Source organism: Schistosoma haematobium, chromosome 1 (genome assembly GCF_000699445.3).
Source record: "Schistosoma haematobium chromosome 1, whole genome shotgun sequence".
Classification (NCBI taxonomy): domain Eukaryota; kingdom Metazoa; phylum Platyhelminthes; class Trematoda; order Strigeidida; family Schistosomatidae; genus Schistosoma; species Schistosoma haematobium.
The window spans coordinates 21,721,976-22,010,333 of NC_067196.1; the positions used below are offsets into that span (position 1 = coordinate 21,721,976).

Here is a 288,358-nt window from a genome sequence, read left to right on the forward strand (position 1 = left end):
TAACTTTTTATTGTTTTTTTAATATCCATCATAGATAATCAAATATTAATACTAATAGATAGAATAGTTTTTCTAGTTGAATATTTCATTTCATTCTAAAATCTTGGTGAATGGAATTTGTTAAAATATGACCTTAATTTATTTTTTTAAAATATCTACTACTTAATTTGTTAGTAATATTTACCATCTATAAACATTATCATCAGTTGGTATATAATATGTATCATTAAATGAATAAGTGATGAATGAAATAAATGTAAAATAACCTTGTGTTTAATCATTGATTGGATTGTGATGATCGACCTTAAAGTATGATAAGATATTAATCAAGTGCTTTTATATTTCAATGATCTTTTACTTATTTTCAATTCTTCAAGAAAAATCCCTGATACAATATTAAGTGAACTATATATAGACATCACAATAAAAAATAATTATTCAGCGGTAAAATTGATCATTACACAATGTTAGACTTGATACGTTTTATGGCATACAATGTTTCAGTGGAAAAAAAGGCTGTTTTTTTCGTTTTACTATAGCAACACATATTATCTAGTTGTGATAAGATATTATATTCTTTCATTCAATGAATAATATAAATTACATTTACTGTTTATATGAATAAATGATTTTTAACCACTCAGAGTGTTTAACAATAGGTGGTGAACATAGTACGCAAACGTAACATAGGTGATCAATGTAGCATAATGTAACTTCAGTTAGATTTCCAGATTTATTGTTAACGATTAATAGACTAAAGACATATTCAGCAAAGATGGATGGTGGACGGGCGTCTCGTCCTATTTTCCTCCATGTTTGCTTAAAATGTTTGTGAATTAAGGCAATATTGAGGTTGAGAATCCTATATTGTACCAAAATATAATATTGAATAAAGCCATTAATAATAATAATAATAATAATACTCACAGCTTGCACATATGCCAATAAGCGATTGATCAGTTGCAGTCCTGAACATCAATGGAAAGATTCAAGTAAAACAATACCAAGTGAATTTAAACTTCACTACATTGCACAAACTATTGGCTATCAGGACTCAGTAGCTATATGGATAATGTGGTGGCGTTTGAAGTGAACGGTACTACGTTCGAGTCACGGAGTAAACATCAACTCCGTGATGCAGGTACATGAAGCTTAAGAGTCCCAAATAGGTGGAAACGAGCGTTTTGGATTCCACTGCAAGCTGCCATCCATCTTTGCTTATAATGCTTGTGACTTAAGGCAGCATGCACATATGCCAATAACAGACTGATCGGTTGCAGTCCTAAACATCAGTGAGATGATTCAAGCAAATTATACCAAGTGAATAAAGTCATATCTGTGTGAGCTTGTAAAGATTGTTAAATGTTACTGTGACGATGAAGTGATATAAGTTAAACAACTACTAGAAACCTTAAGGTTCTTGGATAATGGAAGTAATGAAATTTGAAATGCAAATTCTGTCTTATTTTACACTGGATTTATATGTATCCCTGTGATGGTATTCATGTCGAGACTCAAACCCAGTACTGTTTGCTCTTGGAACCCAACCTATTATCCAATGAGATACTGAGTTTACATTGCTAATGGCTTGCTCTTGAATTTTAAAAAGTTACATCAATAAAAACATTTGTCTAATGTTACATAATAATTATGATATTCTTTAGATTAACTCAAGGAACGTAATACCATCAAAAACATTCCCATAAGGCACAAACTTTTCTCACCATTTCAAAGACCAGTTCAAGATTGTAAGTCATTTTGTTATACTAAAATAAATTCTATTTCTGTTAAATATTCTTTCCATTTAACGATGTTTTATGCTACTCTGTTCATTGAAAAGTTTAACAGACAAATTTCCTTACGGAAATATGATCTTAGTTATTCTATTCTAAATGATCTATTGAACTCATCTTTCCTGGTTGGAATTAAGAGTGTTAAAATATTTTTTGTAAAATGTTGCAAGATGTATTCATCAGAAAAATGAATGGTAACAATGATGATTTAAACATCATCACTACCATTCAGCGTGCATTAAACAGGTTATCACATGATTTAAAATATCCTACACGAATACATTGACTCTTGGCATTAATACAGTTCCTAAAAATCTATGAATATCTGGGTTCGCTGACTATTCGAAATTTGTTGTAAACAATCCACTTGGAGTTATTTTGAACTACATGTACACTGCTGTAAAATCATTAACTGAAATTTTCCAGATCCAAACATTAGTAAACGGAATACACCCATTAAGACATGAAATAAGAAAGATTAGTTCAGCGAATAGTTCTCTATTCGGCGAATTCATTTTCAGAGCTGTACAATCGCAAATTTATATACTCATTTTATCATCATGTAAAATAAAATATGTATATTTGCGATTGTATAGCTTTGAAAATGAATTCGCCGAAAAGAGAACTATTCGCTGAACCAATCTTTCTTATCCAACCATTAGTTACGCACATTTGAAAAATCGATGTATGTCATTGTTAGAGCACAACGTTTAGTATTAAATCACTTGGCACAGATGTCGGAAAAGAATGCAACTGACTGTTGAAAACATATTAGGGAAATGAAATGTCTTATTTCTAAGAGTTATTGAAGTTCGGCTTTTTATCTATCACAACTACATTAAGTCTTCAATTGACAGTGTACTTACCGGACTGTAAACGCCGCAATTAACTTAGGTTGCCACCGTAATACACGATCTCAGTTTATATGGTCAAAGTCTAATTAAGTCTATAGAACTAGACTGGTATCGTGTACTCAACTCAGGGTATAATAATATCGTACATATCCAGGGGAAAATGGTCTACGGTATCATGGGTTCGTCAATTAATCTTAGCTCCATGAGGTAGCACAAGGTTGTACTTAAACATATTACTAACAAGAAGAAAAAAATCGATAAAGGTTCCTCTGAATAACTCCTGTTGAACAAAAACTGATTTAACGGTAAAGAATAAAGTTACTAAATATATGGGCAACTAAATATTTTGATTAATCCATAGTGACTTATGTATTTAAATATTCCGTAATTGAATATATAAATATCAGGAAATTCTTAAAACTTGGTTATAGTAGTAGAATATGTACTGATTTCAATTATATTAAAAAACAGTTTAAACGATAACAAATAAATTTGCATGAACTATTTGAATACTTATTTCAATATACTTTCTCATTTGTAGAACAGATGAATTATAGCTAATCGTAAAATACTTTAATCACCTTCCTTCCACTTCGAGATTTATCATTTATCTGTACCTCCGTTGCTGCGGTGCTCAGATTAGAATTCAGATTGAGTGTTATTGGTTTTTTTTCGTTTCAAACGTGGAACATGTTATCCGATGAGACTTTGTAGCTTAGATGGCCATGCTCAACAACTATAGTTTATATATCATTAACCTGTTTGTAATATTCAAAACCGAATTTTGATTAGTCTTTTTTTGAAATATGTATATCTTGTACCGGATTGCCTCAATGTACAACCATTTTTATTTTTTTTTTCCTTATCGTTTATGTAAATATTCATTATTGTTAATTCATTTTTATAACTAAAAATGAAAATAACAATTGTTACCTTTTTTTTTGTTGTTGTTGTTGAAACAAAAAACAAACAAACAAATTGTGGTTGGTAGCATATTAACTATTTCCCATTTATTACCTTATTTCATTCTATTGTTATTGAATAATAATTCTAATAATAATAAATAATTAAATTAAAATAATTAATTACCCCATGGTTTCGTGAACTTTTATTCTTGATACCGTTACCAAGGTGTTAAGATTGTTTGTAACTAAACAATTATATATTTTTATAAATATGAATTAACATGTTTTAAATTACCAAGGAAGTAAGTGTATATTAAATTTATATATATATATATATATATATATATATATATATATATATTATATAACTGGAAAATGTCAGTACGAGAACAATTTTATCAGAGTACAATTTATATTAGTTTATATTTCTGAAGTTAATTCTTGTTGGTGTTGGAGTTGAGTGAAAGATAGCTAGGATTGGTTGAATCAATTTATAGAAATAATCCACAAAGTTACTGACTATATGTCTTAGTCATGTGAATAGACTTAAACTATCTGATTGAGATCTGTTCGATTATCATAACTAATAGTCGAAGATTTTAAGTGACTTAGCTGAGATTCTAGTTTCAATGTCTTAGATCTATTCACTCTTTGCCCTTCTCCTAAACCTAAACATTTTAAAGTAATTTTTGATTCTCATCCCATTTATTAATTCTTTCCTTTCGAATAATACGGGTTATGTCTGAAATTTTCTACTATCACTACTTTTACCATTCTGGGATTTATCTTGATATTTTTTATCTTGTTGTATGGATATTATGTGATAACTGGGATCAATACACATATGTGCCACATCTTACACTTTACTATTGGTTTACTGATTTGCGCATCACATGGAATTTTGACCTTATTAAATTTAACTTTAGTCGTCGGAAGGATTATCATTCAGCTATACTTGCTGCGAATGAATATATATTATTATTATTATTTACTATTAAGGTAACTAGTGTAGTGTAGTCCTGGTGCTTAATGATGACTAAATTTCGTTAATCAAGTCACAATGTATCCATTTAATTAAATGACCTGATATCGTGTTAAACGTTCATGAACACTCAACATGGATACATTATTATCTAAATTATGATTAATTAATAGTGGGTTATGCACTAAGTTTTATACAAATCAATAAATATGATATTAAAGATGAAACTGAAATGATCTCAGTAATGAATAGTAACTATTTTTTTATTATTATTTAACAATGCGATCTAACTATTACATTGTCGTGTTACCATGTAACTAAATTATTATTAAATATCGAAGAAATTAATGGTTCTCGTTGAAAGATTTTTAAATGATAAGAAAATTGTTTAGAATGTTTCATGTGAATTGACCACGTAAAGTGATTACTGTGTACAAAGATCGAATGGTTAAATAATATGAATTTGAGAATATCATTTATCGACTTTACCATTAATTATTGCATTATATGATTTAAAATAACAGTAAACTAAATTTTTCCAAAGCCTATCATTTCATTTATAAAAATAAAAGATTCCATGAGTGATGTTTTCCTGTTCTTTGTGCAGGAAACTAAGGAATACTTTTACAAGAAATATATGATAAAGAGATACATATCAAGTAGAATTCTCGATTTCTATGTGAAACTGCTTATTACAACGAGAGTTTTAAATTATGATAAATGATATTACAAAAAATAAAACATGAAAGAACGAGCGGCCTGTTTGAATATCTAGTTTATCTGTTCCTGTCATCTAGATATTTCAACAAGTTATATGTTTCCTTGTTTTAAATATATTAATTTATTTATAACAATCTATCCAACGTTCAATTTATTCAAAATTATCAAGTTAATCCTTGGTAATGATACCTACAACCTTATTGTTCCCTTGTTTGTTTTAACAGATCATTATGTCAATCATTTGCATAACTTATTCAGGCGCATTTGTGATACATTTACGCCATTTCACTGTACAAGCTACAAAATTTTCCAATCAGATACATCGTGATGGCAGGCAATGTGCATCGAAAAGAATGAATATTATTCAAATATCGGCTTCCAGCGATCACTCAATATTTATCGTCAATATCCATGAAGAAATAAGAAACAAAGACATGTGCTGAGAATTCTATATTATACCAAAAATATAATATTGAATAAAGCTAATAATAATAGATAGTAATAATGATAATACTGTATTATTCCATTGAACAAAGAATTCATGCATGATATGATAACAGCTTTTTCTACTGACTACATTCATGGATTTATCAGAATAGACAACGTTTGATCATTTCTAGAAATAAGCTTAGATGGTGGTTGGAGGTAGTCGACAGGAAACCCTGGACCCAGGTTTCGTGCTACTTGGCACTCGTCAGCAAGGTATACCTGTAATCTTGAGGGAACTGGTGCTCTCTAGCGGATTTTGATCCCGTGTCACCCAGCTTCATAGTCAGAGACGTTACCACTGAGCTATCCGACTCGCGACTGACCTCCTGTAGGACTAAGATGTAACCACAACATGGTCGATAGCATTCAATCTGCACTAAATAAGGACTTTACACACATGACATTGATCACCACCCAGTGATCAATCAATTATGGTCTAGAATTAAGCATTATTTTTACATACGTAAATACATTCACTAAAATTGACTGAACGATAATTTCACTTCTTATTATCAACTTACCATTGGAATAAATTAAAAAAGAAACAATTTTTCACAACACATAAGCTGTCTGAAATTCAATGTCTTACCAGTTATTTATAACATAAAGTTTAAAAAGAATTCTCTAAACATAAAAGGAAAGTTTATTGTATCGTTTTAATCACATAACCGTTAAAAAATATCCCAGTTAGTACTTATTTATAGAATTATTACTGCTAACATTAACGGTTATGATACATTCTTACAGGATGAAGGAACTAGTATTATTATATATATTGAACTTCAATCAGTATATAAATAGACTATTTACATAAAGACCACACAGATAAATATATACACTTTAATTAGTGTGACATTCATTTGAAGTCTATTCTTATGATTCTATATAAACGTAATAGACACATAATGATAAACCAATTCAATCAATATAATATTTTCACTGAACTGTATCAGAAAATTCTAAATTGTTTCCATAATTCAAAAGAAAAACTTAAAAATGTGATTTTACTCTCATCAATTGTAGAATAGATAATATCTATACAATTTAACTGGTGCAAATTTCTATTGAAATAACATTACTTGTTGTGACTTTAAGCCCGGCTAGTTATCACGTGATTCATTCACTAATCGAAATATGACTTAGTTTAATCTTAGTATTGTGCTAAATCAATGACATTCGATCGGTATAAACAGCCTAGCGTCCTTATTGGTCCTTTGTTCACATAACCCGTCCAGTCGAGTCCAGAACACTAATAACAGTTCCCACTATACCGATCATTTATTTCAAACATATTTGGTTTATATACCAGCCAAACAGACCACATTACAGCACAAAATAGGAAATAACATCTATACAAGATTAAGCCAAAAAGTGGCTATGAACGTGAGAGACTATGATCAATAAACCGAACATAACTTAGGAATAGTAAATTGTACAATAATAATCTGTGGGTCAACATGGAGCTTGTAATAAGAAGAATATAGATATTCACAAGTTAGTTACTGAATAGTTATACAATAAGAATATATATGCATAATTACTTACTTACTTACGCCTGTTACTCCCAATGGAGCATAGGCCGCCGACCATCGTTCTCCAACCCACTCTGTCCAGGGCCTTCCTTCCTAGTTCCATCCAATTCTTGTTCATTTTTCTCATGTCTATCTCAATTTCCCGGCGTAATGTGTTCCTTGATCTTCCTCTTTTCATTTAGCCGTGAAGATTTCATGTGAGGGCTTGTCTTGTGACGCCGTTGGGTGCTTTCCTCAATGTGTGTCCTATCCACTTCCAGCACTTCTTCCTAATTCCTTCCTCCACTGGGATCTGGTTTGTTCTCTCATAGTAGGTTGTAACTGATAGTGTCCGGCCAACGGATCTGAAGTATTTTGCGTAGACAATTGTTAATAAACACCTGTATCTTCTAGATGATGGCTTTCGTAGTTCTCCAGGTTTCCATCCCATACAGTAGAACTGTATTGACATTCGTATTGAAAATCCTGACCTTGGTGTTGGTTGACAGTTGTTTTAAGTTCCAAATGTCCTTCAGTTGTAAAGATACTGCTCTTGCTTTGCCTATCCGCGCTTTCACATCTGTATCAGATCCACCGTGTTCATCAATGATGCTGCCCAAATATGTAAAGGTTTTTACATCTTCCAAATCTTCTCCGTCAATTGTGACTGGATTGGTGCATGCTGTGTTGTATCTGAGAATTTTGCTTTTCCCTTGGTGTATATTGAGACCTACTGCTGCTGAGGCTCCTGCTACACTGGTCTTCTTCTGCATTTGTTGTTGCGTTATTTACGTATAATATTGGTCCATTAATAGTTCTCAGAAGTTATCTATAATTTAATCTTCATTAGGATATAACACTACTCAATTGATTTTCGTATTTTCTCACATTTAAAAAAGCACGTAACAGAAATATTCAAAATTCTAAACGATGAAATGTAATATCTGATATTTCTATTGAAATGTTACTATGATTAGTTAGAGGGTGTGTGTTATGTATTTCGTTTCTAGTTACCTCATTAAAAACAAATGAAATAAATCAATGCATCAAGTTAAATTAAACCAATTGCATTCAATTATAATAATAACTAAAGTACATTACATTATTCAAAATCACAAACACTTCATTTAATAATACTATAAATTAAATTTTTTTCAATGTTACAATTTGAAATTAAGATGTTACATTACCTACCATTCATCTAGTAACCCTATTCAAATACTTCATATTCTATTAATAGTAATATTTCAGTGAAATTCACATCATCAACCCATTGTACTAAATGATAACATTGTTTGGATGGTAAGATATTTTAATGAAATTATTGACAAGATTTCATCAGTCAATGCCAAAATAAATCGATAACAACTTCTCAGAATTTGACATTTTCAAATCCATGATAGAGAGTTAGTTTGCTCAAGGTTTCAAAGTACACTTCGATGAAAACGAATGGTATCTTACATGAAATATGATATCGAATTAATAGGTTATAATTTTATCAAGTATTATGTAAGATCCATTTTGAAGGTTTTGTGTGTAAAAATTCTTCCATGTGTACACTTGTAATTTGTTCCTACTGATTCCTTCAGTTGTATATTTTGTTAGCCTTTTTGATGCCATTTGAGATTGTAATATTTGTATTGTATTAGTTTTTATTTTTTTTACACCTTCACTGAGTTTCCATGTTTCCTCCTGAACTGCATTTATGTTATTTTAGTTGATAATTAGTCTTGGCGGCAGTCATATTGTTTTGTTCCCTTATTGATTGCATTGTTTACATTGACTGAAATTGTGCATTTTTTAATTATGAACTGAAGCATTCTTCCAGAATTAGAAACACTAACTAACTAACTAACTAACCAAATATTATCTTTTGAATGCATCTGTACGTGGTCTATCGAGAAAGGATAGGAATAACATTTATTTGTTGCGCTTGATTTATAGAATGAACAATTATTCGTTGAATAACTGGATAGTCATATTTGTTTAGAACTGTTACCAACCTAATCACCTTGTTTCGATTTCAACTGAGCAATAGCGCGTATCTGAACTTCCCAGAGAGTTATTCATCAGTTCAAACCTTATTTTGTATTCCATATATATATATATATATATATATATATATATAACAAGTTCTTTTAACAAAAAAGCATCTTGCTCAACAATTTGAAGCAAAACTTCATCTTTTCTTCAACATACTGATGATTATCAAGAGCCGTTTTGTGGAGATTTTGGAAATTTCCCGGATTGAAATTATGAATCAAATGAAGCTAGACCACTGTAGAAAGCCTGAAATCACTGAACGGCCGTTTTGTCCTAGTATAAGACTCCTCAGCAGTGCGCCTGGCGCGAGTCTGATAAGTCCTGGGCTCGAATCTCGTGGGTAGCGGGATCGTGGATGCGAACTGCTGTAAAGTCCCCTACTAGGACGAAACGGCCTTCCAGTGCTTCCAGGTTTTCCATGGTGGTTAAGCTTCAATTTACTCGTGACTTCGAATGCTGATGATAGGGAATAGAAAGAAACAATTCATATTTAAACTATAGATTTTGATTTTGATATTAAATAATATATATATATATATATAATTTATTTTGTTGCTATGTCGTTTTAATATAATATGTCTAGTTTTCAACCATTTTTTTCTTCGTATTCGTTCTTCTTTACGGTCATTATACAATTTGTACTTATAATTTTATATTCGTTCACAATTATTCATGTTTTAGTGTTGTTTGTCTTTTTTTGCCAAAACTATATAGACCATTTTGTTGTGTCCATTTGTGATTATTAATTGAAACATATTCATTGTTTGCTTGTTTGTTTGTTTGTTTTTCTCTTTACAGACAATACAACATAACTCTTTCATAAATCGTCTGCTTTTTATTGATTAATCTATTCTTGCCAATATAAAATTCTATTTTTAAATAAAGAAAAGAAAAAAAGACTGATCCTTCTGATCTTATAAAATCTCTGTAATTATTTCACAATTGAAAGTATAAGTAAATATAAAGTAATTTTCTTTATAATAGATAATTGTATTATTATTATTATTTATTCTTCTTTCTTTACATTTATAAAGTGGATTATATTCATTTATTTCCTAATTTAAAGCAATTAGTCCCTTTTATAAATTTCGATAGAACAATAAGAAGATTAGTCTATTATATATTCTATGAAGTTCAACAATCTTTATAAACCTGTAAAGTAAGAAACATTATTTAATTAATTATTCGTGTCTAAATGTTATGTAAGTTGATTCTTGGACTTTAAATAAAAAACTTATAGCTAATGGAATTCATTCATTTTGTACATGAGACAAATGTTTATGTCAATAAATGATTGTCACGCTATAAAGAAGAAAAAAATATTGATTGAAATTCGATATGTAAATCAATGAATGATTATTCAATGAACTAAAGGTTAAGTTATTGATACAAACCTGATAATTCTGTATTTAATTCATACTACGCAGTAATTGCACACTTTTGAATTGTTTCAGATTATGACTGACTAACTGTCTAGTTTTTTCCAGGTTTTCAGAAGTTGTGAAAATCTATTCATCATCAATTTGAGTATGTTTCAGATTTATAATTATGTTAATGTTACTCTACAAAGACATAGAAGCATATCTTCTGTATTAAATCATTTGTTTGGTGATTTTTCGCTTCATATCATTTTAAAATTACTGCACATATGATACCAAGAATTTTGGAACTATTGTACTGTTATTATTCTGGACTATATTTGGTCAGTTTTCATTAGCATTAAAATACCCTGTACAGGTTAATTTAATTTAACCATAATTATTTATTTTTTATAGGATAGATGAATCGAATTCCAGGATGTTCAATTTGTCTTATTTAGGACTTGATCAGATGGATATTCTTGCTACATGTTATTCACTGAACTACTAAACCCAGATATCTGTTAGGCTGTACAACAAGTTTGAAGTTAATTCATAATTCTTAAAAACACCAAGCAAAAAACATGAATCACATCTATTTCTGCTGAACCGTATCACTTCTTCATAAGTGATGATTTCATTACAATACAACTTTTATTATTCTGATCGAAATCAATAACTTTGGTTTTGTGAATCCAAGACTTCATTCTAAACTTTCTCTTTTAGAAAAAAAAAGGAGGAAAATTTTTTAAATAAATATTTTGTCCTTAAATTATTTTCTTTTCCTATTATTAGAAATAATGAAACAATCGAACTGACCAATCAGATACAATTATTTTTGAGAAGTTATTTCCACCAATTCAAATAAACTCAATAATAGCTGATTGGGAATTTGTATATAAATTGCTAAGATTTAAAATATACTAGTTTATATCTATTCTTGTTAATTATCTAACTGTAAATTGTAGATATATATATATAATACATTTCAATATTTACATTGATATCTGGTTATTCACTTTAAAAAAACAACAACTAATTACTCATGAATTCATCTATATACTATTTACCAAGAGTACAAATGGCCTTTCATTCATTAGATTTATATTAAAAGTGAGATGATCAACAAGGAATAACTAACCCTAATTGATACATTATATATTTTATATAAATTTTTTTCTTTTTATATACAAATACATATATCCATACAACAAATAAAACTATTATGTAATAAAATGCCTCAGAAACCAAGAATACAAATTGGAATTTCATGCAGGTAATTTGCATATGTTCAACCTAGGATTATTTTTTTTGTTTAACTTGTTGTTGCTGATGTTGTTGTTTGAGTTTAAAAATATGAAATTCGATGGGGGGGAAATAAAATTTTGTTTAGTAAACATTACCGAAAAGATTTGTTTTCATGATACTGGTATTTTATAAATAATAAGGTACAGTTTCAATTTAGATATACAATTTCTTGTCATTTTATCCATACAGATATATTAGTATAAGTCATATGCTTTGTGTATTTATCATTTATCATCATCTAAAAGTTAGTCTATCAATCTAAGTTTTGTTTACAGAGTAGATGAAAGCGAACTAATAAAATTTGCAATATCTATCCACATGTTGAATGATTTATTTAGTTCATTGTCATATGGTAATCTAATATGTATTCAATTAGATAAAACACTGAATATCTTATTTATACACATATTCAGATAAACAACATTTAATTTCAAACGTGGTTGATAAAACAAACGTTTTTATATAATTATGTACTACATTGATGATTACTGATAATATTTATTGTTTTAATCTGTTTAATGTTTGCGATGATTTACAGACAAGATACTACTCTCAGTTTAATTTGCTAGTTTCAATTGTTTATAAGCTAATGCTTATGAAATAAATGATCATCTATTCTTGTATACTGTTCTTGATAAAAGATTTGATGTTTTATATGAGATCAAACTCATACAGTGAATGTTTTTATATTTTTAACAAATTATCTGTATTATTCATTCTATTTATCCTAGTGTTTAATGAGCTTTTTGAAGATTAAAGGATTCTTAATTTGTTCTACAATTGCTTATCTCTCTGAGTTAGTTTTCGGTAATCGTTAAGAAATTGAATTTACTTCAGAAACTAAAATTAACTAATTAAAATTTTATTTGAATGGGCGGTGGTTTGTGGAGATTGTAGCAATTTTAATAGTTGAATTCATTAGTCGATGTAAGCCAGGTCATCATTGAAAATCTAAAAGTACAGGACAGCCGTTTAGTCGTCATATGAGTCTCTTTAGCATTACGCATCTAGTGTTTCCAGATTTTTAGCGGTGGTCTACCTTACATCGACTCATGAATTCAACTATTAAAAATAACAATTATGTCCGTATGAATACAAAGCTCAGGTGTTTTTGAATTAAACAAGTTTTCCATGTAAACTTCATGGGAAGTTTTTTCAATTTCGACATAATAGTATCTTGAGGCTCAGTTAACTTAACTGGAAATTGTTTTCAGCCAACAAATATAAATAAACTTAGTCAATGATAATATATATGAATACTACAGTCCTTTTTTAGGAATTAAAGTGGTATCTTGGTAAAGTAGAACACTATGATGTAATATTTTTGTTAAATATTTAAGTGATGTAAAACTAATGAAGTAATTAGATTAGTACACAAAATTATTACAAATCTATCTGAAGCATATAAATCTTATTGTCAAAATATTTGTCGCCATATTGTTAGTTTATAATGACAAGATTCAGTTTCATTTTGATTAAACAATGATTAAGTATTTGGAGAAAAAAGACAGAAGACCACTAATCTATGTTTCATACACGTTGATACTTGTCAACATTCTTGTGTAAACTAATATTTCATCTGTAAATCAAACCCAAATCATTTAGTTATATAGTCAGAAACGATATTACTATTATAGCTGGTACAATCACAAATTAAACATAAACATATCATTTTCTTCAGTGATAATACATTTAATGTTAAATCATATGAACTACTAAGCATATTTTAACTTAATCTTTAGAATTCACAAGAAATATAATCATTTACTTTATATTGATCAATATATCTATATATAAAATAAATGTTGAGTATCCCAATGCATGTAAAGCATTACAAGTTATATCCTTTTTAATAATCATTTACAAGAAGCATTTTTCTTTCTATATTCTCAAATATTTCACTTCGGAAGAATTACAGTAGTGATAATGATAGTTTATTACAATCTACAATGTCATTATTTTACAAAATTGTAAAATGTATACAATGGAATAATAGGAAAGGAGTTAGTGAATAGATTTGCATTATTATACTTTCTATTTGATACATCTTGATTAATTTCATCTTAAATGCGATCGCCAAAAAAAAATTTAAAAAATAAAAAGAAATAAAAAAAGATTATCTTTTTATATCATTAAAGATAATGTGAATTTCTATAGGAAATATACGAATTACAATAAATAAATAAATAAGAAGAAGGAAAATTAATCTTTTACACTTGGTAATTATTCAATCATTTTCAGGTCATTATCTATTTAGTAGAATGTTGATAAAAAAAGAAGAGCTAGGGTAATCCTTCTTTATTTATTTTTTAATTAACACTCTATTAGTAAATGAATTTTTTTAAGGAAAACTATAGATACATTCACACATTCACACATACATTACACTTGCTGTTACTGACCATAAAACTGTACTCATCATCAAAGAAGTAGATAATATGTGTAATGTAAGTTAATTAATTAACAATTCGGCCTTCTAAATTGTAATACTTAGCTTTATTTTAACTTGTAAATAAATTTTTTCAGTCACCCGTGAAAACAAAAAAATTTTTTTCTATTTTTTATTATTTATTTAAAGAATACTTAATACATAATGATTAATGATAATTGAAAACATTCAAGCGTATAGTTTAATCAATTATGTTTACTCTTTCTATTATTGGTAATAATAATATTATTATTATTATATTTGTAATGTTTTCTTTTGTATAATATACATTAGAGATTTTTACTAAGTAACTAACCTGTCTTTGTCTATTCATGTTTGTTTGTTTGTTTTTTATTGATAAGTAAGTAAATAACCATTTATGTTTACCTAATAAAAAAATAAAAAAATAATTTTTTTTTGTTAATTTTTGGTTAATTATTTTAATTAACCTGGTTTTGTCAAAATTAATAAATAATTTATTAATTTAATTTTTTTGTCAAAATGAAAAAAAATTAGTTTATTTAATAAATTTAGAATAATATAATAAAGAGAAATAAAGGATAAAGATGATCAGAATGATATGATATAATGATGAATGAGAATTATTTGTTGAATGAACTTAATATTAGAAGAGGTTTTGTCGAGATGATAGTAATTTAAACAGTTGAGATCATGAGTCAATTGAAGCTAGACCACCATGGGAAACCTGGAAGCCGGCTCAGTGGTTTAGTTGGTTAAGCGTCTGGTGCTAGACTGATAGGTCATGGGTTCGAGTCTCGTGGGGTGAAGGGTCGTGGATGCACACTGCTGAGGAGTCCGACAATAGGACGAAACGGCCGTCCAGTGCTTCCAGGTTCTCCATGGCGGTCTAGCTTCAATTGACTCATGATCTCAACTGTTTAAATAACTTAATATTCCTTTAAACTTTATCAATTTATGAGGTGAAATAGAGTTGAACAATTAACATCCTTTCTTAGATGTATTCATAAATAGAGTAGAGAATAGTACGATCAAACAATTTGTTTACACAGAATCAATTTATACAGGTTAGTATCTTAATTCTCATAGTTATGATCCAGTTCAATACAAATGAACCTTGATAAAGAGACTGTTTAATAGAATTGACGGTATATATACACATAATTCTACTGAAGATGAGACATGAATACTGAACATAACATTGATAGTGATTGGTGATTCTCTGAAATTTATCAGTTGATAGAAACGTCATATGTTGTTGAGAACTACTACATTTCTGGCACCAAAATGCTTGATTAAAACACTTTAATATTCATGGGTTAGTCGAAAAGCTTTGTACTGAAACAAAAAATAAAGTAAGTTGTCAGTGAAATGTACTAACTAGTAAAAGTGATTACCATTAAAAAAAACAAGATCCCTGCTTCACCAAAAGCCTAAACGGCATGTAAATGATTGCTTCATATCTCACCGTGTTCATCAATTTACGTGTAAAAATGGTCATCCATTCCTCTTACCTATTGAAAATTTTCAAGTGTTCAATCAATTTATCTTAATGTGTGAAGCCTGAAATGTGCAATTATTGCACTGACATAGCTCACTTTGGATATCATCCTAATCACTGCTTCATACTTTTTGGTATGTTTCCCATTTCACGAAATCATAAAAACCTATTTAGTATACAATATTGTATTATAGATTGTATGGCTATGATGTTTATTAGCTACCGGTATTCAATAAACATTCCAGTTTCTCATAGTTTTGAACATCCTAATTAGGAAACAAAAACTAAATGATTCAGTAGCTTAATCTTTACAAAAATTTAAATAAACACTTGTATCTTCTGGATGATGACTTTCGTAATCTTTCACGTTTCCACCCCATACAATAGAACTGTCCTGACATTTGTGTTGAAAATTTTGACTTTGGTGTTGGTTGACAGTTGTTTTGAGTTCCAGATGTTCTTCAATTGTAGATATGCTGCCCTTGCTTTGTCGATCCGATCTGTTCAGTGCTTGAAACTTTATACTTATTAAAATATACAGAAATAAAGTAATAGGTTTCTGTCATTATTTGTGAATTTATTATCTACAGTGAACTAGAATATAGAAATTCTATGATATTTTGTTAATATCCCTCTCTCAAAATTTATTTTGATTAAAAAAATACGATCCATAAAATGTTTGTCAGATGATTACGTCATATGCAGGAGGATGATAAATTGATATTGTTCAGGACATTAATTTGTATCACCAATAAAATTGTTAGTTATATATATTAATTTTTTGGTTATTGACAGCATGACCCATCTTGAACTACGAATTATCTATGTTTTACTGATTCATTGACGTTTAATAGATCAGTTCCAGGAACATTATTTTTTAAAGCCCAATTATTTCTTCTATTAGTCACAGTTTCAAAATAGCTCTTCTTTATGTTTCAAGTAAATAATAATCTTTATAACCGTTTGGAACAATTTGTCTTTTATTATTCTTTGAAAATACTCTTTATTCCGAGCCCGGCTATTAACATCAAAGCCAGGTTCTAGGCACATCCGACTGATCAACTGCAAATAATACGAAATGCGCGTTCCGAATATCACTGCGACTCACAATATTTCTATCCGGTAAAATTTTGACGAAGCTATTCAAAATACATAAACTGAATAAAATTGCTTTTATTCAACCATCTGTAATAGAAACTTCTGGAAAAGCTTTGAAATTAATTCATTTCAGCCATTCTCAATTCTAGTGAATAAACTGAGATCATTAAAATAAGCGCTTTCTATAACTTCAAAAATATTAGATGCATCTCTCTGATTTAGATTTACACACTATCATTCCATCTTGAAACGAAATGTGGCAAAATTTCTAAAAATATAGACAACATCCGATAATTCAGAAAGTTGAAATGTTTGTTGTGTAGAGTAATATTAACTTGAATAGTTTTTAGTTTTCTTACAATGCGGATTCAAATTTTGTAATCTTCTTTTTCTCCTTATCCTCGAAAAACGTAATTGAAGATAGTTAAACTATATTGGTTGCATAATAATTTCTTTCTATGAATACTTACAAATGAGTTATAGATTGAGAGTAATCAGAAAAGGCGTTACGGTTTATAGGCGTGCTCTACACGATACAAAAAGGAATGTAACATTCAAAGTATAAAGGTATATAGATACATTGCTTAAAAACACATGATTTGTAAATTGACTTAAAATGATATTTGTCATAGAGATTATAATAATGTGATACAACAGTTCAAAACAACTATTCTCTTGGAAAACGGAATCGGAATTCATATTGTGTAGTATGTTCGAGAGTGATTTCAGTCCATTTATAGAATACTTAAAGTATTCTACAACTATGGAGGAAAAATTAGAGCATAGAGTATAGAATAACAACAGAAAAGAATTGCTATGATAATTCTGCCACCAAACATCTACACCAATTGATTAATTGGTGATATAGGCAAATATTATTTAAACGGATCAAATTAACGGCTGATGGTGTAAGTGAAAATTGTCACTAAGAACAAAGACTTAATAAGTGTACTGAGTCATAACAATGATCAAACGTTAAATGCCCCTATAATATCACCAGTGAAGAGATATATACAATCACTGAAGTAGTAATTTCTTGAACAGTATCAGTAGAGAGATATTAATCGATGACAGTGATTTTGTTTTACTGATTGATTGTGGTGACGTGTTTCAGAGTCTCGAAAATTTATATAGAGATTCAATTTAGAATAAGTTTACTCTCGATAAGTCTTTATGAATACTATAACTTGGTAATTATGTGTAATGGATTGGATTAACGAATATAAAAGTTATTTTATCTAATAACTTGAAGTTTAAGAATAGAGTTAGTTTATTCGTGGCTCCCATTGACGAGTTGTGCTTACAATCAGAATTATCCCAAAGAATATGAACTTGAATTTATGCTTTATACGAACGCTACTTATTAAAATGTACAGTATTCTAGAAGTGGCCTGATGGATACTATGTAAATTAAAATTTGTGAGTCACTGTTACATAGGCTACTCAGTATTGAATCGGAATAAGTATTACAAATTAAAAATGGTGATCATATGTTATAATAAAGATTCCCATTGTGTAAATTAGAACAACACATATGCCGTCACTAATGTAATAGTTTTTTAAACAGTATCAGTAAAGATGTATTAATCGTTGGTATTGATTTTGTTTAACCGAAAGATTATGGTGACGTGTTCCAGAGTCTTGAAAATTCACTAACAAAGTATTTTATATGGAGATTTCATTAAGAATGAGATAATTTTACTCTTTATATGACTTAATGAATACCATAACTTGGTAATAATGTGTAACGGATTGGATTAACGTACATACAAGATATTTTATTCAGTAACTTTTAGAAAAATATATTAGAATAAATATACGTCGCCATGTCCATCATTGATCATATCCTATCATAATTCACATAGGTTTTTAATTTAAGCTATGATTATTCCTAAGTGTATATACATAAATTAGCTTCTCAAAACAACACTGATATTATAACTAAACAGATTTGATAATAATATTTAATAACATTCCATGTATTTTTACTTATATTTCATAAGAATCATATTTCTATTCTTTATTCATGTATTATTATATTACATACATGTTAAGTATTATTCTTCTCATTATGTATATTATCACTATTCATCATTAATTCTTTAAAATTTCTGATTAAGCAAAACCTATTCACATTGTGAGTAAAAACAACAACAACAATTTAATGATAAACAAATTAAAAGTAGAAAATGTTAGTTACTGTAGTGTATCTGTGTATGTGTGTGTGTGCGTTTCAGAGAGAGATGGAGAGAGATAGTGAGAAGTGTATAGAATGAAAGAAATGTAAGAGGAGAGTAAACAAAATAGATGTAAATGTATTTCATTGTGATATATATATATATATATATATATCTGTCATGTGATAAAGAACATTTAATTTATTAAGTTAGAAAATTATCCTTGAAATAACATTGTTGTAGGAAATAAGAAATAATGATCATTATAGTGAGTTAAAATGTTGTCCGGGTAAAAATATACTACCTTTAAAATTTGAGAAATATTTAAGCATAATGAAATAATGTGTAGATTAATGTGAACAACATTTATTACATAATATTGTGGTGTGGGTTACTTATATCTATATAAGTAGTATATAACTAACATCAGGCATAGAATGTATTTGAGCAGAAGATCGATAAGGAAAGAACGGGAACAGAACGCAATCGGTGTGAAAATGCATGAACAATGAAATCTGAGACAATGAACTGATATTTGCGAAAGGAACAATGAAGTTTGAGATGATGGGTTGATATTTTGCAAATTTACTATATGGTTCTCATATTTTATTGAGATGCTCTGTAATTTTGTACCTAAATACATTCGATTGTCCCCACCAGTGTTCTGTTCACTACAATATAGTATTAACCTATTAATATATTGTTAATGACATTAGTACAATGGTTAAGTAAACCAACTTTTAGCTATAAAGTTTCAAGTTAGAACTTAAATCTATCTACTTTAGTTTAGTCTATCAGATATTATCACTAACTTTCACACATGGAGTTCGCTTCAAAGATGTGTACATGAATTTGTACATGGAAAATGAGTTAATAAAAATAAAATAAGAGTTACTTTCGGTATGATCGTTCTGTGTATAAAATCACAGTTTGATTACTTATAGATTTCAAGACGAAATATAACTAACATATCAGTAAAATCACTTCAATCAATTTCATGACAATTGAATGATGACATGATAAAAAGAAAATCATTTTATCAAGTATGATAAAATCTCGTTTCGTTTTTACAAACACCAGAAAGCCATCAAACAACATCGAGATACTTTTGTTTGTATTAAAATATTAACACATTTGTGTACACAAATTAAAGATTTTTACGTAATCGAGTATTTACCACTCAATAATCAACAAAGCACAATGAGATAGATTTCGGTTGTTTGTTATCATAAATTTAGATCAACAAACTAATAATCAAATGACTTGTAGAAGAGACCGAAAATCAATGTTTATACAATGATAAGATTAATAATAATAAATCTAATTCATTGTTAACAGTACAAGTGATTCTGAAATATGTACTGATGTGATTGTCTAGTAAGACAATTAAAACAGCTTAACAATCAAATTACTCAGCTAAAAGAAAACAACTTCAAAAAAATCATTCTTTTGATCAATAAATTTTCGTACACCCTTACCTTATTAGTGTTCTTTTTCTCTATACTTCAAATTCACTCGATTTACTTTATAAATATATCTCACACTGATTGACAGAATTCTCAAGATAAATATATCAATTGAAGTTAGATATTAACACATTTGGATGTTGTTTCAGTGGTAAACGTTCACACATGAGACTGAAGATCCTTGGTCGGAATCCCATGTACAAGATCATGGATTCACACTATTGAGGAGTTTTGCATTAGGAGAAAACGGCCATCCAATGCTCACAGATTTTTCATAGTGATCTAGCTTCAAATGACTCATGATCTCAACTATTGAAATTATGTTAAAATACTTATTTTTATAACGTGTGTAGTAATAATGCATGAATATATTTATCGATGGGAAAAACAAACAAAGAAACAACCAAAACAATTAAGTTAATAAGATTGTTTATCAGATAGATATGTAGGGTAAAATGTAAATAAACCATTTATTAATAATTAACAAGTTACAATGATCGATTTGTATGTATTACAATGGTTGTTAATGTTTATTCAAATTATTTATCATATTAAGTTATCTGTTTATTTCATTGTTTTATTTTTGTTCTATACATAGTTTATTTTGTATATTGTCAACAATAGAGTATTTGCTGAAAATAATATAGAGTCAACTCCTCTTTTATTCTATGAATCAAATCATATCCATGTTGATTAACTGAAGATAATGATAGTCTTTTATCAGTTTATTATTTTTCTTGGAGCCATAATAATATCAACCAAAAGCTGTGATGTAATTACATGATAAAAGTCAATAATATCAGTTATTATCCATACAGGTTTACTTATGGTCACCCATAGATTCCATTGTTAATCATCATTCATGTCTGTTTTGAATACAATTAAATTCATAAAAATGATTTAGTTAAAGTAAATAGAATTCGAATTTACTAAATAAAAAAGGTTAATCAATTAGAGTCCTTAACGTCAACAACTAAAAGATTCAAACAACTATTAAAAATCAGTTTGAATGAACAATTTTCAGAATGAAATCACTGGAAAAGAGATTGTTTTACTTACCTTACATACTTACTTACTTACGCCTGTTACTCCTCGTGAAGGAACATAGGCCGCTCACCAGCATTCGCCATCCAACCCTGTCCCAAGCAATCCTTTCCAGCTCCTTCCAGTTGTTATTCATCCTTTCCATATCTGCTTTAATTTCACGACGTAATGTGTTCTTTTGTCTTCCTCTTTCCCGCTCTCCTTCAGGATTCCAAGTTAGGGCTTGTCTCGAGATGCAGTTTAGCGATTTGCGTAGTGTATGTCCTATCCATTTCCATCGTCTTTTCCTAATTTCCTCTTCAGCTGGAAGCTGATTTGTTCTCTCCCACAGAAGGCTGTTGCTGATGGTATCCGGCCAATGGATGTTGAGTATCTTGCGTAGACAGTTATTTATAAATACTTGTACTTTCGTGATTGTGGTTGTTGTAGTTCTCCAAGTTTCAGCTCCATACAGTAGAACTGCCTTGACGTTCGTATTGAAGATTCTTACTTTGATATTGGTTGAAAGTTGTTTTGAGTTTCATATGTTCTTAAATTAAAGAAATACTGTCCTTGCTTTGCCAATCCTCGCTTTCACGTCTGCATCTGAACCTCCTTGTTCATAGATGATGACAAAACAAAACAAAATATTTTTTTATTCATTTATCAAAACATCCAATTACGTTGAAACTAAGTCAAATCCGAATTCAGCAAAGTACAGTGTGTGTGTGTGTGTAAAATATCCCTAGAGAATGCATTTTTTTGGTTTATCGAATTTTGAAAATATATATCATTATTACTCATAGCATTTTCAAAGAATAAACAAATTTCTATCTTATCCCGTTTAGTCTGTTTATACAACCTTTTTTCTTTTTGTTTTTGTCAACTCTATTTCTTTTTTCTCTATTTTAAAGAAAAACAACTTAAAAATTATATTTAGAAAAAGAAATCGAACTATGAAAATTGATCATTTAAAGGGTATCTTTTATTCAACGTTCACATTTTACTGATTACTATGGTTCTTGTCTTTTTGAAAACAATGAAGCTATAATTCATCTAAACAAACAGGATATTATTATTCAATTAAAATAATTCATAAGCTTATTATTATTATTTTGAAAGATTCGTAAGTTAATAGTTGATTGTAGATAGTTTATAAGTATTTCTTTTAATAACATTCAGTTGTATGTTTCATTTGTTTAAACCAGGATTTTTAGTAAAAAATCTATAAATAGTATCACCAACCTATTTTTTAGCATGGAAACTAATATCATTTATGGAGAAACAAATGTATTATACTAGGCTACCAATTATTAGATGTTGGACCGCTTTGAAGCTATTCGCAAACGGATTAAGGAATATAAAGAGTTATGATGAACCCAATTTATTTTAATTGTTCAATAAATATTCACTGAATCCTACTGGTGATTTTTCACTATGGCTTTATTTTCCGTCATAGTGATTACTGGTCTCTTGTTGTAAAACCTTGTTCAACTGACTCATGGAGTTCGGTTAAATGTCAAAATCATGTATCTCAAAGATGGTTTATAATGATTACATGACTATTATGAAATAAAAAGTGATTTCATCTGAACATATTTTATGGATCAAAGATGATCTATGTAAGAAATTATTATTTTGTTAGTTTTAAGGACTTCAATAGACTCGTTGGAATGACTCTCAAATGTTTTTTTTAAAATGGCATATAGTAGTATCTACTTGTTCCTCATATTGCACATCCCCAACAGATAGCAGTTAAATAAAGATTGGGAATCCAGAAACACTGGACAGCTGTTTCGTCCTAATATGGTACTTTCTTAGCAGTACAAATAGACGATCAGATTTTGAATTAAATGCAAGACCTTTAGGTCTCGTCGAGAAAGCCTAACCATTAGATGACTGAGGTGGTTTCTATTGGTCTATATTTACTGGTTAAATTACTTTATGATCGTGCACAATAATCCTTTAAAGTCTGTTAGAGATATCTGATGTACATCTGAAATTGTTAAACACCATTCATCAGAGTTACGAGAATTATTTTTGAAACTGGTCAAAGTGGACACATAAATATTCATTTACGATATACATTAGCATTATTCTCTTTCTTTTCGTTGCATGAAAAATGGCAGACAAATAATCATACCTAAGCACAGTGTTTTGAATAGAAGGCTGAATGGAAATGACTTCACAGTTTATAGCTATTCATCATTCTATATGTACTAAGTGTTTTTTTGGAGGGGATACAAAAGATGAATTATTTTATACGCTATTATAGGTGTCTGAGTAGAATTTTCAAAAAAAGTTCAACTGTGAAGTAAACTATTTCTTGTAAATGAGTAAAGCATCTCATTTAAATATTAAACAATGTATTTTGTGAATAGTTTAAATTAATTGTTTTGTTACAGTTAGTGTAAGAAGGAACTGTTTAAACGTAAATATAAGCGTTATTTACTAGAATGATGTAACATAATTCCAAACAGAATTGAGAAATGAATTAATCCCGATAATTTATCACTTATGGACAATATGCTAATGATTAAAATCCTATCGAGATATTTTGAATTTAAGGTTACTTATCTATCACCTTAAATACACTGGTTTATATCTTATTTACATGATGTCAATAAAATACTTTTGATTTCAATGCATAAAGTGAACATTCTACTATGAGGGTTTACGTTTTTTTATTGATTTATCGAATAAATAAATGTTAAGAAATAATATCATCGAATCTCGTGGCGGGGGTGTTGTTTACGAAATTGAGAGGACGAAAAGCGAACGTACGGCACTGTAGCCGGGTTGGTGGCCATGGAGAGTTCACCTAAGGGAGTTGGAAAACCCTGATTCCAAACCAATGGTGCACATGGGCTCCAGTATCCTGAAGGAACAAATGGCGTATGAACCAGCCGATGGTCACCGGCTACAATTGGACTGCATTCCCTTACGTTGCTTCACTGCCTTGTAGATCAGACCTTTGGGTCGAAGGCTCCGGGTGTGGCCATCTAAGGAAACCACCTGTTTCGGTTTAAGCACCCGGGTAGTATCACAGCTGTTACACATATCAAATGAGATTTGTGTGGCGCATATCATTTGGTGCCTACTTGTACCAATATCTATGTGTTAAAATAAATAAACCATCGAATAGGCATCATTTTAATTAACATAACATGGAATCTTGAACATAAAATGACAGTTATTTTCTTATGATTTTTTACCAAGTCGATTAACACGTCATAAACATCGTAGTACTGAAGCACCAATACATAATTTATTAAATAAATTAAAGAAGGTTTTGTTGAAACCGAAGAAAAATATTCAAGGAGCCGTATAGTCTTGAAAGATATTCAAAGGGACCATTTATCGAAGAACACAGATTGTTTCAAGTTTATTATATCTCTCAAAGACCTAGCATAAAAAACTGAGTTTTAAAAAAGGTGTATGCAATATCTTATGACTCTAAGATAAATGGTCACCTTGAATTTGAAAAGAAAAATTTCCATTCATGTTATAAACAGTGAGAACAAAAGACAAAACACGTTTAGTCTCAAATAAAGAGTATTTTTTCTAAAGAAAAGTATGTATTCTAAATTATGCAAAAACTAAAGTTTATATAATTCTTGTTTATGTTCTTATCAAACAAAGTAGTAAGAGATGAATTTCTTCGTTAAATATAGTCGTATATTTTCTAACTAAAACGTACTGATTATTCAACTGTAAGCAATAACTGACTTTCTACACATTTAACTTCATTCGAATTGATGGTGGAAACAGCAATTGAGACAAAATTACACGTTTAAATACATATATGTACATATATGTATGTCTCTTTCGCTATACATATCATCGAATTAAATAACCCATAGTTCATATTTTGAGAAGGTTTAATACTTTATAATTCGCTAAGCTGTTATGAATTATGGATACGCCCAGTGACTCATAAAAAAGAGGCGTAATAAATATACAGACAATTTTTGTACAATGTAAATGAGAATTTATCATTTCCTTATTTAGTTTATGCAATTAAACAATAATAATAATGGTTATATAAAGTGTAATATCTAACCTATAATGTTTACCACGAAACACAAATCTTACTGTTTCATTACTATACAGCTATCTATCTATTTATCCATTTATCTGCCTATATGTATAACAAATTATCAAGATAACTTAACTGGAAATATTATGAACTTCCAGTAACTTTAAAGTATTCTATATTGACCAAATTAATTTATTACTATTTAAAGAAACAGTATTGTGTATTAGAAATGTAACCAGACTTAAAGTTCATGCGTTTCATTAGCATAATTTCAATATGATAATGTTTAAAATAAATAGAAATAGGTCATTCATTCACTCACTTATTCACTCATTCACTCACACACACACACAAACAATGACATTTTAAATGTAATGAAATTACTTTTGTTTATATTAGATTGACAATATTTCCGGATATTACTCTACTTTTATTATTATGAAAAAAGAAAAGACAATTACATATCAAGTTGATCTATAATGAAAGAAAAATAGTCACACAATTTAGTTGATATAATATTACATAATTTTTAAAAAGAAGTAAATATACTACTCAATAAATTAGTTATAACAGTTTATTCTTATGATATTTTAAATTATATTCATATATCCATTAATTAATTAATTAATTAATTAGTGAATATTAGATGTAACTTAATTCAATTTTTTGATTGAGATCATGAACCGATTGATGCTAGACAACCATTGAAAACCTGAAAGCACTGGACGGCCGTTTTGTCCTATTATGGAACTCCTCAGCAATGCGCATCCACGATCCTGCTCGCGGGATTTGAATCCAGGGCCTTCAGTCTCGTGCGTGAACGCCTAACCTACTGGACCACTGAGCCGGCATCCAATGGTGTTAATGTCTAACCTCAACCAATCCACGAAATTGCACGACCACCTTCAATCGGTTCATGATCTCAACCAAAATCTTAACAATCTCCATAACCCCTAAACTGTTAATTCGATTTCTTAAAATCTATCCATTGATCAATTTCAATGAAATGTATAAAATTGAGGGTATTTCGATATAGTTTTAGATCTATCTTTAATAATAAATTAAATCTTCTTCAGTAGCTTTTAACTTATCTGTTGTAATAAAACTTAGCAATTTTTAGCTCATTCAGAACATCTATTAATTTTTTCTGTTTAAGTTAGGGGTGGCCAAATCAAAGCGTGGTATCAGTCCTTGAAGACACTAAGGTCTAGTCTGAACCATATTGGTAGATGCAGATTACTTGGTTGCGGTCCATGTGACTATTGTAACCAATGGTTGGAGACTCTGGGTGACATGGCTCAGAATCAATCACAATGTCGTAGATGTAGACATTCTTTGTTTTCCTTTAAACTGTGAGATTAAAATCGCTTCATACCTTTCTTTCTACTAATTAATTCTTTCTTCCTGCACTATATCCTTATGCACAATCTTTCTTTTATACAGTACTACCATTGAAGTAACTACTTCTATGAATTTGGTGTTGATCTTGTGGTGCTAATGAGGTATGGCAACTTGAACCGATCCATATATGTTCCTGATCCTACGTTGTAGCTGACTGACTTCTTCTGTTTAAGTAATCAATTAACAAAGAAAATCCTATTTTATTAAAATTTGAAATCAGTAATTAACATGGTCTAATATGAACTTGTCAATACATTTGACCCAGTATTCTAATGAGTTAAACAACGCTGATTAAAAAGAGTCTGCAACATATACCCGACCCCAAAAAAGCTTATGTAGTGCTGTTTTAATGTCATATTATCAAGTTTATTTGATTACACAAATTGACTTATCTTAGAAGCATATGAAATAAACTAAGTTCTAGGAATAAATCGTCAGACTGAATTTGTTCTTACATTTAATTATATATTAGAATTATCGCCTTTCTACAAACAAATATAGATGGTGGCTAGCAGTAAAATCAAGGACGCGCGTTCCATCATATATAGGACTCGTCAGTTAGTTGTACCAACCCCCCATAGTTGATGTCCACTCCAGGACTCGAACTCAATATCGTTCACCTCAAACATCATCGAGTTATCTACTTAGCTGGGTTCAAGTCCTAGAGTGAACATCATCTCTGCGATGCAGGCACATTCAGCTGACAAGTCACAAATAGAATGAAACAAGCGCACTGAATCCCACTATTAGCCACCATACATTTTTGCTTATAATACTTGTGACTTAAGGCAATATCGAGACGATCCGTACATGATGCATATATGCCAATAAGAGGCTGATGAATTGCAGTCCTAAACATCAATGGGAAGATTCAAACAAACAATACAAAGTGGATTTATTTCCTTTTTAAGATAAATTTTTATATATAGTTCTCGAATATCTTCATTTACTATAAGCAAAACAAAATAATTATGAAACTGAACTTATACTAATGATTGTAAATAATACTAATGCTTATACTACTACTACAACTAATAATAATAATAATAATAACAACATCAAATTGAATTTTCAATGTAGTTAATAAAAGAAATGGAACAAAACATTCCTCTCCCCCCTCTCTCTCTCTCTCTCTGCCCCCTCTCTTGTTTTATTTTGTTATTTACAAAATAATTCAGTTGTAAATTTTGAAGAAAAAAAATTCATTGTTTCAATTTGTTATTATTTTTGTGTTCTATTTAGTTTACATTGTGATAATTGTTGTTTATTCAAGATAAAAAATTTATTGAATATTTAATAAATAAAAAAATAATAATAAATCAGTGTGTTTATAAATCCGTGAACTACACATAATGACTACTCATAAGTAAACAATATTTATTTTGAATACTCACTATAGTTTATACAAAAGTATTCATAATAATGAATAATTTGAATGGTTTGTAGATACTGTTTCATATATAAAACTCAAGATTAAATGTTAGCGTTTTTTTAGCGAGTTAGTTTTGTGCTGGATATCACTGGGGTCGCTAATCTCATGCCAAACCCTCCTCCTTTATCCGAGCTTGGGGCTGGCAGTAGCCTCAGATGGGCTCCAGGTGGAGTTAAGATTGAATGTATTCTAAGTTTAAAAGGATATAAGTATTTTTGTTAGAATAAGTAAAATTTCATTTGTTGATATTTACAAATTTGACAAAATTCCTTTATGATTTTAATAGATGTAGTTTTATGATATGAATGAAAATATCAGGTTCTTCTACTATCTAGTACATTTTGGACACTATATTGCACTTGGCTTTCAGCAAATCAGAACAGGGACAGTCATCGAACATATATATATATATATGCAAGGAAGATCATTGTGAAGTGTCACGAAATGATTGATGCTAAGCATGCACACCACTGGATTCCGATTCAGTGGTCTAAAAATCAAGCACTAACACGAAAGATCAAAACTGATTGGTCCCAATCTCAGTTGCATCATGGATGTGTAGTCCTGGGCAGTTTCATACTAGAATAAAGTCTGTCTTGGGTTTCAGTGGTGACCATACTAGGACCATTGTGTCAGCTAAACCATAAAAATTTAATAACCACAATACTCCTATGTTATATATATATATATGAACAAATTTGAAATACAAAGATACAACAGTAAAAACACTAACGTTTAAATAGAAATTACATACGAATATTTTGGTAATTTCTGTATCCATACACAAGTACCGATAGGTTCAAATGTTTCAATAAAATTATTTTGATTTGATCTTAATCAAAACATCCATTAGTCAAGACTCCATTATGTTAATTAAGAATAGTTTTGTTAGGTTCACTGAATCTTCTAAGACTTGGACTATCGGGAGCCATCGTTTTTCCTGTTAGTTAATTCAGCTGAATAAGGTGATATCTTCTGTATTCAAGAATAGAATGTAAAGCAAGTACACTAATCTGATAAATTTTAGATAGGAAGAAATAAATATATATTAAACTTTCTTAATGTAAGCTAACGAAGGTCGAATTCACATATTAGCTTTATTTTTCGCATAACAGTCTATTTTGTTAACAGTTCGACGAATCAAAAACTATAGCAACTTTTAAATAAATTATTAGTTAAAAGTATAAAATAATTTGTATAGAGATTGGTCATCACCCAGTGATCAATCAATAGGTAATACATCCTGATCTTGCAGGTGGTCAGTCATTGCTCAAACAGTTCAATAGTAACATCAATGAATCTGAAGCTAACAGACACTATGTCGAATTCACCAGTAAATATCAGTTCTTTAAAGATTACAAGTACGCCCTGTTGACTAGACTCAACAAGCACAAAATCTAGGCCTGACTTAAAAAACACCGTTCACATGATATTGATTCACTTAAATTAGTGTAACTTGGTAGACAGAGATTGATCATAACTAAAGATCAGACCAGTATTATAGTAGTCACTACTTAGTGATTAATCGATTTATATACATACCCTAACTAAAATTTCAGAAATTTCATTCTATCATATTATAGATTTTTTCATTTTTTTTCAAACATTCTATTCATTGAAACGTTTTTATCGGGTTTTGAAATAAAATCAGTTTTAAATGAATCCAATCAGAGTTTGTTTCATTGTCAATGTTCATTACAAAAATAATAATAATAACTGAATGAAGAAACTATTTAATCAGTTAATAAGCGGATAGACTAATTAACTTGTTCATAAACCTAACGAGTTAATTTTAATTCTTTAAAGTACATTTCAGGTCATTAAATCGTACTGATTAAATGTAAATAAGAAAACTGAACTAATTTTAATTATATTGACTTGGTATTATTTGTTTGAATCTTCCCATTGATGTTTAAGATTACGATTGATCAGTCTCTTATTGGCATATGTGCATCCTGTAAGGATTGTCTTGATATTGCCTTAAGTCACAAGTATCATAAGCAAAAATGTATGGTGGCTAACAGTGGAATCTAAGAAACACGTTTCGTCCAATTTCGAACTCGTCAGCTGGATATATATTTTCCATTCAGCTGATATGTGTTTTAATATAAAATTTTTGATAACATTGTATTTTTTTGTACTAATGTGTTCCCTGCACAAATTTATACAAGGCAAAACTGACATGATTTGCAAAATACAATGAATCCATCATTCTATATTTCAAAAATTTCTTGATTGGCTGATAAATCTAAAATTCAAAAGTTTGATAGATTTCACTAATTAGACATATATTAAATCTTTGTAAGCAAAGATGGATGATGGCTAGCAGTGAAGTTCAGAGGACATGTTTCGTCCTATTTGAGACTTGTCAGCTGCATTACCTAAATAACGAATACAAAAATGAATATCAAATCACTATTCAGTCAGATATGGGATCCTATGCAAACTATTAGTATTAAAGTCATGCAATCAACTCAATACTTTAAATAGTGAATTAGGAAAGACATTTTTTCCATTTAATCAGGACCACATCATGTTTATCAGTTAGCTATTCAAATATTGCTTCTTAGTCTGAGTATCTGTAGGCAGCAATGGGTACTAAAGATTTCTAACTTCAGATGTGATGTCATTAATTATGTTCAAAAACTGTATCATCTTGATGGATCACAATGGTTTTAAAACATAATTTTATTGTCCTACCTTTAATAACAAGTCAATTACCCGAGCTGTCTCAAACATTCCTTTCGTTAAGCATTAAATGTCATCTATTAGCAAACAGCCCTTTTTAAAATTAAACAATACTTTTACTAATTTTATTCAGTTATTTAAAGTAGTTAGTTTAATCTTATGATAATTTCGGCTAAGAAATAACATCAGCTAATAAACCACTAAAAACTAAACTAAACCCGTCAGTGATAGAGTTTAGTCATGTCCGAAGATAAATACATACTATTAATGATACTGAACGTTATTTGTATTTATTCACAAATTGACTGTGCTCGATAATGTGGACAAATAGATCCCTCTTGTGATAATGTTCTTTGTGTGTAGTATGACATTTCTGAATGTACGCGTGCTACTGAAAAGTACCAAGCTATGGAACAATAGCTATGCAATACTTTCTGTTTGTTAGTACTTTATCAGTTGAATTCAGTCTGTAATATAAGTTGTCTCAGGATAAAGCAGAACATTTGTATTTTTGAAGTGGATGGTTTCATCGGAATGTTTCTTTTCTTTCTACACAACGTGATCGGAAACCAGCTACCTGTAAACATTTCTACACGACCCAATGACAGCTTGATCCAAAAATATGGAAGTTGATTAACAGTAGTTCATAATTATGTTGGTTAGAGCAGAAATTATTTAATTAAATGTAGAAATAACGAAAGTACAACTTATGACAGCAAGTTATTTGACTTTTAGGAAAATATTTCAATGGTACACTACTTTCTAGTAATACGCTGTCCATAAATTCATTTAAAGCTTCTTGGTTAAATCATGTATCTCAAAGCGCATAACAAATTCAGAAACAATTTCTAACTTCCTGACTAACTATTCCATTTGTCTGTCAATTAAACATTAGATAAGTAATCTGACATAGTCAAACCATTCTGAGGAAAAACGTGGATTTTCTAAAAGTATCCTTTAATATATTAATTATAGCAAAATCAGTTCCCTTAAATTGATTAAATACACTTCTGATATGAATCAACATATGCTCACTAGAGACTGGCTTCAAGAGGTATTTCCTGGAGTTCTAGTGAGAAGCAGTGACCAGTGGAATTAAACAGGGTCAGTAATTCACTGATGACAGTGGTGGATGTGTCGCTTAATTCCATGGATTATTTGAAGTTAGACATTAGCACTGTTGAATGCCGGCTAGCTCAGTGGTCTGGTGCTTAAATGCTCGCGCGCGGGGTAAGGTCATGGATGCGCACTGCTGAGAAGTCCCACAATAGGACGGATCGGCCGTCCAGTGTTTTTAGGTTTTCTATGCTGGTCTAGCTTCAATTGACTCGTGATCTCAACCATTGAAATTACTATAATATACACAAAAATCCCTTCTGATACAAAAATAAAAGATAATGAAATTAATGAGACTGGCATTTACTATTCAAGTCACTTTAAAATATTTCCATCAATGAAAGGATCATCATAAATCTCATTAGCGAAATTGTTTACTTTTAACGAATGTTGTGAGCATTACTTTTTTGTAAAACAGATGCTTGTATGCCAAATATATTCGTGTTGCCTGGTTTCAACTAAATGGTTTAACTATGAATCTTTCATTGATATTTTTAACAATATCACTAGCCTTTAATCAGTGTATAAGTGAGCTGGTTAGTTAATCCATACATTTTTTAATCAGCTTATTCTAATGACCTTGAATGGTTGTTTTTGAGAGTTTTATTTACTTTACTTGCTATTGCATCCATAATTGGACAGTTTGTTCTGTTGACTCCCGATCACGCAACCGGCTGACCTTCACTGTTTAGGTTAGTATATTTGGTTCACATTAGTATGTCTACTAATTGCAGGTTGACCTGAATATTATGATTCCAGAAATTCTCCGAAGTGCTTTAAATTTCATTGACCTGGGACTTCGACATTTTCCCAAGCAAATTGGTATTCATAGTTATTGGCGTGCACTGATTTGAGTGATGACGCGATTGTTCGTTAAAGTGCAAGTTTTTGCTCGCGTATGTGTAGACTGACAGAGTGTCCGCTTCATTCAGTGTAATGTTTATTACGGCTGGCACAGTTTGTTCTGTGGAAATCGGTGCATTTGTCTTTTCTTGATATCGTGTCTTTTGGTCAACACAAAATAAAATGAAGTGCTTACGTTAGTTTGTTGGCCGCTTCTATTCTGTCTTTGTAGACGTTTTTGAAACGAAATAGTAACTAAGATGTGAATCTAATCAGTCTACTGATATCTTTTCTGTATATACGTAAATAAAATACTCGTTGACTATCATATAACGTACTGCAAGTTCAAGGTAAATAGTTAATAACTGGGTCATAAACCCAACCAATTACTGTTCAATTATATTATATAACAAAAGAAAGGATAAGATCATTATACTTTCAATGATCATAAGTGTTCCTTAAAGTATTCATAACACTTCATTCTAAATAATCATTCTTGATAATGAAGTGGTTCGAATTTTTTTTCCAGTTATTATTTATTATTGCTTATTTCTTCTCTTCACTCATCTTCATTCACAATCAATCACTAGAAAATTGAAAAAAAAACAAATAATAAACAAACAGCAACAGTAGATAGATTCAATTAGAATTGACCTATTCGAAGGAATTAGTTTCTTTTTGTCAAAGATTTCTTACCTCTTTTTTTGTAAAGAAAGGTTTCTTCTTGTCACCTACTTTCATTCTTTCAGAAGTTCCTTTTTTCATGCTTTCCCACTAAAGCGTGCCTATATTACAAAATAATGTATTTAATAATTTGAATAAAATAGCGGTAAGAGTAAAGGGAATAGAAAGAGTACCTGTGAGTTTGTAGCACATCTCATTTTCAATGCTCAGGATGCATATAAAATCTTCCATTCGTTCACTCATTTAGTGGACGAATGCTGAATAAAACAGAATAATTTTCAGTAGGGATTTTATCTCATTCTCCAATTTCCACTTTATTTCATTAATTCATCCAACAAATGATATTTTTAAAGAAGATATCTGACGTTTGCTTCAGATGAGTTAAATAAAATCCGCATTGATTCAATAAATGAACGAAGAAATTCTTGAAAATGCTAGATATTACATTTTTATTTAACATTGAAAAAAGGATGGTTATTTTCATGTAGCTCTAATATAAGGACGAGCTTAGATAAAACTCTAATTTTCAGCAAGTACTTAGCCAATCGATAGTGTATGAAAAGGAAACAATAATCTTACACAATGTAAACATATTTTATACAATTAATAACTCTAAGAATATGGGACGTATTAACTCGTTCTAATCGATATTATTCGTTCATTTTCTCGAACATCTGGAATCATCCAAACATGTTTTTAAGATTCTTGTCGTAGGTTTTGTTTAGCGTTAGGAATATAAATTAAGGGATAAGGGATTAGTGTTAGGATTATACTTAACATTATCATTTCTACTCACTGGTGGCAAAAATAATTTTTCACTGTCATACTAAATGTTTCGGGCAGCAAACAAATGTATTTCTGATCCTTGTTATAAACGATATCGGGAGTTCGAACGAAAACCTAACATTTTCGTTCTCAATTCCTCTTGTCTTATCCTTATACTATATTTTCACTAAAATAACTATTTCTACACTTAAAGGATTATAATAAAAGAAAGTAACGAACTAATAAACGTAGACAAGTTTATAGTGATGAGACTGTTTGTTAGTCAAATATTTAATGATCTGAATTGATAACTTATTTTAAACTAATTTACATTGTGTTCTGTATTTAAATAGTTTACCTACGAAAACCGAAATGCAGTAAACATTTGTTTCATCCGAGTTCAAAATTTCTCAGCTATACGTAGTCAAAACCTTGCCTTAACCGAACTTATGACAGTTAGACCTAAAAGAGAACACTCTACTTTAAAATCAATTAGTCTTAACCAAATAATTGATATTTCCATAACTATTCAATCCGAAATACTACGCTCCAATCGTCTAATACCATCCGTGAGGCCTAACCTAAACACAAACTGGTTGACTTTAGCCTGAATGATAAATGCTTTTCAGAAGCAGGAATCTGCAAAACGGTCGAATTTGCAAAATACTTGGTGCCAACGAAACTACGTAACCTGAATGCATACATCTTTTTGTCAAAATTCTGATATAAATGAATATAGAATGATAAACATCTGTTAATTCATAGCATTTTTTCTTACTAAGGTTGTCGGTTTCAAAAGTAAATTATTTATTCCAAAAACAAATATTGAATATTTCAAATAAACATTGAAAACTATAACCTTAACAATGACCGACCAAAACTGAACGATGATTGAAAGCTAAAAAACACTGAAGAAATGTTGCGTCCTAGAACAGAACTTTCCAAGAGAACCTCCTGATGATTCAATCGTCAATGAAACTCAAACATTTTACGTCTTAAATTGAGCACCTAACCCTTAGATCACTGACCCGGATTTTAGTGGTTTACAGGCCTAACTTCAAACAGTTCATGATATATTACTCAATCATCTTGTTAATGTAAAAATAAAAAGATCTGTTATGTTTACAACTCACATGTTATCATGAATCGTTTGTAAATTTATTTATTGAAATAATTACAAAAAGTAACCGAATGATAATCATGCCTCATTCAATTGATACATCAGGTTTCAACGACATCAGTTGGTTGGACAAACCCTTGAAGTATCAAAAAGACTACATTTGTTTATTACAAATACTGAAGTGTACTAGAATAATGTATCATCTATAAATTCCTTAGAATTGCTAAGTTTTCATTAAATTATTTATTTCATTATTATTATTAGCTTTATTCAATATTATATTTCCGGTACAATTTATAATTCTTAGTACGAAGTATTTCAGCAAGTTTCCGTTTCTTACTTCTTGGTCGACATTGATGATAAATATTGAGTGATCATCATATAAATGTTAGCAGTCCAGTAGATAGATATCGAAATAATGTACATTCTTTTCTCTGCATACTGCCAGCAACCACGATATCTCTGATTGGGCCTCTTGGAACCTCTACAACGAAAGGTTGTACACTTTTCAGAAAAGCACCTGAATAAGTTATGCGATTAATTTACCTACTAACAATCAAAAGATGATAGCAGAAGAAATTAATACCTATCTGTCAAAGTGGTTGAATGTACAGTGAAAAATCCAAGTTCTTATACATTCCATTGAAAAGTCAAAACAAAACTTGAGACAGAATAAAATAAATTTACTATATTTCATGGTTTCTTATCATCTGCCCACAGAAGCAATCGTATCAAAGTGTAATATTAAAATATAAGATAATATAAAGTAATGGAAATCAATGAAAGAAAGAATTAAAGTAACAAATACTGTCAATAATAATGTTGTCTATAAAAATATTTTACGTAACCCGTCTTACCAATTTAGAATCATACGTAATTACCACGTCACCGCTCTGTGTCTTCTATATCTATTCTCATTTGATCTGAGACCCAAGTAACCTCTTTAAATAGTTATCACACAATCAATATATATATAACTAAACTAGTGTGAGGTTGTTTGTAGACAAAATTGAAGAATATAAGGGGATGAGAATTCGGTAGGTGGAAAACAAAAATGAATGAAAAGATAATTTTAGTTTAGGTGAAAGTTGCATAAAGTACAGTTGTAAGGAGATGAAAATATGAAGGTAAAGGCAACACATCATTATTCGAATTCTTTCCGTTTTCTTTCAATTTTTATTACTTTATATTATATTATATCCTTAATAAGATTACGATGGTGAGCAGATGATGAAAAACTACAAAATAAACAGAATATCTATTATCCTGCTTCAATTAGTGTTCTGACTTGTGATGTAAATTCCTAGTAGGATCTAGTTGCATGAAATTTTTAGATATTTGTATACGACTATCAACTGGAATCAGTAGACTAATAACACATTTTGTTTCATTAACATCCTACTGATTGAATCATTCATATATTGTTTTAACACATTTAAATTGGATTACATAAGACTTTAGATATATTATGTCTGAATAAAACATTTATAATCACTTCATATCATATCTAAACCAAATTATGATAAATACCGCTGTCTTTTATCCTTGTAAAGAAAAAAGAAGATTATTGATTACTCTATATTTCTGTTACCTTTACATTCATATCTTTCAACTTGTATTCTATAAATTAAATGATAAACCTCTCAGAAGACAATCGTTAGATATTTCCCCCCCAAACAAACCTGTATATATTGAACAAAACAAACAAAAATCACTTTTGACACATTGAACTAGTTCAAATATTGAAGAGAAACAACAACAACAACAAAAATCAATAGACAAACTCAATGTTTTCCTTTCTCTAAATCCAATTAAATACTTTCGATTGTTATGGAAATGAAAAGTTTATTAACAGTAAAACACAAATTAAAAATAGGATCAATTAAAAACGATGTGTAAAAACAAACAATAGTAAAAACCAAGTTCAATGTTCTTTTAAAATCCTGTAACAGAAATATTAAGAAAAAACTAGATTTTTCTTTTTTATTTCCCATAGGAGAAGAAAACAATCGACAAAGGAAAGATAAAATAGTCAATGTAAATATTTCAAAATAAATAAAAAACATGCAGTGATTATGATTTTAATGAGATTTAGCTCTTTTCAGGTCATTTGATGATTTGTTGAAACAATCGATTTGATACAATGATTAGTTTATAGTGTTGTGAGAATTGTTGAATTTCATATTTCGTATTACATGTTAACATTGAATAAATAATTCACAGAAACCAGGAATCACTAGACAGTAATTCTTCACTAGTGTGTATCCATTTCACCACCTGGCATCGAACCCAGGAGCCTTATGTCTTACAACAAACTCTTGAACCAATTGTTTATGATTCTGACCATTGAATTTGAGATATAGTGAGACTATAATCCATTATTATCGATTATAATTGCCACATGCTTAATGAGGACTAAATTTTAGAGGTGATTCTCAGAATTTTAATGAGAAACTATGACCAATCGAGTATGAACTTGTTGGGTATGAGATATAGGTGTAGATCATGATTCTGCAATTTCGTAAACTGACTGCAGTTACAAAAACAAACCATAGGATACTGACTCAGTGTTCTAAAAGTTAAGTGAATCCCAAGAGACCTGGTTTTCACTCCGGTAATGTAACATATTTGCGTTGGTGAGAATTTCCATGCTAGAACAAAATAACTTTTCAGTTCTTTCTAGTTTTTATTGCATGCTTAACTAAAATTAAATACAATCAACAACAACAAAAAACCTGAAAAAACATATCCAATAATCTTTTAACTATACTTTGTTCTTCCAATTTTTACAAATAGAGAGAAGCAAACGATTGGTTTTCGTTCGTCTTATTTAACTAAACAACACCATATATTGAGTTGTTTATTCATAGTGATGACTTTGTGATGTTTTTTTTCCCTCGTTGTACTGATTTTATTCAAGAGTCAGTCAATAGGTTGATAAGTGGTAGTTTACTTGTACAATTGTTTATGACATTTCATAAATTGAAAAAATAAAATAAATGGTAGTATCAATTTAGATTGACATAAAGCTTATAGGGATAGACAAAATGACTGAAATTTATAATCCATTATTTTGTTTTAAGCAGTGGATAATAGATAGATATTCATCAAAATCAAATATGTAAACATTATTCTATTGCTAATACAATGAAATAACAATGTAACTATTTGTGTGCCTTCATATATTTTTTGTTTTTCGTACGTTTTCTGAGCTATGAAAAGTTTATTATCTGTATAGCTGAGAAAAACAACCACAGTAATATGTTGAAACAACACAATTCTTCCTAACACTAGAAATAAGTTATACTTTTCAGTGTATTCTCATTACAAAAGTCTGGTTCGAGAGTAATAAATAAGCCATGACCATTGGTGTTCAATCCGTGTAGGGTGGAGATAGCTATTCACCACAGAAAATAGATGAAAGCTTGCGCGGGATCATGGATCAATTGAAGTTAGATATTATCTGCGTTGGACTCTGGATCAGTAATCTAAAGGTTAGACATTTGCGCGCACGACCGAAGTTCCTGGGTTCGAGTTTCGCGTGCGGTACAGTAAATGAAAAGTTCTGAGGAATCACATTCTAGGACGAGGCAGCCGTCCAGTGTTTTCGGATCTCCAATGGTGGTATAGTTTAGATCGGCCGATAAATTAAACCATTTAAACAAAACGTTTATTCAATCATTGAAATTTAATTTGTTGTTTAATAAAATTTATCATATTCTGTACTTCAATAAAGACGAATAGTGGCTAGCAATAGGATTCATAAAGTGTGTTACATCTAATTTAGGACTCATTGGCTTGATATACTTGAAATTCAATGTTGATTTATTACGTCCGAGTTCTCTGGTGAATATCAACACTGGAATGTAGCAGGAACATGACGCTAGAAAGCTTAAAGTTGGACTAAACGCATATCGCGTATTCGATTGCTAGACATCATAACTGATCAAACATCAGTCGTTATTATAAACAATTGAAAAAATCTATTAACAGAGAACAATCAATTTGAGGTCATACAAATATCACGGATAAACTTTGACATAAAAAATAATCATAGTGAAATCCTGTAAACATTGAACATTCGTTTGATTTTAGCATGTAAAACTTCAGTAATTAACATCTTCGAGGACCAATAAGGTTGAATTTCAATTATATAAGATTTTCTATGGGTAGAATAAAAGAATATTGCATATATATATATATAGTTTGATCTTCCTGTTATCAGATATAATTATGTTGAGATGGTTAGTGGATAGCAGTGGAATCCACGATGCGCTTTTCATCCTATTTGGGACTCGTCAGCTGGATGTACCTGCATCTCAGAGTTGATGTTCCCTCCGAGACGCAAACTCAGTGCTGTTCGCTCCAAACGTCATCGCGTTATTCACTTAGCTACTGAGTCCTGATAGCCACCTGCCTGTACAATCCGCATAGTCTGCACATATGCCAACATGAGACTGATGAATTGCAGTCCTAAATAACAATGGAAAGATACAAGTAAAACGACACCAAGTGAATTTATGACTAAGTTGGTTGCACAAAAACTTCAAAACGGAGTGAACTACTTTTATACCAATATATAGAAATTTAATGAAATCAATGAATAAACTGTTTTACAAGTTTCACGTTTGTATTGCAATGATTTAACTAGCTAAATAGTTTACGGAGAATAGTTTATATTTATAATAGTTTTCACTACTAATAAATATCAGAGCTTAAATGGCACATCACATTCGTTTCATTCTAAAACTCAGCAGTAGAGAATTTAGAATATTTAAATTTTAAACCTTGTAAATCTTTACAAAATGTATTGAGTATATTTCACCATTTATAAACAAACAGTTATTACATTTGTATTGATTTAATGCTATGAACTAAAGTAATATCTATGTTCCCCTGTATGTTTACAGCTAAAAATTGAAGATTACTTCAATCATGTTGCGAAACAATCTAAAAGTACTTACTCTATTTTAAGTTTAGTTACATATTTATGACCATCATTAATATTTTCACCCTGTAGTTGGAGACAATTCGATGAACACTATTCACTTGGCTTTTATGCTAGGTGACACTCGTTAGCAAGAAGAATTTATGATCTTCAGTATGCAGGATTCTAATCGTCATCACGTGATGTCAACCAAATAACTTAATGTTGAGCTAGTGATCCTATACTGCAACTTAATCGATAACAATTGATAAGGTCTATAAAATAGACAGAACCACATTGATTAATCAGCATACTGCAAAGTATTGCTTAATTCTGTTTTCGGTTATTTCTCTCTTAGAAAATAACAATTAGAGGAACCAAAGTTAACAATTCAATTTCTAAGTCTTAAAACCAACACAATAGGGAATATGAGCATCACATTCAATCCAGTTTTATTCATTCTTTTGATCAGTTTTCATATTAGAATTAAGATCAATCATCAATTTAACATATCAACTGAAAAAGATGCCAATTTTGAAGAACAAACTAAAAAAGGAATGAATATCATATTACAAAACTATAGATCGGTATTATTTCTTCGATTAGTAGGATATAACAAAAGCTATATGGAAAATAGTCAAAATTCCTATAAAATGTAATTGTCTCTAATAATATAAGAAATAAAGCCAATATATGAGTGTGATATTAACAGTTTGAGTGTCTCTGTGTGAATTAAAATGAACTATGAAACAAACCTCCATGAGATGACGTTACACTTTATGCACAAACTAATCAAAAATTGCCTCCTAAATGTTTGCATGAAATTTCTTCAATCATAAAGCCATAGAGATATTTTTTCATTCTAGATGCTGATACCACATTGTGATGAGAACCCTGAACGCAAAGTCTAAATCCTAGGCCTAAATATCCTAACCTTAAGTAGTAATAATGTAGAAACGTGAGGGTTTGTTAGATTAGTTTCAAGTTTCTATGTTCATGAGAGCGAATTTATATATCACGAACATTTTTACTCTACTAGCGAAGTAACCTGTAAAAGACATTAATCAGTCTATAATTTTTTGTATCGTTCAATATTATTGTTCTTTTTTCCATAAGTATCCATTTACAAAAACAAAACTGTTTTGTAATTGATAAGACACTAACTGGAAGGTTTCGGTAGTTATTTTCAATTCTTTTCAATACTATCAAATACAGTGAATGATAATATCAGATTAACTAAATTATAGTTATCTTATTTTCATTTACTGTACATAGAAAAAACTATGTGTTACTACTCATCTAATTCATAGATCAAGTTTCAATGTAAATATTAACTAAAAACGTAAATATCTTGAACATATTAAAATTCCATATATTTACGGAACATTTTCTGTTGTTGATATAACCATTACATTTGATTGGTCTCTAACCATATACGTGTTTCCTGAGAGTGTAGCCTAAATATTCCATTTTAATCAAAAGTTTTAGCAAAGATTATCAACAAACGAATGCTCATTCACATATTTGCTATTTGTCAAACTGGTATTCATGTCAAAGTAGAATACATGTATCATTCTTGATAATGGTTATTAATGACATAAGCAAAAATATTCATCAGAACGACATTTCCGATCGCAGTCATTACAATCTTAAATTAAATAACTTACTAGATATTAAAAAGAAGAATATATTTGTAAAATCTCAGCGAATGAATTTTATTGTAAACAGTAAACCGAAGAACCTTGTACCTATTTATATTAGATAATTTTGTTGTTTGATTATATTTTCCTTGAAAAAGCTTGGACCAGATTGCCAGGTGAAACTTTAGATTTACTTAAAATTCATTCGCTGAGATTTTACAAATATATTCTTCTTTTTACTGTCTCAAATTAACTCGGCGCCCAAATATTGTGAAACTATTCGTTCAAATTTAGACGAAAGTTCTTACTTACTAGATATAGTTTATTTATTACATATTATCAGAACAGATTAAATTAACAACTGTAATAACTGGTGGTTCAACTAATTATCAAATATATACATTAATATACATTATTGAGCGAAAACAGTAATAGGTTTTGTAATGTAAATCTATTATAAAATGTCTCATCGTTATCACTAATTGTATCGGTTTTCCTTTTTACCCAAGAAATATATTCTCTTAATAATAAAAGATATTTTGCATAGAAACTATTCACCATTCATTCATTCATTCATTCATTAGCAACAATATCGTATAATTTAAATCAACCAATCAATGAGAACGAAACCTTAACTAATCAAAATAATAATTTAGTATTTTTTTTAGAAAATGTTTATTAAATGATCAATGATCAATAGAAATTTCCCAGCGCTTTTTGTTGTTGTTGTTGTTTTGTTTTGTTTAAATACTTACTTAACAGATTATCATTATTTCCTATAAATAGAATAATTGTGATGATCATTTAATGAAATCAAAGATAAAATTAGGAAAATCAAAAACGAAAAAAAGAAAAATCAAGTAACTAATTAAAAGAGAAAAAAATATATTTACCAGATTAATAAAACAACAACAATAACACCAAAAAAAATTGTGTTAAAAAAGAAGTTACCATTGATAGTAATGAAAAGTGACCACACGCACACACACGCACACAAAAAAAGAGAAAAGGTTTTTATTTCAAATTATTATTTTCCTTTAATTTCAATTGATATAAACTAATGTTTTTAAATAAATAAAAACAAAACAAAAAAAATTTATTTAATAAGATTAAATAGAAAACTTATTTAAACTTTGGATATAAAATAAAGTTGAAACTGGTTATCATTTTAGTTTGTTTTTTCTTCTTTAAAAAAAATTTTTTTTTCAACGTTCAATTACTTTCTTTTTTGAACTATATTTTCATGAACGTTTAGTAAGATTTAGTCATGAATGTTTAATAATGATTTTAGAATAATTTTTAAAGAAATAGGTTATTGTAACTCACGCGCAATTGAGTCGGTTCATATTTAATTCGATTAAGTCATCCGTACAATAATAACTTATCTATATTATTGTATCTTTATTATTGTTGAGAATGTATGAACATGTATGCTTGAGCATTGCTTACTGCCTATGCATTTATTCACGCTGATAGCTTTATTACTAACTGCTTAAATGATTTGATGATTCATTCATTTCACTATGTATATATATATGTCCATGTTATTCATGTTCATTGCTCTCTCACGCTTATCTGTACTCGTTTACTCGTACTCATATTCGCTGATTCACTCGCTCGCTCGCTTGCCTGTTTATCTTTCGGCACATCTCTTTCATGTTTGTTTAACGCATCTGTAATTTTGGATATCTGTGTGTGTGGTTCCATAATAAACGTAACCAACACTTTGTATTCGCCTTCTGAATAATATACTGTAGGGGCGTTATCTAGTGACGGTAATCAAGACGAACTGTATACAAAGTTTAAGGATTATATTGAATACCGATCACTACAAGCTTAATAAGGATGTATAATGTCGGAAAAAAAGAGTTCATTTGTTTCTATCTGGAAAGATTCAAATAACTTATATAAAAATCAATTAAAATTTTATCCCATCGCACAAGTAAGTGGCTATCCCGACTCAATAGTTAAGTGAATAATCTGACGACGTTTAAAGCGAACGGTATAGGGTTTGAGTCCTAGAGTGAACATCAACTCTTAGAATTAGGTTAATCCAGTTGATTAGTCTGAATTTGAACAAAACACCCCTTATGGTTTCCACTGCTAGACACTATCCATCTTTGTTTCTTTCATATTTATAAAACATACATGGTAAATATAATTTGTATAAGTAGAAAAAAATAAAGAATTTTATTCTGTAAACATTTTAGTTTAATTTTTTAAAATCAACCGTTATCTCTTCAATAATTTGAAATGTCTATATTTAGGTATTTTACTAAAAACAGGTATCGGGATTCAACGTTGAGCGATAAATAATAAAGTGAAAGTTAATGATACTATAAGACTGTTCATATAATAATAAGTGAAAAATGCAGATTAAACCTATAAAATATTGGATGAAAATTTAACACAATCACCATTTTATATCAATCAGTTTTACAACTTGTCGTTATGTTATTTTGTTTGTATTCAAAAAATAATAACAATGTAAGATGTTAATATTCCAGATCACATCTAAAGTCCTAAACTATTAAATTTAAAGAGTTGAGATCACGAGCCATTTGAAGCTGGACCATTGTGGAAAACCTGGAGGCATTGGACAGACGTTTAGTCTCGTTGTGAGACTCCTCAGCAGTGCGCATCCACGATCCCGCACGCCGTGACCAGTGGGGTTCAAGCGGGTCTGTTGTGAGATTTGTTGGTTGAAGGACTCAAACAACACGACGAAACGTCCGTCCACTGTTTCCAAGGTTTTCCATAAAGCTCTAGCTTCAATTCACTCCTGATCTCAACTACTGAAATTCCTATAATATTCCCAAAAGCCCCTTCTGATATTAAATTTAATTGAATTCATTAAAAGTAACTCGATAAACAAACAATATTTTGACATTTCCATTCATGTTAATAAATCATTTCCAAAAATAAAAAAATAAAATTGATATGGTTAAATTAATTTACGGTATCCTTTGTGTATTAAATAAATCAATATTGTTCACTTTACAATTCATTTAAAAAGTTTTATTACCATAGAGAAATGATTTCATACTTGGTATGTTATATTAATAATATAAAATGAATTCATTTTATTTGATAATAAAATAAGTGCGCATCTACTGTCCTGCTTCTCGAGATTAGAACCCAAGGCCTATCAAATTCGCGAGCGACCGCTTAGCTACTAAACCACTGAGCCAGCATTCAACGGTATGAACAAGGAGTCCAATACAAGAACGAAACAGTTTTCCAGTGCTTCCAGGTTTTCTATGGTGGTCTAGCTTCAACTGACTCAAGAAATCAACTATTAATTTACTATAATGTCCACAAAATCCCTCTCTGTTTATGAGAAAATAAGTATTTTTATTTTCTAAGAAACTCAATAAAGAAAAATAAATTGAAACAATCACTGCTGAGGAACCACATAATAAGACGAAACGGCCATCCAGTGGTTCGAAGTTTTTCCATGATGGTCTAATTTCAATTGACTCATGATCACAAATGATAAAATTACAGTCATGTATTCATTAAATTTTTTTTGAGGAAAAAAACTTTTTTTTTCACGTTCATTTAATAAACTTTTAAATAAATTAAAGTTTCAAGTGGAACAATTGGACTTTTACTTGAAATTATTTTAAAAGTTTTTATATTAAGACACAAACATTAGCGATTTAATCTACAATATATTAAGGATTTCCTTATTTACTTTAGTATGGAATGATTAAAAGACAAATTGGTTTTATTTTATGAGTTAAGCCAAACTATTATTGAATGATCATACCCTTTCCTTTTATTTACTTAGTAACTAAAACATTTCTACATTTGCTGTAAAAAGAAGAATAAATAATTAATAAATAATTTGTCAGAAAAGGTTTTCTGGAGATCTTAGAAATTCCACTGATTAAACTCATAAGTCAATTGAAGCTAGAACACCATGGAAAACCTGGAAGCACTGAACGGCCGTTTCGTCCTAGTTCGGAACTCCTCAGCAGTGCGCATCCACGATCTCGCACCTCACGAGATTCGAGCCCAGGACCTATCAGTATTGCGTGCGAAAGCTTAACTGCTAAAGCATTAAACCGGGATCCAACCGAGTTCATGTCTAACTTCAACAATACAACGAAACGTCCATCCAATACTTCCAGGTTTTCCATGGCGTTCTAGCTTCAAGTGACTCGTGACCTCAACTATTTAGAAAAATTCCTATAATATCCACAAAAATTACTTCTGATATTAATTATTTTTTTATTCATTTAGCCAATATAAATATATTGGTTGTCAGTTGTAAACTGTATACATAACCTAATATAAATTCTGTTCAAGTAACTGACTTAAATAGAATTACAAACCGTTAAGACAGAAAACTCAACTACGAACTAGATTACACTTTCAATGAGATCACAGAAGACTACATTAAATCACTTGAGAATTAATGCTATGCCATCATATGCCAGTTCAAAATGAATCAAATATGTGAATTAAATAGGTGATAGATATCAATATGAAATGTTTTTGATTAAGAGGTAAAGAGACAGTCTGTTAGGTGGTACAAATTTAATTAGTGGTTAGACCTCATAGTTGTGCTTGGTAAAAATAATCAGAACTATTAACAAGGTGATCTGCTGTGTATGTCTATACTCAATTTATTACTCCATCTATTCTTTATTTTTCACGTAATTAGTTTAGTTAAAGAAGTTTTGTGGAAATTTACACGACCTGTAGGTTTTATTTGTTACAGCATAATCTCAGTTTAACTGATATTAGAAAACAAGAAGCATTAAACGTCCGTTTCGTCCTAATGTAAAACTCCTCATTAATGTAGATTCAGAATTATAAGAGATAAAACAGTTGCCACCAATGGTATCAGATAGATATCTCTCTGTAACGCGAACTGATAGAATTTTGGTTTGTACTACTGAAATCCGATTGCAGTAATTTTAATGGGTAGATGTTCACTAGCAGAAATGATGATTCTTAGTTTAATCCATTGAAAATTTGAGGGTATGAATTGTTCAGGAGTCCAAGAGTAGAATAAAACAAATACTCAGTAATGTATTTTTTGTTGACAACTCCATTGAAAGAAATGTGTAATATTTACAACTTATTATTTCAATGATTGAAATCATGAGTCAATTGAAGCTAGACCACCATGGAAAACCTGGAAGCACTGGACGGCCATTTCGTCCTAGTATGGGACTATTCAGCAGTGAGTATCAACGGTGTCGTACCTCACGAGATTCGAACCCAGGACCTATCAGCGCTTAACCAACTAGACCACTGAGCTGGCCGTCCTTCAACGGTATTAATGTTTAACTTTAACCAATCCACGAAGTTGCGCCACCGTACACCACTGTCTTCAGTGAGTTGATATTTCACAACAGACCTGGTTGAACTCCACTGGTAACGGCTTCACAATAGAACTCCAAAAATATCTCCTGAGGTCAGTTACTAGTGACTCATGATTTTAACTTGTGAAATTTCTAAAAATCTCCACAAAACTCATTCTGATAAAACATTTAATTGACAAATCGCTGATTGTTTAAAGTTAAACTTGTAGAACATCGGTTGAATCACGGTACGACGATTTGCAGGTTAAACGTTTGTATGCAAAACCAAAGATCCTGAGTTCGACCACCTATGATGAGGTAGTGAATGAATACTATTAGGGAACACCGTATTATAACAAAGCAGCTGACCAGTGCTTCTAGTGTTTCAATGGATATTTAACCTAGATAAGTCCACGATTTTTAAAAATCATATACCCATAATTTTTTAATTGCTGTTTGTTTCTAGAACTAGTAGATTTTTCGGAGTTTGATTTATCCACATGATAAAAATTAACTTTGCAGATAAAATTATTCTGACTTGTAAACATTTAAGAAGTTTCAGGCAGAGATAGATGGTGGATAGCAATGGAGTCCGAGATGCGCATCCTGTCTTGCTTGGGACTCGTCTTTTGTATGTACCTGCATCGCAGAGTTGATTTTCACTCTGGTATCTGACCCCAGTACCTTGGGTTTTAAACGCCATCTTTTTATCCACTTAGCTACGGAGTATAGATAGCCATTAGCTTGCATAGTGGTGTTCATTTTAATAGCAATTCATTGCTATTGTTTGTCTGGATCTTCCCATTCATGTTTAGGATTATAATTTATCATTCTCCTTTACGATATGTACATCGTGATTAGATTTCCTAGATATTGCCCGTAAGTCACAAGCATTTTAAGCAGAAGCGGATGTTAGATAGCAGGGGATTCCATGGCTTTTGGATAATACGACAGCGTTTGAAGTGAACAGTAATGGGTTTGAGTCGTGTAGTGAATGAAATTACATCCAGCTAACGAAACCCGAATGAAATGAAACGCGCTTTCTGGATTCCACTGCTAGCTATCTACGCTTAAAAGTTTTTTGACTCAGCAACAATATAAAGGCAATCTGCACGGGATAAACATATACCAAAAGATACAGATCAATTACCAACCTAAACACCAATGAGAAGATCCAAACAACTAATATATATATATATATGAATTAAAATGAAAGACATTTATTTGTTTTACATTCAAATAACTACTTTCAAAAGCTTTCAGGCATATTATTCAATATTTATGAAGTAATGTTTATAGTATACATGATTACTAAAGTGTTGATATCTTCTAAAATAACAGTCAGTGTGTTGCCGTATAGGTCATTCCTCACTTTACCTTAACACGCATAATTGCAAACAAGATCGTAATTCTAAATCGCACAATCATATATCACTTCTAGAACTACAAAATACTTTATATCTCATATTACCCTCAATCAAATTGAAGAAATTCAAACTGAGCTTAAATACTTTAAACTAAATTAGCAATAATTTATTCCAGTAAGATTTATTTGATCAGAAAATGGTTTGCACAATGATGATAATTGCCAAATTTCTAATAATTAAAAAAACTCCAACAATAAGAAACCTGGAACAAACGTACTGTAATTGACCAGAAGTTGTTTTTGTTCTAATCAAATAAGCATTTCTTATGTGAGCTCTACATGTTGGATTCTGAAATAGTGAGATATGTACTTCATGAATTTACTTTTGTAAATGATGTGTGCTCAATAGTTTGACAAAATCAGTTGATTTTATTATACAATTGTATTATTCTTGGTAGCTTATTCTAATGTATAACAACTGTAATGCCTTATGAAGAAAATTTACATAAGTATAACATTTAAGTAGTCATCTTATAATAACTGAATTTTCTGTTATTCTCATACTTGACATCATTCATATTACGTTTATTACATTACATAACAACCTTTCTCCCTAAAAGTTACATAATAGATATTGTCAAAAAAAAGAAAGAATAATTGGATTAGTGAATGATTTATGCTTTAGATATAAAGAAAATATTTATCGTTAGTATGACATAAAAGCGGATAGTTTGTATTTCTTCTTTTTATAGAAAAAGAAAGACCAGTTATTGAACAAAATATTTAATTAGTGAAAAAAAGAAAACAAACTAAAATAACATAATTACACAATCGAATATATGAGCATATGTTTCCATGTTAGCAAGCGACTATTTGATTCTAGGCGTTTTCTTAGCGAGTTATTCTTCTATGGGATAGGGTCGCTAACCTTATGCTCAACCCTCCTCCTTCATCCGGGCTTGAGAACGGCAGTAACCTCACAGGGGCTTCAGGAGGAGTTAACAAACAGGCCTGACGGCCTATGCTACATTGGGAGTAACAGGCGTAATTAAGTAAATAATTTGTTTTTAAGTATACTTGAAAAAAAAGAAAAACTTTAATTTTCATATTTTCATGAAATGATATCTTGTTTCAAGAAAACTGTTAGGTTCATTAAAGCTTGAATGCTTCTACTGATTCGGCTTATTCGGAATGTGACAAAAGATCAGGGTTCACAGACTCGATAGACTATTCTGATCCGTTGTCCCCGACTCAGCTAACGCGATCAAGAAGTCTTGATAAGGCGTAAAAAGTGTATTCTACAGGCAACCAGCAGATACCAGGTTAGGTCAATCAGGCACACAAGTCAAGCGTATTTATACAAATATTTATAATCGATATTGTCATGGTAAAATGTTTTTAAACATTAATCAATAAGTTCATCAGTCGACAGCCATTCAAATATTTAATCGATAAGTTCGTCAATTGACTGCCATTCAAATATTTAAACATTTAATCGATAAGTTAATCTATAAGATGAAATTACAAAATATGAGTTTTGGGGATCTATCGTCCCCAACAAAAACAGTCACTTGTTTATTCTTTCCTGTTAATTGGAAACAAGTAGAACTCAATGTCTTATGGATAAATAACAACATTATGGAATCTTAATATTATTCATCCGAAAATCTTAAAAGAATAACTAACCAGTTATCTGAAAAATAATATTTTTTATATTTTTGATCAAAATAACACATTCATCACTCATAATCTGAGTTTACTATAATTGTCATTCATACAAATGCAAAACAATCTCTTATATAGATTGACGAGATTTGTAAGTAATTGACTAAGACTTATGTTATTCTGTAATGTTGACATGTAACCTTCTTAAAGAAGAAAGTATTTAGATTATTCATAACACAGTTTTTGTACGATGATAAGGACCCTTAATTTGTATACTGCAAATTACTTTCGTTTTTAATGTACGGTTATCTCAAAATTTTGGAGTATTGGTGAAACTATGAGTGACAGTTAAAAAGATTACACTGACTGATCATTGTGTAGTGATCAATATCATGTATGTTTGATTTATGATACTGATTGTATTTTACTGATGTATCTACTTTATTCCGGCTGAATACATCAGTGACCATGTCTCAGACAATGTCTGTGTATGATATTGATTCGAATCCATGTGAAACATTAGTCCTCTCAAGATTGCAAGTGACCCTAAGTGGTTAGTACTAGGCTGTTTAAAACTAAAGATGCAGAATTCTTTTGGAAACTGTTTTCCAGCTCCAAAAATTAACAATAGTTTTGTATACAAAACTCCTTAGATAGAATATAATAATGTGAGAAGGTTCCCCCCTGATAAATGTATAACTTTATAACAGTGTCACAATTTCAGTATATGTTATTTGTTTTGTCATCGACAATTTGAAATGAAAGTATTTTTATCAAGGAAAATTCATTGGATTTGCGTTTGACGCTTCTTTAACATGAAGAATCACTCATTAGATCTGATTTTCATTTTTCCTAAAATTGTTCATATGAAAAACTAACATTATAAAGGATTATGGAGACTACTGAGTATTATTGATACTACGAACAGATCTTGGTTAAAACATTTATTGAAAAACAGGAAGGGTTGAATATCAGTTTTGTCCTAGAATAGGATTCTGCAGCAATGTTTTGTCTACGACTTCAGCAAGAATTAAACTCAAAGCCTTCAGTAGGTGTCATTACCAAGGTTTGATTTGATAATTTCGAATAAATTGAGTATTGGGTTGATTGTTATAAATAAAAATAATATATTTGTAGTATCCCAATTTTCTACTCATTGGGATACTACAAATATATTATTTTTAATTATCAAAGCCTTCAGGTTTGCGCACGAACACCTAACCTCTAGACCAATGTTCTAGAGATCAGTTATACAAAATCCCAAATCATTTAATAGCGTTTTCAATGAATGTCCAACTTGGGTAGGTTCATAATATCATTAAAGTGAAAAACTAAAGTATAATAATTATTTACATTATACATAACATACACTTGTATTGATTATTCTTTTGTTTATCTATTTTATTTATCTATAGAAATATACCCAAATTACTGAATGCATCATACGCCAAATTTTCAGTATCTTACGGTGGTTATCTACACGAAAAACATGTAAGATTATCAGAAAACATTTTTTTAAAATTACTAACAATATTGTTTACTGTTATTTGCTCATTAGATAATATTGATGAATAATTATCTTTCACTGGTTGAAATCATGAGTCAATCGAAGCTAGACCACCATGGAAAACCTGGGAGCGCTGGACGGCCGTTTCGTCCTAGTATGGGACTCCTCAGCAGTGCTTCAATTGACTCAGTGAAATTTTTAAAATCTCCACAAAAAGCCCTTCTGAGAATAATTATCTGAAGGTCACCCTTTTAGCAACCTAATTTAAATGAACTTCAATTTGGAATTTATGAACTGATTATATTTTGCTTATTAAGATAATGTGTATCTATTACAAATTGTAGCTTTTATTGAAATAATTATGAGGGAGTAACAATACAATTAGGAAGTTATCTAAATATATATATATATGCACTTTGTATGTTATCAATAGTTTTTTATCAATTTATCACTGATTGCCTTAATTACAGAATGATTTTTCTATACAAATGAAACTGGGAGGTAAAATTAATCAAATATAGATACATTGTTATTATTTCATAAACGATTGGTTAAAAACATATATGGTTAACACTATAGAAACAAATATAGAAAAATATTTAGTACATTCTAGATATTTTGTAACTTCTGGTCTTTCATTGATTTAAAGTAGTAGTAGTAGTAGTGATAATGTGCGAGATTTTTTGGTAGTTTTGGTTTTCATTAAGTGCTCAAATCGTTGATTGTTACCTTAAAAGATCACAAACTAATAAAATCATTTTTATGTTTGATCTATAAGATAGTATAGTTGTATAAAACAGTCTGTTCTTACGCTATCAAATGCTACAGGATCTTAAAGTGTCATCAGTTCGAAATTAAGAATTATCAGTTAAACTAAATAGGCCTTTAGTATTTGTAAAGCTGCTTATTTCAATAAACATCTTTATTTACTCTCTCACATCTTTTTAGGCATCTGATTACATAAAAGTAGTTAATAGTCCTATTTCAATCAAATAACTTGTATGACAGTAGCTCTAAAGTGAAATCTGTCTCTTCTTACACTTCATTGATCCTCAAAGATTTTATACTCAACATCAATCCGACTAACCTACTTAGCTTACATTATTCATATTTCAATTGTATGTACAAGTTTAAACAACTTCTTAAAGAAAAAAAATGTAATAGTATGTAAAATAATTTTATATTTTCTCATTCAACCGTTTCGTTCAAGTGATTAATGGTTCACTGTAATTTAATTCTGTATATTCAATGGTTTTACTGATTTTAAATTGTTATTTAAGATGATCTATGTGGAGATTTATGTTCAAAGTGTGAAACCGTAAAGACTTAACTTATAAAACCTTTTTATGATTTAATTATAAGAAAATGTGGTATGTTTAAATTCCATATTAGGACTAGTTTAAACCAAATAACACTGAAAAAACTGTCATAATGAAAAAAAACCACAATCCGTGGTTTGTCGATAAATATTGACAATGATCTTGATATTACTGTGACTGTTCATTCAGTGCCTAGGATAATGTCAATGTGATGTAAATACTTTTAGGTCATCAATGCTAAGCATGGTGAAGAATAATATAACATATATAAAAATGTCGGACTTCAATATCTTTCAACACCATTCATCTATAATCCTACACAGGATCAAAGAAAAACCAGCCAACTCTCATATCAAGTATGGTATTATTTGATTACCAATTTTAAATTGGGTGACCTTCATTGAAACTTCTAGCCACATCATGTTTCAGTATCGTTAACGAGCAGTTGTTTCATTTTGGACACTGCTAAACCACATTATCGAAATTTCAAAAATCTATGCAATCAATCTATATCAATGCAGGTTGATAATAACACCTTTCTCTTTCTCTCTCTATGAAAATAACTAATCACTATAATCTATTTGAATCTATTATTAGATAAATAATAATCGTAAAACAATTAACCCATAACTCATCTATAATAATAACATTCAATCTAACTGCTCATTTTTAACTCAATTGTTAATGTTTAATAAATCAAATAAACTATAAAACCTTACAATTATACCATTGTAAATGACCAATATAAAACTTGGATTATATGAATATGTAATTTACTCATTCACCTCTAAACATTATAACTATCTTTAAATTGATTTCATTGTATAAATGATAAGATATCCATGGAATTATCTCAACGATACAACTCAATATATGACTATTGATAATTCAATAAATGTAACTTTTCATGCATATAAAATATTAAAACGTAACAGAGTATGAAACTGTATACGTGCTTGTTAATGTATATGGATAAATATATTTTAAAAAAATGTGTTGAATTAAAGGTCTATTCAATAATCGAAATAACTTTACTATGGAAAAAGAAAAAGAATGATTAAATATTGTAAATGGTGGGGAAGATTTGTCGCTCAGGTGGATGATTTTGATGGAGTTTTGTTCTCTGAGCTGGATGGTTTGGTCGTGGAGCTTTCATCGTTCTTCTGAACGACATCATCAGCACAAACTTCCTAATTTTTCAAGGTTACGTAACTAAGATCAATCTATGACGTAACCAATGAAAGTTCAACTACCTGTACAAATCCCGTATACTAATTATTTAGAATTGTTCACATCTATCATTAACTATCTATTTAGTAATGTTTCATTAGTATTTATTCAGCATATCAATGTAACTATTACCATAAAAATGAATTAATCAGAATCCAAAAGATGCATAATTAGAATTGATCAAAAAATATTTTTACCGTTACAAATATTAAAATAAGATTTTGTTAAGAAAATTATACAAAATATATACTATTTAAGAAGTAGACTTTTTTGATGAAAGCTCCACGACCAAACCATCCAGCTCAGAGAACAAAACTCCACCAAAATCATCCACCTGAGCTACAAATCTTCTCCACTATCTCAAGATAGACTATTATATAATACATAAATTATTCAGATTTTAATTCACTATATTGTACTCAATATTGATAATTAAATATAGATATATTTATTTAGTCTTAATTGAAATAATAAATAGAATTTTAGAGTAGGATTGCTTACACATAATTTCTCTATATTATTGTCCGGTAAATTCATTTTCTCAATTCTTTAGTGAATTATTTATTACAAATTTTGTAGCCATGAGTAATTATTATTATTATTATTATTATTATTATTATTATTATTATTATTAGATTACCCCTAATCATAAACATATGTATTCAAAAATGTAATTGAATTGTGCTGAAATAACTGAGATACTGTAAGCTTATTATTTAAATAATCAATGATGCGAAACATTGAATAAATAAACATTGAAAAACTAATAAAATTTCTCAAACCATTATATATTTAGATGTTTCATTAATTTTTGACTAAATGTTCTTATGATTTACAAACTGTCTTCCCTTATTTGCTTAAAAATTTCAAGATTGCATAATAATATTACGGTATGGTTACACTAGAAATCACAAGAAACTATAAAATACTTGAAGTAAAATAAAGACTATAGGCCGTCCACCAGCATTCTACATCCAAATCTGTCATGAGCAATCATTATCAGTTGTTTCTATTTGCTGTTCATCCTTTTCATGTGTGCTTTCAATTCCCGAAATATTGTGTTCATTGGCCTTTCTCTTTTTCGTCTTTCTTCAAAACTCCAAGTTAACGCTTGTATGGTGATGCAGTTCGATGATTCCCTCAATGTGTATTTTGTTCACTTCCACTTCGAGGTTTTCATAATCTGGTCAACCAAAAGACGAAAAAAAGAGAAAGTGGGAGCATAAGCAGTCTTGTATGACTCCGATCCCCACTACGAATGCATCTGTCAGTTTTCCTTCGTGCAATATCATGCAGTGTCGTCTGTTACATGAATTCCGAATGATGTTGACGATTTCCCAGCTACTCACAAAGTAGTATAAGAGAAGGTTACATAAGGTCTTCCTGTCCACACTGCCACATGCTTTCTCATAATCAGCGAAGTTGATTTATAGTGGCGAGTTCCACTCAGTTGACTGTTCAACGATGATCTATGGTGTCGCGATCTGGTCTGTTTACGATCTTTCCTTGAGGAATCCAGCCTGTTGATCTCGAAGTTATGGGTCTATTGAGTCTTTCATCCGGTTCAGAAACACTTTGTTGAAAACGCTTCCTGGTACTTACGGTAATGTGATTCATCTGTAGTTCTCACATTTTCTCAGGTCTCTTTTTTTGGTATCTTAATGAGGTATCCTTCTTTTCAGTCTGTCAATACTCGTTCTTTCTCCCAAATCTTCCTGAATATGACCAGCTTTTGTGTCTGACTTCAGGGCTTCAGCGGGCAAATTCTGAGGTACTGCTACATTCCCATCACTGGTTTGTCTGATGACCATCTTGATTTCTTCGGTCGTTGGTGGAGTGACAGAAATAAGGAGGTTTGAGTGTGCTGCTTCGATGTCTGGTTAGTTCAGTGGAGCTGGTTTATTCGAGAGTTCTTCGAAGTGTTCCACTTTTCTTGAATCTCGGTGATTGGCTTTCCTTCTTTGCCCTTGACCAGTCTCACTGGTTTACTATATTTTCATGCCAGTTTCTTCGTTGTGTCATATAGGTGTATCATATTTCCTTCTCTTGCAGCTTTTTCCGAAGTCGTTGCTAGGTCTTCCACATATTTCCGCTTGCCAGCTCCAATGCTCTTTTTCACTTGCTTGTTCAATTCTGTGTATTCAATTTGTGCCTTGACTTTCTTCGTTAATTGATTTTTTGTCCTTTCTTTCTCTCTTTCTTTCTTGAATCTCGTCCACAGTTTTCATAGAGATACATTCCTTATGACGATGCTTGTGACCCAGAACCTCTTGACACGTTGAATTCAGCGCTTCCTTGGTCCTTTCCAATTGTCATCCATGTTTGTTTCTTTTTCCTTGTAAGGCTTGGAACCTGTTGTTGAGAGTTATCTTGAATTCTTTGAGTTTTCCGGTATGTGGAAGGGAGGCTGCATTTAACCTTCGTAATGCTATTTCCCCAATTATTCAGTGCTTCTTTAGCTTCATTTTCATCTTGGCCACAAACAGGTGGTGATCTGAAGCTATATCAGATTCTGTCCTGGCTCTAACGACCTCATAGGTTTTTAGAGATGCAAATATGGTCGATCTATTTCTCCGTGGTGTAGTCCGGTGAGATCCATAGAGCTTCGTGTATGCATGTGTGTGTGTGTGGGAATACTGTGCCAGCTATAACCAATTTATTGAATGTACATAGATTTGCAAATCTGTCACCATTCTCGTTCCTTTGTCACAGTCAATGTCGTCCCATGATATTTTCGTAACCGTTGTCGTTCATTCCGACTTTGGCGTTTCGATCTTTAATCAAGATTGTCAGGTCCTTTCTGAGCACTCCGCTACGATCGATTGCAGCCCTTTGTAAGACCGATCTTTATCGTCATCATTGCTATCATTTGTGGGTGCATAACATTGGATAGCATTCATTGTAACTCCCTTTTTCTTTGGTTTGAAGTATGCTTCATTGATTACGTATCTGTGAGATTCCCATCCTTTAGGCTCATTACGTGCTTCTCTGGACAGTATCTGAGCAATTGCCTGTGTTTGCGGAGCATTTTCCTCTTCATGACCGGAGTACACCAGCATCTCTCCCGTATCTAGCCCTTGCTGTCCAGCTTGATTCTGATGACGTTTACTGATTCCGGGCACCGTAGGCTATTTGTTTGATTTTCTCAGTCTCCCATATTGTCCGAACATTCCATGTACTCATAATAGTGGTTGCTCTGGTTGTTAGAAGGAGCATGGACATTATGACTTCCGAAGAATGTTGGCTTTGATCCTAAGGAGTCATAATTTTTCCTTTAACTTGGAGGGCCGGGTTCAAGTGGTTTAAATTGTTAGTTCTAGTTAACGTTTTTTAGCAAGTTTGTTTTGTACGGTACGGGTACCATGACGCATGCCCAACCTTCCTCCTTTGTGTGGGCTTGGGACCGGCAGTAACTCTAGAAGAGCTACAGGCAGAGTTAATATTTAACATCCTTTTGATCTTTAGTTATTGAGTAAAAGGATAAAGAACAAAGGATGTATATAGTAAATATATTTGCAAAATCTCCTTTATAGGAAAATTCTAAGCAATTATGCACGTTATGGCTAACTCTTCTGGTCAACTATTTAATTTAAATGGTAATTTGATTTAAGAATCAGTTGTCGCAATTGTAGTGCCCAAATTCATGTGATATTCCAGTCTTGTAGTTTAATTTAATTTACTTAAACCTCGTACGAACAGAGAATGGAATTTAATCATATGACTTGACATTAATTTCAGACTAATCTCCATGGTCAACTGGAAAATATTTGCTTCCATGATGTTAAGTATTTAAATTCGCCATTATTTTTTTTAAAAGTCATTGAAAAATAAGAACATCTGACACAGTAGAATTAAATATACTGATAATGAAATAATATTTAAGTGAATATCGATATATCTGTGATATCATGGTGAGTAGAAAATGAAATTTCCGATATTTCGTAATTAGGTATAGTATACTTCATCAGAGAGTTTAAAACGTTCTGTAATCAATCTACCCACGGTTTTATAAAACTGTTCCAGTAGATTATAATCTATCATTAGATATATTTAACTATCAGAATACGTTATTCTAGTTATGGATTAAAGCAACACGATGTATGGTATTATAATGCCTTGACATTTAAGCCAATAGATAGCTTAAAAACTACTCAAATTATCTTAAACTATTTGTAAGTTTATGCGTTTTTGCACAGTGATTTGTAAATGTTATTAACTAATAATCCATAGATTACTATAAGTCAACCCGTTCAATAACTCGACATTGTTCTGTATATGTTAATTCTAATATGAATATTAAATTTGATATATACGAATCTTCTTTAAGATTAGAACGAATAGTTTGACAAAAATTGGGCAGCAAACATAGAGAAGTCATTATATGTGAAAATGATATTTGAAATAATCCTATTTACTAAAACTAACATCCATATATGATTAGATTAACACAGTATAGATTTGATCTGATTTGATTGTTAAAATGTTATATATTTCTTTGATGATTTTGATTTTAATTATGGGAAATAATTTCTTAATTTTATGTGAATAATAAAAAATGAAACTGATTTTTGATCGATATCATGAACCGATTGATGTTAGACCACCATTGAAAACCTGGAAGCACTGAACGGACGTTTCATCCTGTTGTGGGACTCCTCAGCAGTACGCATCCACGATACCGCGCCGCAGGATTCGAACCCAGGACCTATCGGTCTTACGCATAAACGCTTAAGCTCTAGATCACTGAGCCGGCATCCAAATGGTGTTAATGTTTAACCTCAACCAATTAACATTTTTCTTTAATTTTAAACATCTACTTTTTTTTCATTTTCAGGTAACTGAAACTGAACTTGTTTATAATAATCTTTCACCAAATTATACTACACGTCTTAATTTGGAATATTGTTTTGAAGAGAAACAAATTATAACAACAGAAATGTAAGTTTAGTTTATTGAATATTTTCCTTTCTAAATAATAATTACAGACTACAGTTTTTGCAAATTTTCATTTGTTATGACTTGAGTTATTGCATAATGTTGATATTCTTGATCGAATTTTAGTTATTTAGTAATTGAAACAATAAAACTATAGCTCAAATTCTTATAAAATGTGAGTAATTAATGAACTCAGTGACTAAGTGAATAAAAAGAGTTGGGTGTTTGAAGTGAAAAGGTTCTGGTTACAGGTTCAAATGAAAGTATTAATAGTTGAATGAAAGTATATTTAGCTGATAATTTTCATGATAGGATGAAATGTACTTCCTAGAAACCACTGCTAACTATAATTCATTTCTTTTTCCTTTTCATCATTGAATTTCATATCAATTTCTTGCCATATATGATCATAAGTTTGTGTATGAGAACACATTTAATCAATAGAGATTCTTATTTATTTATGTATAAAAACATCCTAATAGCATACAAATTAACTTAATATATGTACAATTCATTTCTTAATTGCTTCATTGCAGAGGACCATATAACTTGTTATTACTAAGCATCTACTCACTGTATGTGATTAAAAATATTCAGTAAACGCTTGATGAGCATCTCAATACAATATGAGATTTAAAAAAACGAGATTATTAGACGTCAAGTCATTGACATGAAATTATATTTCCAGTCTCAGTGCTTGGCAAGCAAAGTCATATAGATACTAGTAGAAGGAGTTTGAAATTGGCAACCGACTAAGTATGAAATGTATTCATACTTGTCAGTAGTACTTCAGTTGACATTTGCACATAAACTTATCTGAAGAGACAGGCTATAAGTATATATATGAGTATTGTGAGTAAAAAACTTACAAAAAATATTCAACTAAAATTTCATGCTACAGTTAATTATATTGTTTACAATGCGAATAGCTCAAAAATGATAATTTCAAATCAACTGTGAAAGTTTCCTTTTTTTGTTTCTATGCTTATTGAGACTTTTTGTAATAAGTGAGATGATGTTTCCTTTCGTTCTAGTTGTTCAAATCAGATGAGATGAACATAGAATTCTTGACTACTTTATTATGTTTAATGTAACGATATCTCACATTGGTAGTCCATATTTACAGGCTTAGAATTAGTTCGAAATCTACAAAATTAATATCATCACTTAAATGACAAAAATATTGGATTTTATGAATAAAATTGAAGATTGATTTATGCTAAACGATTGTACTTGTCAACCATTTAAATACTGACTTAACGCTTTGTGAGAAATTTCGAAAGTAATATAAATTGTCATTTTTCCTAATGAGTAAATTTGTACAGGATAACTTTATAAAATGCACGTAACACATAGATTTAATCAAAAAAGCATTGAGTTTGAGTCCTAATGTGAATATCATCACCGTAGCTCACAAACAATTAGCTGACGAGTGCTAAACATGAAGAAATGTTCATCCTGGGCTCTACTTCTAGCCAAGCTAGTTTACCATTGTATCGCCGAACGCCACCCTACCTGTTTTAACAAAAAATATTTAATATTACTACTCATGCTCACTTTATTTGACATAAAGAATTAAGTTACCTTGAATAATACTCTTTAAGTTATCCACCTTACCCCACCGAATTTACAGAAAGATTTACAGACTCGTCATTTGCAACTGTTGAATCTTTCCAAATCTACATTCATAGACAATCATTTGTAGCAAAGAATGTGTGTACCACCCTTTTATCTAACTTGGCCATCGATATAAGTTATACAAAAGTGAATCAAAAACATACGCTTTTTTGATTTTCTAAGGTTTCGTACTGTAAAACATTGTCATTGTGCCCTATATACTCTTCAACAGATTGCAATATACATGAATATATTGTTCATTAAATCATTTCGTAGACTTTTGAGAGTTTTTACACACTGAGATTGAGGGAATTTGTGGAAGAGTCTACTTAACCATTTAACTCCTAATGATAAAAGAGGAAAGAATACTTTTCTCAAGTTGTATAGATAATTTATTTTGTCAAACGTCAATAGCTTTAAAATAAAACAAAACCTTTCATAATAAAAATTCATAAATCAAGTAAACGTTTATATTAAAGTTTAGGTATCATTTTATTTTATTATTTATTTAATTAAAACATATGAACATTTGTACAAAAAGGCACCGAATAGATATGCGACACATAAATCATTCGATTTGTGTGAGGGCTGGGATACTGTCTGGGTGCTCAAACCAAAGCACGTGATTTTCTTAGGGGGCCGTACCCGAAGCCTGATCCGAAATTCAGTGAAGCAAAGTCAGAAGATGCAGTCCCATGGTGGCCAGTGATCAACGATTGATTCATAGGACATTTGTTCCCTCAGGGTACTGGAACACATGTGCACCATTGGTTCGTAATCAGGGTTTTCCATCTCATTTAGGTGAACCCTCAGTACCCACCGACCCAGTTAGAGCGCCGGACTTTCGTTTTTCGTCCTCTTAATTTTGTAGACAACACCCCCGTCACGAGAGGTCAGTGAGTAGGACTTTCCTGGCAGTGGTTAAGTGCACGTGGCTATGTGAGAGCATTTTGTGAGGGAGTGCTGACTCTCCCTACTCTCGGCCATACCTGTGCATTTGGGGGCTCTTCATCTTAGCTATGCGCTTTTTCATTGGCTTATTAATATTCAATAAATCAAGGTCACTTGCAGCATCTCTTAAAGTCAGCAGTTAATTTTAATTCTGACTGATACCCTTCTCACATGTTAGCATATTCATTTAGAACAAATTCAGTTTCATGGTAATAATTATCATATTTCTGAACACGATTCGAACACAAGTTGTAAAACACTTTTAAAAAATGGAAAATATCCACTTTCAGATTATCGTCAGCTATTACAGTTTAAATCATCAACATTGCAACAGTAAGATTGAACATAAACAACATTTGGCGAATAGAATGAGAAAAGATTAACAGTAAAGCCAGTAATATTTGTCAGTAATATTTGCATCAATACGTTTATGCTTCTATTTGGCTGATTAATAAACTTCGATTATTTGTTTTTTTAGAAAAACAAATAATCAGGTTCGTTAGATGATTAGAAATAACCAACAGAAAACCCTGTTCGACATAGGTTTCATGCTGGTTAACAATCTCTGCTCTCTAAAACTATGTCAATTAAATTAGACCAGTAGTTTGATTACATCTTCATTGAAAATGTTTAATCAGCTCTTATGAAAACACAAAACTGAGTTTCATCACTTCCCAGTGATTGATCAACTGTATGTAATCATTTTTCGTCAATATATATATATATATTACTAAGGGTTTATTGACAACTAACAAAGACGCTGTCAATGATCAGCAGTAACGTTTCTTTCATAGATTTGACAATAATAACTCTATTGAATACAGTAACCTTTAAAGATTTTCCTAGTACATCATTTTTATCATACTGATTTGTATACACTAGTAAAAAACAAAGATTTACAATATACAATTGACTGTTTACATTCATTCAGAACAATAAAATCTATTACTATGCATTATTTTGAGAAATTACATCCATACAGAAAATTTAACTTGATTGATTTGTAAAATTAAAATTTATGCCATTTACTTTATCAAGTAATTGTAAGTATGTTGTGAACACTACTATAAACTTATAGATAGATTTCAAGATACAGAGAAATATTTCAATGATATAGATTAATTGACAGATTTCAAATGATCACATCTATTATTTAAAATGTATTCTTGAGATTTAATCGGCTAGTAACGTAGTGGACAGCAGCAGGATTTGGTTCACTAGCAATAATATCGAACGGTTAGATGTAGTAAACTGTTTAAAAGTGTTTAGAAACATATTCAGTAATTTTTATTTGTGAGCAAAAAGTATGTGAAAGCTAAAATTAAATATTCTAGAAGCAAAAATATGTATAAGTTACCTTTATTATAAATAAAAATATGATTAACAGAACCCACAAAAGTGTAACATATCGGGACAGGTGCTTCATGGAATCCAAAATCTAATATTGTTATTGAATAGGATTTCATAATTTGATGGATTAATTTACAATTAATAAAACAAACAGAAAAGAATATCGACCGACAGATGATATACGTTGATATGAAATAGACTAGGATTGGCTCCTCACAAAAAACCGAACTATTGACGCAAGCCTGCTAATGATTTCGGATCAAAGACAAAACTAATAGTTACGAGTATAGGCTTTTAATCAATAAAACAGAATACATACATGCAATATTTTAAATATGAACATAAATGCGGTTAATCACTAGAAGCCATTGGAGGAGATCACTATCCAATCAATTAAAATATTCTTCATCATATCAACCAACTTACTGAATCATATTACACAGCGCCATAGTTACTTTCTTTGAGATCAGTTTACCAGTGTTCCAGCAAGAGTCCATGTAATATTGGAAACTAAGTACCTAAGCAACGACATTATTATTAAACTCACTAGAATTTGCAAGTTTTTCTAGATTGTTTCAATTATTGTTGCATTCTAGGTTTGCTTTCTAAATACATGTCCCTTATAAACCCTAAACTTGAAATAAAAGTTATTTGATGCCTCTAAGTTTTAAGTGTTTATTAACTGGATTCTGCTCTGTGATATTACTAAAAATCAAAATGAATAGCATGTATTGGCAATGATGGCAAAACTATAATTTATGTACGATTCAATCGAATTTAAGGTGACTGATCTTGAATTTGGGCACAAAATTCATTCATCCACATGGATAAATAGTATTTTGGTATTATAGCTGATGTCAGTTCGTGATAAAAACCCTAAATCTAACTCATAACCTTAATGTCCAACTGTAAATCCTAATCATGATTTCTTACACTGATTTGTAGCCCTCATTTAACTCTCGTAAGTAGGTGAAATTCTCAAGGTCAATGCAGAATTGCTTAAAGGTTGTCCGTAAATTATAGTCTCACCGTAATTATCCCCATTTATAAACATGAAAACTGTCCTCTGTAAAATAATACACCTATTTTAAAATTTAAATTGACAATGAATAAAAATGGACTATGACATTAATAAACTATAGAGTTCCACATTACTCTGTCATTGTCAGTAATAATATCAAAGTAAATCTCATATTGATACATTTTGGTAACTATGACCAATACCATAACACTTTCATTTTGTTAACATATAAAAATTACGTAAGAGTAAATTATCAGCTTATTGTCAGTTTTTGATTGTGGAGATTGTTGAATTTCAATAAAATCACAAGCCGATCAAATTTGGATAACCATTGAAAATACGAAAGCATTTTATGACCATTTCGTCCCTGAATAGTATGTATCCAAAATCTCGCAAGCGGAAATTAAACCCAAGAAGTTCCATCCCGCTCGCGAACGCTTAACTTTTAAACCATACTGTCAATTGTTATGAGCTCACTAGTGGTTGACTTCAAGAGGAATTTTTTCCGATTTCAAGTGAGGAACTGTGACCAAAGGATTTCAACCATGTCGAGTGCGAGGAAGGTACTCACTGTAAACAATGGAAGATGATCACTCACTATCTTAAACAGATTGAAGTTAGATTTGTACCTCATTTGATCACGAATCACTGTTCTGGATATTAAGTTACATTAAGCAAGATCAAACTACCTGGGTCTGATTTTTAAGTGCAGGATTGTGGGTCAACACTGCTGAGAAGTCCTATACCTGAATGAAACAATCGTCCAGTACTTTTTAGTTTTCGGTATTTCTTCAACCTTGATCTATTAGCTTATGGTTAAAAAATAACGACTAAATTGGAATTAGAACTAATAATCTATTTATCCAATAGTATATAAACGAACTTAATTCCTCTTGTTATTTTTTCTCAAAAATTATAACCAATACTTATTATTCATTATCTCTTTTATTTTGGAAACACAAATTTTCCTGACTTTAAACAATTTAATAAAGTTTTTCTTGATCATATTACAGACAGTTGGATTATTTGTAATTTACAGCTTCTATTACTTTAGTGCATTTCATTCAAACTTACTTACTTACTTACGCCTGTTGCTCCTCGTGGAAGAGCGTAGGTCGCCCATCATTTGATTCTGACTACATTATTGTAAATTGTGATAAAGAATTGATTAACATATAACTAACTAATCTGAAAATTAAGCCATAACAATTATCACAAAACATGTTGGGAATAAATTGAAGATATACATCTTTGGACATAAATTAAAGCTGCCTCAAATTATTTTACTAGTAATGTAAACGATACTTGAAAATACTGTACATGGAATGTTCAGTAATATTATTCTAGTTGTAACTATCAAAATAAAATATTCAATATGTTATGAAGTAATAAACAATAATAAAATTCCTACGGTTAAAGAAACGTATCTTTTGTATGGCAAAAGAAAACAACTATTCACTTGGTTATTTGATATTAAACTGTAAGAAGCTTTGAACATTCAATGTATTTTAGTTGGTATTTATCACTTAGGTGTATCTACAAACAAGGACTTAAAACACCTGGTGAGATAATCAAAGACATAATTATTGAGATATACCATCTCCGGCTTATCTCCTGTAGATAATAAATTGGAAAGTTCATTTCATTCAATACATTTCTTCATCATTTATCTCATTTTTTTCTATTTTAGATTTGAATGTGACCGTGAAGATCGAGAGGTAAGATTAACGACATCATTTTCTAGTTGTTAATAGTTGATTGTTTTTTCTTGTGTGTGTGTGTAAATAATTATCTTTAATAAGTAATCTTGTTGAATACTAAACAAGTGAAAATAATTTAATAGTTGAATTTATTAGTCAATTGAATCTCGCGCGATGGGATCGTGGGGGCGCACTGATGAGGAGTTTCATACTAGAACGAAACGGCCATCTAGTGTTTCCAGGTTTTCCATGGTGGTCTAGCTTCATTTGACTCATGAATTCAACTATGAAATCACTATAATATCCACAAAACCTCTCTCTCATTATAATTGAAAATAAGTTGTTTCTTACTGTTGAGTAAAATATTCTGCTAATATCAACTACTAGATTTTGAACAATAAGGTAAATGTTAACTGGAGAAAATAAAACATATTTATAAATAATGTTAGTAACGTTGCTATTAATTGCAAGATTGATGTGTACTGAACTATAAAACCGAAAAATGTCTGTTTATTTATTTGTACAATTTCAATTTGTGAAATATGGATGACTTAACTAAAGTTTGACCTCTAGGAATGTATATTTCAATTCTATAGTTTACATCATTGACTGACATTAGTTACACAACCACTGGAAACAGCAAGGTTAGTCACAACTCAGATAGCACAGTGGTCATTTCTTTGACTTAGGAGCTCTTCGACACAGGATCATATAATTTAGAAAGCATTGGTTCAGCCAAGATTACAAATATACCTTGCTAATGAGTGCCAAATAACATGAAACCTAAATCTAAATTTTCCTGTTAAATACCATCTAACAAATAATGAAAAACTCAGCAACTGTTTCTTTCGAGTTTGGTGTACATGTACGACTCCATTGGAGATCTAAAACAGAATCTTCAAGTCTCATAGAAAGCGTTTAATATTTGAATCACCAAGTTGCCATCTAATGGTTTAGGTTTCTATCTTCAATTTGCAATATTTTTAACCATATTTTAACACCATTGGTGAGTAACTAACTTAAACCCGGTATGACTGAAATCCAACGATTATAGCTTGTCACTAGTAATATGTGAGTCACCAATCAAGGCTAATCACCAACGACTAATGGATGCCGATTCAGCAGTCTAAACGTTACACAACAGCTATCAGGCCTGAAATATGTGGTAGAGATGTGTATCCACATAGGTGAGGAGTTCTGTACTAGAAAGCAACAGCTGCCCAATGCTTTCTGGTTTACAGCGATTCTCTAAAATCGCGTCATGACATAAACTAAAATACTAAACATCCTCAACAAACTCCTTTTACTAGGAGAAAAAAACTGAACTAGATTACAAATAAATGAATATCAATTTTTAAGACATTCTAAATGATAGATTTTAAGCTTTCTGTCTTCCAATAATCTAGTAAATGTCCACCTATAAGGAAATTTTCTATTAACGCAATATAACTCTGCAATAAACATTCTTTAATAATTATTTATTGTGAATTAATTAGTTAATTAGACTAGCAAACGTAAAACATATAACAAAATAGGTAACTTTTGGTTAACACTAATAACTGAATAGTATTATTTCAGAAAAATGGACAGTAAATACTAGCTGTGTCTAACATTGCTAAATACTTGTGACTAAGTAGTAATATTGAGTCAATCCGTTCAATATACAAATAGGCCAAAAGAAATTAAAAGGCAACAACAGAGAAATATAAACCTTCACGAATGAATAATAGTATGTTATATATTAAAAATTTCGTCTGAGAAATAGGTAAATTTTAAACAAATAACAATCACTTATTACAGGTATTACGAACTAACCTATGTTAGAAATCCTCTTAAATTCAGAAGGCAATGGAATGCTATTGCTTTCTAATACAAAACATCTCAACACTATGCATCCACAACCTCATTAAAGGGTATCAAACCCAAGGCCTCCAGTCTTGCGCGTGAAGGCGCAGCCTTTAGTTCATTGACCTGGATCCAACGGTGCAAATGTCTAACTTCAACCAGTTAACGATATTGCACAGTCACCTTTCATTTTCTTTGGTGTGAAACTGGTTGATTGAAGTTAAACATGCACAGTCGAATTCTGGCTCAATGGTCAAACATTTGGGTGCTCAATGAAAGACATCTAGGTCTTGGGCCCGACCCCCTTTAGTGCCCGTTGGTACCGGCTGTTGAGCCCAATAATAGGACGAAACAATTTTGCATGAATTTTTAGTTATTAATGGATTTCAAACTTGGATAGGTTTACACTATCAATAACATTCAGTAATTCCCAAAATTCTTTGTACTGAGAATAATCGTATAATTTCTAAGTAAATTAGTAAATCACTCTTGTTTGTCTGGTTAGAAAACTCTCTGTCCGATTATTAACCAACCTATTTTTCTTCATACACATGTCATTTATTTTAACTAGTATTGTTCAATTCATCGTCATTACTCTTTTTTCACTTGCCTTTCTTCTCTCTCCCTATTTCTCTGTCACTACAAATCATTGACACTACACTAAAATCTAGAATTTCTATTGAAATATTCTATGACTGGCAGTCTTAATCTCTTGAGAAAATTAACTTAACCATAAAATTCAATCATATTCATTTGTTTTATTATGTTCTCTATCATTTTGAATGTGTTGATTGTAAGACGTTTGCTCATTAATTTTAGCATTTTATTATAGATGCTCCCTCAACACATTTCTTTCAATTACTTTTGTTTAGTATAATTAACTAGTTGGGAAATGTCATAATTATTTGTCTATAATTGTAAGAATATAATTAGCGTTTATATAAAATTACAATAATCTGTAAAAGATGGACTGTTGAGAGTTTCGGTTTCATTGGGATAAGTATTATTCACATACATATGTAGTGAACGAGAACTCAGGTGTGGAATTTCAATTTATTGTTTAATGCATAACTAAATAGTGAATTACTAAAATAAGAAAATTATAGATTAGATATATTATTTACACATCTTCCTTCGGTTGTCCTGTACATACTCCTTAATTCTAACTATCTGGGTGTTATTCCAATTCCTCTCTGCTTCCTTCTCTTTTTTCTACATTTCAATCTTCTACTTCCAGGCATTCCACTTCCAAATTGTAGCTACGTACTACTTATATCTATCTGAATAAGTAGCATACACCACAAATCTATCTACGTGTGAATGTTTTTGTGTGTCATTTTACCTGGTCCAAACCAAAAGCAATCATGTATCAATGACCCATTGGCTTGCTTACTTTCTCGCTTATTTACTTAGGCTTGTTAATCTCAATAGAGCACAGGTCACTGAACAGGAATTCTCAATCTACTCTGTCTTGAGCTCTCCTTTCCACTTCTTTCCAAGTATTACTCATTATTTCGATGTCTGCTTCAAATTTCTGAGGCGTTGCGTTCTTTGGTTCTTTCTCATTTCCTTTTGAATTGAGAATTCCAAGTTCTTGCTTGCTTTGAGATACAGTTTGATGCTTTCGGCAATATGCGTCCAAACAACCTCTAATGTCTTTTCCTTTAGTTTGTTGCTGTGTATATCTCATAAGCACTGTTCCACTTATTCGATATAGCTAAGACAAAAGGTTGGTTTTTTTGCATTTATCAATGATGCTTTTTTCTAATTAAGCAGAATAAATAGACTTTAATAGCTTTTCATAAATTTAATTCTGTGTAAAAATGCACTGAAGTAAAAATTAATCTAATAACATAACTTTTATCACTGCAGTTATTTACATTCATATTTTATTATGTTAAAAAAAGAATTACCGAATGGAAAATTGAGAAACTCATATTGTCATACCGATTGCATTAGAGAAAGTAGAACAAAACTGAGAAAAATAGGTTTATTCAAATGACGTAGTCGTACAATTTTGCTTTGGATTGATATTATGAATGGATCAATGTTAGACCATCATTAAAAACCTGGAAACACTGGACAGTAGTTTCTTCCCAGTACAGGACTCCACAGTAGTACGCATCCATGACCCTCCAAGATATTGCACTTTTATTAAGCATTGAAAATAGAATGATTTCCGTCACAATTAACCTGATTAGACCAGATAATTTAAACTTACTACTAAACATTACTCAGCAAAGTTAGGTACATTATGTTCAGTAGTTCTGACATAATACAAAAAATGCTTCATAAATAATGGTGATCTCAAATCTCTTCACATTCAAACAAGATCCACTAGACACCACCTTACATGACATCATACAAAAAAATTTAACTGTACATTGTCAAGCTGTAAGGAATAACGATAAAATATTGTAAATTACGTGAATAATTCATTATTATAACTATGAAATTATGTGGAACTTTTAAAAATGAGCTCATCAACTTAATAGAACTACATTTGCTCTTTTTATTGCGTTATAACATAGAAACTAAGTGCATTCTTTCATCCATGCTTCTAAACACGTTGCTTAGTAATCAGTGAATGTTTAGATGACAAATTTTCAAGAAATGATTCAAATGTGCAACCCTAGTTAACTGAAATATTTGAATTCGGAACCTTGAAACACTGGATACCTGCTTCATACAAATATGATACTATACATCAGTGAACATTTACAACCTCGTATACAGAAATCGAACCCAGGGCGTTTATTCTCGCGGGCGGACACTCAATATCGAAACCACTTAGCCGGTGTTCAACGATGACAATGTCTAACTTCAGTTAATTCATGATAATGCGCAACCCTCATTAATTGTTTACACTGGAGAACTGTCTCACTTATGACATGATTGAATTTCACGAGTCGTATATTCTTACTAAAATTCTAGGAGTAGCCAACCACTGAAGGTCACTGTATTCGGATATAACAGTCATCCACTTGTATTTACTTTTTTATTATTACTGTAGCTAAGATCAATTCATGATTTAAACTCTAAAAATTCTAAAAACTTCACAAATGTCCTCATACTAATACAAATTTTAATTAAATTGTATAGATTTAACTAGAACAAAGTTGAACCTGATGTTTGTCAGTAATCTGAGGTGTTTTATTCACTTCAATGACTGACTGAATGCATTTTGCAAACAAAACAAAAAAGAGAAATTCAATTTTTCGTAATAATTTTTTTTAAAAAAAAGAAAAATACTTTATTCGAAGGATCAAGACAGTTTGTACAAATGTCAATCATGCGACATGAACGTAATAATGATGATTATATAAAATGTAACTGCATTAATTGAAATCAATCTACATTCATGCAATCAGTTCCCTTTATGAATTTAAATAAAGCAAGAACAAATATTGATGCAGAATAGTATGAATTCATAATATTTCGAGGTTTCTCGTCAGCTGCTTACAACTAAATGTGTAATAGAATTTTAGATTGAGATGAGAAATAGTGTGAAACAATTGACATAAATGAATGTAAATAACTGGAATGACAAAGGTATACAATAATAGCAATATATATATATATATGCAAGAACAGGTCAGAGGTTAATTGGTGTTAGAAATAAGGAAATAATTCAGGATGGGTGGTATAATAATTTAGTGGAGTTCATAAATTGTGTGATAATTTTAGAGGTAATGAAGGATTCATGGAATTAAAACAGTGATAAGATAGGTTACATAATAATTAAATAGAATTTGAAAGTTAACATAATTTAAGAGGATCAGTTGGCGGAAATGTGTGAATGAAAAGTTGGTTTAAGAATTAGGTAATAGGGGAGGAGTATAACACAAAATATTTTAAAAATAAATAAATGAATAAAATAACCCAAATGACAAAAAAATTGGATTACCAGGGTAATAATAGGTTTATTAATGTCTCTTTTTGAATACATAAGTCCGGTTTAATTTTTTTTTATCGCGATTGCTTCAGCGAAACGGAGCGCAGTCGTACTTCTTTGTCTGTTGATAATTTGAAAAGCGTGCGGGATGTCGATGGTATGCCCGGTGTCAAGTAAATCCCGGGTTATTGCACTGTTGACAGCCCTAGTCCCTCGCAGCCTACATTCACTATGAACTTCAAAATTTCAAATTTTCCAATATTATTCTTCATTGTATCCCTTTTATTCTCTTCTTCATTAATACACTTTATTACAATCAAATCTCTATGCAAATTTTTTCATGTATGAAATATGTTGTATTTGAAGGAAACTATCATTTTAAATAGGTTTCATATAGCTAACTATTTAAAATCACGTTTATAAAACTCTTTGAAGTTTGTCTTCTTTTTGTATTTTTTTTCTAAGTAATGGAATACAGTAAATAAAGAGGAGTGGATTAATATGAACTAATACAAAAAAATACATTCTTTAATTCAATTAGTCTGTTATTATAAATGAAAATAAAACAGAATAAGCTTATTTGTTTTTCAATGTTTCGTCCATCTTAATTCATAATTAATTTAAGTACATTTAGATTAAATGTTGTCTTTAATTGTATGTGTATACTTTACTCTTCGTTATAAGATCTCAAATGCATTATTATTATTATTATTATTATTATTATTATTATTATTATTACTAAAACACATTAGTTCGGGAGATAGAAAACTTGGTTACTTTTGTGACGGTCTAGAACAGTTCTAGGAGTGACCTCAAGATTAAGCAACTATTAGCCAATCAGAATTGAGCTGTTGCAAATGAATTGTAAATTACAAAAAAAAGTGAGAAAAGTATCAATTATATAGATTTTTTGAATATTAATGTTAGGACATTATAGACTAACTATAATATGCTAACAATAATAATCAGAATATAGGTTGTAAAAATCAATTGTGTAATAGGTTTCGATGTCTAAAATGTAATGGGATTAAAGGCAATTTCATCTCTGAACTTCATACCTTTTTCAACATATCATTTGCAATCCTCAGTTACTTATTCTATTATTTCTTATTAGTTCAAGATTCTTTAAGCGGCTGGTGATCATATCATCATCGAAATAAGTCAAAATACGAAGTCTCGTCAAAAACATGGTTCTTAGTAGCAGGTTGTTTTGAAAATCATCCACCTGAGCTACAAATCTTCTCCACCATCTGAAAATTACTCTTTAACTGAACAATCTCTACATTTATTCTGATTGATCGTTTCTACTTGTTATAAGGACGTCGGTATGGGTTGGTTACACTGATAAGATTTTAAATAAAGCGTAAATGATAGACTGTAAAGTTTATCTTGATCAATAAAAATTATATTCATCCACTGTGAAATGATTGCAAGTGAAGTGAATAAAGCATTTATTTGCTGGAAATTTACAATTTGCAATTCAATTATAATATTAGAACGTTATTTTATGACTAATACTCTAGAAGTTATGAAAGACGACGTCTAAAATGAAGTTCCTGAAGCCAGGATAAACGACGAATTCGAAGGGATAACATAAAATTAAATATGATGTTATATTTTGACTTGATTTTAAGTTTAGACATAAAAGCTCAATAGCAATGTACTTACTATAATAAATAAAAATATTTTAATATGAAGAATCGTAAGCACACGATTGTATCTGACATTGACCAATGAAAAAATAAAAGAGTTTCAGAGTATGTTAAATTAGTGCTATAAGACTTGATACCGGTTACAGAGGTATTAGAATTCAGTTAGTTTTAGATACCTGTTTTGTTCTGCCATCAGGCTGTACACCAATATTTGCTCACTGGTACTCCAACGATCAAACAAAACGTCTCCGGAAACAGTTCTGATTACGTTACTTCCAGTTCTACATTTCTGAATTCATTTGATTTGTGCAATTATACGAAGAGCATCTAATCTGACTGGTGGGTTGGATGTCACTAGTTATGACTTATCACTAGAATTTAGAAATCCGATGCCAGCAAAACACCATCATAGTTTAGTTGACAAATTTTTTTGAAGAATAATTCAGTTTATAGGCAGTTTCGATAATGGATTAGTAATGGTTTTAAACCAAGAAGAGGTTTTTCTGACAATGAAAAACCGGTAAGTATCACTTATCGTGGTCATCTTAATAATAGCAAAATATATTTCTAAGAATGCACTAAAAAAGTTGGCCTAAAAACAGTTAAAGTAGACTAAGATATCTCAAACATAATCATAAAGGGATACTTCAGTAGTTCATGAAGGTAGGCAACTCAAACTTTAATTCAGTCACTCAGGAAACAGTTGCTTTCCTTCATCTGAGAATCATTGAACATTATATTATTCACTTCATGTATTGTCCAACACAATGTTTTTATTGAGGTCCACAAACACCTATCAAAAACGCTTCAAGTGTAATCTTAAATAATTATGATCTCCAGATGAAAATATTCCGTTACACGAATTATATCAACGAAACCATATGTAAAAATCAACTTGTTGAAACAGATGAAGGTATCACTGGATACGTGTTTCATCCAGAATCCAAGTTGAATAATTATTATTTTACCTGATATAAAGATCTTTATGTTTACGAAGCTTTGACTCGTTGGATTCTATATTTGAAGAGAATCGTACTGAATACAAACTGTTTTAATAATAGATCCTATTCAATAACTTGTAATGCTTTCGCCTAAATAATTCTTATAACTGTTCTACAATGAAGTATAACCTCAACGGTACCTTAGTTTCAATCATTTTCTAACTGATATTAGTTTATCCTGAAATATATTTTTAAAATGCGCTCTCTACAAAATCATTTAAATTTTGTGAAGGGTCACTTTTCGATCCATAAAAAGCAAAAGCAAGTCTATTTGTTAAAACAATCTACTTCGCAAATCAATTAAATTGACCGATTACTATAGAGATAAATAGAGTAAACAGTATGGTGATATAATCAACTTTATATTTTATACCTAATGAGTTGAATTATAAAACAGATACAACAAATATAAACTTTACAATATCCAATACTTCATTGAAACCAGTTTTTATTTACCTTCAATTCTCGATTCACAAATTGCTTAGATTTTTCTAAAGCTACTTTATCCGATCTAGTTTTGGAGTATCTAACAGAATATATAGTTATCGGTCTCATCTAAATCATTAAGTTGTTAGGAGCACTCACCAAAACCTCGGTTTAAAACTAGTTACTACTTGTCAATATGGCACACCCACCATTGATTAAGATAGTTTCAAATTTTACTGGGATAATTATAGTAATGCTTTGTTAAAGAGCGTCAACCACCGTGAATACTTGCTCAAATCTACGATCATGGTTTCCTAGTAATTTCTTTTAACCTTTGAACATCATTTAATAGTTCACACGATCTCAAGTTCTTTAAGCATTTACCCAGGTTATCATCTAGGATAGAATGAGACTGAGTCGACCTCCAAGAACTACGCAATTTGTTAGTTTATATTTTTGTTCACTTATGTTTTATTGGTTAGATAAAGATTCATAAGTTGTGTAAATGGAATTTATCTATTTTCGCTCTTAGTAATGTATAAAACTTAACTCAAATATTCTCTAGAATTCTTCATGTGATATGAAAACTTAACTGTCAATCAGATTATTCAACCCTTAAGAAATTATTGAAAACATTCATGCAAATAATTTATGCTATTCCTCAATAATATGAAGTCATGATGTCATACATTTCAATAAACAGTCTCTTTTAAATGGAGTTTGCTTATTTTTATATGATTTTGTATCAGTACCAAATTTCATATAATCTCGTTTATACAGTTAAAATATTTGCTCATGACAATTAATACATTATCCTCTTCATAATAAGTGATTACATAAAATTATTGAGTATTGCTATCTTGATGGAATTTTGTTCTCTGAGCTGATGATGTTGTTCAGAAGAACGATGAAAGCTCCACGACCAAACCATCTAGCTCAGAGAACAAAACTCCACCAAAATCATCCACCTGAGCTACAAATCTTCTCCATCATCTCAGTATTGCTATCCTCTGAAGAAACACTGAAAAAAAGAGATCGTTGAATTTGTCTCTTTAAGGTTTGTGACTCTTCAATGGTACGAACAAACAGTTCCTTAGGTATCAAAAACTGTGATTTTTAAACAATACAAATACTTAATTTGAAAAACATCCCCAAAAATCACATAAATTGACTAGTTTAACTTACAGTCCTTTCAACCCAGCTATCTCCTCTCTATGGGTATCATTCCATAACTGACAAAAGATTGTTTTCGATTCCTGATAGGACCATATGCACCTACCATCTATTAGTTACACAATAAAACGAGTCAACTGTCCGATTCTCTCTGGTTTCAGATGCTTTCACGATTGACGTTAGACTGTCACTTAAATCATTCACAAATTAAAATCATCACCCTAAAACGTTTCAGCTATAAGTCAGCGTTTACATCAAGAAGTGATTTTAGTTAGACCACTATCGAAAGTCATGAAGTATTCAACAATCGATTCGTTACAGAGTAGAAATCCTTAGCAGTGTGCATCCGCTCTCTTGAACAGAGATCAAAAGCATGACCTTCGATCTTGAAAGCCAACGTTTACCCTCAGAACTTGTTAATCGGAATTCAATGACAAATATATCTAACTTCAATCATGTCACGACATCTTTTCCTTACAGTAGATAACTGCCTCACGCATGACACAGTTGAACACTACTTTTTAAGGCCTCTCATTAAAACACCTGGATTTAGATCTAGAGGTTTATTTCTGTGATAGGATTACACGATTGTAATGAAAATAAATGAATGTATATTTACGTAATATAGTAACAATTAAAATCAAATTACTATGTGAGTATGAATGAGATTGTGTAACAGATAGAAAAAATTGAACTGAATGATAATTTTATAGTGTATCATTTGATTGTTGTTATACTTACTACGACAGGGAAATGTTTTATCAGGCTTTTTTTCTATACGCACAGATCAGCTTGAAAACGTTCAGTAACAATTACTTCTGAAAAATGTAATAAAACTGATGTTGGTTGTTTGGTAAATATTTTGAATATATGACGGATTTAGACTTTATGTTAACCATGTATCAGGTGCCTGATAATTATACTCGTGAAAACTCTACTCCGCTTGAGGTATAGATTCATCAGAAAGTGCTTAGAAAATCTGATAGAAGGCCTTCCAACAGTCCTTCGTACATAACTGCTACCACAGGTACATGGAAACGCCTATATACCTCTAAAGGTAACCTCTAAATAGCCTACCGAACAAGTGGTGTTATACAGTTAAATTAAATGAGCTGTACGAAAACTTCTGTTCATTGTCACCCTAAATCTTTCGTCAATTCTTTCTGAAATCTTACCTTCTTTCAAAGGGGGACCTGTGCGAACAAGATTTTCGCAGACAAATGAATGTTTATGGTCTTTAAGTTGATCCTTTACATTTTTCGAGATAAAGTCCAATATCCAGTTTGTATAAAGTTTTTTCGCTAATTTTCAATTCATCATTTATTTTGTTGTTTCAACATATTATTCTTGTTATTTGAACGAGCGTTTTGGCAGACACCATTTATAAACTGCAGAACAAAAGCTACTATAATTTAAGGATTATCCTGTCAACATTTCTCTATTGTACATTATTATTCATGTTTCGTTTTAAATTTTATATATTTGCATTAGTATTAATGATGTAACAGAGTAAACAAGAGGACTAATATATATTAAGGTAGCAATACATACCTAGAGTAGTGTATTGCATTCTGGATTTCATAAACTAGTTTCTATTCTACATATAAACTTCACTAACTAAAGTATTTTAAACCTTTTATAATTATATTAAACCTTATATGTTTAAGTTGTTTGTAGCTGATTAGAAGCCATGAAATAGAATGAATTCATCTTATTTTGATAATTTGATTGTAATTGCGCTGGTTATTAACATATCTATAATTGTTATCGTTTTGTAACTCAGTTAAGTAATTCTAAATAAGACAAAAATAAATTCATTGTAGTATTGTAAACGCCATTCACAGGATTGCTTGTAAGAAGTATGTAGTAGAATGTGGCCTTGAAGTTTTCATGGTCATCAAACAAATTGAAGAGTTTTAGTATATTGAAAGCACAGCGTAGACAGGACATTTAATGATCAGACGAGAAGACATTTTGGATTGCGGAACACACTGTGAGATGTAAATCGATATAAAAAGGCTAGGTATACGTATTATGTAAAGGCTTAAGAATTTCCCGCAATAAGTAATACTCGCCCGTTGTCTTGTTCACCACGTGTACTAATGAGAAGAGTTGTATGTAAATAAGTAGTCTGTCCTTCTTATACTTAAAACTCAGTAGTTTTTAAAATGAAGTGACGATCTTATCAGAGCAGTAAGATACAGTTCAAATTTTATACAAAACTCTCTGTAAATAATTAAAAAGCACCAACTATGTAATCAATGATTTGTAAAGTGGTAGTTGGAGGTAGTAGATAAGAAACCCTGGACTTAGGTTTCAAGCTATTCGGCCCATATCAGTAAGGTGTACTTGTATTGTTCAGGGAAATGATGCCTCATAGTGGATTCGACTCCATGTCTGTTAGCTTCACAGTCAGAGACTTTACCACAGAGCTTTTCGGGGCATGACTGACCTGATATAGCACTGGACGATTTATCTGCAATTGACTGGTCACTGAGTAGTGACCATTGTCTTTCATTTCAATTCCTTCTTAATGCTAACAGTGTGACCACCAGTACAAATGAATAAAAAAGAATTGACAAACATGACATTGGTCATTACTCAGTGATCAGTCAATTGTAAACAAATCTTTCATTGCCACAGGAGGTCAATCCAAATAACCCGAATAGCTCAGTAATAGCGTTCCTCACTATGAAACTGGGTGACAAGGGTTCGAATCTACTAGAAATCATCGCTTCTTTTCAGATTACAAGTGAAATATGCTACAAGTGGTAGGTTGTCTTAAATTGGTCTAAATAAGGGCTCTGAATTCAGTTTAACGATGTTAAAGAACTTTCAAAATCAAATTTATTCTTATGACATAAAAGCATTCAAGGTAGGATAATTCAATTCTGGTCTTGAAATCACGGAAAATTACACGTTCCATATAGTGATTTTTTTAAAGTCCAATTTTTAATCCTTACATTTTCGTTTACCACGTCATTTATTGCAAAAGTCTATTGGTTAAAAACTCGAACTCGCATTATCCCTGAATTAAATTTAATGTCAATTGCATGACAAATTGACTAAAATTAATTAAACTTTCTATTTAGTTTTATTGAAAATCTATGGTCACATAACGTTCATAATTTTGACTATGAAATGAAGAGCAGCTATAGTAACAATACTTGTTACATCACTATTTGCAAAAACATGGAAAAAAAGCACCTGACACATTTATTACTTGGATGTCTCGTTCATTATAGGTTAATAAGTCTAAGGAATGTTAGTATAAGGGTTTTATGTAGATAACTAAACTTCAAAGTTTGCACTACTGGCTGATCTTAGTTAAACAACCACTGAAAACTTCAAAGAACTGGATAGCCATTTCGTTCTACTATAGTATGCCTTAGAAGTGTGCTTTTACGATCTCATGGGGGATGTAACTCAGGACCAAAAGCTTTCAATGTGGATGCTTTCGACCTTTGAAACATTGATTCGTCAACCAATTCGCGATATCATGCAATCATCTTTTTATGTCATTGATTTATAACTTGCACATATTTGGTATAGTTGAACCCCACTGTTCACGACTTTACATTTTAACTCTAGAAATCACCATTCAAACTAAATTCCTATTGGGCACATACGATGAGGAATGTGTAAGTTCCATACTACCACTAAACAACTATCCAATAATTCCTGGTTTTCGGAGGTTTTCAAACTAAGTTCAGTTTATAATGTCAACTATCACATATTAATTATCTTCTCATCATTTCCCCTTTACAACTTTATCAACATTAATAATCAATTCAACGTTATTATCCTGTAATTAAACATAAAATTATAGCAGTTACATTATAAATTTTCGTAAAGTGTAATAATTTCTAAGAAAAAATCTAAATCATCTAAGAGTATCTCTAATTTTGAACAAACTAATGTTTCCTATAGGAGGCGAACTTCCATTAACTTATTCAAGATGAATGAAAATACCTTTAAATATCTAATAAACTTTTACAAGTCTTTTTTGTTAACCATCATTTATATCTGTATGTGTAATATAAATAGATCTAGTTAATAATAGTCGATAACAAAACAAAAAAAAATTTTTTTATATATTCATCAACATTTTCAAAGTAAGAAATTTATGATATTTTGTTTGGTACCCCTCTAATTCATCATCCTCATCAACCTCATCCTCCCTCTCCTCCTCCTCCTCCTCATCATCATCATCATCATTAATATCAAAATAACTTAATTATTTATTGAGTATATAAGGAAAAATTGATTTTCTTTTCATTTGTAAAATAAACATAAACATTTTGTTAACAAAAGAAAAATACATAAATTTGATTTTATGCTTACAGTTAAATGTCAGTTAAAACGTAAAACAAAACAGAAAAAAAAAGGAATAAGCATTTACAGAATTGTTTTCTTCACTTCTCTATGACATGATTTGTTGATGTTTTCATTATTGTTCCTAAGTATCAAGGAATATGACTTATATATATATATATATAGATAGATATATTTGTGTGTGTGTGTGTTTTATATCTTATTATTCCTGTAAAGTATTCTTGGAACTATGTATTAGGTGAAATAAAATTAATAATGTATTATTTAAATGAACGGAAATTTATTTCACCAAATATCAAATTTCTTTTCCTTCTTTCAGTTCATATCATAAATTAACTTGGTAGTTTGTAACAAAAAAAATGTTTTTTGTGTGTTTTTTTTTAATGACTAAAAATAGAAACAATTTATAGTTGTTATGAAAAAAAGAGAAAAGAAAAGAAAAGAAAAATTGTCATAATATGAATCGTTTTTTTGGAAATAAATATGTGTGTATTTTTGGTTGAGATTATTATTATTTTTTTAGGGGGGGGAAAAGAAATTATGTACGAAATAAGAATTGATGTATCTGATTTTAAATTAGATGATTACGAATAGTTTATAATTGATTGATCACCGGGTGGTGATCAATGTCCTATATGTCAGATCCTTTTTAGTGCAGATCGAATATTATCGACTAAGTTGCAGTCTGACCACTGGTCTAGGTAACTTGACATTGAGTGCACTATGTTGAGAAAAGATTGTGGTTGGAGGCAGTTAACAGGAAGCCATGGACTTAGGTTTCGTACTACTTGGCACTCATCAGCAAGATGTACTTGTAATTTTGAGGGAATTGATTCTCCCTGACGGATTTGATCCAGTGTCACCCAGCTTTGAATAGTATTTGAAAAAAAATTGCAAAACAGTGATAAGACTAAGAGTGATCAATGATCTAGACGTTGACTGTTGACGAGCAAGATGGATGTTCCTTAGTTCGATCCACGGTGGTGAGATTATTGATGTGCACAATAAAGAAGTTTCATGCTAAAACGAAAGAGCTGTTCAATGTTAACAGTTTTTCAAGGGTTTTCAGAGTTATTTAATTTGAAACTCTTCGCAATATTAAAAATGTTAATTTTTTTATATCTGACTGAAAGCTTCTTGTAGAAAACATGAGATCTAATATTCATGTTAATCGACACACATCTATTTCGCATATCTGTATGATACGGGGTTTTTAACATACACTTACTTACTTACTTACGCCTGTTACCCCATGTGAAGAAACAAAGGCCACCGACAAGGATTCTTCAACCTATTCTGTCCTGGGCTCCTCTTCGCAGCTTTTTTTAAGCGTTATTCATTCTTTTGATATCTGTTTCCAATTCCTGGTTCAGTGTGTTCTTTAGTGGGCTTCATTTCATTTTTGACTTGATGATTCCAAGGTGAGACTGGTTTCGTGATGGGGTTTGGCGATTTACGAAACATTTGTCTTATCTATTTCAGACACCTTTTCCTAATTTTGTGTTCAGCTGAATGTTATTTTGTTTTCTGCCACAATAGGTTGTTTCGGGCGTTATCCAGCCAACGGATCTGGAGTATCATGTATAGATAATTGTTTATAAATACTTTAATTTTTTTGATGATGATTGCAGTAATTTCCCAAGTTTCAGTTCCGTACAATAAAACTGTCTTCACATTCGTATTGAAGATTCTGACTTTGATGTTGGCTGACAGTCGTTTTTAGTTTAAAATGTTCTTCAATTATGGGAATGCTGTTGTTACTTCGCAAATCCTGGCCTTTACGTCTCCATCTGATCCTCCATGTTTATCGAGGATGCTGCCCTGATATATGAAAATTTTCACATCTTCTAGAGTTTGGCCATCAAGTGAGATTGAGTTGGTGTTCTCCCTATTGTATTTGAGGATACTGGCTCCCGTATGTATGTTGAGGCTTACTGATGCAGAAGCTGTTGCTATACTAGTTATCTTCATCTGCATTTGTTCGTGGTATATTGTCAGGTAATACTGCTTTCCCACTACGGATTTGTCTGATGACCATCTCGATTTCTTCGATCGTTGATGGAGTGATAGCTATAAGGCGGTCTGTGTGTGCTGCTTCGATATCTGGTGAATTCAATGGAGCTAGCTTATTCAGGAGTTCTTCAAAGTGTTCTACCCATCTATTCCCCTGTTAATAAATCTCAGTGTTTGACTTGTTTTCTTTGTCTTTGACCGGTCTCGCTGGTTTACTATATTTCACAACCAGTTTCTTCGTTTTGTCATGTAGTTGTTTGATATTTCCTTCTATTGCAGTGTTTTTTGATATCGTTTCTAGGCCTTCCACATATTTCTCTTTTTCAACTCCAGTGCTCGTTTTCACTTGCTTGTTTGCTTATATGTATTCGACTTACGCACTGACATCTTCTGTTCCTGTTCGGCTGTTGTTCTCTTGTTCTTCCTTTCTTGAATCCTGTTCAGTATTTCGATAGAGATCTGTTCCTTATGATGATGCTTCTTTCGGCCCAAAACCCATTGACACGTTGAAGTTAGTGCTTCTTTAGTACTGTTCCCATTGTCCTCCATGTTAGTTTCTTCTTCTTTGAATAGATCCTGAAAGGCTTGGAACCGGTTGTTGAGGGTTGTCTTGAATTATTTGAGCTTGTCGGTATGTCGAAGGAAGGCTCTATTGAACGTTTGTGATGCTGTTTATCCAGTTGTCGAGTGTTTCTTTAGGTTCAGTTTCATTCTGGCAACTACCAGGTGGCGTGCAAATCTATGTCAGCTCCTCTCATAGTTCTCATGTCTCCTATTGTCCTTCTGAAATTTCTATTGATGCAAATATGACCGATCTGGTTCTCTATGGTGTAATCCGGCGAGATTCATGTAGCATTGTGTATGCGTTTGTGTGAGAATATTGTTTCGCCTATAACCACTTTGTTGAATGTACATAGATTTGAAAATCTCCCCCAATTTTCGCTCCTCTATCCCAGTCAATGTCGTCCCATTGTATCTTCATAACCGTTGTTGTCCATCCCGATGTTGGCATTAAGATTTCCACTCAGGATGGTCAGGTTCTTTCCTGGCATTTCCCTCTTAGAACTGACCTCTGTCGTCTTTATTGCTATCAGTGGTGTTTAACATTCATTGTGATCCCCTCCCTTCCCTTACTTCCTTGCTTTTCACAGCTATTTGATTAGTCCTCCCAGTCTCCCACATTGTCCGGATATTCTATGTGCCTATAGTAATTGTTGCACTGTGTTTTAGAAGAAGCATCGGCCTCATGACTTCCAAATGATCTCGGATTTCACTATGAGGCGTCCTAATTCTTCTGAATGAAGATTATTTAATTCCCAGGGCAGAGTTTAAATGCTTTAAATTATTTTTTGGTTAGCGTTCTCTAAAAAGGTTGTTTTCTACGGGTTGGGGTTGCTGAATCATCCTTAGCCCTCCTTCATTCTAGCCATGGACCAGCAGCAGTAACCCTAAAAGAGCTAGAGGCAGAGTTTATAACATGAAAGAAGATTATAAGTTTTCCTTAAGTGGAGTATATAATCCACCTATCACAACCAATTCATATCAAACCTAGTTCTGTCAACACTCATGAACCAATTAACATTTAAATGCCTTTTTTAAAGAAAAAAGTCATACACTACTCCGAATGTCAAATCTCTGGTATTAGGAAGCCTAATAATTTAGTCTAGTCCTCTTTACTCATTATTAGTATAGTATCCATTTGGCCTGTTTACTCATCAAAGTATCTTTTACATATTGTTAAGCGTAATTTTCGAAATGAAAACATTATTTTGAAAAATACTAGTCATAAATATTAGGGTAACTTTAAAAATTAATAGTAAACAATGAATATTTTATCAGGAAAGCTAAATGTAATGGAGACTCAAAACTTTTCGGATATACATTTTTCTACAATTTGAGCATATTAGGCATAGGTGTCTAGCAGTGACATCAGTTCATGTTGACATCCACTTGAAATAATGTGAATATCATTTAATTAACCACAATGTCAGATAATCACTCAAAAGAAATGTAGTAAACTCAGTTGAATATACATCTACCAATAAATTATTTGTTCATCATAGTTACTACTCATTTTTTCTTGTTACTCTGTATTTCAGAATTCGGTTCTTCTCGGTTATATACAGTGTACTGTTGGCCGTGTGATCCATAGTGGTGGTGAACTAATTTTACCAATAACGTAAGTCACAGTAATGAATTTTGATTTTATTTCGTAATGCATATACTTATAAGTTATCTTAAAATAGCTAAAATGTATTTAAATCAGTTTTTTGAAGCAGGTTTTTGAAATAACAGTGTTATGAAGTCAAGATCAAGTTGTAGGTGATATTCATAGCAAAGTGATACTGATTTGGGTACCATTAAAAAATAAGTAAAACAAAAGTAGATGTTATCCCAAGACAGGACTTTTCTGAAATGTTCAGTTATCACCTTACCAGGGGTCAGACTGAGGACTTACAGGTTTGATGGAAGGTATCAATAAACTACCAAGTTTCGGTTAAACGATATACATTTTTAGGTTTAATTGATTTGTGATAAAGTGTAGTTATTACAAAATATCAATAGTCTTTGATACACATATCACTGTATGCCAACAAAGTACTTTGTACAAGATCTGAGGATCCTAGGGTCAGGCTTCATCAGGGTCGCGGATGCACGCTACTTCCCAGTAGTTTCCGATTATTAATCATACCCAAAAATAATGTCAATTAGTTGCAATTATCACTAGCATGTTTTGAATATAACCTTATAAAATATAGATAAGGCTTGATTTTCAAAACTTTAGGAACAGTAATAGTAGCATAATGAAAAACCAAACCATTTTGTCTAGCTTTATGATAATGAACATATGACTTGACCTGTCAATGTTTTATTTTCAGAAACGAACTCGGTCATTATTTTCAATGAATATCGCGACTCAGTGAACTAATGTATAATGCGCTGGTATTTTAAGAAATAGATACTACCCTTCATTTTTAGTCTGAACATCAACATTAAGGCTCATGCGCATTAACCTGACCAACCCTGGAGAGAATGAAACGTACACCATGAATATCACTGTCAATCAACCAGAAAAATTGATAAATTTCGATATACGTTGTGAGGGATAGACATTTTAGTGATCATGGTTAGAATACGAAAGCTATCATAAATGTTTTACTAAATATTAAATACCTAATTATAGAAATTACTTTACGACAAAATTTGAAAATATTCCATATATATTTACTAAGGCGGTTTCTGTAATAGTTAATATTTTCGACCGCGAATTTCTCCTGGCTGTACTAATTTCATAGCGTTCCACTTTACATGAAAACTATGCGATATATTATATTAATGACTACTCATATTGTACTAGAAATGCATGAACATCATAATAATTACGCTTCATTCAGACAATAAAACGGAATATTAGAAAAAACTCTATCAACTGATGAGATGTCACTGCTTGAGTTTTATAATATTCAGCAATGAAACTTATTACTATCATTATATCAAAGTAGATATGCAGATAATGTACTAAATGAAAATAAACATGGTCTGTTTGAGAAATAAGACGTTAATCGATATCATTTGTTAAGACCCACCAATAAGAATCCTGTCATTATTTCTTCATCGAATAACGTTCCACTTATTGACCAATTACACCCTCTAACATGCACGATTAAGGTACCAGATGACGCCTAGATAATCATAGCTCTCAAGGGTTCAGAACATATACTCTTCTCCTATCCTAGTATCAAGTCCGATAAGAGAGAACACAGCAGATAAGTTTCTATGTACCTATATTTTAGACACCCAGTCTTTGTAACTCAAACGATTATCAGTTTATATATATATATATATATATATATATATATATATATATATATATATATATATAAGTTATTAGATCACAACACACCTTAAATGAGAAATCATAATTAATGGACAATTAAGCTATATTTGACACAGAACCGAGTAGACGGTATATAACTGATTAAGAATATTTATGAAATAATGAACTGTACAACACACAAAACTTAATAATCACAACAAAATATTTCCAATAGATTACAGACTATAGAAATACAATAATCCAATTATCGAATAACTTTGCAATAAAAATATAAACATCAATAATCTATAAAGAAAATAATGCCGATCATCTCAACTTCTTTAAATCTCCTCCTTATTACAGTAATCACTAAGTAGATATGTTAGTTTGTCAGTTAAAATTAATCTAAAATATTAAAAAACATATTATTCCCATATAATTAAATCAGTAGTAAATATTATTTCACAGAAAATATATAATCAACTAATTGATCATATAAATCATCATCTATCTATTATGACAAAATAACTTATACTTACTAACTAAATACATAAATCAATCATTACAGGCGTCAAATATTAATTTCATTTATAGTTACCTTTAAGCGTAAAATCATTCAAATAATTTAAATTTTTATAAGCGCCAAATTTAAGTAGTAACATTCATTATTTAAAACAGTCAAATAATATAAATCTGATATTTTTTTTAGTCTAGTTGAATAAAATATTTCATATCTTCTACTAGATACAAATATATTATGAGATAGAATCATTCATTTTGAATGACAAGTTGTTATATTTGTATAAATAAATAAATGAATAATAAGATCAAATCGGTATGTAATTTGAAGGAATGGAATATCTAGAATTAAGAATATTCAATTTATACCTAGTGACTGTTATTATTGTTAAAAAAATGTTATTGAGGAAAATTATCAATGATTCAGAGTAGAACTGGTGAATCATGATAAACAATGGAATTTAAGATATTGCTTTTGTCTGATATGAGACTTATCAGTTATGTATACCTGTTGATGTCCATATTAGAATTAAAATCCAGTATTTTTCATACTATGTGCCAACTTTCTATATACTATGCTATTCATTTTAGATAATCACAAGTGTATTCAAGGGTTTAAACTATCTTGCCAATATTGATGTCAAAATTTCTACATTCAAATAGAAACTGCTTATTTACAATTTTAACTCTCAATAAAAATAAATCATCCAGTCTATTAAAAATGGAATACCAAGTAAATTATATATTAAATTACAAGCATTATAAACAAAGATAAATAGTGGCTAACAGTGGAATCCAGGATGCGTGTTTCGTCTTATATGAGACTCGTCAGCTGGATGTACCTGCATCTCAGAGTTGATGTTCACTCTGGGACTCGAACCCAGTACTGTGAGCTTCTAATGCCATCGGAGTTATCCACTTAGCTACTGAGTCCTGATAGCTATTTACTTGTGCAATGGGGTGACGTTTAAATCCACTTCGTACTGTTTACTTGGATTTTCCCGTTGAAGTAAACAATACGAAGTGAATTTGCATATTAAATTGTATAGTTTTTCTTTGAAAAGATAGTTTCGTTTCCGAAATATTTCTAAATGACTAATTCATTTAGTAACTAAATAATAAAATCTCTAAACACAACTTATCAACATTTGAAAGCGTATTTTTGATAGAGAATAACAGTTAAATTGAATGACATATATATTCTGTCTTACTAACTAATTTTCAGTAAGAAGTTGTGGAAATTGTTGAATTTGACTGAACTCATGAAGTGATCAGTGTTAGAATACCAATGTAAACCTAGTAGCATTGGACTGCCGTTTCGTGCTAGTATGGGTCTCCTCAGCAGTGAGAATCCACGACCCCACACGCACCACTTACACCCGAGACCTTCGGTTCCGAGTATGAACGCCTAACCTCTAGACCACCAAGTTGGCACTCAGCAGTGTCATTGTCTAACTTCAATCAATCTACGAGATTTCACGACAATTGTGCAACCCCTGACTGAAAGTTATTATTTACTCACTAGTGAAAAGCTCTGGAGTTTCAGTGAGAAACCATGACCATATAAGCCAATTCAAGTCATGCGTAAGGAAGTTACCGGCCGAAGACAATGGAGAATGGTTGTGGTTACACACTGCTGAGAAGACACATACTAGGACGAAACGGCCTTCAAGTGCATCCAGGTTTTCAATGTTGGTCTAACATTGATCGGTTCATGATTTCAATAAAACAATAACTAATCGTTAATGTGACAACATATATTTAGAGCCAGCAACGTAAATCAATCTTAGACAGCCATTGGAAAACAAAATGCAGAGGGATGTTATTGTCCTTGTTAGTTATTGTCTAACTAAGGTTGATCAATAATACAAACTACAAGATTAAACAACCTCCGCAACTCTTTCCCTAGTTACTACTAGATATCAGTTCATTTTATTTCGGACGAAAACATTATATGAATACATATAATTCTTTTAATATTACTTCAACACTAATACATAATTACTTCCTTCCTATTGATAATAAAATCTCACTGTACAAATAAAAATTATGTTAATCTTGATTATAAAATTTACAATCATCTGATAAACACATAGGCGTGTACTTGTGTATAAACAACGTGTAATTATGAAGTTTCACCCTCAACATGATCCATGTTTGATTTCATTCTATACTCAACTTGACCTTCATTTTAAGTAATAAAATAAATGAAAAGTATAAACGGGCCTCAGATAATATCGATTAGTGTTACCTTTCCTATTATATATATTTCACTATGTTATTTGGACACTCGAGATAACTTCTGAATAAACCCTAATGTTAACTATGCAAAGGTTACTAGTAGAAACTATTTTCTTTCTAAAACACAGAAACATTCATCATGTACCTTTCTTTCCTTTTTGTGATTGCAATCTGTTGTTAATAAGTGAAGGCCGCGAAAAAAAGTAATAGTAATAGTATCATTGTTCCCTTCAAGTATTTTTTTTTAATCAGATCAGTCCAATGATCTATTTTTTCATACTCATATATAAATAGTGATAGCGTTTTCAACAAATAATTAAGACTTATAAACAATAGGTGTTTTAAATAAATTTGGATCATAGATAAGAGGGAAATTTACGATTCAAATTTTACTTTATCATAAACTTATCATCTAGTTGTACACATATCTTAGTGTTGATGTTTAGAACTTGTGACTAAAATCAAATACCAATCTAGTCAGAGAACACATATTTAAGGAGAGATTAATTATCATTATCAGAAAAATTAGCTTAGTCTGGGTTCGAGTTTCAGAAGGATGCCGGCATGAATTGAAGGAAACATGCAAATCTTGTTCATTATTTTTTTATAGGTTGATAATATACCTGAATAACTGCAAAGTATAGACAATTTATGCTTATTTTCATCATATACTGTGATATTGTAACACACGACAAAAGGCAGGATGGACGCATATATGCTTATTGTAGAAAGTATTTACATAATCCATATATACAGGCTTCAACTGTCCATTTTCACCTTACAAAGTGTTCTACAATTTGAACTGTCTATTCAACTGGCCTATAAGTGTTCTGCCAACTCCTTATTTTCGAAAGAACATATGACCATATTAAAGTTGAACTGTATTCTGTAGTAGTAAAATTAGTCGGCAATATTTTCATAATTCTATTTCTATGCATAGTGAATTTATTATGACTTCCACCAATTTTTTGAATTTTGTAGATGGAATGAAGATATTCAAGTTGATCGAAATACATCAACAGAAGTGGTCGGTAAGTAGATCCTCCTTTTTATATTGATTATATATATGGGTTAATTTCACATCAATTTCTGATTCACTTACATTTAAAATAAATCAATATTATATTTCCGGTTATAAACCTTTATATAATTCAATTTTGTATTCCATTTTTATCCATCCATACTCAAATCACTTTAGCGAATATTAATTTGTATATCAAATATAATTCGTATAAAACTCAGAATGATAGATTACTTCATATTGAAAACACTAAAATGTTTATTGTCATCTGTAAATTAGATTAATTTAAGAAATTCAATTTAAAGAGACAATATGTTTGTTTCCTCCACTAGAAACCGGATATATTGCATAGAAACAACTTTCAAATGATATTTTGTAATTTAAAAGACATCGAAGGTACTATACATGAGCACTGTGAATCAAATTGTTGCTAATATTTGGATTGATAATGAAATTGTATTGATTGTAAAGCATTATTCATTGAAGTAAATTTCATACTTTTTTTGTGATAAAAAGAACCTGAAATTCAACTACATTTTGTTAGATTCTACAGTTTAAAATTATGAAATGATGTGGAATATAATTTATCATAGTTTAACATTTACATTGCTTTTTTTTCTAAATTAACCAAATGATTCTAACAATATTATTGACTAGATGGCGGCTTGATTGAACATCTGGGCTACCTATTTCTGCCCACTAGATATTTCAATAAGTTATCTGTTTTTACTTGTTTTAACACATCATTATGTTTATTAATCGCACAACCTATTAAGGTGCGTTTATGAAAGGTTTACAATCTTCCTCTGTACAAGGTGTAAAAAATCTCAATCCGATACATTGTGGTTGCTGACAATATGCAATGAAAATTTATTTATTTATTTGAACACAGAAATATTGGTACAGTGAGGCACCGAATACATATGCACCACACAAGTCACTTGATTTGTGTGTGGGCTGTGATTTTACACGGGTTCTCAGACCGAAACCTGTGGTTTTCTTAGGAGGCCACACCCGGAGCCTTTGACCTAAATGTCTGATCCACAAGGCAGTGGAACAACATCAGGAGATGCAGTCTCATAGTAGCCGGTGACCAACAATTGGTTCATACGCCATTTGTTCCTAATGGATCCTGAAGCTCATGTACATCGTTGGTTTGGAATCAGGGTGAACGTTTCGTGTCCACCAACCCGGTTAAAGAATCAAACATTTGCTTTCTGTTCTCTTAATCTCGTAAGCAACACTCCCGCCACGAGAAAGCAATGAGTAGAACTTTCCTGGCAGTGACTGTATGCGCATATACCACGTGAGAGCATTTTGACAGCATGAGCTAACTCTTCCCGCTCTCGACCGTACCATGGTATTTAGGGGCCAGGCAGTGAAAGAATGTACATTATTCAGATGTCAATTCCTGGATTGCTACTTTCTAGCTGGCGACTACTCAATATTTATCGTCGGGATCGACCATGAAGTAAGAAATTGAAACTTGCTGAAATACTTTGTGCTGAGAACTCTATATTGTACCAAAAATATAATAATGAATAAAGCTAATGATAATAATGAAGATCTAATTTTTAATAAGTTCATCTATAAATTTCATATTTTATTCCATTAATCAAATTTTTGTGATTGAGATTATTGGAATAATAATGTCAATGTTTCATTTGTAAAAATTGTTCTTATTCATTTTTTTTCTTTTCTAGAATATTCATACAGTTAATCAATAAACAATGAACTGTATGAATAGATCTTAAGATTCTTTCAAATTTACCATTTATATCACTTACACTTTTGATCAAAACTCTAGTGTAAATATGCTATAATATATATGCATACAAGCGTTCAATTTTTTAAGAATTATTACCTCATTTAAACTGTAATCAGCGGAAGTAAACTTACTAAATAAATGAACGAATTATATAATCACTAGAGAAAAGTGATTCCCGGGGTTGTAATAAGAAGTTACACCAATGGAAATTACCCAGCAACATATCGAGGTAATTAGATTTACAAATGTTAGATAAAGACTCGATGATTCAAAATCTAAGCGCTTGCAAAGAGACCTGACTTTTCTAGCTTTCATCCCTAATGGGGTTTTGGTAAACTGTTAAAATATTACAAAGAACATTTATGTATTTCAATATGTAAGGCATTTCGACTTTAATTCAATCAACAACGAAAAAATAGTTGTTATATCAATAAAAATGCATAGTTGATTTTGCTTGGTGAATAAATTAAGAAACAGGAAATTATTTCTACATTTGTTAAAGAAAATAGAACATTTTCAATATTTGTTACATTCGAGCCAATGAATTTCATGCTAATAGAAGATAAAACATTTATGACATGATCAAGTATAATGATGACTAAACATCGAACACTGATTGCCTATTTAGTTTCATTGAGAAACAGTAGTATCTATCAATAAATCAAATCGAACACTCCATATGTTTGTATATTCGGCATTTTTCTAGCCATAAGATCTAGGTAGCACATTTTGTCTTATATGGAACATACCTGTATCTCAGTGTTGATTATCACACTGAGACCCAAATCTGTAACTTTTTGATGATGAGTTCCAAAATGGATGAAATGTAGACATATGATTCGAGGATGTTATCCATTTTTGATAATTCTAGCTGATATTTAAATGAAAGTTCTACTACTAAGATTGTGGAGTATATTTCACCTTATAAACTGACCAGATCTATACATCGGGGAGCAGAAGTGTACGTTTATGACTGCAAATGGGATTGGACCCATTTTATTCACAGAATAATGATGTGTATCAAACTTTCCAATTGAAGAACATACGGAACTCAAAACAACTATCAACCAATATCAAAGTGAGAATCTTTAATACGAACCTCAAGACAGTTCTACTGTATGGAGCTGAAACTTGGAGAACTACTACAACCATCATCAAGAAGGTACAAGTATTTACAAACAGTTTCCTACGCAAGATACTCAATATCCATTGACCGGATACCATCAGCGACAGCCTACTGTTGGAGAGAACAAATCAGCTTCCAGCTGAAGAAGAAATTAAGAAAAGACGATTGAAATGGATAGAACATACATTACGGAAATCACTAAACTGCATGACGAGGCAAGCGCTAACCTAGAATCCTGAAGGGAAACGGAAAAGAGGAGGGCCGAAGAACACACTGTATTGCGAATTGGAAGCAGACATGAAAAAGATGAGTAGCAACTGCAAAGAGCTGAAAAGGATTGCTCAGGATAGGGTTGAAAAGAGAATGCTGGTGGGTGGTCTATGCTCCTCGACGAGGGATAATAGGCGTAAGTAAGTATGAAACTTTCCAACCATTGAGTCGATATTCAATACTTCGAATATTGTAACATTAGTCATTCCACAATATATGATATATGATCATGCAAACTTGTAAAATGATCAAGAACCGGTAATTGAAAATTATTTACATCTGGAGATGTTTGGTTTAATGCAATAAGTATTTTATCAGTTCAATCTTCACCTCAGCTACTGGATGTTTTACAACCAAACTAATCAATGACTTCTATTTTTATCATGTCTGAAATTTATTACATTCAAATGAAATGAATCTTTCTTTTTCTTACAAGACACACCTATATCCATTCCATAACATAATATTTTTCGCTGTATACAATAATTATACATCAATCCAACTGGGAAAATTAGATTACTTTTCACATTGATAATCAAACCTCTTATGAAATATTTGATGATCGATGATGTTTATTTATGTAATCACTGAAAAAGCCACTATCGTTTTAATGATAGTGTAATAAGGAAATATAAAAGTTTAAATATGATACTATAAAGTTTTATCTTTTGTTAACATTGAATTAAGATTTATATCTAATGATCGTTATGATTGTGAGTATAATTTGCCAAATGAAATCGAATACAGTTATATTTGTTCAGATATATATAACATCAGTTAATTACTATCCTCTATGTATTTGGTACGGAAAATTATTTATTGTTTGAAAGTTAACGGAAACAATATAATCTATTTCGTTTCGGTTTATTCATAAAACAAACAGTAAGGTATTTCTAAGCTTTAAAAATACCTATAAATAAATTTCTCAGATTAAAAAAAGTCCTTGTCTTGTTGCTTGAGACCTTGCTAACAGTTACTGACGTTGATGACCATTCCAATATTAATAATAATAGTAATAGGGATAATGATGATAATATTTAATATGACTGGATATAATAGAACCGAACAATACCGAAACCAAGCTCGTTTAAACGTTGCTCTCAATGAGGACACGTTACATCTAAACACAGTAACAAAAGCGATAATAATAATAATAATAATAATAATAATAATAATAGTCGGTTGTGTTCAGTGCCAAATGAAAGTAAAATTTCATGCAAGTAAAATTACCAAATTGTTTATCGAGCTGATAGTAGAATCATACTATGTGGCCGATAGCATAATAAGACATAAATTCCTAACGGTACACATTTGGTAGTTAATTAGATTGACAATCATGGTCAAATCTACAACAAACCTTTCACCTATACATTTACTAAACATTTAATACTAATGAAATAAATAAATGAGAAAACAATAAGAGAAATTCAATTTGATTCAAATGTGGTACAAATGTAGCTGTTTAGAATGCTGAAATTTAGTACCCCCCTTCTTTAAGTTTATTACCATTATGAAAATTGTTTACACACATTTATAAGATGTAGAAACACGTTTTTTCTTAATAGTCTCTAATGAAATTAAATGTCATTTAAACATTTAGATATTTTAACCGTTCAGAATTTATAGGTGTCATTATCAAGGTTTGATTTGATAATTTCGAATAAATTGAACATTGGTAGATTGTTATTGATAAATGAATATATTTGTAATATCTCAATGAGTAGAAAAATTAGATTTTCTGACGTTTCGTAACTTTGTGTGTGTGCCACTTCTTCAGAGAATAAATAACTTTTTAGAATTTATTTCAATTTAAAGCTCACATGTGACATTTATTTTTAAAAACTATGCTAATGTGTAGTGGATGTGCTTCGTTAACTAATCACCCTCATAACCGTTACCATATAATCCTCAACGGTGTTTGAAATCAGAAGGTAAAGAGAAGCAGCGACTACAGTTTTATTAGCAGATAACTCAGACCACAAAGCCGAGAGGCAAATGAATGAGTCAGCGAACCGAGAGTGTAGAGTGTTGAATGTACATGTATATATATAAGGAAATGAATGGATCATCGAATCAATTAAGCAGTTAGTAATAAAGCTAGCAGAATGAATTTATGCGTAGGCGGTAAGCTATGTTCAAGCATACATATTTCATACAAGCACAACAATAATAAAGGTACAATAAGTTGTTATAGTATGGATGACTTTATCCGCTAAATAAGTTAACAAAAGGGCTTAATCGAATTAAATGAGAACAAACTCAATTGTACATGAGTTGCTATAATGTATATTAATAAATGACATGAGCATATTTTCAATATGATAAGATGTGTGTGAAACTGAAAAGTCAGTTTCACTCATGTGTCATACTTAGAAATTGATCGATCTATCAATAAACACTATAAGACGAAATATGGAGTATTCAGCAATAAACTGAAGGTAATTTTTCATCAAATAATTACCTCAACTGAGAAATTATCGAAGACTGAGGAACATTTAAAAAGTGTTTCGTATCAATTTGAAATTATTTAAAGATATAAATTAACATTTAAAGATTTTAAGAATCTTTCATTCCATGTGTGGTCTTTCAAATCAGTTCTCTGGAATCTAACGTTCCTCATTTCAAACTCCAGTTTATATTATAGCATGAAACTGATTTGAGTGATTGCGAATGCGAATGTTCCTAAAGAACTCCAAAAGTAAACAAAACATATATTCAATACTATATGCCTTAAAACAGCATTCAACCATACTGTAACCTAATTAACTACCCAATAATTGATACCTGTGAGAAAGCTTTAATAATTATCCACCAATTACAATAAAAGAATAAACTTAGTTACATAATATATTATATGGTGACTGAAGTTTTGTAAAACTCTAATGATAAATTCATTCACAAATTAATTTCAATATTGTGATTCGCTTGTTTTATTCAACATACAAATGTAAATTGAGCTGTATATTCCTTTGTAAATTTTGCCTCTTTGTTCTGTATGTATTCAAACATTATTCACCCTTACAGAAATGAATAGAAATCGGTTGTTTTATAATGGTAGAAAATTTGTTTTAGATCTATAGAAAATGATTTTTCTTTAAACAATTTTTATTCTATACAACAGAAATTGGTGAAACGACCTTTGAGCGGCACTAAAGTGGCCATGAGAATGTTCACGTAATGATTAAGGCTAAATATGGGCTTTAAACGTTTGTGAAGGATAAAGATTGTGATTTACAGTTGATGGTTAGGGATAGAGATTAGATACAGGGTTTCTATCACAATCTAATATCAGCTAAAATGCCGAGACGTTATTTAGCCAAGTGGTTAAAGAATTTCGTGTTGGAATCCAAGTCTTGTTATCGTAAATCTAATTGTTTCGTCTATAAATTATAGTCTCGCCCAGAACATGAATATAATACCTCGGCTTACACGTTCAGAATGGTTGGCTGAGCTGACATTTAACAAACTTTTCTGAGTTTTCTCATGTGAAATTCATGTATTTTGCTAATAATCAATAGATTATTTGATGACTCTATAATTTATGGACTAACCAATCAGATTTACTATAACAAGTCTTGAATTTTAGTTCAAAATTCATTCATCCATTTAGCTAAATAGTGTTTTAGCATTTTAGCTAATATCAGTTCATGATGAAAACCCTAAATCTAATTCCTAATTCTAACCAACAACATTAAATCATAATCTTAATACCTTAAACTAGTTTATAACTCTTATATAACCCCAAATAAGTTGATGGACATTCTCAAGGTCACGTTTACATCACTCAAAGGTGATCGATAAATTAGAGTTTCATCAATTTTCTTTTCTATTAAAAATAATTTTCTCAACAAAAAAGTTTTTCTATCATATTCATTGGGAAATTTGAACTTCACATTTTTGGCTCTTAAAATGATCGATTTTTCTTAATGAATAATATAAAGCCAATTAAAAAGATTATAAAATGAATTCTTTATTCTAAATAGTCATTACAAATATAATCCATGATAAATATTTCATAATTAATTGCTAAATGTAACTATATTTCTATATGGATATTTATCATTACAATCTTATAAAACTTACTTACGCCTATTACTCCCAATGAAGCATAGGCTGCCGACCAGCATTCTCCAATACACTCTGTCCTGGGCCTTCTTTTCTAGTTCCATCAAATTCTTGTTCATTTTTCTCATGTCTATCTCCATTTCTCGGCGTAATGTGTTCTTTGGTCTTCCTCTTTTCCTTTGGCCTTGAGGATTCCATGTGAGGGCTTGTCTTGTAACGCAGTTGGGTGCTTTCCTCAATGTGTGTCCTATCCACTTCCAGCGCTTCTTCCTGATTTCTTCCTCCGCTGGGATCTGGTTTGTTCTCTCCCACAGTACGTTGTTGGTAATAGTGTCCGGCCAATGGATCTGAAGTATTTTGCGCAGACAATTGTTAATAAACACCTGTATTTTCTGGATGATGGCTTTCGTAGTTCTCCAGGTTTCTGCCTCATACAGTAGAACTGTCTTGACATATGTATTGAAAATCCTGACCTTGGTGTTGGTTGACAGTTGCTTTGAGTTCCAGATGTTCCTCAGTTGTAAATATGCTGCTCTTGCTTTGCCGATCCGCGCCTTCACATCTGCATCAGATCCACTGTGTTCATCAATGATGCTGCTCAGATGTGTAAAGGTTTTTATATCTTCCAAATCTTCTCCGTCAATTGTCATTGGATCGGTGCATGCTGTGTTGTATCTAAGACTCTTGTTTTTCCCACAAATTCTTTCTATTCTGGTTTAAAGCAAGAAAATACTCAATACTGTTTTTATTTTTAAAAAGTCATTCACATAATTTAAATTTACTTATGACATACCAAGTCACATCTATGATATGATATTTATACCATTTTGTTTTGTCCATTATCAACCTCAATAATATTTTAATGAGTTCACTTAGATAGAACTAAAATTTACACAATATTTCATTGAAACCAGATATGCCAAATTTTTACTTTATCATTCTGATCGCAATAGCTTGTACAATTGTCTATTACTTTTTGTTGTTGGAATTCAAGTTTAAAAATGACCAGTCTGTTTTATCATATGTACATCCTGGGCGGATTTCAGTTCTAAATTTTAACAACAGGAAGTTCTAAGCTTTCACTGATACTTTCATACTTTCTAAACACGTTGCTGAGTAATTTAACATATTTCACGTTGCCGTTTAAATAGACATAGGGTTCTAATCTTAATGTAGACATCAATACTGGTACACAGGTACACCCACCTAACAAGTTACAAACAGAAGGAAACTTACATCCTGAATTTCACTTCTAGCTACATGATAGATAAATTAATAATAACCCATTCTATTGAAGATATAGTTTCCAAATAGGTTGTAGCTAAATAAGCTGTATTTATCTATTTTCATATGAATACATCTTTCAATATGACTCAATAAATGTATTATTATGATGACCGTTATATTCAATAAGGTTTACGTGACTACGGTGGACAATTTTTAAAACAAACTATGAAGTACTTTAATAGTCCCGAATGTCACTTTCGGATATTTAAAAAATGTATACTTTAAAATGCTTTTCAACTATCTTTTACCCTTGTTTTACAACGTTACCGACCAGTTTTGTTCTTCTGGTATTTTCTCTTTAGTCGTACAATATAGTTGATGCATGAATTTCATCAGAATTATTTTACCTGTATTTAGAAAAGCTACGAAAATAATATTAACCACCATGATAGTTCTATCTGAAACTTTGTACAATTTTTTTTCTTTTTTGATACGTTTCACGCTTCCTATAAAAGCTCATGTTTACATGGAATCAATATTAGAAAACTAGTCATTTAAAACAAATCAGGAAAAAATACTATCACACTACAGTGTTTGCACAACTGATAAAAATGGATGACCGGAAAGCATAAGTCGTCTGCCGTTCGTTACTGTTTTTTTTTAATATACAGTTTTATCAAGTGATTTTTCTCAGCAATAGTTAAAACATTCATTTCATGTTTGTTTGTTTTTTTTGTTTGTCTGTTTGTTTTTATCATAGTTTGCATTCGAGAAGATCCTTTTTCTAAAGTAAGTCTCTATTCTTGTGTATACATATTAATTCATTAAACATTGATAATATCAAATGTTTAATTCTATTCATTATAATTTATATTTACATAGTTAAACCGAATTGTTACATACAGATTTACATTTGGAACAGAATTCAGTAAAATTTAAATGGGATCACAAAGAATGTTGTTCCTTTTTTAAGAAAAATCAATTTCCCAAACACTGGTGATATATATATATATATATAGAAACCATACAAAATCCAATCATTTAAACAGTTCATTTTAATGGTTTGTATTCAATAAATACCAATACTGACATAACTTTTCATCAACAGAAATATAGACAAGATGAAATTTACTTCCTATGTAAGAATAATTTAAAAATTGGGTTATAACTTTAGTACAACCATTAAACACTACAAAGAAAAACAAACAAAACAAAACTTTGACTATTTTCAACAAAGTAGTCAAAATAAGACAATAGATTCGTCTCAGCAATACATATGTAGTTATTGATTCAAAACACCATAGTTTTAAAAAACGAACATTTTAATTATAGACGACATTCTCTACGACGTTGAAGAATCTACTTTCATTTACTTAAACAGAATACAGAACTATATATATAAATATATTCGTGTACACATTAACTAATTACAAAATTATGTGTGGTTCTCATGTAGCAATGGTAAAAGAAATTCATATACTACTACTTAATAAAAGCATTTCACAATCGAATTAATCATATTCGTTTGTACATAATTCATTCCTAGTGGAAACAAATCTTTTTATTTCCATAAGAACGAATTTTAAGGGTTTGGATTTATTCAGTACATTTTTGTGAAAAAACCTTGACATTGCGAATTCCCTAGCATCAAACTTTCTAATAGACAAGCCTTTAGAATGTAATGTTTGGGCAAGAGTTTTATAATCTAGTTCGATTGTTAGTCATTATTATTAAATAATATTGGTTTTCTTTGAATGACTAAAACTAACGTTAAAAATGGAACAGTTATAAAAAGTATTTGTTTATGGTTTAATTAACCGAACAATCGTAGACAGCAGTTGAAAAGCAAAAAAACATTAGATAGTTAACTGGTCTTATTACGAGAACTCATAGTTTCAAGACCTGGAGGTTCTGAGTTCTATCCTCGCAGAGCTTTTCAATTCATGTTGTTAAAGAGTCGTATACTAGAATGAAACAACTATACAATGCTTTCTACTTTTCAATGACTATCTAATTAGGGTGAACTATGCCTTAAGAAATGTATTTTTCAAACTAATTGACAATACTATTTTACATAGATAAAGGGTTTTGCAAGCTGTAGGTTGTGACCATAAGTGTTATATTACCACGTTTTCTCTGTTTAAACCACTGTACCTATATTTTCTGTTATTCAATAGAAACCATTTTTGGTGAAAGAACGCAGTTTTATATGATCGAAATTCGATTACCCTTGTTATGCAGGCCAAAATCAGATTAAAAGTTTCATATTCTGTGGTTTATTGATAATTAGTATTTAAAATAACCAATACCTGATCGATATTTCATTCTTCTATCATTTTCACATAATATTATCACCATTAGGCGTAACTATACAGAATAATGTATTTGAAAGCAATTTTAAGCTTCAATTAGATAAATTAGCCTTTAATAGTCGTCGATAGCTCAGATGTTTCCATAAACCACTAATGTCTCTTGTAATCACGAAAATTTCGTCTTTCTTCAGTTTACTTTCGAAAAGCATATACACCAATACTAAAAATTTACATCACTACTATCAACTCTGTCGTTTACTTGAACATATCTGGTGAATAATTCATTTTTAAATGTCTGAATCTTCCCTTTGTTTATATTAACGATTGCAGTTGTTCATTTTCGCTTATAACCTATACATCTTGATAACTGACTTCAAATCTCTGAGGTGCAGTTACACTCATTTGAAAAATTTCGTATAGCATGAGATGCACTTACTAGAATCCACATCTAACCACTGTCTGATTCCACATAAGTGTCAAATTAATGTCATAAACTTGAATGTTAAGTAAGAAAGATAATCATTATTTATTCACAATGAAATAAATTGAAAAACATTATCCATTGTTTAATAATTTTTTTCTAATACCTTTAAAGCTGAGATCTTAATCAGTAGAATTTCGTTGTTATTAAATTCATTATAAAAATAACGCACTTAGGTGAACTATTATATAAATGTAGTTTAAAATGAATAAATATTACTAATGTATATATAGTTCTAATTAAAATTCTTAACAAATTCTAGTAAATATCATAACTTTGTTTCTATTAGTTCTCTAATGACTTAAACATCCAGTGAATAACTCATTTGTAATTATGATAAATAGTGGAGTAATATCATAAAACGTTCTTAATATAGAATATTAAACAACTTTACTATATACTTGACTAAAAATATTGAACAATCGCGTTAAACAACAAAAATATATCTCTTCGTTACTATGATATATATAAAAAACAACGATAATTTATCATTATAAAATAGTATCTATTCATTAATCAATACAATTTAATTTTCACAGTATAAACAAAACTACTTAAATTATAAGACGAGTTAACATGATAAATGTGTAAACTATGAGTAACCTAACATAAAATAATTTTATACAATCATAAATTAACAATATTCATCTATCAGGAGTTTTGTGGAAATTATAGTAATTTCAATGGTTGAGATCATGAGTCAATTGAAGCTAGACCAACTTGGAAAATCTGGAAGCACTGGACGATCGTTTCGTCCTATTGTGAGAGTCCTCAGCGGTGGAGTTCAACCAGGTCTGTTGTGAGATAGTAACTCACTGATGACAATGGTGGATGCGTCGCTCAATTTCGTGGATTAGTTAAAGTTAGACATTAACACCGTTGGATGCCAGCCAGCTTTGTGGTCTAGTGGTTAAGCGCTGATAGGTCCTGGTTTCGGATCTCGTGGGGGGCTGGATCGTGGATGCGCACTGCTGAAAAGTCCCACAATAGGACGAAACGACCGTCCAATGCTTCCAGGTTTTCCACGATTGTTTAGCTTCAACTCACTCATAATCTTAACCAATAAAATATTCATCTATGTTTACTGATGTACAGAAAATTACAGAGAATGTGTTCAATGTGTTGAGTTAATTCTGTGAAAAGTTACTTTTATTATAAAATTTCTGACATTATTAAATAAAAAAGCTCAGAAATGAATGACGCTAATTTGACTCTCTTGAAAATTGTTTATGGAGATCATTAACCGATCACTGTTAAATCATCATTGTAAACCTGAAAACACTGAACGGCTGTTTTGTCTCTTGAAATTTACTTGACAATTTCTGATATAATATGTGCATCGATCTCTATAAACCTTGTTAGTTTAATGAAGTGTTCACGCACTAAATAATTCACTACTTATTAATACATTGCGCTATGTCTCCTATTCTCCTGAGGTTGATGAAATTCTGCTGATTATGTTTCAATGTGACTTGATATCACAGTGAATTTTGTTAGCCGTTTTCGTGGTTAGCAAGAATTTTTCGAGTATAGTTGTTACGAGACTATGAAAACACTTTTGAATTGAGCATTAAGACATGACTAACATAAAGATCATCAGGTTCTTTCAAGTTTGAAAATATCTCTTACTGATGAATGACAATTAGCTTGATTCTCGGTAACAATGAACGAGTGTATACAGGGAAATATGAGAATTTTCAAAATAAACATAATTCACTTCAACAAGGTTTACATACATCAAATAATAATACTATGAATACTGTGACTTATTTATTACGTAACGTAAAATCGATCAAACGGTATTGAATATTTTTTAATAATATTGACCTCAGTATCTGAAAATGATCATTCTTCTACCAATCAAACAAGTATAGTACGGAAACGATTATCTTCCTACAAAAAAGTTTATTTTCTCGTTCAATAATTACTAGAAAAGTCCACTTATTACATGAGGTTTCAGCGTAACCTCTATAATTACCATTGTTATTAAAGAACAGAAGGAATTTGACTAACAGTGAAATCCAGAACGCTTGTATTATTTCATCTGCGACATGTTAGCTGAATGTACTTGTATCTCAGAGTACATTCTCACTATAGGATTCGAACTCATTGCTTTTCGTTTCAAACACCATCATATTAGCTACATTCCATCTATCGTATATAAATTTGTGGAAAATGCTTATATCGAAGCAATTCATACAGAATGAACATATGGGAATCATGATTGATTAAAATTCAGTCAAAATATTACCAACGGAAATGTTAAAACCATTACAAATTAAAAATTCATAATAAACATCAACTCTAGGATACAAGTACATTCAGTTGATGAGTCCCAAAGAGAGTGAAACGCGAGTCTTGGATTCCACTACCAGCTACTATTCATCCCTACTTCTAATCCTAGTGATTTAACGCAATATCGAAGCAATCTGCACATGGTGCACATATTCTAATAAGTGACTGCCTGATTGCAGTCATTAAGCACCAATGAGAAAATGTAAACAATCAATACAAGATGAATTGTGATTTGTTAATCTTTTATATTAATTAAATTAATTTTCTTATTCAATATAACTATTTATTTCGTTATTTAATAAACTCTAAAAATAAAAAAATTTAGGAAAATATTTTTATTAAAATGAATGGAGCAAATTTGGATAAAAAAGATTTTTTTGGTAAATCAGATCCATATGTAATTATCTATCGAAGAAATGAACGAGGAAAGTAAGACAATGAACATTGTTCTAAAAATTTATTTGTACTTATAAATCTATTGAATTTATGATCAGAAATGGGTTTATGTAGATATTATAGTAATCTAATAGTTGAATCCATAAATCAATTAGAGCTAGATCATCATGGAAAACCTAGATGCACTGGACGGCGGTTTCGTCCTATTATGAGGCTCTTCAGCAGCGCGCACCCACGATTCCGCCTCGCAAGACTCGAACCCAGGACCTATCAGTCTCGCGCACGGGCTCTTAATATCTAGACCACTGAGCTGGCCGGCATCCAAACGTGATAATGTCTAACTTCAACCAATCCACGAAGTCGCATCACCGTCTACCATTGAATTAATTAATACACTTTCTAGTTAACTGAAATAAAATTAAATTTGATTAGATGATTTATCAAATTTAGTTCAACTTGAAAATTATGCAGCATTCTTTGAATACCTATGCTTTTATTATCTATGAGAATCCATGACAGGATATAATTGTGTGCTAAATACTGACTAGTTACAAGGTAGATTAGTGACATTTCATAGATAAGTACTATTTCAAGAATCGAAATCAAGTATTAGAATGCTTGAGAAGCGATGATTGTGCTCACATTTAGATTACTTCTACGATTATTTATACGCGTAAGTGTTGAGTTCCAAACTGAAATAAAGCCAATGTCAGGTAAGTTTACTTCAAAATACACTAAAGTTGACCAACATTATTACAACGGTTGCTTATAAACATGAGCAGTTTCCCTATATTTGCACATGAGTTAGAATGTAATCGTTTTAAAACGCTGATACGATCCAGCATAGTTAACTCGTGAGGAATGGTGATTTATTCGATTTAACTGTTTAAATGTTTCTTAAGCATTAGTGAACATTCTTTAAAACAGGTTCAATGAGCGATTGCACTATAGAAATATTAACTTTAAAAATAAAGTTTTTTTTTCTATTTTCATAATTAACTTTTGGAGTGATATTAAACAAACGGTCAATTAAATACAAGAAGCATCAGAGAAATTATTTCATCCTAGTTTAGGATTTCGTAGAAATTCACATTCATGAACGCATTAGCAACCGAACGTATAACCTCTCAAAATTAGTCATTAGCGAGCACATGATTATTATCAATATAGGGGTTCGTGGAGATTATTGAGTATCCTTGACTGATTTATACACCTATGCTAGATAATCTCACACTAGAAAATAGCTATTCAGTGCTCCCTAATTTCTAATAGTTATGATAATCTAGCAATAAGCAATGAACATTTAAAAACGACGAATATGATATGAATATCTTCATTTCTAAGGTCAATGCTAAGTAACAAATTGGACAGTTGAAGTTCCTTATTGACAATCCATTTGTCAACTTTTTTTAAAGTTAGTGTTTTAAAATTTTTTTTATTAAAATAGATTACAAAAATGTTACCGAAGTGAAGTGATCAAGAATACGTTATTTCCAGACTGGAAACCGATTCTTATATGTTTAGATAGATTGTGTGGAGGGAATATTGATTGGTAAGTTCTATTCAAATGTCTACATTCATTTGGGTTTACACAAAAATCCATATAGATTTTAAGATACAATGTGCAGTACTATATATTCATATAAAGGTCTTAGTTAAGATCCCATATAGGTTTTTCTTCCTCAGATTACGTAATATTTATTAGTCTGTATTTGCATTCAGAATACTTGTTACTTAACTTGTAGGCGAACAACTTTACAAAGATTTCATTGTTGATATCGTGTAAAACTTTTTAATAACATGCAAACTAAATACAATAAACGTAGCTTTACAAAAATCTTTTTAAATCAAATCATTAGATTAACATTATCGTCTTTAAATGAAACTTATGTTTGATTACTAATGAGTTACACATATGAAATTGCTGAGAGTGACTTCATCCCCAACTTCTCGTTTGCTATTTATATCCTCTCCTATAAAATTCCCTGACTCAGTGTTAAGTTCGCTACTTCATTAACGCAGAATACGATTTACGACTACGACACTCGAACGTTGAACTTCACCGTCGCAAATCAAAAAGCAGAAGAAAAGCTAGAGTAGTGTCTATTTGGTAAGAATCAATGTGTACAGAAAATCACGGGTATTTATAGATGCTAGCATTTCCTAAATCAACATTATATTTTGTCCAGTCCGCTAAGACATATTATGCTACTGACCAATAGCAGCATGCCACGTTGGTATTCTAGAAAGCTCCACCATGTTCTGATTGGCTGGAACTCTTCGGCTCTTTTAGGGCCTCTATAAACTCCGTTTTATTGCTCGGAAGCCGACTCAACACCTCCCCCGAATAAGATTTCTTCATAGGATCCACTTGACGATTGATTCGCGGCGGCGTCCCATTACCCTTGTTGTCTTGCTTGTCCGAGACTTCTTTTTAGTGTCCTTGGGCATATGTAACGTTGATTTATCTGAGATTAAATCTAACGAAAGATTCAGTTGGTTATTTTGAGTACGAATCGTTCTTTTATCTCTGTGGATTTGATTTCTATGTCATATACATGTTTCAAAGGTTCCTCGGACTCTGTACAAAACTTTTCCCAATATTTTTATAATATTTCCCGGATCCCATTGGTTCTTTCTGAGGTAGGATTTAATGTAGACTTCGTCGCCAACATTAAAGCTTCGAATATTTGGATTGTAACTGCGCCCATCCACTATTTCGGATGGCAACATGGCGTTGAAAACGGTTCGAATACGCCTTCCGAACATGGCTTCAGCGGGAGACTTACCATCTGGAACATTAAGGTTCGGAGTGGTTCTGTAGGCTGTTAAAAATTTTGTGGTTACCTGCCCAGTTGTCCCTCCGCCTCCCTCTTTCAGTAATGTTAGCTTAAAAGTGTCCACAAATCGTCCTGCATGTCCGTTTGATTGCTGATGATAGGGCGGAGAACAAAGATGAGTTATTCCATTTGTGCTACAGAAATACTTGAACGATTCTGCGATGAATTGCGAGTCATTATCAGTTACGAAGGTCTCTGGAACTCCGAAGCAGCTAAACAAGGTAGACAACTTGTGAATTGTTTCTGATGTTGTACAATTAGGCATGGTATATACTTCAGGCTACTTAGTAAATGCATCCACAATAATTGGAAACATTTTTCCTTGGATTGGACCAGAAAAATCTATGTGAAGTCTTACACAGGGTCCTGCAAACGTTGGCCAACACTGAGGTTCGCATTTCAAAGGATTTTCAGCAGTTTGACTGCATGATGGACAGTTACGGCATTTGTTCTCGATATCTTTGTCCATTAATGGCCAACAAGCATAACTACGAGCCAACGATTTCATTTTATTGATTCTAGGATGGCCATTGTGAAACTGCTTGAGAACCTTGTGACGTAACAACTTCGGAATAACAATTCAATCACCGAACATAATACACGAGTTGACAACCATTAATGAGTCACATAGACGAAAATATTGCAAAAGTTCTCCGTCAAGACGTGTTTTTGGCCAGTTGGTCGAGAGATAGCATTTAGCTGTGCTCAATGTCTTATCGATTTCAGTGATCTTCTTGATAGTTTCAAAGGTTACTGGGAGTCCATTGATTGCGTCATCCAATACGCGATGAACTTCTTTCTCAGCTTTTATATTTGATAGAAGAGTCTCCTTTGGGGTTTTTGATTAGGAATCTATTAATCTTGATAATGCGTCAGCTTGCCTGAAAGCGGTAGTAGACTGATACTTGATCTTGAAATCGTAACCCAGAAGTGTGGTTGCCCATCGTTATAGCTGGTTAGCTGTATGAATAGGAATTCCTTTCTTTGACCCAAAAACGACGAGAACCCTGTATTCTGATTGCTCGAAATAATTACTCTGAATTTTGTCCAATTACAGGCTGACTTTGATTCGTTAATTTGAAGATTGAGGGTACAGAATTGTTGTTTAACCCCGTCACCAATTGTTATAACTTGTTAATGTTCTCCAGAATCATCGTCGCCAATTGGTATAACTTGTCAGTTGAATTCTACCTGTTATACCAATTGGCGACGATGATTCTGGAGAACATTAACAAGTTATAACAATTGGTGACGGGGTTAAACAACAATTCTGTACCCTCAATCTTCAAATTAACGAATCAAAGTCAGCCTGTAATTGGACAAAATTCAGAGTAATTATTTCGAGTAATCAGCATACAGGGTTTTCGCCGGTGTTCTTGAACGGCATTGATTGTTATTTAGTCATACAGTATCTTTCATTATTGTGCTGATTCAGAAAATGGCTATCTCTTCCGACCAATTACAGTTGCTACTTGAGCGACAACAGCAGCGTTTCAAAACTAGCCGGTTGAATGTTTTAGACAATTTACGCACACGGCTGCTAAATCATCGATGTTTTGGAGATTTGATAGAAATTGGTAAATTAATTTCTAATTTGGATACCGAGCTGGAAAATGACTGCAGAACGTATGAACGTGTCGATGAAACCCTCCGTGAATCCTTGATAAGCAGTAGCAGTCATTCATGATCCGCTCAGTGGTCCAGAAATGTCCATTTCAGAGACATGTCATATCGTGGGTTGAAATCCCATTTCCCTCGAGACACAATGTACAAACACTGACTAGTCCAGCTCACAGAAAGACGATGTCTTATTAAATGCTCATGAAATTATTGCAGTACCCGCCCACGAAGAAACAGGAAATGAACCAAGCACCATAATGAAGACAGTCGTATTAAATGAAGCTCATCATTCTAAGACAAAAGTTTCTGATGAATGTACTTATTGGGGTTCTCTAGTTGTTTTACCAGATATGAGTTATCCTAATGACTCACATGCTTTTGATCAAATTTCTTACAAAAGTGGGGAAAATTTGTCGGATTCATTAAATGATGATCAAGAACCTAATGAAATTTTTATAGACGCCGATTATTCTAGTGATCGATTATCTACTAACGAGATTTTCAAGAAATGTGGTGAAAATGTTTCACAAGAATCAAACCTTAATGACCGCATATCAAGTGTCGTTGATCCTCACCATCTAGTCAGTTCTAGTGAACACTCTATTCAATGAGGGAAATATATTTTAAATAGAGTCACATTAACTGTAAGTTGGGAATATAAGGACCCAACATTATTTCGTTGGGGAGGATGAAGTCATAAAATTTAAAGATGGATCTCAACATAGAGTCTTCAAAAAAAGAACAGGGGGGGATATGATGGAAAGAAAAGTCAATTTTCGATTGATTTACTCATTATGAGTTTTATTTAACATTTTTTCTGTTTTGATTCAATGTAATGATTACACAATGTAGCATTTTGTTTTGTTTTCTCGTATGATAATTTATTCTGTATAATATACGATATTCTTGTATTCCATTGACATGAACTATGCTCAGTATGTGATTTGTTATATATGTGGTTTCATCCCAATTATTAATCAAAATGAGTGTACAATCAATATGTAAATGAGTGTATTTTCGACTAGAATCGTCGTCGTGTTTTGAGGTTAATAAATCTTCACTTATACTAATCATTGTGTTCTTACTTTCGCGTCGTGGAAATTGCAGAGGTCCCTTGTTCCGAGTATAGGTGGTAGGCGTTTCCGACATAACAATCAGTGACAACCAGATACAAAAAGTAGTACTAAAAGAGCCAAGACAATCAGCATTCAACTCACAAGTTATAACAGATAGATAGGCTCTAGAACCATTGAACCTTGATTTTGGTCTCCCCACTGATTATCCTATGTCATTCGATCACATATTCAATTAATATGTATTGATAATAAGCATAGATTCTTGTAGCATTGACTACATTAAGCAGTGAACATCCATCATTTTCGTAAATGATAAATGTGCTTTTAACTCGAAACCTTCTTTGTTTCATCAGAAAATATCGTTTAGTTCAATAATTATTTTGTATTAAAATATTTTTAGAATGCTCTTGGGAATATAGTAAAGGAATGATACCGAAAAAAAACAGTAAATCAATAGAAGTATCGTTCTCCACCATTTCAAAATAAAGATTTTTGAAACAAAGGATATCTCTCACAAAATTTTAAACAGTTTCATGGGATCTGACTAACAACAAACATCAGTACGCAGGGATATCAAGTAGTGTAGATTTCTGGTCACTTTATAAGTGATTTTAAGAAATTCAGTGAGATGTGAAAACCAAAAACTATAATGAATAATCATCTTTTGGTTTAAGTTAATAAGCTCAACAGTATCACTTTTGCTTAGAGTCCCAGATAAATCGTTGAAACAGTTTTCAGAAGTTGGAAAAAGTCGGAAACCTTCCTTTACATCAGCATTCAATGGAAGCTTTTCGAAACTTTGTAGAAACGTGGAGGATTATGTGACACATTTTGACTGAGTAGTTATCTATTTTCATCACGAAAATTGTTATGATTCCCAAAACTTCCACGTTACCGAGATTACGTAAACCTATAAATCTCTTGTTTTCTACACATAAACTAACTTTGAAAGTAAATCACATTTTTTCATTCTTCATTCCTTCCGTCTTCCATAATGTGAAGCTAAAAAGTGGTTATTAAATTATGGTCAACTGTTCCAATACTAGACCTATCAACTTATTAAAATGTAAAAACCTCATTTGAATACCTTTAAACACTAACTTCTGTTTCGATAATCATTAAGCATTTTATACATGATATTTTATTCGAATAAATTTAACGGTACATCATTTTTTGCTCTATTACAATGTCATCATTGAAATCATAGAACATAAATCTTACATTCAACTACCAACTCATCCTAGTCTAGAATTCGTCAATGATATTCGATTAAGGATCTGAATAATATGGATTTGATCATTGGTGTATTTTTAAGTAAGCACTGTGAACAAATCCTAAATACTAATGTGTAAAACCTATTCATTACATATTTCTTTTTATTCATAGTATCCAGTCTTGTACCCGTCACTTGTAAACCTCTTTACAGTAAATAATAACAATAATTCACCTCTATACATCTAGGATTCATTCTGAAATTCTTAACGAACCGTAATAACAGAGACTTATATTCACATGAAACTATATCTACATCTATATATGTATCTAAATACCGAGTAATATTCTTTTATTTTTCAGTGAATTATATTTCCGATGCTTTGACTGGGATGGAGCTGTCGGTGATTCGTAAGTTAACTAAATGTATATTTTTTTCATATTTCATTATATTTTGTAAATTAATTCATTTTGTTGATCTGATTGCAACAAATTCAAATATGAACAAAAATTTCAATCATAAAAAATGGAGCATATTTTTTATAATCTAAGAAAATATTAGTGACCATTCATTGTTTTATATAATAATGAGAGGTGACTCAAATAGTCTCATGTTGAAACGGTGACTTAAGTTAGCCATCAATAGGATATTTTATTCAGTTCAACTAGTCATTAATGAAAAGACGTCTATGTATCACCAAAAACCCAAAGAGCACGTAAGCGATTGTGTCATATCCCATTGTGTCTATCAATGTACATGTGTGTGCGGAAACATGTACATAGGGAGGAGCAATCGTGATCTGCAAGAAAAGGTGGCGGAACACATACCCAAATGGCTGCAGAAACAAATGAATTCCAATGGTCAAATAAGATCACAGGATAGACAGATATCTTCCTTTATTGCAAAACATTTGGTTGTGACTGATCATAAGGTTGATATCAAGTCAACACTTGCAGTGTTGTACAAAAGCCTTCACGGGCGTATACTAAGGTTTATTGAAGCTTTGGCTATTCAGAAACTGAAATCCTATTTATGTGTTCGAAAATGATTTGTTCTTACCCTTAATCTACCCTGGTAATACTGATTTATTATGCAAAGTGGTTATCAAATTGTTGTTGTGTACTTTATTTTTCTTTATTACGGCTTACCTTTAGTCGGTCTAGTTGACCTTTCTATATATATAAATGTTCCTAGCAAGTATATGTGTGATCGGATTGTTCTAAGTGTATCATGCTAATATATCACATAATTCTGATAACTTTCGTCTTCTCATTGAATTAACAGAATAAGATATGTTTGTGAATTTATAGTTTATCTGCCCCTCAATGGTTAATACGCGTGGATTATCAAACATTTGCCAGTTTATTTAACTAGTCAATACTGAATATAAGAGTATAATTTTTCACTAAGGATTTTATTTCAATATCTAAATTTCAATTCATTTACATTTTGATTCATCCGATAAGCCGAGATGAGCTACAGTACCATACTCATAGAAGACATATGTAGACAACTTTAAATGATTGACACATTAAAAGAAATGCTCAATAATTCTAAAAATTTAGACTTCATCATTCATCATGATTGTAACAGATCATTTGAACATTTCAGACATTTAACAAATACATAAAGAGAGAATTCAAGATATTCACTTAGGAATTTTAACTATTAATAAGGATTAACATTAAATGTAACAAAATCTACTTCATCTTATATTGAATTTATGAGATGAGACTATCATTACATCTTAGTTTAAATGTTGAACACTTCCAGTTGAGTTTAATAGACAATCATTTAGTTGTACAAATTTCTTCTAAATTCTACTGTTTGTAATCTTCTTCTTGTTGTTGTTATTGAAAAAGTCAACTTGAAAGTTTAATATATAAGAATATGCTGAGAACGCCCTTCATCCTAATAAAGACTAGACAATTTTATTGCTTCCCATATATATATGCTGATAATATAAATCGTTACAATTATTAATAGGCTTTGTTTCATCAATACCGTTTGGTTGTTTGTTTGTTTTTATTTTTTTAAAAGGAAGCAACCAAATAGCCGCATAGCATTCTTATAACAGTCGTGTTGTTGTCGTATCTTTTTTCTAATATAATGAACTAGTTACAATTCTCATAGATCATTCTTAGAGTATTCGTTACATGGAATAGAGAAGATTCCTAATTAATTTTAGTTAATCTAATCAACACTATAAGAAATTATACTTGTGTACTTTAATAAATTTTGTATACATCGTTTTTTTTTCTTTTTTTCCTTTATTCTTAAGAATAAAGATGTAAGAACTTATTTTAGTATCCAAGATACTTCTAACAAATATAGTAATAGAGTAAAAGTAGAGTGATGGAGTAAATAGAGTAATGGGATATCTAAAAAAAGAACTACAATAAATGATGGATTATTGAATTAGTGAAACAAAGAAAGATAAATTACTACCGAATTCTAAACAAGATTTGTTTAGGCCACTATGATTTATTATAAAGATTCTATTGGAGTTTTTCTAGATATTTTTTTTAAACATAAATTAATCTGAATACACCATTTATCAATAAGAGCCGTTTGAACTGTTGTTACAATCAATGTTGTAGAATATTCTTTAACATAGGGTATATATTTACAATATTCAATCTATTAAATTTATTTACACCGTTGCTATTACTATACTAATATATATCTTCAATTTCCATCCAAACCCTTTCATGCAAGTAATTTAAACCTATTATGTAATTGTGATTTTCAAATATCACAAGTTGTAAACAGCTGACGAGAATCATCCGAAATAGAATGAATTTATGCTATTTTGTTAAAATCTTTATTCTTGCTCTTTTCAAAATGATAAAAGAATCTATGTAAGTGAACAATATTGTTTTCGATTAGATCTTCATCAGGCTTTACTCTGATACACAGTAATATTTATATACATATAAGAAATTATTAAACTAATCCATCCTGTAGAGAAAGCTATATTGGGTACACTACCATACAACTGAACCAAAGAGTTAGTGAACACCTCCCTTCGTGGTTAGGAAAAGCTAATATCAAAACAATACGCAGCTCAATTCTATCACACTTGATCGATAGCGGTTATGTAGTGGACAGAAACAAGTCATTTAAAGTTATTTATTGTATTCGTACTAGTTTTCCTTATGGTGTTCAATCTCTTCTCTTACACATAGCAGAAGCTATATGAATTCGAACCAACAATCCAAGTCTTTGTGTTCATAAGAAATTTGTAACACCCTTATCTCTCCTTCGGACTTTAAAAAATGAATTTATTCATTATTATTTTCTATACTGTTTGTTCGTTTATTTTTTTTCACACCCTCCCAGCCTTCATTTCAATCAAATAAACGCTTCATGGTCTAATTATCTATACACTTCTTAATACGTAATCTTATAATTTTTATAAATATTATCTCACTGTAATACGATTAACAGTACTGTATAAGTGTGATTTAGAAGTCTTCTTCAGACAAAAAAATATACATTATCCATTTTCACAATTGGTACTAATTACATTTTGTTAAAATCACTTCATTTCTATAAAAATGTCATACGAATCTTTTTTTGTATTTTTGTTTTTCTTCAATCAAAAAAAAAGTAACTCATTAATTTATTCATAATTTTAATTTGTCTATTTTATTTATTCTAGTGAAGATGTTGATACAGAAATTGAGTAAGTCAATGTGAATTTAAGTATTTCATATGTTGATTGTCTCTATTAAATCCTTCTTTTTTGTTTGTTATGTAATCATGAAATTTGTATATAGAATGAATAAATGATTTGTATATAGTAATAGTAAATGTCTATATTCTATCTATGTCTGAGTCTATTATTAACCATCTAATGTTTAATTCACCATTTTTAACTTGATTTCAAATAATCTACAGTCGTTTAATACTAAAACAATGTTTGTATTGTATGTTTAATAGTATACTCAACATAGTAATAATATGATTAACATAGTGAATATTTAAGTCTTTCAACTATCAATGTATTAACATTAGAATATACATAGATGTATATGTATATTTATATATAGAAAGTCAGTAATGCTTTAATTCAAACATTAATTTACACCATGCATATCATTTGAATAATAATTATTTAATATGCTTGTGTATAAATGAACATAACAAATTAAACAGTTTATTATTCTTTTCAAGTTTTTAAGTTAAGATTACAAATAGTGAAAAACGGGTAGCTTAATATTTTATTTATAAATGTATTTTTTTTTATAAAAGAAACTGTTAAGAAGAAAAGAATAAATAGCTTAGTAATTTAGTTATATCCCTTGGATTAAAACAATTTAGTCTATGAATGCTATATACATATATCTTTTAGTTTATTGTTGGTGCATACTGAAATCTTCATCTGTAGTCTTACCTACTTCATTAGATTGAGTTATATAAATCTTTGGTCAATGACAACATACTGAGGATAAACGGTTCTCTGTAATTATGGCAAATAGTCATATCAGTGTTTTGTCCAAGTCTAATAATGATCATATTTTCGGCAAACTGAATATAAATGCATTATTTAAATAAGTATCAGAAGGGGTTTTGTGGAGATTTTAGTAATTTCAATAGTTGAAATCATGAGTCAATTGAAGCTAGACAACCATGGAAAACCTGGGAGTACTGGATGGCCGTCCCGTCCTGTTGTGGGACTCCTCGTCAGTGCGCATCCACGACTCCACCTTGCGGGATTCGAACACAGGACCTATCAGTCTCGCGCGCGAGCACTTAACCACTAGACCACTGAGATGGCTGGCATCCAACGGTGTTAATATCTAACTTCAATTAATCCATGAAACTGGGTAACACATCCACCATTGACATCAGTGAGTTCCTATCTCACAACTGACCCGGTTGAACTCCACTGGTCACTGCTTCTCACTAGAACTCCAGGATATACCTCTTGAAGCCAGTCACTAGTGAGCATATGTTGATTAGTGTTAGAAAGAGTGGGGTCGTGGATGCACATTGCTGAAGAGTCCCACAATAGGACGAATCGGTCGTCCAGTACTTCCAGGTTTTCTATGGTGGTTTAGCTTCGATTGAATCATGATCTCAACTATTGAAATTACTTAAATAAGTCCTTATAATTAATAGTAATAAAATGTACAGTACAATCAGCTATGAAATGTAACTATATGATTCAGGTGTGGTTTTATTGATCAGTTCCCTTTTATGGCTAATAATTTCACTTATCTAAATAATATATTTAAATTTTACAAAAAAATTCAGTCATTGAAACACTCTTGTTAACTTATTACTTTGAATAACAATAAACTTTCAGGTAGAAGTTTGTGCTGAAGATCTTGTTCAGAAGAACGGTAAAAGCTCCACGACCAAATCATCCAACTTAGAGAACAAATCTCCACCAAAATCATTCGCCTAAGCTACACATCTTCACCATCGCTTTTATAAAAGAAATAATATACTATAATTTCGCAATTGCGTTCGCTCGAGAAAGACTAAACTATTTAGTCAAATATAGTATACACCTCAAATAAATTACAGAATAGTAAAAACTAATTATTTTCACTTGAGATAAACTAGGTATTATTTGTAAAGTTAATTGGGAACATTTTCAGCATCAACTTATTAACAAGTATAAATAGTTAACTTAATTGTTATAAAGTGAATGCATTGCGAAAAGGGATTACCTTGATTTAAGTTCATTAATATATATATATATATATATATATATATATATATATATATATATATATAGCATTTTATACTAATGGTGTCATACACAATACATGTAATCTCATAATTGAAAAGTTTTCTACTCAAAATGTATTAACTCCTGGGAATTCATCTGTTCAATCTGTCCAATTAATAGTTTGGCCCAGTTTACATTAACAATAAATAGTTAAAATAATTTCGCCAAATATATATACACATTTTAGTCAGTCTTCTGATTTTGAAACTGATATGCATGCTTTCTATATACGAGCCTAACCTAATATTTCATTGAAAGAATTACAAACGAATAAAAAGCTGTATTTGCAAACTGAATCGAAATGTACACAAACACATTGGTATATATATACCGCGGATAATTGAGCCAAATCCTAATCAATAACGTGAATCCGTCAAAACCTATCACCAACCATTTGGTCTTGATAGTTCGATTTATCGGTTATTATTACTTTAAATCTTCTGTGATATGAAGTGTACATTTTCTCAAAATCGCTCGTTAACTAGAAAATCATTGAAATATAGGCGTCACTGAATAGCGTTTTCATTCGTACCACAATTAGAACCCAACAAAAAATATGATTTTCTATTTTCAGGTTCTACAGCGAGTATGATATACATCAACAAATGAATCTTGACTTAAAGAAGCTTACTTTAGAAAAAGTGTAACAATTGTTAAATAGCACATGTACCACCTGTCTTGTTTCTGGTCAGATTGAACTCCTGAAGTCATAACATTTCACTTGAACTAAATTTCGGTCGAAATCTAGAGAATAAGTAGTAATCCGCCTAATTTGATGTTTTAGGAAACGAATTTTTATAAGATATGAAAAAAATTGTTGGATAAAACGGTGCTCATCGATTTTTACTGTTCCTTTGGTTAATATTAGTCAATGACCAAAGTTAACTTTTAAATAAACGATCTCCTTAACCATCGGGCTACCATATCCATCTTACCATCAAACATTTTACCATTGTTTATTTATAAATAAAATAAAACTTGATTCATACATCACCCTTCGTATTTTCGTTGAGTTATTTGTGAAAATCACAATTTCTGTTCTTATAAAATTATTCTCTTATTTGATTTCACTTTTACAGTGATCTAATTGGTGAATTTAATACAACTGTTAGTCGTTTGTTGAACAGTAATGAAAATGGAATTGAATTTCAGGTAATGTTTAACTTCTTAAATTGTTGCATATATATATAGTACGTTCTTATTCTATCCCAAGTCCATAAATATCATTCCTTTTTTAAAGATATATCTGCTCATAGTTTATATTACGGACTGATTTTATTTATATCACCATCGAAAACCAAAAAGTCCCCGACAATTATTTCGACTCATGTATCAACAAACCCTCCACATATCGAACCCAGGAAGTTTGGCAACCCAAGTAAACGCTTTACCTCCAGATCACTGATCACGAATCCGATGTTGATTAGTGGAGCCCAACTATATCAAATGTAAGACAGTTATCAACAACAGAAATGATAGATAGTTGCTCAATATCGCTAAACGGTTGAAGTTAGATCAAATTTCAGCTTAATAATCTGAAAATTAACCCCTTATCACGAACCCGAAGGATCTGATTCTGGTCCCTGGATGTAGGGTTATGGATATCCACTGTCGAGTAGTCCCATACTTAGCCGAAATGTGCGTTTAGTGCGTGCTATTTTCCAATAGTTGTCTAGCTAAGATTAGCCCGTTGTTAAAACTATGGAAACTTAATCATCTCTAAAAGACTTATATTAACAGAAGATATATAACTTGCTAGTTATTTTCGCTTCTTATTCCATAAATCCATTGTTCATATTACAATTAATTAAAAAATAAGTTAGAATATGTAACAAAACTCGTTCAGAATATTGTATTTATTGCGTGTTTTCTTTCAGTCCCCCCCCTCATTAAATAAAAATGGATGTCCCTACAAATAAATATTCAAAAACATTTTTCATGTTTTCACCGTTATCTTTACTATTTTTGTACCCTTTTTCTCCTTCTTCTGATTAAAATGTAATCAACTTATTTTATTCTCTTTTAAAAATACATAAAATATAAGTACATTAAGTCGATGAGTCCCTATTAAGATGTAATAAGTGTCATAGATCCCACTATTAATCACATATCATTTATTCTAAAGTACAAATGTATACTATTTGTTTTCTTAAGTTGATGGTAATATTACGTAACACAGGTTACTAGAATAATTTTCCTAGCAAATAAAATGGATTCAGTTTGTGATAGAATACAATTCATGATAAGATGTTTTTTTTTAAAAAGAAGTAAAACATCAATTCGTAACAAACCCTTTTACTAAACATCATTAAAAATTCTCACAATAGGACGAAACGGCCATCCACTATTTCCGGGTTTTCCATGGTGGTCTAGCTTCAATTGACTCATGATCTCAACCATTGAAATTATTATATTATCCACAAAAGCCCTTCTGATATGAAAAATAACTAGTCCGAAGAAAATTCTCATGATACATAAAATAGGTGAAACAGAAACTTTGCTGTTGTTTAAATCAGTTGTTCATATTCACTTTTATTCATAAATATGTAGAGTTTAAATTGATATATTGAGACAATTCATTATTTACAACTGATTGATCATTGGGTGGTGATTAATGTCATGTATGCCAAGACCTTCTTAGTGCAAATCTAATCCTATTGACCAAGTTGCAATCAATTGTAAATACATCTCATTTCTACAGGAGGTCTCTGACTGTGAAGCTGGGTGACACGGGATCGAATCCATCAGGGAACATCAGTTCCCTCAAAATTACAGGTACACCTCGCTGACGAGTGCCAAGTAACACGAAATCTAGATCCACGGTTTCCTGTTGACTACCTCCAACCACCATCTTATCATGATTCATTGTGTATCTATCAGCTCATTTGTTATTTGAATCACTAAGTTTCTTTACCTAAAGATACAAACGTGTGTTGCTCACCTGTAGATTTAAAAATTCAAGATCCAAGTTATCTTTGTATCCATGATTGAGAACTGAAAAGAATTGTGTATTTAGAAATACCAAAAGTATTTACAATTGGTTAACCTTCAGTAATAATCGAACTAACGTCAATTTAAGATTAATATTATGTTTAGATATTTTTGATTAAAGTCATATTGTTAATTAGTATTCTGAATGTTATGTAGTTTCACCGCAGAAACTAAAGATAACTGTTGGATGGTAAGTGATGACTATACTTTTCTGATAAGCTTTAAACTAGGAGAAAATTGTTATCCAGTTCACTTTAATTCCATAGTTGATAATAATCTATAGCGAAAATAAAACTGAATATAAGTTAATCTTGATTGATCTGTCAATCAAATGCTTTAAGATTTCCTTTCATATAACAATAATAAAACAATCAGAGATCTTCTGTAAAATAAATGAACTTTATACTATGTAATAAGAATATTTAGACATAATGAATTCCAATATAAACAACTAAATGCACTTGATCATTTCTCTAGTTAGTATTGCATTAACATAAGAATAGCTATTATAAGCTGAATCAATCACATACAAGTCAAATGACTAATGTAAAATACTGACTGATGTAAGCTATTATTAGTAAAGATTTAGCTTAACTTTCTTGGTAGACATGTATACGCTATTGGATAAAAATCTAGTTTAATCTTTTGAGGAACATATATCTCTGTTTATGAATGGTGTGGATAATTTCTTTCATTAACTCACTATAGATATGATATCATTTAATAATCTAAGTTATTAATCGAAAGGAATAGTCTCATCAAAAGTAAATTTATCATTATAATATGTAGAATAAGAATTTAAAACTCTTGACGCGTTGATTAATGTCGTTAGAGTTTACTTTTCAGTATTCATGACTACCTAACAAAGTGTAATGTAAATATGTAGTTAACATCTTAAATAGTTTAATCTAAATTCATATAGTCCAAACAGATTATAAACCAAACTTCATTAGCTCATTTTAGTAATCTGCTTAAGTGGTGATAATCTGTGGAAAATCGTCAAACTCCAAGTTCTTTAAATGACAGTTTATAATCAATAAAAAAATTGGAAATTACAAGTCCAAACTCTTTTTAAATGATTCATAACACCTGATGCATATAACCTATTTCCCCCCTCCTTATATTTGCAAAATTTTAATCTATGGAGTTATTTACAGGTTTTATCACCCATTTACTTAGCTATACCGAAATATAAACATAAACACTTTAGTGGTTGTGGAGATTGTTAAACTTTTGATTGAAATCATGAACCGATTGATGTTAGACCACCATTGAAAATCTGAAAACACCATACGGCCATTTTGTCCTATTGTGGGACTCCTCAGCAGTGCGCATCCACGATCCTGCTCGCGGGATTCGAACCCATGGTGTTCAGTCTCGCGCGCAAATGCTTAACCTACTGAACTAATGAGCCGGCATCCAATGGTGTTAATGTCTAACCTGAGGAGTCCCACAACAGGACGAAACGGCCGTCCAGTGCTTCCAGGTTTTCAATGATGGTCTAACATCAATCGGTTCATAATTTCAATCATAAACATAAACACCTAAAAATTAGTTCTCATTAAATATGTCTGTTCTGTTTACATGATCTAATTAATACATACACGAATTCATTTATAAAGCCTTTTCTTATAAAAGTCGTGAAATAATTTGAGTAATCTATTGAAAGAAAACATCAAATAAAATAGCTTTTTCTCAGTTGACTAAACATTTCGGTAAAATGTTGATAATACTTACAAAGCTATGATAACGAACAACCTCTTTTATTGATGAAAACATAAAATATGTGTAGTGTTTTGTGCTTATTTTGAATGCCGATTCATTTTCTTAGTAACCACTAATAAAATAAACTTTCAGAATTCCATGCATACCTCAAAGTTTTTTTTAAAAAAACAATCATTATATATAAGTAAAGATGGATAGTGTCTAGCAGTGGAAGCCAGGACATTCGTTTCGTTCTATTTTGAACTCGTCATCTGGATATACCTGCATCTCAGAATTGATATTCACTCTGTGACTTGAACCTCGTATCGTTCGCTTCAAATACCATCATGTTATCTACTTAACTATTGAGTTCCTATATAATTTTATTTAGCTCAATTATTGAATAGATCATCTATCATAAAAGTACATATTTTTTAAAGAAAAAATCACTTATTCTATCTTATAATTGTAAAATCTAAATGAGCATTTTCTTAAAGATGAGTCTCTTTATTATTTATATTATCTAATTTTCTTTTGAAATATAATGAGATATTATTTATCAAATTTACCGATTCATTAACTAATCCATTGAACAATACATAAATGGATTTGCTTTTTGTTTACAGCCTTTACAAAAGTGAAAAAAATAAGTCAGTGATTTTAAATTACATATATAATGATAATACTCATATTGTACAGATAAATGCAAATCAGCAAGTTATTTCTAACCTTTTTTGTTAAAGGAATAGTAATAATAAACATGCATATATGAATCTCACGAGAAAAGATAAACACCAACATGTGTTTTGAATAATCCTTTGTAAAGGATAGTGATTGGATGTAATTAACCCAAATAACTTAGCGATAAGATGTTTGATTGTGAAGCTGGGGGACGCGTAATTGAATACATGGTGTGCAGTTCCTTTAACATAACAGGTACACCTTGTTGGTGATTGCTGGATAGCAAAATATCCATGTCTTGAGCATTTTGTTAATTACCCCCAATAATTATTTTACACCTAAATATAGTGCACGCGATGTTGAGTTACAAAATGTGCCATGTTTTGTATCAGTTAGCATCAGACGGTTAAACATATATATATAACTAATAATGATCAGTATGGGAATGTGGAGATTATTAAGTTTTTGATAGAGATAATGAATCGATTGATGTTAGGCAACCTCTCAAAACCTAGAAGCATTGTACGGCTGTTTTGCTTAATCATGGGACTCCTCAGCAGTGCGCATCCACGATCACGCTCGCGGGATTCGAACCCAGCACCTATCGAACTCGCGCGTGAACGCTGGTTCAGTGGTCTAGAGGTTAAACGTTTGTGCTCCAAACCGATAGGCCCTGGGTTCAAATCCCGTGAGCGTGATCGTAATCCAGTCAAACAGCAGATTATAATCAAAGGAAAATGAATATACATATAATATAGTTATTTAGTAGTCATACAATAAGAATATTCGTATAATATTCGTCCATAAGTAATTCCTGACTGTTATCACCCATTTATTCCCCTCCGGATATAACACAATTACTCGTCTTCTTTTTTTTCAATATACTATATGGAATTTTAAACCAGTTGCCAAAAGCCATAGGTAATAGGTTATAATTACTATTGTTTTTATTCATCTTTAATTAATTCCCAATAATTTCATCAGTTCACCAGTTCATAAGTAAATCAATATTTAAAGTTATTAGTCTACAATGCATTTTAATCAAAAAAAATAGTTCACTGACTATATAATGTAATAATAAAATATATTTAATATAGTAAGATATATATATATATATATAATGACTAAATAATATTTATATTTAGTAATGACATAGTAACAATAACTAGTAACTCTATGGAAACTGATAGATTTCTCCACAAATTTTAAATTATTTCCTGTATTTCATTCATAACAAGATATATGTACAGATTAAAATATGAATGACTTTAGGTTAACTGTCATTTAATTGAGAAACATTAAATAATTGTTTAAAGAGAATTATCATAATGAAATGGATTACAGTGTTGAAAATATCAAATAGTTATTCATTTTAATAGTTAAATTCATGAGTTAAGTAAAGGTAGGCCATCATGGAAAACCTTGAAGCACAGAATAGCCGTTTCGTCCTAATATGGGATTTCTCAGTAGTATATATCTATTTGTTTAAAACTGTTTATCAGTATGAACTGATGATCATCATATATTTAAACTATGTTATATGTACTACATTTGTATAATGTTTAGTTGAAATTCAATGATTCATATTCTCACCATGAAATGAATCATGATCCATAACAAATGTTATGTATAAAGTAATAACGACATCTAGAATTAGTGAAACTTCATTATTCACAGAGTTCAATTAGAATCTTAATAAATCTTTATCAAAGCTATTCAACAATAAACATATAAATAATATTTTAATAAGTACTTTTACAAAGATATTTTGAACATTCACTTGGTATTGTTTGGCTTATGTCTTCCCATTGAGGTTTATGACTTCAATTGATCAGTCTCTTATTGGCATATGTGCATACTGTGCGTATGCCTCAATATTACCTTAATTCACAAGCTTTTTGTAAGCAACGATAGGTAGTGGCTAGCAGTGGAATCCAGGACGCGTGTTTCGTCCTATTTGAGATTCGTCAGCTCGATGTATCTGCATCTCAGAGTTGATGTTCACTCTGGAACTCAAACCCAGTACCATTCACTTCAAACGCCATCGCGTTATCCATTCAGCTATTTTAAACAGTTTGAAGATGGTAATAACATAAAATGACATGAACCGAATTCTAAGTACTTACTGTTCAACACTCTCATACTTGAAGGAAAATGAACTGTCATATAATATTCGACTTTCAATAATTCTTCAGCGCGTATATCATTTCTTGATAAATAAATAAAGATAACTACCTTCAATCTAAACAGATTCCTTCAAAAATAGTTCATCAATATGAGTATTATTATAAATATCCAAATTAATAGATTCTGAACAAATTATCTGATAAATAAGACCTCACAATCAACATGTATTTACTTGTTAAATAAGTATCCTTAAAATTGATTTTATTTTTGGATAAAAATTATTTTATCCCATGATTACATATGTTCATTTTTTGAAATTATTCAATGTTCCATTCTCTCTGATTTTTTTTCCCACTAAACAGTTGATTAATATGCCGAAGAAAAAACGGAAAAAATGCTATCAGAATTCTGGTCTAGTAAGTTTATACAATATTTGTATTACTACATACACACACACATGCACACAACATGGATACATACAATACTTGTGTTAATATTAGGTTGGTTGATTTTATGGCATGTAGTGCAAAGTTTTATTTATTTTTCAATAAAAAAGAACAAGACTCAGCAATTATTCTATTGAAAATTAAATGTTAACATTTAGCTTTATTTTACATTAAAAATGTTGAGAGAAAAAAAGTAAATTATTAGTTAAAAGTTGCTTTTGTTGTGTCAGAAAGTTTCAATCATCTATGGAATAAACATACTGAGACATGAGAATACATGACTGGTATTTAACGATACTTACTTTTCCATAGTTTGAATCACAAATTGATCTTAGTTAAACCGTGACTGAAAAGCTCTAACCACCGGACGACCGTTTCGTCTTAGTATGAGACTCCTCAGAGTTGTCAACCCATAACATTGCATTAGAAAATCGAACTCCAGACGTTTGGTTCCACGCCTGAACGCCGGACTCCTAGACTACTGGTGTACATGTTCAAATTAGGTCAATTTACGATACTGTCCAACACTCATCCATTGACTATTGTGAATAACTGTTTCATACTCGACATGCATGAACTCCAGTGGTCTCGGCTTCTTACTCGAATGAAACATCTGTCCAGTGCTTCCAGGTATTCAATGAAGGTCTAGATAAGATCAGTCTGTGACAGTCTTTATAAATCCCTTATATACTGATATGTTATTTATATTAGGGCGCAAAGATAATGGTTATGTCAACCTTTTTATACGTGTTAGGTGTCTCATTAGTACTAATAAATTAGCGGCTTGAGAAATTTCGATGATGACAGAAGAACAATCATATGACTTTTGCAAATTTACGCCACTTCTGAAACTGATGATATATCCATCTGCTATTCCAAGACCAACTATGTTATTCACTAGTTCCCCCTGTATTGTACTACAAATGAATTAAATAGTTACCAAGGTTATCATACGTTAAATGAACCACTAAGCAATGAATACAGTTAATGTAAAACGTACATGTTAAGACAAAGTTGTCCATATGTTGTGATGACTGGAACACGTGTTCTTTATGGTATAACGTAAGCTATGATATGATATCAGTCCATAAGATAATCGACTGGTGATTTGAACTGTGTCCAGAATTCCAGATTCCAACTGGAACCTTAGAGATAACAGTAAGCAACGGTATAAGATTTTGTGATAGTATGTCTTAAAATTGGTGACAGTAGTCCCGATAATCTAATCATTAGTTTTATTTCATCTTTTCGTATGTTTCAGTTTTTCACAAACATACCATTATTATTGCTAAATTAATTCCTTAATTTCTTTGCATTGTGCTAATGCGAAACATGAAAAATTGAAACGATAACCATTTTTAGTCTGTCCTTACGTCAATCATATTTAAAAGCATACTCTGATTGACATTTTAGCTATCCGAACAATTATATTAGATTAAATAGGTATTTCGAATTAACTAGGTAACCTTGAACATAACAAACGTTCGTGTAAAATAAACACTGATAACATCGTTCAGAACGCCATTGAAAACACAAGTGAACTCCCTCATTGATAAACGTTCATATAGACAGTTATCTATAAAAATTGATAGAATGCATCAATTTCCATATTTCTAAAACAACTCTTCAACAAATCATTAAACAATGAATTTTTCAATTTTAATCAAATTTAATGAATCTAGAAATTAACGTCTTTATAAATATCATTAGAACTTATTTCGATCGTGATCATGAACCAACCAATGTTAGACCACCATTGAAAGCCTGGAAGCACTGGATAGTGGTTTTGTCCTAGTATGGGACGCCTCAGTAGTACATATCTATGATCTCGCTCGCGAGATCCAAACCCAGGACCTTCGGTTCCGTGTGCGAACACTGAAATCCCAGACTACTGAGCCGACACTCTACGGTGTTAATGTCTAACTTCAACCAATCCACGATATCGCGCGACCATCTTCCACTGTCTTCGGTAGGTAACTACCTCACCACAGACACGGTTGATCTGCAATAGTCAAAGCTTCTAACTAGAACTCCGAGAATGACCTCTCGAAGCTAGTCACTAGTAAGCACTTGATTATTATGAACAAAAGGTTGTGGAGATTGTTGAATTTTGACTGAGATCATGAACATTAATCGAGTTATGATCTCAATCAAAACTCAACAGTCTCCACAATCCTATATTGAATAAAACTTATTGTTATCGATCAGATTTCATACTTGGTAAGTATTTCTATATCATCTATAAAAAGCATTTGAACAGGAATATAATCAACAAAGATTATTATATAGGCTTAAACACTTTAAACCTTAGTTTCGTTAGTGTTTTGTTCTATGGACCTAGTCAGTTAATTATTATGCGTTTATTGTACTTATAGATGTCATCGGCTTAAAACTTACTAAGAAATAGCAATATTCATATCGTGATTATTATTATTACAAGAAAAACCCCACAAGTAACCTAAAGGTTGTTCTCCAAACATAGGAATGAATCGATCATTGACAAGAATTAAACTGATAATGTCTACTCCTTTATTTTAATTTTGTTCCTTATCCTAATTATTATACGTTGTTGTGGCTCATTCACTGATGGATTTGATAGTTCTCAGTATATTTATTGATTGATAAATAAACTATTACCCAAGCTACGGAAAACTGTATGATTGTCATTTTGTGTAATCCTTGTCTGATGTTTCAATATTTTCCCATTTGAAATCTTGGGTACAGTTATTCTTCAGCATTGAAACTATTAGTGACGTCACTCTCTTTAAAGTTTTTAAGTTTGATGGCATCCGTAAAGATAGTAAAAACTTCACAAATAAACTGCCAAGCTCATAATATCCCAGCTCTCCTCTTGCTCACGTACAGACTTTCTACACCATCTTAAGATATATCTACTTGATAAATAATTTTGTGTTACCTTGAAAAGTCCTTTGTTATGTGAATGATTAAGCGTTGTCTTCAAATTTCCATTTTACTTATACGTTAAGCCTTGATTTCAAAGCAAATTAAACCGTTGCACAATTATGTAACCTTTTCCAACCAATTTGTAATCTAATGAAAATAAGCTTGTTTTGTATTATTAATAAGTAAGAGCTTGGATTATCCGATTGCTAAGATTCAGGACTGAATTTTAATCATATTTTGTTGACATATATGTATCCTGCTTGAAATACCTCAATATAGCTATTCTATGACATTTTTTTTAAAAAGCTGGACGGACTTACATATCAGGGTTTGTAGTTATTTCGAGGTAATCTTCATAAAATCCAAACACATCAGAAAGTATGGATTAAAATTTGAAGCTGAAAGCTAACAACGAGATAATTCAAATACTTACTAATAATTATACAAAGATCATACGTATTGAACAAGACATCGATTATCAGTACCTAATGATTCAATAGATAAACAATTGCCATTTGAAGCGAAAGCTACTGTGTTCAAATCCTAAGTGTGAATATTAACATTAGGATATAAGTGGATCTATATTGTCAAATCCCAACATATGAAAAAAAGCATTCGTTCTAAATTCCAGCTCTAGACATAACCTATATATTCTACTTATTTCTTCTTGATATACATTATGTTACATAATGTCCCGATAAAGATTTTCATGGATTAAAATTAAATAAATAAGTATCTCCTGTAAATTAAACTATACAGTAAATGACCTGAGAATTAAATGAACCATTACTTGATACATCATTCATTACTCAGTACTATATATATATATATATATATATATATATATATGTTTGCTTCCTTCTGAGCATACAGCACTTTCAAATGTCTATATATTTTCATTCCTTTATAAAACTCCCTATGGAATAGATAAGAAAAATTTTAAGTTAACAATGTTTTGTTTTCATCATAATAATAACAATTAAAAATAATAAAAAAAAAGGGGAAATTCTCTTTTTTCTTTTTATGTCGGAATAAATAGAAAAAAAGATTTTTCTATAAGAAAAAAAGAGAATTTTAAGGTCATTTTGATCTCTCTTTTTTTTGTTTGTTTCTTAAAAAGCAACAAAAACCCCTCCCTTCTTTGTTCATTCGTTTAATTAGTTCAATCATACAAACAAACAAACAAAAATCCACCCAAAATAAAATGAGATAAATTTTAAAAAATTTAAAAAATAAACTCAATTATCACTTTTGATTACAATCGTAATAGTAAAAATTACATTGTTACTTATCAAAATAAGAAAACATCATATACATTGTAATTGTTTTATATTTCACTTTTACATAAATAACGTTTACACTTTCTCTATTTCTTTCTATCTACCAGTGACACTTTTCATTGACCTTAACAACTAAAAACAATATGATTGTATTATTTATATGAATAAAGTTTAAACTAAAGGTGATAACCGCATCATTCATTTCATTGTGATAATCATCTTTATACGATTATAGGAATAACACCTTTGGAATTAGTTTTTTTCTTACCTTATTTCATAGTAAATACAACTAGATTATTTCAATGGTTAAGATCATAAGTCAGTTGAAGCTAGACCACCATGGAAAACCTGGAAGTACTGGACGGCCATTTCGTCCTATTGTGGGACTCAGGGGTCTAGTGGTTAAGTGCTCAAGCGCGAAATCGGTAGGTCCTGGGTTCGAATCTCGCAGGGGCGAGGTCATGGATGCGCACTGATGAGGAGTCCCACAACAGGACGAAACGGGCGTACAGTGCTTCCAGGTTTTCCATGGTGGTCTAGCTTCAACTGACTCATGATCTTAACCGTTGAAATTACTTTAATATCCACAAAACCCATCTGATATTAAACAAATAGATTGCTCAAATATTATCAAATCTACAGGCAAACTGTTGTTGGTCTCTTAAAATGTAAAACGAAATTTATATATTGGAAATAATGACATTGTGAATTCTCCACTATAAGGATTTCATTGTTTTATTTAATTATTCTCTTCATATATATATATATATATATATATATATGTAGTTGATGTGTTTTATGAGCTATGTGAATGAATTGCGAAGCTTTTGATATCGTTTGAACAACATTATAAGTGTTTACTTCATGTAGAGTTAAGTATCCTAGTTTAAAGCAATCTACAAAAATAATCAATAATCAATATAACCATAAGAATAAAACTGTTTTTTAATGGTTGTGAAATAACTAAAGTCCTAACTTTTACATGAAGTAAACTGTGATGATATTGTCCAGAACAACAATAAAAGCTTCATAGATAAGATATCTAGCCAAGGAAATTCAATAACATTAAAGACATCCACTTGTATGTTATAAGTTTTCATTATCGTATGTATATAGATGTTGTGAGACTGTATTTTGTCATTGACTAATATCAATGAAAAATCAGGTAACATTATTGAAACATCCATCAATCTTCTCATGAAAGCTATCATTATTGTCAACAAAGATTTTGTTTATCGTTTTATTTTCCTTTCCTTTTTTTCTTTTTTTGTTTAGCTTACTGTAAAATTATATTTTGCTCAATCGAAATTTTCATTTCTTGATTATATATTTGGTGGGTAAGTAAACTGTTTTTTTTAAATCAGAATATATCAATGTGTGACAACTTTTTTCTTGTAATTCTGTAACAGCTTAGGTTGGTTGGTTAAGAGTTGACCTCAAACAACTAAGCATATGCCAAAACAGTATAATTCAAGTGTTCATTCACTTCCTTATTTTGTATAGGCGTTATATTTCCTATTATCTTATACTGAATGTTGAGAGCCTTTGTTTGTCTGAACAAATAACCCCACGCTCCACTGTGAATGTGCGAAGATCTAAATAAAGACCTATTCACTACTTGTCTGGTTTCTTCTATCAGTAGCACAAGGGTTACCTAGAGGCACGAAAATCCTATCTGTCTAAGAATTCAATGTGTAATAGAATCAATTTTAAAAAAACTATACGAATGTATTGCACTTTTAATTTTTATAAACTATTATCATCAGTGTATATTTCAATAACATTTGCCCTGTAAATTATGTTATTATCTGAAAATATTACCTACAAATTAATCTGTAGTGTTAGTTACTATGTTAAGCCCATATAACTTATTCTAGCTTCTGAACAGGTCAATTTATTCATCTTTTTTGAGTCACATTTTGACCATGTTAATTATTCGCTTATTAACGTTGATTGTTCTTATGTAAACATATGTGTGTGCATTTTCTAAAATGGTATTCATCACATGTCTGTAACTTATTTGTATTGAACTATAAATATCGATTAATGATTGATTGAATTGAGTTGGCTCACTCATTTACTCCACTGAGCGTCATTTAGTTTCGCTACACTCTCTCTCCTATTGACTTCCTGCACTCCATACCCTGATGGTCTGTGCAGATCAACGATTGTACGAAATAAAACTTCATTCTCGTATTTGGTTTATTTAATTCCGTTGTTCACTTGTAGTGTGGCGTTGAGTCGCAGTTGACTATGATCAACACTACAGGAAGACCACGTGCCATTTAACCGATAAGATCCCCCATAATCCAAATATCAGAAAGCAGTTGTGGCTGTAGTCGAAATGTATTTGTTGACGATCTTGTGGTATCGAAAGAATACCGAGGTCGTGCCAGGTTACAAGTGTGGTTACTGAGCGTAACCGAATTCGTGCAAGGTCACAATCAACAGAAGAATGTATGTGTTTTGGTACAATTAAAAAAACAAGTACGGTAAAACAATCCCTAGTATAATTGGTTATAATAATAATTGTTTTCATTACACCAATCGCGTTCTCTTGATAAAAGTAGGTCACTACACACTAACGAGAGTTAAGTCGATAATTATATACGACGATAGGCGGTATATATATTTCAATAACAATCATTCATACAATATTACTGTTGTCAGATAAAGAGCCACTAAAATTCCATGAAAGTTTCTTGTTATCACTATTAAATTAAGCCAGTCAATTAAGATCAAGAATCTTTGATATAATTTATTTTTAATGGTGAACTGATCCCGACTGAAGAATCTTTAAAAGCCACTAAGCATTTAACAGTTGTTTCGTCTTCGTTCATATCTCATTAGTTATCCTTACTGATAATCCTTATTTAGTTTTTGCATCATGGCTCGACACTAATATATATAAGTATGTGAACTTCATCGTGTAATTTTGATTTTGAAACAATATGAATTCCAAATAACAACAGTTGTATTGTATAATAAGACTCACTAAACATTATATGATATTGATGAGACGTTTTCATCATGATAAATTTCATAAAAATCGATTGGTGGTCAATATTGGCTGAAAGTGAAAATCTGTTGTTGTGGTCCTACAATTTCTCTTTGAATAAATGACATTTAATCTTCGTCTCATGTGTTATTTGACCGATTGATTGATTGATCTCTGAGCAAGAGCCAGTATTATGCTATCCTGGTCTAATGTGATTAATAATCACAATTACATAACATCACAGAGCACTATGTTTCCATATCAGTTGAAGATAATCTGTAAGAATCCTGTTTTTAATCAAGATTTTTTTGTCGATTGATATTTGTTAAGAAAACATATCTGAAATCATAGAGTAACTAATGTTTCCAACTTACATTAACATTTTATAATCAGAAATGTTACCATTGAATTATTCCGTTCATGATTAGTGAACACAATGGAACTGAAACAATGAGTAATCTGTAAACTTTTAATTAAATAGTATCGAATACTATCTTCATATAAATTCTGATTACCTAAATGGTGAATTTAATTGTAACCTAACAACTTTTCCACGTCATTTGTAACATTTAAGCAACATATGCTCACTAGTGACTGGCTTCAAGAGGTATATCCTGGAGTTCTAGTGAGAAGCAGTGACCAGTGGAGTTCAACCGGGTCAGTTGTGAGATAGGAACTCACTGATGTCAATGGTGGATGTGTCGCCCAATTTCGTGGATTAATTGAAGTTAGACATTAACACCGTTGGATGCCAGCCATCTCAGTGGTCTAGTAGTTAAGTGCTCGTGCGCGAGACCAGTAGGTCCTGTGTTCGAACCCCGCAAGGTGGAGTCGTGGATACGCACTGATGAGGAGTTCCACAACAGGACGAAACGGCCGTACAGTGCTTTCAGGTTCTCCATGGTTGTCTAGCTTCAATTGACTCATGATTTCAACTATTGACATTTCTAAAATCTCCACAAAACCCCTTCTGATACATTTTTTTCTCATTTATTTTCCATATACATATACACTTTATTTTCACAAATTATCTTAATCTTTCCTAATATGATGACACATTAAACTAATAACATAAGATGTAATTCATGGTTATTTTTTTCTTCATTTCTGTTTATATGTATAATGATATGTATATTAATATATCTCTTGTTTATTTAATCTCTTAGTCAGTATAATCATTATAATTAGATGACCTCATCATATGAATGTCATATTATTCTATGTATCTGGTTATTTCCTGTTTTCATCGGTATATATATACATTATCATCATCATCATCATCATCATCATCATCCTGATTCTTATCTAAAATGCATTATTATTATTATCAATTTCTAGATGTGTATGTATATTAGTTTATAATGTAATCAACCTATCGTTTTGTCACTATGTCACTCAAATAAGATTTACTAAACTTATCTGAGAGGATTATTCTAATAAATCACATTAATCAATATTCATTATTTGTCCATATTCTTATTTATTATTTATTTCAGTTGATATGTGTACGGTCAACAAAAAATATTGTTGTTTATTTCTTACAGATGATAATCAATGAGCTAGTTGATATTTTTATCATATTCTTTAATGGATTTTTACTCATATTAAATAATGGCTAAGTGTAAAATCTAGAAAGAATGTTTTAACCTTTTGAGTATTCAACACATACACCTATCTATATCCCATTGTTAATGTTCACAGTTAAATGAAAAGGACTAGGTTCAAATCTCAATATGAATATCATCACTACTACGTAGATGCATTCAGTTGACCTGTGACAAAATAAGGCAAAACTCTCATCCAAGATTTCATTTCTAGCCACTTTTCAGCTTTACCAAATGCTTGTAACTAAATGATAATATGTATACAATCTGTGCATGATAAGCATATGCCATTAGTAACTGACTAAAAATACAAATCCTTACAAATGCAATCTAATCGGAAACCGTAATGTACTGGATGAAAGAGATTGGTGTATTGATTGTGATATTCATGTAAGAATGTGAAAAGCTTCCTTTTAAATAACATTCAATCGGTATTATCTTTACGATACTGTTATTCAATCACATATTTTTTTTAAAAATAAATTTTAAGATGGTCAGGCTAGAAATAACTAAAGCAAGCAAACTTTATTTTAAAATATCCTCAACATTTTCTCACTGGATTACAATAACTGAATTTGTACTAAACCATCCTTTTTTTCATTTCGATCAGTTCTACTACTTAAATAATTAACAAAATTATGTCAAGTAAAAATATAAGAAATGTTTAAAGAATTTGTGTGAATGTGTATTTGTAAGTGTACGAGTATATTAATTTGAATGCTTTGAGTATATATCGCCTAAAGGGTAGAATGGATGTCCGAATCTGGTTTTATTTAATTTAAACAATTAAGGTAGATCGGTGTTAAAAAGGAAACATTTTAAGCTAATTAAATCCATTGGGATTCTACCTAACTTTGTATGTTACTTTTTTGTAAACTTTCGGAACATACACAAAAATTGATGACAATGATTAATAACATTTATTAAAAGTTTAAAATGAATCAATTAAAGGTAATAACATAGAAAATCTTATCCTTGACCATTGGAATTAATCTGTGTCAGGTAGATACAGGTATCTACATCAGACAATGGATGATGATCATGGATTAGTTGAAATTAGACATTAATACCGTAGAATGTCGGCTCAGTAGTCTGGGATTTCAGTGTTCGCACACGGAACCGAAGGTCCTGGGTTTGGATCTCGCGAGCGAGATCATAGATATGTACTACTGAGGCGTCCCATACTAGGACAAAACCACTATCCAGTGCTTCCAGGTTTTCAGTGGTAGTCTAACACTGATCGATTAGTCATCTCAATTAAAACTTAGCAGTCTCCACAACCTCATACCTATATTTCTATACCTTAAAGCATTTACATGGAATAAAAAGTTTATAGTCAGATTAATAACTAAATGAGTATATCATTCTAAGTTGAAAACTGTGATGACCTCGAAAATTCCTTCCTTCGCTGTTCAGTGAAGGATACGATCGATGAACATAGAGAAATTCGGGAACATTGAAAATAACTATTAACATTCATTAGTAGTAAACAAGAAAGAAAAAATAAAGATTTTCGAAACACTGTTTATCACTGATAAATGCTTACGATTTTGAAACATTTCAGAATCTTTTTTCCAGGGATAGACCCTATCCCAGAGTAATATATTATAATTTTGAACAGTGACTTGATTCGATTCAATTGTTTGCAAATTCTACTGAAAATTTCGTCCATATAAACTTAGCATTATACTTTAGCAAATCATTATTTGTTGTTTTTGCACTGGTAATAACTGGTAATAGCTCGACATCTACTTGACACCGGACACACCATCAACATTCCACATGCTTTCAAAATTATCAACGGACAAAGAAGTACGACCACTCTCCGTTTTGCTGAAGCCATTATGATCAAAAACTTAAACCGGACTTATGCATTCAAAAAGAGACTTTAATAAACTTATCACTACCCTGGTAACCATTTTTTCATTCATTTTAAACTATTTATACTCCTCCCCTATTACATAATTCTTAAACCACATTATTATTCACACATTTCTACCACCTGATCCTCTTAAATTATCTTAACTTTTCAAATTCTATTTCATTATTATTGCGTAACCGATCTTATGATTATTCGATTCCATTATTACACCACCCAACCCAAATTAATTCCTTTTGACCTCTGACCTGTTCTAGATATATATATATATATATATATATATATATATATATATATATATATATATATATATATATATATATATAGTTATTACTAGTATGGGGGTTGTGGAGATTATTACGTTTTTGATTGAGATCATGAACCGATTGATGTTAGACCACCACCTTTGGAAACCTGGAAGCACTGAACGGCCGTTTCGTCCTATTGTGGGACTCCTCAGCAGTGCGCATCCACGGTCCCGCTCGCGGGATTCGAACCCAGGGCCTTCTTTTTCGCGCGCGAACGCTTAACCAACTGGACCACTGAGCCGGCATCCAATGGTGATAGTGTCTAACATCAACCAATCCACGAAATTGCGCGACCAACTTCCATTGTACAGAGGTAGATACCTGTCTCTACCCGACATGAATTAGCTCCACTGATCACGGCTTCTCACTAGAACTCCGAGAATTCCCTCACGAAGCTAGTCACTAGTAAGCACAATAGGACGAAACGGCCGTTCAGTGCTTCAAGGTTTCCAAAGGTGGTGGTCTAACATCAATCGGTTCATGATCTCAATCAAAAATATGTAGTTGTTATTGTAACCCAGTTATTTACACTCATCTATGTCAATTGTTTTCACTCTATCTCAATGTAAAAATTCTATCACATTTTTGGTTTGTAAGCAGCTGACGAGAAACCTCGAAATAATATAAATTCATACTATTCTGCACCAATATTTGTTCTTACTTTATTTAAATTCATAAAGGGAACCAATTGCATGAAATTAATAACATTTAGCTGGATTTGTTTTGAAATGTTCCAGTTCTCGATTAAAATTTGCTCCCAAATCTGGAGATGCGATTGAAACAGTTTTTATAATTATAAATATTTAGCTTTCTATGTTTATCCCAATGTACCTGCTAGTCACGTAGTTTTTCTATCTAACTATGATTTGTCTACTTTAAACTGTTAAACGTTACATTTCAAATGAATGTTAACTAGTGTGAACCGAAACCATGATAGAAATAATAATAATAATAATAATACACTGGATCGATAAACTCTATAATGTAATTGATTATAAAAAATGTAAAAATCAAATCATTTTTATCCCATATAGACATAGCACACATAGTTTCCGTTGTTATCTTGAAGTGAGCAAGAATAAACATTCGACCAGAATAACATGAATTCATTTGATTTCATTAGATTCTTACCATCTACTTACATTTTATAATTTTTAAAATCATACACATAATTCAATATATTTACATAAGTGTAGTTAGAAATGAGTTTAGTTCACCATAATGCAGCAATGATTCATACACTGTGAGCAAGAATGTGTTTTTTTTAATTCTTCCCAATAAATACAATGTACAAGGTAAGATCCTAGAACGACAGAATACTGACTAAAGACTAGGAAGCTAGAAAATTACTTGATTACATAATGATACAGTTAGATTTATGATCGTTTAGTATAATACGAATTGAGTGAGATCAATTAGTTAAAGGTACAATTATAAATTTGAAAGAATTAAAAATAATCCCATCAAAATAAGATGAATTTGTGTTATTCTACTCAACTCTTCAAAATGCATAATCGCTAAAGAAAAATGTGACATTTCATCGATGTATATTATGTTAAACGGAATTGAATTTCCATATATACATACTAACTACTTTGCACATTGTTCTCTCTCTCTCTCTTCCTCTATCTGTCTTTCATTTGCTTGGTTGTTATTACTTTATCACTTTCCTGTTCACTATTATTTTGTTTCTCCAGTCTTAGTATAAATGTAGTTGTGGCTGTCGATATGTCAACTCATGCTTCAATGAATTCAATAACAAATACACCCAGTCAACAAATAGAATTATCTCAATCTCATACAGAATATGAAGTTGCTATACAAGCTGTAATGGAAATACTTCAAGAATATGACAGGTAAGATTATTCAAGAAAAATTATTATTATTATTATTGTATTCCATTTTTGTCTTATTTATTGTGTTATAAAATAAACTGGAATTGAAGCATGGTTTTACAATGTTAAAGATAGTTTATTTGCTAGACATTTTTATCAATCGACAAATAATTTAAATTCTGCTACCTAGTTTCTTTCCTCTTCTAAACTTATTTAGTAATAAGATGTCTTATTTCACTATCCCGGATTAAACAGAAACATGTAAGCCAAGAATTAGTACACCATTATTCGGTACAGTACAGATAGTTTCATTCACAATTATTATGCTATTGCTTGTCATATACTTTCAGAGGACTTAGTTCTTGTAGAATGTAACTCTCTAGGAATAAAATCTTAGTAGAATTTCCTGAAGACATTTATTAAAGAACATTAATGATGAACAATGCAATACTCTTAAATTTTGATCGATTCGTTTTAAAATACAGTTAGTATAAAATATAGTTTTCAATAAATACCTTAACTGATATCAAGAACCTACATCAATAGTTTAGTGTTTGGATGAACTTCAGCATTATTTACTTCTAGAAAGTCATCTATTAATTCTTAGTGGAAGAGAATTAATTCAATACTAAACAAAATAAAAGTTAACTAGAATCTATATTAATGTAGTCACAAAGACAATGAATTATTATCAGAAGGGATTTTGTGGAAATTTTAGAAATTTCAATAGTTGAAATCATGAGTCAATTGAGTCTAAACCACCATGGGAAACCTGGAAGCACTAGACAGTCGTTTCATCCTAGTATGGGACTTCTCAGCACTGCTCATCCACGATCCCGCCTCACAGGATTCGAACCCAGAACTTATCAGTTTCGCGAGCGAGACTCCATTAACTAAACTGTAATATCATGTAAACTTAAAATCATCCATTAATAACTTAAAATATATCACTTATGCAAGAAAAATAACTACGATAAGTGTTAAAAACATCATTGTATTAAGTAGTTATTGATAAGTTGTAACTAAAATAATCATAATACTTTCAAATGAATCTTGTGTAATTCCAAGCTAATATACATAGTAGAAGTTTGTGTTGATGATGTCATTCAAATGGACGATGAAATCTCCTTGACCAAACTTTTCAACTCAGAGAATAAAACTCCATCATAATTTACATAGTCAATATGATAAAAAATTAAATAGTCACTTAATAAAATACTTTATAAATGTAGATAAAACTATAATCCTTTGAATGGTTTCATTTCAAATTTGATCACAATGAAAATATGCTTTTTCAATGAGAATTCATTTGTACTAATAATATTTGTTAGATTACTGAGATTTAGATTTCTTCTTTTTCCATTGAATCAGAAGACTTCGTGTACTCATCCCTGAAAAAATATCTACACCTATCGAAATAAAATATATAGATGCTCTAAATAATCAGCTAAAGAATTGGTACTTGGTACCAGTAAATGTAGTTCGTAAAACACATAAAAGATGGTAATACCAACTGGTGAAGATTTATTACACACTAAAAATAGAATAATGATAAAAGTGTTTAAATGCACTAATAATGATGAAATTAAACGAAGACAACATGTGACATGAATGAATCGATGATCAAAATCTAACATAAACTTCAACAACTGACAATTATGAGTAATTTATTAAGTTATTTGTTTACTTGTTAAAATTAGATTAAATATCGTAGATCATTGAAGAAGAATTGAATTTTACAGTACAGTAGTACTCCAATCGATCAAGACATTCCAATATTCATGTTAAGAATTAGGTTGAAAAGATCCATATATATAATAGTAAAATACATCAGTCAACTAAAGATAGATCACCATGGAAAACCTGGAAGCACTGGAGAGCCACTTCATCCTCGTATGGGACTGCTCAGCAGTGCTCATCCACGATCCTGCCCAGTGCTTCTAGATTTTTCATGGTGGTCTAGCTTCAATTGACCTATGAATTCAACTATTAAATTACTACAATCTACACAAAACCCCCCTCTGAATATATATATATATAATGTTTACGTTACATTTTCTGATAAATGCTTTGTTTTCTTTTACAAAAAAAATAACTATATCAAAAGTGATCAACTATTTCCTGCTTTTGGATTCGGTGCAAAGGTTTCATCAGGTGGTAAATTATCTCATAGATATCCATTAGTGAGTTTTATACACACATTTTTTAATCCTTCAATCATATTATTTTGTTAAAAATAATAAGTTAATTAATCACAATGACTTCATATTTAGTACAAACAAGTATGAACAATGTAGTGATAGTTAATGTTGAATAATTCATGAACACTAAAATTTATAATTGAAATTAATAGTTTCTAAGATTGTTAGAATTCATTTAGAATTAATTACATATTACATGGAGAGAACAAACCAGCTTCCAGATGAAAAGAAAATTAGGAAAGGACGATGGAAATGGATAGGATACATATTACGGAAATCATCAATCTGTATCACGAGACAAGCTCTAACTTGAAATCCTGAAGAGAAGCGGAAAAGTGGAAGGCCAAAGAATACATTACGCTGGGAAATGGAATCAGATATGAAAAGAATGAATAACAACTGGAAAGAGCTGGAAAGGATTGCTTGGGGATAGGGTTGAATGGAGAGTGTTGGTGAGCGGCTTATGCACCTTCACGAGGAGTAACAGGCGTAAGCAAGTAAATAAGCAACATATGGTATATAAATTAGTAGAATTATGCCGACTTACTTACACCTGTTACCCCTCATGGAGGAGTATAGGCCGCTCACTGGCATTCTTCATCCAACTCTGTCCCGGGTGATCCTTTCTAGTTGTTTCCATTTGATATTCATCCTTTTGTGTCTGCTTCCAATTACTGGCGTAGTGTTATTCGGCCTTCTTCTCTTCGATTTCCCTTCAGGATTCCAAGTTAGCATTTGTTTCGTAATGCAGTTTGATGATTTTCTCAATGTGTTTCCTATCAACTTCCGTCGTCTTTTCCTAATTTCCTCCTCAACAGAAAGTTTTTTTCTCTCCCATAGTATGCTGTTGTTTATGGTATCAGTATGATTATAGTATATATTAATGACTTTTATAGTTTACGTCACAAAATGGTCTGAATCAGGCAAACAGGGAAAAGCAACAATCACTGAACAGTTATTTCGTTCTAATTTGGGATTTTTCGCCAGCGTGTATTCAAGACCTTATCGGCTATCAAGCTTAAAACCTTCAAGTTTAAAGGTGAAGTAGTGACCTTTAAACCACTCGGTAGGGATCATATGGTTTACATTTCTGGCTTCAGTTATTTTGCAATATTATACAGCAATCATTCCATGCCACTGGTGGGTAACCGCCTCAAGATATTTGGACTGCACTAATTATAGCTTCTCACAGTGACTCCTCGATATAACGGATAGTTTAATTTATTTTCTCCTTTCAGATATACTACGATAATACGTTCATAAGGCTACCCATGTTTTCTGATTCAGAATAGAGAGCCTGAGTATAGACTAGATAATACTTTATTCGACACAATTACAAATACAGTGAGTTCGGAGTAGAAATCAGTGAGAGGAAAGGAAATCACATATTTAGTAGTCAGTAGGCTGTGTCTGTTCGTCCACGCTCAATAGTCAATCATATTTTACCTCCACCACCACACATCACTCTTATTTCAAGCTTAAGAGCTCGAGGCTCACTCTCCAATGAGGTTGTGAATGAACATCAGCGGGTAGCCCATACGACGACGAGACAACTGTTCTTTAATTTCTGATTCTCATTGATTGTCTAACTAAGATCCGTCCTTGATCCAAACTATAAGACTCATAAAGTGTTGAGAGATTATTTATAATAATCCATGGTTCATTAATAATAATATTCCCAATCGACTCATTCGTATATATATATTAAGGGTAATAAAATGTCTCAAATCTCCACGGTTTTAAAACCTCTAAGTAAAAGGGATGATAGTGATAGAGATAGAATTTCCTTCCAAATTTTATTTTCGAATACCCTTTGAGAAAATGAAAGTTGCAATTTTTCATTGCCATCGTGGCTTTTTATTATTTGTTGGTGTTTTTGTGACGATGGTGCTTACTGCTGCACGCCATACATTATTGCACTTAAAATACCGAAGTTTTTTTTCATCAATTTCCGATAAACGTCCATGCTAAATTATGTGCACAAATCATACTTGTCATTACAAACTAAATCACGGACAGTACTCATTACAACTTTTATAATCACTATTGACAAATCTCTTCATGATTAGCGTATTAAGACTATTATTGTCATTTATTTGTTTATTTAGACTTATTATATTTTTTAGAAGGAATTAAAATGTAGGATAGTTTTCCTGGATAAATTTAACACCAGACTCCACGATCATCATATTTTCTGAGATTATAAAACAAATGAATTTACGTTGATCATAGATTTTTGGAGACCATTGAATCTTCATAATCTATATTACAGAATGATATTACTCATACAACTGTTGAAAACCGAGAAGCCTTACGAAGCTGTTTCTTTCTAGTGTGGGACTCCTCAGTAGTACCTACACCGATTCACAGAGAATCGAATCCAAGGCCCTCGATTTTGTGGAAAGCACCTAACCAATTTCACAAATTCATTGTATCTTAAAATCGTGAATTATTGTATTCCAACTTGATGGGAAAACAATGTCACAACCACTGTAGCTCTGAGCGTAATTTTGTTTAAAGTCATGAATGTAGACTGAAATTTAGTCTCCAACCGTAGTGACTTCCTGACGTTTTTAGTGAGTTGTGAAATATGAACATAATCAAGTTGACACAATGTAGTTACTCACTGATAGAATCTAGTAAACATAGCATTATCCCGTGGTGTGGATCACTGAATTTTAAGTTTCTTAGCTGTTCCCAACCAGAGATGACCAGTTATCACAACTTACTTAGGTAAATATTCACTCATTTACTACATAGTATGCTAACAAATTCTGCAAAATATTACATTATATACGAATAAAAGTAACCAAAATTGATAGACTAGAGGAGTCTAGCTAAGTCATGCCCAAATTTGCATTGTAGTGAACAAGAACAATCGAATGTATGTGAACTCAACATTACAGAACATCTCACTGAAATCTGACAACCATACAGTAAATAGTTAATTTGCAAAATATCAATCAATTGTCTCAAACTTGACTGTTCCTTGTGCAAATATCATTCCATCGTCTCAGATTTCACTGTTCGTGCATTTTCATACCAATTGCTTTCCGTTCCCGTTCTTTGCGTCTCGATATTCTACCGAAATACATTCTATTCCTGACTATAGTTATATTCCACTTATGTGGATATAAGTAGCTCACAATATACATGAGCTAGCCCTAGACCAAATGGTACGTAAGAAATAAAAGACGGTACATTAGTTCGGTCAAAGCGCACCAGCATTCTCCATTCAATCCTGTCCCAAACAATCGTTTCTAGCTCTTTCCAGTAGTTATTCATCCTTTTCATATCTGATTCCATTTCCCGATGTAATGTGTTCTTTGACCTTCCACTTTTCCACTTTCCTTCAGGATTCCAAGTTAGGGCTTGTCTCGTGATACAGATTGATGATTTCCGTAATATGTATCCTATCCATTTCCATCGTCTTTTCCTAATTTTCTTTTCATCTGGAAGCTGGTTTGTTCTCTCCAACAGTGGACCGTCGCTGATGGCATTCGGCCAATAGATGTTGAGTATTTTGCGAACACAACTATTGATAAATACTTATAAACTATATTAATACTTTATTAAAATATATAATAAAGTTATATAGATTATTTTAAATCAAGAATAAACTTAAATAGAAAACTTGATAAATATAAATGAAATGTATTTCAATTGATACGATAATGTGTTAAGTACTTAGTTCTTAATAACTAAGTTCATAGATTGATCAATTGAAGTGGATCACTTTTTTTTTTTACTTTTTATACTTGAAAACGTGATTTAATATTGAATAAATAAATATCTAGATAAATGAGAAACCCCTTCTTCTTTTTTTTAAGAATAAAAAAGGTAAATGGACTTAATGATATACAATTTGATTGAGTAAACTTATCACTGTATGATCAATTGAGCACGCATAGATCTTTTATATATTCAAATATGATTATGTAATACAATGTTCTAAATCTTTTACTTTTTTTTCTTCAATATTTATTTATTTATTTAATAGAATGGGGATGTAAACAATTGTTATTGTAAAGGTATGACAGGAGTACTTTCAGCTTATAGGCGTTGTTTAACCGATTTATATTCATCTGGTCCAATATTATTTGCACCAATCATTCGAGAAGTTAGCGAGTAAGTGTGAAACATTATTTTAAATAATTTCAAAGAAATATATAAAATATTTTTTTTGTTTTGGTATAGTTGAATGTAACACTGATAGATAAAATATCTGTGATGTGTGCTACGGATGTTAACATGATATAAGTAGTATGTATCATCAATCGAAAGTGAACCTACGAAAAGAGAACGAGAACAGAGAATGATTGGTGTGGAAACTAAAAAGCATTGAAGTCTGAGACGATTTATTGATATTTTACAAATGAAGTATTTACTGTATGGTTCTTAGATTTTACTAAGTTACTATGTAATTGTGTATTTAACTACATTCGATTGTCTCCATTGGTGTTCTCGTTCACTACATATCCAGCTTATAAATCTTATAAAGCTTATAAATATCTTGTTATGATTGAAAATTATATGTCAACACTAGATAGTTAAATTTAATTTCCAGTATAGGGTTGTAGAGATTATTAAGTTTTTGATTGACATCATGAACCGATTGATGTTAGACAACCATTGAAAACCTGGAAACACTGAACGGCCGATTCGTCCTATTATGAGACTTCTTAGCGGTGCGCATTCACGATTCCGCCCACGGGACTCGAACCCAGGATATTCAGTTTCATGTGCGAACGTTTAACCTCTAGACCACTGAGCCAGTGTTAATGTCTAATTTCAATCAGTTCATGACCTGAATCAAAAACATAATAACCTTGATGGGGACGATATATTCCAGAAACTCATAGTTTCTAATTTTATCTTTGTGGAGCTTGTATGCAGATGTATGCGTGGGCATTCCTTACCACCCACGCATATAGTCGATTGATGAACTTATTGATTAAATGTTTAAAAGCTCCATGGAATATCGATATATATATATATATATATATATATATATATATACGATTTAAATTGTGTTTGTGGGCTCGCTCGTTTTCTGGCTGTTTGCAGAATATATTTTCCATACCAAGCTTGGACTTCTCCTTCTAGATAGCGGGGCTGGAACGAATCAGTAGCTAGATTACTGGTCTTTGGTCACTGAGTCTTGTTCTCGTTCGCAGATTAAGTGAACTTGTGAAGCTTCAAACCTAACAAACCTCCAAAACCACACACCGATAGTTACCATGTACTCACTAGTGACTAGCTTTCTGAGGGAATTCTCAGAGTTCGACCCCAGTACAACGGAAGATGGTCGCTCACTTTCGTGAATTGGTTGTGGCTAGACATTGACGCCGCTGGATGCCGGCCATCTCAGTGGTGTAGAGTCTAAGCGTTCTCGCGCAAAACTGGAGGCCCTGGGTTCGAAATCCCGTGAGCAGATCATAGATGCTCCCTGCTGAGAAGCTTATCAATAAAGCGAATCGGTTTCCCAGTGCTTCCAGGTTTCCATTGGTTGTCCAACATCCATCAGTTCATGATCTCAATCAAAAAAATCTAACTTTCATAGTTATTAAATAAATTTTACATGTATACATTTTGCCTAATAGTTTTTGAATAATTTTGCACTGATAGTTTACCCCCATTTTAACAAACAATTCTCTAGGGTAATAAATTGGATTTTAGTACAAACGTTTAGAATTTCTAATCATGATACTTCAAATCAATAAACAGATAGGTAGCGAAAGAAAGAGAGGAAACAAGTTAATCAGACAAATAATATATGTTTCCATCCTAGATACCAGAACTTGTCAAATAAATTTTGCAAATAAGCTAAGTTGTTGTGCAAAGACCTATAATTCGAGAATTATGTAATAAAAATATGTGACCGAGGTGCATAACAAATTTATAAATTGTTGCAGTCATATAATTATGTATTGTGATATTTCTGATATAAACCTGAGTAATAAATTCCTATTCTTAGCGTAAAGAGCTTTCAGAGAATGCTGAGTGCCATAAATTACTTTACAAACTAACAACCATTCAAGATCAGGGAACACTGAATAACTGCTTCATCTTAGTATGGGACTCTTCAGCAAGGTCCACCTATCACCTCACATGAGGTCGAACTCAGGACCTTCAGACTTCATAACAAGCGCCTTACTTTCAAATCAGTGAATTACATTTCCGACTCCGACCAGTTTATTCTACTAAACACCCAACGTTCATCACTATTGTTGCGTAACTGTCTCACACCTGTAAACATGGTTGAATTCCACTATTCACAGTTACTCACTAGAACTTCTGGTATTACCTTTTAGAATTTCATAAATTGTTCATTTTGGCAAACAACTTTTAGAAATATGCAAATCAAAGAATACTTACCAGATTAGAAATATTTCCTGCTTTGATCTCTTTTCCAACATAAGTGGAAAGAGAATTTAGAAAAATCGAATATAAATCCGGTCCAAAAATTATCATTTATAATAAAATAATTATAATGAACACATTCAAACTAACCTTGATCGATTTTAAAATTACATATAAATACTAACATATACTTTTGCATACATACTTAACTGAAGACTGGTATTTTTTTTTTTAAACATAATCAAAATGAACAGTTCATAATGATGAAATGTTATATATCGTCTACCGATAATCTTATTCTACTTGTGCTTCAATTAGAATAATCGTCTGGACTTGAACAGTGTTAGTTATACATATGAAGTATGTTTCAGACAATGTAGAGATAGATAGATAGATAGATAGATAGATAGGATATAAAAAATCATAATTTCTCCAACCATATAATTGTTTTAATCTAAAACGTTACATTTTAAAATTGGCAACTCAACAGTTCTATATAATCAAGAAATGTAAAAGAAAAAAAGTACATTACCATTGAAATTATCTACCATAGTTTCAAAAATACTATTTTATCCAATGTGCCAAAATGAATATACAAGAAATATATGATGCATTAAAGTAACAAATAAATGAATAAAAATCATTCCCAATAAATGAGGTTTAGTTGAATAATATAAAATCATTTATGGAAAAAAACTATATTATTATAAACATTGACAATTAACTTTGTCATTACCAATGTTATATTGTGTAATTTTTGATGGTAATCATTAGGTTAATGCTCAAAGTGATAAAAACATTTTTCGGTGAGACTATCATTTATGGACGACCTTTGAGAGACGGTACTTACTACGGTTAGATGAGAGTTATAAAGCAGTTTGAAGAATAAGGATTATGATTTACAGTTGATGGTTAAGGTTAGGAATTAGATTTAGGATTTTCATCATGAACTGACATCAGCTATAATGCTAAAACTCTATTTAGCCGAATGGATGGATGAATTTCGCACCAAAATCCGAAACCTGTTATCGTAAATCTGATTGATTCGTCTAGAAATTATAATCTCGCCGATTTTTCTTACCTCTGGTTAATTAAAAATGACAACTCTTAGATTGAATTTCTCAATGGTAACAAATTATAACTTCAATACTATTATGATTGATACCAGTTTAAATTGTACAAACAATATCATTTTCTTAAAAAAGTTGTCTAAAAATAGCAAAAATCTTAATTAAATAGCGATATTTCGAGTCAAATTACTAAATATACACACAATAAAAATAATAAATGATAATAATAATTACCATGTGTTCACTAGTGACTAGCTTCGTCAGGGAATTCTCAGAGTTCTAGTGAGAAGCCATGACCAGTGAACCTAATATGTGTCGGGTAGAGACAGGTATCTACCTTAGTACACTGGAAGATGGTCGTTCAATTTCGTGAATTGATTGTGGTTAGTGATAAGACGGGAAGAAAAGTCGAAATTCAATCGATTTACTCATTATAAGTTTTATTCAACAATACTTCTGTTTTGATTCAATGTAATGATTACTCAATGTAGTATTTGTTTCGTTTTCTCGTATGATATTTTATTCTTTATAATATGTGATATTCTTGCATTCCATTGACATGAACTATGCTCAGTATGTGATTCGTTATATGTGTGATTCCATCCTAGTTATTAATCAAAGTGTGTGTACAATCAATATATCAATGAGTGTGCTTTCGACTAGCTCTTGCCGACGTCGTCGTCATGTTTTGAGGTTAATAAATCATCACTTATATCAATCATTGTGTTCTTACTTTCGCGTTGTGAGAATTGCAGAGGTCCCTTGTTCCGAGTATAAGTGATAAGTGTTTCCGGCACAACAACCAGAGACGACCAGTTATAACAAGTAGCATTCAAACAAAAAGATATATCAGTTGGACATTAACACCTTTGGATGCCAGCTCATTGGTTTAGAGGTTAAGCGTTCGCACATGAAACTGAATGTCCTGGGTTCGAATCCCATGGGCGGAATCGTGAATGCGCACCGCTAAGAAGTCTCATAATAGGACGAATCGGCCGTTCAGTGTTTCCAGGTTTTCAGTGGTTGTCTAACATCAATCGGTTCATGATGTCAATCAAAAACTTAATAATCTCTACAACCCTATACTGATAAATAATTTTACTCTCATTATATATTATATCATAATCATTAATTATTTTCTATTTTAAAGAGCAGCTAAACGAAGTGAAGCAGCTGATAATTATTATGTTTTATTAATATTAACTAATGGTACTGTTGATGATTGGATTGAAACTAAAAAATCTGTAATTGAAGTAAGTATGATTTACGCAATTAGTTACCTTTATGAATTTAAATAAAACCAGAATGAACATAAATGCAGAATAGTATGAATTCATCATATTTCCTGATTTCTCTCATCAATTGTTTACAATTTTACATTAAGGTAAGATATAATGTGGAACATTTGACAGAAATGAATGGGAAGAATTAGAATGACAAAGGTTATCAATAATAACTATATATATGCAAGAACAGGTAAGAGGTTATTTGGTATTAGAATCAAGAAAACATTAGAGATAGGTGATGTAATAATTGAGTGATAACCTATGTCATTCTAATACTCTACATTCACTTCTGTCAAATGTTCCACACTATGAGCAGCTGATAAGAGAAACCATGAAATATAATGAATTCATAGTATTCTGCAATCATATTCGTTCTGGCTTTATTCAAGTCTGATTCCATTAAATAGGAAAAATGAAAATAAAATTTAAAAATAATAAATTATGGTGAAATTTTATCGATCAATTAATTTCGGGATCATTCAGTGTTTTTTTTTGTTGTAACAATGAGAGAACTATTAAATATCAATTAGTTGCTTACAATTGATTGTTTATAATATCGAGAAAACTGTTTCTTTTTTATTAGTGTAATTGTTGAATTTTATGTTTACTTACGAGAGTAAGTGAAGTTAAAATGATATAAACAAAGATCGAAATAGATTATGGATAGTTATAAAATCCAAGAGACATGTTTCGTCTCAGTCGAACTCATCAGTCTGATTTACATCCATACCGGTGTTTTAGTGGCCCATTATCTGACTCCGCTTAAATCATATTATGATCGTTATTGAAATATACATGTTGCCAATCCTCGCATTTAATTATCGACTTAACTTGCGTTAGTGAATAACGAAATTAAATAAGTCAAATAGGTGGATGAAGTTTCAATGCGTTGAAACTTCATCCACCTATTTGACTTATTTAGATCTTTCGCACCAAAAACTAGCTCGCAAACCTACCTGATGAATATCAACTAGGATAAAACACTGTATTAGATCTTACTCCTAACTATAATTCTTCTATTTTATAAAACTTGTAGCACAATACTTTTAGCGAGACAATCCACATAGGATGTATGGATTTTAATAATGACCGATCAAAATTCTATTCTGAATATCAACAGTGGGATAATTCAAACCTGTACTAATAATGATCTAAACTCTAATCATATATTATCGTTGTTGTTACTGTTTGTTATTCTGAGCCGATCTTCTCAGTATAATAACATTCAATGCAGCTTGCACTTGCTATTCCATAACTGATCACAATATAAAAACACAACTATTGCCGTGCAAATAAAAAAAAGATTTAACCATCTTTCCTAGATGTATTTATAAATAAGTCAAAGACAAGATGGATTGATAAAAACGTTCTATCTACAAAAAGTCTATTCACAGATAAGGCAATATCTCAACTGCTGTAGTCCTTTTTTAGTTCCATATGAAAGATTGTTAATAAGTAATCAATTAACTAGGCTCGACTGGATATACACAAAACGATACTACAGAAGAAAACGTAAAACTATTAAGAGAACCACTGACATAATTCATATAACACTAAAAAAATCATTTTATAGTGTAGCCTATTACGCTATTAATACTTATCATATATCTACTTCATCCTTCTAGTCATTGATAAGCTTTACCATTTACTTATTGACTATTATATGAATTTCAATAGTTGAGATCATGAGTCAATTGAAGCTAGACCACCATAGAAAACCTGGAAACACTGGAAGGCCGTTTCGTCCTATTGTGGGACCTCTCAGCAGTGCGCATCCACGATCCCGCCTCGGGGGATTCGAACCCAGGACCTATCAATCTAGCTTCAATTGATTCATGATATCAACTACTAAAATCACTACAATCTCCACGAAACCCCTTCTAATACTATTATATGAATTGTTTAAATTAAATCCATTATCTAACAAAAACATTCTTTCTAGAAAGTATTAAATGTATACACAGATATACTACAGGCTTATAATGTTGTAAAACATTATCATGTATGATATTTAAATGAAACCGGTAAACTTCAACAATTTTCCTCTTTCTCTATTGAAATTTTTATTGACTATGAATTATTCAAGTTAGATTTTCACTTAGATACTTTATATCTAATTTTTGTTTTTTTTTTCCTTAATTATGAATGAAGACTTCATTTCTTCCCATATCTATCATTGTACTCGGTGTTGGTGGTGGAAAATTTTCAGGTAAATTTAGTATATTACTTTTTTAAAGTGATAAACAGTAGTAAATAATTGAAGAAAATCTTTCTATCAATCCCTTTTTGATAATTAATAGAAATTTCACCTGGTTCTTAGGGGGAAAAGAATCTAATTTTTACAATTTAAATTTACAGATTGATTCTAACTATAGAATGAATAATTAGTTAGAATGTCAATTTGTTATGATGTAGCTTATCTCTGGTGAATGGTAAATGATCTACAGATTTCATTAGTTCTTTAACTGTTATCAAATAGTAACGAAAATATCTTGAAAAGTGGATAATCTCTACGTCTAATAATAAAATACATAATTTTTTAGGTATGTATTTCAGAGTTCATTTCTCTTCAGAATTTCTCAGTAGTGATAAAAGATTGATAACGATTTTATATTTACGATCATGAAGATGATTTCAACTTGAATAATATCTTTCTTCCACAATCGTTGTAAACTCTTACAATATACTTGCTGTATCAGTATACTTATGATAACATATACCCTTTGTTGACGAGTACTAAACGCAGCGAAATTTCAACTATCTGCCTCTAACCATCTAAAATCTTTTTTAGCTTAATAAAATACTATACTATACCATCTACAAACAAAATTGGTTACTTATAAGGACTGATACAGCTCGATGTAAGGAAGAAGGCACAATTGCAGATGAAGGGTTCCTTGCGCAATAACTACAAATCCTCAATTGATCAAAAGCTATAATGAGATTAAGGTCATTTAATTATCTTGTTAACAGATAGATTTGGAAATATTAGTTAGGTAGAAGGTGATATGAGTAAGATTTAAAACGTCAATAAATTTAACTGCACTAACTAACAATATAAGGAATTACGACGAGACTAAAATTCATGGACGAACCAATCAGATATAAGATTACAGGTCTCGGATTTTGGTGCGAAATTCACTCATCCATTTGGCTAAATATAGTTTTGGCATTATGAAAACCCTAAATCTGATTTTTAACCCTAATCAGCAACTGTAATGCATAATTCCGATTCCTCACACTGGTTTATAACCCTCATTTGTCCTAGTTATTAGGTGTACACTCTCAAGGTCACTTAAGCATCTCTCAAAGGTCGTCCATAAATTATAGTCTCACCAAAAATTCTTTAAACCGTATGCTCAAGTTTTCCTCAGAACGATTAAAATGTCTCAAACTTCTTTTTTTTTTAATGTGAACACCACAATTCTGATCATGCGCTTAAAATCTATAGTAATGAAAATACTCAAACCAATAGTGATTTTCATTGCCAATAATGGTGATATTCTCAATTTTGAGAATCCATCATTTACTTCGTATTAAACTCTCATCATTATCATCATACCACATGAATATGTTCATCAGCTTCAACAGAGTAAATAAAAAATTTTCAATCTTCAAGTTATATATTCTAACGAAACAAATGATTGAAGGAACACAAATACCAAATTATGAGAGATTATTATTTTACTGAAGTATCTACATGGATTCTCTCAACATTAAAATGAGTAGAAACGTCATCAGAAAACCTAAATAACCGGCTCATTATATATATATATATATATATATATATATATAAAGTGGAACTTTTGTCTACGCAAACAAAAGGCATATTCGACCAATGTATTTTATATGACAAACTGAAATGGACTCACTGATTCTCTTGAACTTCTTTATTCTTGATTAATTTTTCGTTTCTTGCTAATTGACGTCACTTTGATTAGATATTTTATTCATAAATAAGTCTTAATTGACCAACTCATATTTAGACAACCATTCAGTTAAACTGTGTTTTGAAATCTATTTGACTGATATTTGATTTCATAAGTTTGACCAGTTAAATTTCATAATTATATTATGACTAAAGATTACTTAGTAAATAATCAATAATAAAAATGAAGGTAACAACATTAAATCTAATGAAACTAGACATCTATCTGTTTCATCTTCATCATATTTACTATTATTCTACTGAAATTTTAATCTAAAAGGGGAATATCAGCTTCCTCAGGATCGTAAGTATACTTTACAGACGAGTAATAACTAGTATAAAACCTAGGTGAGGAAGGAATCCCGGTCAACTATTGTTAACCAGTTAATACATACTGAACTATTTTAAAAGTAACATTATAAATTAGATTTCTTTCTGCTTGAAATTTAGATTAAACATCAAAAGTAAATAATCAGTATGGTATTAATTTAACAATAACCTGAGTTAACACATTATAACATATAAGTTTGTAAAAAACAATCAATTCATATAAGATATCTCACTTACATATTTGTTATTTGAATTAGAAATGGAAATTTTGGATCAAGATTTTGGTTTACTGAAAGTTGGTCAAGAACAAGCTTGTAGAGATAATGTACAAGTAAGATTTCATTAAATAATATACATTAATTTATATGAATTTCAAATGACATATCATTCATTCATTCATTCTCAAAATGAAAATTACATTTTTCAAAGACCATTCAGTACTATTATCAATAAATAAATAATCAGTAATAATGAATGAGGAGTCCAATATGAGGATGAAACAGTTGTACAATACTTCCAGGTTTTATATGATAGTCTAGTTTCAATGAACTCGTGAATTCAACTATTAAATTACTAAAAAATCCACAAAATCCCTCTCTGATGATAATGGATGTGTTTAGAAAATTTAAGCAAAATATTACATCACTTGATATTGTTTTACTTGAATCTTCCCATTGATGTTTTAGGACTGAAATTGATCAGTCTCTTATTGGCATATGTGCATACTGTGCGTATGCCTCGATATTGCCTTAATTTACAAGCATTATAAGCAAAGATGGATAGTGGCTAGCAGTGGAATCACTTTAAAGAAAATTTATCTGAAGCGAAATTAGATGAATTAATAATACGAATCAATGAGTAATGAATAGAAATCATTTAATAACAATCTTTCAATGGTATATACACTTGATTTCACATGTGATTGAGCACAGGATCTTACTATGAGACCTGAAAATCCTATGTTTGAAGTCATAAGTATTTATTACTGTGAAGTCTTAAACAGAGATATGAAAGCTGTTTAGTTCACCTTTACATTGACTCTTCAGAAGATGTCACTTTGTGGTGAAAATCATCTTTAAATCTAACTAATTTTTATAAATCATCAAAGTAACCAATCAGTAATTCAATTTAAAAATTGAAATTTACACCGATAGGAATTCAAAACCAAAGTGGGAAACAACGTTAAATAGTTATAATCCATAATACAAGTCATTTCTATCATTTACAATTGTTGAATTTCCTTCTAATAAGTTGATAATAGAGTGAGTACTCTGTGACATTTAAACCATTGGTTCAACTTTGAAATCGGAAGAAGATAACTCCTATCAACTAAATAAGACTTTTATCCAAATAAAGTTCTGACAGTAACCAGCAGAGATACCCAAAAACATGTTTTGTTCCATTCGAGATTCATCATCGGGATTCGTATACAAGATAGCATAGATGTTCACTTCAAAACTCTGACCCAATATCTTTCATTTCAAACATCCAAAGAGTCATCTACTTAGATACTGATTCCAGATAAACACTCACCTCAGTAATTTATATCTCATACTATTCTTTTTTAGTTGATCCAATGAAAACTAACATTTTTTCATTTATTAGATAATTAAAATGGGGTGGATGATCAAAGTGAATTTATTCAGGGTTTTCTTTTTGTATCCTCTAGTTGCTAAGCATTTTTTAAAATCATACAAATTAGAAAAGATTAAAACTGAATTGAAAGAATCAACTCTGTAATTAAATCTATGTATTGATTTACTCTTATCTTTATCTGATACATATTATTTTATGATTATTATTAATAGTTTGTACAAATGCGACGATTTTTACGATTAGCAGCTGACGGATCAGATAGTATTCGTTGGAGTAAAGTAGCATTAGCTAAAGAGGTATTAGCTGAATTACCTTCACAAGTAAGTTGTTTAAATATTCTTGTCTTTTATATGTAATATGCATTAATTAATTTAAAAAGTAAAACAAGAATTATATTTATTTTGTAGTTTTTCATTATTGATGCTTAAGAGTGTGAATAATCAGTCTCTAGTAGCATAAACTTATTTTGAATAGGCTGTTTTGATTTAGTGTTAAGTTATAGATTTATCATATTTAGCATATGGCTAACATTGGAATCGCGGATGACAGTTTTGTTCCGTATGATATTCATCGGATGAATGTACTTGTATTGTGGTATTGATGTTTACATCGAGACTTGAACCCAGTAACCGTTCACTTCGCACATCCAACACACTATCGATTGACATACTAAGTGAAGATAGTCACTAACTTATTTGAAAGGTAGGAATTTGTATTTATGAATTTAAGTTACCTCACGAGCATATGTGCATTCTGTAAAACAAAAATGCCACTATATAGCTATTTTGTCAGAAACAACTGATTGAAAGCCATACAAATAATAACTCAGGGTCATAACAATTACCTTACTGATTTGAATAAATGCATAAAGAAATTGTTTGTTCCGTAATAGAGTTCTGGTATCTATGGCATTGAATAGTCTGACAAACAAGCTTAAAATAAGCGATACTAAACTACATTATGTTAGCCCATATCATTTAATTTGAATATATTTCAATAAATATTTGCAAATGATAAGTAATTACTTGTTCTGGCATAATTTACAAGCAAAACAAGTTATTGTAAGGAATTTTTTCAAAACAAAGCAACATGATAGATGACAATTGACTGAACAACAGTCAAATTATTTAAGTGTTTTTACAGTAGGCGGTTGTCTGAGTCTGTTATTAATATACAAAAAACTCAACCACCTATTTCAGTGAAGAAATCAAGAGAGGTTAGGAAGAATTTATTCATCAAAAGTGAATGGAGAACATATATAGAACTCATTTATGAATATATATCTATATCCTACAGAAAATTAAGCTACATTTTCAAACAATAACGTGTGTTTCTCTCCTTGGAGAGTGAAGCTAAGTTTTTGGTCGATTGCGTGCGTCCGTCATTTGATGTGTGTATTCTTGGTCAATTATGCATTCTCCTAAATATTATAATACAAGGTTTGACTTCAAATAACAGAAGAATGTTACTCCGATTATACAAACTAATGTATAATGACTCCAAATTTGACCGTCTAACTATCAGTAACTTTTTATGGTTTCTGGTGTTTGAACAACTTATGAAGATAATATTCATCTCAAATCCATGTCGAACAAAGAATCATCGACAAATAAGAAGCATTTACTCAGTTATATAGCAAACTCCACACAAGACTGAATATACAACTTTTAGATCTCATAGATAAAATATACGACTATCAGATCAATGAGTTAGAATAGAAAATTCGACGTACCTACCACAAATCTTGTGTAAAGATGCATTGATATAAGCCGATCTTTTAAAGGTGATTACAAGGCGCCTAGTCTAGTATTCTACAATTCTTAATATTTTATTATTGATAAACTTTCCCACAAAAACTAACATGTATTTAACAGTTGGTACCATTTTTGTCATGGACCACATAATAATTTTGATATACATTTTGAACTACTGAATTGATTATCAATAGGCAGAATCCAAAAGCTAAATATAAAAAGAAATGGGGTTAGAATCCATTTTAAATTGTTTGTGTAAAGGTTTGGTGCTTGCTTCTAGACTTCATAGTTCTGGGTTCAGTCTTTGATGAGGGTATAGGTGTGCATACTGAGGCGTTTAACTCTAGAATAAAACGGCCGTCTATTCGGACAATGTTTTGTGATTCATGCTGGTCAATAAAATCTGCTGTATTCATACATCGTATGTATTTAGTGGTCACCGAATGAAATGCCAGTCCTCACTCTTAACATTGGTTTATCAGCCACGAAAGCCAGTTCCACAACTAATCCAAGTTAATTAGTGGTGTATACAAGATCTCATTACTTGGAATTACCCAATAAACAAAGGACTATTGTTTTGACCTAGTAGCTTCCAGAGTCAGTTCTTCACTTGAATACAAATGTATTGAATATATTAATCTGCTTAACGGGAACTTTCACGTCACATTTACATTAATTTTAACAGCTCTTGTACGATTTAACAGATAAATGGAATTTTTGGTTTGCACAGTAAAATTGGCTGACTGAAGCAATACAGAAAATAATATTAATATACAGTCATTTTACATTAGTAGATAACTGTTTGCTTGAAAATTTTTAGAAATTGTGTTTTTAACAGTAATCAGCTAAAACGCGAATATGTAAAGTTTTAGCTATGTTCAACCATGTCGGAATTCACATAGTCACCCACGAATACCATTGACTGATGCCACACGGTATAATGAACTGACTGAAACTGGAAATATAAACCACTATTTCCCGACTGAATGACTTAATAAAACTGTATACTTTGCGAGACCTATAGGTCTTGGATCCTGTCCTTATCGATGTGAAGATTGATATATGCTTCGCATCTTTGATAAATGCTTAGCTGATGTTGATTTGTGATGAATACCATCTTTGAAATAAAACCATATTTTAATGTATATATTAAGTTGGAAAACTATTGAAAACCAAGAAGCAATGGATAACTGTTTCATCCTAGGGTGTGACAAGTCAACAATTTTTATAAATAAAAATCACAGTTTGAACCTGGTTTCTTTAGATCTGTTGTTTAGTGAGTAACCTTTAGACTACTGAGTCGGCACTTAGTAATTTATATTTCTATATTGTACTAACGTCACCCAATGTTATTGATTTGGACATGTATAATTTTTTTTAGATTTTAGAATATTTGGACAAAAATCATCTTAGTCCACAACATCTTGTACCTAGACAAGCAGAAAAACTCAGTGATTTAACAAATCCTGATTGGTGGCGACGATTTACTCAACCATTATCTGAAAATCAAATGAATCCAATAAGTAATTTATCTGAAGATGAAAATGATGCTTTTCAACGTTTACAATTAATGGATAAAAATAATCCATCAACAATATCATCAAATTCACCAATTAGTTCAACATCATCTGATCAATATTATTGTAAATCTGGACAAATATTTAATTTATCTGATAATAATGATAATAATTCTACATTAAATGAAATGAAAAGTTATTCTATGAATCAATCATCCCCTAAAAAATCGATAATACCATTATATCGTCAAATGTCATTAGGTACAACAAAATTAACAGAGAATTATCCAATTAAAACACGTTTTCGACGTTTACCAAGTGGTGCAGATACTAATCGAATTTCATCAGCTCGATCAAATATTAATAATACTACTGGTAATAGTTCAAAATAAACCTTTTTTTAAAATAAAAAAAATTGCTTCTCTTAATTTAATAATAAATCAATAAAATCGATACATATAAAATGATGTAAAATGTAATTTCCTTCTCAAATATAATTTTTTTCTCTCTAATAAAACAAAAACAGAAATATGTTTGTTATTTTAAATGATCGATTTATTGATTTATTGATTGATTGAGATGAATTTGTTTGTTTTTTGGTTGTTTTTGTGAAGGAGAAATAAAAAAAAACGTGAAAACAAACGATTTTATTCCTGTGTTAATTTAATTGAATATTGTAAATGTAAACCATATACAACTATACTACTATTAATAATAATAATCATAATCATAATAAATAAATAAACTTGAGACATAGTATTGTATGATAATGAACTTTTTAAAGTGCCTCATTGACATTTGTTTTGTTGTTTTTCTTTTGATAAGCTAACTCATTAGACACATAGAGATGATAGTAATTTGTCACTGATCAATGTGAAAGTAGATTAAGAAAAATTGAATAAAATTACAATGATTATGTTGTTTTCTTTCTTTTTTAATTTTACATACATATATAACAAATGATGAACACTTCTATTGACATATACATAATATAATGTGAATATATTTTATATAAATTCATTGTTTCATTCAAATGTGTCCATTAACAAGACAATTAATAAAGAATCCTTTACATTGAATATATAAGTTAAATGAATCTACGAATGAAATCTACAAGAATTTCTATTTCTCCATACTATAACTACTACTGCTACCCCTACGACTACCACTACTACTATCACTGCTATTATCACTACTACTACTATCACTACGAATACTAGCACTACAACTACCAGTACTACTAATGATACTAGTAATGATGATGATCGGGATGAAGAAGAAGAAGAGAGTTTACTCAAAATGACAACATAAATAATCACCGGAAATGTAATCAAGTAATAATTAAACACTAGAAATAAATTAATTTTTTCATACCAACTCAATATAAGTGAAAAATATTTTTTTTCTTTTCTAACAAACATACAAAAACAATACAAACACTTGTTTCATTGTAAAATGGTTAACAAGAGAGAAAGAGGGGGGGGAAACAAAGAAGATTATCTTGTTTTGATTGCATTCAGTTATTTGAGTTGTTTGTTTGTTTGTTCGTTTTTTGCACAACTCCTTGTGAAATTCTAGATATAAATATATAGATTGGTTCTATGTTTTGTAATTTTCACTTTTATTCTTTTCTCTGATATATAAGAGTTTTGGCTTATGATTTCATCAATTTATCCCTTTATATTTTTGTTGCTTAAAATAAGCTAAATCTTTATATGAAGTAAGAATTCATTTGTTTTATTGTACAAAGATAGACAAACATTTCATAAATCAAATAAAATAGACTGATTGTGATTAGTAGTGGATTGTAGGAGTTTTGTTTTATTCTAATTAATATTAGTTACCTCAGATTTAGAGAAGTGATTGTGGGTAGTCGACAGGGAAGTCTGAACTTAGGTTTTGTGTTATTTGATACTTGTCAATATGGTGTGCTTGAGATCCTAAGAAAACTGATGTTCCTAATGTTATTCACTAAGCCATGGAGTGAATTTGGTCATTAACTTGTTCATTGTATGTGGTGTTTTTGTCAATATCAGTAAGGATTTGAATCATTTCATTATTGATATTCAAAACTAAATGATGATCTAGTGAAGTCTGATGTTTTTTAATTTTTGTGTAAAAATTCATTAACGCACTGTGGATATGAAATGTTTCTTAGCTTTCTACTATTAGTCAGAACAAATGTTTAACTGAATCCGATCTGATCAATATGAGATCTAGTCTCTCTAATTTCAATATCAATGAACTAGAACCAAACAATATCATAAACATGTTTTAAAACGGTCTAATTTATAGGTTGTACCAGTTACAAATTAATCTTAGATAAGGTATTGTTGAAAACTAGGCAGAGAGAGACGATCACTTGGTCCGAGTGTGCAACCTACCTACAACCTACAAACTGAACATAACTCCACACATATTTTTCAACTAGACTATAATAAACCGTTTACTAGGGATTTCTTCAAGTTTCTTCTGAAGGTTAAATAGGTGTCCGTGACTAATAGAGTTAAGTATCTCGGAAGTGAATTAACTGTCGTCAGTGGTATTAGCTGGTCGTTTCGCTATATAACAAACTGATGAAAGTTAAGATCCTGCCACTGACTGACTACTCAGTGACTCTAATGGTATTCGCCAGAAAAGTGAAGGTCCTGGGCTCAACTCCAGGTGGCATGATGGATGAGCGTATTAGTACGGAACAGGTAACTAATAAACTCCGATTTTCAACGATACTCCAACTGAGATTAAAATGTGACGAATACAACCTACACGTACTGAAATTGTTCGGTTCGGAACAGTGTTCAAATATATATCTTTCAAGATATGACTTACCAACTTATATCTATCTGCTTTCTGTATTAGCGAATGAGCTAAAATTTTGTTAAGGTGAATTTTTTTCGATGATGTAATTTTTAAGGATAAATCTAATTCATAAACTGGAAGATTAAATAAAAGATCCAAATTCACAACTTTACATTGTTGATTTGTACTTGCCACAACCATTTGGAATCGATCAACACCTACTGAGGGAATAACTCCAACTTATTAGCATTATCCATTGTGTTTATTGAGTATCTATAAGATTATTCATTAACTATAATTTTAGAACTGCTATTGTTATGTAGCTTTCTTACTCATAATCCGAACGTTTTGATTAAAATCATTTGCATTAAATGCAAACAAATGGAAGCAGTTTGCACAATAAACTAGTATAAAGCAGATTCCCTGTTGTTATCTTGAAACTATGGTTCGGTATATGCCTATGGTAATTGCATATCAGAGAATAATCGAGTTTATTCTAATGTGTACGATTTTTATGGAGGACTCGACAGAATGACAACCGACACTAAAACACTTTAACGTTAAACATTCACATGTTATTATGAGGTAGAGAAGATAAGGCTTTCAAGATGGATTGGTACTTTGAATAGACATAAAAAATTGAAATGAAACATCCCTTCTATTTCTTAAACTTAATTACCTTGAAACAAAATTAACGGACTAAAAGTAACAACAATAAATCAGATAACAGTAAATTTTTATTGTGGAATCATGAAATTGTCCTTTATAGAAACAACTAATACGTGATAGCACAAAACTGCATAATCTGAGCTCTTCTTAACATTTCCTTTTACTTAACAGTGAGTTTCAAATTAATAAGTTAACAATGTAAGCTATCGAACTATATTTCTGTAGAAATGATGGAATATTTCTGAAAAATGTGAAACTCAGATTAGATATACAACTTTGCAATATTAATCTTAAATAGTGTGATGTTGGTTGTACTTCGACAAATTACTCATGTGGTCCATCGAGCAGCTCATGGGTGTATTGTCATAAATCTTAAAAGTTTTCTACCTTATCTTACGGATAGTGCTCTGAAGTTTTACTAAAGAGTTGGTAAAAATTTCTAATTCATATTTTAACATTAATATATCTCCTCAATGACACGACGTAAACAGTGTTTATTTAGTGAAATTTTTCTTATCCTTCTAATCTATCAAGACTAATTTGATAGTATAAATACATGTTACTCTATTCACAATCCTATGATTACGTCATATTACTTTATACACTGCTAAGGGATCAATTATATTCTGATAAGCAAATTCCGAGATCTTCCTACAAACGATCACATATTTCCTACCGTTCAATACATATTACATTCTTCAAGCGCTTTGTTCGTATACTAACAAGCAGTTAATTACCCGATCAAAAGGCAACAGAGGAATATAAAGTGAAACTGCAGTAGATTACAAACAGGGTCTTTTATCACCCTATTTACGAGTTGTAATTCATTCTTGCAGAATAATAGACCGAGTATAGAATCAATTGTATGAATATTTCTCAGTGTTTCAGATGTTCTAACAACTTTAATAATCGTCTCTTTAACATAACATTCTACCTAATAATGCTACCTAGTACAAGTAGGTAATAAGTAATGATCAGTTCAACTATCATCTACTTATTAATAGATCATTTCTATCTATGGTTAACTATAGTAACTGAAAATTAGTCATAATAGAAACAATCTTGATTGAGTTTGTATAATACCGCATGTTTTACATCTCACTATTTCATTCGTTTCTTCTGAACCAATTTTCCGTACACCAATTATGTTACAATTTGAAAAATGTAACTTTTCATATTCCAAGTTTTCTTCATTATGCTGATGTGAAATGTAGCAAATTAGACCAGATCTTATATTGTTTACTAACGACTGACTGACTGCCTGATAGATAGCCAGACAGAGAGATAGACAGATAGACAGACGACATTCCAACAATAAATACACTGGTTATTGAAAGACAATTCAACTTACATATTTTCTAATATGTACACTACAAATAGTAAACTTTAATCACCACTCTCTGGTTACTGTATAAGTTACCTGTTCATGTACACTAAACAACTGACTTATTAAACACTAATTCAAGATTTATAAACTAATCTATGAAATGTTTAGCAGTGAAGTTTGACAATATAACTCTGATAATAAGAAAGAACATATCTATACACAACTAATATAGAATTAAAAAGAACATAATGCAAATAAACAACTGAACAATACATAATAGTGATAATCGTACGCTTCTAATCTATCTATCTATCTATCTATATATATATATATATATATATATATATATATATATATTACGTTTTTGGTTATCGTTTTTTAACGAGTTAGTTTTCTACGGGACGAGGTCGTAACCCATTACCCAACCCTCCACCTTTATCCGGGCTTGGGACCGTCAGTAGCTCTAGAAGGGCTCCAGGTGGTTATATATATATATATATATATATATATATATATATATATATAAGGTTGAAAATCAGTATGTTTCAAAGATAAATGAATTTATAGCCACATCTAAATCACTTCAAAAAGACAATGGTTTTAACAACATTTAATCTTTTCCCACTCAAATGTATAGAATTAATTTCTTAGCTGATTTTGATTGACTTTAACAGACATCAAAAAAGACAATATGTTTTTCACGGGATGTGATTAGTGTATAAAGTTGATCGATAAATTTCATGTGAATGGGTCATAAGGTCAACTGAACTAAATGAAGTTAAATATTGATTTGATTTTCCGAAAAAAATCCACCATCTTTAACAAAATTACAATCGGCATATAACTTTTTATGTCACGGACTGAAGTTAACTAAAGAACCTATTGGAAACCACATGGCACTGGACAGTTGTTTCATTTTCTTTTGAGACTCCTCAATAATGAACACTCATGATCAAACATGGGGTCTAGTCGAGTAAATTTAAGTATCAAGGCGAACGTGATAACATAAGGCCATATGGTTGGAATTTCTAGAACACCTACTGTCATGGGAATAGTTTCTGTTATGAGCTGATACTTTTTTCTGAAGAACCATTGAAAAACCCAGGGTATCTAACAGTTGTTGTGTCCTAGTTCGAGACACCTTCATTACATTCAATCAATGAGATATATTGTGAACCACATTTGTTCACAATCTGACACTGGAGTTGAAATTTAGACCATCCCATTCTGACTAAATTCTGTGCTGACCCAGAGACCTGTGTAATCGTGAATGTACACTGATGGTAGGTCTCGAGCTGTCCAACGCTCCGTGATTTTCAGTAGTTCTACAATTGATATCAGTTTGTAAAGGAAACTACATTCAAAGTTACAAAAATCTCTTCATAAAACACCGAAGCATTCACTGTATATCACAGATAAAGAAAATAACTGGACTATTCACTTTCTCTACCAATAATATTGCTTCCTTTCCGTTCTTATTTCTTTTATTCCTTTTATCTCCTCTTATCGACTGATAAATGTGATTAAAAAGGTGTAATCAAATTATACCATTTTATTACTTTACCAATGAACAAATTCATCCTAGTCAGATCGAATCCTCTTAGCTGAGTAGTTTGATCGTGTCATGTGTGACAAAATTCATATAAATCACTTCTTTATAAACTTCACGTTTATAATATTGTTATTCAGAAAGATAATAAAAACTTTATAATTAAAACAAACTCAACTCAAAGAACATAATTCCACTAAAATCATCTATCCAACCTACAAATCATCCCCAGTACTTCATTTTATTCATTTAAATAAAAGTTTCTAAGGGATATATATGTATGTATATATATTGTTGCCTTACCATGCTTGTATACAATATGTACAATACTGTAAACATAAATGAATATTGAACAATCAGAGGAGACTGTTTTAAAAATGAATCGTATTCAAAAACCTTCTTCTGAATCTACTATTCCTTCTTTGTTTTTTTGACTTTCATTTAATATTCATATATAAATTATATTGTACTTGGTCTGTCACATTCCAATATTAGCAATCGACTAAATAATTGAGGTAAACTTGAATAACATTGAAGAATTTGTTTTTTATTTGGTCCATCAATTACAAATTTACGTACTAAATTCCCTTTATACATAAATAAATATTTACTTATTAAAATTTTACAACCAGTTTTTATTTCTAAACTATGCAAAACATATTTCATTCTATGAAATATTGTTAAAAATTGAATTGTATCTAATTTTGTTTGATGCATAAACATGGTATAACGTAACCAATCACTTGGTAACAAGAGATTATTATTATTATTAACATTTGTACTTGTTTTATTTAAATAAGTGATTTTCATTTGTTCATTTTTCATTGATAATTGTTTAAAATTGATCATTGAATACGTTTCATATTCATTATATTGTAACCATTCCATTAAATTTAACATATTCGATGTTAAAATAGTAAATCCAAGTATAGATGTATTAATTAATGGCCAATGAGTTGATTTTAACATTTTGTAACTATGCTGATTTTTAACAGTAGTAATATTAGTAGTATTAGTATTAGTAGTATTGTATTTCATTTTCTTATTTTTCATAGGAATAAAATAATTTATAAATTTATTTTGAATTAATAAATCACCGTAATAGTTAGAATCATAATTCAACTTTCTATCATTACTAACATCATCATCATCATCATTTAATATTGAATAAGAATCAAGATTCTTTAAAGAATTCTCATTTAATAAATCATGTTTATTATCATTCAATTGTTTTAATTGATGATTATTGAATAAAAAGTATTGATTTAAATCATTCAAATCTTCAGTAAATATTGAATTTCTATTATAATCATTATCATTATGATCAATATTACGTAATAATTTCAAATGATTTAATAACCTTTTACAGTTTGAAATTTGTAAACAATTTCCCATGAATTAAACGTTTTCAGTGTTCAATATTTTTTTGTGCTTTTATGCTATTCATTAAAACAAAATATCTATATAGAATGATTATAGCACAACGATAAGTATTATTAAGAAGAATGTAATTATATAATGTAGTTATATTATTTTCAAAAATTTATTTTATCGACCATATTGATATTGAACATATTGAACAAACGATTCACGTGGTTAATAATATAGAAATTCAATAAACTATACATCAAGTCCAAAAAAGACAAGTTAATAAACATTCTACCAGTTATTTAGTTTAATAAGAGAAAATTCAATTAGTTAAAGTGATTTAGGTATCTTTTTTAAGTTATTGTAATCAGTAATAGACAAAAGTGTATATATGTGTAAGTTTTATAATAGTAATAATAATCAAAGGAATAATGAAAACTGGATTAAAGTAAAATGATGAAAGAAATTATTCTGGTGAATTTGAATTTTTTCTTGATTGAGACCATGAACCGATTGATGTTAGATCACCAGTGAAAACTTTAAAGCACTGGACAGCAAAGAGAATCCATGATTCCGCTCACGGGATTTGAACTCAGGGCATTCAGTCTCATGCGAGAATGCTTAACCTCTAGACTAATGAGCTGGCATCCAACGATGTTAATGTCTAACCACAATCAATTCATGAAATTGAGCGACTATCTTCCATTGTACTGAGGTACATACATGTCTCTACCCGATACGGATTAGCTCCACTAGTCACTAGTCTAACATCAATCGGTTCACGATCTCAATCAATAGCTAAATAATCTCCACAGCCCTGTAGCGTGGCGTCGAGTTGAGGTTAACTATGAACACCGCTACCAAGAAACACGTGCCAAGAAAATCAGAAGGCGAAGGTTGAACGTAACCAAATAAATCCATAAAATCCCCGAGAAGCCAAATATCAGGAGGCAGTTAATGGACCAAGTCGAGATATATTTGCTGGAGATCTCGTGGTATTGAAAGGAAACCGAGATCGTGCCAGGATACAAGCTTGGTTACAGAACGTAACCGAATTCGCGCGAAGTCACAATCAAAGTGTGTGTATATCAATGGAAGCACAAAATAGCTGTCATTAGCACAGTCAAACAAAAGCACATTAAAACAAGCACTGGTACAGTTGGTTATAATAATAATTGTTTTTATTAAACCAGTCGTGTTCTCGTGATAAATGTGAGTCACTACAACCCTATACTGATAATTTGAATTTTAATTAAAAATGAAGTCCAGAATGTATATGAAGTATTGTTTTGGGCTTTTCTAATGAATATTTAGTGAATGAAAATGTTCAATGCAAAATCATAATGACTCAGTGAAATATAAAAATTATACATTAAATACATCATTTGCACATTTTCTTTGCGTTATTATTTACATACCCCATTATTTGTCTAATTCTGTTGTTATTTCGAATGTACTCCGATTTCTTTCCTCTTCTCTTCATTTCAAACTTCTACTACCAGGCATTCCACTTGCGATTAGCGTTACATACTGTCTATATCTGTCATCATAAGTAGAATACATCACAGATGCACCCGCCAGATCCCAGTGTTAATATTTAAACGGGAAACAATTAATACCTTTAATATATTATTTTTTAATACCTACTATTCTGCAAAGGATAGAGATTTGAGGCCAAGATAGATGTTTTTAGTGTTACTGAGTTCAATCAGCTGGATAGTTTAACCACGGAGTTTTCATTTTCATTTTGGACAATATAATCAGTGCTTTCCGCACGAATTAGACAGCAACACTTACAGTATTCCGTCCTGAGTACACCTTTGAGCTTTCGTAAACACTTTTATGTATTAATGTGGTATATCTATTGAGACCAGTTTTGTTTATTTGTATTAAAGTTATGATAGACGCTCAATATTGAGATTTTCTCTTATGATAAATTCTTATTTTGGACCAAAGTTATTATTTTATTTATAACACATGTATATTTTTACATAATAGTTCACTAAAAAGATGGCTCCATACAAAATAGAATGACAGTTTTCGTGGGGATGATTAGTTATATAAATCGATAATGATAGTATTTAATAAAAAGTACTGTTCGGTTAAGGATCCATCTGGGATAGATTTCTTTCAGCAGAATGGACCATTTTGATTTTATGAGAAATTTAATGGAAAATTACTGCGAAATACTATTGGTTTCCATTCTAAAGCATATGGGGAATCACTGGTTTGTATGAATTTTAGGACTGTAACCTATGTAGCTATTTTTTGTACCATGGTACCATTTAATAAACGAAATGCCCCTAGGGATTTTTTAACGCGGTTGCAACGTCGAAAAATTATGTGAGATGTGGAAACCACCTGGAGGGCATTCTTAAAATATGGCCACAAAGGCTAGTACTACAGCATTTTGACAACATTTAAGATGTTATTACTGTATTCAAATACATGTTATCGAACATAGGGATTACTTAGACAGTCTCAATATCAGATGTGAACAATCTTTCACTGACAATGTTTAAACACTGAGTCGCCAAACAGTCATAGCTTAAACGGCCCTTATTTCACTTGAAAAGACAGACTGGTTGAGCACCCAATCTTTTACATCCAAAATAAGCATGTGAGTAATTGTCATTGTTCAGCAACCCACATCGTGGATGTTATTCACAAAGGGGTAGTGAAGATCATCTTGGTGACAACTATGACACCGAAGGACAACTGCTCGAGGCAAATTCAACATGACCTCTTTGAGAGTAGTTTGGGAAGTATTAGCTCTGAGCTATTCAAACCTAACTACTCATACACGAAATCCATGGGGTAATGTCAGGTTTACTATTGGAAGGACTGACCTCTTCTAACCCCTTCTTTCGTTGTGGGAAGGTATAACCTCTAAAGATGATTATTGTATATTCCCAATACTTAACACTTTTCAGATGTTTTGTTACACTAGATATTGATTTACAAACCACGAAAATTTATAAACGTTTTAGACTATATTCAAAATGACTACCCACCACACGATTTTTGAGATATATCCTTCCGATAAACACAACCAGAAAGTGGAAATCCGTTCAAATTCACACGAACAAATTCAAACTATTGGTCCAAAATATGAACAATATCAATAAAATACTCATGAATACAAAAAAGGATGGATGTTTGGTGGCCAGTAGTGGGACCCAAAACGAGCATTTCGTTCTATGTAGGACTCATCAGCTACTAGCCATCAACCATCTTTGCTTATAATGCTCGTGGATTAAGGCAGTATCGAGGCAATCCGCACAGGATGTACATCTGCCAATAAGACTGATCAATTGCAGTCCTAAACATCAATGGGGAGATTCAAACAAACAATATCAAATCAATTCAAAAAAGGATGGTTTTATTGATAAAGATTGATGCTATCAATGTTCTTTAAATTAGACCCTTTAATTATTAGCTTTTATTGTCATTCTGTCCAGAACTATCATTTCCTACTTTAAAGTGATTCCATAACGGTGAATCAATCTGTACTAATATTGACATATTTTCGACTGTATTTTTAAGGTAAATTTGTTATAGTAATATTCCTTTTCCATTCCCAATGATTGTATGTTCAATTAGCTTTGTTCACGTAGATTAATTGGTTATATTCATTTCGACATGATTAATAATCCTATACTGATCTGTACGAAATGTCACCAGAAATATGTTAGCACAATTACAGCTTCTTGTCTATAACCGATATTTTCGCAATCTAATTCGCATTTATAGATGTCCATGTGCATTGATATAAGTAACGACAAGTAGTATAGTTTAACTGACAAACTCTTTGGGTACGTAGGTAAAGGTGAGACACACTTTATTCAATGTAATGCTTCTCGTCTGTTTAATCTCCCAATTATATTTAGAGTAGACGCCGTGAATGTCTCTTGCGGAGATAGTAAAGGCTTTACGACTATGTCAACTAGCTCTGAGAGGGTAACATCAAAAAACCAACAGAATACGAAGCATCCTAATTCACTTAATAAGTGTTTTAATGAATGAACTTTAGACTGTTTCAATAAGATTGTAAGTGTCCCCTACCCAATTCTGATTAGTCAGTCTGAATATCTGGTAGTTTTCCATATAGTTACAATCGTAATCATATTCGTGAGTATACAATTCAATCAACTAGTATAAACTTCAAACCCCAGACACTATGTCGCATTAATTTATGGCCTGACATTATTTTGTACTATCTGGGAATCGATAAAACATTGTGATTTGCTCTACGTAGAAGTAAATTTAATTAATGACTGAGGCCATCGGGACGTTTTCAATGTTCAACAAATATTATACCATCCAAAAATTTTCAGACATTTTTCTATCCTCAGTTTGGGGTTGTAGAGATTGCTGAATTTCATTGAACTCATGAACCGATCAACGTTAGATCACCATTAGAAACTTGGAAGTACTGGATGGGCATTTTGTCCCTGTACGGGACTCTTCAAAAGAGAGCATCCACGATACCTCACAAAAGACTCGAACCCAAGGCCGTCGGTCTCGCGCGAACGATTAGACTCTAGACCACTGAGCCGGCATCCAAAGGTGTCAATGTCTGGCTTCAACTAATCCACGAAGACAATGGAAGATAGTCGCTCAACATCGTGGATTGGAGTGAGATATTAAAACTTTTGGACGCCGGCTCAGTGATCTAGAGTTTGGGTGTTTGCGCGAGACCGAAAGTTGTGGGTTCGAGTCTCACTTGAGGGATCGTGGATGCTTACTTCTGAAGAGTCCTATGCTAGCCCGAAACGGTTGTCCAGTACTTTCAGGTTTACAATGGTGGTCTAACATTGATCGGTTCATGACTTCAATGGAATTTTTCTATCCACTTATTCTGTGTGCTGTATATAAGTGTACTTTACAATGGACATTCCACTATAATCGTTGAAAGTTGTCCACGTCTGCCTGTTAAGAACACATTGTATAGTATATTCAAACACGGCGGGAGGAAAACACAAATGTAATGGAATTTAGAGCTTGAAATGAGATCACTAAATAAATTCCGCTATAATCTGAAAGTCACCCACCAAAGAAACGAAAAACTACCGGAAAATGTTGGATACCACAAATTCATTAAACGCAGATAAACGGCCGGATAACCTCAGATTGACGAGCACTCATCATTAAATGCGTCAGAAAAAAACTATTCAGTGTGTTTGTAGGTTTTTTTCTTTCTAAATAACTCAGGAGGTATGATCATACCCAGGGCTTTAATAAACTGTGCATATTAACTTTCATTATTATAAAAAATTATCATCGTGTTGACATGAAATGGGATCAAAGAAGTTCCGTCTTTTGGTAAGGAATGGACTTTCATGTAACGAGTTATCCTTAAGCGTTTTCAGTAAGCCGTAAACACATTTTATTGTGAGGTTATAATCAGTCATTTTTAGTATCTATCGTGTTCAAAATACAAATAGTATTGAAAAGTAACAGTAAAAATTAGTTCTCGGAAAGATCCTATTGAAGTTCATTTGTATTAAAGCTACATATAAATCAAGTTCATCGTGAAAATCCATCAGGCCAAAGGTCGTTAATAGTTTGTCAATAAATAAACACTGTTAATAATAGAAATTCAATAAAAATACTTTCAATTAAAAACTTTAACTTGATACATACATTAGTTTGTGAACTACATAATAAATAGTAATAGTCAACTATTGTTTCTTTTCTATCTAGAGCTGTCAGTCAATCAGTAACGACGTGTATGCTCAGGTCGGGCGTCTAGGCACAGAAGAGAGTCGTTTACGTGGCCGATGAGGACTTGTTAGTCGCAGGACAGATAACGGGGACCGTCTACTGCAACTTTGCACAGACCACAACCTGTTTCTGGCTAGCACTAACTTTCGGCACAGTCATCGCCAATGTGCCACCTGGCGTCCTACCTCTGCATTTCAAGCCTGACCTCAGATTGATCACATCGCGATCAGCTACCGCTGGCGTGGTTGTGTACAAGACTTGCCGCTCCTTTTGGAGTACCTACCTAGACTCTGATCATGCCCATCATGCTCTTTTTAAGGATGGTGGTGACTTTCTGGTTAAGGAACTGACTACGTTGTTTACAAAGGTTTGGGAGCTAGAGAATGTAACAACGTCATGGAATGAGTCGATAGTTGTCCCTATTTTTGAAAACGGTTCACGTCGTTTCTGTAACAACTATCAGGGGACAAGTCTACTTCCGATTGCCTCCAAGCTATTGGCTTCCGTCATACTTCGTAGGTTGTTCAAAACCAGAGAAAGATTGACTCGCGAGGAGCAGGATGGGTTTCGTTCAGGTCGAGGATGTAGTGATCATATCTTCACCCTCCACCAAATTTCAGAACACCGTCATACTTATCACAGGCCAACAATCGTAGTGTTTCTCGACATCAGGGTTGCCTTCGATTCGTTGGACAGGACTATTCTCTGGGATGGTCTATTGAAGAAGGGTGTGCCTGAGAAGTTCATTAACACCGTAAAGGCCCTATATACAAACACCTCAGACAGAGTGAGGGCATACAACCACCTCTCTCCATTGTTCCATTCGAGCAGTGGGGTTAGGCAGGGTTGCCCAATCTCACCATTCCTCTTCAACTTTGCCATCGATGACATTCTGGAAACAGTTCTGATGGATGTAAGTAATGGTGGTGTGGATCTGTTGCCTGGAGAAAGACTTCTCGACCTTGATTATGCGGATGATATTGTCTTACTGTGCGATAATACCCAAGCCATTCAATCCGCACTTAATCAGTTGGCAATCAGTGTCCGTAGGTATGGTATATGCTTTGCACTTTCGAAGTACAAAGTACTTCTACAAGACTGGCAGGATTCTAATCCTGTACTCACTCTGGATGGTGAGCAGATAGAAGTAGTCGAGAAGTTCGTGTATCTAGATAGCGGCATAAGTGCTAGTGGTGGCGTGAGTGGTGAGATCAATCCACGTATAGTGAAAGCCAGAGCGGCTTATGCCAATCTGGGTCATCTTTGGCGTCTTCGTGACGTTAGTCTGGCTGCAAAAGGTCGGATCTACAACAAGTCGGTGAGAGCAGTTTTGCTCTATGCTTGTGAAACCTGGTCTCTCCGAGTTGAGGATGTTAGATGACTCTCTGTGCTTGATCGTCGTAATCTCTGAAGGATTGCTGACATCCAGTGGCAACACCATGTTAGTAATGCACAGGTTCGGCATCGTGTGTTCGGGCACAGAGATGATAATGCAATTGCTGCCACCAACTTGAAACACCGACTTCGGTGGCTTGGACATGTTCTACGAATGTCGTCCCAGAGAATCCCACGTCGTGCATTATTTGCCGACGCTGGGACTGGTTGGAAAAAGCGGAGAGGTGGTCAGTGTATGACATGGTGTCGTGGTATGAAAGAAAGCTGCAAAGGGCTCGCTCGTGTTGGTCCTTCACGACTCCCTGGTTGGGGTCCGAGAGATGGTGCAACACAGTGGCTGGAGACGTTATCAGATATGGCTCAGGATAGAAGCCAGTGGCGATCATGCTGTAACCTTCTTTTACTTTCTTCATAAAACGTGGTTGTATCTTCCTTAACAGAAAGATTTCTTCTGATTGTACCCTTCTGTTCCCCTACTATTACTATTATTATTACACTACCTTACACTAATCTGTTCGTCGTTTTTTTTCTCTTCGATTTCTCATTGTTTTGTGTGGCGCATTTATATTTGGTGCCCTTTTGTACCAATATTTATATGTCCAAATAAATAAATAAATATAAATAAACAATAATCAACGTCGTCGTCTTAGCCAACGCTACACCATCCAATCTTTGTAATGCGTAGCTGATAAGTATTACAAAATATGCACAGATACATTCCTGCTTTGAAATTCAAAGAGTTCAGAAAAAGCAACAGAACTATGATACCTACCTACTTAACCAACTGTCAGTCGTAAATTCGGAAAGACCTGCTTCCTTCGACATTGAATAATTACCACTCGTAACCTATAGTTCGATGACTACCGACCTTTGTTGTCCAGAAAGACTGACTCAAGGAACATACAATGAACTAAACCATTTGATTAAGCCATGAAGTTTACTATTTGTAAAGTAAAAGTTTATGCACAAAACGTAACTTTGAGATAAGCAGTCATGACTAGTCTAACAAACTATTACATATCGCACAAATGTTTGAACTTGCACAATTACCAATCTCAGTGACCGCAATTCAATAACCCTATCGCAAACAGTGAAGAATGATCGGTACAACCAAAAGTTAATCAACTAAAACCATCAGGATATATTACGAAAGGAAATTACGCATGTGATATTTGTTGGTATGCTTAAAATAACGACGTTCGTCCGAGGTAGTTGACGATTATATACATCATAACCACACACGCTTACATACACAATACCAATAAGCTTCTTATGCGCCGCTAATAAACACGATCCGATAGTAACAACGGCATACACACAAATGGCAGTCAGAAAGAGACCATTAACCCAGAAAATACTTTATTTTTCATTTGAATACTTTGTATTGATTGAGTCTTCCGTCTTCGGGTTTATACGTAAAGTATTCATGAACAAGAGCTTTGGTACTTTCTGAATTATGATCCAACTTTTTCCATTCGTAAGACTCGTAATCTACCTGCAAATCTTCATCCAACTCGAAAATCAAACCAGTTCCTCGCCAAATCCAAATACCTTGGATTGTATGATTTCTATCCTCGCCAATGATGCGCATGATGCCAAAACCATATTTTGACATCCTGAAAGAGAAATGTAGTGCTTCATTAGATCATTAACCGAATGTGGTATTACAAAAACACTAGAATACTTGACCATAAACTGCGAAATGTCTTCGCTTATTTATAAAAACGATCAAATAAATTCGATAGCAGAAAACATATTTACGCAAATATAAAAAAACCTACTTCACTGCTCGTTGGAAAAATCCCCCAACCAAGTTACTAGTCATGAATAATAACGTTAGCGAGTCAGAAAACAAGTAACTGCAGCTCCAGATAGAATAAGCTTCTGGGTCAAAATTGTCCCAGAAATATGAGACTGCCTCTTCTTTATCCATATTGCTGAACACTCTTTTGAATGCATCCATATTAAACTTTCCAGGAGGGAGACTTGCGAGTAGATTTTCGCTTGGTTTTGAAAGATCAGCATAATCGTCGTCATTTTTAGGTTTTTCCTTCTTAACAGGAGCCTCCGATTTGGGGTTTTCTTTCGTAGCTACTTTTGGCTGGTTGGTCTCATGAGTCTTTCATTTGTTATTTAGTAATTTCAGACCTACCTTTTTATGTAGCTCAGCGTATTTTTTGGCATCAAACTGAGCGGCCTTAACACAAAACGTGCACGTCCCAACGACATTCAAAACCTCTGGTTGGTTGGCAATTGTTGTATACCAGCGTATAACATGAGGATAAGATTTCCTATCATTTTCCTCATAAACATGGGTAAATAGTGGATGCAAAGCTGTAAAGACGGTAATATCAGCTTGAGACAACCGATCACCAACAAGGAAAGTTCTAATGTAACTAAGATTATAAATTAAACACCTACATCTTACTAAGCTGCTCATTCAAAAACTTGAGCACAGATGCAAGACAAGTCTTAGCTTTCTCCGTGTTCTGCTTGTTAAACTGGGTAATACCAAGACAAGGATAAACCCAAGTAGCAACAGACGGCAGAATGCTGTTATCTGCATAATTGACCCACTGTGTAACGCAGTGTGTGTTTTTGCCACCTACCAAATAAGCGCACTAAGATGAACCACTTACCTCTCAGCTGGTCGGTCCCCAAATAATAGGCTATGGCATTCACATCGAAAAGGCATGTACCGTCATCAGCTTCAAAAACCGGAACAGTTGCGGGAGGGAACTTATCCAAGAACTTCTTGTCATTATTAGTCACACCAGGAATGAAATTGACTATTTTTAATGTACAACCACCAAATTTAGCTGCAATCTGGGCCCTCCAAGACCTGTGATATCCTTCTGGAGTGTACAAAGTCCCCGAAACCGTCATCTTAAAACGCCACTGATGACAGGCGTGCCAAGTAATCAAAAGTGCACCTTTTCAGTTCTCCGACGCTGAACAGTATAAACAAACAAAAGCCTCTCTTTTTAAAAAAAACCAAAATAGTTGACGATCCTTATTTAATCAGGAGGATGCAAGGACTATTTTCTGTCCACAGTAACTTTAAAGATTTGTTTGTAAGAAGCTTTGTATTAAATGCTACATAGTGTTATATCCAATATACCTATTTTACCATGCTTTGGCCCAACGGACCTACCTTTGCCCTATTTTTGGGGCTTACCAGAGAGAAGCCGTCACTGCTGCTTCTTTCAGGTTGTTCCATATCAAATGCGAACAAGTTTACACTAAGTTTCATGAGGGTACTTTTACACTTCACCCTGAATCTGGATCCTCTTAAGTGTAATTTATTACATAAACTTACCAATGATCTATTAAGGCAAAAAAAATTTTGAACTATATGATACTTTATCATCATGTCGCCTTTAATCCTCCTATACTACACTGGTTGCAAATTTAAATCTATAAAGAGAACTAAGTACTGTTTATCTTGTGGCCTTGATGGTTTTTTGGATGTCCATCATGGGAAGCACTCCAAAAGAGCACTATTCCTCCTACGGTAAAGGGGGATAAAGTAGAAATTTCATTCAGACAAGGTTTAAGGTAAACATTGAAAACAGTTCTGAATTATCCTGGAGTTGGGTTTCCTAATGCTCTATAAAGAAACCCTAAGGGTGAATATAATTCATTAGCTACAGAATGCCTATGGGAAGAGACATAAGAAGGGATAACATACATCGATCCTCAACGTTTTTACCCTAGTACAGAGCATAATGTTAAAATGGACTAGCTTGGGGTAGAGTCCCAACACTGTTCACCATTTACATTCTTAACTCCAGGAGATAAAGTTTCAATCGATCCAGTTATGTGTCTTGTGTAATTTTTCCTAAAAATTCAATATATCATCAAGGCCTAGCACTTTCCCTCAAATTTGAATATCATCTGCGTGTAAAAGTGTTTGATAGTCTACAATAGTAAATGGGTTCTCACTAAATGATAAAAAGCGAATATGTGAGTAGAGCATCATAATAGTTATCTTTCTATCAAAAATTAGTCAGACAGAGAATACGGAAATACGATAAGAATACCGGATTCAGTGAAAAAACAAAGACGTAATCACCACTAGTTTGGTCACCATTACTAATAAAATGAGGGGTACTCATTGACACGAAAACCCCATAAAAATGTATATTATAACAAATACTCTTGGAACTCCCCTCAACTACCGACCTAGATACAGTGCTACAAAAAAATGTTCGATAAATACAGGTTCAAAGAAACGTTTTTATCTTTGGTCCGGTCTCACAATGATCCGTGAGTTATGGTAATTCTTGTCCCACTGCCATGTGATTTCAGTTAAGGGTCTCAGAATCTCGGACGGGTCAAAGTGTACATTCACAAATTTGGATACAGGTATTTTCACCGTGGTACACGATCTTGGTGAGACTCAAAATTCAACCGATCATTCAGTATGCAAGCTTCTGTTTGAAAGGGGATTCAAATGCTTTGATTTCGAAATAATGGGCTTAATCCAATGTTGTGTATTTGACATGGTGTAACTGCCTAATCTATAAGACCTTACGTGGAAAGCACATTCCCGTCTGTACTATCTCGTCCTGTAATTACAGTCAGCAGCATGATATTTAAGACTTCTGAGGAACATATCCAGATTGGGGATAGAATATTGTATTTAATATGAAAAGCAAAACGTTATATTGAGTGGCCACATTGTTAAAATAGTCACGACAAACTTATTTTGTAATTAGCTTTTGATAATATTTGCATTGCTTTTGTTAGTTCTCATAACTTTTACATTTACTACAAATGACTGTAAAAGTTAAAGAGGAAGAATGTACTTGTAAAATCTCAGAGAAAGAATTTGAAGTAAATCCAACGTTTCGCCTGGCAATCTGGCCCAAGCTTTTCCAAAAAAATATGTCAAACACAAAATTATCGATAATTTACATTCATAGACCACAGTCATATTTCAATTATATGCTTCATCTGGATATGTAGCTCCAATTATAACGATCTTAATTTAACTTATTAATCATCTATATTTGTGTGTTATTATACCGAATACAACTGGAACAAGCCAAGTCCTGACATTTAAGCAACGTCCTATAGGTTTTTCTCGTGTTTATAAATTATAGTCAACGTATTAACACATTATTTTTGAACGTAATAGCTTTGTTATCGTTTTTGAGTTAATATAACTTTTAGTTCACCACAACACCTGTACGGCTGAGTCATGCCATATCAGTTACGTGTTCCCACCTTCTTTGTGATGTCGAATGTTGAATGCAATTCTTCCCACTCAATGTGTGGTCAATTTCCATGATCGTGTGGTTAGGAACCAATATAAATACACGTTAGCAGACTCTCCGTGAAACACGTTCTTTTCATTAGAGTGATCAGCGTTTGGAACCTACTACCTAGAACGATGTCCGCACCCTGAGTTAAATAACTAAGCAGAAGACTGCGAACTGACAGAGACGCACTGGAAAAATATTAGCATAGGTCAAAACAACGCTACCCCTGTCTTTCACTACACATACAGCAACACTGTTAAGCTATTTAGTGTAGACTTCGAGTACTCTAAGAACCAGGGCACAACAACACAAAACTCCCTATTTCCAAAGTGGATCACAAAGCCTCTTTAATAACGCACAACAGAGCTAAGTCGGCCCGGGACACACAGGTAAATTAAAGGTCTGTCCTACTTCGTCACATGCCGAGTGGTTGTGGACACTGCTTGAGCTTAGCCACCATACTCAACTCCTTGACTGCCCCTCCCAGTTCGATACATACACCACATTACCCTGTTTTAGCTCCAGCCTCGTTGACTGTGTCGCCACGCGCTCTTCAACTGTTGAGTGCGAGAATCTCACACTCTTAAGGCTACTCTCTTTTTACTTGGGAATAATCGGGAGTGACAAAACTCGCTTTCTGAAGATAACAGACATTAGACACAAAAGCTCTATGACTGACTTTCCTGACCACTCACTAAATACACTAATTATATATTTGACACTGTATGTCATCTATCTCATCCAAACATGCTTCTTTCCCCAAAATACCCTCTGACTACACTTCCCCATTAGCCATATTGATAATAAAAATCAAACAAATATGAAAATAAACCAGATGCTCCCACTTCCTCCTCTCTCCCATGTCAAAATAAACAAACCATGGGATTACATTAAGTCATCATATTAGACAAACAATCAATGCAAGGACATCAAGGATAACTGATCCTTGGCCATAACAAAATAAAATGACTCAAACATGCAACCTAGTTCTGAAATAGATAGGAGCGTCCAATTACGCGATTGAGATACGTGCGAAACCGAAGTTCATTACACAGCGATTTGCCTAAAAAGTGGTTCTTTATTGAAGAAATGATATGAAATAGTTACGAATCTCAACTCGTGGTATCCATTGCGCTTAGCGCATCTGTAAGTCTGGAAGAAAAAGGGCTTCCTTCAGTAACAACATAGTGGATAATTTCACATGCAATAGTGCAAATGACAGCTGATAGCTGTCTTTAGTCTTTAAAACAGATTATCAACAAGCAGAAGAGGAGCCGAAAGCAAACAAATATGAGAACCGTCGCGATCAAACAAAAATTCAACGATCATAACAGAATTCAGCAAAAAAACCGTCACAGGGACTGGGATATGGTGATTAAAACGACAAATGTAGTAAATGTTATATGTATGTGTAGAAATTTTAGAATGCTACACGAACAAATTGCATCACAACATATACCTAGAAGTTGCCAGGAATACAAGTATTTGCTTCACACTAATATGTACTGTTGATCTCCACCGTAGATGATCTGTGCCGAATGATTGGGGGCCTACTCGAGTTAGACGGGTACGGTGTGACCGACCAGCTAAGTTCGAAGTCATACAATGGGGCTAGTGCCCAACACGGATTACTCTCTCGTCGTATCCGGGTGCTATTGCTGCTTTGGTGATCATACAACACAAGTGATGTTGTTACAAAAATATACTGGTAAGAGTAGGTATAATGAACAGAGCGCGACCACCGTTGCATGGGCCAATCAATGTCGTGCAATTAACTGGTGCACGTTGACTGTTCTTGACCTTGACGATGAATGGTGATCTGTTTGATATTCAGTGGTCTGACCACCCGATGTTTTGGTCAGGGCCCGGTGACATTTCACTGGCCCTCCAGTAGTACATAACAACACACAATAAACGAATGAATGAGACGAAAATAAAAAAACGGGGAACTTAAACAAACTTAACACACCACACAAAGACAGAATGTCTTCCTTTATTCTTACTAGTCGTATATTTAATCTGAAGACATTCAGAGATGGGAACTGCACCGTTAAATTTCACTCCAACAGTAGAGGACAGTATCAATAAACATGTAGTGGGATTGGTAATAATCACATAATCCTCAATGCTGAACATGAAATAACTGGGTGAATAGACTTTCAACATATAGCACCAAGAGAAAGTCAAGAATGGCGAACGCGGTAACATTTGTTCGATGTGGGATCGGATGGCATGGCTCAGCCTTGCAGACGTGATCATTGCTGTGTAAATTATCTCTTATTGATATTAAGTGTATTGTTCTACCTCCAGTCTAAACGAGTTCTTTAGAAACACCAAACCTTATATTGCCGATTGTTACTATACGGCGAGTCAGAGTAGACAATGATGTGACATCCACGTAAGATTTTATGGACTACGTTTTCACATCATGAAAAGTCTACAATTTTATGATTAAATCCATTATTATAGTAGTACTAACAACGAACTAAACCCAAATTCTACAAACGTTCATGTTTATTAACTGCCTCAGAAGCTCGGAAACCTTGTGTGGTTTCAGTCGCATTACCGATTCACTGAAGTCTCCGCCTTTACTAGGCGACAAACATGGGCCTTTAATATACCAGTGGTGATCAGAGTATAATATTATTGGTGTGCATTCACTTAATATTTTATTGTAGGCACGGCAAACACGAAAGTCACATAAAATTATGTTGGCTTGTCGGTGAGCAGTTTGGACTACAGTGATCTCAGCTTGTGTACAGCCCATGATGAACGCCTTTGTCTTTGGCGTGTCACACTATTTACGTAAACCTCTTTGTCTTAGCACAGCCTAAACATATAAGAGTACATACACAACTCCTTATCCTCTGTAGCCAATCACTTCGTCCATGGATCAAAAATCATCTACAAGCTTTCACAAGAAAGATTATGTTTCATCCGGCATGAATTTATCACGTAATGATTGTGTCGTAGAATTACAGTTTCCTCTACACTTCTGGACATCCACTCAAGCACGTACTTAAGTTTAGCTCCAACACAAACCTAAGGGGTAACACCCAGAAACTAGAGACACAACATAGCAGAACGGACTGTAAACACAAATTCTACTCCTTGAGAGTTGTCAAATGCTGGAATCCGTTGCCGACTGAGCTAGTCCAAGCGACTTCCCAGGAGTCCTTTAAGAGGCAACTTGACCCATTCTTAAGGACTAAGGATAATAACGGAAGCCCGTTAAGTGGAAGCTTCTTCTATTCCGTCGACAATCATTTGAACCATTTCGAACTTGAGGTTTACACTAAAAAAAGACAAAGCACATAGTTTATGTTGTTGGTTTTTAGACGTCAACAGACTGTGTAAGTATACTAACATCTGAGAAGCATGCTAGTATACAGGTACGCAACCGACTTTTAGCACTTCAAATATGGAATGCCGGCTTCATTCAGGACGTTCAAGATCGCGGAAAAAAAGCGCGGTGCAGTTTGAAAGTGTCGCGGGTGTGGCTGGTGAATTTGGTATAACTGTTTAGCAATATTCTTGGTTCGTATGAGCCGCTGAGAATGACTTCTTTTACACCTGGCCGCTAATTTTATATACACGTGTTATGTAATTTTGGGTTTTTATGGTTCCACAGAGAGTAACTTGAGATAACGGTACTGTACTGGGACCATAGATGGCGATATGATCATATCGCCCACAATCTTTACAGCAATAGATCACTAATGCGTTTCAGTATTATTAATACCATTCGGCAGGCACACGTTCTGTCTGTGCCACAGGTAGCGCAATTTTGTAAAAGCCAGACGAGCTTTCTTAGTATGCACTGAAGTTTTGTCGGGCACCAATCCTCCATGGATGGTAAGACTTCAAATATAACATGATCATCTACTTTACTCTTTATGACTAGACTCAGACTAATCCCAAAGCAGGCTCTTGCCCTCACTGGAAGATGCTTCCCAGCATTCCTTTTTAGATGATTTTAAAAGTTATATTGTATCTGTGTCCCTGTCGAATAAAACTGATATTGTGCCGATAATTCTACAATAAATATACCAACCCCCTAAGCCAGACGAAGAAAGGGATACTTTCAGACTCACTGTTGTGATCAAATTGAGTAGAAATTGTGGACGTGAACAGCTCTAGTGAACACCATCGGACCCAACGAACTTTTGTAGGGATTCACCGTAGTCTTTGACTCGGCTAACAGTATTCAAATAAAAGGCCTTTATTGGTTTGGATAGTTTCCGACATAACTTGCAGTGACGAATATCACAAAACTATTGTTGAGAGTTGAATCCCGCTATCATTTTGGGAAATATAAGTGCAATTGAGTGACTGTTCTGAAATTTTTTCTAAGAGTAAAGATTTCATTAGTCCATCCACTACCGAATTTGAAGTATGTTTGGCTTTCGCCAGTTTTCTGTTTTCGAGCTTTACTAGAGGGTCGGGTGGTTGTATAAACCAAGTCTGAAGTATTTTAGTAAGATTAATTACTGTACTTATCGCATGAGGATTTCCTTTCCTATTGTCTCGAACAATCAGAGATCGAGATAAACAGATTGCATGGAGTTCCAGGTCTTCACTTAGTACCTTGTTAATGTTGGTCACTGGCAGATCATCCATAATGAACTGTAGAATTAATCCAGCTCCTAACGCATCCAGAAAAATCTGTTGTTACACAGAAAATTTACAGGTGTGTCATAATAAAATGCCCAATACAGTGAAATCAAAAACGGCTTCTCTTGCACTACTAGTTTGCTTTAATAATTTTGACCTTGTATCCCACTTAATTGACACGAAGATATCACAAGTTTGTAAATGTTGCTGGTAGCTTTCTCCCTACCAAAATCTCCGTGTTTATTCTTATAATGTGGTTACATAACTATCAATAATTATCTCTTTAAGCTAGCTGGGGTTGAATAAAACCACTTGATCTCATCTCTACCACCTATAACAATTTGGAGGTCGCGAAAGAACAATCACAGTTAGTGCTTCATAGTTGTTAATGTATTAACTCAAACTTGGATTTATCTAGTTGACTAGATTGTTCCGTCTACTAAACTAAGCTTCAGTTCAGTGTATCAGGTGATGACTGGATTCGATATAAAGTATTTATGGGTTGAATTATCTTCATACAGATGTCGAATTCGACTAAGAAACAGAAAATTAATTAGCAGATATTTAATAATATATCCTGTCTTTTTTATCATTTATTTGGCATATAAGAGGATTGAGTGTTAAATAATTGTTGGAAAAGCAAAAGTGAACAGCTCATATGTGTCTAGTCTCGGTTTACCGTAGTGTCATATTTATTGGAGCTAATTTAAAATGATAAACCTATGATTTTATATAACTTTTAATTAACTTCGTCACTTTCAAACGGTTTTGGTCAGTCCAGATAATTTTGTCAATAACCTGTACAAAGTATCTATGGGATAGGTCACGTTGCATACATTCGAACTCATGTTCGTGTCAAATTCCATTTTGACGATGACTGAGAACACGATTAATTCAAAGAATATTTCACGCTGGTGTGATTAAATGTAAAAATAATTTGCCATATCAGCTACTACTAGATAGTATAATCTCTTCATACTACTACGCAATTTGACGCATGTTTGTACCATACTTTTTATGGTTTACTTTCAATTCAAATATATTAAAGTATTTTGTACTTCGCCATACTACACTCCACCATCCGTGTTTCATGATGTAAAGTCAGTTTCTAGCTCTGAACTTGTTTTTCAAGATTGAGACTAAGTTTAGTTAAAGGAAATATAGGGTACCCCTGTCTATCTGTTTGATGACTTAAAAACAGTTTGCCACTGCGAATCGTTGCTTTGTTTCTTCAGGTTAATTATCGTCCATCTGGCGTCTGACAAGTGATAGGTACATGTGGCCAAAAGCACTAGTTAGTGACTCAATCTCGTTAGCAGCGTCAGAGGTTTCTTCACCGTTTATTTATTTATTTTAACACATAGATATTGTTACAAGTAGGCACCAAATACATATGCGCCACACAAATCTCATTTGATATGTGTGAGGGCTGTGATACTACCCGGGTGCCCAAACTGAAGTAGGTGGTTTTCTTAGCGACACCCAGAGCCTTCGACCTGAAGGTCTGATCCACAAGGCAGTGGAGCAACGTCAGGAAATGCAGTCCCATGGTAACTGGTGATCAACGATTGGTTTATACGCCATTTGTTCCTTCAGGATACTGGAGCCCATGTGCACCATTGGTTTGGAATCAGGGTTTTCCAACTCCCCTAGGTGGACCGTCCATGCGCACCGACCCGGTTAAAGCGCCGGACATTCGCTTTTCGTCCTCTCAATTTCGTAAATAACACCCCCGCCACGAGAAGGCAGTGAGTAGTACTTCCCTGGCAGAGGCTATATACGCGTGGCCATGTGAGAGTATTTCGAGAGGGAGAGCGGACTCTCCCCGCTGTCGGCCGTACCAGGGCATTTGGAGGCTGTACTGTATTGCTTTGCTGTAGTTATGATTCTATTTCCCGACTGTAGCTGCTACCTTAACGTGTTGGTTGAGCTTGCTATCCTGATGACTCAATCGAGCTATATTAGCTGAAACAAATATTCCTTTAGGTCTTACCATCCCGAGAAAACCGGTTGGAGAACGGTAAGACTAAAAACAGCGACCCAAGGGCGAAGTCGTACCGCTGGCTGTACAAGAAAGTAACAACAGTAAGGTTTTTTCCTCGGACAACCAACATCTTTAGCGAGGCTGCCTCTCCACAACGGATGGAAGGGGTTAGAAAAGTTTGACTTTAAAAATATCTCACCTCACATTACCCCATGGATTTCCGTCTCCGGCGATAAGACTTTTTGAAGAGTGGAGCTAATACATCGAAAACTTCCCTAGAAAAGTTCGTACGTGACCGGCCTTAAGTAGTTGTCCCTTGGGTTCTGCAGTGACTCCCGAGTCGCTAAGACCACCACTAATTCAGTCTCATTTTCAGGTCCAATGTGAAGAAATATCTTCCCACGGTGTAGGTAACTAGGAAATGACAATCGCTCTCATACCTCTATCATCACCCCAGATCATCTTATCGGCAATCGAATTCCATCCCTCACCTCTTAATAATTATTCTATCCTCACGACTAACCCTTCCCATTTATCTTTATCACCAAGCTCCACCAATGCTAATGACTTACGTTCTACTAAAACCACGCTCCTAACTACATCTTGGAGCTTTTAATGTTCAAACCTCGTGTCAGATAGGAAAACAGGCTTCTTTGGCTTAGACTAGAATCTTGCGCCATCGGAAAAAGACGACACTCATCTGCTCCCATTCCAGACGTTTAGAACGATAAGCGGAACATTTTAGAGAACAGTTCATTCGGCCTTCAGCTACTCTACAACTACCCTCCATTCCCAGACAGTGTGAATGGAACATTGAAGTAAGTCCCCCAACTCTAGCTGGATTTCAAAAGGCTATAGTTAATCTGAAACGAGGAAGAGCAGCTGGTCCAAATGGATTGGCTCCAGAGGTCTTTAAGGATGGTGGTCCAATTTTAGCGATTAGGTTGACTAATATTTTAGCTAAGATCTGGGAGTTAGACGTTATCCCATCTGACTGGTCACAATCACTTATCGTCCCAATATACAAGAGAGGGTCAAAATCACTCTGCGACAACCATAGAGGGATTAGTTTAACTAATATAGCATCTAAAATACTAGCCTCGATAATTATCGGACGCCTAACTAAGACTCGTGAACTGCAAACACGAGAAAACCAGACTGGCTTCAGAACTGGTCGTGGCTGCATCGACCACATATTCACCATTCGTCAGGTTCTAGAACACAGGCATACTTATCGGCATCCGACAATGGTGGTCTTTCTTGACTTAAAAGCAACACTTGACTCTGTAGACCGCGAGATTCTGTGGCAGTGTCTGTCATTGAAAGGCGTACCTCAGAAGTACATAAATCTTGTAAAGGCTCTTTACTCGAACACTACTAGTCGAATCACAGCTTATGGCGAAATGTCATCTGATTTTGTAACCTCAAGTGGTGTCCGTCAAGGCTGTCAACTTCTTCCATTTTTGTTTAACTTCATCATAGACCTACTGATGGAAATAACATTCTCGTCGACTGAATTCTCGGGTATTGATCTCCATCCAGGAGGTCCACTTATCGACTTAGAATACGCGGATGACATAGTCCTGTTTGGTGAAGACGCTGACAAAATGCAGAGTCTTTTGGTAACACTAAGCAACAATGCCAGAATGTTTGGAATGCGCTTCTCTCTGTCGAAATGCAAGTTGTTGCTTCAGGACTGGTCTGCGTCAACACCTGAACTAAGGATAGGGAGTGAAGTAGTCGAACGCGTTGACAACTTCACTTATCTTGGAAGTCTGCTCAGCCCTAATGGGCTGGTATCGGACGAAATCTCAGCACGGATTCGAAAAGCTCGTTTGGCTTTTGCCAACTTACGTCACCAATGGCGAAGGCGAGATATCCGTCTATCAATAAAAGGACGAGTATACTGCGCGGCAGTCCATTCTGTCTTACTTTACGGCAGCGAAACGTGGCCATCAAGAGTCGAAGATACTCGTAAGCTATTAGTATTTGACCACAGATGCCTTAGAAATATTGCTGGCGTCTGCTGGGATCACCGGGTAAGTAATAGTGAGGTTAGACTCAGGGTATTAGGGAATGATTGTAAATCAGTTGATGAGGTTGTGAATCTTCATCGACTGAGATGGTTGGGCCACGTGTTACATATGCCTGAACACCGATTCCCACGACGTGCAATGCTAACCGGTGTTCGGGATGGTTGGAAAAAAGTTAGGGGCGGCCAAACCAAAATGTGGCATCAGTGCTTGAAGACACTAACTTCTAGTCTGAGCCACGTTGGTAGATGCAGACTACTTGGTTGGGGTCCGTCTGACTATCGTAATCAATGGTTTGGAGACTCTTGATGTCATGGCTCAGAATCGATCATAATGGCGTCGGTGTATACACTTTCTATTTTCCCTTAAACTAAGAGATTAAAATTGCTTCATATCTTTCTTTCTACGAACTAATTCTTTCTTCCTGTACTATATCCTTATATGCATTTTTTCTTTTATATATTACAACCATTGAATTATCTATGAATTCGTTGTTCATCTCGTGCTAATAAGGTGTGGCAACTTGGACTGATGCACATATGTGCCTGGTCCTACGTTGTAGCCGACTGACTGGTGAACACCAACTTTAAACATAAAGTGAAACATCGTCTGACGTGGCGACCTCTAGAACCAATCCATCTGAACCAGCCTTTTGAACTTAAGCTAGAGTCGGGGGACCTACTTCAATGTTCCATTCACACTGCCTGGGAATGATGGGTAGTTGTAGGGTAGCTGAAGGCAAGCTGAACTGCTCCTTACAGTGTTCCGCCCATCGTTTTAAACGTCTGGGCTGAGAGCAGATAAGAGTGTCGTCTTCTTCTGAGATCATCTCACTTTCACTTGACTTCTTAATCCCAGTTTCTTTCATTAGTCTGAAAACCTATCTTCTGTTAAGTACTGCCGCTGCCTTTTACCTCCATTGCCCACCACTGCTCACGGTTGTTCCTTAGCCTTTTGTTTTCGTTCTTCATCGTGTTCAGAGCCTGATGGGAGATGAGTTTACGAGAATCCATCAGTGTAATAGACTTAGTAGAAATCCATTAGTTTTTCGTAACCCTTTGGTTTAAATCACTAATAGATGTCACTGATGTTTACACAGCTGTTGGTATATCTTTCCAAGCAACCGAATAGTGTAATTAGCCGTCATATTGACAGACAAGTCGGTACAGTGATTTTGTACCGGCGCAAGACGGTTGTGTGACTCAGGCATCTGATGAAAGAGTTAATCTTAACTGGTCTTGTAAAAATTAAACAACCTGAATAAATTTATTGATAGGTACTGTTTTGAGAAAGTCATTTCTATAAAATTATAATACTAAGAGCTATTTTGTCTGAATACACATATATCTGTATCACGTTGTACTCGTTGTAAAAATAACAGTCGTAAGTACATAGTTATGGTTAGTTTTCTTCACTATACATTACTCAGTGTCTGCTTTTTTCTAACGTATAAAATCATAAAATGGTCTTACATATGAAGCTTTTCAATTATTGTTGACTACTCCATAGTTCCGGTTCTTATTGACTGCTAATGTCATCACTCCCAAAGAGGATAATCAAAGTATGTTAATAACATATAACTTAATGTAATGAACTGTAGGAAACTCAAAAACTTATCCAGGATCCATGTGATGGCATAAAAGCGGTACCAGATGAAAACAACGCAAGATACTTTTTGGTATCCATAGATGGACCGAAAGATAGCGCATACGAAGGAGGTATTTTCGACTTGGAATTATTCCTTCCGGAAGAATATCCTATGACTGCACCTAAGGTCCGGTTTACAACCAAATTATATCACCCAAATATTGATCGCCTCGGCAGAATTTGTCTTGACATTCTTAAAGGTAAATTAAAGTAGTAATATTTTGTTTATATTTTTATTCTCTAATAAACTCTCCTATCGCATCTTATTTGCTAAAAGCAACTGTCTCTATATCTAAACAACAGGTTTTGTCCATCTCAGTATATATATATATATATATATATATATATATATATATATATATATATAGATGGAAGTAAGAAGCACAATAGGGAAAACGTTAGTATATTTATAGTTTTTCACATAAGATTTCTAAAGTGTTCACTAAGTATTGACTAACTCTGATTTGATAAGAATTAGCCAATCAACGTGCACCGAAATAATCATACATTGAGCATGGTTTAATCCAGTCTGTGTCCCGCTAACAGTTTCCAAAACCCAAGTTCTGTAAATTAATTGTTTCGTCGTCGCGTGTTCCCAACGGTAGCTTTTCCTTGATATCGTGGTTGTGTTTTCCTTTTGTAATGACCCAGTCGAGCTATATTGGTTGGAACACTTCCCTTAGTTTCTACTATGCCAAGCAGGGCAGTTGAAGAATGGTATTGTTGAAAGTAGCGGCCTAAGGTCTAAAGGTGAAATCGCACTTCTAACTGTACTGGGGTGTGGGGTCAGTAAGGTATTTCTCATATAACAGTCATACCGTAAAAGTGAAAACTCTGTACGTCATTCAGTCAGTATCTTTATTGACTAAATCGTCTTCAATTGTCTGATCATTAAAGAAATGAATCACAGATGTTTCTGGTCAATTACATATTTTGAAAGTAACATCACTCTATTAACTGAGTATCTCAGTTTACGATAACAGAATGAATGCAACTCTTTAATTTGTATATAAACAAATCATATCAATCAAACAAGTAATAATATCGTTATCAGATTTAGGTTTTTTGCACTAATGCACGCTTTCATAAGAAAGTAATAAGCCCCTATTTGTTCTTTGCGTTTAATATGTAAATAACTATTATTCTATATAACAATGCTATAAAGCCAAATATCACAAAAATGTTTATACACTTTTCTAGGACATGAAATCTCTCTTTGGTATCATTTCCCATCTGGCTCTCATCAGTTGAATCCTATTTTTAGTCTTTCTAAGTCAATTACCAACTTCATTCTGTATCATCACAGCAGAGTCTGTTGACGTCTGTAGACTGTTGCTGGTGATAATCCACCTATCTGTTATCCTTCAACCATTGGTCACAGTCCACCGCCTGATATTAGTGTAGTTGTAAAATGTGATAATCGAATTTAGGTAATATTTGATTACCTCTTACTCATGAGATATCTTCCTCATAGTTATGCACTGTACAATTGCAGGTAAGTGGCGTAAAAAATCACATTAGTTTTCCACTTCAAATTATGGATGAAATAATTTAAGGTAGCCCGTATATGCGACAGCCTTATATATTCTTAAGTTATTAAAATAGAACAGCGGTAAAATGCAGTCAAGAATGCATCAAACAAATACAAGACTTTCTTGCCGAACGCTATTTACTAACTGATAAATTTTTTAATTGTTGATTTCAAAACAACGAAGTAGTCTTAAGTAATTGGATGTCTACAAATAAATAGATCAAGAAAATCTAAAAATCTGTCTTTCCGCTACACTTGTTTTTTCCCTCTATCTAATTCCATATAATATCTTAATTCTAAACCTGCGCATTTTTAAATTCACCGTTATGTAACCGTCTTTAAGGAGAAATACCTCATGTGTATCTATTTAATTTGATGTGAAAAAAATTATTACTAACATGAGTATACTTTGAAACCTCTAAGTAGAATGAGGTTTATTTTACTACGTAATATAACCATACTTAACCTAGTCGTTCTGAAAACTGTCGACATATTAGTCAGTTATAAGCAATGTTTCACCATTGGTCACGATAATCACAGAGATTTCAACCAAGTAGTGTACGCCTACTACTTTAGTACTCATACAGGTAATTTCACCCAATTGTGCCAATATAGTGCAGTAACTTAAGGCGACTCACATATGTACCTGGTTCGACATGGCGTATGGTTGACTAACTCTATTTTCCTTTAAGTCTTGATCTCAGTGTCATTCCACATTTGTAATCCTTCTATTTTATTTGTTCCTTTTAAGCCTTATCAGCTATGTTTAACCATCTACTGCGAATAATATTTTCCTTATCCTGTTTAATTTCTTCGTTCTCTATATTAATTTGAACTGGCGAAACTTGATACAATATATTCTCATTAAGTCTAATGTTATCTGCAATTGATTTTATAAATATCGGCACTGGGTTGTACCTTTTCTAATTTTTCCTCCATTTATCCAGATAAATGGAGTCCTGCTCTTCAAATACGCACTGTTCTACTGTCTATTCAAGCATTGTTAAGTGCACCAAATCCTGAAGATCCACTGGACGGTGAAGTTGCATCACATTGGAAACAAAATGAATCAGAAGCTCTTGCTAAAGGTCGGCTTATGTGAGATATTAATAAGTCTTTGTTATTATTTAAACTATTTTGAATGGTGGCCACTAAATTACTAAGCCAATAAGTCTCAAGTTCGAATCTCGCTCCAATTACTTAAGTTTAATCAGTTGGGTAGTATTGATAGTCATCAACATTTAGAGTATGACCTAAAATCAGGTACACGAATTTGTATCTGGTAAGTAAGTTTTTAAAATAATTACTATAAATAAAAAAGATTCATATAATAACAGTCAAGAGAATATGATCATGTTTAAAAATGTTTTGATATCCTATTTTATTATATTATTTTATTTGAACACATATATATTGGTACAGAAGTGCGGCAAATATATATGCGCCACACAAAACAATGAGAATTTAAGAAAAAGAAAAAAAGTGGGGAACATAAAAAAAGACAAAAAAACAATAACGAAGAGATTGGTGTAAGGTAGTGTAATAATAATAGTAATAGTAGGGGAACAGAAGGGTACAATCAGAAGAAATCTTTCTGTTAAGGAAGATACAACCACGTTTTATGAAGAAAGTAAAAGAAGGTTACAGCATGATCGCCACTGGCTTCTATCCTGAGCCATATCTGATAACGTCTCCAGCCACTGTGTTGCACCATCTCTCGGACCCCAACCAGGGAGTCGTGAAGGACCAACACAAGCCAGCCCTTTGCAGCTTTCTTTCATACCACGACACCATGTCATACACTGACCACCTCTCCGCTTTTTCCAACCAGTCCCAGCGTCGGCAAATAATGCACGACGTGGAATTCTCTGGGACGACATTCGTAGAACATGTCCAAGCCACCGAAGTCGGTGTTTCAAGTTGGTGGCAGCAATTGCATTATCATCTCTGTGCCCGAACACACGATGCCGAACCTGTGCATTACTAACATGGTGTTGCCACTGGATGTCAGCAATCCTTCAGAGATTACGACGATCAAGCACAGAGAGTCATCTAACATCCTCAACTCGGAGAGACCAGGTTTCACAAGCATAGAGCAAAACTGCTCTCACCGACGCGTTGTAGATCCGACCTTTTGCAGCCAGACTAACGTCACGAAGACGCCAAAGATGACCCAGATTGGCATAAGCCGCTCTGGCTTTCACTATACGTGGATTGATCTCACCACTCACGCCACCACTAGCACTTATGCCGCTATCTAGATACACGAACTTCTCGACTACTTCTATCTGCTCACCATCCAGAGTGAGTACAGGATTAGAATCCTGCCAGTCTTGTAGAAGTACTTTGTACTTCGAAAGTGCAAAGCATATACCATACCTACGGACACTGATTGCCAACTGATTAAGTGCGGATTGAATGGCTTGGGTATTATCGCACAGTAAGACAATATCATCCGCATAATCAAGGTCGAGAAGTCTTTCTCCAGGCAACAGATCCACACCACCATTACTTACATCCATCAGAACTGTTTCCAGAATGTCATCGATGGCAAAGTTGAAGAGGAATGGTGAGATTGGGCAACCCTGCCTAACCCCACTGCTCGAATGGAACAATGGAGAGAGGTGGTTGTATGCCCTCACTCTGTCTGAGGTGTTTGTATATAGGGCCTTTACGGTGTTAATGAACTTCTCAGGCACACCCTTCTTCAATAGACCATCCCAGAGAATAGTCCTGTCCAACGAATCGAAGGCAACCCTGATGTCGAGAAACACTACGATTGTTGGCCTGTGATAAGTATGACGGTGTTCTGAAATTTGGTGGAGGGTGAAGATATGATCACTACATCCTCGACCTGAACGAAACCCATCCTGCTCCTCGCGAGTCAATCTTTCTCTGGTTTTGAACAACCTACGAAGTATGACGGAAGCCAATAGCTTGGAGGCAATCGGAAGTAGACTTGTCCCCTGATAGTTGTTACAGAAACGACGTGAACCGTTTTCAAAAATAGGGACAACTATCGACTCATTCCATGACGTTGTTACATTCTCTAGCTCCCAAACCTTTGTAAACAACGTAGTCAGTTCCTTAACCAGAAAGTCACCACCATCTTTAAAAAGAGCCGGAGGTAAGTCATCTGGGCCAGGTGATTTGTAACGCTTCAAGAGTTGGAGTTCCTTGCGGACTTCCGCCTCATTTGGTGGATCAGTCGTCACCGGCCATGGAGGGCAGGACAGTCTGACCGATGTTGCCGGAGCAGCAGGCCAGTTGAACTGCCCTTCGAAAAATTCTGCCCATCGTCCAAGACGTCGATGGATGTTAGTGATTGGCATCCCATCATCCTCGCAGATAGTTTCGCTCACACCAGACTTCTTTCTGCCAGTGGCTCGGATGAGTTGGAAGAGCTTCCGGTAGTTACCACATGCAGCTGCTGCTTCCAGCTCATTAGCACGCTCCGACCACCAGGCTTCTCGGTCCTTACGCAAGCTTTGCCCAATTTCACTACGTAACAACCTTCGTTTATGGACAAACTCACGGTCACCCGGAGTAGACCGACGGGCTTCAATGAGTTGTAAGGAACCTGAAGAAACCCAGTGCTTATAAGCGGGACGTTTCGCAAACCCACAACTGACTGTACCCGCCATTTTCATGGCGTCATGCAATTGCAACCAATGCTCATCTATACTTTTCGGTGATATGGTAGCTAGCCTAGAAGCTAGCTCGGTTCGATACTTACTTGCAACAGAAGTTGCAACCAACTTGCTGACATCAATCCTTTGGTGGCGGTCACTTCGTTGGCCACTGAAAAGTAAGGTAAGATTGGCGCAGACCAAGGCATGATCAGAATCCAGATAGGTACTCCGAAAGGAGCGGCAGTCTTGTACACAACCACGCCAGCGGTAGCTGATCGCGATGTGATCAATCTGAGTTCAGGCTTGAAATGCAGAGGGAGGACGTCAGGTGGCACATCGGCGATGACTAAGCCGAAAGTTAGTGCTAGCCAGAAACAGGTTGTGGTCTGTGCAAAGTTGCAGTAGACGGTCCCCGTTATCTGACCTGCGACCAACGAGTCCCCATCGGCCACCTAAACGACTCTCTTCTGTGCCTAGACGCCCGACGTGAGCATTCAAGTCTCCGGCTAGTACTACAATATCTGTCGAACGTACTTTCTGGAGAAGAACAGATAACTGGTGGTAAAACTCATCCTTGATTGCATCCGGGCTGCAATCTGTCGGGGCATAGGCGGAGATGACGGAGAGACATCGTTTCTCACGCCGATTTCTTCTCACTTTGATGGAACTTTCTAATCTAACAGCACATAACCGACTGTTAATGGGGATCCAATCGATTAGTGCTGCCTCAGCTCTAGCGCTTAGTGCGGCACCAACGCCAGCAAGACCAGACGAAGATGCCACAGGGTCCCCGGATAAGCGCACGTAAAACAAGCTTTTTGAAGCGACAGATGGAGATCGAATTTGTAGTACTTCGCCAGAGTCTTGAATACGGGTCTCGGATAGACAACAAACATCAATATTAAGACTTTCTAAAGACATAGCCAGCCCTATCTGTTGTCCGACCTGCATAAATGTGCGAACGTTGAAGGCAGCCAGTTTGAATGGCGCACGTGGTTTCAGAAAAACTGCTTCAGTACTCATATTCGGTTGTAACATACAATTTTCAACCGGACAGTGACTCGAGAACGTTTAGATACAGTTGAATTTCCACCATAGACGAGCTGTTGTATAAGTCGAAAAAAATAAGTATAGACAGAGTAGGAATAAAAGAGGGTGAATAATGACGTAGTAAATAATAACAGTAATAATAATAATAATAATAATAGCAATAATAATAATTGAATCATTTGAATGTTCGTCGAAGCAAGAGAATTAGTTTCCATGATCATAGACAGTTCAGTTCATTAATTGCGTGTGGGCTGCGATACTGCCCGGGTGCCCAGACCGAAGCAGGTGGTTATCTTAGGGGGCCACACCCCGAGCCTTTGACCTAAAGGTCTAACCCACAAGGCAGTGTAGCATCGTAAGGAGATGCAGTCCCATGGTAGCCGGTGACCGAAAATTGGTTCATGCGCCATTTGTTCCCGCAAGATACTGGTGCCCATGTGCACCATTGATTTGGAATCTGGTTAAAGCGCCGGACATTCGCTTTTCGTCCTCTCATTTTCGTAAACAACACCCCCGCCACGAGAAGGCAGTGAGTAGGACTTCCTGGCAGAGGCTGTATACGCGCGGCCGTGTGAGAGTATTTCGAGAGGGAGGGCGAACCCACCTCGCTCTCGGCCATACCAGGGCATTTGGGGGCCTTGATGTCCTATTACTACACAACTAATGATTTGTACTGCTAATTATCAAGATAGCTAATTCAATCAAACTAACTACTGACATAAATTAGTGAAGTTGACAAAATGATTATTTATTGATGAACTAAATGGTTTTAAAAGTTTTATTGAACCGGGAATATTCAACTTAACCAGCTACCTTCATATAATGGCCTTGTTATTCTCCTATAATCATCCATTCAATCTATATTGAGGTCATATTATACTAAACAGGTCGGTTACAGAACGTTATGGCTAAAACCAATAAGTTTAAGGTTCATAGGCGAGTCACTATTGCTGACTACTGAGTTGCAGGGGTGGTCACTAAGTTCCTTTCCACGAACAACCGACGTCTTCACTATAAATCGAAGTTATAAACTCAGAGAACATTGATCGTAAAACTAACAAACCTCAGTACTACACAGATCTCCGATCCTAATGAAAGGTTCAAAAATGCAGCTAAAACAACAAATCACTCTGCATCACTTTAAAAATATGAATCACTATATTTAATTGTCTATAAAGCATGTCTAAGGGTACCAGTATTTTATAGTTGCAAGTAGTCAACATGGTTTTCTATCGGCTATCTCTAGCCATTAAACATCTCAACATAGTCCACACAACGTTGAGTCGCCTAGACTAGTGAGTCGCATTGCAAATCGGTCGACAGAATTCGATCAGGACTAAAAAGAACAAGATAAACATGACATTGATCACCACTCAGTGAACATATCACTTCCCTGTTACATTCTATTCATTGTTTGTGTAAATATTTCTTTGTTAGTCATTTTTGCTTTATCTTTATTATTAAAGCACGTGAATGGACTCAGCTTTACGCTAGACATAATTAATTCCTGGACAATAGTACTAGCACTGACCAACCCCTCGTAGAATATCGTTCTTCTTTTAATGGATAACCGAAACATGATCAAACATTTTCTATTATATATATATATAGTAATTGATATATTTGTATTTATGAAGATCTCCGGTACTCAATTCTGTTGTTGAATTTTCCCTCTTCAATCACAATGCAGAAGTTACATAAAGTGGTTTTGTTATACATTACATGAAACCATTTTGTAGCTTTAAACTATTATGACAAAAATTTTCTATATTCTCTTTTCGGTTATTAACTTCTCTATTGCTCCCGTGTCTATGTGTGTCCCGCTTTCAAAGGAAGTAATTTCTTTTTTTGTATCACATACATCCTCCATTTACTGGTTTTGCAAAATTTGCCATACTACTACCACTACCTATATTATGTTAATAGTAGTATGTAGTCCCTGTTTTTGTGTATCTTTATTACCATATGATTTATTTATCTCTATCTTCTCTCCCTCTCTCTAGTCTCCTAGTATGTTGGTACATGTATGTAGGTACTGTGTGTTTGTGTAATGAGGACGGGTTATATGATTACCATTGAACAGTCGTATACATTGGATTCTGTCCCTCTAATTTTTAGAAAGCAAAAAGTCTTTGAAAAAACCCACCCAAAATACCTGATTATTGACTTCACCAGCGTATAATGTATAAGGACGCTAATGTTCGTTGCTTGTTTATTATTAGGATTATGTTTTTTCCAAGCATTATTATTATTTCATACTGTTGATCATCATCTAACTGCAAATAAACAAACAGATATTTCTTGTCCATCATTACTTTTTTTAAATGAGCGAAAGTGCAGTTTTTTGCCGTAAAAAAATAAACATAATTGCTCAGGTAAAAATTGCAAAATCTCTTTCTAATTCTCTGGCTGTAAATGTCCTAATAAGATTATGTATTATATGTGAGTAAAAATGACTGTCTTCATATGTGAGTTTATTATTAATTTCTTTGTTGTTGTTGCAAAGATCAATTTTAAAAATGATCAATATTCATAGGTTTCATCCAGCAATTAAACATTGCTGGATTTAGCATAGGTTTTGAAGTGGTAAAACAATTGTAGTTCAAGTTGATGATTTTGTTACAGCTTCGTTCTCTGAACCAGATGGCTTGATCTTGAAGTCCTCATCGTTCTCCTGAATAACATCATTAATACAAACACAGAATTCCGATAATCATCCACACATACCAATTAATCCCTTTTTTCTCAAACAATATTTGAATGCTTAAATTATCATCATCATTTGACAATGATGATTCATCTTGTTAATTTCATCCCTCATTGTAAACTTCCTACGGCAAACTGGGTCAACGTACATTTGTAGTAGACTACATTGAATATGAATAACTGACTGGCAAGGTAAGTGTAATTAATAATGTGACTATAAAACGAATCTTAGAGTCAGTCAGTCAGCTACAACGTAGGACCAGGCACATATGTGCATCAGTCCAAGTTGCCACACCTTATTAGCATAACAAGATGAACAACGAATTCATAGATAATTCAATGGTTGTAATATATAAAAGAAAAATTGCATATAAGGATATAGTACAGGAAGAAAGAATTAGTTCGTAGAAAGAAAGATATGAAGCGATTTTAATCTCACGGTTTGAGGGAAGACAGAAAGTGTATACACCGACGCCATTATGATCGATTCTGAGCCATGACATCAAGAGTCTCCAACCATTGATTATGATAGTCACGCGGACCCCAACCAAGTAGTCTGCATCTACCAACATGGCTCAGACTAGAAGTTAGTGTCTTCAAGCACTGATGTCACATTTTGGTTTGGCCGCCCCTAACTTTTTTCCAACCATCCCGAACACCGGTTAGCATTGCACGTCGTGGTAATCAGTGTTCAAGCACCAAGTCAGTTATGAAGAAACGCAAGAACTCGCACAAATACACATCGAGAAGAATTGTCACACTTTTAAAATCCACGCAGCGACAGAAAAGTAATAATAGTAACAAACCCAACATCACAGTTCGAAAAGAATAGATGAGGGTTTAAAGTAGTATAAAATCATAATGAATTTCAAGATTCGGGAGGATTTGTGAACCCATATCGATGAAACCGATTGTAAGGTTTATGCCTTAGAAATTCTTAGATCAAAAAGAAGAAAACGATGTACTCATATCATCTAGGAAACACTTCATCCAATAAATAATTTAAGGAACGTACTTTACTCTGAATTATGATAAAGAAGATCGTGGCAACATAAATGACAGTAATAAGATTATTAGTAACTATTAAGCAAAACAACTTTGTATTTTTTTTCACTACTAAACATCTATTTAGAAAAACAAAACAACTCGATAACATATCATATAAAGTTCATTGTATCGTAATTTATAAGGCAACAATTCTAGGAAGAAGTTACATAAAGCGAAAGGGCAATAGACAATGAAATGAAAATTAAAACAGTAATGAAAATAACTGCTGTTACCTCATTTTGTATAGATGTTTTAGAAAATAAAAATGCTATTTAATTCCACTATTGCACATATATGAACATTTTCCTAAAAAAAAATATATTCATAATTATATATTGCTTGAAGTGATTCAGTCCTTAAAAAAATTCAACAAATAGAAAATGAGAGAGAAATACAATCAGGTCAACACATGCTTAAACTGGAAGTTAATTGGTCAATAGTATAATGTAATTTAAAATGTTTTGATTGGTTAACAAATGGTATACCTCTCATGATTACACACAAAATGGATGTGATATCATGTTAGAAAATTATGATAACCGAACAAGTATAATATTATTTATTCATTTGATTTAATAGACAAATATTACAAATCAGGCCGGTAAAATGTTTGATGTGTATTGTAGAGTAAAAGAAGTGTTGAAAGCAATCATTAATAAATAATGATCTATAAAAAAAACGATGAAAATAATGTATAGAAAGTAACCGTATGTGAATTTATGTTTACAAATAAGGATTAGGATTTTTTTTTCTAGAAAAAGTTTGCCTACTGATGTATAAAATTCCTTTTCATTTTTCCACTAATATAATAAGATCAAAGTATGGAAGCAACTTTCAAGAGACAAATTAAATTGTTTTTGTAATAAACTTTTTCTGTGAATTATAACAGACATATTATAGGAGAAAGTGAACGAGAACCGGGACGTCATTAGCTACATACACAAGAATCATCAAACTGGAGAAGAGTAAAGAATCTCAATGATGTAAATTAATTACTTGCGCTTGATAATGGAGATGAGAAACTAGTTGAAGATGATGATGACGATGAAGAATAATTTGTAGAATCTGAAGATAGATCTGATTTCCCTGTAAAGGATGAAGACATATTATGATGATACTGGTCACTAACATTACCTTGTAATGTTAGTAATAAAGGCAAATAAACTGTATCATGTAAACGATCCTCATCATCATACCTTTTAGTGGATAGTTTCATTAACCTGGTTGCATATTGCTCTTCAGTAACAGCAGCATGACTGCTTCTGCTACTAATATCATTATGATTAAACGTAACCCTAAGATCACCATCAGTATTTTTTAAATGCACTAAAGATATCGCCGAAGACAATGATGGTGATGGTTGTATTAGTGTTTGTTGTGAACACGATGCATAGGGACAACATATCGGCTTTTTCTCAATCTTATCCTCATCATTATCATTCAATAAAACTTTCTTATAACATGGACTGGATAAATTTGTTGTTAACATCTCAGAAGATAATTTGTGATCATTAGGAGGACAGTAGAATATATCTGATGATTGATGTTGTTGGCGTCTCGATTGTTGTCGATGGTGGCAGTGTTGTTGATCATTAGAACGATACAGATTATAGTGATAGTTTGATTTATTCTTTGTCAGTGCACGATCATTTACAGAAGGAAATAATAAACCATCATTCAATAGATAATTAAGATCAGAATAAATACCATTCTTAAATTGATTTTTGGAAAAATATGTAGGAAGCAACAAATTATTGAAATCAGTGATATGAGTAGTATTACTCATAGGGGAAGTTATACACTGGACACATGCCTTTTGTTGCTTGGCAATATATGAAGAAAAATAAGAATCATTATGATGACAGTATGGTTCCACTGATTTTATAAGATTTTGACATTGCTTACAAGAAAAAGGCGCGAGACACTGTGTGTTTGATAATTGCTCATTACTAGTGAATAGAATCTTATTGTTTGAGAATGACTCGTGATTCTTTGGAACTGAACACAAGATTACCTGAAGGATGAATTTAAAAAAAAGAAAACCATTCATTAGTAAATAACCATGTTTAAAGATTGAAGAATGCCGCCCAAAAACGACATATTCAGAATGTTTTGATGTCTCCATTGATCTAGAAGGCAATAATTCCAGAGCTTCCATTCTTATTCAGGACATCAATGCTTACTTCATGTAGAGAGTGAACCTTCCAGTTATTCTACAAATGCTACATAAGTCAGTTCTGACGACGTTGTTTGTGATTTGTTTATTTGTAGGTTTTTTTATCTCGACTAGTTCGCGCATTCATGTTAAACAAATGAAGGTAACAAAACCTATGGATAATATATATATATATACATTCAGTCAATTTCCTATATTGCATAAGGTCCATTTGTGAATTGGTTTACTCTGGACAATACAGATTCACAAACTATGGTAAAACAACTATGTTGAGTGTCTTCAGGCTTTTCATAGCTCTGCAATTGAATTCAGTCTATGACGATTGTTTAGGTTGGTAAAAGGCTAACGGGCTGAACCAAAACGTGATATCACTCCATGAAATACTAGAATATCTGGTTGAAGTTCGCATCATCATTGTAACTAATGGTTGAAGATGCTGGATGATATGGCTCACAATCGATCACAATGGCACGGATGCGTTCAGACTTTCTTAAATTATTTATACTTTTTATCCTCAAGATTAAATATTTCTCAAATCATATCGTCGATGTCCAATCTTCTCTGATAGCAATGATATCAAAATTACTCTTACTACTTTGGGATTTGTCGTGATAATGTCGTCTCGATTTGCAAGCTGGAACCGATGTACATAAGTATCAGTTTTTACGTTGCTGACTGACAGAATGTCAATGATAAAAATGGTGTCTGCAAACTCACCACCTTTTCCATGATTTTTTCTCTTCTGGTGTTTCGACTCTACTTATATCTCACTGCCCCTTTCTCCGGAAAATCCCATCAAAAGTTATTAAATTAATAAAAAACAAGAAATCCATATATAAAAAATTTCGTCTAAATTTGATCAAATAGTTTCACAGTATTTGGGCGCCGAGTTGATATGAGACATCAACGAGGAAGAATGTGTTTGTAAAGTCTCGGCAAATAAATTTGAAGTAAATCCAACATATTCGATTCATACCATAGATAAAAATGGTATGTTTTCTTAAAAATTCATCGATCAGAGACAATATATGGTGAATGAAATTTCTTCTCACACCACTTACGTATACACGCAATCTGTTATTTTAATAATTTTCGTTTTACACCACATGTATCTTACACAGTAAAGCAAATACCTACTTTAAACATTCTTAACGTTGATTGTATAACCTATTTAGTATTCAGTTAACCAGAGAACCATGTACCTATTTATATTCGATAGTTTTGATGTTTGGTTTTATTTACTTGGAAAAGCTTAGACCAGATTGCCAGGCTAAACGTTAGATTTACTTCGAATTCATTGGCTGAGATTTTATAAATACATTCTTCCTCTTAATAAGAAAGGTAGACGGAAAAGCTCGAGCGGCAATTGACTTAGGGTTAACAGTGAAATCCGAAATACCGATTTTACTTTTATTAGCGGTTCCTCGCCAACTCGACATCCATCTACATTTTAATGTTGATAGATAACAGTGAAACTCGATTTTCTTAGTATTTATGGCTTTAAATACTAGGCTGTTAGTTTAAATAATACATAAAAACAACCCTATTTACCTGATCATCACAAATTGAACATGACTGTGATGCTTTACCTAACGATACTAAATGATGATCGTAATGATGATTTGAATTCCTGGTCAATTTATTGATAGTATTATTTCTAATACCACTACTGTTATATAAATTATTAGAAGATAATGAATATAATGATCGAGATGTAGTTGTGGTTGTAATGGTCGTGGATCCACCGGTGATTTCTGTTGATTTCCAACCAATATCACTCGGATTAAATGTACAACGTTGCGTAGTATGGTGTTCACAATAAGTCATATTCATAACTTGTAAACTACAACTACATACAGATGTGGATGACGATGATGAGGCTGTTGAAGTAGTAGTAGTAGTGATGGTTGTTGTTGAAACAAATGAATTATTCTTTTTGATTATCAATGTGTTGATATTTCTCATAGAATTACAACAGTCTGTTATGTAACATTGTTGTTTCGTTGAGGGTGGTGGTTGTTGTAACATAAACATATACTCATTGATTCTACAAACAAGTAAACTTTCCAATGAATCCGGTAAACCATATTTCCATAAGGAGCGTAAACGTAGAATATGATGAATATATTTGTTGTTTGTACATGGATGATGACTTATGGGATCATCCTAAAAAATATTGGCAGAAAAATAACGACATATAATAGTGATTATTTATACTTTGAATTATCTCGTCGTCGGTATTCATGACTGAGTTTCGATTAGTTTCTATTTGTATCCTGTTGAACAGTTATAAATAGGAGGAAACGCGCGTCTTGGGTCACACTGCTATCCACACTCATATTTTTGCAACTTATAGTTAGTGTTATGTGGTCGATGGTGATGGATAGACAGTTCCGGACTTTAGTTTCAAGCTAGTCAGCACTTGTCAACGAGGCAAATTTGTAGTGATGAGAGGACTAACACGTGCAGCACGATATAAACTATATGTCACAGTTAGAGACGTAACCATCAAGCTACATATATGATTAGGAAATCGAATATACGAGCTAAAAATTTCGTCCTATTCGGGGCTCATTAACCAACTCTCAACATTAAAATCAGTGAACGAAGATTTAAATGTGGGTTTGATCAGTGATTTACGCCCATACTTCATCGACTATGTATCGTTGCGACAGTAATGTTGAACTATATTTGATACGTTAGTTGGAATAAAGACCAATTTCATAAACACATGTTCTGATGACAATATGTACAATATACATGGGCGTAATAAAAGTGTAGGAATCGCTCATTAAATGTATAATTTGTAAACAGTGTACCAGTATTAAATTTTGGACACCACCCGTCACAACACTTTGAGCTACATTCTAATATAACTACTAGGCCCCCCTAATTGAAGCGGGCTTTCAAATTATTGTTACTAACTTTGAGCTTTACTATTTAAGTTATCCAACGACTGAATACGATTATTTTTCGAACCTCTGATAATGAATCCGTACCTTTCGATACAATGACTTGATGAACGCTAATGTTTTATCTTAAAATGATCATCTTGAGCTATTTTAAAACTTACACTAGTGATGGTTGAGTGTGTGAAACACATCTAGACTAACTCAGTCATTAAAGATCTACAGTTTTATTAATTGATTTGTCATTTCTATCTAGTAATATAGTCTTAACTTCAGTAAGATACATTCAGTGGTCCCACTATATCCTAGCATCGTTTTGAAGACATCCAACTTCGAAGTTTGTTCTTTATAGCCGTGAATTAATAAAGTCGATCATCGAGAAAGTATCTACGGAAGTAATGCAATGAAGTTTCTTGCACTCCTCAGTGGCCAATCTATTGTCTGTATGAGTTTTGGTCAGTAAAATCCACAGAAATCGCATGTACACATGACTCTAGCAAAACATGAGACGATAAAGAAGTTAAAGAGATTGACTTTTGAAGAGTTTCACTGAAGACAAGTATTTGGTCACAAACAAAAAGTATTTTGAAATGGGTGAGACCGATGTTTTCTTTTTTTTCGAATTATCGATCTGTCGGAAATCAATCGATAGGAAATGGAGGCTTCAGTTTCACAAGATTGAATAAAAACTAACGGGAAAAGAAAAACAAGGTGATATTTATTGAACTGATTATTATGTCCCTATCCTCTATTTCTAATAACTATTTCTACTAAATTATTTTTTATACAATGAAATGACAGATGGTAGAATATAGAAGCGAAACTAATATGCAAACACTATACATAACATTAGAAATTCATTTGTAAGACGAAAGGGAAATTATTAAAAAGAGTGGGAAAATATGGTGATGTTAAAGCATAGAGACTAAATGATTAACTTATGAAACTAAATAAATAATGCCATATGTCACTTTGATTTATATATATGTCCTTTGAATAACTGAATTTACTTTTAATAGCTGAAATAAACTATGTTGAGTTTGAAGCACTTACCTACCTCTTCCACTGGAGGATAGTTACGCAGTATTGAGAATCGACTAAAGTTAGACGCGTAAAGCAGTGAATGGCAACACAGTGATCTAAACGTCAGGCAATTATCGCGAGACCTGAGGTACTGGGGTTCGGATCCTGGTGGGGTCACGGATGTGCACCAGTGAGAAGTCCCTTACCAGAATAAGACAATTGTCTTCCTAGTCCTTCCTGATTTTTAGTGGTTTGTATAGCAATGATCAGTTCATGATGTAAACTTTTTATTAAAAATGTCACTATTTAATTATTGCTGAGAAACAAAACAAGAACCGTACAGAGAAAACAAATAATGTAAGATGCTGGTGTTTGGCGATAATCAACAAGAAACCATAAATCTAGTTTTCATGCTATTCGGCACTCTTAAGTAAAATGTACCTGAGATATTAGAGGAATTGATGGACTCGGAGAATTCAGTCCCGTGTTACCCAGCTTCAGTCACAGACACTACGACTGAACCATCCAGACCATGACTGACCTCCTGTATGGTTGATCCGTATTTACAATCTATTGATAACTGAGTAATGACCAATGTCATGTATATCAATCCCTTTTTAGTGCTGATCGAATTCTATCGATCAAGCTGCCATGCAGTAACGTCTCGGACGATGGACTTGGGCGACACCGGGTCGAATCCGCCAGGGAGTGTCAGTTCCTTCAAGATTACGGGTACACCTTGATGACGAGTGCCAAATAACAGGAAGTTCAGTTCCAGAGTTTCCTGTTGACTACCCTAAATCTCTACCTTGCATCTCAGCATAGTGTACGAGATATCAAGTCACTAAGACTAGTAGTAATAGGTGCAACTTGATTGACAGAATTAGACCAACACTAAGAAGGAATTGACATACATGACATTTGCCACTAGACAGTGACTAATCACTTATAAAAACAAATAATGTACAGAAAAAATCATTATTTTCATCATCACCACTAGCAATCCCACTTACCATGAACTCACGAACTAATCTCATGTAATAATCGATAATACTGGTCCATTGACTTGACGGTAGTAAACAATAAGCAAAGTCACGACATTTATAATCACAACATATTGTGAACTTTTTATTCATGAAAAAGTGACTATTAACATTATTATGATCATTATTTTCAATTGATTTTGAACCGAAACGTTTTTTAGCCAAATCTGGAAAGCTTAAATCACATTCTGATGAGAAATCTTGTGAATAATCTCTAGTGATATCAGTAGTATATGTCTGTTGATGATTTAAATTAAAAGATTTGTTATGACATTTATTGAAAGATGATTGATGAATGCGTTTAGTTGTATTCGGTGAGAAATTTGTTAAATTACATGATTGATCAAATTTACGCGATAATAAAAACTCCCAACATGTACACTCGGAAGATTGAGATTGTGAATGGAAATTATCAACATTATTATTATTATTATTATTATTGTTCATTATATGTAACCTTTGATGATGTACAGCATGCTTCTGAATAAAAAGCATCTTAATAAAAACAGAAGAGAAAACAGAACATAAAAATTTTGAATATCAACATGGAGAATAATTATGCCATAACAATAACTTAAAATTCAATCGCTGAGAGTTTATAAATATATTATTCCTCCACAATGTCTTACATTAATTCGACGCTCAAATACTGTGAAACTATTCGTTCGAATTTAGACGAAAGTTCTTATAGCCTTATTCAATATTGTAAATTATATATTATTATTAGTTAATGTTTAAATTATCCCATTGTTAATATTCAAGACTGAACTCTGATTACTCCTCGTTGCTATATGTGAATCCTATGATGATTATCCTGATATAAATATTTGATTTTAAGTTTATTTTAAAACGAATGGATTACGATTAGTGATAGAATAAAGGACGTATAATTCCTCTTATATGTGGCTCGTTAGCTGGATGTGCATGCACTCCAATGTTGATGTTCACACAAGGATTCAAGGCTAGTAACTTTCATTTCAAACGCCACTAGATGTCATAATTTAGATTGTTGGACATACCTTGTCTATTCTTTATAAAAACTTGTGATAAAATGGCCATATTGGGACAATCCGCACAAGATACACATACGCCAACTGAGACTGAAAAATACTCAGTAAAGAATATCAAGAGCAAAATAATTACAAATTAAATAAGAATTCATACTCATTGCACAAACTAGTAGTTATTTGGATTCACTGGGTGCTTGAAGCAGAGGGCATTCGGGTTGAAGTCCCAGTATGAATACCAAAATTGAAATGCAGGTAAATACAAATGACGCGAACTAAAGAGGACAATATCTCCATCCTGAGTGTTACAAATAGTCCCACATTCCATCTATTCTATAAAACATCTTTCTGTTGGTCAATCGTGAAGGTTTTCTATAAGTTCAGCTGCGACAACTGCCTTTTTTCCATAAGTCATATATAAGGTGGACGAATTCTAATGTATTCGCCACTTTTTTTCAGAGTATATATAAAGAGGAAAATATGCTAGTAATCACGGTGTTTCTGTTGGATTTTATCAGTATTTAGCTTTACCATAGATTAAAACGTTTGTTAAAAAGCACTTGAGTACATACAATTACTATTCATAGCTATTCAGTTCACAACAAATTTAAAATAGGAAAGTTAATTTTAATATTTACACAGTTTGAAAATGGGTGGCTTAAGTGTTTGAGCAAACGATGTTACGTAGGGTGATGCCATATTGGTTAAAATATCTAGCCAATAGTTCACAGGGTTCGAACGCAAGTTTGACTGCTTCAGCTTGAGTAGCCGAGTTGTGTGAAGTCAAATCAGAGAAAATAAACCTATACTTGATAAATAGGCAACATTTTTTCATCACCCATCATGTCTTAAAATCAATGATCGGAATTTCAATTTCTTATGATCACATCCTTAGACAACTCTTGATAACGTTGAACGAATCAAAAGGTAGTAATACCGGTTGAAACGTTACTTTAAGTTTAGTTTTGGTAAGGAAAGGAAAAAAGCTTTACACGTATATGGCTGTATAGAACGATGAGGTTTCAAAACCTTAAAAAAGTGCCAAGACCCGTAATATTTAATGAACTAATTAGATTCGAAGCTAACGTACTTACGTTAGCTTCCAAAATTTATCAGAAAAAGATATGACTGGTTAAACCGTATTTTAAATATTTCACAGCTTGCGTAAGGTTCTACAGAATGATTATTTAGAAACCCTAGTGATTACGTAATCGTTGTGTAAGCTGAGTTTGTCACAGGTTGAACTCAGTTAATATAACATTACAAACCAGGGAGAACTGGTAAACTGTTTTATTCTAGTATGGAACTCCTCAACAGTTTCTACCCATAACCTATCAGAAGTTGAGCCCAGTACCTTTAGATCTGTAGGTGAATGCTCACCCATTAGAACAACTCGGTCGATGTTTATTGGCACAATTTCAACGTCAATTAATTTGTGATATGGTGTAATGGTCATACAATGACATTAGTGGTGTTTTATTCCCGATATCTCTGAGCTCCACCAAATCACGACTTCTCACTAAAGCTTCAGAAACCACCTGAATTAAGTCCTCGATCCTATATGGTTTCAATCATACCCTGTCTGTGACAAACGAAACCTACAAATCAAACCAATTTCTATAAAACGCTTCCAACATAAATGATTATTAACCAAGTAAAATCTTTTAAATGGGATGAGACTAATAATAATGATACTACTTGGCAACTAGAAGAGAAGTAGGCAGACCATGGATTGAACATGCAATGTAATCGTTGAAAATCCAGTTTTAATGCACTATGAAATAATAATCTTTAAACAAAGATATCTTTATCACTTTTCTATGATTTCAAAATTTAATGCAGATGATGAGTTAGTTTTTTTTTCTGTAAATTTCATAAGTGAATATTATCAATCAAGCGAAAAATTTCCCAAACACAACTTACTCGAACTTCATTTAAAAATGGATAATATAATCTAGGTGGAAGATGCAGAAATTTCAACTGTGATTTCATTCGATTTGTATAATTTAACCATACATTAGAATTATCCGATAATGATTTCCGAACAACAGAAGCCCCAGTGGCGGTGATCAATGATGAATTCTCTATAAGATGTTGTTTATTCCAACAACAAACGCAGTCATCATCAATATTAATATTAGTGGAATTAAGTTTATGACCGGCTGATAGACCATCATTATCATCAGTGAATAAAAGGCTAGCCCAATGGTATTTTTCTGAGAATTGTGCAGGTGATAGACTACTCCAAGGATTGGATAAAACTTTTTCAAAAGTGAACTAGAATATGTTTTTAGAAAAAACTTGTTTTCAAAATGCCGAAAAATAAGATGAGATTATAGGCTTACATTTCTATATATATATAATCGCAGAATGTATAACTGAAAAATAGTTGATATGATGATTGGATATACTCTGTCCAGAAAATACGCGAATTGAGGTCATAATACATTTCACAAAATTAAGTGTCGATCAATTTTATCACCGGAAATATTCTCTCTATTTGTAATCATACTTTTCTCACCTTTACTAAAAGCTTTCAGGACTCTGTTTCTTCAGCTGTCACATCTTTGAATGTTTGTTATAATCAAATGTATATATACATGATTTTCCTAAATTTAACATTTATCCAAGCAATAAACTATTAGAAAGCACAAGAAACTGTACAGGTCTAGTATTTTCATCAACTCAGTAGACAGACAGTCGTCCTGGATGCTTTATCATTTTCGCGGTATTCACTTCTCTTAATGTGACGTTTTATTGCATTCTCCGCATAAATTACCTTTGACTCTGCAGAAATCTCTAGAGTTTTCTTCATGTTTCCTCAAAAACTATAGTAGTTCAGTTTGTGCATATATTGAAAGTATTATGTACATTAGAAATATAGCACTAAGTCTTTCAAATGAACGAATGAAAAAAAGGAAAACAGTTCATTTTTACTTCGTAAAGTAATAAATTTATATTAAGATAAAATTAATGTAATTAAAATTTACATTAGGAATAACCCTGTTGTTATGCCATGAATTCCAAAGGTTACTGGACATTGAATGAATTAAGTGCTATGGATGTCGATCATTTCTCTTTTTCATAATAAATATACACTACTTATACAGATACTATCACTAAGCGATAATTAATTTAAGCATCATTGCTGTAAGGGTTTAAAATTTCTGATTCTTCATATTACGGAGTATTCAGCAATGGGAAACTACATGTCCTTCATATTCGTTAAACAAGAAAGTGACTATTTGAACTCAGTAATTTAGTGGGTAATATGCTGTCGTTTGAAGCGATGAGAACTAAGTTAAAATCTTAGTATGAATATTAATACTGGGATATAACAGATACATCCAGTTGACAAGTTCCAGATAAAACATATTCAATGTACTGTTAATCTAAACATTGTCTACATCATTAATTGAAATTAAATAACCAACAATCGTTAATGGAATACAAGTGAATAATAATCTCTTTATGACCTACTTGTCTCTCTGAACAAATAGATTGGGAAGACTTTATCAAGTGAATAAGTGAATTCCATGGTGAATTGAAGAAATCTTTATTTTGACAACAGCCAAAATTATGAAGAGTTTTCACGGAATTTAAAACAACAGTAGATGAATTATGTGCATTAAGATGTTGGTAGTTATCACAGTAATAACGTAATAGAACACTTGCTAATTCGTTAGGCATAGGACTAAGTAGATGAGCTGGTCGAATACAATCCAATAAATTGTATTCATTTAATAAATTTACAATTGATACTAAGTCAATTAATTGTGTATATGTTATCATTTTATCAAGATTATGATTGAGAATAAAAGATTCACTTGAAACAGACTTATTGTTAGCATTATTATTCATGGTAGTAGTATTAGTAGTAGTAGTGGTAGAAGTAGAAGTACCATGACATAAATGACAAGATGGTAAACGTAATGCACAATCAATATTTGATGTTGGCGTTTTCATACTGTTTTCTACATTATTCCAACCACTGCATAGTAATAACCAATGATTAAAATAGGAAAGATCATTTTCTTCAGTAACTGTTATTGATGATGATGTATCATTACCGGATAGACTACAGTTTATAACAGATGGATTATCAATAATTGATGTTAAAATTGACTGATATTCAATAGATACATTATCTAATATTTTATCTGGTTGAATATTCGTTTCATTATCTAAATATTGTACATTGAAGAAATGGGATATTCAATAAACAAAAATAATTTATTATTAAGAAATAAAAAATAATCGGATTCACGAGGTGTATTTAATAGATAAATCAAAATCGATATTATGGTTTATATATATAGTTAGTTTAATATACAACATGAGTCGATAAAGTCACTGACGACTGAATTTAACCGTGTTGGTAGTTGCAGACTACCTGGTCGGAGTCAACACGTTTGTTGTAACCAATCAATCAAAGAAGTTGAGTGATATGCTTCAGAATCAATGGTAATAGCGTAGATGCATTCGTTCTTTGTCTTTCCTTATATTTTGAATCAATAAAAATTTTATACTAGTTTCTGTTTCGTCATATTCATAATAGAATAATTGGGATGAATTACAAGCGTCAATAATAAATTGCAAACTAAAGTTTGATGTATCGCAAAAAGGGGTAAAATCATTGCATTCATATGATACGTCTGATGACTGAATGTCTAGAGACCACTGACTTTTTAGTCCCCAGAAACTTGTAACTCTTGAACACCGAATATAAAACAGAAACCAGTAAGTATGGGAGATTTATTTGTAAAGTTGGGTTATTTACAGAAAAAAGTGCATTTATAGTATTATATTTGACCTTGAATTGTTGTAAAACATACTAAATTTGGTAATTGTCTGATTAGGACAATAAAAACCCGAATCCATCATTTCCTAGAATTCTTCTAGGACTTTCTAAAGAACTCTGATTACCAAGGTATTTTCAGTATTTTCCTAGCTTCTGAAAACTTCACTAAAGGAATTACTGAAGGTGAAGAACATTACAGATATTTACTCATTACCTAATGAAATTTTGGTTAAAGGTTACTAAGTTCACCAAAAGAACTTCAAAGACTTGGAAGTTTGTTCTCTACCGAAATGGTATACAGGCGCTGATAAAAAAATTTCAAACTGGAACAAATAACTGGGGATGATTATCAGTGTATGATGAAAAATATTTTTGAATATTATTTCGCGACTAATAATTTTAAGAAAAAAATTCTCCTGATCACAACAAACCTCACTAACTCCCAAAACCCGATTGATCATTAACATTGGTATAGACAACAGTGAAATAGTAAAGACAAGAGCTTCCTAATACCCTACTAACTTACAAGGTGATCAATGACTACATGGAAACATAAAAAATTAATATTTTAGGTAGTTGATACTTACCTCTACTAGGGTATACATTTGAAGATTGAACGCCGGAACATGTATTTTTTTGTTTTAGTTTGAGTTGAAGTTCACCCCAACATAATAGACCAGCTAGGATTTCAGATTCAGGTGCCTAAATAATCATTTTGTGTGCAAAAAAGCATAATTATACATAGTACTAATCAATGATTAGGTTATTTTTATTTAGAAAGAAAGAATAACAAAACACACAGTTCTAGTGAAAAGGCATCATCAATAGATTTTGACCGTGTCTATTGTGAGGAGGATACCCGCCGAAGACGATGGAAGACAGTCATGCATTATTGTAAGTTGATTAAAGCTAGACATGTACACCACTGGATCCCGACTCAGTGATCTAGAGTTTTGGCGCTCGTGCGCGAGATCGAAGGTCCTGGGTTACGGAGTCACAGATGGGTACCACTGAGGGGTTCCATACCAAGAAGAGATAACCGTCCAGTGCTGCTTGGTTTTCAATGTTTGTCTGACTGATTTATGATTTCAATATAATTCGACAACCTCCACAACTCTATACTGAAAACATAATCTCAGTGAGAAAATGTTAAATTAACTTTTATTCTATCGGTAAAAACTCATATTTCAAAGTTGTTACGATAAGAGTCCATTATTAGTCAGTCAAAAAACAACTATTGTATATGGATAGTTTTGGGAGACAAAGAATATAGTAATATTTCAAAGGTAAACAAATTTTACAGAATTAATAAATTTGTTGAAGTCTTCTATGAACTTTTCTGTAAATCGAAAAAAATTCGTCCATATGGATACAGAACATCCCTCTTCTTAAAGTAAGGGTGAGAAAAGATTTTTAGGCGTCCCAACATTGTACCTAGAAAATATTTAAGGTTAGGATTACAGTTAAAATCAAGAGTTTAAGGATAATGTTGATCTGAGTGTTGTGTAGCCATAATCACTGTTATGAATGAAAAAACGTTGATTGATATCATTCAGTAAATGCACCAATCGGAGTCCCGGTTATAATTTCCATATCCTTTAGACAAGCTTCTCCTATCATATTTCAGGTACCCAGTATTATTTTTTATCTCAAACACTCATTAGTTTACATACGTGAATTAACAGATCACGATGCATCTCAATCGAGAAATTACCCTTAATCACTTAATCAAACCATACACAGAGAACCGAGTAGATGGTACATGGTTGATTAATAATAATTAAGGGGTAGTAAATCGCATAACAATAGTTGATAGGTCCGATAGAAGCTCAAAATACCAGGAATAATAACAATCAATTCTACACTAGTTTTTATGACTTACAATATATTACTTATCGTCTTTTAGATACAGTTACAAAGCTGCCTGACTCTATACAGTGGAGTACTGTCTTTGCAGTTCAAGTACTTGGAGGCATCATTTGTTTATTTTATTTGAACACATAGATATTGGTACAAGTAGGCACCAAATACATATGCGCCACACAAATCTCATTTGATATGTGTGAGGGCTGTGATACTGCCCGGGTGCCCAAACTGAAGTAGGTGGTTTTTTTAGAGAGCCATACCCAGAACCTTCGACCTGAAGGTCTGATCCACAAGGCAGTGGAGCAACGTCAGGAAATGCAGTCCCATGGTAGCTGGTGACCAACGATTGGTTAATACGCCATTTGTTTCTTCAGGATACTGGAGCCCATCTGAACCATTGGTTTGGAATCAGGGTTTTCCAACTCCCCTAGGTGGACTGTCCATGCCCACCAACCCAGTTAAAGCGCCGGACATTCGCTTTTCATCCTCTCAATTTCGTAAACAACAACCCCCCACGAGAAGGCAGTAAGTAGTACTTCCCTGGCAGAGGCTATATACGCGTGGCCATGCGAGAGTATTACGAGAGGGAGGGCGGACTCTCCCCACTCCCGGCCGTACAAGGACATTTGGGGGCTCAAGTACTTGACTTCAAACTAGTATGCCACAGGTTTCAAACATCGGCAGCTGATGAGTGCGAATAGCTCTTGGACAAAACGTATGGCTTAAATCCCGGTAAATAAAAAACTGTTTTCATTGGTGGATCAATGAACAGTGACCAATATTATTCATACCTAGACCCTAGTGATAATCAAAGTCTATCGATCAAGTTGTGCAATGTGGCCACCAGTCTAAGTGACTCGATATTGTATTCATTGTGTTTAATTATTAGATGATTGGAGGTCATCTGTAAGGTTCCCTAGACTTAGTTTTCGTACTAGTTGGCACTCGCCAGCAAGACGTCCCTGTAATTTTGAGAAGGCTGACATTCCATGTAGGATTCAACACCATGTCACCCAGTTTAACAGTATGAAACGTTACAATTGAGGTGTTGGAGTTATAAGTATCCTATAAGACTGAGATACTTACATAAATCGGTCACTAATATCATGTTTGTCCAGACCTTAGTACTGATCGCATTTTATCGACCAATTCTAAGTGACTCAATATTTCCAAATTTTACAAGGAGCGTCAGTTACTTCGGTAATGCAGGTACGCCCTGTCGACAAGTGTCATCTATTACAAAACCCAAGTCCAGGATGTCCTCCAAGCTATATCTAATCAACTAACACAAAACTTTTACTTAGTGAACCAGCTACATGAGTTATAATTGGAATCCAGTAGGCGAGAAGTTCCGCTTGACACTTCAATTAGAATCTTTGAGCTGCGCCTTAAAACAACAAACACATTTTTTTTACGAATATCAATTAGAGATGAAATAAATACTAGCTGTTAAGTCACAGATATCTGAGGGCTAATATTTTAACCATTTTGATTACAACAAATGTTTCACGCAATAAAAGAGGATCGGCATTTCATAAAAAAGTTAAAATACGATTCCATGTACAGGTACTAAAACATACTTGAACAAGACTAGAATCGAGCAATTCATAAAGCTGTTGAGGTGATAGCCGCTGTAAAATAGATGGTGAACGAACTAATGAAGTGAAATTTTGCCGTAAACATTGTATAGCATGACGATATACAAAACCAAGAGATGTCCCATTATAAGGAGAAGAAACATGAGAATTATTATCATTCGATTTGAAAATGTATTGATTATCCAAAGGAGATGAAGAATCTTCGTTGGGTTTTGATTGCTGACTAACGGTTGGAGAGCATGAAGTATTATTATTACGTCGTGAAAATTGAGTATTCAAAAATGGTTCCGGCAAAGACGATGATGTAAATGGTGATTTTTCATCGATCCATCTTAGTAAACCAACAGCTAAACTAATTGAACTCATTTTCACAGAAGAAGAAATATCTTGTTGTCTCTTTGTAGTAGTAGACAAACTTTTCCAGTTATTGTTTTCACAGTTTTCAAAACCAATTGATGGTAAACTCAGAGCTTCTGCTAACAAATCTTCACATACTATTTTATAAAAAAGGGAAAATATTTCTCATTCATTGAAAATAAAAGTAGAAACTTACTGCTTCAAGATGGACAAAAATTAAAAAAATATAAGAATAGAGTAATTTAAACCATACCATACGTGACACTATTAGGTTTTTGGAGGTAGTCGACAGAAAACCCTGGACCTAGATTTCGAACTAGTTGGAACTCATTGTCAGCAAGACATACCTACAGTCTTGAGGGGACTGATTTTCTCTATAGGGTTCGAATTTGTATCGCCTATTATCGCAGTCTGAGTTGCTACCATTGAGTTATTCAGTCTACATGTCTTGTAGGACCGAAATAATTAAACCGACTAATCACTGAAAAGTAACTAACTTCACGTTTGTCTAATCCTTTTGGTGGTGATCAAATTCTATCAATCAAGCTAAGATGTGACCACTAGTCTGAGTGAATCTACATCGTCTGCATCATATTTTAGTGTTATGTGGTTGAAGGTAATCAGTAAGAAACCCTGATAGATTTAAATCGACAGAATTTAGTCAGCACTAACGAGTAGACAAACGTGGTATTGGCTAATACTCGGTGATAAATCAATGCATCGTATATTTAACATCTCCAAAGATACATATGTAGGTGAAATTAATGTCGTCGTTGATACAAAAACTAGTGCATTATTTCTATTAAGATTCCCAGTTAATAAAATCTGATCTCTAGAATGATGTGATTGTTTATCTCGAAAAGCTGCTACTGAAAAAATCGATAACTTTACAATTTGTTTTCGAACCGTGGCAATAACTATTGAATTTTGATCTTTGGGTTTTCTAACCGCACTAATTAAAGTGTAATGACTAAGCATTATATAATGAAGTAGAACGAATACTATAGTGAAATTAATCATAGGAACGACAATTAACTGAGATTTAAGAGGCAGATAAACAATAAATACAATCGTGATACTATGATAGACCGTAGCTCATGCACCCAACCTTCAATCATTGATTACTACAATATACAAGTCTCAATATTGCAACTATCCTGATCTATTTATTTATTTGAACATACAAATATTGGTACAAAGGGATACCGAATACATATGCGCCACACAAGTCACTTGATTTATGTGTGGGCTGTGATACTGCCCGGGTGCCCAGACTGAAGCAAGTGATTTTCTTAGGGGACCACGCCCAGAGCCTTTGACCTAAATGTCTGGTCCACAAAGCAGTGTAGCACCGTCAGGAGATGCAGTCAGGGTTTTCCAATCCCCCTAGGTGGATCCTCAATATCCACCAACTCATTGAAAACCAATGGGGATACCGAACAGTTGTTTTGCTCTAACATGAAATTTCTGAGCAGTGCACATCTACGGTCTTTACTATGGATAGGACCCAAGATTTTTAATCTTCGTGACCAACCCATTCTATTTAGATCATACTGATTTGATCATTCAATGGTTTATATTGCCAACTTCGACCAATTACATAATATTGCCTGAACACCATTTATAGCTGTCTATAATACCTGACTTATACCCGATATATGTATTTACCTTAAAAAAAAGGTTCGAATCCTTTCAACAATCGTAAACTATAATAGAATAGTAGCTTATTCTCGACGAAAACTGTCTCTTTAGAATTAGTTTAAAAAAAACTCCGAAACTGATATCTAATGTTTATTAAAAAGAAGAAAATCTCTATATCATCAGTAGTAATAGTATGGAGGAGTGCTAGCTTAGAGTGTGGTCAACTTTCAACCAGCAGGTAACATGTTCGAACTCATCCTAACCTATTTTATTTAAACCCTTATCTCACATATATATAAAGTATGACTAAAATCTTGATACCTAAATATTTATTAAGTGAGTTACACATCATGTCGATCGCAACAACAGTATTAACATTATTGTCATTATTACTATTACTATTAATAGTAGTAGTAGCAGTATGATTACCTTCTGAAAGTTTATGAAATTCTAAAATCGCTCCAACCGGATAAAGTTGAATTAGATGTGTTAGACAAAATGGACATCTTAGACAAAATTGTTTCACATTAAATTCAGAGGTATTCATTAAAAACTGAATTGATGTGAAAAATGATCCTGAATCAGATGCTGTACAATGACTTGAAGAATATGCATGTGTACATTTGGATGCTGGTATTGTTGTTGATGTTGACGATGAGTGATCCTCTTCAACAGATGACTTACAACACATATAATTGTCATTATAATTATTATTATTATTAGTAGTAGTAGTAGTTTTATTCAACTGACTATGTTCAGTGTGCCAATTAAAATGTAATTTATTTAATAATGTCTGTTGATTAAAAACTAATAATAAATTTGATATTTCATTTAAATTAAGATAATCACAGTAGAAAAAGTGTAAAATCACAGTAGCAAAATGTCCTGGTATTATTTTACCATCTAAAATTATTTTATGTGTAGAATTTTGAGTATTACTCGTAGTGGTAATAGTAGTATTAGTAGCGACAGTGAGAGTGTTGGATTTACAACGCTTTAGTAAAATACGACGTAGAAATTGTGAACGACAAGCTAATATGCCTGCATGACATGGCAATGTAATCGATTTTAAATTGAGTATAGGTGGACATGTGAAGATTAATTCACAGTCGTTAGAGAGTAAGCATTTATGTTGATGTGAATATTTTAGAAAATTATATAATTTCGATAAATTACTACTAGTATTACATGTATTTTTTGTTTTATCATTAATTTCTGGTTGGTACAATAGATCCGGTTTAGAAAGTAATTGTTGTGGATCATTTCCCGCGTATAATTGACATAGAAAATTGGTTAGAAACATTTTAGATGAATTCGATACATCATGAGTGTTAATTTTTAAATTATTAGGATCGAGAATACTAACACTAGGTAATTTTATCGGATCATGATGATGTTGTTGTTGATGAGTTTCAGTATTCATTTTATATGAAGTATCTTGTAGTTTTAAACGTGAACTGGATAATAAATCAGGACATTTTTCAGACTGAAAATCGGATGACTGATCAACAAGTCTGTCGGATGTAGGTAGTGAATTAATTGAAGCTTTATTAGTCAGAACAGTAGTACTGGTATTAGTGATGGTACTGGTAGAAGTGATACTCATTATATTAGTATGATCAGTTGTCGACTTGTTTGGAAATCTATGAAATTTCCCACGATTCAATGAAGTAAGCAATTCATCGAAATTCCTTAACCGTGAGGCTAGTAAATACGAATGAGCCTCATGAGTAGAGCCATTGCGAATAAAGTACGTATTAGAACACCAACCATGTTGAGCTAAAGACCAGAGATCATCCTGAAAGTGGGATAATTAAGAAAGAAAAACAGAAATAAACGAACTTAATTTTAAAATATACTATATTGAAAATCAACTAGAAATGTCAAATAATAAATGGAACTTATTAAAATATTTATAGATTGGTTATGTTGATAATATTAGCTATTGCTAATAATCTTATGGTCTTATTATTAAGAATCAAATGCCTAGATTATGTAGTAGAAAAGAAATAAACATATGGAGCACTATTATGACGGGACGAGCATTAGAAAAGTTGAACTTTTGGGACAGTCCTATATGAAATTAATGTTTCTATATTTTCTCTCTCTAATTATTAAATATTTAAACAATTGTACTTTTGTATTCCCCTTCTTGTACGCATTCTCGTGATGCATAAACTATTGCTAAATGCCGTAAATTTCCTAAGTTACTGTTAAATTTATTACAGATCTATTATTCTGTTCTCTCCCACTGATAGCATAGTTATGCCGTTATTGTAATTTCTAAATTCTGTTGATCAAACGAGATACAAAACAACTCAAACAAAGAAAACAACATTATAAGCGAAGATGAATAGTGGCTAGCAGTGGAATCTAGGACGCGCGTTTCGTCCTACTCGGGACTCGTCAGCTGGATGTACCTGTATCTCAGAGTTGATGTTCGCCCCGGGACTCGAACCAGTACTGTTCGCTTCAAACGCCATCGCGTTATCCAACTGAGCTACAAATCTTCACCATGATGGTGACTTTCTGGTTAAAGAACTGACTACGTTGTTTACAAAGGTTTGGGAGCTAGAGAGTGTTCGAACATCATGGAATGAGTCGATAGTTGTCCCTATCTTTAAAAAAGATTCATGTAGTTCCTGTAACAACTATCGGGGGACAAGTCTACTTCCGATTGCCTCCAAGCTATTGGCTTCCGTCATACTTCGTAGGTTGTTCAAAACCAGAGAAAGATTGACTCGCGAGGAGCAGGATGGTTTTTGTTCTGGTCGAGGATATAGTGATCATATCTTCACCCTCCACCAAATTTCAGAACACCGTCATACTTATCACAGGCCAACAATCGTAGTGTTTCTCGACATCAGGGTTGCCTTCGATTCGTTGGACAGGACTATTCTCTGGGATGGTCTATTGAAGAAGGGTGTGCCTGAGAAGTTCATTAACACCGTAAAGGCCCTATATACAAACACCTCAGGCAGAGTGAGGGCAAACAACCACCTCTCTCCATTGTTCCATTCAAGCAGTGGGGTTAGACAGGGTTGCCCAATCTCACCATTCCTCTTCAACTTTGCCATCAATGACATTCTGGAAACAGCTCTGATAGATGTAAGTAATGGCGGTGTGGATCTGTTACCTGGAGAAAGACTTCTCGACCTTGACTATGCGGATGATATTGTCTTACTGTGCGATAATGCCCAAGTCATTCAATCCATAATTAATTAGTTGGCAATCAGTGTCCGTAGGTATAGTATGTGCTTCGTACCTTCTAAGTGCAAAGTACTTCTACAAGACTCGCAGGACTGTAATCCTGTACCCGCCCTGGATGGTGAACAAATAGAAGTAGTCGAGAAGTTCGTGTATCTAGATAGCGGCATAAGTGCTAGTGGTGGCGTGAGTGGTGAGATCAATGCACGTATAGTGAAAGTCAGAGTGGCTTATGCCAATCTGGGCCATCTTTGGCGTCTTCGTGACGTTAGTCTGGCTGCAAAAGGTCGGATCTACAACAAGTCGGTGAGAGCAATTTCGCTCTACGCTTGTGAAACCTGGTCTCTCCGAGTTGAGGATGTTAGATGACTCTCTGTGCTTGATCGTCGTTATCTCTGGAGGATTGCTGACATCCAGTGGCAACATCATGCTAGTAATACAGAGGTTCGGCATCGTGTGTTCGGGCGCAGAGACGATAATCCAGTTGTTGTCACCATCTTGAAACGTCGACTTCGGTGGCTTGTACATGTTTAATGAATGTTATTCCAGAGAATTCCACGTCGTGCATTATTTGCCGACGCTGGGACTGGTTGGAAAAAGCGGAGAGGTGGTCAGTGTATGACATGGTGTCGTGGTATGAAAGAAGGCTGCAAAGGGCTGGCTTGTGTTGGTCCTTCACGACTCCCTGGTTGGGGTCCGAGAGATGTTGCAACACAGTGGCTAGAGACGTCATCAGATATGGCTCAGGATAGAAGCCAGTGGCGATCCTGCTGTAACCTTCTTTTACTTTCTTCACAAAAAGTGACTGCAACTTCATTAACTGAAAGGATTCTTTCTGGTTGTACCTTTCTGTTTCCCCCATTATTATTATTTCACTACCATACACTAATTTGTGGTCGTTATTGTTCTTTCTTTCCTTCTTTTTACACGCACCTTACATCCTTTATCTCTTCCCATTCTCATTATTATTGTGTGGCGCATATGTATCTGGTGCCCCCTTGTACCAATATTTATGTGTTCAAATAAATAGATAGAATAGAGGTTATGGAAATAAAGTACAATACAACATCCTATACGATAGATCGATACATGTTAAAACACGTCATAAGCAGTTATTACAATTAAAAGAACTGCTTAAGAATATACAGTTATATATAGGGTTGTTTCGAATACTTTTAGCCAAATAAAGCAGTGGAATAGTTTAATTCATATCAAAATATCGATTCGTGCTAAATAAAAAGATTTAATTTAAGCATTTGTCAGTCATGACACTGAACAGGAGTTGTAATAAAGTTTCACCAATTTAATATAAACTGGCCATATAAAAATATACTTTTCTCACAGAACGATTTTTTCTTATCCAGTTTATATAAAAACAAAAATGTCCGACCATTCTCAGATATAAGGCCTTTTCTGATTATACAGACGTAAAGTAATTTTCCTCCCCCGTAAGTTTGATAATAACCAACCATAAATAACGTAGGACCTGGTATATATGTGTATCACTTTATACTATATCAGCACAGTGAGGTGAAATTATCGCAACAAATGTCAGCGTAGTAGAAGTAGTAACTATCAGTCGTGGCAAAAAAGATCACACGTAGATATGATTCGGGAGAAAGAATAATTTCGAGAAATAAAAGGGCGAAAAATAATTTTAAAACTCAATATCTAATGGAAGGCAAAGAGTGAAAGCATCTGCACCACTGAGACAGATCCCGACCTATATCATCCAAAGTTACCAACCACTGGCTACGATAATCGCGTAGATCCCAGCCAGATAGCCCGCAGCTAAAAACGCGGTTTAGTCCAACAGCCAGGTACCTCATGAACTGATTCTATATATGGGTCTGGTCTCTCCCAACTTTCTACCACGCAAGCCGCACACCACCCAACATCATATGTCGAGGTAGGTAGTGATCGAGCCTACGTAATACACATCCCAACTACTTTAGTTGATGAAGATTCATTACCTTACCAACCACTCTACCATTATTACCAAGTGTCCGGAGTCTAGTTTTAGCATTCCTCACCCATGAACACCAGTAATGACAACTCGACAATTTAACCTACTCAATAAAAGTAAAGCAGAACTATTACACGAGACAAATAGGTTATACGACAAAAACACTTACCTTAAGAGTAGGAGCTCTCAATCGAGTTTTAATTGCTTCTTTCCATAAAAGTTGGAGCTCATATACTGCTTCGTATTCCAAGTAAAGACAACATAAATCATTACATGACCAAGAAGATATAAGGTTTCGGAATTGCTCAATTGCACAATCAGTCAATATTAAAGGATCTGTAAATATACAGTCTTTTTTAATTGTATCAATGTCAACGGACTTTTCAACACTACCAATACATTGTGTTTGACCGTTGTAGAGTTGTTCTTGATTAAAATCAGAATGTGGGATCGAAACTCTGATGGAAATATTTGAATCTGTAGGTATAAATGCTTCAGAATTAACACCACATAACTGATAACTACTGTCTACATTAGAAGCACGTGTATCAAAGTTTATTTGATGATGTGCTAAAGAGTTTTTACATGTACAACTGTATGTACTAATCACAGTTGGGCTTGTTACGATAGAAGTCGATAATTCATCAATTGACAGTGGATTAGTTTTCGTTTGTAAAGCGCTAGGTAACACATAGCTAGATGGACAATTTTTAGGACAGTGGCAAAATCCACTCAATTCCTTTCGATTACTTCTGTTACCAGAAGTTCCAAGACTTGTGCATCCCCAAGACTTGTTCAGACTCGAAAAGCTTGATCCCATTTATGAACAGATATGATAGACAGACCCGAAGCATTCCATTTGAATGTCTACGGGGATTAGATCTAACGTTAAAACGAAAACAATATACCAAATTTTTACAAAATCGAGCGAAAACGTATCTCTTGAAAAGGCTAAGGTACATCAATGAAGCATATAAGAGTGATGAAATAGCGTGAAATAAAGTGATGAAACTGGAAGTGCATACTATAGAGACGAAAATGTACATTAGGTTGGTAGTTACTTCTATACTTTCAAAGTATATTGAGTGCTATACATATACCTTGAAATAAAACTGGATCTATAGAGTACCATCAAATATGAATAGTTTCAATAATATACAGTAGAAACACCTATGGAATTCTGATAAAAAAAATTAATGGATAATACTGTGATTAGCGTGAAGGTATCCACGTAAATTTTCTCATAGACATTGGATTAGGGAATATCAGTATCAGTGAATTTAAAAGCTTGTAATAGATTTAGAGAAAAATTCACCATTTACTCTAAAACAGTAACTGTAATCCTTGGCTTAAGTTTTAATCCTTTTAATAGAAATCCACAGAATACTAACGTAGTAGCTTTCGTCACGATTACCTACTAGCAACTTCTTTAAGGAAACTAAATCACTTGGCAATCGTCAAACTGACTAATCATAGCCTAGAAAAAGTACACTGTCAACAAATTTAACATATAGTGATAGGATTATTAAGAAATATTACTGCACATATTGGATCCTGAAAAAATAACTAAATTGACATTACTGCAAAGATCATATTTCTTAAAAGATATATTTGAACGGTACACATGTCAACAACACAGTTGCATTCAATAAATAAATGTTTCATCCAAATTTCAGTTCCAAAAACCACTAAGACCCTAGTATGCATAAGTACACAAATTACCTTGTTTATTCTCTTAACTACATATACGCATGCTATTAAACTAGTGACGTCAAAACAGCTCTACCGTATGGAGCTACAACCATCACCAAAAATGTACATGTATTTATAAATAATTGTGTACGGAAGATACTTCGGATTCGATGGCCGAATATAACACCAACAACAATCTACTGTGGCAGAGAACAAGCCAGCTTCCATCTGAACACAAAATTAGGAAAAGACACCTGAAATGGATAGGACAAACATTGCGGAAATCATCAAACTCCATCACAAAGCCAGTCCTACCTTGCAATCTTTAAGCCAAAGGAAAAAGAAGCACGCTAAAAAACACATTGAGCCAGAAATTGGAGGCAGATATCAAAAGAATGAGTCACACTTAGCAACAGCTGGAAAGGAGAGCCCAGGAAAAAATGGGTTGGAGAATTCGGGTCGGCGGCCTATGCTTCTCCACGACAGGTAAAAGGAGTAAAAGAAGGTTGGTACGTAAATGTTAAACCACTGAATCAGGCAAGAAATTCATTAAAATAACAGGTTCGTAAGTGGCTACACTTCGGAAAACAACCATCCCAGTCACTTAAGTCCATTTTTGGTCTTATACTACAAGTTCGTTAAATAAACAATTAGAGTTCAATTATTTAATCAACTCACATATATAAGATAATTGGTGTGATGAACTCTTAGTTGACTATCTTCATGTGATAATGAACTAGGTTTCAAGAAATTTATGATAGTGAATTTCGATGAAGCTCTAGAGCATGTAGGTTGGTGGCAGGTCATTTTTATTAGAAATCACCCGTACTTAAGTCTTAACGAGTGACTGTCTTATGAAATCGACACACTAACCAAGCACATATCGCTTACAATCTAAACTGTTTGTTGGCTTAACTATTTACATTTTCAAGTAATGAGGCGAATAAAGTTCTCAATGATCGTCTGATAGTAACGATTCTAGTTGTGAGAAACTCTAACTTATCCCTTATGGATCAAAAAACCCGTTCTGAAAAAATTATCCCGTTCAACCCACATACAACACGTAAACAAATCTATTTCCACATGATTCATTCAGTACCACTGTTGCTCGGTTTGATATAATCTCAACATGAGGAACATGTTGACGGACTGTAGTAGATATTAATAGTACTATAACTTTTTACGATATATATGGAATATGGTGGCATTCGAAAGTGACACGAAATGATGGGAATATCAAAGAGCTTCATAATGACCTGGATGAAATAATGGAATAATTCATTTGCCAAACGTCAAACAACCCCTATGATCCGTCACGATGTAGATTGTTGACCAAGACGGGGACAAATACATACTGGTAGATGTTTTATCACTCATTGAGATAAACCACAGTAACCCATGGGTTATCAATTGAGGTGAATAATATTAAGCGATTTATATGTGAAAACACGACGCTGTCAAGGGGTAAAGTACTGCAAACAAGCCGCTAGCACTTGCAAAAGTGGAGGTGGCCAACTACTGGAAAAATTTTAAAGGACGGTGCGTAAAAGGTACCAAGAATTTTAAATCTTGTAGTTGGATGAAATCGAATTTCCCTATCACGATTGAGAGCCTGGAGTGGTTCGATCATTACATTCAAATAACTTGATAGTTAGTTCCACATGACCTACTTTCTCTTGCTTTTTAGAAATAAAGTTAGCAAGCCCGAAACCAGTAATGTGGTAGGGAACTAAAATTGAGGAGTAGGCTGACAATGAATAGAGTTCGCCATCCGTACACAAAGAACCAACCCCATCTGTAGACAATCGACGTATATTATCTGGAACCCCTACCTTCAGAACTTAAACGACAATTTCCTTTATGTAGTGAAGGAACAGCTAAAACAAGCTGTAACACAACACAAAAGTATAGTATAAAAATATCTATTAGAGATTTTAAGGACCAAGAAGTCTTGCACTGACCTTTTAGAGATTTTACTAGTTTTGTGTCTGTCATTAGGTACTTTTGAGTAGCGAAAAATTCCAAAACTTTCAACATGAATTCATTTCTAAAGGCTTATTAGCGGTCTGAGTATGGTAATATGGAAACTCAGTGTCACTTAACCACCTAACTTCCTGTGCTGATGGTTTGGAACGATATCTGAGACTTTAATGACTATCAAAGCAACTGTTGATAAAACAGGTTGTGATTTGCCTATAACCAAAGAGAATAGTGACCCAGGAATAATCGGATTTAAAATGGTAAACAAGTTCACAACCAGGTCGCCAAAATGCATATCCAAAGTGTTCAGATCTTGTTGATTTCAGGCCAATATTTTATAAGGTAGACACTAACTTTATAAAGGTCTAATTATGTAAGTTTGGGAACAGAAACTGTGACCGAATATTAAGGTCTCAAAAACTACCAAAATTAGCCAACCAACATTAATTTCTACAGAGGTTATTTTTATGTTTATGATATGGTTCACTTAAATAAGGAGAAACAAGAGATTTCAAAGACATCAGGAGACCTGTCTATTGAATAGTAACGCAAGTCGCAACTATAGCGCCAACAGTAACACCCAAACTTTAGACAACAGTGGTAAGGATAGAATCCAATATCAAATATCCTTGTGACAAGCCAATGTAAACCAATACTCACACTAAGAAGATCTTCTGGGTTACTATCGATCTTAAACTCGGATGACTAAGGATTGAGCATAGAGTTAGCGACCCCTTCCGGTGAGAAGGACCTTGTTAAAAAAACACTAAACAAAATATCATTCTAACCGTGGAAATTCAAAATTCTTCATAAGAAACAGTCACGGCGCATCTTCGTGAAGGTCTGAACTATTCTGAAGTTACGAGGCTGATGCTTATTCTGACAATCAAAGTGACAATTTATACATTTCGGTTTCAATTTAGAAGAGACAAGAGGTCAGGCAGCATTTGTTAGTGGTCTCTCAGCCGATCCAACTGTCCTTTGAAAGTGTCGATAGATGTAGTTTCAATTACGTGTTTAGTTAATGATTCGACAATAAAGTCGATAGTTAGCAGGTAAGTTATTTGTTCTGGGCTTGTCAACTTTTTGGAGTTTCCTCGTAAATTCTTTGTCTTGGAAGATGAGATATGAGTACCTGAAGTTTCTGAATAATGTAGAAGACTAAGAGAACCGTTTAAATGCTGAAGAAATCAGAAGTTACATTTTGACAGTACTAGTGATAAGTAAAACCATTGCGTAGAAAATAAGCAGGAAATAAGTGCTTCTGGATAAGTGCTGCACTAACCCGGTCGTAATAAGGAAGTACCTCATACACAAAAGGGATTGGTCTGACACCATACACTGGAGCACAAAGAACGCTTATCTGGTAGGAATCTGACGACTCTAGGGTTACCGAAATATCGTTCAAAACAAAAAGGAAGAGACAGTAGTGAATGTCATCCAGTGCTACGTGTCCACAAATGACATCAGTCAAGTTGATAAGGACCAAATTTTTGGGAGAATCCAGTCAACCACAGAAGACTGTTCAAGAAAACACCTGATCATTCCAAGTTTGGACCTAAACCCAGATCTTATACGGAGACATTATGGAGTGACATAGGCGAGAATGATTGGAGATGGGAGAATCTATGCACTTTCAACAACATGTTTGTAAGTTGCACCATTTTACCACAAAATACATACAATGAGCTATGTGAGACCACACTAAAAAGAACACGATCGACCGTATCTGCGTCACTTAAAAGTTCAGATCTATAGAAGACATCAGAACAAAGAAAGGAGCTCTAGTCGTGACCGAGATGAAGAAATATTGAACCGATGGAAAAAAACACCACGAAAGTATGTTATAGCCATTCTTTAAAACGCTAATAAACTCAGGGAATAAGATGATGATCGAGCCACCTAGACTTGTGACCACATTGCAACTGGGTCGATAAGATTCGATCTGCACTAAAACTGACCTGACATACATGACACTGATCAACAAACAGTTATCAATCAATTGTAAAATACTCAATGGAATCATACTTATATTTTAGAGCATGTTCAAAGCCTAATAAGGTTGTCTGAAAGAAGCGTAAATGACCATAGGGAACAATTGAAAAGGCATTAGAGAAGCAATGACTCCAACAAACCAAGAACTTCTGAACCGTTAGAAGCATCAGAATAAACTGTTGATCGATTTTGGTTTTTTGAGCAGGATTCAAAAGAGTAAGAACAAGAAGAAGGAAAATAACGACAGTCGAACAAGAGCAGAGAAAGCAAAGGCACAGGACAAATACGCAGAAGCAAACGAGAGGGTGAAGAGGAGCATAAAAGATGATAAGCGGAAACCTGTCAGAGCTAGCAATCCAAGCATATAAGGCTACATGAGATAGAGCCACGAGAAAACCTTAAGATACAGCGGAGAATCCAAAAGGGAAACTGTTTTACCATAGCCACCAGTGTAGGGAGCAATTTCCTACAGGTTTAATTCTGAGCTATTTTCTAGACCGTCGAATACAGAGTCTTGGTTTGGCCAAAGTCAGAACAAGCAAACTATTTGGCTAGATAAACTTTATCTGTTCCGAACAGTAGCCAGAGAATAGGAAAAATGAGTCAACAAGCAAATGTTGTTTTACAATGAACATCAAACTGTGATTGGTTAATAAACAGATACAGTAGTACAAGGTCAAAGGGAGTTAATGTGGTGGTGGGCGTTTCCCTTTATTATTGGTGGGTTCGTCTATTGATCACATTTTACACTCCCCCGAAACGCGCACCACGTCCATTGTCCAGGGTCGTCGTCGCCTTCAGACAACCGGCTTCTTCTAGCAGGCATAGGCTTCGCACATCTCTGACGATTTCTTCTTTTGAAGTTCTCAACTTTGCCGTGCGGACTCGTCCGTCCGGGCCATAGCTTACTTGCTCGACAATAGCCTTAAGCCATAGACCTCTATTCATTTCGACGTTACTAACGAGGACTAAGTCACCCGGTTGTAAGTTCTTGTGTACGTCCAACCATTTGTCTCTTGTTTGGAGAGTTGGTAAATATTCTTTTATCCATCTGTTATTCCGGAATGCGCTGGTTAGTCTTTGAGCTTCCTTCCATCTTTTGTTGTATAATAACGTCCTATCCACCGAAGCATCGTCGAATGATAATTTTTTATGAATCAACAGCAACTTGCTCGGAGTAAGAGCTTCTAGGGTACCAGGGTCATCTGTCATCTTAACCAGAGGTCTGACATTCAGTATCCGTTCAGCCTCAGTTAAGAAGGTTTGCAGAGTTTCATCGGTCAACACGTTTTAGAATAAAAGCACTCTTAAAATTCTTCTAATTGATCTTATGATGCGTCCCCACACACCACCTCGATGACCTGCCCTAGGTGGGTTAAAACGCCACTCACATTCTAGTTCTTTAAGGTGGTTTTGTATTTTATTAGTATTCCAGAAACGTATAATCTGTCTCAAACTGGCATCTGCACCTCGGAAGTTTGTGCCGTTATCACTAAAAATACGCTTTGGACATCCTATTCTGGGTATAGTAACAAGTTTCAGAGGAGCAACCCTAGACTTAGCTAGCAGGAATGAACAATGGATCTGACCAGAAACACTTTCATAACGAATATACGCAACGACACCATACTCAAGCTCGGAGGCGTCGGCAAAACAATGAATTTGCGAAGATGATGGTTCAAACCCCGGTTTCAAACACCTTAGTATTCATAAGTGGTCTAACCTTTTTATATGTCTACACCGATTATTCCACTTTACTTGACAACCTATGGGTAACTCGGCATCACAGTCTAGTTTCTGACGACAAGTATCTTGTAAGATCACTTAAGCCGGTAATATTATTGGGGCTACAAACCCAATTGGATCAAAGATAGATGTTACATACGATAAAACATTCCTTCCGGTTGGGTTTCCGTGAAATTCATGAACTTTGAAACATGATTCGTCTGTTCGGACGTTCCACTCTACTCCCAGAGTTCGTTTACTTGGTCTCATTGGACTCGCAGACAATAATGTTTCCTTCAGCACGGTCTTCTTCTGGAATGAACTCCAGTACTTCAACGCTATTACTAGTCCATTTGGTCAAGTTAAATCCTCCCAAACTTAGGAGTCTTTTAAAGTGCAAATATGTCCGTTTGGCTTCTTCTATAGTATCCACACTTATCAATAAATCATCCACATAAAACTGTTCTTCAGCTGCTTGCGTAACAGCCCTGGGAAATTTATCTTGATTATCAGAAATCGTTTTTTGTAAAGCAAAGGTGGCGCAACATGGCGATGAAAGTTCCCCGAACAGATGAACTTTCATTCTATAGATCTCGGGTTCCTTTTCTAAGTCTCCACCTGGCCACCACAAATATCTAAGAACATTACGATCATGCGGCGGAACTATTACTTGATGGAACATGGCTTCCATATCCGCCGTAAGACCAACTAGTCGTTGCCGGAACCTGGTGAAAACGTCTACTAGGTTATTGACTAAATCAGGCCCAGAATGAAGGTTCTTATTTAAAGACGTTCCAGCATACTGAGCTGCACAATCGAACACTATTCTTAGCTTGTTAGGTTTCTTGGGGTGGAAGACTGGATGATGAGGAAGATACCAAATTCGCCCATCAGAGTGGTTATCGTTTACCTTTTCATCGTAATCTCGTTCTACATACCGAGTCATGGAGTCTACATAGTCTTGGAACAACTTCGTATCCCGAATAAGTCGACCTTTCAAACAGCTAAGTCTACGTTCTGCTAATTCTCTGTTATTAGGTAACTTGTGGTTGTGCCTCCAAGGTAGGGCTACTTGATAGTCCCCGTTTAACCTTTGTACTGAATTTGATATAGCACTGAGTGCTATACGATCTTCTACAGACATCGATATAGTACGACTAAATGGATCTTTGAATTCAGTTGAGTACAACTGTTCGAACTTATCCTCTAATTCCTCTTTAGCTGAGAGGTGGTTGGGTGCACTATTGCTTTTAAAAGGTTTCCTATAGGAACCGAACAGCGTCCAACCTAACGGAGTCTTCACGGCGAATGGTTCATTCGGCTTTCCAGTTCTTATCTCTTTCATTTCGTATACACTCGGTGCGTTGCACCCGATCAATAGCTTGACATTCTCATCCTCTGCTCTAGGAAAACTTATGTCTTTTAAATGCGTCCAGTATTTCATTTGAGACGTCGTTGGTACCGTCCTGCGCAACATAGGTAATCTCTCGACTGTCCATACGTTTGGGATTCTAAATGACGAAGACGAGTCTAAGGAGGAAACCTCTAGTTGAACCTCTTTACACTGAATTGTGGAATGGTTATTCAACGTTTTCAACGAAATCGTCTTAGGCCCTCCTTCTAAATTCAACCTTTTAGCTAGATCTTCTGTTATAAGCGAGGCATACGACCCACTATCTAAGAAGGCGCAAGTCTGTGCTACCTTTTCTCCATTTCTTACCAGTACAGGCACTATTGTGAATGCTGCTTGTTTCTGTACACGCTCAACACTTTTCCCCGTACATAGCTGGGTGTTAATGTGTGCATCAATATTAGTATTCCTTGGTTCTTCCTGCGTTTCGTGTAACAGGGTATGGTGTCTCCAGCCACACCCTTCGACAGCACACGACCTTGGCGATCGACAGTTTTTTGCTACGTGGTTTGCCTTCAGGCATACATTACACAACTTGTGTCTAAGAACGAATTCCTTCCTTTCTCTAACATTCTTGTCTTGACATTTTTGACATTGACCTAAAGAATGATTACTGGAGCACTCCAAACAACATGAACTGCGTAAGAGAGCATTATCATCACTAGCACTCGCATAAGATATTCTTGCTGCATTGTAGTCTGTACTAATTTTCCTTTTTAAAACACCAACATCTCTATTGTCACTATTACTACCGCGGTTGACAAGTAAGCCGTACCTAGTATTAGCAATGTCCAACTGCTCTTTCACAAATTCGAAAAGGTCCTTGAATGAAGGTTCTCTACCTGTCTTAAGAATTCTACACGCAGCTTTAACCCATTCTTTTTGCAGGTGTAACGGGAATTTTAAAAACATGCATTCGGTAGTCCTTGTAGAATTAAGATCAGATACATAGTTCATCTGCGTGAGTGTTAGCGCAAAAATATGCATCTCACGAGACAACCTCCTTAAATTATATGGATCGGTCCCTTTAATGGCAGGGATGTTCAGCATCTTATCAATAAATGTATGGGCTACTACATGCTTCTGACCAAATGCTTCCTCGAGAAGTTCTAGTGCTTTACGATAGCCTTCTTCTGGCTCGAGCAATGCGCAATGAATAATAGTGTTTTTAGCTTCACCATCACAGTACTGGATCAAATAGTTTAACCTAGATCGGAACCCAATGCTCTCGTCAAAACAGTCCTCAAAATTCCGTATGAAGCTCCGATAGTTCATAGGGTTGCCATCAAACCTTATAATCTCTTTCTTTGATAGGTCTAAAGCTCTAGACATCATTGTTACCCAGTCTTTTCTAGGAGGAACATCAACGACATGTGAGACAGATGTAGACTCATACGTCATCGCCTTGTCAACCATAACTTGATTATAATGTTCTCTTCCTTTTTGGCGTAACCGTTCTAGCTCGATTTCTTTTTCTGTCTGAGCTAAACGTACTTTAGCTAATTCTAACTCTAACAAGGGATCCATTCGGTAGGTATTTCCTTCGAGCTGGTCATCAATATGGGTTTCTGAATAGTGAGGAGACAATTCGAGAATATGATCAGTTTTATGACTCTCCATAGACATCTAAAGGTACCCAATGTACGAAACTTTGATGAGATACTGTTCGAAACTTTGTAGGGAGCAATTTCCTACAGGTTTAATTCTGAGCTATTCTTTAGACCGTCGAGTACAGAGTCTTGGTTTGGCCAAAGTAAGAACAAGTAAGCTATTTGGCTAGATAAACTTTATGTTTCTAAAACATAAATTAACATCGTTAGTGTACAAACAAATAGTACGGTCTATTAATGCAGGGAGAAACAGAGACAAATAACATACCGAACAGTAGCCAGAGAATAGGAAAAATGAGTCAACAAGCAAATGTTGTTTTACAATGAAAATCAAACTGCGATTGGTTAATAAAGAGATACAGTCGTACAAGGTCAAAAGGAGTTAATGTGGTGGTGGGCGTTTCCCTTTATTATTGGTGAGTTCGTCTATCGATCACATTTTACAACCAGTCTAGAAAAAAGAAGGGAAACAAATCACCGATATTCAATAGCAGCGGGACAGAGTGAAAAATCCATAGACCTTTTGGACAACCGAATGGACACTGTGATAATAAAGATGAACTTCCCTGCTGATGATACCGTATCAAGAATCAAAGAAATCAGCAAGGCGATCTTATGAATCAGAAGTATATATATATTGCTATTGTTATTTTTCGTGTACTACATAAAATTCATCTCAATAACTTCGCTTCATCTTTCTTAGAGCAGTTATCAGGTAATTTGTAGCGTGGATAGTGATAACTATCCAGAGTACAGCCTACATTGTTCTTTAAATTATGGTTGGATAAACTAAATGGACAAACTCGTCAAGATATTACGAACTGCATTGATATTTAGTAATCCGACTTCTTGATACATATTCAGCAGTTTAAAATAAAAAGTTGTATGCATTCCTATGTGTCACTGGCTTGCGAAATATAATGTTACTTGAAAGATCGATGACTAAACAACGATACTGATATTGTCATTCGATGTTAAAAGGCTCTCAATTTAAATACTCAAGGTCGTGAGGAGGTTTGTGATCTTAAGATTTTACTGTTGATTACTCAGTATACTAAAGTCATTTTTTCGAAATGGGGTCAGTTTTCTGTTCTTTTAATTATTTGGAATCACACCGGCTTGGCATGGCTCAATGAACCAAATGTCTAAGCCTTGAACTCATAACCACTTATAAATGTACACTGAGCTAAATTGTTATTGAAGCTCACATTAGTATAAAACTACCTCAGTCAAATGTTTCATTCATTTTTGATGCCGTAGGTGTTATTTTCTTTTGTCAACCAGAATTTATTTTCTATCCAACATTTCTCTCTGTTTTACTGTTTGTGTGTGAAACATGTCCTCTAGAAATAATGAGTGTCTGTAGGTCACTAGTATATGGTAACCGACACATTTCGGATTGTTGCTTATGTATTTTGGGACTATCGCACAATCCCCCAATTCTGGATACATTTTCGGCGAAAACTCAGGTTTTATTTAAATTCTGGGGTTTCTATACAATTTTCTTCAGGATGAACAGAATAGTTAGTGGGTATAATCTGAACCTTACATCGAATAAGTCGATTTTTCCTCAGAGCTGGGAGGTTAGTCGAGTGAGTAATTATGAGATTAGACGCGGAATCCTAGGTAACTGTGGATAATGGCAACAAACCTTTACAAACTAAATTGGCCGGCACATTTATTATCCATAGCCAATCACCGCGCACTTTCGTATGCAATAGCCCTAGATGCATGAGTACATTGAACGAAAGGCAGTGGCGGCAAAACCAACACACGGCATCAGTTTACGAAGTTATTGTCAGTTAATCTAAGCTATATTATCATATGCAAACTACCCGGTTGGGGTCCAGGTAATAATTGCAATAATCGTTTGAAGACGTTGGTTGACATAGTTCGGGATTGGTGGCAGTAATATGAGTGCATTCATTCCTTATAACAATGGCTTTACTCAATATAGTGTTTACTCTCCACCTCGGGCTCCATTATATCTTCACATATATACGTTCAATCGTCTTTTTTCGGACTTTATTCTCAAGGTTTTGCCTTCTTCATTACCGTTGCTACTATTTTATCTTGACTCCTTTACTATTCATCTTGCTATGGTTATATGGGAACTTGGGTTAACACCCATCTGTACTGGTCTCTACTTTGATTATAACTGACTAACCGAAGCTCAATATGTATCATCACATACAGAAATTTCAAATAACAAAACACGTACTTCATTTTTATGTTCCCTTTCTGTCAATATATGGGAAGCCCAGTAATTATCAACTTCAAAACACTTCTTGGCCAAGGCCTCTAAAGGCTCTGCGAAGTACACATAACACATGAAACCTTTTATCAGCTGCTGAACTGCAGTGTACAGTTGTCCTCAAGTCATGACTTACAATTACACATAGATCTTTTTGTCCTAAAACGTGATTGGCATCGCACCAATAGTGTATTGTTGGTTATTGTTGTGTCCCATTTAAATCAACATTTTTTATGAGTTTGTTCCTAAACATTGATTCCTGGACCACCTAACTAGTTCGTTTAGATCCGTTTGCTGCTCTAGCATATCGGTTTCACTATGTATTACCCTCTGGACGTTTATACCATCTGCATATAAGTGATGATCTAAACATTTATAGCGATTCGTTGACGTAGAGTAGGAATAACAAGAGACTTAAGAGAGTAACTTGTTGCACACCGTCTTTTACAGGCTTCCATCCAGATGGAGTGAAGCGTAATCCCACTCCATATTCTTTCTAATTGTAAATTTCTTATCCAACCCAAAAGTTAAAAAAAGACCTAATGTTTTTAGGTGGATTTCCCTTGCAAAATCCAGGTACCAGTCAACGTTGATCCCAAAGTAAATGATCATAACTTCTTATAAGTATCGAAAAAGGGTGCTGAATCTGTCATATTTAGTGAAAAATCGAATATAATCCTATCCATCTTTAGTAATTTAATCTAAATTTTTAAGTAATATGTCAACTAGAATGACCAAAGACTCGTAGATATACTCAGTCAATAAACCTACAGAAGCTACTTGTCACATCTAAGGCCAAACCAAGATTTAAATCCAACGGAGTAACGGAAGCAGCAGAAGAACCCAAACATTAGGCAGATATGAAACTGGACGTTTACAAACAGAAATGGTTCGAGCATTCGTTATGTATGCTCAACCACTAATTACCTCGGAGCACGACTTTCGTTGCTGGAGGAGTATTTCAAAAAAGTTGGGTAAGGGACCAAATAAAAGACGTGATATTAGTCCGTGAGGTTCTTAGCTGTTGTTCTGAACCATGTTAGTAGGTATAAACAACCTAGATAGTGTTTAAGAGATTATGATGACCAATAATTGGAGACTTTAGGTGAAGTGGCTCGAAATCGGTTGCAGTAATCCACATGCATCTATCCTTTGTGTACTCCTAGATCTACCATGTGTACTTCGGTCCAACTTGACATCTCAATATATAGGGTATCAGTAAATTTTATGACCAAATGACTGTTTGAACAAACTGTGAGATGAAGGGTGTTATTTGGACTGATATCATCCAGTGAACTATAGGAAAACAAGTTCCATTTTGGCAAACTTCCCGATTAATGAATGAAATTATGTAGTGTGACGCGTAATTTAACAAAAATATAATGTACATTCAAAAGAGTCGCACTTATGCGGTTTGTGTATTTTTGAATCGTTGAAAAGATCAGGTTCGAAGAGAAGTATGAAGTCGCATACTAATCTCAACATTGCTTTTTATTATTAGAAGATCTAATGAAGCCACATTCACACGAACTGCTATTATTATATATTATTGATAATAAAGCGCTGAAAATAGTAGGAGGATATGCAGTATCTTTATTAATGTAAACGGGTAGTACAGTTGGTCTTATGTTAGGAGTCACAGAAATGTTTACAGCAAATGCATAACAATATTGTTCCAAATATCTATGCCGAAAATCATCGAAATCATCTAGAAATTTGATGCACACTAAAGTATATTCACGACGGTGGCAACATATCCTCTATATTTTTTCATGTTAACTGAATGGCCTCCGACTTTCAGTCATTAATTCACTGGTTCGGATCCCGCTCCACCTACTTCGGTTTGGGCACCCGAAAAGTATTACTAGTCCTCACAATTATACTGTAGCCTAAAGCCGTGTACATTTAACTATGAGTTATCATCATGAATTTTTTTGTGATTTAATTTACATATTTGCAGACTGAAATAATCCATTTCTTCCATCAAATATGTAAAGCTTGGACTTGTTTCAGGAAAACGCATGTGATAACCCCTCATTCCTTTAAAGACTATGCCACCATCTACTATGACTTTCGATTTTTGCGGTTAGGTTGGATACTCCATGTAACTACATGAATGCATAATACGGTTACCAAATATTATTGATTGATATCAGCTCCCTGAAAATGAGACAGCTTATGCAATGTTTCAAAAGTTAAAAAATAAGTAGCCCAAAACACTATAAAATTCTACATATTCCATATTTTTTGCTGACGTTAACGCGATGAATTTTTCATGTTTCAGATATGTATATGAGAGACTGTATTATTCATCGCTAATCAAATGGTTGGTCGAAAATCTTCCTCTTATTACCATAAATTGTTTTTAGTTAGAGGAAAGACTACATTTGGAGTTGGAAAATCTAAAAACTGATGTGAGTTACAAAACATTATAATATCAGCACTATGATTAATAGCTGACAGTGACTGCTCAGCAACTGAATGCCAAGACACAAGCAGTTTCAATTTTGAACGCCTCATTGGAAAAGTGCAAAAAAGAGAGAAATGAGTTCAAGAGAATGGCAGAACAAGTATTTTCTTAGTCTATCTTCGACGTCTTTTAGGTAATGAATCGATACCAGATGCTTAAAAAAACTCTTATGGAATGTGATAAAGCAGACCAATATTCTACCCCTGATATAATGCATTTATCGACTAAACAAGTATATGGTTTCATTTTCCCTCCAGAAGTTTTGTAGCTTGCTTCTTTGTTAGTTGAAAGCAGAGAAGCTAACAAAAGTTTAGAACATGAACTAATGAATTCTCGCGAAAAAATTGAAGAACTCCAAGGAGATATTAAGGTGTTGAGGAGACAACTTAGCGATCGTTCATGTGAAAACCAGCACACAATGGATCCTAGAATTTCTGGGAATGATCGCCAAACCTACGTAACTCAGTTGGAAGAGCTTACTTTTCAGGTACTTAATTTTTTTCCAGTGCCTGTACATCCTTTTTAAGTGAAATTTCCCTTAAAAAATTTATATAGTTCTTGATCATTTTGTGCAACAACTTGGGTCGACTCATGTATGTCCCAGGTTGTATATTTCTTATGACTAACACACACACCTAACTACATAACCAATATGGTTCGAATTTGTATATTCTTTGGTAATCTATCTTATGCATTTACAACACCTTGACACTAGATGAATAACGATAGATGCAGGTCTTAATTAGAACCAGCATATATTACCTATGTCATATTGTGTTATGCCTTTCTACAGTTTAATCCTGTCAACAAATTATGTATTAAAGATTTATTTTACTGTTCAGGTTAAGAAATTTTATAAACGAATACACTCTACTGCTACGAAATTTCGATATGTAGTGGCACAACTTATTAGTTGTGCAGCTCCCCAACCACTTATTTGCAAACAACGTGTATGCCGGTTCAAATCATCAAATTTTGTATCCATATAGTGAAAGAAACAGATAATACGACAATGAACACGAGAAAAACAGTAGGAATAATGACATGAGTGGTGCGACCAAAACTAAACATAGAAAATGAATTTCAAAATTAAACGAATGCAATCGAGAATTTAGACAATAAGAATAAATACATAAGAACTGAAAATTTGTAAGATGGTTCAGAACGAATACATCTATATTAATGTCCTTTAGCGCTTTGTCCAAATAGATAGACTATGACCATTTAGATTGACACTGTTTTGTCTGTTCACCCTTTATTTCTTTTTAACTCAGTTCCTATGCTTTCCGCTATAGTATATAGAGATTGATGGCGCTTGGGTGTGCGTAACAGCTGTTTTAACCATATCAGTCAATAATGATTTCAGAACTTCATCAACAAACGTACTATCTGTATGTCGTACCCCACTTACAAACCAACCTTCTACTGTAATATAACTTTTCTCTGTCAGGAGCTCGTAATACTCTACTGAGTGAACTAAATTGATGCAAGCCAAGGGTCTAATCCTAGTAATTAAAAATCTAGGCCATATACCAAGCCATAGGTCTACTTTTTTCGGATACACCCCCTTCTTATTTTGTCGACGAATAGACTGTACTACATTGTGTTCACTACTTTGTCAGTTTGACGTTACTTTTTCTAAAAAAAGAATTCAACCTATTTCTCTTAAAGGTTTCTGAACTCAAACGCGAATTGGGCCAATGTTTTGATGAGAAACAAGAAATTGCAACGGAACGAGATATATATCGTAATAAATGTGATCGACTGAACAATGAATTAAATTATATTTTAAGTGGAGATGAACGAAAAATTCAAGATATCGATACCTTAATAACTGAAAGCAGGTGAGTGAGTAATCACCATTTTTCTCATTAGCCTTATGGCTATTGTAATTTAGTAATATTGTACTTAACAAATTTTCAGTAATGAAGCACTGCACACTTTAGTGCCTAGTGGACTTGTTTCTAGTGTTCCGCTGTAATACTTACAGACTAGAGTGTAATTATTAGTATAGGGGGGAGAGATTATTGAATGTTATTGAGACAACGAATCCGAATCCAGTAATGTGCATGTCCGAAATTCTATTGAGAAACCATGACTAGTGGAGTTCAAACTTATCAACTCCCAGCAAGGTATCCACCGAAGACAATAGAAGGTGATTGAGCGATATCACTCATTAATTGAAGTTAGACGTCTACACCACTGGATTCTGCCCCAATGATTTAGAGGTTAAGTGTTTGCGCCCTAGACCGAAAATCGTGAGATCCACAAACCCCGACCGAAGCTGCTACCTTGACGCGGTGGTCGGGCTTGCCTATCGTGATGACCCAACCGAGCTATATTGGCTGAAACGTATGTTCCTGTAGGTTTTACCATGCCAGGCAGGTCGATTGGAGAACAGTCAGTCAGTCAGTAACAACGTAGAACTTCGTACGTACGTACATCAGTTCGAGTTGCCACACCACATTAGCACACAGATGCAGTGGTCGACTCAAATCCCGTAGTGGTAGAGGTAATAAGAGTATAAGCAGTAATCAGGAAAATTAGTGTTTGGAGATATTATTTAAAGAGTATAATACAGTGAAATAAATTTGGAAAGAGAAAAAAAGGAAGGGGCATGAAGAATTCAGAAGATTAGAATTTGGGAGAACACAAAGAGTGGATGCACCTGCGCCATTGCAAATGATTTTGAGCCATGTCATTCAGGGTCTCTAGCCATCGGTTGCTATCATCTCGCGGTAGTCTACACCTACCAACATGACTCAGTCCACTTGTCAGTGACTTCATGGACTTGTGCCATGTTTTGGTCTGGCCGCCCCTAGCTTTCTTCCAACCTACTCCTATACCATTGAACATCGCACGTCGAGGCAGTCGGTCGTTGGGCATACGTAACACGTGTCCCAGCCATCTCAAATGATGAAGTTTCACTACGTCATCAATTGATTTGCCATCCTTACCTAGTACCCGTTTCCTGACAACTGCATTACTTACTCGATGGTCCCATGATATACGAGCAATATTTCAAAGACACCTATGATCAAATACTAGTAACCTACGAATATCCTCTACTCTTACCGGCCATGTTTCACTGCCATAGAGTAGGACGGAACGAACTGCTGCGCAGTAAACCCGTCCTTTGGTTGATAGACGGATATCTCGCCTACGCCATAAATGACGCAAGTTGGTAAAAGCTAGTCGAGCCTTCCGTATCCGTGCTGAGATTTCGTCACACACCAGACCACAAGGGCTGATGAGACTTCCAAGATAAGTGAAGCGATCGACACGCTCAATTACTTCACTCCCTATCATTAGTTCGGGTGTCAATGCAACCCAATCCTGAAGCAACATTTTGCATTTCGAGGGGAGAATCGCATCCCGAACATGCTTGCATTGTTGCTTAGAGTGGTCAGAAGACTCTGCATTTCGTCAGCGTCTTCATCAAATAAAACTATGTCATCAGCATATTCTAAGTCAACAAGTGAACCTCCCGGTAGAAGTTCAACCCCTGGAAATCTAGACGACGAAAGTGTTATCTCTAAAAGTACGTCGACGACAAAGTTGAACAAGAATGGAGAGAGTGGGCAACCCTGACGAACACCACTCGAGGTATTCAATTCTTATGACAGTTCGCCATAAGCTCTCACTCTACCAGTTGTGTTCGAGTAGAGAGCCTTTATAAGGTTAATGTACTTCTTTGGTACTCCTTTCAGTGACAAACACTGCCATAGAACCTTACGATCAACAGAGTCGAATGCCTCCTTAAGGTCGAGAAATACTACCATTGTGGGGCGTCTGAATGTGTGTCTGAGTCCCAGAACCTGACACAGTGTGAATATCTGATCTATACAACCACGTCCAGGTCGAAAACCAGCCTGATTTTCTCTAGTCTGTTCTTCACGAGCTTTGGTTAGGCGTCGAAGTATTATTGAAGCTAATATTTTAGATACTATATTTGTCAAAGTGATTCCTCTGTGATTGTCACAAGAGGACTTTTATCCTTTCTTATAGATTGGCACAATCAGTGATTGAGACCAGTCAGATGGGATTACGTCCAGTTCTCAAATTCTACCTAAGACTTCAGTTAATCTCACTGCTAATACTGAACCATCATCCTTAAAAATCTCAGGAGTAAACCTGTCAGGGCCTGCTGCTCTCCCTCGCTTCAAACTTCCTATGGCTTTTTCAACTTCGTAAAGAGTCGGAGGACCTACACTAACTTGCCATTCAGGTTGACTGGAGATCGTGGGAAACTGAAGTGTGGCTGAAGGCCAGTTGAACTGATCCCTAAAGTGTTCTGCCCATCGATCCAATCTCCTAGATTGAGAATGTATAATATATCCATCTTTCTCTGAGAGTGTTTCGCTAACAGTCGGTTTCCTAATACCGGTTTTCTTAACAAGTCTGAACAATTGTCTGCTATTACCTATTGCTGCTGTCTTTTCCATCTCTCTTGCTTTCGCTACCCACCACTGTTCACGATCATTGCGTAGACTTCTTGTCAGCTTGCGCTTAAGTTGACTCCACTCTTCATTATGTTCAGAGCCAGGTGGAATGAGTTCCCGAGCATCTATCAGTGCGATAGATGCTGCTGAGATCCAGTGTTGCTCCCTAACCTTACGGGTTACCGTACTAGCAGATATCACTGCTGTTTCCACAGCTTTTCGTATATCATTCCATGCTGCCTCGGGGTGGGCATCACATACATAGCTGCCTAACTGTTTTCCTAGTTGTTCCTGAAATATACTCTTAGCTTGACTATCATTAAGTAGGCCCCTAATAGGCTTCCTTGCAGCGTCTTTCCTACGTCCAGTAAGACGCAGACAGATACGCGCTCGTACTAGAGCATGATCTGAATCTAAACATGTGCTCCAGAATGAGTGACAGTCTTCTATCGAGCCCCTTTATCGGTGGCTGATAGCGATGTGATCTATTTGGGTCCAACGTTGGGACGAATTAGGGGTCGCCATGTTAAAAGATGTTTTTCCTTATGCTTAAAGTTAGTATTTGCAAGGAACAGGCGGTTATCTGAGCATAGCTGCAACAGACAGTCGCCATTATCTGTTATTTGAGCCACGATGCTATAAGATCCACCCAGGTGTCTTTCCCTATCGCTTAGTTTACCTACTTGAGCATTAAAGTCACCGGCCATTATTACTACATCCGAGCGCCTAGCTTTTCGGAGAAGGTCGAAGAGCTTTCTGTAAAACTCATCTTTTACATCATCTGCGCTGCAGTCAGTGGGAGAATAGGCAGAGACGACGAAGAGGCAATGACAAGTGTCCCTACCTTTTCGGATCCTCACTGTTCCGTTTAGTCGGACAGCGCACAAACGACTGTCTACTGGGATCCACTTTAAGAGAGCTAGTTCTGCCCTAGAACTCAATGCTATACCTACGCCGGCGAGGCCACGGGAAGCAGAATCAGGGCTTCCAGATACACGAAGTGTGAATCGAGTCGGTTCTTTATTTTGGCATGGTGAGGTCAAGTGAATGACGCTACTCGGATCCTGTATGCGCGTTTCGGAGTCGCAGCACACATCGATGGCGCGAGATCCCAAAGTCTTAGCTAAGGAAGCCTGCTGTCCTATTTGGCACAGTGTTCGGACGTTAAAAGCTCCTACGTGTAGTTTGGAGCGTGGTTTCAGGAGACCAGGAATAACGTTCCGCGTACTCGAATCGTTTGCCCTAGCGGTGCGAGGTGATAAAGAGACGTGAGGAGGGTTGGTCACGGAGATAAGAGAGGTATTAGGAGGTGTAGGAAGGATTTGAATGTGACCAACTTGGTCTCGTGTGTTGTTACGGGTATGAGGGTTGGTGTCACTTCCCAGCTGCCCACACCGTGGAAGGGTATTTCTTGAGGAACCTGAAAAGGAAATTAGATTAGTGTTGGTCTTAAAGACCTGGGAGCGTGACCGCAGAGCCCAAGGGACAACTGCTTGAGGCCAGTGGCGCACGGCCTTTTCGTGGAAGGTTTTTAATGTGTTTGCTCCGTTCTTCAAAGAGCCTTACCGCCGGAGACGGATTCCGTGACGTAAGGTGAGGTGTGCATTTTTAGGGTCGACCTTTTCTAACCCCACTCCTCCTTGTGGGAAGGCAGCATTGCTGCACATGTTGGTTGTCTGAGGGAAACACCTTACTGCTGTCACACCCCTCTACAGTCAGCAGTACGACTTCGCCCTCAGACATTGAGTCACACCTCACCTTACCTCACGGCTTCCGTCTCCGGCGGTAAGGCCCTTTGAAGAACGGAGCTAACACGCCAAAAACCTTCCACGAAAAGGCCGTGCGCGACCGGCCTCAAGCAGTTATCCCTTGGGCACTGCGGTCACGCTCTCAGGTCACTGAGACCACCTCTAATCCAATTTCCTTTTCAGGTACCTCCAGAAGAACCCTTCCTCGGTGTGGGCAACCGGGAAGTGATAACCGCCCTCATACCTCTAACAGCACTCGAGACCACTAGTGTGGATATATGACTGAATCACAAAACTACAAACACACCTATCCGACCATTTAATCAACAAACTAGCCGTCAATATCCAAAATAACTGGCGTAAATACTGAATGCGATAAAGTCATTCGCAATATTAGTCTGTCGATCGTGTGTGATACATCCTATCTTTTCTGTCTTCACTCACCAACCAATCACTGCTTACATTTTATGGATTCACTACTGGATAGCTTTCTCTTCATTGAAAGTAATATTTCTGAAACATTTCACCTGAAGAGATCATTTCCTGTCTTCAGTCTGACCCTAATATAAAACGTTTATCTCCTTTTTTGAAAATCCATTTAACGATATGGACCTTGTCAATTCATCATCATCTAATGTGCTTTAAATCTCTTGTGTTTTGCCTTTTTTGTTTGTTGGCAAAGCTTTGTGGTGGTCCAACATGACTCTTGGTACATGTATGCTTGCGCTATTCTGTTCAGGTTGTAAAGAATATAGAGGGCTCCTAGATCTTTTGGAAACCATTGCAAAATTACCCTCGTGAGTGGTATATTTATAACAGAGCACTACTCAGATTGTGCGTCAAGCGTAGGTCACATGTCCGAAATCTACTCTACTTGTGTTGGTTTTGCCAGTCGCGTAGCATCACTGACAATCACACGTATACATCTAGCGTGATCGAAATCCGAGTTTGGTAATTTATTACTTGATAAACAAGCTGCCCTATTCTCTATTTATTTATTTAATACACATGAAATTTGCTACAACTGGGCACCAAAAATGTATACGCCAAACAATAAATCATTTACTTCATAATTATTAATCATCATATTTGTGAGTGTGTTAGAATACTGCCCGGGCACTTATACTGAATCAGGTGGTAGACCACTTACCAGGCCTTTGCCCCAGAGGAATAATCCATAAGACAGCAATGCAATGTCAGGAGATACAGTTCCGTGGTAGCTTGCGACCAGAGTAATTCTATATCCCACTTGTTCCCTTAGGATCTTGGAGCCTATGCACACCATTGATTTAGTAGAATCAGGGTTCTTCGACTTCTATAGACAGACCCTCTGTACATACCAACCCTCTCAATTTCGTAAAACACCCCACCTCATGAAAACAATAAGTAGGATTTTCTTAGCAGAGGTTGCCAGCGTGTAGCTTTGTAAATGTATTTTAGGAAGAAGAACTGACTCATCCCACCCTAGATTTTTACAAGGGTATTTGGGATTTCCAATTAATTATGAGTTTGGCTTTTACATATATTTTTATATGAGCGTCTAATCAATTTACTTCAAAAATTTTCTCAAAATTGATTGAATTTTTATTGTCATTTTCTCGCTCTACTATCCTTTTTATGCCAGAATCTTGAAAGAGCAAATCCAATCGCTGGAAATGGAAAAGTCTTTAGCATTGAGCACAGTAACTAAATATAAAGTTAGTCATATATTTCCTTACATATATCATTGTATAGCATATTGAAATGAAGGACTTTATTAAAATCTGCATGACTTTTTTTCAAGAGGATGAAATCAACCAGAGTTAACTGGTTCATCTTTATTCACTTACTCGCTTACTCACTTACATTACTTTACTTATTGTTATTGTCACTCTAAATCATCAATTAATTGAAGTTGGGAATATGTATTACTGGTATTAATGGTTTTAGTTCTCCTCCTTAGTTGTCAGTGGAGTTTTTCCTGAACATTGTTGAGTATTGTGTAGTATAGAAACAGCCGGATAACACCTGTATGTGGTTGTTGAAATCTTATCATGAGGTATCTGTTGTGATGTCTGAGTCAATAGACTATTCTTCCAAATAATATATATGTTTAATTAAATAAATATATGCTTCCCAAATATTTCACATGACTAGGGAAGAGATATCATCATTGGTGGTTATTTAGTGTTGTGGCTACTCTTACTAAGTAGTGATATTTACTACAGTCCATTAACATGTTCCTCATGTTGAGATTATATCAAACCGAGCAACAGTGGTACTGAATGAATCATGTGGAAATAGATTTGTTTACGTGTTGTATGTGGGTTGAACGGGATAATTTTTTCAGAACGGGTTTTTTGATCCATAAGGGATAAGTTAGAGTTTCTCACAACTAGAATCGTTACTATCAGACGATCATTGAGAACTTTATTCGCCTCATTACTTGAAAATGTAAATAGTTAAGCCAACAAACAGTTTAGATTGTAAGCGATATGTGCTTGGTTAGTGTGTCGATTTCATAAGACAGTCACTCGTTAAGACTTAAGTACGGGTGATTTCTAATAAAAATGACCTGCCACCAACCTACATGCTCTAGAGCTTCATCGAAATTCACTATCATAAATTTCTTGAAACCTAGTTCATTATCACATGAAGATAGTCAACTAAGAGTTCATCACACCAATTATCTTATATATGTGAGTTGATTAAATAATTGAACTCTAATTGTTTATTTAACGAACTTGTAGTATAAGACCAAAAATGGACTTAAGTGACTGGGATGGTTGTTTTCCGAAGTGTAGCCACTTACGAACCTGTTATTTTAATGAATTTCTTGCCTGATTCAGTGGTTTAACATTTACGTACCAACCTTCTTTTACTCCTTTTACCTGTCGTGGAGAAGCATAGGCCGCCGACCCGAATTCTCCAACCCATTTTTTCCTGGGCTCTCCTTTCCAGCTGTTGCTAAGTGTGACTCATTCTTTTGATATCTGCCTCCAATTTCTGGCTCAATGTGTTTTTTAGCGTGCTTCTTTTTCCTTTGGCTTAAAGATTGCAAGGTAGGACTGGCTTTGTGATGGAGTTTGATGATTTCCGCAATGTTTGTCCTATCCATTTCAGGTGTCTTTTCCTAATTTTGTGTTCAGATGGAAGCTGGCTTGTTCTCTGCCACAGTAGATTGTTGTTGGTGTTATATTCGGCCATCGAATCCGAAGTATCTTCCGTACACAATTATTTATAAATACATGTACATTTTTGGTGATGGTTGTAGCTCCATATAGTAGAGCTGTTTTGACGTTCGTATTGAAGTTTCCTTGATGTTGGCTGACATTTGTTATGAGTCCCATACGCTCTACTGTTTTAGGAATTCTGTCATCGCCTTGGCAATCAAAGATGCACAGCAAGGATGCACTTTTCTATCAAATACGTTTAAATAGGTAATGTAGTTGATAAGGGTATTTGAACTATTCAGTTATGCAACCAACTGTCCAACATTTGAATATATATATATATATATATATATATATATATATATATATATATATATTCGCAAACAGTTGGGACGCACGGTAGTTGTAACTTGAAAGTCTGTCTATGTATAGAGATAAAGTTATTTATAGTATCATTTGCGCTGCGTTACCTTGACATTCTGGTTGCTTCTATGGGGTCTGCTAAAATTGACGATGGATTCAGTAATTTTCACGTCAAGATAAGAGCGACCTTTTCACCCGTTTGTTTCTAAATTCTTTTGGAGGTTTTTAAAGAATGATGATTGATCCAAGGATTCACAACATTTTTCTGTCTTTGCAATACTTTTCTAACGAATCTTCGAGGATTCCCAATACATTTTGTTCCTGGTAAATGTTCAAGTAGGCGGGAGCTTTTATGACCTATCAATCGTGTAAACGATTACAAGAACGGTGATAATGAATTTATTGTTAATATAGATGAGTGAAATAACAACAAGTATCATTAGAGGTCATATGTACACAGAACGTATTATTAGAAACTGAATGCACGAATTCCTACTTAATCAGTTAAATTTGTTTTCACAAATGAAAATTTTTTTTCCTTTTTTCCCACAGAAACTTTTAGATCGAAAGTTGTCAAAAAACTCATCAGTTAGCAGTGAAAGTTGTATAACACCAGCAACTTCACCTAAACATCAAGGTATATATTGCCTGTTCATTTTTTATGAATAAATGTAATTTGTTTACTCACTTTATTGTGCAACATATATTCTCAAAGTAAATGATTAACATATCCACTAAAAAGAGAATTCTTTAGAAAAATGAAGCAATGCAATTATCCAATGTACTTATTTTCTACCATTAGTCTAACAACTTCCACTTGTATTCAAAGTATATTCACTAAAACAAACATATACCTCAGCTGTTAAACTATCCGAAATCCAGTTTAGACAACTGGATTGTATCAACAGCCCACCAACTACTCGATTAATAAACTGTCCTTTCAATACCTTCACTATACTAATGTGGACCATGGCTATCTATCTATTGGGGAGAAGGCATTTATCTGTGTTACTTTGTTAGGATCAAGCAACATAAATATCCTTTTTAAGTTTCTTACAAAATGTATCAGTTAAAGTCTTTGATTGTAATGTAGTATTTAGTTTGAATAAACGATCAATTACTGATGAATGAAAAACATGTTGAAACAAGTTAGATTATCAAATGTTTATTGTATTCAAAGCGCCATTATCAAAATAATAATTGCACAAAATTTTGTTCTAATTTGAAACATTAGACTACTCATCCTGAAATGAGATGTGAAATTAATAAGACTGGGACAATGTATGATTCATCACTAATTATTTGATCTCCTCTTAAATAAACTCTGAAAGTCAATAAGAACACATATGCATATATGGATATAAATTGTGAATGTACGGGATTAAAAGGTATCTCTATCAATTCTGTTGGTGATCGTGGTTGCATTCTACTGTAGAGTTCTAATCGATTAACAAAGTAGTCGTCCAATACTCCCTATTTTTTCGGGTGATTTTAACTCGTAACTGAAACTTTATTCAAAATAAACAGTCAGGTAGTAGCAACTACAACAATCAACACGTTTCAAAACCTATGTTTTGATATTCCACCGGTTGTAGCTTTTCACTAGAACTCCAAAAGTTCTCGAAGTTAGTCATTATTAGTGAACATGCGATGATGATTATGGTGATGTGAATACTTCAACATATTTATCGGCAATATAATTGCAAACTTTCAAGTTTAAACATACTTTAAAATAGGATCAGATTAAAATTTGGTATATCTCTCAAACTATCCAACTAAAATCTATACGAATATTCGTCAAGATTAGAACGAATAGTTTGACAGTAATTGAGCGCCGAGTATAGAGAAAATTATATTTGAAATATCCAACTAAAAGTTACATACATATATCATTTATTTCTAAAATGGCCTAGTCTAGATATATGTAGATATACAATAATTTTTTATCTGTTTATTACGTAGAGAAGACAATTTGACATGGAACAACATTTCACTGAAGATGCTCTTGAAACAGCTTTCAGATGGATGAGTAACCTGCATTCGTATTATGCATTCAAATCATGATACCTTGAGACATTGTCATTCAACATCGCTGTGATATATATGCTCGTGTGATTATTATTATTATTATTATTATTATTATTATTATTATTATTATTATTATTATTATTATTATTATTATTATTAGAAAATTTCACCCATTAGTAACAGTCATTGTCAGCTTATTGGATAAAACAATCAACAATATTTTAATTTGTAATAAATATGAATATTTTTTTATATTTTTATGTATATCTTAGCACAATGCATATGAATTATTATTACTATTCTGATTATTATCTCTCCGCCTTCATATGTTTGCTCATAATAATGCAGTTTGGGGTCATAACAATAGTAGTGACAATAATACTTGACATGACCCTGACTTACGTCACATCATAGCGTTCAATATATTAACTGAACAACAATTTGTGTTATTTCTTTTACTTCTCTGAAATTCCTCTTGTATAATATTCATTCATAGCTTTGCTTTTTGTCTTATTGATGAAAAAAAATGTCATATCATTGTAAAATGAAACAATTTCACCCTTTTCTCCGTTGTACTCGATTAAATTTGTATTAAATTTAAACAGTTATCTGTGATTCTTGTAATTTTTTAAATCGATTGACTAAAATTTTACATAAAAATCATTCGTCAACTACAATAAATCGTCAGTGATATTCTAATGATCAGTGTGGGGTTGTGGAGATTGCTAAGTTTTTGATTGAGATCATGAATTAATGAATGTTAGACCACCATTAAAAACCTGGAAGCACTGGACGGCCGTTTCGTCCTAGTATGGAACTTGAAATAAGAATGCACGATTAGTACTCTATATGTATAATATTTTGCACAAAATAGTATTAATTGGTATAAAGTGATTCATTATCAAATCGGTAATTAGTTTCTGTGCTATATTATCAAACATAGGCCATTATTTGTCTGTTGTCAGTCTGTGAAATCAAAGGAATTCAGAAATCCTGATGATGCGTTCCACTAAAGTAGGTAAATAGTCTATCGCATTGCTATACAACCACAATCTTTCAGTTATATTCATCCCATTGAGCGCATTATCAGCAAGTAAAGAAATTTGTATTCTACGACAAAGAGCTTCAATACTGTCGCCCGAAGAGATATGACCGTGATACATTTCTGATTTTATATATTTATTTTGTCCATACCCTTGAAAACCAGAAACGTTTTCCATGTTGAAAGGTTAAACAATCGATAAAGGGACAGCTAAAGCCATTGCGAGGGGTTGCGTATACGGATTTCTGGTTTATACCAGACTCGGCTCATAAACGTTTAGAGTTAATTTGTAAAATAGTAGAAAATGGAGATGCTAGGGGTCATCATAATTTCATACGATTAGTAGAAATTTTCGATGCATATTTATCATTGACTATGTGAATATCTGAGACCAGTTTCCAGTTCAATTTGCAATTTTTTTCAAAATATCACTTTCATTTATTCTACATGTTGTATTGTCAAAGGACCAATAATCAGATTGTATATAATGATATATTATTTAATAAATGAAAGAGAACGCTTTTCCGAGACTAGATAAACTTCGTGGCAATCAAAAATCGAAATATATTTCTGACAAAATTCTACGGTTTGCATCAGGAAATGACATCATCTGATGAACTATGTAAAACGAAGAAGTATTAGACAGACTACTGTATTTCATCGTTATTGTAAACTTTACATCAGTGCACAATCATAACCACACATGAAACCTAACTCAGGGTCGTCAGATCTCGTGATGAGCATTGAGTTGCGACCCAATAATCCATTTTTTAAAATTTAATTATTCAGTGCCATTGTTATCACGTGTCTCAGTATGGTTGCACTCCAGCCGGTTGGAAATATAGTTATTGACAATCCTTAATTTGAAGGATTTATCTTTACAAATTGAAAATGGCAAAGCTTCAGTACCAGATATTTTAAAATAATGACAAAGAATTTCAAGGATTCTGTGTTCTTTCTTCAATTCGAAGAACATATCTTCAAAATCAGTCGTTTGGCAATTTATTATCACGTGTATACTCTAGTATAGAATCGAGAATTTAAACAGAAAAACTAGTTAGCATTTTTAAACATCTGAATAATTGAGAGTAGTGCAATTAAGGACATGTGCTTCGTATTGTATAGGACGCTCCAGGTGAATGCACTTGCACCCAATGTTGATGTCCACATTGAGACTCGAACTCAGTACCCTTAAACTCCCAACTCGCCATTTATTTAGCTAGTGAGTTCAGACAACCACTGGATTACACAACGGAGGTAAATTTTAATTCATTGTGTAGGGTTTTTTTTTCAATCTTCTGTTTTTGATGTTAGAAACTGATAGTGATCAATTGCTTCAATACTTCCTTCAAATTACAAGTATTTTTTAAGCAGAGTTAGATAATGCCTCGTAACTGAATGACAATATCAAGGTTGTTGGCATAGGATGCACATATGCAAAAAAAATGAAATTTTTCAAACCCAGTCCTTAACATCAACAACAGTGAAATTCAAACAGCTCTTACAAATAAACTATCTGGCTGTTTGTCTTAACTATAAAATGACATTTTATTTATTTTAATTTTTGATGACGTTGAAATAATGTAATACAGAATAATGTTGTTTATGCCATATTAGGATGATATTTGAATGTTGATATTGGTTTAACATGGTAACATTCTAGCAACAAGTTTAACTTCAATATTTACTGTGTTACTGAGAATAGCAACACATAATCAGCTGGGATATTCACTAACAATAGCAATAAGCACATAAATAGTGATACAACTGGGCACCAAGATAAATATTTCCTTTTGTAGATAAAAATGGCATTTCGAAGAGATAGATGAAGGAGAGGGGAGTATATTCAAAGTGAATAAATGTGTGAGGAAGTAAATGAGTGAGATTAATTTATAGTAGGAGCGACACTTCAATCGGAAAAACAACCAGTAAAGATTTCAATCAAATGAGTTGCTTCCACTTGTATGAAGGATGTATAAGAAAACTACGACAAGATTACCATTGCCTTCTATTCAAAACCTTATCTGATAATATCTCAATCCACTAAGGTGCACCATCTCTAAGACCTCTTCCGAGCTCACAGGTACCAGTTCTGTACAAATTTCCTTCATGCCACGGCACCATGTCGTAAACTCCACTTTTTCCAACCACTCTCGGAGTCGGCAGGTAGAGTCTCCGTGTTGAAATTCTCAGGACAGGTCCAAGTTACCGAATGCGGTGTTTGAAGATGATGCAGTAAACGAGCTACCATCACTGTTCACGAATACATAGTGCTGAACCTCCACATTATTGACATGACGTTTAGACTCGATGTCAACACTCACTAAGCGACGGATAATTGAGCGCTGAGTTCACGAACATCCTTAACTCCGAGACCCTAGGTTTCACAGACAGACTGACATTACGACGTCATCAAAGATGGTGTAGACTGGGATAAGTCATTCTGGTTTTCACTACGCGTAAATTGATACCATCACTCATGCCACCACTAGCACTTACATAGCTACACAGAAACACGAACTTCTCGACTACTGATGGTTCACTACAGAAAGTGTGTGCGAGTTGAGGCTCTTGGCGGTGTTTTGAAACCACTTAACACTTAAAAGATGCAAAGTACGTGCTATTACCTACGAACATTGATTCCCAACTGATTAAGTACGATTTCCGTAGCTTGAGTTTCACAGTACAGTAAGACTGTCTTCAGAGTACTTAATATCGAAAATTCTTTCTCTACGTGATGGATCCACACCACCATTTCATACTTCAACCAGAGCTATTTGTAGGATGTCGTCGATAACAAAGTCGGAAAGGAATGGTGAGATTGGGCGAACCTGCCTAACCATGAAGACTGATTATAATCCAATCGACGACTTTCATGATTTGATAACATCTTAATATTTAAAAGTAATAAGAGTTAATACTACTGAAAAGCGTCTGTGTTATCTTCCTTAATCTGACCTGTCTATTCTGGTTCATGAAGGCTCTTAGAGATCTCGGTATTATCTATACTTACACGGTCCTTATATTTTTGGTTAGTAGCTAACAGTAAAATATAGGATGCTTATTCCGTCTAAATTAGAAATCAAACATCACTTGAATGTAACTGCATCGCAGTGTTGATATTCATATTTTGAACCAAACTCAATATCTTTTATTTTCAAATACTAACACATACTCAAGTAAACTAATGAATTGCTAATTTGTCCAATGGATATGATATACGTTGTTATTTGGTAACAGTTTTTTTTTCTTGAACTCTTCTGTTTGACATTTGGAAATCTCTATTAAATGATAGATTTTCATGAATTATATTCAATTCCTAACAGTAATAATGACATTACATTAGAAAAAAAATATATAAGAACTATTCAGCAAGACATTCTAAAATCTTTTTCACCATTATAAGACGAAAACTACAACCATCTACATTTATTTCAGAATAATATGTCTTAACGAAATGTCGAAAAAAATAATCTCATCCATAATTTTTTTTATCCTCTGAAGAAGTGACTTACACTAAGTCACGAAACGTCAGAAAATTTGATTTTTCTCTTCATTGGGTTATTACAAATATACTATTTATTTATAACATAATTTAATCTGTTCATTTCTTCTTTTCATTTAGTCTCTTTCTTTATATCCGTTGTTTCCAATTAAATACTGATTTGATTCTTTTCACTTCAAATGTATTGAATGCACCAGGAATTGGAAATATTAAACAATTTTCAGTATTTTTATTTGTATTATGAATTACTTCGACAATTGATTGTTTATTATCAGATTCATGTTTATCTTTTATGAAGAGTTGATCACCATCATCATTATCATTTGATATTTTAGGCAACAATGAACAAATTGTTTGATCAGGCCAATTTGATTCAAGTAATTTGATTGATTTTTCTATATTAATCAGATTTTGATATTCAGGAATGTTTCGGTCATACAATTCACCATATTGATGAATTGAAATATTTCGCTTGAAATGATGGGAAAAAGTATCTAAGATTTAGGAAAAGAATTACAAAGATGTGATCGAAAAAAAAATCAACCATACTGTCAAATCATCCAAATGTTTGCTATTATAAAATGGAGAGTATTTCAGGGACTAAACTTTCAATGAAGTAAACATGATCAAGAACAATCGTAAAAGTGGACAAACAACATATGTACAACGGAATATAATATCAAAACGTTTCAGTTCATAACTACTCTACACCTATGATTAATGATTCAAAAGCCTGCAAAAACAATTTTAAGAAAGAAAGTTCACTTCAATTCAAATAATATTACTCCACACTGTTATACGATAGTTTCAGTTAATAATCAAGAAATTATAACTGCACAATGAATGTAATTTAGTACGACCAAAGTCCAAGGTTGTCCATAGTGTTGATTACTCAGACCTTCCTAGTAATGATATAAATATCATACCTGATTCACAAATGAGCAGCTATCTGTACTAACTAGTCAAGTGGTTAACACATTAGTTGTTGAAGTAAAAGGTAATGGATTTGAGTTTCTATGGGAATATTAGAACTGGGATTCAAGCGCGTCCACCCGACCATTCCTAAATAAATCGTACTACAAACCAAAATCTGTCTCTTTAATATAAATGATAGAAATTTAGTATTGAGAAATGACACTATTTTAAGATAGTAGTAAATGTAATTACTTTAATAACTGTTTTACTTTGGTTCACTTTCACTATTTATGTGCCTCTTGTTTTTAACTAGGTCTATACGAAGTCCTGAATTTTAATAATCAAGGATCGAATCAAAAGATATCGGTAAATGATGGGCACTGCGTCATGAATTCTTCGAAGCTTTAAGATGTTAATCATTATGATTCCAGCTTATTAATTCAATAGTATCGTCTTTGTTGTGTGATATAAAGTTCTTACTTGTTGTGAAGACGTGTGATCATCAAAATCTGACTAATGATTGTAGACTTTCAGCAACTTCACAGTTGCTATAGAATAAGAATGAAATCGATCTATAGATCATTCAAATTTTCAGCCACAAAAAAGATTAATTCAGTTCATTCCGACGAAACATCTATCACTGTTATTTACTAAGCAGACGTCTACCGTCTACCTAGTATTAAGATTACATTTCGGGTACACAAATAATCATCTAATACATACTTAGTTAAGATAGGATGACCATACCTACAGAGAATTCGTGCATACTTTTGAGCATCATGGTTTGTTTGAAAGACTGAACTTAGATAACCATTGAAAACCTGAAAGTACTGGACAGCTGTTTTGTCTTAGTAAGAACTTCTTAATAGTGAGTATCCACAACTCTGCCACCTTGGACCGAACGCAGGTCCTTCGAGTCCTTCGACAAGAGCTGAGTTAAAACCATAAGGTTTGCACTTCAAACATCAATTATTTCGCAATATTGTACAACTACCTTCCTATGCTATTGGTGGGTAACTACCTCACACCAGATATGGTTGAACTCCATTGGTCACAGATTCTCATTGGAAAATTTCCTCCTGAAGTTAACCACTAGTGAGTGAGTGATTATTATTAAACCAGGGCGTTTGTGGAAGTTAAGCTCTTACTGCGAGATCTGAAAGTCCCGAGATTGCTCATCAGTCGGGTCGTCGTTATTTACATTTGGGAAGTCCCATGACAGGATTTAACATCTTTCTATCGCATTGTGGTTTCCAATGGTTGTCTAACTACGATAAGTCTTTGATGCAAACTATGTAAGACAGAGTAATTTTTAGTAAATTGAATTATATAAAAATACCTAGCCAATATATCACTGTAGCAATAAATATGGAAGCATACCAAATCCTTGATTTGTTTATCAATACCTCCAGATTTTGAAACCATTTTTAAGAACAATCTTCGGTTGTCAGGCAAACAGATTGCATAATGGAATGCGGTACGTCCAAGACAATCTTGATAATTGACAAGTTCTTGACACAGTTCAATTAACTGAAGAACAAAATCTGTTCTACGATAAAGTACTGCAAGGTGTAGTAGAGAACGTTCTCTCCAGTCACGACCTAGAAGATAGATAAATAATATAATAATATATCGATTTAAATCTCTATATGTTTAGTTATTTATACAATATAAACACGTAAGATATGTAAAATGACTACCTCATATTAGGTGCACTGATGAAGCTTCAAATCAGGAGAAAGTTTGTTGATCATAGATTTTGAATTAAAAATCTTCATATCATTAGACTAGCTTTTCACCAAACTAACCACTAAACTTAACTTCTGGTCAAGTTCCAATAGTAGTTCATGTATTAAACGACAGTTTTTCAACCAGAGCTGTTCCAAGTAGTCTCATTAATATTCACAACAGAAACATATGTAGTTAACTTATGCTGAGTGCCTTGTAGACAGTTTTAGAACTTGAATTCTATCCAGAAATTCTGCAGGTAGATATTTGTACTAAGACTAAATGCTCAGAATGAATGAGATAGCAGGCCGAACGAACTCTCTTTCAAAGTATCACACTTAACATAGTGCTGATGAGTTGTAAATTAGGACTAAATAGTACTGCACTGCCTTGCTAATGATTAACCAGCTGAAGTCTATTCGTGGTTAAAATTATATTTTGTTCAGGAATTAATGAGATTTAAGTAATGGATATTGGATTCTTGAATGAAATTCAAAACGCGATGATGGATAACTTGGTGCGAGGAAAACCACCCTTTTCTAGTGTTCAATAACAGTGAGATATCTAGCATTTTAGATCATTTCCTCGTTCACTTAGTGGGTTACTGCTGCATATAAGAGTGTAATTTTCATTGGCAACTTCATTGATATAATCTAAACTTATCTTCATTTTTCTTTTATCCACAAAATACTATTGAGGACCCCAATTTGGCCGATGAAAAAGCAAATAAAATTAAAGTTGGGGCCTGAAATGAAATAATCAGTGAAAATCATGCTCCTACACATAGCATGCACCCAAGAAATAAACGGAAAAACGGTAGATACTGCACACTTATTGAACATTCGAAAGTAGATACGCTACGAATTTACGGGCATGTATCCTATTTTGTAGTTTGTATCGAATCAAAAGCTAATAATTACCAATAGTTATCTAGTCATTAAATCCTAACCCTATGATCTTTCAGGTTTTAATATAGGAAATTATTCATTTATACCACATGTTTTCCAAATGGCTAAAAAATGGACTTTACTTTTCCTATGTTGATTTTAACATGATTGAAGTTCGTAAGTAAAGTATACTTTAATCCTATTTGTGACATGAATATCACTTTCAATATGGTGAGTTCTTTTTCACAAATAAAACCAACTGTTTATACAGTCATAATTGTTCTTTTTTTAATCTATAATATACATAATATCACATTTTGTGTTTTATGTTCATCAAACAAGTTTGGACAAGTAATGATCAGCGATTATTGAATGAACCATTAAAATATCATATCTATAACACATATACTTTGTGATATGATAAATAGATATTAACTTACAATCCAAAAATTTATTGATTGCTTTAGATTACTAAGATATCGTTTTGTGACACAAACGTAAACATGAGCTAAATACATGTGTACTTTGTTTAGTAAAAGAAAAAACACACATCTGTATCCACTTTACATTCAAGATTATCAGTAAAGTTAGATAGTGGCTATCAGTGGAATTCAAGTCATACGTTGTGTCCTGTTTTGGATTCATCAACTGAATGGACATGGATCCTAGTATTAATATTCTCACTGTGACTCTAACCCAATAGGTAGATAAAGCCGACGAGCACTACATAGAGCCAAACAACAACAGCCAACTATAATCAAATTTTACTAAATCTTGTGACTAAATGTCAAGTCAATGAGCATAGAATGCACATATGCCACTAGATCATGATCAACAATAGTTCATAATATCAACAACGGGAAGATTTAAATACTTACAAATATTAAAAATGTTTTGCTACTAATCTATGAAGAAACAAGTTGGAGAAAGGAGACAGAGTTGTAATATGATGGTAAGTTTACTTAATACTAGAAGAAACTAGACGATTTTTGAGCTATTGAATATTCAGAAATCAAAGTATAACTTTTCAGAATATATCTTTCATCTCACTATACATAAGAATGCATTTAACTGAAGTTTGGAAAATTTCTGTTGCAACTACGCCCACATTGATTTTCTATGAGATAAGATAAACCATTGATTGTTTTTATCAAGTATCTCATTTGGTCACTGTTCATATATTATTCCAATACACGTGGCCACTTGCTTAAGCAAGATCGAACAAATATCTATATTAGAAAATGAGGTCAAAATTTTAATTGAAGCATTGGTAACGTATGGATATCTATAAAAATTTATTAGCTGGTATGAAGGCAATGACATTCATATTTAACGGTTTTTGTCAAACAAATAATGTTTACATCATTAGCGACAACTGCTTCATTCCTAACATGTTTGAATCCCCTTAGTAACAACTTCTCAGAGGAACTTCAGAAATATCTTGAAGTAATTTACTGGTATAGTGTCTCTTAGAGTTTTTTAGTGAGAGGTACTGACTGGTTGAGTTCAAACATGTCAGAAGCGAAACAATTTTCATTAAGAGCACTAGGCAATCATCGCTTTATATCACAAATTGGTTGAATTTGGAGTTGAACCATCTAATAGTGACCCATTGCTCCGAGACTTGTAAGTCCAGGACTGGATTCTTAGTGGGATCATAAGTTCACACCACTGATAGGCATCATACTTGTACGAAACAGCTGTTTAAATGGTTTTCATAGTAAAATAAACTTAAACTACATTTATCTTGGCCCACTGTTGAGCAAATGTCGAAAACTGATCATAGAATTTATCTAAAAACGACCTTTATAGTAGTGTGCTGAACTAGTCAAGGTCTCGAATAATTATTGACTATTAATGTACCTATATTAGATCTGTCCTACGAATATTGAATTATACTTTATTATCTAGAACAGTATGGGATAATATTGTTACTGAAATCATAAACTGGCCTAAGTCATACAGTCACTAAACGTTAGGGCACACTAGACAGCTTCGTCCTAGTATGAGACATCTCAACAATGCGTATTCACAACCTGGCTTTTGGGGATCAAAACTAGGAACTTCAGGTCTTTTAGTGAGGACTTAACGTTTGGAACACTGAAATGGTATGCAAAGGTTTTGCATTTCTAACTTTAATTAATCAAAGATATTCCACAACAATCTTCCATTACTTCACATCCGACATGGCTGAACTCCACTGGTCATGACTTCTCACTAGAACTCTCTAAATTATCTGATGACACCAGTCACTAGTAAAGACATAATAGTTATCAGTATCGAGGTTCGTAAACTGTTGAACACAGGATCATTGGTCTAAAGATTAAACTCTCACAGTGAGGCCTGAAGTTTCCGGCTTGAAACTACAAAAGGGTTGTGGATGCTCACTTATGAGAAATCTGAAACTAAGACAGAACATCAATCTAATGCTTCTTGGTTTTCAATAGTAGGCTAGCTCGGGACAGTTAATAATCTCAAAAACATTTATCGATCTCCAAAAGCCTTGATACTGATTATAATTCTCTCTGTTTTCTTTATTTTTCATATAATTCACAATGACTTAATTGGATCTCCATTTCTAACTTTCATATGATTATATGGTATTTAAGGCATACTACCTAGAATGACAATGTATAGATAAATTTTTATATCCACAATTATCATTCGATCACCAAACATATACTATATTTGACTTATTGAGGTCCTTTTGCGAAAATTAAGTGAATTTGTTGGTGATATTCGTCGTGAAATGATCTCATTAGGAGTACCAATGAAAGTTATTGTCACCCTAAAGCATGAATTAATTGAAGTTGGGAATATGTATTACTGGTAGCTATATTAACACTTAACTGAATAGTTTACTGATGTTAGTTCAAGTTGAAGAGCACGACTTTGGATGAAAAATCATTAAATGTGAAAAATCCACTTGCATATTTACTCAATGAATTAAGTTGCATTTATATTGTTTCTTGTATTCAGAGAAGGTTTTGGTTCGCCTTCTTAGTTGTCAGTGGAGTTTTTCCTGAACATTGTCGAGTATTGTGTAGTATAGAAACAGCCGGATAACACATGTATGTGGTTATTTAAATCTTACCAAGGGGTCGGAAGTTGATGTATAGTGATGAGTTCCATTCAATCGACTATTCAACGATGATCCGTAATGTCGTGATTTGGTCTGTGCACAACTGATCCTTACGGAATCCAGTCTGTTGATCTTGAAATTGGGAGTCTACTGAATCTTTCATCCGGTCCAACCATACTCTGTAGAAGACTCTCCCCGGTAACAACTAAAGTGTGATACATCTATAGTTCTCACATTTGCTCAGATTTCCTTTCTTTGGTTTCTTGATGAGGTGTCCTTCTTCCCAGTCTGTCTGTGGCACTTGTTCTTCCTCCCAAATCTTTCTGAATAAAATGTGGAGCATGTTTTTAGTTATTTCTCTGTGTGGCTTCAGTGCTTAAGGTGGTATATTATCAGGTTCTACTGTTTTCCCACTCTTGATTTATCTAATGGCCATCCTGATTTCGTTGATCGTTAGTGGAGTGACAGCTTTAGGAAGGTCTGTGTGCTGCTTTGATGTCCAATAAATTCAGTGGGCCTGGTCCACTCAAGGTTACCCCGCCCAGGGTATCGATTTAGATCCATTCCATATGATTATGATTCTTATTGCCCAGCATCTCCTGGCACAATAAAGTTAGTACTTCTTTAATCACTTTCCAGTCGTTCTTCATTGTGGTTTTGCCTTTTGTGGATAGATCTTGTAAGGCTTGGAACCTGTTGTTGATAGTTATCTTGAATTCGTTGAGTTTGTCAGTATCTCAAAGGAATGCTGTATTATACATTTGCAGCGCTGTTTCTCCAGTTGTCCAGTGTTTCTTTACCTTCAGTTTCATCTTGACCACAGACCGGTGGTGATCTGAATCTGTGTTAGTTCCCCTTTCTGTTCTCACGTTTTATATTGACCTTCTGAACTTCTGACTGATGCAAACATGGTCGGTCTGGTACACTGTAATGTGATCCGGTGAAATCCGTATGGTTTTGTGTATGTGATTGTGGAGGAATATTGGACCACTTGTAAGCATTTTGTTGAAGGCACGTAGATTGGAAAATCTCTAACCATTCTCGTTCCTTTCTCACATTATATGTCATCTCATATCACCTTCATACCCAGTGTTGTCCATCCCGACTTTGGCGTTTAGGTCTTCCATCAGGATGGTCAGGTCCTTTTGATTCAGTATGATGATCCTTAGTGTAAACTATTTGTTTTGGTATTACATTCACACAAAATAAGCCGTTATTGGTCAGTGAGTGAAGAGAGACAATTAGACATTTCACATAAAATCGTTTGATTAATACTGTAAATGAATTCTTCCAAATTCTATTATAACACTTTTTTATTGGCATCTGGTTCTTAATGAAATATCCAGACAAGTGTAGCTGTAGTCGTGTAAAGATTTAGTCAATACTCAAGATAGATCAATTGTATTGCCAATTCGATTAACATCACAGATTACAATTTCTACATGGAATTGTCTATTATAAAATTAATAAGAAGAACAATACTAATACTTACCCATAATAACTCTTTTGTTATTAACCAGACGTAGGAAATGATGATAATCTCCAGTTATAATCGTCTTGTGAACTTCCATCATTTCTGTTCGATATTGATCAACAGTATCTAATAAAGATATCATTTCATGATGTCCTTTTTGTTCAGCTAATAATCTAGCAGATTTAAAGCGTACAGGTCCAGAATTAGCTAAATTTATATAGTTATATCCATAGAGAATTAATTCTTCCATGGATTGTAAGTGATTGCCAGAAGCTAGAAAAGCTACATGGCGATCAATTAACTGTTCAGCAGTTAATAAATTTCCAGTTTCTGGATCGATAATATCATGAAGTTCGAAAGGATCTGGTGGCTGTAAATGTAATGGGAAAAAAGCAGAAACATAAAACAAGTTTCTGAAGAAATAAGATATCAGTAATAAGAAGGCAAGTAAAAATCTATAAAATCTTATAATCTCCTATAGTCGTTGTTTAGGATTACAGTCCTAATCAGTTTATATTAGCATAGATTGCTTACTGAACAGATTGCCTTGATAGTGTGATTTAGTTACATGCTTTAGTATAATTGGATTATTAATAATAATAATAATGCCAAAAGTCGGTTTATCCAGTATAATGTACAATATCTTGACAAGTTCATCATACTATTCGTAGACGTCACAAGATATACATGATTTTATAAGGGTAGGGTAACTTATAGAGATGGTAAGATCTTAAGTTTAAATCACTAACTTATTTAAGTTAAACCACCATCGATAATCAGCAAGCACTGAATGGTAATTATATTCAAGTACGGGATGTTTCTACAGTGATCACCCATAACCCCTCAACAAGAGATCAAACTCAAGACTTCTGTTCTCTCACTAGAATGCTTAACTTCTTGATCAATGAGCTGGAATCTAACGGTGTTAACTTGCGTAACTTTCACCCATTACCTGGGGTGGATAACCACCTCACGCGGAATGGTAAAACTCTAGTGGCCGCTGCCTCTTCTAAAACTTCGGGAGTTGCGTCTTAAGGCCAGTAGGTCCGATTCCCGGACGCGTGGTCACGGATCCGCACTTCTAAGGAGTTCCGTACTGGGACGAAACAATTATCCAGTGCATCTAGGTTTTCAGTGGTAGAATATATATATATATATGTATATATATATATATATATATATATGGAACGATAGATATAACTAATTTACCAATACGTAAATTGTTTCAAAAGATTTTTTGTTCAAAATTTGCGTACCTCTTCTTCGAATGGTCTGAAATTCTCTCCCGTTTCACAATGAACATTGTTGTTATGCAGTAATTCATATCTTGATCTATTCAAAATATCTCGTGCAGTACGTTGCCAAATATCTCTGTGATAAATTTTCACACCTCGTTTCAATATTGTAGCTAAAATTAAACTTGCCCATCGAAATCCATTTACATCTTTAGGATGTATTGTATGAAAAAGATTTGTTGCATAATGAAATAAAGATGATCCATTTGAATCTCTTAAATGAACTGGTACTTCTTTGATTACTTCATAAGTATGTTGAAGGCTGACAAGGTTCCTAAAACTCCAAAATGCAACCGGACCAAACGGCTCTTTTTCTGAATTAAAATCAGATTGATCAACAAATATTGTCTATAAAAAGTTTATTTATATTTTAAAAATGCATAAAAGTGTAACGACTATTTTAACATGCGGAAAAGCATTTTAATGTTTAAGCAATACAAAGACGATTATGTCTATTTTGTAATATTCTCCGAGAAAATTAATTTACTGAAATTAAAGCATAAAATGTGGACCGTTGGATTCAGATCAGGAGGTTAAAAGATACCATATTTACCGTGAATTACGAAAATCCTGTTCTCAATCCAACTATGAGTGAACACTGCTGTGGAGCTGCAAATTAAAATAAAGACAACTGTTCATTACTTTCTAATTGTTAGTCGTTCGTTTTTGGTTTGGACATTATTTCGTTGATTATACCACGTTTCAATTCCCTTTTTATGATGTCGGAATAATAGTTTAGTTTTTTGAGAAATCGATTTTCAAAAATTACGTCTCAGGTTCTCATACAACGAAGAATAAAACACTTTATGTTTACTATGGCATACTACCATTATTTGACTATGCAACTGGTGACCGAGATTATACTACCATTAGGCAGTGATACTAATTACAATAGTATTTCCTTGATAAATGAATCTGAATAGATCTCTCTCCGGAAAACATCATTCCAGAAATTTTGATTTTACGACCCTTATGAATTACTATAATAAATCACTTATAATTTAAACAAATTACGACGAAACCTTTCCACCAAAGAGTAATTTCGTATCTACTGTTGACGTACTTCGAAACGAATTTTCAAGGCTCTGGTGGAAATTTGTGACTAAAGTTCAAACATGTTAGGAATCACCACCGACCATAACAGAAGGTTGTCTTATGCTGTAAATTAACTAGATTTTAAACTGTAGACAATTGGACACCAATTTAATAGTATAAAAGTTGATAACTCATAGTGAGACCTGTAGGCTTTTGATTCACTCCTTAGACAGATCAACAAAGCGCACCGTTAAATATTCGGTTTTAAGGGAAGGGACATATACAGTGCTTGGTAACCAGAATGTTTTGAATCCATGACAAAAACCACCTACACAATATTGTTACAACAAATCAGGTTTAATGAAATGTGATGGATACAGACAAATGAAGCTGTTGATCGTAACTGTAGTCAAAAGACAATTTTCTTTAGGGAAACATTTTATTATTAGACTATCTATTTCACCTTGAACAAAGAACAGTCTTCATAATCAGTTTGTGAATTTTCAGCATCAACACAATTAATTTTCGTCGTGTTGTCAATCCACTTACACCTTATTCCAATTCATATTGAATAAAATCTTATAGAAACAAATAATTGGAATTTTTAAATTGAATATTATTAACTTAACTTACAATTATATGGACATAATGACTAACGTTGGGAAACTTTACCTATAGTCAAAACGGAGTTGATAATTACCAAACTAATTTATAATCTGATTTTGTTTAGCTGAATGGTTCAGTTTGAAAACAGTACTCATCATGAACTGACATCTTTGAGACAACCAACGAAAACCAGGAAGCACTGAACGGCTACTTCTGATTACTAATGATCAACTTCAAATTTCACTCCCATGCGTACAGTAAGAAGTCATAAGTGATGTAATTCAATTATACTGATATTATGACAGTTACCACATGTAGCGTTATTAGATGACTTTTTACCCTAAACTTGGAATTAGGAACAGTTTAAGTTTGACTCAATGGCATCTTCCTATTGTAATAACTAATTGACTATACGATCCCAAGTTTAAAACTATGTCGTGTAGAGGATTATGAACGGATCATGACTTCCAAATTAATACGAAACAATATACAAGCTATTTTCTATAAAATAAACTTATAAATTAATTCATAATTAATCATAAACTAACCTGAATAGCATTCGTTTAAATTTGCTCCAGAATGAATCATAAGTTGTAACACTTCTGCTGTAGAATATTCCATTACACTAACAAGTAATGGACGTGTTATAAAATTTGCTCTTCCATTATTATTAATACCAACTAGAAACTTTTGCATATGAAGTTGAGCTTTCAATTGACCTTTACCCATAGCTTTACGTCGGAAAATAAATAAGATAAAAATGAGATCAAGTCTGCAAGTATAAATTATTTTAATTTTATATATTTGCAAAATTATTTGATTTATTTCAGGTAAAATAAACAAGGTAAATCACCATACCAATAACTTATAACCGTCAGTTGACAGTTATTCTGTTAGATAACTATGATTCACGGTTCGTCGAGCAATATTAGTAAATAACGAAAACTGTCCTCGAAATGAAGAAATCTCTATAAACAGTCATTCGAACATTCCTGTTGTGTTCTACAATCTGATTTAGTCACAATATACGCTTGCTTAACCAACTATGTAAACCTTGAACAAATGAATAATCCTATCACTTTCAGTAACCTCTCACATTTCACGCTTACTAAGCACTCTTGAAACAGCATGTCATCTTCCCGATTTTCTAACAGGCGATCTATTAGAACTCATACGGGATATCATATATTATCCTTTGCTAATAATTACTGTCAAGCTTTGAAATAGATTTTTCAAATTTCAAGAAAGGACTGCGTTGAAAGTATCTGAAAATGAGTTATAAGAATCTTTACACAATCGATTGACAGCTTGTTCCAATAACCTGAAATTTGATTGGCTTTGGTACAAAATTGATCACTCTTTTTTTCTCTGATACTTCAAACCAAGCCTATAACCAATCAAATTGCAAAACAACGGGACAAGCTGTTATTCGCTTGTGAAGAAATTCTAAGGGTACATTTCTTTTCGAAATATGTGCTGATGTTATTGTCTAGATCGGTAATGAAAGCTTCAAAGAATACAATACTTCCAAAATATATGTGTAAACCTTAAATGAATGAATATGAAATATACCTACCTAAACATTGTTTCAATTTCTGAATATCACCAGCCATAGAATAAATCACAAAATCAGTTAAACTAACATAATACTGTAATAGATTTGTTAATTTTTCACGTATTCCTTCTATCCATTGATTGCATCGATCATGAGTCCATAATGAGTTAATCCATTCTATAACAGTTAGCCCTGATCGTTTAGCTTTTAACCAAATTAAATTATCTTTAATTGTATTCTCTAATTCTGTACAGAAATAGTTAATAATATCATTGGGTTTATGATATTGTACACTATAGATTAATCTATCAACAATTGGCCAAATTCCCGGATGATCTATCAGTCCTTTAGAACGTTTTATACTAGTTTTTAATAAACTTGATCGAATATTTCGTTTAATTGTATATGCACCTTTGGGAATATAATTTTCATTATATACAGAATAACCATTTTTACATGGAATGGAGCAATCTGAACCTGGTATAATGTTTTTTAAACAAAATTATGGAAATAAAATTACTATTATTATCATCATTATCATTACGAGGATTAAAGATTCTATAGAGATTATCCAATTCTAAGATAATTCACATAAATGAATAATTTTAAACAAAATATCTTATGAGAATCAGGGATCACCGGAAGCATCCATTTTAACCTTGTACGGGACTAATCAGGAGTAACTATCCACGACCACCCTAGGTGTGAATGGTCACTCAAATATCCCTGATATTTAAATATGTTATATAGTGTACGAAACTAATTCCTGTAAGATAACTTTAAATATATTTTATAAATGAAAAGCAGTAAATTAAAGAGAATTACCAGAATAACATTCATGGTCTCATACCTTACTACTAAGATTTACTTATTCTTAACTAAAGGATCATAGGTACATACATGTACGTATGTTCGCAAATATATCAACTCTGTTCTTATCTACACCTTTTTAAGAATTTATCAAATAACAATTTTCAGTTTTAGGTGTTGTGGAGATTGTTAAGTTTTTGATCGAAATCATGAGTCCATTGAAGCTAGATCACCATGGAAAACCTGGAAGCACTGGATTTCAATCAAAAATTTTACAATCTCCACAACACCTAAAACTGATAATTAAATTGTGCTCACTAGTGACTAGCTTCGTGAGAAAATTCTCGGAGTTCTGGTGAGAAGCCGTGACCAGCGGAGCTAATCCGTGTCGAGAAGAAACAAGTGTCTACCTCAATACAATGGAAGATGGTCGTGCACTTTTGTGGATTGGTTGAAGTTAGACATTAACACGATTGGATGCCGGCTCAATGGTCTAGTTGGTTAGGCGCATGGCGCGAGACTGATAGGTCCTGGGTTCGAATCTCACGGGAGGCGGGATCGTGGATGCGCACTGCTGAGGAGTCCCGTGCTGGGACGAAATGTTCATCCAGTGCTTCCAGGTTTTCCATGGTGGTCTAGCTTCAATTGACTCATGATTTCAATCAAAAAAATAACAATCTGTTATTTCCATCTTTCAATAGATTTGATCGTGCTAATAATTCTTGTCTTCTTCAAATATGTTATTAGTCACGCTTAACTTCATTTTAAAGTTTAACGTTAAAACAGCTGAACATTTACTTATATCCAAGTATGTTTAGCTTCAAATATCATATGAGTTTATATGTGGTAATATGGATATTTACGTTTAGAAGATGCCCGATGAACTATAGGTGCAAAATTTGAAGCTACAGGAAACTGTAGTGGAGGATTTTAACGGTCTTATTATGTAAATCAATCATATAACGTGAATAAATGAATGAAAACTTGGTTAAACTATCTAGTAACAGCTGGTTCACTTTTCAGCCTTCTTAAAGATAATTAGTATTAAAAAAATATATAAAATTTGTTCTGTAGAAATTATTGAGTGATAACATTGAAATTAAAGTATTCTCAATATATACTCAAACATTCAATAAATGATAAATCTAACTTGTTTAAATGGAGTTTTGCATTGAATATTTATCCTAGAGTGGACATTTCAATAATTAGAACTAACACTGTGATATGAACTAAATATTTGTTCAAGGTATCTAGTGACAATGTTCATGCAGTATTACATATGTCAGTTAGCCATGTAACTGAATCGACCCAATTTAAGCACTGAAAGTATATACATCTGAACGTTAAATCTATTATATCATTTCACAGACAACTATGGCTCTTTATTGGACAAATTTCAAAATTAATGTGTTTTATATATTGAATTGGTTCTTATTTTCTGTTCAGTACTACAAACTAATATTAAACTACTGCATCCGTCTGAATCCACTCTAACTACTTGGAATTACGGTATTTTTGCTCTAACCATTATACAGTTAATCATTCATATGAATAAGAAATGCGCTAATTAAGTAATAATTTTGGTGGATATATTAGATTGCTTCAATACACTAGTTGAATGAACTCATTAATTGAACGGCGCGAAAATAATGATGATTAAACTCTTAGCCAAATGGGCTCAAAACTAGCAGAAACTTGTATACCAAACATAGAACAAACAGTTATGAGCGCGACAGTCAATCACACAACGTTGTATCCCAAGTATGTTTATGATATGTTCATTAAAATCATGAGCCAATCTAAATTAGACCACCGTTGAAAGCCTGGAAGAATTGAACAGCCATTTTGTCCTAGTATTGGAATCCTCCGGAGTTTTAATAAGAAGCAGTGACCGGCAGAGCTAATCTGTGTCGGGTGCAAGGCAGCTGCCCACTGAAAACAATGATGGATAGTCTCACTGTCGTGGATTGACTGAAGTTAGACATCAACACAGCTGGATGCCGACTCAGTGGTTTAGAGGCTAAACGTTTCCTCATGAGGCCGAATTTCGTGGGTTAGATTCCCACGTGCGGGATTTCAGATGTGCACCTCTTGGGAGTCCCATATCAGGACGAAACGGCCGTTCAGTGCTTCGAAGTTACCAATAGAGGTCCAACTAAGATCGGCTCACGATTCGAATGAAATTCAACAATCTCCACAACCCTGTACTGTAAACTATATATTCGTTGTTTATAGTGATTATAAATATCCTTCCCATGTGTTGGAACTCCTCGATTATCCATAACTAAATATCAGATATACAACTAAGTACAAACATGACAACATATTCTTCTCTCTAGATCTTAGTACGTGACACAATACAATGGGAAAGATATATTTATCTAAACGACACAGAGTGAGCCGTATGTGAATCTCAATAGCATTCATTAAACTACAAAATGTCTCTAGTTGAAAAGCTATTCAACTACTTACCACTACAACTATTGTTCTTGCTTTATTTATATTCACGAATGTGATTTGTCTGATAAGTACTTAGTCTCATAGTCTTTTTAAGTTCCAAAGTTCGAAAACAGCGTTTTAAGCCCTTTTTAAACATTTTTCAGAAACGATAAACTATAAATTGTAATTTTTCACAACTTGAATGGCTCATCATCCCCAAAACGTCACGATTTCTGTCTTGAAAGCAAACTGTGTAAAATCACGTATACTGAAAAGTACCCAATAAAGCATTTTCAATATTATTCAAAGAAGTACTTCTGGGAATTGAAGAAGTAAACAGATTATACCTACTTGACGCGGATAACTTTATATACATTGAGTCTATCAGTCAACAATAATTCCACAAGAGCTAGCAAACATTCGTTCTCAGGATAACTTTGATCTAGTTCATAGTACGCACTTACAGATTTTTACAATATTTAGAAACTCTCTTTTTAAACATACGTTCTGAAATAATACAATAAAATGTGACATATGAACCGGCGTTGTTCATCTATTACCATGAGAACGCTTCTTTTGAATTACTCCATTATCACGTGGTTTAAACCTTTAGAACAAAATGGTTAGTCAATAATCTCTGAAAGATAATTCATTTTTAATTTATTTTGTGCTATTAAGTAGTAACGTACTCTGCACTGAAATACTAATGATTCAAATAACCTATGTGAATCATTTCTTGATGTCCTACAGTTAGCAATAATGTTGCTTGATATGACCGACCGAGTTCATTTCGTTCCATATTTTATGTCCAGTATTTCAACAAAATATAAACATTTTAAACTAATAAAAATAAGACATTTTAATTTACCTAACTGAATTAAAATAGAAATCAAACGTTGATCACTAAAATCCGGTACATTCATCATACATGGATGAATTGATTCGTTTTTTACTGACATATTTGAATGATCTGAAACAGATATAGACAATGATGTCTTTTTACTTGGACTCATTTCATTACGGTCTTCATCCATGACCAAATGTTTTACATCATCATTGATAGTTGGATTATGTAATGATTCATTTATATCGACAGTTTCAATAGTTTCCTCAACAATTTTCCCAACTGTGTCCAACACCACCCCATCTTCAACTTCATCTTCTCTTTCAGCTTCTTTGTCAATCTGATTAAGCATTGATTCGTTAGCTTTTATTGAGTTAGTATTTCTATCTGCAAAAGTATTCGATTTTGCAGCACAAAGTAAAGCTGTATTACCAAATTTATCACGTGCTTGTAGATCGACATCAGCTATGACTAGTTTTGCCATAAGACGAATTAAACCACATTGTAAATGAGGTTGATGTTTTAAACTTTTATAACTGGAGAAAATAATTTGCAAAAATAAGACAAGATGAATAGAAATATATTAATCTAATGGGTTCGTAGAGGTTGTGTAATTTCATAGGTTACATTAGAATGACTTAAGTTAGATAATCATTGTTATTCGGGAAGTACTGAACATATATTTGATCCTAGCATGGGACAATTCATTCACAACTCAATCAGATATTGAATCTTGTACCTCCAGATTTTGCGACGTCAGCTCAACATTTAGACAAATTAGCTGGCATCTGCTAGTTTTTATTTCTAACTTCAGTCAACTCTTAATATTGTAAAATTATAATCTGTTATCATTTGTGATGTTTACGTCAAGCATGATATGGTTGTAATCTACTACTTACGAACCTCAAGGATCACCTCTCGAAGTTAATTATTAATAAGAAAATGATGATAATGACTAAAGATAGAAATGTGAACTACTGTATACTAACTCAATGGACCAAGGGTTAAGTGCTCTTCCTAATACGTGAAGCTCCTGGATTCAATTCTTAGTTGGAGTTGTGGATGAATATTGCGGAAGTGCCCAATATCAGGAAAAGGTAGAAGTCCAATACTTACTGGTTCTCATTGGGTGTCTGACAAAGGTCAATCCGTAATGTAAACTACGAAATATAGTTTCATTGGATTTCGAAAGGAGAGTTATAACGTTCACTAGTTATTTGTGGATAGTTTACATTAATAAATAACTTCAGTCAAAAGAACCACTGCAAAACTAGAAATATTGAGCAATGGTTGGTTTATACTGACAGTGACACAAGTATCACCGGTAACAAACGATTATGATCGCGAATTGTTGACAGTTAAGTAAATTATGGTTTCATCATTTTAAGTACGCATAAAGTCAATTTTTAAGAGTTTACGAGACCTACCGTTCAACTAAGTAGTGTAAATAAGTTGCTTGATCTGTATGCCTTCTTAGATTTGACTGGAATGATGAATACTCAATTAATTTCCATGCTTTGTTTAAATCAGCAATTGTTTTCGCGGTCTTAACTTGTAAATAAAATGGAGAATTTACGAAAGCCATTTTCCTTTGTTCTACTGACTCTAATGTAAATAAAACACTTATTACACTCATTAATTTATCATTATTGATTGAACTTTTAATTAATGGAACAGTTCTCATTGCTATAGAATAGATCGAACGTAGCAAGCAAAGAAATCTAGGATGTTCTTTCAGAACACATCTGGATGTACCTTCCTTCCAGAGTTGATGTTCACTCTACCAACATCAACTCTGGGAGGCTAGTACATCCAGCTGATGAGTTTCAAATAGGGCTAAAAGCGCTTCCCTGATTCCACCGCTAGCCACATACCATGTATTATATTTCAAGGTGTGTCATTATGGCTATATCAAGGCAATCTGCATAGGATATCCATATCCCAACCAAGAATGATCAAATTTCAGTCAAAAATAGCAACAACTGAATAATTCAAATCATTTAAATTGAATCAGTTCTGATTGTTTTGTAATGAATAAAATAAAAACATTGATCAAAAAGATTGTTATATAATTCAGAAAGTAGAGTGAATAAAACCAATTATTCTCCAACAGAATTACATTCTAATCCCCTAGTAAAGTTCCTTTCACCAATAGCAAAGACAGAAGAAAAATGTGAAGCTTTTTCTACCTCAAACGGACAATGATAAAGTATGAAATATTTGGGTAATTATGAAAAACATTCAAGGTATTCTAGAGATTTACCCATTAAAGAAGTGAGTTTCAGGAGGAGTTCAGGTTCACATGTATGCGCAAAAATTAACACTTTCAAAACAGTGATCTAAAATTTCGTTGTTAGATATTTTCCAAAATGAAGTCCTTTCTTTCACACTGATAACATTCTCAGTTCGTAAAATCACGTTTAACTGGTAAATTTACATGACTAGGAGAATATATGCAACTTAGGGTGACCATAACTCTAATCATATGTTTTTTAGTGACTAATTTCTGGAGTTATTCCTCAAGAATCCAGGCGGAAGCCTTGAATAATGGTGTCTGTCAATTCCAAGATGAAAGGAAATCAATCACCCTTCTATAACATTGTACTGGAACCGAATCCTAGGTTAGAATGATACAAATTTTCCAGTTCACTTCAGCTTTCATTTATTCCTATTTATCATGTTTCAGTTCAGTCAAACCTCTGTACTATTTTATAATATTTAGTAAATCATTAGGTTCCAGATTCAGACTATTTTTGATCTACATCGACATGGGTAACTTTAGTTTCACTTAGTTGCCATACACATGAAAATCGTGTGGTCCCTAAATCCTAGTGTACAAACTTGTACCTTGTCATTATATTTCAAAATCGACTCATAAGCTAACTTCTGCTTACCATAATAGTTTGATTCATCCACTGCCCCATATTTTTTAAGTAATTCGATTGCTTTATTTGCTTTATTCCCATAAATGATCGCCAATTCAGCAGTCAATGGACGTGGGGGGTCGAAACTTCTGTCACATTTATTGACTTGACATTTTTCTTTTTCTGAAATGAAAATATTCCATAATTCCTAAACTCTTGATAAATTTTAATAGTTTAAATCACGAACTAATTTAAACTAGAGCTTTATTGAAAACCTAGAAGCACGGGACAACCATTTCATCTTAGTATGAGACCATTAGACAGTACCCATCTACAGCCCCATATCCGATTATCGAATACAAGGCCTCTAGTCTCGCTTGTGAACGCTTGACCTCTGAACCACTGAACTGGTATCTAATGGTATTAACATTTAACTTCAATCAGTTCGCGATGTTACCCAATCCTCGTTCATTGACTGAATAACTGTTTCAAATCTCACATGGCTTAAGTTCGTTGGTCACGTCACGGCTGCTTTAGTACTCCAGCCATCTCCGTAACGGTTTAGGATTGAGGTAGGAATTTCGTGATTTTCTCACTTTCAAACGGCCGCACTCATGACACTTTTATCTTGTCCCCGGGAAGCAACATCAAATGTAGAACAAGCCACAAAGCAGGAGGAATATTTACCTACAGATATTGTAGAGTATTTATGAAATATGTGCACGTAGTCTCCAGTCATCCATCTGGATCCTTTTGTGTGTTTTGCAATCCAAGTTGATTCTAGACTGTTTTCTCTAGCTTCTCTTCTGGTGCCAAAAGTATTCCGCATAAATCGTGCTTTTTGACCTCCTGGAACACTTCGACTGTAGCAAATTACGTGCGACGTACCACCACGTACTACTTATAAGCAATCTTACGAGCACCATTCACAACAGAATAATTAAAGTAACCTCTATGAATTAAAACTTAAAATAACTCCAATTAAATCAATAAAAACAAAAGAAAATATCAGAAGATGGAACTTGAGATTATGCTCACAAACGTTTGTAAAATTAGTGTAAACTGACTGATTTCATTGAATGTAGTCATGGAATCATAAATAAATTTATCGAACAGATAAAATCTACAGTAACTTACCAATTTTAATTGATAAAAGATCTTCCATATAATTTAAATCTAATGCCATTGCAGCTGCAATTAATTCATTGGTATTACGTGCTTGGTCTACATGTTTAACTAATTCATAATTTCCAGTGGACATTGAACACTCGAATAAGCTTTTCCCGTTTGGTTGATTTGCTATTGTTCGACACCAACATGATAAATAATAATCCATTTTAATCATATCTTCTCGTTTTACTGAATAAGAAAGAATAAATAAGTGGATACATATACGACTGCAAAATATTCAAGAAGTGTATTCCTTCCCAATTCATGAATCGTCAGCTAGATGTGGTTGAACAGCAAGGCTGGAAAGTAGAGTTATTCAGAAGATATCTTAATAATTAGAATCCTCAATATTAAGAAGTTGAAAGTCTTTAGTAGTAAGTATTGCCTTGCTTGCAGTTTGATGCTAGTTAGCACTTGTCAGTAGTCGTAAAAGAATTGGGGCTTCCTGGACCATAATTTGCCATAATTTTAATCGATAAAGCCATCAAATAATTCATTAATAACAAAAATGACACTTTGATACTCAATTTTTGAAACGTTAATTGTATATTTGTATATCTGTTACGCGGCCAGTATCGAAAATCGCAAATATTTATTGATAACTTATATCCATTAAACAATGTGGTGACTATCTGGATTCAGTAGCTCAGTAGATAATACGTTCAGAGCTTGAAGTACAAGGCACTGGGTTTGATTCTCAATGTAAACATCAGCACTTAAATCCAGACAGATCAGGGTGTTGACTCGTGTATATAACTAAAGATGCGTCATGCATTTCATTGTTAACCGCACACCAAATATGCTAAACGTTTTGACTAGAAGCTATATCGAGACAATCCACTTATGACGTGTATTTCTAATGATAGTGACTGATCAATTATAGCCCTGAGTATCAACAACTGAAAATTACAAGTCCTTGACAATAGTTACTTATAAACTTAAATAAATTAGTGACTGAAAAAGAAACAACTTACTTGCATTCCATATACCACAGTTAAGACCAGGTAAATTTTTTACCAACCATGCTCTTTGTTCTCCATAATGATAAAAGACATGTAGTCCAGAATTGTTTTTAATCTCTGGATCAGCACCTATACAACAAAAGAAACAAACAAAGGTTATGGTTGATTTACCAACAATTACTGTCACATATTGTACATACAAATCTATAATAGCTTTTGTAGATCAAAGAACGATAACAAACTGAAAAATATTACATATGTTGTAAGGGTTTCAATTATCCTATTGTTGATATTAATGAACATGATTGATCAGTCGCTTACTGGTAAAAGTGAATGCTCAGCTGATTGTCTCGACAAAAGTAAGATTGGAACAATTACAATCGAAACAAAATTCATTCCTCAATTGATTGATCACCACCCAATGATCAATCAAATGTGATTAAGCCTCAGTCCTACAGGAGGTCAGTCACTGCCCGGATAGCTCAGTGGTAACGTCTCTGACTGTGAAGCTGGGTGACACGGGATCGGATCCGCCAGGGAGCACCAGTTCCCTCAAGATTACAGGTACACCATGCTGACGAGTGCCAAGTAGCACGAAACCCGAGTCCAGGGTTTCCTGTCGACTACCTCCAACCACCATCTAATCTCAAAATTCATTATTGTTGAACAATCCAATGGCAATTTAAACACAGTAGCTCAAATATAATTACTGATAGGGTATTAAAAATAAAGATACTGGGTTCCAGTCTTAGTTTGAATTCACTGCTAAACACTATCAAATTTGGCTTTAAAACGAAAAATAGAAGTTCATATCAAATAGAATAATGACTCCACCTGTAGCACTTCTAGAGTTACTACCGGTTCCATGACCGAGTAAAGGAGGATAGTTGGGCATGTGGTCAGTAGCTCCATCCCATATATATAATCTCGTATCAGCAGTTATTTACATATTTCAGTAGATAATAATGATAGTATATTCTGAAAATAATAATTACAGAATTTATGCTAGTTTACAGGCATGATCAACTTGATATAGAGAATAGATATGTTATAATAGACTGTTTCAAGTTTTTTAGTTTAAAAATTGTTTAGGTCGTACATTTTTCACATGTATTACAGAATTGTTATATCGATAATTCAAGTCTTGACTAACTCAATACCATAAACGAAGTATTAGCTGAACTACCTTCACAAGTAAGTTGTTTTTTATTTTCGTCTTTTTTTGTATTTATGTGTATGATTTATTTTCAAATGAGAGAAGAGATTATATTTATTTGTGAGGGTCTTTATATTCAAAACTCCACTTGATCAGTCTCGATTGACATGTGAGTACCTACAGCGGAACATCACTATATAGAGTTATGTCACATCTTGTACTACATTTGGTTTACGGTTGACAGTGGAATCGAAGACGCGAGTTTTATCCTATTTGTGATTCTTCAATTAGATATCTCTGGATCCTAATGCTGATATTCACAATGAAACTTGAACCTTTAGCTTCAAACACCAATGAATTACCAACTGAGTAATTGAGTTTAAGCAATTTCAAAGACGAACTGACATTTAGACATCCATTAAAAATCGATCAGCACTGAAGTCATTTTATTTCGATTAAAAGAGTCTCGGTAAACAGAAGCCAGAACACCATATGAGATTGAATCCAATACCTTAAGATTTCACCACAAATAATCTTAAAACTAGAATAAAACAAAAGATCACTACTTCCCTGATATTTAATATTTGTTCAGTTTAATGACAGTTAATGATGAACATTACCTTCGAAAATTTGTCACCATATTTACTGAAAACTTAATTGAGAGAGTTCAGCCAGTAGTCAGAATTATACCACATAATACTACTTACTACTGTATAACCACTGATTAGTGTAAAGGCAATCTTCGTCCCCTCTGTTTTTTTCTTTCTTTGATTGCATCCAATGAAATTAACACTTCGATTACATAAACGTTAAATGTTGACCAAAAGTAATCGAATTCTGTATGCTAACTAGAAGTATCCAGAACTGTTCAATTCATACTTAAGTAGTCACGTTTGGACCAGTATTCAACGCAGAGAAAACTCTATGCTCTCAATCGAACGTATTGTATTTGGAATTCGAATTAGGGACAGAATCATTTATAAGGGTATTATCAATTAGAAGAAACACCGTAAAGATACATTTAACTATCAGAAGGGATTTTTGTGAATATTATAGTAATTTCAATAGTTGAGATTATGAGTCAATTGAAGCTAGACCATAATGGGAAGCCTGGAAGCACTGGACGGCCGTTTCGTCCTATTGTGGGACACCTCAGCAGTGCGCACCAACGATCCCGACTCGCGAGATTCGAACCCGGGACCTACTCACGCAAAATGTATATTTACTTCCCTCAGAAAATTAGATCAAATTTGCAACTAAAAGCGTATGCCCATTTACTTAGACATTTAGAGCGAATCTTGACAAAAATGACTGCTACGCTAGTATCTCTCACTTATCACTTAGCTTGTGGTTGATTGACTTAACGTATCAGGTACAGCAAATTAATCTCAGGAACAGTTGTGTACCGTCATAACTTAACAATATTCTCCAGAACATGTATTCAATTTATAATTAATTAAAATGTTATGACTTATGCTCCTATCAATTATCACGTGACAAAATCGTTAATCAAAACACCGACTTATATGACCCTGCTCCTGTACTAAACCAATGACACGTCAATTAGAACTATCAGTCTTGAGTCAACTTCGAATCCCTATTGGTCCTCGATATAGTGACTTTTCGCTTAGCCTTACCCGTTGGGTCAAAAACAGAATTTCAGTTTCCACTACATAAATATTATATTTTAGACATACATGACTTATATAAAAGCAGAACAGACCACATCATAACACAAAATGAAGGATAATAATTGCACAATGTCAAGCCAAGAGCGTCTGTGAGTCTGGGATATGCGCGTTTTTCCTGGATTCTACAGCTAACCATTATCCATCTTTGCTTATAATTCACATAATGTTATATGCAACCACTTCATTAAATTAAAACAAAACCAATATTGTTTAAAAAGAGATTGCAAACATCACTTAGTTAGAATTACACTTACCTAAACGAATTAAATGTATTGCCAAGAATTCCGTATACGGTAAAAGACATATTAAATGTAACACTGTATTTCCCATATTATTTTGTGCATTAACTGAGCAACGACCGCATACAACAAGACGATATACTAATCCAACAATAGGGGAAGCCCATTCTGGATATAATTGATTTCCATTTATCATATTACAATCATCAAATTGTTTAGCAAACCTAGGTATCGATAAAATTAAATAATGTAGCAATGTATTCCCAGTTTCTTCATCTCTCATATTTCCATGCTCTGAAGTGATTAGTTCATGAGCTAACCATAATTCCTTGATAGAATTATAACTATTAAATACAGTATATAGTTGAAGCGATTTTAAATTATTCTGTATATTCTCTGTGGTAGATGGCAATTTCAATGATTTACAGGTAAGTGAACGATTCACAGTTGTTGTTAACATTTCACTGAATAAAATTCTATTGGAATCCACCGTCATTGTCAGATAATTAATTTCTCTTTACTGGTAATATATATATATAACACATTTAGTTCAGTATAAGTGCTCTAACGGTTGCCTAGTGATGAATATATGTTTACAACCAAGCACCATCAGATAACTGATCAGCTGACTTAGGACTTGGAATTATTAGGTCACTTATTTAATAAACATAATGAACTGTTTAAATATATTAGAAAAAGTATCGAAATTCCACTATTAGGAATAAATATTTCTTATCTGTTCACTATTGAGTCATGAATTCATGATGTTGATCTATTAAGTGAAATAAGTATATTTCACAAATCTATTCATCTCTTTTGAGAAAGCAGTTCTATATTAACAAAGAAAGAACGAAAATTTTTGAATAGACTATTTTAACAGACTATTGTACTTCGTAGTACTCTTTTTTATATGAGTAAATTTCGAAATTACATAATGAATTATCCATCCATCTTTGTATTCAGGTGTTTATCAAAGAGATGAATGATCCTACCAGACTTATTCATATCGGATAAAACAGTACATTTCACAGCTATAAAAAGGTGATCGAATGAAGTCATTCTACCATAGGGCTAGAAAACTATGCTTGTTTAAATTTTTGAAAAGAAATCAATAGTTTAAAATCAGTTTATAACGTTACCTTCAAAGGGTTTGGCAATTGGAATATTGAAAGATCTAGTTGATGTACTACTCAACAGAATTCATGAAAATCAATCTAATTGTGATATAATATCATGGTTTTTAATTACTCATCTTATCAACCAGTAATCAACATGAATATATTTGATATGTGGTCGGCAGTGAGATTTAAGACTCAAGTTTTATCCTGTTTTGAAATCATCAGCCGGATATACCTACTTACCATTATTAATGTTTACATTGGAACTTCAACCTAGTTTGAAAAGCATAATGTCTTATCCATTAAAGTACCGATGGGTCCATATATCCACTAACTTATTCAACGAATAAGAAGGTATTAATAAGGGATCGTGATTTCCTGTTGCTGATATTCAAAATTGTTACTAATCCGTTTTTATAACCTATACATATTCGACTTTTAAAATGTTTAATATCGTGAAACAAAGTGTGAAGCAATATTTTGATGATTTTAAGTAATCAACAGACAAGTAACAACATATGAATGGATACAGTAAATTATCTAGCTAAATAAATCCCATCAGATTTCAATAAAATCATTGAAAGTGCAAAATAACAATAGTGTCAAGCAAAATACACCATCTTACAATGTCAACAATAAAAGTACAACCAACTTTCATAACAAATAACAAAAACAAACAAAATATGAATATTTACTTATGAAAGAATCAGGAAAATTTAAGCATGTTGTTCATAAGCCAACTTTAAATATCAATTAAGCAAAATATTGACCAGTGGAGCTAATCCGTGTCAGGTAGAGACAGGTATCTACCTCAGTATAATGGAAGATGGTCACTCAGTTTTGTGGATTGGTTAAAGTTAGACATTAACACCGCTGAATGCCGGCTCAGTGGTTTAGAGATTAGGCATTCGCGCGTGGGACAGAAGGCCCTGGGTTTGAATCCCGCGAGCAGGACCGGGGACGCACCCTACTGAGAAGTCCCACAATAGGAAGAAACGGCCGTCCAGTGCTTACAGGTTTTCAATGTTGGTCTACCATCAATCGGTTCATGATCTCAATCATAAACTTTAAAATCTGATAAATGAAAAAAATCTCTTAAAATATCTCTCTGTTACAAAATAATTCACTTTAAATAGAATCTAAATTATGATGATTTATTCAATCACAAGAATTTCGAATTCGTTGAACGATCTAAACAACGTTGATCTCTAGCTGAATAGATGTGAAGAAAATAAAATTCTTTCTTACAAACGTTTATGTTAATGTAAATCAACTTTACTTCTTCATTAAGTTTGAATTGAAACGAAACATCGATATTAAAGTGTTTCTTTATGAACACCTATGAATTAAATCTAATGACATGGAGAATTAAATAATATTGTTAATGGCGAAACAAGTCAAAATTGAATATTATCAAGGAATGATAAAGTATTCCAGCTGACTTTTCTCATGGGCTTTTCTTTTAGTTTTTTTGGCATAAACACTACTTACAAAGTAACTAGACATCATTCAGCCACACACACTTTATTAATTAAACTCCAGTAAGGATTAATAGCAAGTAAAGATTTAAAGGCCTTTGTTTAAATCAATACCAGTACGAACAGGATTTTTTTGTTTTGTTAGATTATTAATTCCCTGATAGAATACAACAAACTTTACATCCAAAATTTTACTACAAGTCCACATATATTATAATTAGGTACAAATAATGATTCATGTATGGATACATTCATGTTTCTAACTTTGAATAGATAAAACATTAGTCAAAAACGAACACGAAACTAACAGTTTTAGAATAATTTAAAATTAAATCGAACAAGTAAACACTTTCAAATGATACACCACAATGTTGAATCACTCAACTAATTGGGAACATTGCTAACTTATTCACTAATTGTATTCCGTTAGCACTAAGACTAAGATAATGTAAAACTCATTCTTAACCAATAATTGACTTATACTTCCGATCATGTTCATCAAAAGTTATTGATAACTAAAGCAACCCATTAACAATATCTTCGATTTCACTGTCGAGTGACTAGACGTTTACTTACTGAGGTAGTATTAATTTGTCTTTAAAAGTGGTGTTAAAATCCAGAAATATTAAAAAACGGATCAATAACTTGGTATCTTTCGCAAAATTATTATTCTATGATAAAGTTCATCAAAAATGACCATGTTCTAACCGCAAAATATAAATTGGTCATTCATGTCGTTGAACTGTAGTCTTAATATAGATCAAACGGTATGTATGATCAATGACGTACTGAGGGCTTTTAAAGAGATTGAAGTGAATTTCTCTTCTTTTTAAAGTGAAATTTCGTTAATTTCAAAATCTTTATTTCTATCTTGGAACTAGTGTAAACTATTCAGAGTTTAGGAATTAGTTCATTAATGTGTACCTTTTCACAACTCCTCACAGTCATATAAGGTTTACGGTTTTATTCGTTTACTCAAACGTAAGTAGCAACACTTTTTCAACATCAATCATTTCACAGAACAGTGTAGCCATCATTTGTTAATGTTTACCATTCACACTGGCTACATCATGATTTACTATTACGCTTTAAACTTATTTATAGTCTTACTGATTCCAGATATATCATATGCTTGTGCTCATATACCATTTTAAGACTAAACGATGGATGATGAATGGCAAATAAAGCACATTGTTAAATGAAGTCAATTAAGGTCTTAACCTAAAAATCAAAATCAAAAATGCCTATATTTCATAAATTTTGTGCACTATTTGGTTTACTAATTATTAGCGTCCTAGTTATTCACAGTCCTCTTATTTACATATCAGGTTAGGCAAGTATTTAAGAAGCAGATATACCTGTATCTACATCAGACAACCATTAAATCTAACACTTTCATTCGTTAGAAGAAAATTCTCATTTCAATTGATTAAAATAGAAAACTTTAAAGTAACATGGTGAGTTTATTTTTATTCTAGAAAATCTATAAAATATAAAGAGACAATGAATAAACATGACAACATCATTCTAACTATTAACATAACATCAGTGACAGAAAATGTATTTTAAAAAAAGGTAAACAACTCAATCAATTAAAATCATTTTTAAATACAAATAAGCAAAACATAATCACAGATATTACTCGTAATGAATTCAAATAGTAGTTCTGTAATGAATGAGAACACAATTGAGGATAATCAAATACATTTTGTACACAATATTAAAGTCAGTCAGCTACAACGTAGGACCAGGCACATATATGCATCGGTCCAAGTTGCATTACCTCATTAACACAACAAGATAAACACTGGTTTCATAAAAGTAGTTAATTCAGTTGTAGTAATATAGAAGAGGAAGATTGGAATAAGGATATAGTACAGGAAGAAAGAATTAGTTCGTAGAAAGATATTAAAATTTGTGAACCATACAATAAATACTTCATTTGTAAAATATCAATCAATTGTCTCAAAATTGACTGTTCGTTTTGTTTTAGACTTTATTTTTGTTCCGACATTTTCATAGCAATTACTTTTTGTTTTCATTCTTTCTCTTCTCATTCTTCTTGATCTTTTATTGTCAGATACTGTATTCCTGACTAGTGTTACATACTACTTATGTCAATATAAGTAGCACACAATACAATTTAAGACATTTCATTTTATAATAATAATGAATTAATTAACGATAATAATAATAAGAAAATACATCCTATTGTCATTGTTATACTCATCAATTTTAATTCATTTAATATAGGCTTTATATTTAACAATGATAATTGTTGATTATCATTGTTATTAGTTAATGGACAAATAGAACTAATTCCATTTATATATATTTCATATAAACCATTAAATGGTATCATATCATCTAATAAATGATGTATAAATGGTATTATATATTGAATGAAATTCAATTTTAATTCATTCCAACTAATTGAAAATAATCGATCGATTAAATGTTCAATATCTAAATTGGATAAACATTGAATTTGTTCTAATAGATTTAAACTAATATTGGCAAGTTTATCAAATGGTTTTAAAATTATTTTATTTTGTTCAATAATATTTAATTGATTTTCAATAAATAAATAATTACTATGATATTCTTCATATAATCGATTTAATTTTTTATAAAATTTTATTAAATTTTTATGTTCATCATTTGAAATCTTTTTTAAATTACGTAAAATAATTAGAAAATAATTAAAACCAGGATGAATTAAATAATCATTGACATGACCAACAAATAAATGATCAAATAAATTGGTTAAATTGAATGTTAATTTAGTTTGTTCATATAACGCGCGATAATTGATTGGCGGGATTTTTGATTTTAAATCATAATATTTTGTTTTATTTGTAATTTCTTTATACCAAATATTATATAATAATGAATAAATATAATTAGAATTTAATATATTTATAAAATTCAATGGACGATTTATATGTAAACTTTTTAATAATGGTAAATGATCTGGTGTATATTTTGAATTGATTGTTTTTAAAATATTTTGCGGTATTTGTAAATTTAAATTTGGAATTGATAAAAATTCGATTGTTTCATTTAAATTATTAATAAAAACTTTTAAATATTTTGTAATTAATTCATCCGCTTTTATTTGAGCTAAATGATTCGATTGTAGATATATACAACCTTCATTTATACCGATTAATGAGATGTATACACTTGTCAAACTAACTATGATCAACAAGAAACATATTATAGAAACTGTACATAAAGTAAAACGTAGACAAACAGATCGATGTATGTATACTTTGAACTGACCTTTATTATTGATCCAAGTTTTGTATTGATGATTTTGACCTTTGATGAACTGATAACTTAAAATGAATATGTATATGTAAATGATGATAAGTATTATACTCAATGAAATAAATAGTATATGGTAGGATAATAGTGTAATATTGAAGTAGTTTATAATTTGCTTCAACTGTTCAATAAGTTTGACAGAAGGAAATTGTTTAGTATAAATAGAAATTTCATGTTTAGTTTTATTAATCTCTGGCTTTAAATATGTTTCAAATAAAAAGTTTATACAATTATTTGAAAGATTATCTATAATCGGTAACCATTGATCTATCAAATTTTCAATATTCAATGCTTTTGGAATTAGATCATACATTAAAACTGATGTTAAACTTCTCATTTGTAAAGTTAATGGAAGATGAGTAGAATATTGGATAAGATTTGATAAAAACTCATCTATTTGGTTACATGAAGTAAAATCTATAAGTTTAAAATGTTTCAAACTATCACAAAGAATATATTTTGTCTGTTGTATAATAGGTGATGTATGCCACCAAAAAAATGACATCGATGTTATATTCTCTTTCATTAAATATTCATTCAAATAAGTTAAAGATGACAAACTTTGTCGATATGTATACCATGAATGTTCAATTTTTCTAATTAATTCAGAATTCAATAATCTAGCAACATTATTTAAATTGATATAACGATGTAGAACTAAATCAAAATTATCCAACATCATATTTGATTCTTTATTAATCTTTTCTAATTGTATGAAAGATAGATTATTTTGTTTCAATGCAAATGTTGTCAATGAATGCATGTTCAATGAAGAATTATTTCTTGTATAGCATAAATCAGTAGTAGCTAAACAAGTAATAATTTTGGCAATAAATTGTTTTATACATTGTATAAATTGATTTAATAAACTATTAGTTGATGAACTTTGTAATAGATCATTATGAATATGAATTGTAGTTAAATTATAAGTTATATCTATAGCATAATGACTGAATTGTTCTATTTCTAATGAGATTAATTTTAATTTTGATGGTAAATTATTCATTTGTTGCATTAAATTTTGTTTATGTTGAAAAGATATAATAAAACTATAGAGACAAATTAGAAAACAGATGATAACAATTATTGAGTATATGAATAAGCGGTATAATGAGTTTCTATGAAATTTAAATAAATCTACTATATACAATCCATAGTTTTGATTATTTTCCAACTGATCATTATCACATTGAATATGATCAATGAATTGAACTAGTTGGATATTATGTTTGTTTAAATGTTTGATCTTTAATGATTCTGTAATTGGTAAAACGTTACTCACTTGTAATTTGTCATGTTGTATTTTAATATATTGTTGATTGTTGTCTCGTTTCATGAATTGATCATTGAAGGCTGATGTATTATCAAAATGTGAACTGTTAAAACACACATATGTTTTATGGTATGAAGATGAAGTTAGCTTCAACGCACTACAATATTTGTTATCTACTGACTTTTTATAAGTAACATTGTTATTATCATCATGTATAGATATTATTTTTATAATTGTAATTAAACATAGTAAACAGCTTATTATGCATACACTAATAATTAATTGAGTTTCTTTCTTTTCAACACTTTGTTTTAATAATTCAATTATCCAAGTATTATTATCAAATGGAATAAACTTGAATAAACCACCATCGTAATATACAGGATCAATCATGTTCCTATTGTTCCTTCTTGACAAAAATGGTACCTATTTGTCAAAGTAAATAAGAAAATTGAAAATCATTTACACAGATCAAGTCTAGTTATTGGTATTGACAGATATTAAAATTATGATGTAAGTCACTAGTTAAAGGTAGTCATTCACAAAATGTGGACCTAAGTTTTGTTCTGGATGTCACTTATCGATGGGGTTTATTTACAGTCTCTAGAGGGGGGGACCAATACTCTTTAAAAAAATTTATACCCATATCACTGACTATTACAGAAGTGTTACTACTGAATTATTCGAGTTACCAATGAAATTCTGTAAATTGATTGATCACTTTTATAACTGAACAAATCGCTAGCAACTGTATGATCCAATTTGAATCAAAATGATAAAAAAACTGATAGAAGATAGAAATTTGTTAGACACTGAAAATAGATTATAGCTATCTTCAAAAATATTGATTTTTATAGGTTATATTTACATTGATTACTAGTTACATTTAGGAAAACTAAATTGAGTAGCACTTATCACCGACCAATCAATACTTTACTGTATAAACATAATTCGCAATTTCATAAAATTAAAATTCTACAACGGAAATATAAGATTGACCGAGTTATGTTTGCTCTATCATAACAAGCACTAACTTATAGTCCATGTGATTACTGCCTAGCCCTTATTGATAATAGAAATTAGTTGATCGAGTTACTAATAATCTTTACTCTCGAGCTTAAACTAACATGAAACCTAAGTTCAAAGCATTTTGCCAATTGCTTCCAGCAACCAACTTACATCAAAAAGTTGGACATTATGTTGAGTTACTTAGATTAGTAGCTACACTGAAATTTTGCTAGTACAAGTCGATTATCAGTAAGGACTAAATATTTACTTTGATTAATTAACTTGATTATGAGTAGAATTGCTCACTACGATGTCCAAAAGTTTTTCTTGTCCTTGTTGCCTGACTCCAGTGAGTTCGAACAATGATTATCCCAATGAAATAAATACCCTACTTGATTTTGTATACATCCTGATAAGATATATTATATTGTATTGTATTTTCTTTAGAATACTTATATTTCAGACATGTTAATGTTGAAGAGCAAACAAGCAAATAAAAGACGCACCCACTGTTTTGAGCTTTGGAGTTCAGTAATCGACTTAAACCATGGTAGTGCGACTATACTAATCGCTACAAATGTTTAAGCTCACTGTTTGGAGAATTTGTAAGCAAACTTTTGATTAATCTAATATTAGGACAAAGCAGCTCTACGTTTCCCCCTAGTTTTCGATGTCTGTCCAGACATGATGTAAATAACGGCTTGAAAGATTTTTGTCATTAAGTTGTAATTTTAAAACGAAAATGTTTCAAGTCATCTTATTGAAGTTATAGATAACTAGTTTCAGTATAAGTTTGTATATGGTTAGCAGGGAATTCTAGAAAGAACTTTTATAAGTCTCCGACAATACCATGTTATCTGTTTAGAATGTACATATGTCAACAGAGACCAATGAAAATCCAGTTCTGATTATCAGCAACAAGCAAATCAAAACTCTTGCAAACAATAAACGTAGGTTATTACTTTTCGGACCTTAATATGTTACATTAATTAACTTTATCTAATCTATTTGAAACACGCTATTGAGTCAGTCTTTGCAATTTAAAGGGCAATGCACGGATTCGTTTTTACCATCCATTCTTAAAATTTCTGTTCAGATTTCAACATTTTAACATTCAGCCGGTGAAAATTTTAATTGAACAATGAAACACAAATTAGTCAATATATACTTACAGTCTCCACCTGTCAGTTTCTCCAATATTAACCTTTCGCACTCCTGTTACTCAAATTATAATACCGAATACTGAAGAATTTATATCGTGTCATGGTTTTTATATAGTGATTGTCACCGATTAGTATCTTAGAATGTATTACGTAACAGAGTTCGTGTTATTAGCATAGCATAACAATTATGCCATCAGTAATGAAATGAATATGTGACTTAAGTAACTAATTGATAAATTAGCAGAAAAGAATCCAAAACTTGAATTATATCTGTCTTGAAGACATGTTACTACATTCAGTATTCAATTGATAAGTATGATCTGGTGTAAATTGAACAAGCTGTTAAATAATGTCACATGTTTTATTAAGGTCAGTGAATAGATATTATAAATGTATTGACAAAAACGATTCTGTGGTATATCTGCTTCTGTCTGTAATTGTGAGTGTGTGTGTACGCGCATGCACAGTATCAATTTGAAACAAAGAGTTTTCTGATTAATAAGACAAAATTAAATGAAACGTTTCAAACAATTACATTCATTAACGAGAAAACAGATAAACATGACTTACAAGTTAGTATGAGTCATTAGAAATAATTGTAACATACCAAAACGTTCCAGATCATCTAATGATTTTGGATAGACAACCAGTCACAGCTAAGACGTTTTGGACGGGTGCTTCGTCTTAATATAGAACTCTTAAACCGTACGTATTCACTACCCAATCGAGAAACCAAACCTAAAGCTTACAGGCTTCGTGGAGATATCACTGAATCCAACTTCAGTCAGTGCACGATATTTTATGGTCCTCATCTATTTTCAGTGTTAATTTTGTCTTACTCGGGACATCGCTGAACTCCACTGGTCACAGTTTCCTATTTAAACCTCGAAAATTCCCTATCGAAACTGGTGATTAGTAAGCATCTGACGATCGTTATAAAAGAATGCTATTGGGATCGTTAAATCACGACCTGATTTTAAGTCAACAACTACTGGAAACTAGGACATCTGTTTCATTCTTCTATGGGACACTTTACCAGTATTTATCAATAACTTTACTGGGTTCGAACAATAAACTTAAAAGTAACTATTCGAGTTTCTTCTGAAAACTTATTATTACCATGAAAAACTGACCTCATCCGAAATTATCTAACTGATTTATTGTTGTGTTGTAACTTCTACCGCGATCCACCATTACATATGTGAAATGCTCCTCAATAGAAACTAACAACAAATTATCACTTTCCTGACCAACGAATAAAGATCGCCATACCGATTTGAAAATCACGAACTGGAAACAGTGTATAAATCTCAACTATAAACCGTATCGTGATTAATTTCAATGCAAACACTGTAATTAAGTAATTACCGGAGAGAGAATTAATCAGAGAAAAATATGATACAAGTGTGTTCAAGAAATGACTTTCAAATAGGGTG

At 32.8% G+C, this 288,358-nt stretch overlaps 8 protein-coding genes across 14 annotated transcripts; 3 read left to right on the top strand and 5 right to left on the bottom strand.

The window, feature by feature from the left end:
- The first annotated feature begins 10,786 nt into the window (after positions 1-10,786).
- On the top strand, positions 10,787-159,152 carry CPNE8_3 (Copine-8). Its single transcript, XM_051212952.1, has 23 exons — positions 10,787-10,824; positions 10,868-11,931; positions 52,055-52,130; positions 59,530-59,633; positions 66,260-66,287; positions 84,709-84,788; positions 90,168-90,217; positions 99,424-99,452; positions 104,077-104,180; positions 105,595-105,699; positions 111,259-111,306; positions 114,561-114,584; positions 117,722-117,794; positions 124,508-124,561; positions 130,051-130,112; positions 137,262-137,420; positions 139,507-139,582; positions 143,601-143,728; positions 148,184-148,286; positions 150,471-150,528; positions 152,835-152,908; positions 154,386-154,493; positions 157,309-159,152. The coding sequence occupies exons 2-23, from the start codon at positions 11,891-11,893 to the stop codon at positions 157,834-157,836; spliced, it is 2,112 nt and encodes a 703-aa protein (XP_051073408.1). The 5' UTR covers positions 10,787-10,824; positions 10,868-11,890; the 3' UTR covers positions 157,837-159,152.
- A 5,095-nt stretch (positions 159,153-164,247) lies between these two features.
- Positions 164,248-165,286, bottom strand: MS3_00004967 (uncharacterized protein; the record flags this gene model as incomplete). The annotated part of the gene is made up of 1 exon (XM_012937918.2): positions 164,248-165,286. The coding sequence occupies exon 1, from the start codon at positions 165,181-165,183 to the stop codon at positions 164,248-164,250; it is 936 nt and encodes a 311-aa protein (XP_012793372.2). The 5' UTR covers positions 165,184-165,286.
- Positions 165,287-173,620: 8,334 nt separating this feature from the next.
- EEF1G (Elongation factor 1-gamma) lies at positions 173,621-175,207 on the bottom strand. Its single transcript, XM_051212978.1, has 3 exons — positions 174,918-175,207; positions 174,060-174,883; positions 173,621-173,894 (listed from the first exon to the last, which is right to left on the bottom strand). The coding sequence occupies exons 2-3, from the start codon at positions 174,239-174,241 to the stop codon at positions 173,645-173,647; spliced, it is 432 nt and encodes a 143-aa protein (XP_051073409.1). The 5' UTR covers positions 174,242-174,883; positions 174,918-175,207; the 3' UTR covers positions 173,621-173,644.
- A 5,637-nt stretch (positions 175,208-180,844) lies between these two features.
- On the top strand, positions 180,845-199,029 carry UBE2N_1 (ubiquitin-conjugating enzyme E2 N). 3 transcript variants are annotated; one of them, XM_035733847.2, is made up of 6 exons: positions 180,845-181,321; positions 181,360-181,400; positions 187,686-187,737; positions 187,777-188,023; positions 190,302-190,442; positions 195,503-199,029. In XM_035733847.2, the coding sequence occupies exons 3-6, from the start codon at positions 187,708-187,710 to the stop codon at positions 195,538-195,540; spliced, it is 456 nt and encodes a 151-aa protein (XP_035586139.2). In that variant the 5' UTR covers positions 180,845-181,321; positions 181,360-181,400; positions 187,686-187,707; the 3' UTR covers positions 195,541-199,029. The 3 variants fall into 3 exon arrangements, with proteins under 3 accessions (XP_035586139.2, XP_051073411.1, XP_051073410.1); XM_051212992.1 differs by adding an exon at positions 189,024-189,318 and having other exon boundaries at positions 181,004-181,400; positions 190,302-199,029; XM_051212991.1 differs by having other exon boundaries at positions 181,004-187,737.
- Positions 198,778-222,267, bottom strand: MS3_00005001 (uncharacterized protein; the record flags this gene model as incomplete). Its single annotated transcript, XM_012937912.3, has 9 exons — positions 221,553-222,267; positions 216,640-218,008; positions 214,195-214,706; positions 211,336-211,450; positions 209,428-210,131; positions 207,871-208,224; positions 204,911-205,435; positions 201,517-202,131; positions 198,778-199,803 (listed from the first exon to the last, which is right to left on the bottom strand). Exons 1-9 carry the CDS (start codon positions 222,201-222,203, stop codon positions 198,778-198,780), a joined length of 5,871 nt encoding a protein of 1,956 aa, XP_012793366.2. The 5' UTR covers positions 222,204-222,267.
- Positions 222,268-232,251: 9,984 nt separating this feature from the next.
- MS3_00005012 (uncharacterized protein) lies at positions 232,252-248,861 on the top strand. 3 transcript variants are annotated; one of them, XM_051213019.1, is made up of 10 exons: positions 232,252-232,810; positions 236,335-236,376; positions 236,420-236,464; positions 236,507-236,620; positions 236,654-236,752; positions 236,789-237,007; positions 238,192-238,364; positions 244,335-244,407; positions 246,778-246,862; positions 248,188-248,861. In XM_051213019.1, the coding sequence occupies exons 2-10, from the start codon at positions 236,374-236,376 to the stop codon at positions 248,199-248,201; spliced, it is 825 nt and encodes a 274-aa protein (XP_051073412.1). In that variant the 5' UTR covers positions 232,252-232,810; positions 236,335-236,373; the 3' UTR covers positions 248,202-248,861. The 3 variants fall into 3 exon arrangements, with proteins under 3 accessions (XP_051073412.1, XP_051073413.1, XP_051073414.1); XM_051213020.1 differs by having other exon boundaries at positions 232,776-232,810; positions 236,654-237,007; XM_051213021.1 differs by lacking the exon at positions 232,252-232,810 and having other exon boundaries at positions 236,333-236,376; positions 236,420-236,620.
- Positions 248,862-252,722: 3,861 nt separating this feature from the next.
- MS3_00005023 (uncharacterized protein) lies at positions 252,723-272,517 on the bottom strand. 3 transcript variants are annotated; one of them, XM_051213031.1, is made up of 9 exons: positions 272,365-272,517; positions 270,898-271,075; positions 269,495-270,006; positions 265,399-265,854; positions 264,371-264,553; positions 262,143-262,495; positions 260,905-261,256; positions 255,096-255,316; positions 252,723-253,271 (listed from the first exon to the last, which is right to left on the bottom strand). In XM_051213031.1, the coding sequence occupies exons 3-9, from the start codon at positions 269,952-269,954 to the stop codon at positions 252,930-252,932; spliced, it is 2,367 nt and encodes a 788-aa protein (XP_051073417.1). In that variant the 5' UTR covers positions 269,955-270,006; positions 270,898-271,075; positions 272,365-272,517; the 3' UTR covers positions 252,723-252,929. The 3 variants fall into 3 exon arrangements, with proteins under 3 accessions (XP_051073417.1, XP_051073416.1, XP_051073415.1); XM_051213033.1 differs by lacking the exons at positions 265,399-265,854; positions 269,495-270,006; positions 270,898-271,075; positions 272,365-272,517 and adding an exon at positions 264,932-265,070; XM_051213032.1 differs by lacking the exons at positions 264,371-264,553; positions 265,399-265,854; positions 269,495-270,006; positions 270,898-271,075; positions 272,365-272,517 and having other exon boundaries at positions 252,723-253,294; positions 262,143-262,626.
- Positions 272,518-281,646: 9,129 nt separating this feature from the next.
- On the bottom strand, positions 281,647-287,144 carry MS3_00005034 (uncharacterized protein). Its single transcript, XM_012937928.2, has 2 exons — positions 286,932-287,144; positions 281,647-285,177 (listed from the first exon to the last, which is right to left on the bottom strand). The coding sequence occupies exon 2, from the start codon at positions 285,142-285,144 to the stop codon at positions 282,307-282,309; it is 2,838 nt and encodes a 945-aa protein (XP_012793382.1). The 5' UTR covers positions 285,145-285,177; positions 286,932-287,144; the 3' UTR covers positions 281,647-282,306.
- Positions 287,145-288,358: the final 1,214 nt, after the last annotated feature.

Excerpts from the sequence above, each read along its gene's own strand:
- MS3_00005023 (XM_051213031.1), bottom strand. The coding sequence starts at position 269,954 with ATGGCAAAACTAGTCATAGCTGATGTCGATCTACAAGCACGTGATAAA. Across the intron at positions 264,554-265,398 it reads GAAATTGAAACAATGTTTAG|CTATGGGTAAAGGTCAATTG; the intron begins GTAGGTATATTT and ends TCCGACGTAAAG. Across the intron at positions 261,257-262,142 it reads TCAGACCATTCGAAGAAGAG|CCACCAGATCCTTTCGAACT; the intron begins GTACGCAAATTT and ends TTACATTTACAG.
- MS3_00005034 (XM_012937928.2), bottom strand. The coding sequence starts at position 285,144 with ATGATTGATCCTGTATATTACGATGGTGGTTTATTCAAGTTTATTCCA.
- UBE2N_1 (XM_051212991.1), top strand. The coding sequence starts at position 185,391 with ATGGTGGTCTTTCTTGACTTAAAAGCAACACTTGACTCTGTAGACCGC.
- CPNE8_3 (XM_051212952.1), top strand. The coding sequence starts at position 11,891 with ATGCCTCAGAAACCAAGAATACAAATTGGAATTTCATGCAG. Across the intron at positions 114,585-117,721 it reads GATGTTGATACAGAAATTGA|TGATCTAATTGGTGAATTTA; the intron begins GTAAGTCAATGT and ends TCACTTTTACAG. Across the intron at positions 130,113-137,261 it reads CTTGATTATATATTTGGTGG|TCTTAGTATAAATGTAGTTG; the intron begins GTAAGTAAACTG and ends TTGTTTCTCCAG.
- MS3_00005012 (XM_051213019.1), top strand. Across the intron at positions 236,753-236,788 it reads TGCATTTATCGACTAAACAA|CTTGCTTCTTTGTTAGTTGA; the intron begins GTATATGGTTTC and ends GAAGTTTTGTAG. Across the intron at positions 244,408-246,777 it reads GCACAGTAACTAAATATAAA|AAACTTTTAGATCGAAAGTT; the intron begins GTTAGTCATATA and ends TTTTTCCCACAG.
- EEF1G (XM_051212978.1), bottom strand. The coding sequence starts at position 174,241 with ATGGATGCATTCAAAAGAGTGTTCAGCAATATGGATAAAGAAGAGGCA. Across the intron at positions 173,895-174,059 it reads TTTTTCCAACGAGCAGTGAA|GATGTCAAAATATGGTTTTG; the intron begins GTAGGTTTTTTT and ends TTTCTCTTTCAG.